The sequence below is a fragment of the Lygodium microphyllum genome, chromosome 24 (genome assembly GCF_053477565.2).
Source record: "Lygodium microphyllum isolate KBCC chromosome 24, Lygodium_microphyllum_v1.1.10, whole genome shotgun sequence".
NCBI lineage: Eukaryota > Viridiplantae > Streptophyta > Polypodiopsida > Schizaeales > Lygodiaceae > Lygodium > Lygodium microphyllum.
In genome coordinates this window covers 116,175,160-116,456,265 of record NC_141158.1, presented here as the reverse complement: position 1 = coordinate 116,456,265, position 281,106 = coordinate 116,175,160, and the positions used below count along the sequence as shown (strand labels likewise).

The 281,106-nt window shown below is 41.1% G+C and overlaps 1 protein-coding gene and 1 pseudogene across 1 annotated transcript; one reads left to right on the top strand and one right to left on the bottom strand.

Annotated features, from left to right (window-relative positions):
• Positions 1-75,867: 75,867 nt before the first annotated feature.
• On the bottom strand, positions 75,868-190,785 carry LOC148015546 (Transducin/WD40 repeat-like superfamily protein). Its single transcript, XM_087665675.1, has 21 exons — positions 190,512-190,785; positions 190,329-190,413; positions 149,497-149,536; positions 149,168-149,416; positions 148,705-148,804; positions 148,532-148,606; positions 147,678-147,779; positions 147,402-147,518; positions 147,206-147,321; positions 146,998-147,097; positions 140,080-140,441; positions 139,604-139,925; positions 138,577-138,779; positions 138,214-138,432; positions 84,562-84,748; positions 84,205-84,458; positions 78,330-78,422; positions 78,149-78,250; positions 77,680-78,040; positions 77,127-77,264; positions 75,868-77,047 (listed from the first exon to the last, which is right to left on the bottom strand). Exons 1-21 carry the CDS (start codon positions 190,641-190,643, stop codon positions 76,256-76,258), a joined length of 4,149 nt encoding a protein of 1,382 aa, XP_087521801.1. The 5' UTR covers positions 190,644-190,785; the 3' UTR covers positions 75,868-76,255.
• Positions 120,260-121,070, top strand: LOC148015547 (uncharacterized; annotated as a pseudogene).
• Positions 190,786-281,106: the final 90,321 nt, after the last annotated feature.

Genomic DNA, 281,106 nt, shown 5'->3' with positions numbered 1-281,106 from the left:
TTTAAGTGGCACGCACAATCCCTTTCAAAGTTGGGATTTTCTATGTTCCTTGCCATTTTCTTTTAAGCAGGGGAGCTTCCCTACCCAACCTTACATTGTCCATGCACATTTTGGAGGGGCCCTAGGATGAATTCCACCAATGAATAAAATAAGAAGGGTTAAAAATGCTTTGGTAAGTGACTAGTGTGTAAAGACTAGTACAACTAAGCCCACTTTTTGGTGGGGCCTCAAGATGAGTTCCACCAATGAATAAAAGACGAAGGGTTAAAACATGCTTTGATAAGTGGCCAATGTGTAAAGACTAGTACAACTAAGCCCACTAGCATTTTAACATCAAAGAGTTTTCTGTGCCCCTACATGCAAACTAGATGACCACCTACCACCAAATATATATTGAGTGCCTTGGCTATGTGTAACCACCCTAAGATTCCTACATGTAAGAAAGGTAAATAAAACCAATACACAATTGGAACCAGTATTTAAAATATAATAAAATACATTATCAACGAGGGTAGAAAAGGCTTTAAAATTTGAACTTTATATCACAATGGACTTAATTCTACCATGCAATAGATATCAAGGATACCAAACTAAAGGTTGTGTGTACATACAAAGATTTCCTTCTTATACGAGTTGCCATGAATATTTGAATTTTTGTAGATGCACATGAATCTTTTCTCTAGTAGTTGGGCCATAGTAACAAATTGACAAAACAATGGATGGGTTATGTTCAAGATTTAAGCAAGCCAAACTTTATGGCCTTCTTTTTGTCACATCAACTGTGGACTCTAATATTTAACCTTATGTTGATCCCTAACATTAAAGGTAACCAAATCATTATTGAATGATGGGGAGCAAAATCTCCAACATTGATCATAAAGGACCAAATCTTTGTGAGCCACTCGGAATAATGTTGGAAAGCAATCACTTTTGTCTAAATACTTAATGTTGAATTGTGAACTACATCAATACTCAAGTTTTGAACAATGTACATCTTCCTTCGAATGAAATAAATCATGAGTGAAGCTTTAACAAACCATAATATTCTTACCTTTTTTATGTCCAACATTGAAGCAAAGCTCTTTACTTCATCTAAAAATTACCATCATATCATCATCATCATAAGTAATCTTAACTTTTATTTGTCAAATATGGATTCACCAAAGGTTTTCCTTTAAATAAACAAACATTGCACATGTTGGGGGTCCATCACATTCATTATGCAGCAGTAATTTGGTTTGTTCTTATAAATTGATGATTTGATGACATGCTTAAGGCATTTGATACAACATTATGATTTTTTTAATTAGCATTGCCTTACAAGATAGTATGTGGCCTTGTAGTTATGGCTTATGCTTATATGTACTGTATTTGATGGTTTGATTCACACATTATGTGTTTGGTGTTTGTTTCATGTATTAATAAGAGTAGCGTTCCTTGTGCACTTCGCATACAAGGAAAACTAGGTCATTTCGTGCTATTGTGCAAAGCTACACAAAGCATCATTGCTTCCCCACCTCTTTTAGTTTGTGATCTTAGTAGTTTCCCACTCTCTTCTCTCTCTCTCTCTCTCTCTCTCTCTCTCTCTCTCTCTCTCTCTCTCTCTCTCTCTCTCTCTCTCTCTCTCTCTCTCTCTCTCTCTCTCTCTCTCTCTCTCTCTCTCTCTCTCTCTCCAAAGGCACATGAGCAAGATTTGACATGTAGGTTGCTCTTTTTTGTTGAGATGGCAATACGTCCCTTCACCTATGTAAAGGGAACATCGAAATCTTATTTGATGGATCACATCACGTCGTACCAACCAATAAATGATAGGCAAGCTCTAATACATCACTTGTTGGGTGCTCCTATAGGGGAGAGAGAGAGAGAGAGAGAGAGAGAGAGAGAGAGCTCTCGAGCTCTGCCGTTCCTCCTCATGCGAAGTTGCAACAAAGTAATATGCTAGAAAAAACTAGCTTCTATCATGACTATTTTTCAACCATCATGCTACCGAAGGATATGATGAGTAAGAAGGAAGGATGGAGAAGTGCAATGCATGTAGTTATATCTCTCTCAAACATCTCCTCTCTCTCTATCACTCTCTCTCTCTCTCTCTCTCTCTCTCTCTCTCTCTCTCTCTCTCTCTCCTCTCTCTCACACACACACACACACACTCTCTCTCTCTCTCTCTCATACATATTTCTCATATCCATGTGTGATTACAAAAGGGTAGAGTAGGTATGACAACCCTCCTTGCTCCTTGCCCTGTACATAACATTTTTATATCCAATCATAACTTGTTGGATGGAGCTAGGATAGAATGCACATTAGTTATCATGATGTATGTTCAGCCATCGGTGCAATCAAGGAGTTGAAGCAATCATAAATTGAATATTAGTTTATTTTATTTATAAAATACCCCAAGAAAATGGTGTATTAAGCATAAGAGTCATGGGCAAGTCAATGTTATGGGGTGTAAAGTTTTGATGACAAGGGAAACACACCTAAGATTTTTATTGGAGGATTAGAGTTTGCATGGGTGCTATGAGTGTGAGTGTGTGTGTTACCAAGGAGCATTAACATAGAAGTTTAAAAATGAGCTATTGTTATTTGAACAATCTGAGTAAAAATAAGGAGTGAGGGGGGAGGGAGAGCAACATTATTACTTTACAACATTCCAACAAATTTTCAACCATTTAAAATGAGAATTTTGCAAAAGGAAAGAAACTTTATCAATATATAAAAATTTTGCAACAGTCTACACCTTTGTAAACTCAATAAGAGTACATTGCAGTATGAGTAGAGGTGAAACTTGGTACCTGCATCCATACAAAAGAAGTGGATGAGAACCATGACTTCTAATGCATATAACAAGTTTCCTAGTTGTTATTCGTGTTGACCCTTATAGCATTTTACCTTATTGGCAACCATGATGAGCAGACTATTAAGCTCGATGTTAACAATATGAAGACATGAAGGAAGAGAAGAGCATGAAAGGCCATAATTTTTTTTGCAAATTGCTATGTTTTACCATTGTATTAAAAGATGTAATGATAGCCACATTCCTTCTTGTACAAATTGTATTTTGGTGCATACAAGGAGGAATGACTAGTCCTTGGCCAAAAAGAGGGTTGAAATGCCCAAGGGGGATGGGGAAACCCTAACCCTAAAAACTTGTATAAAGAGGATGAGAGAGAATGGAACAAGCTATTCTTGTGTATGCTAACTTTTGGCTCTTGCTTTCTTCCTTTTGTACACACACACATACACATGCCTTATCCATGCTCTCTCCTTGAATGATGAAGGCTCTAAAAGGTTTGAGAGCATAAAGAGTGCATCTTGGATTGTGGGGTGTGCACAAGCATTTTTCATGCATGGAAATATACTTTGTGTACTCACTATAAACAAATGTCGATTTGTGTGTGAGACTACGCAAGATGTAGTTGTCTATGTAATGGTTGGACCTCTTGAATCAATAAGAGGGTGTGTAAAGTCCCAATGTTGAGCATAAGGTGCCCAACATTTTAGTTTCATTGTGGGGAACCAAGGACACATCAACTATGAAGTCGCTTGCACAGTTATGTGCGACAGAATAGGAGGGGTGCATGATTGCCAACTTCGAAGCATGCACACAATAGTTAAAATTGTTGTTTGCTTTGGTTAAGAATCGTGGCCAATGTTTTTGTTTTAATCAAAGGAATGGCATGAATGATCACATGAGATTCATTTTAGAATGAATATGCTTGAGTTGATGAAATACTAAATAGAGTGCTCGATCACGAATAAAAACACATAATGCTTTATTTATAAGAGTCGAAAAAGAAATTTCTCACAAGAGTGATGGAATAAAGGAAGAGTATAAGAAAGCATCATTATATTGCTTGTATAAACCCACTTACATCCAATAGCTTTCTTGCCCTTCGGCAACGATACTAGATCCCAAGTCTTATTGGCCTCTAATGCAGCCATCTCCTCATCCATTGCTGCATCCCAATGAGCATGACCAACAGCCTCCTCAAAACATGTGGGCTCAACATCCTCAACTAGTTTCACCATATAAGCATAATGGTGAGCTGCATAACCTTCAAAACCAAATCTTTTAACAGGGTATAAGGGAGGGGAGTGCATAGGTTGAGGATAGATTTCGGCATGGCCCCCACCACCGCGAAAGGGTTCACTCGGTCACTCGGTGGAAATTAATTAAAATATAAAAGGCCCCTAAAAGGGGGTTTGGTCTGATCGCCCTTTGCACACAGCAGAATTTTAACTCGCACCCTCGTACAAGCACTGTGGAGCTCTATCACTCTGGATGCGCGTACGTTTGTTGATAGTAAAGGATCTTAAATTTATTAAATCCTTTAATGATGAAAAAAGAGACACACGCGCCTAAAACCGGCGCTTTCGGTCATACCAATGGAAAAGTATGGGCCCATACCGATATTTATCCTCAGCCGAGTGCGTAAACCAAGGGGAGTGGGACACATATGTATATATATATATATACGCTACTCGTTCACCATCATCATCATTTTCTTTGTTGTCTTCATCAACATCGTCGTCGTCGTCGTCTTTGTCTCGGTCATCTCCTGCAACGCTATGCAGTGCCACGCCACCATGGTTGTCTCTTATACTGCCATGCCCTGGCCAACTCCACAGTGCCATGCCGATCGTCGTCTCCAACAACACTACGTCAGCCGCCTCCTGCAGCGCTAGTCGGCTCCATAGCACCACATCGTCGACTGCCTCTTGTAGCACCACGCCGTACGTCTCCTTCTCTGCCATCTTCATCTTTATCATCATCGTCATCACCATCTTCTTCGCCAACATCATCGCCATCGTCATCTTCCTTGTCTTCTTCTTATTCATTGACTTCTTCATCTTCATCGATTTCATCACCATCTTCATCGTCAACATCACCACTGGCACCATCTTCCTAGCTGTCTTCATCATCTTCTTCATCTTCATCATCATCATCATCATCACCATCTTCATCTCCTTTGTCTTCTTCTTCTTCTTTGTCTTCTTCACCCTTCCGTTCTTTCCATCCTCTCTCCTACTTATCCATCATAGCCACGCACCACCAATGTTAGGTGGGTACAGTTGCCGTTGAAGAGGAGGTGCTGCAGACGAGAAGGGAAGATCCATTGTCTTCAAAGAGAAAACTAGTGTTGTAAGAAGCACCACCAAAGCACCACAAGAAGCCACACAACAAAAGCTACACATTTAATCTCAAGCATTGGTGCAATACTTAAAACCTTGAAAATGAAAATAGACACGGAGGTGTTGTTATGGCATAGGCTAGGTTGGGATTCCCCACTATCCTACACGTGGCTCTCTCCTCTCCTGGTGGGGTGACATTACATTAAGGGAAGAAGGAGAGGCACCTTGAAAATCTATGCACTGCACATGGGGGATTGATCAAGCACAGCATGTCTAACATTTATGGCATAAGGTGTATGCATTAGGATAAAGGGGGTTCAATGCATGTGCTTCCACCTCCAAGTGTGGTGCATCGATCACCTATGTGCATCTCTGCGTGTTGGATAATTGTTTTTATTAGTTGATTTGTTTTCCTTTTAATTTTAGAAAATGTCTCTTCCTTCTTCTACCACACTCTCCCACACATGCTTGTGTACATATAGATGTACTTAGGTGTGACTATGTGAATCACCGTCTCACACTCAACCATCCAACCTATTAGAAGGAAGGATTGGTAGGATTGGCAAGATGACATGAGGCATATGATACAGTACTACCACACAGGTACACATAAGCACACATGTATCAGATTAGTGTACTTTAACCTTCATTTTGGCATGTACACATGACATACACGATATCTTTGTGTATACTAATCTTATAGACACACATGCTAGGATACACAATGCACACCTTGTACAGTGCACCCCATCGTGATACATACACACACTTTCTCTCTCTATATACCTAGTCATATAAAATTCCATCACACCATCCTATCACACAGATAAGCACATCAACACACATAGACATGTCGCACAAGAGTGCACACCAAAGAGCCTCATCTCCCTCTCCACGATCCACATCCAACCTATTGGGAAGGGAGGATAGTCGGAAGTGAGGTAGGACGTAGGAGCCTTGGTGACACACTTGTACAATGTCCACTAACACTTGCGTGCATCCATGCATACATACACACTGCACAATGCATACATAGTGCATGGACAATCATTGCATGCTACACCAAACCCTAGGACCACTTGCATATACACCACCTGCACTTCTTGCTTACACGTAAGGTGCATTGGTGAACATAAGTAAGCAATTGTGAACACACATGTGCAACCGTTGTCGTGCCGCTACATGGACACAGTGTGAAAAACTCTAGAGTGCATCGTCATTTGGCTTTCTTATTGATCTAGAGAGTCAATGCCATATTAGTCATTAGTGTTAGTGTCTATAGTGTGGATGGTTCAAAAATACTAGATTTTTGGATAAGTTTAGCCTATTTTTTATATTTTAGATATTATTTCTTGGAATAGACAACTTCTAGAATAGGATAACATGTAAAAAAAAATCAAGTGGCTTTCAGTCATTTTTGGGGATTTTATGCAAAAAGAAGGATTGGCAAAATCACATGATGCGTGAACGCAGTTTATAGGCAACAAATAGCACTCCGAACTACGAGAAGAAGAAGGAGTGATTTGGGAGTATTCTAACCAAGTGTCTTGGTATTTTACCCCCCTTTTGAAGCCAAGAGAAGCATTAGATTGGTGATCACCTAAGCAGTAGAGAGGAAGCTATTGTTTTATGCACGTTTTTTGTCTACAAGAGATTTATCTTCTCAGGATGTAGAAATAAATTGTTAGGCTTCACCTCTATGAGTATTCTTCTACATCTTCTATTTCTTTGAACCCCTTCTCTTCCGTCTGCTTCTCTCCCTGAATCTCCCTTCACCCTACTATCTCTTAACCCTGTGGTAGACTTTCATGCAAATGCAAGGATAGTGGCGAACCCGACATGAAAGTTGGTAGAGCAGGTGTGTAAAGATGGGGGATTCTGCAGGTTCAAGTAGTGGTGATGCTTTACAACAGATGATTGCTTTGTTGGAGTAATAACAACAATAGTAGTTGTTGTTACAATAGCAGATGCAAACTCAGGAGGAAGTAAAAAGAATAGATTCCTTGGTTGTGAATGCATTGTAGGAAGTGGGATAGGAATTGAAGCAGTTTAAGGGTCAAAATGTTTTGGCCTTCATCTGGTTGTATGAAGAAAAGATGTTTCTCATGGGGTATTGCAAAGTATGTATGGAATCAGTATTTCTTCCATTTGGCCATGCATGCATTACATGATTTGATTAATGAGTTACATAGAATAGATATTGATTGGAAAACTTTTAAGAAAGCTTGGAGAGAAGAGTTTTTATTGGAAGATACATAATTGGTAATTAAAAATACATTTATAAATTGGATTGAAAAGCCCAATAAAGGGTTGGCTACTACAACTTTGCTCTATGAATTTGAAAGTCAATATGCGCGGTTGGATACCAATTAGCAGCAATCATTGGAGAGTCAGAAATTTGATTTGTTTCTGAAGGCAGAGAAGCTGACTGATCATTTAGAAGATGCCTCTTCTGAAACGGGGCTGAAATCAAATTGGGCTAATGTAATTGAGGCAGTGCATATGTTGGTAGAGAGAGAGCGGATGAAATTAAGATGGGGTATAGGCACCACATCTACCAATGCTCAAAAGGAAGCTGAAATTGCAACCAAGATGCTTGTGGCTATGGCAGAACAACCAGCTATACCTATTGGTCCGGCTCTTAAAGGTGATGCTATGGATAAATTAATCAAAGGCATACATGATTTGAGGTTGAATTTGAAAGAAATCTATGGAAAGGTCCAAAAGTTGGAGGCTAAGGTAGAAGAGAAGGGTTGGGCAATAGCTCAAAGACCGTACAAAGAAGGATACAAGAGGAGATGCATTTGGTGTGACAGTTTACAGCATGAAAAGCAAGACTATACAGTCTACCGTGAAACATAAGCCAAAAGGCTAGTCTTTTGGAAAGATGGCAAAATACATGCAACAGAAACTGGTCTTCCAATAGAGCCATATTTTGGAAATGGTGGCATGCAGAAGAGGTTGGAAGAGATGGTAGCAAGGACATCATTTGTTGCCATAGATGCAACCACATATGGGCTGAGAATTGAAAGGACCAAAGAATCTCGAAAAGGAGGCGTGGCTGAAGCGAAATCTCGCTTTTGGATGCAATCATTAGATTGCATGAAAAAAGGCAAAACAACAAAGTCTGAATTGGCTAACGCAAGTCAGAGTATATGAGGGAGAACAGGATGGAGTGCACCAGTGGATTCATTTTCAACCTATGCTTATTTGGTCGAGGTTCATAATCAAGAAGCTCTTGTGGAAGAAAAGAGAAGAAGAGATGAGGACACTATTGGTCTTTCCTCTTCATGCCCATCTAAATGCATAACACGAAGTAAAATGGAGCAACAAAAAGAGGTTGAAAAAGCCATATTATTTGAGCATGTTATGGAGGATGCATCTCAAGAGAAGAAACAAGAAGGGAAGAAATGGGACAAGTAGCCGGTTACAAGTTACAATCAGATCTTGAGACTGCCACAAACCTTAAAAAGGTATTGGATGATCACATGCTTGGCAATAGAGTGGAATTCACACTCGGTGAAGTTATTGGAATCTCAAAGCATGAATTTCATGATGCAATCATTGATATGTTGAAATGAAAAAGGCAATTTGATGGTAAAATTTTGCAAGCATTGATGTAGGTTGACAAAGATATAGAGAAACAACTTCAGAGGGAATACGATGATGCATGCAATGCTGATATTGAAAATGGGTTAAATGGGAGTGTAGACAGCAAGCTTGTAGGGGCTGAAATTGGTTTTATGGACTGCATTAAGCATAGAGAGAAGGCTATGTTTAATGGGGATGTCCATCAACAAGTACATGAAGAAGAAGATGCTGATTTTATTTCAAGCAATCATTATTCACATGAACGCATTGGGCTTGTGCTACAACATAGACAATTGTTAAAGTGGGAGAAAGAGAGACGCGCTGCATAGCTCTCTTGGATCATGGTTTCGAAATCAATGTTTTATGGCATACAGCTTGTATGAGAATAGAGGTTGGCCGATTGATGTAGATCAGGGAAGGTGCATGTGAGTAGCAAACAATTCATTAGGGGATCATTATGCAGCTTATTTGAATGTACCTGTGAGTATTGGAGATGTTAGGGATGAATATCATTTTTTTGTGCAGGATTCATGTAGTTATCTGATGATTTTGGGTAGCCCTATATTTCAGTATCAAGGCTGGAAACAAAAGCCTTGGATGATGGTTCTTCATATGCTCGGGTTCGGAGTAAAGACAATACAAAGGCAGTATAGTTTCTCACTGTTTGTGTGAATCATCCCCATAATCAAAATAGGTTGTGGGATAATCCTATGCCACCTAATGCATGAGAGTTTAAGGGTTTTTAGACAACATTGCTGTAAGTGGAGGTTATGGTAGTGCCTCTAAGAAGATAATTATGCCTCCAAGAAAGGGGGAAACTATGTTTGTGTCTAGATTGCAGGAATGGACAGCATGTAGTCTTGGCAGTTTTAAGAATATTTCAATCATTTGCAGGGCTGAAAAGAAATATGTAGGATGGGCTGAAAAAGAGCTGAAGACATATGGTTTAATGGTTGCAAATGAAGGTATTTCAGGACTATTTTTAGGGCTGGTTGATGTTGATACAGTGGCTGAAAATAGGGCACAAAAAGAGGTTATTTATGTTGACACTTTAGAGATGTATGAAGTCATTCAAGAGTTTACTAAGCATGAATGTTATGGGTTACAATATGGGCTACAAAACAGGGCTGAAGTAAGGGTGGATATAAAGTATAAAATAGTTGCAAAGAAGGTTAAGCTTGTGGCTTTGCCTTTACCACGTGAAAGTGATGGGTTGACTGAAAAAGTATCCCAACAGTCTAGTTTGTGGGATCCACATGGAGTAGGACATAAATTTACAGCTGAAACTTTACAAAGGCTAAAAATTGGTGATACAAGTTTTCTTTTGCCTGTAGAAAGAGCTTTTTTCTTGCAGATGTTGGCAAGGCATGGGAAAGCCTTTGCATTTCAGCTAGATGAAATTGGATGGGTTGATCCTCTGACCATAGTTACACCTATGGTGATCTTTACAGTACCTCATGTGCCATGGAATTTAAAGCCTATTCCAGTGCCTTGGGCATAATTGCCTATGATGTTGGAGCTTTTGAATGAGAAGATCAAATGCAAATTTTGGAGCCTTCTTCAGCTCCATATTCGAATTGGTGGTTTACTATTCCAAAGAAGAGTTGTGCTTTGAGTTTTATACATGATTTACCACCAATTAATAAAGTCACCATAAGGAACGTTAGAGAATTTGCAAAAGCATTTGTGTTGAGATATTTGCAATCACATCTACTTTAGTCCCTTTGTGAGAAGCAGTGAGGGCTCAAGACCAGAATCCCATATGCACAGTAGGAGAAAGTACCACCACTCAATTCCTATAAAGCATTGTACTTGCACTCTTTTTCTAATGCAATGATAGTACTCTTTTCTTTCCAGTAAAGTGTCATGTCACTGTCAATACACAAGATTGTGTTTATAAGTCCAAGTCTCAATCTTGGAACCTAATTCACTTGTGTAACAATTTGTCCTAGTCAAGGTTAATGTCTTCATGAGTTTCTTTTTCCTCTTTCAACCTCCATAGCTTCCGCATCTGCCATGCTCTAGATCCCACATATTTCACATGGTATCAAAGCTCAGTTGAGCATGGCCCAACTCTCCTTTCACTCCTCTCAGCTCCTTTCCATCTCTTCTCATCTAAGTTTGAGTACTAGACCCTATCTCCAACTTCATTTGCATTCCTACCTTCAATGAAGCTTCCATGGCAGCCATAGACAGCAGTACCCTGTCAATTTAAAGCTTTCATATCTCTCTCCACAATCCAAATCTCTCTGAACTTCCTTCTGGAGAAGTGTTTCTCTACTTTCAAAGCTCCTTCTTGGCACCTCAATCATTGAGATTGGGCAACTATAGCTTCAGCATTGCCTCTTTTCAGAGTTGCTGCCATAACTGTGTCTGTGGACAGCACCTACCTACCTCTATTGGAGCAACCATATCTCATCAACTAGGCCATATCTCTTCAAGATTTCTTCTCGAGAGTTGTTCTTCAGGTCAAGGCACAACTTCTTGGCACAAAAATCAAGGATATTGATGCACACTATGCCCAGCATTTGCATTTTCCCAAATCTGGGCGTAGTTTTGACAACGACACTTTGAAGGCTTAGATCTCTCAACTCGAGCATAATGAGTACAAACCCTCTTAGGGGGAGTTAGACCCATTAGTGAGGGTCCTCCATCTCAAAGGGTTTGAGTAGATTCGACCTGTGGAGCGCATGGGAACTCATTTACCAGTTGTTGCTGGTCCCTATTTTGACAAGATAGCCATAGCCACTTACCTTTAAGCTCACACTATGAAGAGTTTTTGAAGATCATCAAGTCAAACTCAAGCAACAAACATCAAATTTCAAACTAGTATCTTTTGATACTTCACTGCCATTGCTTGTGTCTTTTGACACATACAAAGATCAACCCATTCCTGGTTATTCTCGGTCATTTGAAGCTAATTTTCTATTGGTCTCTCAAGTCGAATATGGGCAAAGATTCTCCAACTGCCCGTTTCAAAGGAGTTGGGTTTCATACATGGCAGACCCGCATCAAATTGATCCTAATGAAGAAGGGCCTTTGGGCCATTACCACTGGAAAAGAAAAGAAGCCTCGTGATGTGGATCTTGCTATCACTTGGCAAAAGAATGATGATAAGGCTCAGGTCATTATCAAACTGGAGCTAGATGACAGCTATATCCACCATGTAGATAACTGTGAGACCTCATAGGATACATGGAAGAGACTTGACACCTTGTTCGGTGCACAGTCTAAATCATCAAAGTATAGTCTCCTAATTGAGTTTTTCAGGCTTGAAATAAAGTCCAGCACATCACTTGCCACACATCTAAATTACATGGAAGGACTTCTAACCCAACTTGCAAGAATCAACATTAAAATGGAAGAAGATGTTTGCATCAGTGTTCTACTTAAGAGTTTGCCTCCTGAATATAATAATGTATCAACGACTTTAATCAACATGCCAAATCCTGAACTTGTTGATATCTAGGCATCACCGTTAGAGGAGGAAAAGAAGCTAAAAACTAAGGAAGAACCAAGTACCTCTAGAGATGAGCATGTATTATATGTTGGCAACAGGTATAAAGGCAATGACTTTTGCAAAAGGATTGGACACACCGAGAAGTTCTGCCACGCCAAAAAGAGGTCCCAAAAGGCCTATCTAGTTGCAGTCAAAGAAGAAGAAGAAAATGGAGCAAAGGAAGAAGAAGAAGAAGAAGAAGACCACCAGGAGAAGGACAAACCTCATCAGTCCTTCTATTCAGATAGACTTTTTTAGTTTTGTATTTCCTAGCCCTAATGCCTCAAACATAAATTTGTAAACTCCTTAGTTATCCTTGTACTATAGCCTCTGTACAATTTGTGAGGTCCCTACTACAACCTCTGGATGTCCATCATGTTTGTGGTACCCACACTTAGCCTTTTCTGCGACAGCCTCTGGTGTTTTTGCCATGTTTATGGTGTGCCCACACTTTGCAGGTGTTGCTTTCACTAAAGCCTCTACACACTTTGTACTTTTGGTTGTGATTGAGGAGGGGTGTTGAGATATTTGCAATCACACCTACTTTAGTCCCTTTGTGAGAAGCAGTGAGGGCTCAGGACCAGAATCCCATATGCACAGTAGGAGAAAGTACCACCACTCAATTCCTATAAAGTATTGTACTTGCAATCTTTTTCTAATGCAATGATAGTACTCTTTTCTTTCCAGTAAAGTGCCATGTCACTGTCAATACACAAGATTGTGTTTATGAGTCCAAGTCTCAATCTTGGAACCAAATTCACTTGTGTAACAATTTGTCATATTCAAGGTCAATGTCTTCATGAGTTTCTTTTTCCTCTTTCAACCTCCATAGCTTCCGCATCTGTGCTCTAGATCCCGCATATTTCACAATTTGCAGGCAATACAATTTACTCTATGGGAGATTTATGTTCAGGATATGATAAGTTCTAGCTTGCATTAGAAAGACGGGATATAACTACCATGAAGACACCACTTGGATTGGTTAGGATGTATATGCTTCCACAAGGAGCAACCAATTCAGTGGTGCATATGATGAATGCTATGCATAAAGTCTTGAGGGAGTTTATCCCTCAGTTTACCTTACCCTTTCTTGATGATGTGCTGATAAAAGGCTGTGATATCCATAAGAAGAATGAAGAGCTGAATGAGCAAGGATGTAGAAGGTTTGTGGTAGATCACATTGTTGATTGTGACAGGATTTTGAGCCATCTTGAACAAGTGCACTCTATCAGGAGAAAAGTTGGTTTTTGGAGTGAAGGAAGTATTAGTTGTTGGGCACATGTGTGGAGCATATGGGAGAAAGCCCTCACTAGTAAAGATTGATGCCATAAGCAAGATGCATGAGACATATTCGAATGTATCAGGTGAGAAGATTTTTGGGTGCATGTGTCTTTTACTTGATATGGATTCTACATTTTGCTCATGTGGCTGAAAGTTTATATCAGCTCTTGAGAAAAGGGCAAAAGTTTTGGTGGGGTAAACAGCATACGAAGGCGGTTCAAAAGTTAAAGAGCTTATTGATTTTAGGCCCAACACTAAAGAGAGTAAATTATGAGAATGGGAAGCCTATTATTCTCACCGTGGATACAAGCCCAATTGGCATTGGTGGGCAGTGGGTTAGGATGATGTTGATGGGAATAGGTATGCCATTTGGTTTGGAGCAAATGTCCTCAATCAATGGCAAGGCGGTATTCTCAAGTCAATAGAGAGCTTTGGGATGTAGTGCCAATCCTTAAGTGTGACAGGGAGTATTTTATAGGAGCTCATGTAGTGGTAGAGACTACTTGTCTACCTTTATTGGGCATGATAGATCAACTCCCGATATTGCCATGTTACAGTGGATTACATATATAAAGTCACTTAACCCTGATTTTTAGCATATTGCAGGTAGAGAAAACCCCATGAATGACATGCTTTCATGAGCAAGGTTTGAAGATGAAGAGGAATAGATGGAAGATGAAGAGGATGATGTGATAGGTGTTAAAAACGACTTTATGACAGGAGGGAATGAGTATGCAGCTGCTATTACTACATGTATAACTGTTGTAACATGGATTTCTGCAGTAAGAAAAGAGCTTATAGCCATGGAGAAGATATGGGTAGTGGAGAGAAAGTATCATCAATGTTATGCTTCAGTGAGAACACAATTTTTAGAAGAGTTTTATGAGGATGATTGGTTGAAAATAGGCCAATATCTCAGCCTCATGACAAAGAAGGCTAAGTGGTTTGAAGTCCAATTCAAAAGGATTGAAAGAAAAGCTTATGGGTTTTTCTTGAAAGACGGATATTTATGGAAGCATGTAGAGAAAAAGAGGGGAGCTCCAGTACATGTATTGGGAGATAGGACTTCTCAACAATGGGTAATGAAGGAGTTTCATGAAAGCTTATGGGCTGGACATAGAGGAGTTCGGGGCACATTTGCCAAGATCAAAGAGAAGTATTGGTGGCAAAACATGTAAAAAGATATGGAGTATTATGTGGAATCATGCAGTGTCTGTTAGATGTATTCCATGGTAAAGCATAGAGATGGGTTGCAACTGACCTATCTATTGTCTATGCATTATAAATGCATTGTTGATTTGGTTACCATGCCTATAGGTTTATGGAATATGAGATATCTTGTGCTTTCATGAGAAGACTTGACAAATCGAGTGGAAGGTCGGAGCTCTTAGTAAAAAATCTACTCAAGCAGTTTGCAGGTTCTTATTGGAAGAAGTCTTTTGCAGGTATGGTTGTGTTAGTAAAGTGGTTGCAGATAGAGGAGATTTGGATGTGGATGAGGCTCAAGACTTCTTTTCACAATTGGGTATCAAGCTGGGTTTAACTTCACTTCAACTTCAGCCTACAATCCTGAAGCAAATGGCAAAAGTGAAAGAGGTCATCAACCTATCATTAAGGCCTTAGCAAAGTCATGTAAGGGCAGGATGAAAGAGTGGCCAAGAATGCTACCCTTTACTTTGTGGGCTGATAGGACCACTCAGTGTGTGACAAATGACATAGACTTCAACCATGAGCTATATAGGAAGGGGACTAGGTGTACTGGTTTATGAAAACAACTTGGAAAATTAGCATAGTGCTAGTCGGAAGATGGCAAAGCGATGGTTTGGTCCATATGTGGTAAGGTTTGCTTTTGACAATGCTACCTATGCATTAAATGAGATGGATGGGACAACTCTAAGGATTCCAATGGCTGGAAAATGTATCAAGCTCTTTAAATGTAGGGGGTCTTGAGCATATGAGTTGAAGGAGTTGGATACTGAGCATGAACATGAGAATATGGAAGAAGAGGTAGAAGATGAAGACATTGACATGGCAGAGAATACTTCTTTTGACACTGCAAATCCATAAGACTTTGGCACGTGCTAGAGGATGTGCAGGTTAAGAGAGGGGGTGGATGTCGTGCCGCTACACGGACACTATGTGAAAAACTCTAGAGTGAATCGTCATCCGGCTTTCTTATTGATCTAGAGAGTCAATGCCATATTAGTCATTAGCGTCAGTGTTCGTAGTGTGGATGGTTCAAAAATACTAGATTAGTGTGGATGGTTCAAAAATACTAGATTATTGGACAAGTTTAGCCTATTTTTAAAATTTTAGATATTATTTCTTGTAAATATTGAAAAGATGTAGACAACTTCTAGAACAGGATGACATGTAAAAAAAAGCAAGTGGCTTTCAGCCATTTTTGGGGGATTTCATGCAAAGAGAAGGATTGGCGAAATCGCACGACACACAATCATAGTTTATAGGCATCAAACAACACTCCGAACTATGAGAAGAAGGAGTGATTTGGGGGTATTTTACCCCCCTTTCGGAGCCAACGGAAGTATCAAATTTGCGGTCTGAGTAGCAGAGAGGAAGCTATTGTTTTATGCACATTTTTGGTCTATAAGAGATTTATCTTCTCAGGATGCATAAATAAATAGTCAGGCTTCACCTCTATGAGTATTCTTCTACATCTTCTATTTCTTCAAACCCCTTCTCTTCCGAATACTCCTCTCCCTAAATCTCCCTTCACCCTACTATCTCTTACCCTTGTCGTAGACTTTTGACCCCAAATACAAGGACACCATGTGCACTTGTGTACCTTCACGCATTCTGGAGGGTACTTGAGCAAACTTTTGTGCACTTGTGCACACATTCTCCACCCACTCTAGGACTCACTACATAGAGTGTTACACTCCGCACATAAGAACATCACTGGTGCACACTTAAGCTACAGGCTTATCACAAGACTTCCTCTTGGATCTTATGCAAAGGCACCTATTTTACCATGTTGATATGTTGCAAATAGGAATCTATATTGCACTTTCTATTCTAACAAGAATATGGCAACACAGAGGGAAATAAAGACCAACCAAAATTTCCATTACTATCAAAGTAATTAGACTAATATCGAGCCAATGATGACCCCTATAGTTTTACAGAACAATTCGAGCAAGTCTATGAGCCAAAAAATCTTCTTGGTGATGCCAAGCAAGCATAAGTGTTTGGACTTTGCTTAGGAGAAAAGGGGAAAACTTGGCTTTTGGGGTTGGATGCCATAGAGAAGGCCTTTTACTGCTAAAATACGTTCATCAAACAATTTGCTGAAGTTGGTTATGGGGATAACCTCATTGTATGGCTAATGAACATAGAACAGCTAGAGGGAGAGCATGAAAGACTACATCTCTAAGGTTCAAAGTATGTTTAAATGCATTCCTCTTCTAGAGAGACCCATGGCCAAGGTAGCCATTAGGGCCTTCATCAAGGGTATTTATGATGACATGATATATGAAATCTTAGCTGGAAACTCAGGGCTAAATCACTCCATTATTGACGTCCTCAATGAGACTATATGCATGGATGACCTCCACAAGGAACGCAATAGGGACAAATGCATAATGGGATCCCACCAAGAAACCCATACATGACAAACTCACATAGAGAATAAAGAGACACTAGATTTGATTGTTGATGTCAAGAAGCAACATTAAGAGTTGCTCAAGATGGTTGAGTTGCTAAAAATCTCAAGGCCATATAAGCAAAACATGCAGTGTATACACTGTGCTAGAGACCACCTCCCCTCAAAGTGTTCTCAACCACTAAGGATATGCACAAATTGTGGGCATTTTGGCCATTAAGTTGCATACTATAGAGCCCCACGAAGGCTCCGCAACCCTAATTTTGCCTATCAATAGTATAATCAAGGTGCTAACTATTCAAGACAACCCTCACTTGCCCTATAATTGGGATTTCTAGCCCCTCTAGAGCATCAAGTGGCCGTATAAAGGGTGGAGATTAATCCCTTAGGAATAACTATATTCCCCATTCCAATAATCACACACCCACCTTAGCGATGCCCCTGTCCACTTCATTGAGGAACTAGTGTGGTGTACATTGAAATAAGAGCAAGCTAAGGGAAATGAAGTTGAACAATGGAATGTAGATTCACACATATGTATCTTGATTGTCTACAATGCAAGGCAAGTGGTAGTAAGGCCATTTTGCCTTCAATACCCTTAAGCCTATTTGCAGTGGAAATGATTAATGATATATCAATCACACACAAAGCAAGGTGGGGGAAGTAAGCATAGAAGGTCCTACAACAATAAATGACTCAGCAACAAAAAGGAGAAAGAGAGCTAAGCTCAAATTTAAGAGCAAAGGCTTCTCCATAATATCACAAATTGCTCCCATCTCTAGTGTAGAGAGTGCTATAATGACATCTCAAACCATAAAGAAAACTATTTCCAAGGATAACTCATATCTTGACCTAGTTCAACAACTAACTACTATTGACAAAGTCAAGGAATGGGTGAAGGTGACACATGAAGAGCTATAGATAGAGCAAGTCAGATACTCAATCTCTCCAACCTGTCTCACATACCTATCTCAACTCTTTAAGCAAGGCCATGACCAACACATGAGATCACAACTGAGCAACTAAAGGATCCACAACCCATGGAATAGGAGGTTTCTCTAGTTCCCAATGCAAGCCACTCGTAATATATCTATGAAAACATCGAACCTTTCATCATTGCAACACTTGCATAAACTAAAGTTACCATCCTACTCGAAACTCTACTTAAAGGTAGTCCATTGATTTGGCAAGGATTGAAAGTATGGGTACAAGGCATAGATCTTGCTTGATCCCATCCCGCTCCATAATCTAACTTAAGTACACCTTTGATCCTAAGTGCCTTGGGGGACATAACATTTTGGAAAGGAGCTAAGTGACATGTGGTTCTTTTTGTGGAAACCCTTGGAGACATTACATGAAAAGGAACCATGGATACTAGAGCTAGTGTGAGTATAGTTAACTAGAGCGTACTTCAAGCTTGGGGAAATCCATTGATTGAACCAATGCACTTTAATCTAGCGGTATTGACAGATTCAAAGTTAGACCACTGGGTGTATTAAGGGATTGCTTGATCAAGATTGCAAGGGTGTAGTTCAAGGTTAACTTTGTTGTCATGAAAGGAGTTGACTATGACCTACTCCTCGGTCGTGACCATGGATGCACAATGCACATCTCATTGAAGATTGGGGAAATGGTTTAGTCTTTCTAGGTAATTGAAACAAGAGAGTCCGCATTGAGATGGTCTTGCAAAACATCCCTCCTTGACCTAGATGCTATCTTTACACTATTAAAAGGAGGCTTAGCCACCCGGCCTTTGGCTAGATATATTCCCTTCCCTGAGGGTGAGCAAGATTGGATGCATATTCTTGTAACCTTAGAATTGCCATTCATTGAAGAGTTGGAGTATCATTTAGCCCATAAATAAACAAGTTAGAAAGATGCACTAGACATTATTACTATTTTCCTTGAACCTCCCATGAAATCCATTCGAGTGCCTCTCTTCATAATGGCCCTTGACTCAACAACATGTGATTCCAAGCCTATCCAAACCCAATAGATGAGATTGCATTGCATAAAATCCTTAGTTAGTGGAGGTTATGTTTTTGTGATCACTCAAATACTAATTTGACCATCTTTGAAGAACACTTGAATAGCCCACACGACAATCAATGAGTCTACACTAATTCTTGCTTGATTTCCACAATGACCTCTTTATTTCACTGATGTAAGAGCAAGTCATAGACACTAAGAAAATGAGAGAAGATGAGTGACTTCAGAGGACTTCTTGTTAATTTAAGATAATGAGGATTTCGATTGAGACTCATTAGATTATGAACTCTTGGCTGAATCATCGAGTAAATTTGGTTAGAACCAAAACCCTCTCCACATGAGAGGTTGCTCATTGATACGTCTAAATCTCAAAGTCAGAGGAAACCACATAACTTATCTCTGCACTTTACGAAGTTCAAGAAGAGTAATTAGATAATTGTATTTCTCAGGGAAAAGCATGAAGGCACATCCAATGAATCCATTGGAGGAACCTGCAAAGGTCAAAGAGGTGAATAGTGTAGAGCATTGGGAATCCCCTAAGCACGTGTACATCACTAAGGACCTCAATAAAGAAGATGAAGCATATCTTGTAGTCTTTCCAGATAGTCTACTCAGGAGATATGTCTATGAACATGAAATTGAAGATGTGTTGCAAGAGGCATATTGTAGCATTGCCAATAGACACTTCGATGTAGTTACCATAGTACGAAAGGTACTTTACTTCCAATTATGGTGGCCTATACTCTTCAAGGATGTAACCCATTTTGTCAAGCACTTTGACGAGTGCCAAAGGACAAAGTTGCCCATTAGGAAAGATAAAATGGAACTCACACTAGTGATTTCCTACCAACCCTTTGAAAAGTGGGTTATTGACTTCATTGGACCCATTAGCCCAGCCACACAATATTTGCAGGTTGGATACATAATCATAGCTACAGACTACATGACCAAATAGGTAGAGGCCATGGAAACCCATAAAAATTATGTAAAAGGACAATTGCTCAATTCCTCTAGGAGCAAGTTATCTCACACTTTGGATGTCCCATTGAGATTGTCAGTGACTAAGGGACACACTTTTTGAACAACGTGATTGAGCATTTACTATCCACATGCTTGGTCATCCATAGGAAGTCTAGCCTTTACTATCCCTAAGCAAATGGGTAAGCTGAAGCTACTAACAAGGTTCTTGTTAATATCCTAACAAAGGTTTTATCGACATAGTGCATGTATTGAGATCATAAACTCATGGTAACACTTAAGGCCTATCATATAGCCTACAAATCTACCACGGGCCAAAGCCCTTTTAGACTTACACACAGCATTGATGCCATTATATTGGTGGAATTTCAAATTCCAAGTTTGTGAATTGCTTTTCAAGAATGATAGGAAGACACTGAGGTGTGACAACTTCAACTAGTAGAATGCCTAGTAGAAACCTGATTACTAGCCAGTCATGCTCTGTGCCTGATGAAAAGCCTAGTTTAACAAGCATGTCAAACAAAGATCCTTTGATAAGGGGGATCTTGTTCTAACTTATTCCATAAATGGCTATAAATAGAAATTGAAAGTACAAGGCCTTGAACCCTTCCATATTCGTGTAATCAGTAGGACATGAAATGTGGAGTTGGAAACTTTAGATGGCTAGCCAATTGGCCACTTCAATGGTAGCAGGATTAAGAAATACTACCCATGTGGACATCCCTCACATGATCCTCCCATGGTAAATATAGATAGCCCTTTGCTATGTGTGGAAGGAACCTTTTATGAACAATTGGAGCAATAGTATCAACACCATGCACTACCACACCCTCGAGACCTCATTAGGCAATAGCAAATGTTAGAGTTATTACCATTAGCAAGATAGAACAAAAAACAAAAACCTTTGATTCTAGTAGTGTACCTCTACATTCACCTCACCCCTACTAGGTCAATGTTGGTAGACTTTCTTATTGACAAAAAGTTAGATTACAACACCCTTCCCTACTACTATTGGAACAATCTAGGGTTAGCCACAATTGCAGCCAATGGGAGCAAAGTTAAACCCCCTATGGAGGATGGGCTTATTTCTTTTGGGCTACTATAAATCAACATTCACCATTGAGATTGAGAGTACTTGCGCTCCTATTCTACGTTCTTTCAAACACTAAAGGAGTTAGTACTAAAATTCTCTTGCGGCATGTTTTCAAGTTCTAGAACAACTGCAATGTCAATTGTTCACTTACAGTTGGAGGGACATACAAGTGATTACTACCTTTTCCCCCAAGGAAGCATGGGTAGACTTGTCCTACTTCTTAGTCGAGGCCATCGCCAACAACCATGCCATTATTGACCCATCTTTTGATAGACCAGGCCCACAAAAGAGGCCCCCTATTAGCATTCCATCACAAAGGAGTGGAATCCTAAAACCTCCTTCCTCACTACTCCACACGATACACCATGGAAACATAAGCAAAGGCAATTGTGCAATGCCATGACCCTCTCCATAACCCATGTGTCACACCACAATGAATCTGAAAGAACCTCCTAAAAGTGCAAGGGTACTATGCAGGCTGTCAGAAACTATGGCTACCCAAGGTACCCCCATGACGATCCCTATACTAACAGGCTTGACTACATCTACAATAGCTAAAGTCACCATGACTACTAGTCACCCATTTTCCATTATGCCAGTGCACCAAACTCATAACCAGGATTAAGGCTCTTCCACAACCTCTTTTCTCCCTTCCTCTCCTTTCCCACCTTCGCACCCCATTCAAGATATGCTGTGGAAGCAAAGTTTTGCACAAAGCAACAATAATAGCTAGTATGTCCAAGGAAACATGCCTTTTGGTTGGTTAGTGGTGTGAGATCCATTATTACCTTGATCTTGGATATATCCATTGCAATGTCATTCCTAAATACCACATGGTCCAAAATGATCATGTGTCTAACCCAAAATTGGCACTTTAAGGGATTTAGAGATAGGTGGTACTACTCACATTGCTCCAAGATTAGTCAAAGCTTTTCAAGACGTTCCTCCCAATTGGAGTGGACATAAAGGTAGTCCATAAATTCTTCAAGCCAATGTCATAGCATGTCCTTAAAAACAATACACATGAGTCTTTGGAAGGTGGTGAGTGCATTTGTCAGAATGAAAGGTGTGACAATATAGATGGATACCCCCCACTCAATGGGGCAAATGTGATCTTACGCCCATTGTCTAGGTGCACTTGTAATTTAGCTCAAAAAGTCATCCGAGAAACTATAATATTCTTTTCATGCTACATATTTGATCATGCAATCTGTGTAAGGCAATGGATAATGGTCTCTTTTTGTTACAATGTTTAGTTTATTGTAGCAAGTGCATACTTGGATCTTCCCATTTTTCTTGAGTACCACAATGATGGGTGATACCCAATCCATATGCTCAAACTCATAAATAAATCCTTCTTTTTGAATTTTCTCAAGATCTTCTCATATGTGGTGCATGTAATGAGGATTCATAGGATAGAGGCATTGTTTAGTGGATTTGGTGTCAAGCTTCAAAGGAATAGTATGCATTAGTTGAGGTGGAACATCCTTGGGGTCAAAGTAATTTTAGGAAAATACATCATGTACTCCTTGAGTAGATCAATTAATCACTACTCATCCTTTACAATGAGGTCCTTGGCTATGTAGAGACTGGTTTAGGGGTTTTCCGTGGTTTAGCAAGGTTAATCTCTTTGACCTTCACCAAGCCCTCAAGGCTTCCCTTTTTCACCAAGTAATACAATAACTAATGTCCCTTTTTGTATCATGTAAATTGTTTAAAGAGATCTAGTGGCTTCTTCTCGCTTTTAGTTGTTGACATATTCTCAAGTGTGACATTTTTGATGAATTGGTATTTTTGTTCTAGGATTGTGAGACTTGGATGGTGGCAGTACTTAAAGGTGTGAATTGTCACTCCCATTCGTCTTTTAGCATTAGGAAAAAAATGAACTCACAAATGGGCCTTTTAGCCCCCCTCTCTCTCCTCCTTAAAACAAGGAAAAGAGGAGAGAAGAATAGTAAAATAATCCTCCTCTCTCTCCACTTTTGCAATCTCATTTTCCTTTTTTATATTATCTACAAAGATATACTCAGATTCCTTCTCTCTCCTCATTCAAGAAGTATTTTTCAACCAAATTTTATATTCAAAAAGGAGTTAGTTACAGGAGTGTGGTGCTTCGTTTTCAATGCAAAATGATTAGTAGATACAAGGCAATTGATTTTTTAATCGAGAACAAGGAAAATGAAATTTCGAAAGTTCCTTTTAAGATAATTTGGGGATATATATCCTAGCTTTTGGTCAAAAAACAAACCAACTAGTCAAATTTCGTGTTTTTTGGAGATGTTTTTGGAGTCAAAATAGAAATATCTAAAATATGAAAAGTCTTGGACATCTCCACCCTTTGAGTTATTTTCCCCCATATCTATACTCTCTCATGGCTCTATTGTGACCTTTTCTCTGTGTTGATGCAACCTTCATTAACAAAGTGAATTACTTACACCCTCCTTTCCCTTGGCACCTTTGTGTGCCTCTCTGTGCATCTCCACTCTACCTCTTGTGGCAACCAAGTAGGCTCCCCGTTTCTATTAATAGTAAAATGAATACAGGAAAGAAGGAGCTGCATATTGAGGTAGAGATTGAATATGCTCCATTATTCAAAAGAACCCAGTGTACCAGTGTCAACCCTCAGGTTTTGCAGAGTTACAGGAAAATGGGATTGAAACATGTGGATTTGTGGGTTGATGGGGGAATCTACCCAATTGACCCCTTAAACAATAGACCTCCAACTTTCTCAGGAGTCACAAATTTGCTGAAGTATGTGTGTGAGGGTGAAAATGGGTTACTTGGTTATACTAGGCGGCTCAATGATCAGGCATTCAAAGTATTTACAACTTGCCAAGCAACCATAAAAAATTGCCATGATGTGATCGCTGCACATCAACTTCATATATAACAACTCATAAGACAAGTGGTACAATTGAATGACACTATAATTTAACAAAACAATCAAGTTATTTCAATGCAGGACACTATCCATGACATTGGTAACTCATATGAGGAGGCAAAGGCACAATTGGACGACTTGAGAAAGATCAATAGCAAGCTAACACAGGAGCGCAAACAAAAGAAGAAGCCAATCAATGAGTTAATTGTGAATAGTGGCTAGTTGAAACGACGTATCAAAGCATGTAAGGTAGCTTAGAAAGAGAACCTAAGTGAGGGTGAGGTTGGATCATGTATTAGTAGATTGCTAAAGGCAAGTACATTGGAAAACGCTTTGAGCAATCGTAAGTTTAAGGCTGTGAAGGAAAAGGTGATTGAGTGCACATTAAAAGATGTATCAAATGAGTTCTCAGTTGTGGATGCATAATCTATTTGTGACAAGGCTGGCATTAGCACAACGACTTACTCAAAGATATTCAAAGGTGTGAAGGCTGGGTTTGGTCGTGTGCTGAAGAGAAATAGAATCGTGCCTCTTCCTCAACCTTCAAAGTTAATAGAGGCCCGACGACAACTTAATACAAAGGTTTTGGAGTTAATAGGAGATCCCATGCATGTTCAATGTGTGGAAACGCTAAAGCTTAGGACCAAAAATGCATATGAGGTGAAGTTCACCGAACTCAATAATTACTATTTAGATTTGAACAAGGTGCATTCGGCAATGTTAATGTACTACAATATGTCTGTTGAGGAATGTAATGGCAAATTGCAGTTTGTTATAAAATTAGATGAAAGTGAGGTCGTCAAAGGAGTAAAGCTTGAAAGAGTTAGTGTAACTCTGATGAATAGAGCTTTACAATTTGACAAGAACAACCCAGAGAACTTTAGTGTTCAATCTGAGTGCCATGTGTGGTGGCTCGCTACATTTGAAGTTCCTAAGGAAACATTTGAGGTGTTGCAGCTATTCTTTATGCACACAAGCATTCCAAGCATCATTGATCGTCAGGAACATGGTGAGATGCTCTCGGTTGAAGGGTATGGTCAATACTTGGTTGAATGGCATCTTTTCTTAGGTGAAGGCATAGTATAAAGCCATACAAATCATTGGCGCTAAGCGTGAGGCAGTGCTATATGTTTGGTGATTTCCCCATCGGTTAGGATAGAAGAACCCATAGAAGCGTCTAATCCCATACAAATTGTATGTACATCTGGTACCACGAACTGCATAGCATCATAGATTGATATTCCTGCTAACACAGCTCCACCAGGTGAATTCACATATAAGTACGTATCCTTGCTTTCGTCCTCTCCATTCGGATACATCATAATACCAATCAATTGATTTCCAATCTCATCGTCTACCTGTTGACCCAAAAATAGTAGTCTTTCTCGATAAATCCGGTTGATCACGAGCCTTGTTAAAAACATACGGCCCCCTAGATTCCGGAATGTATAGAAATAAATATAAACAGTAAGATGAATATGTAGGAAAAATTAGTAAAACCCCCTCCCTTTTTTTATTTACAATCTTAAGGAGCAATACAAAGCTAGTTCTTGTACCGAATCTTTCCGTTTCTACAAATCCCTGGTTCTGTTATTCTTGGTTCAATTTTGTGTGTGTCTCTTTTTTCTTTATTTCTCAATGATCTTGAACCACTTTGTGATTGGTGCACTGAGAAACATGCCTCTTTCTACCAATCCGTTCTTTCTTGAAATTAGGTGCTCATGAGAACAATCTTTGGGCTCATTTTCCACTCCAGGGGTGGTGATCCAAACGACATCCGCAAGTGTAGGACGGATGAGTCGAGGCCCCCTTTTTCTGCTCGATTCCACTATTTGTATCTATTAATTTTAGAGTACTTTATCTTGTTATTATAGATTTTGCAAAATTAACAAATGAAGCCTTGACAATCTGTTAGTCTCCATTAGCCATGGATTTAAAAATGATTTAGAAGTGAAAATCTCGTTAGATTTTTTGCTTCAAAAGTTAGTTGATTTTAGATGGTACAAAGACATTTTGACATCCTAATCATATGCTAAGTAATAAAAAAGGAGTGTGTTAGCCCAGCTTTAATCGATTAGTTGTTCTACATGTCTACCCAAATTGCGTCCTTTTCCCCAAGTAGATGAAAGGGCACTTTTGGAACACCAATTGGCATGGACTAATAATCAAAAATTTGTATTGATCTCTAGAACGAAAACGTGAGATCCAGAAAGAATTAGGATGTATGCTCCATTGTAACATACCCTGTCAGAATCGGATCCAAAATCAAAGGATTGAAATGGACTTTGCTGGAAATGCTAAAACAGTTAGGAATTCGGAGAATTTTGTGCTGCGGATATGCAAAGAATCTCCGCATTGTTACATAAAGCATGTTAATGGTAAAATATTCATGGACTTATTCCTGTTGAAAGAACAAGAATAAGGGGTTTGGCTATTGTTGCAACCCGCTTGAATTCCTGCAGATTCGGGGTCGCTTTCTATCTATACCTGTGTCTAACTGGATCTCGATTCCAAATTGAGTAAGTAGTACTTGTCAATTCTTTGTTTTTTTCCTTCCTACGTAGTATATCCGTGGCGCAAGCCTACAATGCAAGAAAGTTGCACGGCGTTCATTTATCTCCAAACAAAAAGGGGTTTTCCATGGGTTTGCCTTGGTATCGTGTTCACACTATTGTACTAAATGATCCTGGTCGTCTAATTTCTGTGCATTTAATGCACACTGCTTTAGTTTTCAGTTGGGCCGGTTCAATGGCTCTCTATGAACCAGAGGTCTGCAAGCACTTTTTTTTCAAAAAAAAAAGGGCTCTTGGCCACCTAACGAGTGTGCATGTGAGGTTTTGTTGCATTCTGATACAAGGTTATGGATTTAGTATCACACGATGGACAATGCGTATGAAGCTGCATTAACCCAGTTTTGGGGTTTAAATGGGTTGAAAGTTCATTATTCTTCTCATTTTCACATCTTGATTTCTTTGCTTCCTCCATTTTCACATCCCAACCTCTGTCTCTTCTCCATCTTGCCCTCCTTGAGCTTGCATGGCACGCACCAAGCAAGCATGTCGCCATTTTGGCCCCGGGAAGACATCACACCAAGACTTGCCACCTGGAGCACAAGGTGGAGCCTCCTCTAGTGCAGCAATAGGTGCTCCCCGTAGAGCACAAGGACCACCACAAAGAGAAGATGGAAACCGGGCACTATCGCCCTTCGAGAGATAAGGAGAATCCAACATGGATATGAGCTTCTCATCCCGAAAAGTTCTTTTCATAAAGTTGTTCAAGAAGTCATGCAAGACTTGGAGCTGAAAGGGATGGGAAGATTTTGGGCATGAGTGCGGGATGGCCCACCAGCAGCAGCAGGAAGGTGGACTGCTACAGCCATGGAGGCCCTACAAATAGCTGCAGAGGGGTTTCTCATCGACTTGTTTGATGATACACAGCTTGTGGCCATCCATGCAAAGCGTGTCGCAATCACATATAAAGACATGAACTTTATCATTCGACTTCGACATGGCAAGGGGACTCCGCCATAGTTTACTAGATTAATGATGCAAGGTTTGTAATGAGTGTTACAGCCCCATAACGTCTTGGAAGCCCAAAAAATTTTGTATACTCTGTCACATTGGAATACTTATTTATATATACATAATATCTCATGTGATGTGTGCTGAATTCAAATAATTGAGTAAAGTTATTTTGTTTTGTTTCTTGAAACGCATGACTCTTAATTTTTGTTTAACATATGAACGCATCAAAAGTAGTAATACGTATGGATACAAGCTACGTTATTGCTTATGCACAATCACAAAGTGCAGTACTATGCGTTGAATTATGTTTTACACAATCGCAAGTGCAGTACTACGCATTGAAATATGTTAACGTATGTGAATGCGTCATTCACATACCACACATTATCGTCACAATTATACGAACCACACATTTATTTAATAAATATTTATTTGTAAGGACAAAGTAAAGTATCTTATATTCATCAAGAAAAATACATGTGATAGCTGTTAGTGATGGTAGATACAAAAAGTCGATAGCCAACAAGAACTCTCAGTTGTTCCTTAGCTTTTTCATCGGTGGAGAGGAGGGGCCAGGTTCCGATGAAAATATAAGTTCCTTCTTTGCTTCAAAAATGATGCGCTTCCCCTTCAGCTCTTTCTCCAGGAGAAGCAGATTTGACACTTTAGCGAGGTCGCCTAATGTCGCAAGCACACACATTGCTCCACCACACGTTTAGTCAAACAAGTAAAGAAGCTTTGACTGCTTGATTAGCACCACCTTCTCCAAGCTAGATGTCACAGGTATCGCTCGAAAAGGTCCAAACTTGGTCAAAGATCGAATTTTCATGATTAGTTCTTACCCTCTTGGTGAGCACTTCTTATGGAAGACCACCAAATCTGCAACAAGGTTATCGATATACTCCTTAAGAGTTGAATCCTTGTGTTGATCCGCATGTCGAGCTCCTCCTTGCTTTGATGCAAACTCATCTATATATAGTATGCTTGAATGACAAAGTCAAATCAAACAATATATTTAGCGACTAACCTAGAGTTATCAAAAAGTGATGAAACTTGATGGTAGGGTGCGTTGGGACCCCTAGAGTCCACCAATGAAATCTTGGCCAAAAATGATGCCTGTAGCTGTCCTGTTTGAAGTCTGGCCTTAGACTATAGGCATCATTTTTTGCCAAAATTTCATCGGTGGACTCCAGGGGTTAGAAAGTGGTCCCAGATGCCAGACTTCAGACATGGCAGCTGCAGGCATCATCTTTGGCCAAGATTTCACCGGTGGACTTCGAGGACCCGACGCACCCTACCATCAAGTTTCATTACATAAAAATATATGGTAGTTAGAAATCTCACCTTCTCCAGATCATCTTGTATCTTCATTTCCTCGTGTGTCAGAGAGGCACCTCTTTGGGCAGAGGGATCTACAAACTCCTTGGTAGGAAGCTAGGGCCTTGGTCCGAACAAATCATGTCGTAGTGCTTCAAATTCAGTATCGGGCACAAGGTAATCTTCTTCAACCGAGGTAATATGCTCCTGTGCTGCTATGATCGCACTCATAGTATCTAAGCTTATTCCATCATATATTCCAATCTCTGCCATTGTTGGATGCACATCCATATAATCATAATCAATCAAATCTTCCATTGAATCCCTGACTAGGATAGAAAACAACTCTTCTTCCTTCATTTCCAAGTATTGCAATACATCTGATAGAAGCAAGTATTGTACACCATCTACTTCAATGGGTATCAAGGAGGCAAGGTTGGTGGCTATTCTAAAGAAGATGGCACCATGAGAGCCAACCTTTGCTCTGTCACCACTCGATGTTCCTCTTCAACATTTATGGGCTCTTCAATCGGTTCTTCTCCCGTGTATGTGATAGAAAAAACATGTGGAGTTGTATCTTCATCACTCTCCTCCTCTAGGGGTGTATCCAATGCAAGGAGGTAAATTGCCAATGCGCAATCACACTCCACGAGATCCAAAGGTGATGTACATGGTGCACTTCCCATGGAAACAGTGCATACTCTATGCGAAGGATCCACATGGGCCAGACACCTATTCACCACTTTTTGGTGATTCTTCCTTGCCTGAAATACCATGAGCTGTTCCAGAGGCACCCAAGTCATGTTGGATCCCTCGATGGAGTATGTGCATGTAGCAATGATACTCACAAAGTCTTCCAAAACCTGAAGGGGGGGATCCAATGATGAGAGCACGCTTTCAAGGTTGAAGTTCTTAGAGAAAACCTGGAATATCTCGTCACCCTGGTTGGCAAAGATAGTCTCGTGGATCCACTCATCAAAGTGTGCGCGAGCATCCATCGTAGCAGGTAGGAGGGATGTGGTGGATATAAAGAGATGAAGAGAGAAAGTGTGAAATGAAACAATGAAACAAGAGCTAAACTAGTTCTACCTTAAAAACCTTAAGTTTTAAACCATTAAGGATTGTTCGCATACGATATTTAGTTATGGCTTTACTTACATCTTTGTAAAGTTTACATGCATATGTAAATGTGTTGATGTGGAAAGTGTATAACAAGTGTACGATTTTGCATAAATACCATAATTTTTAAATATTGCAAGTTTGTAAGCAACAATATTCTATTGGCAAAAAAAATCCAAAATTTTACAGGTGTTGGATATTATAACTTGTGTTGGGATTTTTAGAAAGACTCTACAATTTCTAAAATATGTGGAGCCATACACTTTCCGCTGGTGATAGTATCCTCAGCTCGGCTTCGAATTTTCCTACCATCTAGTTTAAAATAGAAGCTAACATGTGGATTCTATATTAACATTGTAATTTCCTGGTGCATTATACTCAAGGGCCAATCATCCTCCATTTGCAACACTTGGGGCTTGCGGCCCTAACAAATGATAGTAACATCCACTGCTGCACTTTCACGCATGTCTTGATCAAGGCACAACCATTTACCCTTGAGCATCCTCCATCTACGATACTTGAACACTAGGCATAAAGTTTGTCGTGCGACAAAGTACCTGTAATTGGAAAGGAAAGGTAGCCGATTCATCCCAAAGTAAGATAATAGTCAACTAAGAGAGAAAATTTTTACCTGAAAGCCATGTCCCTTGTTGTGACTAGGTACTCCACTGTGTCAAGACTGTGAGTTATTTTTGATGTCCAAGTTTTGCCTAGAATCCTTGTTACATAATCCTCTGATGTATTTTTTACGGCGTACATGCTTTTGGTACGTCTCAAGCCTTTACATTTCTTGAACATGTGTGCAAAAATTGCAATCGGTATGAAACAACTTAGATGTACATTCTTTGAGCCAGTGCTTGGCTTCATAGAATTCAATATGTCTGCTGAAATTTTTGTGCTACACATGTGCAAAATGTTGCTACTACACAATGGCCATTCTATGCTATTGAGATTCGATATGTGCATAGACTCAAGGGTTCCATATTCTCGACTCCCCTTGGGTAATATGTACTTGGAGTCATAGAAAAAAACAAGGTCCTCTGCGTTACTTGGCTGTATGCCCCTCAAAGAGCAATCTACCAATTTCGAGGTAGTAACACTTAAAAGAACCAGTGAAACTCTCAACATTTTGCCACTCGTAGCAATCTGAAGGGTATACTTCTGTAAATACAAGACAAGTTGTTACATAGGTATCATGAAATTTCTCATTCTCAATGAGTTGCAAATACTTACTGTTTGCAATGTTTCGTTGAAAGGGCACAATGGGCGCAATATGTATTTGTTTTTGCATGAATACATGTTATACAAACCCCTCTGTTATAAGGTGAGTGGCAACTTCCAACTCCACTAAATTGGAGGCAGGCTCTTGTGCCTTCTGTTGGCTATTAGTGGCATTGGCCTTGACAGGGGCTGGACTTGGATAGCCCTTTGCAGTGTGGCCTTCTCCTTTACATCGACTGCATAAGGGCTTATAATCCACAGATCCTTTGGGGTTTGGACAATTCAGTGAGATATGACCCTTTTCTCCACATCTGTAACATTCTACCTCGGATCTCTGACCACCGCCAGACTGTTGTCCTCTCTGTAACTTTGAGAGGGAAACCTCCTTGGACCGAAATTAGGACCAAACTCCCTAGGCTTTGGTCCAATATCTTGTGTTGTCATTTTGGATTCTAGCAAGTTGAATCTTGTATTTTCATCTTTGTGTCTTTGTTCGTGCATCTCTTTCAGAGAGAAAATATCCTCTGTATGGTTCTTCCGCAAACAATAGGAAGAAAAAGCTCCAGGAATGGTTGGTATTTGGGTTCATTCAGTGGCTAAATGTCTCGCTTGATGACACTTTCCGCACCATGTATTAGAACACATCACATCTCTCCCAACTCCCGCAGGGGTGGATAAATTGGCGGTATTCACCTTCAGCGTATGTAGTTGCTCTATAATCACATCCATAAGCTCTTTCTTGATACTTGTAACTGAGTTGGATAAGTAGTCCTTCGGATTTTTACCTCTTGCAGTACTTGTAGTAGAATTTTGGAAAGGTTCTGTAATTACTGCATACACTAATTGGGTCATTGAAGGGACTGTTTGAGGCCACTATTGTTGTGGTTGAACCATCATTTGAAGTACTATCGTTTATGGTGACCACAGTGGATTAGGTGCAATATACTGTGGCACTGTTTGCATCTGGGGATAGGGATAGGAAACTATCCTTGGGACTACATTTGGTGGGTATACCATTCCTGGCATGAGAGGAGGTAAGACTCCTCTTCCTGGAGTCATTGACAGCCTTGCATCATTGACAGCCTTGCTTCAACTTCGTCATACAATATTGCACCTTCCATTGCAGCTTGCAGATTGATTCGCCTTCTCAATTTCACAAACTTGTGAACTTCTGGTTGTAGGCCTCTCAGGAACACTCCTTTCTGGATACCTTTGTCCAAATGATGGTTATTCCATCTCTTTAGGATGGATTCCATTCGCTAGACATAAGCTTCTACTCTTTCTCCAGAGGGCTGCCTTAGGTTCATGAACTCCTCTCGCATCCGCTCTTCAAAACCTTCACGCCTAAATTTAGTGAGGAAGGCCAACTTCAAGTCGTCCCATGTGCCAAAAGTTCATGCTGCTTGTCTCTCATACCATTGAAATGCCGCGCCTTTGAAAGTGGCAGAGAATATCGCTAATCAATGCTCAGGGGTTTTGGTATTGTTAGCCACACATACCACCATAAATTCTGCTACATGAAGATCAAGGTCTTCATTGTACTCTCCCTTAAAAATTGGCAATGGGACTACATTTGCTGGCCTATCATAAATATTTTCAAGACGAATGTGACTAGGAAGGGAACATTGAGTCGCCATGGGGACTTCTGTAAAGAGTGCTTTTAGGGCCTTAAAAGAGGCTTCTGTTGCGAGCTCATTCTCAGTCTTGATTCTTGCCTTCTCTCTTCTCACGTACCTCTGGACTCGTTCTAACGCTTGCTTCTTGATTGCATCATTCATCAGGGGGTTGGCTCCAACCAGTTGGTCTATACTCAACAGAATAGAATCAGAGAGGGCTTCAGTCTCTAGGGGATTCTCTGGCCAACATCTCTTCTACGTCATTCTTTTCAACATCTCTGAATTTGGCTTTCAAACCACTACAGAGGGGAAGATATTCCGCTCTGAAAGTATCAAAACTCATTCTTCTTAGGATCGTTGTTGTGCTCTCATTATAATAATGCCAGCTTCTGATGGTTTCAATAGTGTATGTTGTGAAAAACACTTAGTCTACCAACTTCCAATGGGTTGCTAATTGGACAAACAGAAGATTGTCAGTGCACCAAGCATCCCACGTATCTTGCTGTTGAGCATCCAAGAACAAATTCCAACTCTTTTCCTTCTTGTTTTTGTGAACCTCCATAGACCACGAATTCTGAAGCTTTTTCATGATCTCCCACTTGATGAGTCTGGAAACTTCTCAATGAATACCAAATCTTCCATGGATAGTCATTCTCTCTGTTTTTGCTCTTTAGTTTGTTTCCAAACAATTTGCCACCAAGATGCAAGTTTCTGTTGCTTCAATAGGAAGAGGAAATAGTCCACCACATAGAACATGCATCATGATGGTAATGTGTTTTCACCATTGTAGGATGAACTTCTTGTGAAAAGTGGCTTTGGCAATAAGAATCTCCAACTCTTCAAAAGAAGAAGGAACTTTGCAAGCATCCATTGAGATCTTCTATTCTTGGCAATGCCATTTCCTTCATTTTCAGCCTCTTCTGATGCTTGTTAATGGCAAGATTCCTCGGTTGCGCACCAAAAACATGGAGCCCCAAGAGAAACACCAAGGAAAAGGGGATTCTACTACAAGAAAATCTATCTTGTAACATCAACAAGCTTTTATTTCATTTTTTTGATGACCAAAACAAGGAAAGCAACAAATCTTTACGCAGCATCATAGTAGATATCTCCCACGGATTTGATAGAATCAACCATAATCTTCAACCTCTTCAAAAAATTCATCATAACAAGAAAGAATACAAAGGAATACACCACTTTTGAATAGAAATCAATCACATAGTATTCATCTTCATTGTCTTCATAGTTTTCTCTCTCAATCTCTCATAATAAATACATTGTTTTGATAGAATTGGCTATTTCTAACTCTCTCTCTCTCTCTCTCTCTATCAATAGTACATCATCTCCTCACTACAATACTCAAGAATGCCTCTTAATTCTATTCTATTGGTCTTGGATACACCTCCCAAAAGGTATGTCTGATACGAAGAGACACCAGAGACATCATAGCATCCTGTGAGATCTAGCTTTTGTCACTGTTCTTTTGTAACCTTATGTGAATCTTCATCAGCTACTTCTTCACTTCAATTAGCTTGAATAGAGTTTCCATTCATCCTTTTCCTAAGACAAAAACACTTTCCAAAACAACCATAGATCCAACATAACACTCAACAGAAACAAACAGAACAGACCACAAAGCAATAGAACAACAGAACTACAGAAGCACAGAACCTTACAGAAGATTAACAGAAACCATAAAAACCACAAAAACCAAATCAAAACCAATTCAATCTTTCATAAACCTTTTAACACATCCTCAAACATCTCTCAAAACATCCATTCAACCATCTCAACTACCAAAATAGAAACAAAACATAACAAAATAGAAGAAAATCAGACCTTATAGAACCAAACAGAGAGAATCACAGAACCCTTCAGAAAATCATACCCTCATCAAAGACCAACATAAACCCTTCAAACATACTCAAACCACTCCAAACACTTCAAAACATCTTCAAATTCAAACAATCCATCACAAAAACAACCATTCAGCAACAAAAAAAACAAAAAACCAACCTTAAAAAAACATATCATTTCAACACTCAATATCCTAGTATCCTCTACCAATCAAAAAATTCTACACCTTAAACTTCCATAGTGTGAAGTTCTTGTTATTAAGCTTATCACTGACAATTTGGGTAGTGTTATTAGTGCCTTGAGCATTTGCCATATTGCAGCAGACAATTTTTAATCAATGCTCGACTCCCCGCAAACCAAGATGCCTTATTGAACAATTTTAGCCTTAAACTTTTATGATAGTTTTTTGCAACAAAATCCTTGCTAAAATCACAATATTTCAGCCCACAAACATGTCAAATACATCCACAATCAAGTGGCATATAATGTAGGTACATCAACCAGCTCACAGAGCATGTAGTTGTTGCATATCCCTGTGTGTACATTCAATCTTACTGACAATAGAGAAACATACAATCTACAATCAGCAACCAATAAATGACCAACATCCTTTTTTGAGTCAAAACATATATATTTATGTGTCAAACACGCCCCAAAACATCCTAGACATTTTCTAATATATGCGGGAGTCCATACATGACCTTTTGGACACACTGTAGTACATGTACAACAAGTACAAATGATGGCTAATAACAATTAGCCAATACATAGCCAAAACAAGGACAATCCAATCTCAAAAGCTTCCCAAATCATAGCTTACATATGCCAAAACATGTAGAGACCAAGACATGATCATACCAACATTCATACATGCCCTGTGTTCAAGAACCAATGTCATATAACTCTTGTACTATTTATGTACAGCCAACAATCATGTAAATGTAGTTGATTTTTAGCTCGAAAATTCAGCATTCAATGCTCTTTTTAGTTCATACAACATCCAACATACATATGCCCATAATCAAGGTCCACAAATACTATCCAATGTCATAGATTGCTTCAAGAAGTAATAGATGCTTGTTGTCCACAATTCAGGAAGATTTCTAGCCTATTAAAACCTTCCAAAGCTGAGGATTTGACACTATAGAACCATGCTCAAATGCATGAGAATAAGGGCATATACATTGTTAGCATGAAAGCTACCAGTGCCATGGACCCACTTGCTGTTTCCCGTGATGGTGTTTTCTTTTCTCAATGGAGTTCATGGGTCTTCGATAAAAAAAATATTGGTTAGTTTTATTACAAAAATCACACTTCGACCCTTTTTTTTTCATACGGAGAATTAGTCTGTGTTTATCCATCAAAGGTTTTGTTAGTTCAATACATATAAAAAAATTTAAGTCTTTTTAGGAACACAGTACATTTCTTGTACTTCTCCTTGGAACATCTTGTACAAACCCAAATTATCCCTTGGAATTTGTGGTTAAGAATTTCTTTAAAAGATTTTATGCAAGAGATTAAAAAAGTCATATTCTATGAATGAAGCTTTTTGTTACCAACTCATAGGATGATGATTTGCTAGCCACCTTTAATATCAAAATATGATACATGGGGATCTATGATGAGTGCTTGGTTGAGGGTATTCACAACTTTGTTTGTAACCCCAGTACTCACCATTCCGTTTGTAATGGTCGTATCTACAACGTTATTGGAAGCTCTTGCCTTCACGACCTTCATAATTTTCTTCTTCGGGGCCATGGTATTTAATCATGAGATTGTAGAGGAGATTTTGGCAATAGGGATTGGGGTTGTCACAAATAGATTGATGGGGGATGATGATCACTAGGAATTGAGAAAAATCAAGTAGAGTCTTGATTCCACAGGGAAGTGAACGAAGAAGGGATGGGGGATTCGATTCCAAGATCTGCCAGAATATCTTGCTTGTCTTCGTGACAAAAATTTCCATCCTCGCACTCCTCTTGCTCTACACTCTTGGTGTGAGAAGAGCCTCTTCTCTTCAATCATGATGCCTCTCCAATGGCTCCTCATGTCCCATATTATAGTTAAATTGAAGAAGAAGGGGTTTATGGGTTGTGGCCAAGAAGAGGAGCTCTTTGTGGAGGGTACTTGGCAATCCAGCAATTTGGAAGCTTTCAAGATGCAATATGATGTTGGTAATATGATATTTGAGGTCCAGAGAGGCTGCCAAAGATGCCATGACTGATTTTCTTGGCTCTCAGATGATCTTACTCCAATCTAAGCCTCTTGTCGAACTGAGAAAAGGGGGAGATCACTGGAGTCTTTTACTGAGATTGAGGAGGAGAATTAAAGCTTTGCTTCATGCTTTCAACATCTCACAATTTGGGAGGAGAGAGAGTAATTTGGTACCATTTTTTTGTTAGAAAAGGAGGGGGGACAACAACCTATTCGTCGACTTTTTCTTTCATGAGATTAAAAAAAGAAGCTTTAAGCTTTCTCTTACTTTCTAAGTTTTAAACGTGCTTAGTCAGTTTTGACTTACGGGCCATGACTACCGTTCATATGGCGATTTTTGTGAAGGATGTCTACAGATTTTATCGGCCTTGGAAGGTATCAAGTTATGAAATTCGGATTATTTTATTCGAGAGTTCCTCTATTTAATGGTCTAAAACTCTCCAAATCTAATTATGAGAAGTTGAGAATATTGAAAATAAAAGTCAGAATATCACATCCTCTTTCCCTTAGAGGAATCAAGATGTCCTCATCTCAAACGAAACTGGGGATATTGGTTATATAGTGATTTTTGGTCAACCCAAGTGGCATCCTCTTTAAGGTAGTCTTTGCACTAGACAAGATACTCTCTAAGGGTTTTACTTCTTAGAGTCTTCTTTTATATGTCAAGTATCTTTTCTGGTTGAAGTTCAAGGACTCCTTAACTTGGCATCACAATTTGTTGGTCATTAAGTACATGGTCAAGGTTAGGAACATATGCTTTCAATAGACTGATATGAAATATATTATATACTTTCAAGATGTTAGGGAGTTGCAGCTTGTAGGCATTTGATCCTAGACACTTTAGCACCTTATATGGTCCACAATACTTGGGCCTTAGCTTCTTGAATTCCCCCAAATATAAGGAACTTTTGTGGATGAACTCGAATGAAAACCATGTCACCTTCTTTGAAAATGTGTTCTTGTCTTTGTTGATTGGCATATGCCTTTTGTCGATCCTTGGCGGCTTGAATATATTGCCTTATAGTCTTCACTTGTTGATCCATTTCTTCTAGCATTTGCCTAGATGCTTCTACTCATAGGGTAGGATCGAAAAAATTTAGTGGTGTAAGACAACCTTGCCCATATAGTCCTGAAAAGGAGTCATTTGAATACTTTGATGGTATGATGTAGGAAAATTCAACTAAGGGTAGGTATTGGATCCACTATTTGGGCTCCTTATTACAATAAGCTCTCAGTATGTCTTCAATAACTTGGTTGACTTGCTCTGTTTGATCATTGGTTTGGGGATGGTAAGCAATACTGAAGTAGAGCTGGGTTCCTAAAGCTTCAAACAAACTCTTTCAAAATTTTGATTTGAGGAGAGAATCGTGCTTGCTAATGATTCTCTGGGGTAATCTATGTAATTTGAAAATTTCCTTAATGAAAATCTTGGTGAAATTGGAAGCCTTGTAATTGGTTTTTACAAGAATAAGATGTGTAGCTTTTGTTAGCATATCAATGAATACCATTATGGAATTATATCCTCCTTGTACTAGGGGTAATCCAACTATAAAGTCCATGCTGATATACTCCCATTTCATTTTAGGGATGTCAAGTGGTTAGAGCTTTCATGGCAACTTAACACGTTCGGCCTTAATTTGTTGGCAATTTAGGCATTTGATGACATACTTGAGTACATTACCCTTGAGTCTTTCCCAATAGAAGCTTCTTCTGACTGTATTAAGAGTCTTAGCATATCTTAAATGAACCAAACATTGTGAATTGTGAGCTTCCCGGAGTATTTTCTTCTTGAATTCCTGGTTTGCAAGAATACATAGTCTTATCTTAAAATAGGCAAGCTCCTCGTTTATGGAGAAATCTTGATACTTAGACTTGAGTTTTGGACTTGAATCCTTAATAGAAATCTCTCTTAACATTTTTTGATAGCTTGGATCCTTCACTGGTTCTTCTTTAGCCATTTTTATGAGAGGGTTATTAGGCATTGAAATCATTGTAGCAAGAGTTCCTGCCGTAGAGGGTTCCTCTAGGATTAGAGTATTAAGAAATGATTTATGGCTTAGGACATCCACAATCACATTCTCCTTGCCTAGTCTATATTTGATTTCAATGTCAAATTCATGCAAGGTCTCAATCCATCGACGTTGTCTCGTATTGAGGTTTGGTTGGGCAAAAATCCACTTTAGGCTTTTATGATTAGCGACTAGAGAAAACCTATTACCAAGCAGGTAATGTCTCCTAGTTTAAAGGCATGAATTACAACAAGTAATTCTAGATCATGTGTGGCATAGTTTCTTTTGTGGATCTTTAATTTTCTTGACACATAGGCCACTGGATGTCCTTCTTGCATAAGCACGCAACCCAAAGCTAGAGAGCTCACATTAGTTATGACATCATATTCTTTGCTTAGGTTAGGTAGCCTTAACATAGAGGCAGTTATCAAAGTCAGCTTAAGCTTCTCAAAGCTAGATTGTTCGATAAACGTCCATATAATGGAGACTTGCTTTTTGAGAAGGTCGGTGAGAGGCGCAGTGGTCAATGCATAGTCTTTAATGAAGACTCTATACCAACCTGTTAGCCCTAGAAAGCTTTGCATTTCCTTGACCATTGTTGGGGGTGACCAATCTTGTACATCTTGGACCTTGGTAGGATCCACTAAAATGCCATATGATGATACTATGAATCCTAGATATTCAATTTACTTTTTGAAGAATGCATATTTATTCTTTTTAGCATATAGTTTATGGGTTGTCATTGTTTCAAGAACTACTTGTACCTATGGTCCATGGTTTTCTTCATTCTTGGAATATGCTAAGATATCATTGAAGAAGATGAGGAAAAGGTCGTCAAGGTAGGGTCAGAAAATGTCTTGCATCAACCTATTGAAGGTGGCAGGAGCATTTGTTAATCCAAATGATATCACAATAAACTCATAATGACTGTACGTTGTGTTAAAAAGCAATTTTAGGGATATCTTCCTCCCTAATTCTTATTTAATAATAGCCTGATCTGAGATCAATATTTGAAAAGACCTTTTCTCCTTGGAGTTGGTTAAGCAACTCGTCTATCCTAGAGATTTGATATTTATTTTTCATTGTCACCTAGTTTAATCCACGGTAATCAATACAAAGGCAGAGTGTTCCATCTTTCTTTTTCTGAAATCGTACCAGGGCTCCCCATGGTGAATTACTTGGCCTCCTTGGTCTAACAACTACTTGAGTTGTTCTTTTAGCTCAATGGCTTCAGGAATTGACATTTGATAGGGCCGTTTGGCAATGGGGGTAGTGCCTCAGTTTCGTGGGCAAAACCAAGATGCCAAGGGCAAGATTGTTGGAATAAACCCAAAAGAGGTCAATAATGATAATGATCCTACAATGGAATCCGATATAGAAAGAGAGAGAGTATATGCCACTCTCAGTAAATAAGGGTTCAAATTGCCAATCCTCAATAATTCAAACACCAACTAATTATCAAAGTAAACCCTTTCAAATTTTAATCGACTGTGGAAGTACCCACTCTTTCGTATCACCAAAATGTCCAAAAAGGCTAGGCATAAACACTACTCTCGCACCTAGTCTACTTGTGGAGTTAGCAAACATCAAGGAAATTCTGTCAACACAACAAACTGGCAAGGTAGAATTTAGCTTAGGTGGCAATTCTTCCAGAATGAGCTTCCCGACTTATGAACCTCAGGGCTTATGAATGCATGCTAGGTATGGATTGGTTAATTCCAAATAATGCCCATATCCATTGCAGAAATGGTCAAATTACGTTTCAAAGCTCAAAGAGAGAACAAGTAACCACTCAAGGGGAAGCAAGGAACCCTAAGGTTCAACTAACTAAAGCTTCCCTAATAGTAAAAGGACTAAAGAAAGGATTACATGTCTATCTAATTAAGTTCAACAAGGCCGAGCAAGATAATGAATCCAAGGACCAACCATCTTGGCTAAAAGATTATGCGGATGCTTTTCAAGAAGACCTAACAGAGCTTCCACCAACAAGAGAAGTAGATCACCCCTAGTGGATGTTTGGGCCAAGCTTCGGGCACAAACTCTTGAAATGTCATGGTTCCTTGCAATAGAAGCACATTGGAGCCTCATTACTCTTTCTTGTGGGTATAAAGTTTCTCATTGCATTTGACTTGGCTCTCTTTGTCCTATTTGGTTGATACTGCCCTTGGGCTCTTTTTGCATATCCTTGGAAGTTGCCCTTATTCTGATGGTTTCTCTTCCAAATTTTTGCATTTCTTGACCTTTGTTTCATCTCCTGAACGATTGGAGCTGCTCGAATCAATGCATCCTGTAAATCTGATGGTCTCATTGACTCAAGGCACGTATTTAGGGGCAGATTTAGACCATTGCAAAATTTGGATACTTGCTATGAAACATCCATCATAGGTGCGTATTTTAGAAGTGTTACAAATTTGGAGTAGTAAGCTTCTAGGCTCATGCTTAACTGCTTTAAGTTGAAGAATTCATTCATCTTCTGGGCTTTGATATGTGGGTGGAAGGTATCTCCCATGCACAACATCCTTAATCTTGTCCCAAGTGATAGCACTTTCAAACATTCTTTGGTCCTTGCACCATTGTTTCCACCAAAGACGGGCATCTCCTGTGAGTTTTAGTTTGGCGATCATTGCTTGATTTAACGATGCATTCCCTGCAGTACTGAAATAGTCTTCCATAGATTCTATCCATGTTTTTGCTTCAATGGGAATATCCCACCCCTTACCATCAAACTTCGGTGGCTTGTACTGCTTGAGAAGAAATTTCGTCTCTTGAGCTTCTGTAATATTGAGATTTGGGGTGATGCCCTAGGAAATTATGCAATTTTCATGATCAATTTTCTCTCCAATAATATTCAAAAAGATGTTAACTTGCTTAATCTACTTTAGTAATTTAGGAAGGGAATTATGTACTACTTGATCTTTCTAATAATGATCAAGGTTTACGCTTTAAAAGATTTAATCTTAGTCAGAAATTATTTCGGGTTACACGTGAATCTCTGGTAACTTAGCAAACCTCACCGATCAGCTGGAGTTATGGCGTGTATATCCATATATTGATATTTTTGTGGGAAGGTCTAGATATCCTTACGATGAGGGTTACTCCCTAAAATAGCAATTCCATCGATCGAGATGAACTTAGTTGGTTTTCTACTTATGTGATGATATCGTGATCTAGTTGGTCGTTAGTATGAAGAATGGGGTCCTGTTAAGGAAGGATAGTTCAATGAGCCTTTGAGTTCTCCATCCATTGGATTCACCTAAGGTTGATCTATGATATAATCAGGGAGGTTAGCTTCAATGAATCAATCCGTCCCATATTGCCATTCTAGATAGGAGAGATAAGAATCGTATAGTCATTATAAAGTAGTCAAAAATTATTTCACCGTTTGAATGCTTGGCGGATATATACATGGCTTGGAATGCAGGGAATTTCTTCTGATTTCGTCACCTCTATTAGTTAACCCTATTTCTACTAGGGTTTTAAAATTTCATCAAACAAATAATATCTTCCCACTATTCATGATTACCAAGGAGACAACCAGTTTTGATTTTAACGGGTAGACGAAAATAAATCTTTACATCAAGAGGAAGGGAATACATTATTCGAGTAGTTCAGAAGCTCATATTATTCTTGGGAAAGGATTTTCTACCACAACCTAGGCATGGCATGGCGATACATCCATTACATAGGAATTAGGATTCTGGGAATGGATATCTAGGAATCTATATTTTAGGAAAAGATCAGGTAATCCATCATTCTTGTAGTTGCAACAATTGGAGCGTCCTACAACCATGACTTGGTCAGCTAGATAACCTTTGTAACCTCCTCATAGATGTATCAATTTAATCTGACCTGTTGTCCTCCAATGAACATGTTTAAGTTTACTCTGGCCTCATAGAAGAGATAAATCTTGGCAATCTTAAGGGTTTCCATCCATCTTAGCCTCTTTAAATTATCCATCATCTTTCGTAATACAAGGGCAAAGGATTGTATATCTAATCTAATATTCACATCATCCAGTTTCTCCAATTGAAACTAGAGGAGTGCATTGTTGACATAAACATAACTTGGAAAATCAAGAATCGTTCCCAAGGTTTGTCCCTCTGCCAAAAATCAAGAACACATATTAACAAGAGAAGATTTTCACAACTTAAGGGAAATATATATTTTTGCTGTAGTTATGCCTAGTTTTATTTTCTTGCATCGTATCATATATCAACGTGCACTCTGATACCAAACTGTAACGTGCCCACCCGAGCCGCTTCCTCATGCGCACGTTCTTAGAAGCCCATTAAGAGAGGTCCTAGAAAACGCCATCTAGGATTTGATGGAATACCTCGGAGTTTACTATCTAGGCTCGCTTGAGTCTACTCCCCACAGTGGAAGTTTTGGTCATCCCCACGAGGATCATGAATTGAGCTTTTGATTCCTATTATGAGTCAAATCAACTACTAATGGTTGATTAGTGTGAGTAGTTTGAGTCTCCAATTCTTATAGAATTACCCGATTGAAATGGACTTGCATTGTGCTTGGTTCAAAGAGAATGGGAGACAAAGGGGAGTCTAGCACTTTGATCCCTTCTACCCATGGTGCAAAATCCCATTCTGGGCCCTAAAACGATGCAAGTTAGGCCCTCCTGATTTCTAGTGGTCATAAATTTACCTATTAAAAATGTAATTTTTTTGAAAATAAAGAAAATCTCTTAGCTCTTAGATTTGGATCCGTTGGGGATCCATCCTTCCCCTTTCCTCAAAATAGTATTTTTAATTACCTAATTACCTATCACCTTAGATTCAACACATAAAAATAGATTCCTTGATTATCTCCTGATACAAATTCATTAAATGCCTTTATTTCATGACACAAAGACAGAGTAAAGCAATTCCTCCTCAATAGTTCCTTTAAGAAAAATAACTTTTTACAATGTTTTCTATTCTAGCTAGATACAATGTTAACCGAAGGTATTATTCTCTCCAAGTTCAATTCTTAAACTAGTATTGGAACTTCCAGGATGGTATCTGGAATTCGAAGGGTAGTTAGTAGTTTGTAAGAGTCTAAGGACTTTGTGACCAGAGCCCCCTGGTATTCTCACCTCCTCATGCCAACTAGAGTTCCCTAAGATAAGACCTTTCACGCCATGATTGGTCTGTACTCGCTAACACGAAAGCAAAAAAACCCCTTGGAGTAGGTTTTATCCATGCTAGCCTTGGGGAGGTCTAATGCCATCAAAGAACACTGCCTCATCGATGTTCCGTGTTCATCGGAATATTGCATCGGTCGACGATCTGTACTTGATCAACCGTTCTTTAGTCTAATGATTTTAGGAAAGATTAGTACCTAACTTACAATCACAAATATCTTATTTTGAATGCATTATACGTAAAACTTTTAACAAATTTATTTCTAAGATAATTATTTCCTTTCCAAAAATAATAATATCAAGGAAAAACTCAGCGTAAGTGGCAATATCTTCCAATAATCTTCTCGGATTACCTTCCCCTCAAGATCTAGTCTGGATTGAATCTAAACAAGAATTCTATTTTTTTTGGAAACAATTCCCGTGATGGTCTTTTCTTTTCTCAACAGAGTTTGTGGGTCTTTGCTTGCGATAAAAAAAATCCTGGTTAGTTTTATTACCAAAATTACACTTTAAGACCCTTTTTTTTCATACGGAGAATTAGTGTCCCTATTTATCCATCAAAGGTTCCGTTAGTTCAATATAGATCAAAATTTTTAAGTCTTTTTAGGAACACAGTACCTCCCTTGTACTTCTCCTTGGAACATCTCATACAAACCCAAATTATCCCTTGGAATTTGTGGTTAAGAATTTCTTTAAAAGATTTTATGTAGGAGATAAAAAAAGTCCTATTCTATGAATGAAGCTTTTTGTTACCAACTCATAGGATGATGATTTTGCTGCCACCTTTAATATCAAAATATGGTACTTGGGGATCTATGATGAGTGCTTGGTTGAGGGTATTTGCAACTTTGTTTGTAACCCGAGTACTCACCATTCCGTTTGTAGTGGTCGTATTTGCAGCGTTATTGGAAGCTCCTGCCTCCGCGACCTTCATAATTTTCTTCTTTAGGGCCATGGTATTTAATCACGAGATTGTACAAGAGATTTGGCAATAGAGATTGGGGTTGCTACAAACAAGTTGATGGGAGATGGTGATCACTAGGAATTGAGAAAAATCAAGTAGAGTCTTGATTCCACAGGGAAGTGAAGGAAGAAGGGATGGGAGATTCCAAGATCTGATAAAGTATTCTGCTTGTCTTTGTGACAAAAATTTTTGTCCTCACGTGTAACGTATCCACCTATCCACTTGTAGGACACGTCTTAGCAGCCCATTGGGAAGAGAGTCCAGAAAGCGCTGCCCGGCACTCCCACGGAATGTCATGGGGTTTGCGATCTAGGTCTTCCCGAGTCTACCATGAAGTGGAAGCATTCTGGCCATTCCCACTTAGGATCGACCTGAATCAGGGTTTCCCTAATGGTCAAGTTTCTAGAAGATAGCTAGTGTCGAGCCCCAGATGAACTACTTTGCGCAGAAACATTAGGGTCGAAGCAGATTTATACTGCACTTGGTTCAAGGAGAATGGGAAACAAGAGGGATGTGAAGCTTAACCTCTCTGACTGTAAGGTAAAGTTCCATTCCGTTCCCCTAAAACAGTATAAATCGGGACTCTAGCTTTCTAGATTCTAGGTCATTGCTATCTCGCTGTCATATCCTTTGAGAAAAGTTCCTGGCCAACTGGGACCACCCTTCCGTAGGACGGACCCATGGTCACATCCACTGCACTTTCCTAGGGTTGCTTTAGTTATCTAATTACCTACCGCATTTAGTTTGACAAGCAAAAACAACTTCCTTAATTAGCCAATTAATCACTGGTTCCTTCACGTAACTTAGGCATTGACATAGAAAAACAATGTCAAGAAAGTTCCTTTTCAACATTTGATCTTTATTTATCAGCCTTTGGAATACATATTTTAATCCGCCTGAAGGCTATTCCAGCAATCCGCCCGAACGCAATTCTAGCAATCCTCAGGGATTGCTATTCCAAGTTCCGCCCGTAGACTAGTATGCGGGTCTCGAGATCCCATCTCGAGTCACGTCGGCCTCTTGTGCAGGACCCAGAGGCAAGGGATTTACGGCCAGAGCCCCCCTAGCACCCAAGCGTCCTCCTGCTCCAAGTAGCACCCAGGGAGAGATCTCTTGCGGCGGGTTCGGTCCACGTACCCGGCACGGCTAACAACCCCCTTGGATAGGGTCAGGCAGATAGTCGGGGGTAACCGATGCTGCCTCTCCCTCCAGGATTTTAACCTGAAGCATTAGTTATTTTCCAGTATTAGTTCCTTGAGCAAAGAAGAACAAACAGTGCTCCTAAGTATACAATCACAATCATTCCAGTGGTTGTTTGTACGGCCAACTGCTAAGGTGTGAATCCTTCTCTCCGAATACATCCAGCATTCGATCCGGGATCAATTGCGACTTGGCAAGATCCCCAAGGGTTTCGTAAGCTAAGTTGCTTGTTTACCCTCTTTCCTTGGGTTAGGGTTTATACCCTGTTAACCCAAATTGTCAATACCTTAGGTTTCCTTATATTAGGGTCAATACATCCTGGACAACCCCGTTGTCCTCACTTGATTGGTCAATCTCCTGCTAGGTAATTCATAATTTCCCTAACTTGGCAAATCAGCCCCAAGGAAGGGTGATGTGGCAGGATGACTACTCATCCTCGAGAAGTTTAGACTTGTACTTGAACTCGCCAACCTTGTTCTAAGGAGTGGCAATACTATTTTGTGATTTAAACACAGAACCACGCGACGTTGCAACTTTTTGCACGAGATAGGTGTCGTACCTAACTTGTGGGATTATTTCTCCCATCGCACGGTATTCCTTGGTCAAGAATACCTTTGGTCAAGATGTTGGGTTTGGGAGTCCTCTTGACCCAACCCAACCCTATTCCTACTAGGTCGATAACGTTTTGGCCTTAGGGTTCCTAGCTTGCTTGTAGAAGTCTAGCATTTGGTCATCCGATCATTAGGGTGAGAACCCTAGATCGTTCTTGCATGGGCGTTTAGCTAACCCCAACATTCCGTGAATGTGGGTAGGACCTTTAGGATTGAAAGTATCAAATCAGCATCGCAAGTGCGATACTAGGCAGAATTTTAACGTAACTTAACCCTACCTAGCACTTGAGGTGATCGTCATAAGCAATCTACTTATACCCTTATGATTCTCATGTAAGCTATTCAATTAAATGCGCACTACTTAGTTACTCTAACCAACCCACGTTTTAAGATGATCTTTCTTTAAAGATGCAAATATATTCTTCTAAATTTGCAAGTACTTTTCCCTAAAAGATGTAGATAACTCGAGAATAGGTGAGATGCATCATTCCATGTGAATATGCAACTTCAAACCATAAACCTTTTTCTTTTATGCAACTTAGAGATCATTCTTTTCCTTGCCTTGTACTATAATGATTGACATTAAGAGCTAACTTGTATAAACCCTAAGTTGATGCAGCGAAATCAAAGCTTTAATATTTTTAATGAAGATGCATTCAAACTTTGATAAAAGGACTCCATGCATGAGCACATACCATGAGTCCAACATTAATTAATCCTTCCTTTAGCACTTAACATGACCCAAAATGAACTATCATCGCATGCAATTTGCAAAGTTCATAATTTCCTTTCCATGTATTGCGACTATTTTGGGCAACATTCAATGGGCACCTAAGATTATCTCATGCACGAGTCACAACTAGGAAATTATTACCTAAGTGTATTATGTGTTATATGCGCTGTTCTTTTCGAGAGGCAGCAAGGATGCCTTTAGACAAATCCACCTTTTAACTTATGCAATATGCGTTTAAGAATGCAACTGCCATGACCATGCAAATACTCGTCATGCAACTTAACTTGGTAATTTGATGCGAGTATATATAATTTTTCCAATGTATTCAAACTTGCCTACGTAAATTAAAAACATGCTTAATGCATCCTTTCATGCGAAATTAATTTTTTAGAACTTGGGCATTAAGGATCGGAGCGTTATCCACACGTGTACTAGGGGTGGAAGCTCCCGAGTGTGCTCCTCTCGCCATTTTCTTGGGAGCCATTGACACAGTTTCATTTCAGCAACTCACCCTTGGGTCACTTTCGTGTATCGGATCCTCTCTGTCCGAGATCTTATCTTCCGCCTAGGACATGGCCCTTGCAGATATGGTTTTAAGAAAAATCGGGGAAGCACGGGAGAACAAGGCTTATGGAAGCCTTGTTAGAAGCTTCCAATAGAAGCTTCTATGCTTCTGTGATAGGAAATGACATGGAGAGAGAAGATGAGGATGGAGGTGAGGATAATGACGATGATGATTATGATGATGATGGTGGTAATGATGGAGGCGGCAGCAGCGTGGCGACGACGCTCCTCACGACAGCAACAGCTCGTGGCAACGGGCAGGCTCCATGATCCCTCCCCTCCCCTCAAGCTTAAGGGGGGGTTCTTATAGGCTTTAAGGGGGAGGGTAGCCATACACACGACAGGCAGCATGCCTCCTCCCCCCCCATGCACTCCTACTCCACACCCACTCCTCTCACACTCCCTCTCCCGCGCCTTGCAACGGCTGAAGGGGAGGGAGTTTTTAATAAAAGAATTTGCACAAATTTATCCATTATCCCTTTTTTCCCCCTTGAAGGGTGTTCCCGTGTGGGCTATGGGTTTTTAGCCACGGTCTTCCATACACGACATGGAGTTGGAGTTTGCTATTGCATGCGAAGGGAGCACTTAGCCACCAACATTCATCGTTGCGGGAGATTACTTTGAACCGCTTTTGCGCGAGATTATGGGTCTTCAATATTTCGTAGCGGAAATATTACATCACGCTCCTCTTGCCCCACTCCCTCTTGCTCTATACTCTTGGTTTGAGAAGAGCCTCTTCTCTTCAATCAAGATGCCTCTCCAATGGTTCCTCATGCCCCATATTTATAGTTAAATTGAAGAAGAAGGGGTTTATGGGTTGTGATCAAGAAGAGGAGCTCTTTGTGGAGGGTATCTTGGAAATCCAGCAATCCAGCAATCTAGAAGCTTTCAAGATGCAATCTGATGTTGGTAATTGTTGAGACTTCAAGCTAGTATGGTGTGTGACCGCCGACAGAGTCTTAACTGTGTCCAGTTGTATCAGCAAGTGTGGGGACATTAAATAAGTCGGTGACTTTAGACTTATTTAGTACTTGGTGTGAATGGTCTTACAGACCTTCGTGTGTTGTAATGATTTGATATATATGGGTAATTGAACATAAATAAACGGTGTACGAGTATATGGCCCCTCATAGCTATTCCAATTCTCTCTTGCTGTCTTCCTCACTTTTAAAATTGTGTTAAATGAGTTTGACTGAAAATGGCATATGTAGGCAGCTTACCTGCAACTATACTCCACAGCAGACTGGAGTGGCAGAACGTAAGAACAGAGTATTGATGGAAGCTACTCGTGCCATGATGAACGAGAAGAAGATGCCACTCTATTATTGGGATGAGGCTATTATGACAGCCATGTATATCTTGAATTGAACTCCCACTGCAGGTATGCATGAGATGACACCGTTTGAGAAGTTGTATGGCTATAAGCTGGATGTAAGTCACATGAAAGTCTTTGGCTGTCTTGCTTATGTGCACATCCCAGATGAGAAAAGGAAGAAGTTGGATCCAAATCGTATAAGTGTGTTTTCATTGGGTATTCGCAGGAGAAGAAGGCATACAATGCTATGATCCCTCTACCAGGGAGACTTTGGTGAGCGGGGATGTTATCTTTGATGAGATGGCCTCTTGGTATGTATCACTGACTGCAGTGCCATCAGATATGCCTTCTACTCATGTATTTATAGCTGATTCGTAGCAGAGTACTGCTATGATAGGTCCTAGTGGTCAGATGGTATCTCCATGGATAGAGAGATTGCGGAGCTCTGGCTCACCATCCACTAACACCACTATGTCAGTGAGGGGGGAGATATGATGTAGTGGACAACAGAGGAAAATGAAAAGTCATTGATGATATATCTGGTATGATGACACCTGGTAGGATGACTTCATGCTATGACTCAACTGACAGTCTAGACAGTGAGCTTGGTATTCCGACTATGTATACACCTGTTTTTTTAGTGCCTCATGAGAGAGGGGAATCGAGTAGTGCATCACAGCTTAGATGATCGCAGAGAGTCAGGTATCCTGTGGATAGGCTAAATTACAATGGTTTTTCTGTGAATAATTTTTCTTATATGACAAAGGTGCAGAGGTCAAAGAGCATGCTACATTTGCTGAAGCAGTGATGGATAAAAATTGGTGCATATCTATGGATGAGGAGATAGATGCCTTGGCTGAAAATAGTACTTGGGATCTTGTACCACTGCCAGAAGGAAAGAAGACCATTGGCTGCAAATGGGTCTACAAGATTAAATGCAAGTCGGATGGTAGTGTAGAGAGGTACAAAGCCAAGTTGGTTGCTAAAGGATATGCTCAGCAGTATGGGTTAGATTATGAGGAAACATTCAGCCATGTTGCCAAAATGGCAAGCATATGAACAATGATTGAATTGGCTATTGCTAATGGCTAGAAATTGTAGCAGATGGATGTGAAAAATGCTTTCCTCAATGGTGACTTGACAGAGGATGTCTACATGGATCAGCCCGAAGGGTATGTTCACCCTAATTTTTAGCATTATGTATGCAAGCTGAAAAAAGCATTGTAAGGGGTGAAGCAGGCTCCAAGAGCTTGGCATGCAAGGATCAGTAACTACTTGCAAAGCATGGGATTTACTATTGGTAGGGCTGATCACAACCTATTCATGAAAAAGACCGACAGTGGCTTGGTAGTGCTGGTCATATATGTTGATGATTTGATAATTACTGGGGATGATGACTTGGGCATACAACGTGTTATGGAAATGCTAAAATCAGAATTTGACATGAAAGACTTAGGTGATTTGAAGTATTTCTTGGGCATTGAGGTGGTCAAAGCTGAAGATGGTTTATGGCTAATGGAGGAGCGCTATGCCATGGAAATGCTAAAGAAGTATGACATGGCTGAATGCAAACCATTGGATACACCTTTTGATCAGAATGCAAAGCTAGACATGAGCACTGGGGCTGAAGTTGAGGATGCGACTATGTACATGCAGATGGTTTTGGCAGTCTGATTTACTTGACCATCACTAGGCATGACTTGAGCTATGCTGTAGGGCTCATAAGCCAGTTTATGCAAAAGCCCAAAAAGCCGCACCTGGATGCAGTTAGATGCATTATGAGATATGTTAAGTCCACTGTAGATTACGGGCTGTTCTATGTGAGAGACAAGCCCTTGAAATTGGTTGGATACAAGGATGCAGATTGGGCAGGATGCTCATATGACCGTAGATCTACGAGTGCCTGTGCTTTTGGGTTTGGAAGCGGAATGATCAGCTGGAGCAGTAAGAAGCAGCCTATGGTTGCTTTATCAAGTGTACTGAGGCAGAGTACAGGGGTGCTGCATTGGTAGCATGTGAGATTGCATGGTTGCTCAAGCTTATGGTTGATTTGGACATACATGTAGATGCTCTAGTGACTCTGCTATGTGACAATCTTAGTAGCATACTCCTGGCCATGAATCCAGCATACCATGCCAGGACAAAACACATTGAGGCACACTATCACTTCATCAGAGAGATGGTTCTTGCAGGGAGAGTTGATCTCATGCATGCGAAGACTAATGAACAGGTTGCGGATATCTTTACCAAGTCTCTGGGTAAAGATAAGTTCAGTGTTTTCAGACAGCTGCTTGGTGTGCAGCTGCTGTCTTGAGCTTGAGAGGGAGTGTTGAGACTTCAAGCTCGTATGGTGTGTGACCACCGACAGAGTCTTAGCTGTGTCTAGTTGTATCAACAAGTGTGGGACATTAAATAAGTCAGTGACTTTAGACTTATTCAGTACTTGGTGTGAATGGTCTTATAGACCTTAATATGTTGTAATCATTTGATATATATGGGTAGTTGAATATAAAGAAATGGTGTATGAGCATACGGCTCCTCACAATTGTTTCCAATTCTTTGTCTCTGTCTTTCTCAGTTTTAACAGTAATCTAATATTTGAGGTCCAGAGAGGCTGCCAAAGATGCCATGACTGATTTTCTTGGCTCTCGGATGATCTTGTTCCAAGCTAGGCCTCTTGTCGAACTAAGAAAAGAGGGAGATCACTGGAGTCTTCTACTGAGATTGAGGAGGAGAATTTAGGCTTTGCTTCATGCTTTTAGCATCTCCCAATTTGGGAGGAGAGAGAGAGTAATTTGGCCCCATTTTTTTGTTAAAAAAGGGGGGGTGCCTATTTGTTGACTTCTTCTTCTATAAGCTTTCTTTTTAAAGCTTTAAGCTTTCTCTTACTTTCTAAGTTTTAAATGTGCTTATTCAGTTCTGACTTACGGGCCATGACTACCATGCGTATGGTGATTTTTGTGAAGGATTTATACAGATTTTATTGATATTATGAATTTCAAATTATTTTATTCGAGACTTCCTCTATTTAATGGTCTAAAACTCTCCAAATCTAATTATGAGAAGTTGAGAAGATTGAAAATTAAAGTCGGAATATCACACATATTTTGGCAGCAGTGGATGTAGTTCCACATATATCTCTTTGGCATTGTCGTCTTGGGCACATGTCTTTGAAAGGAATGAAAATTCTTACCTATTTATTACAATATCTTTCTTTTCTTGACTATAAGTACTTTGAGTGTTGTGATCATTGTTTATATGATAGGTAGACATGGAATACATATAAAAAAATCTAGTATGACATGCATGGGTGAGCCTTTTTGGCTCTTGTTCATTCAGATGTATGTGGTCCCATGCCCTGCAAGTCATTAGATGGCACAAGGTATTACATTACCTTCATTGATAACTACACACATACGATCTAGGCATATCCTATTAAGTAGAAATTATAAGTCTTGGCTACATTTCAGTGTTGGCTTGCTTTGGTTGAGAACCAGTTTGGGGTGTAGGCTGAAATGCCTAAGGTCAGATAATAGAGGTGAGTATGTCTCTAAAGCCTTTGAACAATTTTGTGATGAGAGCATCAGTTGACCACCACATACACCCCACCCAAGAATGGTATGGTTGAGTGCATTAATAAAATAATTTAGGAGCAAGTTCATAGTACTCTTAGTAAAGTAGGCTTACTACATTATTTTTTGCCTGAGGTAGTTACTACTACCATACACTTGAATAATCGGTCCACATGTACTCTTCTTAACTATCAAGTTACAGAGGAGGTATGATTTAGAAAACCTCCATCCTATGCTCATTTTCATGTCTTTGGTTGTGAGGCTTTCCAGTTGGATCCTAAGTTTATGAAATGCATATTTCTTCATTATGGGGATGTAGGTGAGATGGGCTATTGCGTTTGGGATCCATAGACTCAAAATGTTATTCATAGCCATGATATTATTTTCCATGATGAGAAAATGCATAAGCAGCCTGAGTATATCATTAAGGTATGCAAGGTATTTCAAGAGGAGCTGCTTACTATTGTATAGGCAGCTAGGTAGTCTGTAGTAGATGGTTGATGCTGCAGTGTCCCAAGTCTTTGATGCTCCACAGGATGTACATGCCCCATAGCTTGTTTTGAGGTGATCTACTAGAAATAGATGATAGTTTGAGCATTTTGCACCCTCTATGGGTTATGCCATGGTGATGAATGCTGGTGAGTATCTTACTTATGATGAGGCCGTGCATAGAGGTGATAGTCACTCTTGGGAGAGGTGATGCAATCAAAGTATGACTCACTATAAAAAAATCATACGTGAAATTTGGTTCCTTTATCTAGTGGAAAGTGTGCTTTGTCGTGCAAGTGGATGTATAAGCTGAAAAGTACCTCTAGATGCCCCAAGCCGGCATACAAGGCCAAACAAGTAGGAACATGGTATGGACTTTAATGAAGTCTTTTCTCTTGTTGTAAATATGACTACCTTACACTTCGTACTGGCTTTGGTTGCTCAGCTTGACTTGGATCTTTATCAAATGGATGCCAAGACAACTTTTCTTCATGGAGACCTGCATGATGAGATTTACATGGAACGGTCTAAGGGCTTTGTAGAACCTAGCAGGGACCACCTAGTGTGTTGATTGAGAAAGAGTCTTTATGGCCTTAACCAGACACTAGGGAATGGTACCACAATTTTGATGCTTTTATGCATTTATAAAGATATTCTCATAGTGATATGGATCCATGTTTATACACAAAGAAGGGTCATGATGGCAGCCTTATGATTTTGATGCTCTATGTAGATGATATGCTAATTGCTAGGAGTGCTCATGATGAGCTAGATGCCTTGAAAGGTTAGCTCAAGAAGAGATTTGGGATGAAAGATATGGGACATGCCTCACATATTCTTGGGATGTGAATTATGCACGATTGCTCTAAGGGGCTCCTTTACTTGTCACAAAAGAAGGAGTACATCTAGAGGTCCTTGAGCAGTTTCATCTATAGGATGTTAAGCTAATTAGCTGTCATCTACCTTCTTATGTGAAGCTTAGTCAAGATGATTGTCCACGGTTTGATGAGCAAAAGGTAGAGATGGCCAAGATTCCTTATGCATCCGTAGTGGATAGTTTGATATATGCCATATAGCCACTCGTCTTGACATAACATTTGCAGTGGGAGTTGTGGCACACTATATGGTTACACCTGGAAAATGGCATTGGGATGCCATCAAGGGTATCATGTGGTACGCGAAGGGTACAACAACTATGTGCATCTGTTATGGTGGCCAAAACATAGGAGTCATGGGATACACTGACTCTAATTATGCAGGACATGTAGATAGTAGGAAGTCCACCTTCGCCTGTGTCTTCACCTTTGTTGGAGGTGCTGTTTCTTGGATATCCAAGGTGCAAAAATAAATGGCCCTATCTATTACAAAGGTTGAGTATGTTGCAGCCACTAAGGCTTGCAAGGAGGCTCTCTTGTTAGGCCATCTAGTGGCAAATCTTGACATTACTGATTTGGTCTGTACACTACATTCGATTTCTATGAGTGCTATTTAGTTAGCCAAGAATCCAATCTTACATGTGAAGACAAAGCACATTGAGGTGGTGTGTTACCACTTTATTAGAGAGGTTGTTGAGAACAAGTCCATTGAGCTTATCAATATCTCAGTTGACTAAAATCCTACAGATCTGCTCACTAAAAGTCTTTCAATGGAGTGTTTTTCCTTCCTAAGTTGATGGGAGTTAGATGAGATAATGTATTTCCTCATCCTATTGTACTCTGTGTACACTTGTACTTTGTCACCTTTTTCTTATTCTCTCCTCACTAATGGCACATTCGCCTTTAAGTGGGAAACTATTGGGGATAAAGGCACATGTGCCTAGCCACCCATGTACTAGTTACACTAACAGTACCCACATTGTGTATTAGTTACCCATACACCTTTACATTGCAAGTGGTGGGCACCCATCATTGTCACTTCATTCTTTATTCTTTTAATGACCTTTTAATAAAGGGAAGACCAGTCACACATTGTGACTGTTGGAGTTTCCACATCTTGTATCTCTCTCTCTCTCACTCTTGCTCCTTCCACCATAGCTCTTACTTTCGCTCCAAGATTCCTCTTTAGGGCTTACTCCCTTTAGGACATTCGTGAGCTTCTCTATATTCAGATTCCTTTGTAAATGGAAATTGCAAGATGGCAAGTATATACCTCTAGTCTTCTCATTTTCAAGGTATGGTATATAGCTTGTGAGAGATTGTTGGGTAGAAGTATAGCTAGCATCTCTTGGAAGCATAGTAGAGATTGTATCTAAGTCAATTGGGGACATTTTCCATGTATCCATGTCTATTTGTATCATGTCCTTCATGTTCCTGAGGAAGACTAGACCATTACCCTAGTCCTCAATGACTCATATGTTACACATCCAAGGATGTTAAAGTAGCAAGTCCTACTCAATCCCTTTCATAACACTAAAGTTAATTGAGAATTGTATTCAAGCAATCTTGACTAGTCAGTCCTTTAGCACACCTTATGGCTAGACTTTAATCCATCGATGATAGTCAAATTGAAGTGCATATGCTCATTTGGTGGGTGTCTACATATAGGAGCACATCTTGGTTATGCTAATGTAGCTCTTGTATCAATGATTCCTTGTCTAATAGAGTCTCTAAGCACTTCCATTAGAAGGATGATGTAATGCTCTAGCCCTTTCCAAAAGGTGTTGAATCCCAGAGCTCCCAAGGTTGGTGGAATTGAGGGGCTGGTTTGTGGGTTTTGTGGTGATTGAATAGGTTCACTCTATCAATCCACTATTTGATTGCTTGCCATATGGTCATGCTTCCTTTCATGAGTACTCCAATTGGAATCAAGATACTTAATGCAAGGATTGAGATGATAAATTTCTTAATATTAAAATTTGGACTATCCTACATCGTTTAGTTATATAGGTTTCTATTCATGCAAGTGTTGGCCAAAATATGTGGTTCAATGGTGGATTTGCCAAGGTCTTGGAGTGAAGCAAGGGAAGGTGCATGCAAAGCATAGGAGAGGTTGGGGAGATTGAGGGGCTCCATGGCCACCTCAGTTATTGGCAATTGTGCTTGCATTTCTTTGTCCCATTCCTTAACCTTATCTACAATGGCCAACCATTGCTTTGGATTTAGATATTTCCCTTTCTTTTCTATGTGACTTTCTCAATTTATGGTGTTATTTTGTCACTCTTTGCACTAGAGATAGGAGTAGTGCTTGAAAGGATGTTCAAGACTTCATTTTTTAGTTCGAGTTGAGCAAAATTCCTCATTTTCTTGGCATTTTTCTTTCTTATTGTTGACCCATTGGCCATGATTGGTCCTTCAATAGAAATTCCAGCTTTTTTACTCTATGCTCTGGTGATGGCATTATCTAGAATAGGGATAACGTTCTCATCTTTGATCATTTTCACTACCAAGAGACAATGCATTGCTACTACTAGCTTTGCATCATCTTGGGAAAACTTGGTGCATATGAGTGATTCTATACTTTGAGCACCATTTATTTGTTTCATTTTCCTGAGGGTGTTGCTATTGTTGGAGACAATGCAAGTATATGTTTCCCAGTTGTTTGCAATTTGAACATAAGAAATTGTCTCTCTAGGTTGATGCCCTCCTCCTTGTCTTAATATCATAAAATAGGTCCATAATCCATCAGGATTGGGTGATAGTCCTCATCACAGCAAACAAAGAGGTTGGTGTATTCATCATCCTTTGTTGGCTCATTGACATAATGAATGTGTGCATCATTGGGGGATGAGTGATGATTGAGCCTAGCGGTCTAGAAATTCCAAAGGTTTGATTTTAGCTCATTGAGCTATTTTTCTTTGCTCTCGAGAGTTGCTAAGGCTAGATAGATTTTGTTGCTATCTTGGATAAATAAATCCCTAGATATATTCTCAACACCCAACGTTGGGGTCGAGGAGTCACCGTGGAGCTCTATAGTATGCTACTTTATGCCCAAAGCATGCACAACTAGTGCATATGCATGTTGGCCATGAACACTATGAAGGGAGGTGGTCTCCCTCGCAAGGGGGGAACTATGTGGTTTGTTGACAAGATCGGGATAACTTCAGGGTCTTTACCATTTTTAGGAGCTCTTGCTACTTCCTCTTTATGTCACCTATGAGGTCTTGTATATCATTTACTTCAAACTTGTCATGCCTTGGTAGAGGTTCTTGATAGTTATCGATGGCTTTCTTGTCTCTACTTCTCTCTAAGTGTAGGTCAACGTGGATTGCTTTATCAAGCATATTATTGATGCTAGAGCGATTTGAGGCTTGAGTTTTTTGCCATAGTTTCATAAATCCTTTCATCATGGATTCCCTTGATGAAGGCCTGGGTTATAGCCTTGGGAGTTGGCCTTTCAACAGCTAGTATATGCATTTAAAGAGGCTTCTTACCTTGGAGACATAGTCTCATATGCTTTCCTCTTCTTGCTGTGGCTAAATGTTCATTAGGTGGACGATGAGGTTGTTAATGTAGTCAGCTTCTACAAAAGCACTTGATAAGATATATTTGAGTAGTATAAATGAGAATTTCTCAATGACATCTAGCTTAGTGAACTAGGTTTTCCCTTTTTCTCTAAGGCACATTCTGTAAGCTTGAACCTTCTTATTATTGTCACCCATAAGGTTGTTCACCTTGCATACTTGCTCAAAATATTAGATGAAGCGATAAGGGTTGTCCCCTACTCGAAATTTATTGAGCTATTTCAGCATTAATGGGATTTTAGCTTGGCCATTATTTGGAGGCGCGTCTCCCACATCTGTTATAGAGACTAAGCAATATGTGTGCCTACTCGTAGCATATTAGTGCGATTGAATCATGTGAGGATCTTGTGGGTCTAGCATTTAATAGCATTCTTCAAATGCTATCAGTTTTTGCTTGCACGGTTGTTGTAAGCCATTGTCTTGTGTTATTGTTGACGTTCAATAGCCAATTCAAGGTGCCAGTGCTTTGGTCCTACAGCCCTATGAGCTTACATTCCATGGCTCATGGGGTCATATTGGAGACATCGAAGCTAGCAACATATTGAAAAGTATCAATTATGGCCTAGAAGTCATTTGAGTTCTTCCAATATCTTCAGCTCTTTCCATCATATTGGGTATAGTATCTCTTGCCTCTAGGTGGACTAATAGGATAATATGGTTGATAAGTTTGCAAATAGGGGTGTTTTCAATGTCTATAGATCTACTAAGATTGGGGTCTCTACTTGATGTGGGATTTTAAAGGTCATGTCCACTCCGCAAGAACATGTGCCTATGTCACAAACTTAAGCCCTAGGTATTCCTATCGATTCGATTCATTGTTCTAATCCTTAGCTCTTGTCCTTGGTTCTCTTTAAGTCTCCTTGTTCCTATCCTTATCTTTTTGTTCTTATAATGGTTGGTTGTTTAGCATGTAAGGCTTTCTCAATTATGATTTAGCTTGTGCTTGTGTAGTATGCACAAATAGGCCTTCTCTTTTCCTCAAACAATGTGTATAGAGACACCTTAATATGCATAACCTTAACTTCTCAAGTGAATATGTTTTTGGGTTCAAGTTGAGTCTATTTTTCCCCGTTGAGTTTTTCTTTTCTATTGGTTTTCTCTATTGTTGTAGTAAGTACCCTTCCTATTTAATAAGTGTGTGTGTTTTTATGCAACTACATATTGATGGTGGAATGTAGTGAGACTAAGTGGAGATACACTAGTGCACATGTGCACTAGGTTACATGCAAGGAAGGGATACTAGTACATGTGTGCACAAGTGCATGTGCTAGTGCATGCTATTGTGTCCTAGGGGTGTTTAGAGTGTCTAAATGTAGTATTCTATGTGTGAGATATGCTACAATGAGTAGATAGAAATTACACAAGGTGAGCCGTACTAATGTTTGTGAGTACTAAGTAATGTGTATTATGTGTGTGCACTAGTGTGAATGCATGGCATTGTTCAAGATGCAGAGGGAGAGAGAGAGATACGAAGTGAGGCAAGCTTAGAGAGCAGAATGCTCTCATAATATTCTTCATTATTCATTATATATCTCACATACTACTCACATCACAATAGAGATCAAAACCACATTGCTAACCTAACCACACTTCTAATTAGGTCTCGACTCATTTATTGAGCACACATGTCATCTAGCTAACTTATAGCTGGATAAGGAGACAACATATAGATGAGATGAGCTTGATTCTTCACACTCCCCCTCAAGCTCAAGTGATCTACTATATCCTAAGTAGCAATCTCAAATGAGTAAACTTAACTTTACTAAGTGATTTGGTAAAGATGCCCGCTACTTGGTCTTTTGTCTTCACATGGATAAGGTCTCTCTTTCCTCCAAGTACCATTTCCTTGATGAAACGCTAATACATTTCTATATGTTTTGATCTAGCATGATACACATGATTGCTTACAAGAATCACACTATTCATATAATCATAGTACAGCTTGATTGGCTTATCCACATGTACTCCCAAGTCATCTAACATCTTAACCAACCAAATAGCTTCGCATGTAGCTAAGGATGCACCTTTGTATTTTGCTTCAGTACTAGAGAGAGCCCAGTGGGTTGCTTCTTACTGCTCCAGCTATTCATGCTACTGCTAAGACCAAATGCATACCCACTTGTTGATATTCTATCATATGCATATCCAACCCAAACTGCATCATTGTAACATGTAATCTCAAGAGGTTTATCATACTCATAGAAGAGTCCATAGTATAGTGTAGACTTCACATATCTCATAATTCGTCTCGTTGCATCTAAATGAGGTTTCCTTGGCTTTTGCATGAATTGACTAATCAATCCAATTGAATAACTATGATCAGGTCTAGTGATGCCAGGATAGATCAAGCTTCCAACCATCTACTTGTACATAGTTACATTTTCAATCTCATTTCTTGTATCAATTGCCAATTTGACATTCTGTTCTAATAGAGTATCCATGGGCTTGAATTCTAGCATACCATACTTTTCCAACATATTATGTGCATACAACTATTGTAATATCCAGATTCTTTGAGGTGTTTGTATAACTTCAATACCAAGGAAAATTTTCAGCTCTCCCAAATCTTTTATTTGAAACTCTTTATGCAACGTAGATTTGGTCTCATCAATCTCATGAGTATAATCACCTATAATGACCAAGTCATCTACATAAACCACAAAAATCGCATATCCTTTCTCTCTCTTCTTGGTAAACAAGCTATGATAAGCTTTACCCATTTGAAAGCCAAGTCTCTGTAAGTACAAGTTGATTTTTGCATTCCATGCCCATAGTGCATGTTTCAATCCATACAATGCTTTCTTTGATATACAAACATAAGATGGATATTTAGGATATATATGTCATTTTGGCTAATCCATGTAGACTTCTTCCATCAAATCACCATTCAAAAATGCATTCTTTACGTCCATCTGATATAAATTCCAACCTTTGGATGCAACCATCTGTACAGTTGCCATCTTTGCAATAGGACTAAACATCTCTTCATAATCTAGCCCATATTGTTGAGCGTAACCCTTCACATTTAACTAAGCCTTGTATCTTTCAAGTAATCCATCTGTTTTGCATTTGACTTTATAGACCCACTTGCATCCAATAGACATCTTGCCTTTAGGTAACTTAACTAACTCCCAAGTTCTATTTTTTAGCAAAGGATCATACTCTTCATCCATTGCTATACACTAGTTCTCATCTTTGACTCCCTCTGTAAATGATGTGGGCAAAAAGATTTTCCTTTGAGTGAATACATGGGGTTATTTGTAACTCATTAATTTTTTCATATATGCATAGTGTTTAGTTGAGTATCCACTGTAATCAAAATTTTCAATAGATTTTCTATCTTTTTGTGATATTTGTATCTATGGTGCACTATGAGATTTTGCTCTCTCATGAGGAAATACATACCTCTTCTTAACACCAGGTGTAACAACTGTAGCTATACAAATTTAGTATCCAAGTTATTATTGGAATCATATCTGATGTTAACGGATGGGTTGCATCATCAAATGCCTTCTTTTTGTATTTACCCAATCTCTGCCTCACTAACACATCCATGTCAATGGAATGAGAACCATGACTACATAATCATCCAGTCCGAGGACTCACATTGGTAGATACATCATGTGTAGGTCCACTAGCAATGGTTGTATATTGCATCCCTTTTTCAACATATGTACCTTTTGAAGTATCATAATGAACTGCTAACTTCTTAGAACCATACCATGATGCTAGCTCATCAAAAACCACATCATGGTAGATCAAAGTTTCATGAGTAGATGGATCATAACACTTAAGCTTTGAATTCTTGTGAGTAACCAATAAAGATAGAATTCACTACTTTAGATCAAGTTTTTTTGGTTTCTCATTAGGTACATGCATGTATGCAATGCTGCTAAACACTTTTAAGTGTCTAATGTTAGGCATAAAGCTACTCATACAGTGTCCTCTCATGTTATCAATTGTGGGTATCCAATTTATGACCCTATTTTTCCTTTCAGCCACCCCATTTTGCTTAGGAGTATAGCTGCATGTTAACTATCTTCTAATTCCATGCTTAGTCAAGTACCTGTCAAACTCCTTTGACACATATTCATCACTATCATTAGATCATAGACATAAGGCATAATAGTTGAACTCTTTCTTTGCATGATGTTTAAGATCCATAAAGTTGTCAAGAATATCATCTTTGTGTTTTAGAATGTATACCCAAGTATACTTGTTGAAATCATCCACAAAGGTCACATAGTACCTAGACTCTCTATGAGCTACAATATGAGCAGGTCCCCATACATTCAAATGAATAAGATATAAAGGTCTGTTACTTTTCTGTGTATGTTAAGCAAATGGAAACTGAGCTTGTTTCCCAAATTGACAAGCTATAAAGGTCTATTGCTATTCTGTGTGTATGTCAAGCAAATGGAAACCAAGCTTGTTTCCCAAATTGACAAGCTAAGAATACATGTCCCAAATCAACATATTTGAATTTTGGCAATCCCAAAGCAATATCCTTTTGCTACATATTTTTCAGCCTTTGTACATTTATGTGTCCTTGTTGAGGTTGAGTGTCGAGCAAATCTATGAGCTATGTCATGTTGAGTGTCATCTCCTATGCATGCATAGCCATTTGTTCCTACTTTCATTTCATTGAACCACTTCCCAAGTGGTGTCATATGGTTTGATACTCCTAAATTAATATACCGTATGTCATCTGGCTTTCCTACTAAATAGCCTTATTTCATACATAAGTAATAACAAATAACTTGTTATCACTCTCATGCTCTACATGAATGGATGAGACATAGTGACTCTGTTGCCTATGTCTTTGATTTGCTTGCTTTGTCCATCATTCTTTAGCAATGTGTTCGTACTTCCCATAGTAGTGATAGTCCTTTATACTTGTTTGCATTGTCATGCATAGTCTACAAATGCCAGGATCCTCTGTCTCTAGAGTTGGATCTCCCCCTTGCTTGAGAGTACCCACCACCTCTAGCATTATATCCTTGTTGATTTTTCATATTTAGAGATGCATTTTGTTGAGCTCCATGACCACAAAAGGAACCCATGCCCCACAACTAGCATGGCCTCTCTAATTTGAATAAAATATTTCATCTTTGCCTTTCAAGCTACTTAAGCTAGTAGCTTAACCTAGCTTAACCTCTTCATGTAGTATAAGCAATGAGACTAGCTCATTAAAGTCATGCATCTCAAATCTCACTGATATAGACGTGTCAAATGACTTGTATTCAGGTCCAAGGCAATTCAAGGTCACTATAACCAAATCCTCATCCTCTACTTCAGTTTCCATAGTTGCTAACTGATCAACAATGGTTTTTATCTCTATTACACACTCTTGAATGGATCATCCTTTTCTTTCCATAGTATTGAACTTTTGTTTCAGCTATATTTTCCTTGCACTAGTAGTAGTACCATAATATCTCATCAGGATAGTCCATGCATCTTCCAATGTCTTACAGATCATAATCTTTCTAGCCTATGTAGGACTCTGCAAGCTCTTTCTAGCCAAGCATGATGTGCTCTTAGCTACTTAGCAGTTGGAATCTTTTTTGGAAGCTTAGTTTTACTTCAACACCTGTAACAAGGTCCCAATACCCTTTGCCAATCAAGAAATTTGTCATGCAAAATTTCCATATTGCATTGTTATTATTGTCCAACTTCTTACCCACTATCTGTATAATATTGTTGAATATGTATTTTCTGTAGTATTTAAAAAATTAGTGCTACTTGACTCCTTGCAAACCAAGTTGATCTCTTAGTGATCAAGTTCCTTGTATAACATCCAAGTACCACATGTATATCTATTAGTACCTTGCGACCAGTTCAATCTAGCTCATCTAAAAATATTGTAGCCATTAGTTAACCGAGAGTCCCAAAACTTCTAATCAAGTAGTATAAGTGTGCTATTGCTCAACAAAATAATTTCATTCCAATAGACTACAATAGTGGCCCAATAGCTAGCAAATGCAATACCTTTTCTTCGTAGATAAACCCAACCTTCAAGGCAGCTTGACAAGTTTGTTCCCGATGCTCAATATGTTGTAGATTATGTCATGTTGATTGATTGTGGTGAACCATCATGCTTCAAGGAAGCAATGATAGGAAGGACAACCAAAAATGGCATAAGGCTATGCTATCATAGATGGAATCTCCTGAAAAGAATGGTACTTGGGACTTGGTGCATTTTCCTTAAACAGTAGAAAATACTACCATGCAAATAGGTTTATAAGATGAAAGTCACTTTTGGTTCCTTGCCAAAGTACAAAGCACGGCTTGTTGCAAAGGGCTACTACTAGGAACATAGAGTTGATTTTGATGAACTCTTTTCTCTTGTAGTCAAAATGACTACTTTGAGACCATCTTGGGCTTGGTTGCATCTGAGGATATGAAACTCATGCATGAGGACATCTATATGCAACAACTAGAGGGTTTTGTGGAAAAGGGGAAAGAGCACATGGTATATAAACTCAAAACAAGTTTGTATGGGCTGAAACAAGCACCTCGAGAGTGGTATCATAAATTTGATACATTCATGCAGTCTCAAGGCTACCACATGAGTCAAGTGGATCACTGCTTATACACCAAGAAGGCAACAGATGGTAGCCTCATACTCTTGGTTTTGTATGTGGATGACATGCTAATTACAGGGAGGGATGTTCATGCATTGGACACCTTGAAGCAAAGCTTGCATAACAGCTTTGACATGAAGAATCTCGATGAAGCAAATCGTATTCTTAGGATGCTACTACTCAAGAATAGGTTAAAGGTTCTTCTCTATCTATCATAGCGGAATATGTATCCAATATTTTGTAGTGTTTCAATATGGAGGGGGAGAAGGAGATTGTGTTCCATTGCCTCCATATATGAAACTCAGTGTAGAGGATAGCCCTATCTCTAATGATGAAAAGGCTAAAATGGCCAAGATTCCATATGCTTCGGCTATTTGCAACCTGATGTATGCTATGGTTACTACACATCCTATCATTGCATTTGAGGTGGGAGTGGTTAGCAGGTACATGGCACACCCTGGAAAGAAGCATTGGGAAGCAAGAAGCATATCATGAGGTACCTTAAGGACTCAAAGGATTTGTTCATCTGCTTTGGGAAGCAGAAGGCATATATGGTTAGCTTTACAGATGCAAACTATGCTAGTCATTCAGATTGCAGGAAGTATACTTCAAGATATGTATTCACATTCATAGGAGGAGCAGTCTCATGGATATCCAGGCTATAGAAGTGTGTTGCATTGTCCACTATACAGAGGTAGAGTATGTGGTTCCACCACTGAGGCATGCAAGGAGGCTTTACGGCTCTCATGTTTGGTGGGAGAACTTTACATTTCAAATATTCCTATCCCCCATTGTGATAGTCAGAGTGCTATCATGTTAGCATGAAATCCTATCTTTCACACAAAGACAAAACACATATAGGTAAAGTATCATTTCATCAGAGAGGTACTTGATAACAAAAGCATTGAGCTTGCCAAGGTACACATAGATGATAACCTTGCAAACCTTCTCACGAAGGGTCTTCCAATAGAGCAATTTGCTCATTCCACTAGATGATGGGAGTTAGATAGGTATAGATTTTTAGCTTTGTATATACTTAAACTTAGCTAATTCTTTCACTACCTTGAGACATGTTGCCTTTAGATGGAGGTTGTTGGGAATAAAGGGCCATCATGCCCACACCCCCACTAGGTGTGAATGTCCCTTTATGGGACATTGTACTACATATCTATTTGAATGAATAAGTGGTACATTGAAGTACCCATGAAGATAACTCTCTCTCTCTCTCTCTCTCTCTCTCTCTCTCTCTCTCTGTGCATCTCCATTTGCATAGACCCTTAAAGCTCCATCAAGAATTGGTCTACAACACTGTCCACGTGATGTTGGACATGCCAAAGGAAAGCAGTGAGATTGGTTGAAATTCTCTGATCAAGTCAGCCACAAACAAGGTGTAAATTCCCTATTCATGCTGATTTCTGAGTGATGCTTATGACCTGCAATTGAGCACTCACAAGTGTTGAATGTCCTACTATTGATGAGCTTCAATTGGTCCTCACTAATGCCAAGTATTGTCAGCCCATTGATCATAGCAAACAATTGTTAATGCTACCCATTAAACCCCCCAAAAAACAGGCGCAAACCAACCAAGTCATGTTGAATTTTTACTCCTTCTGCTCGCCACAAAAGAATACTTTGAACACTCCAATACAATTTACTAATCCTTCCTTCCAAGCCTCAATAGGCTCCAACAAGTATAGACTTCAAGAGCATTGATACATACCATTCAGATGCTGGTTATGGTTGCCAATGTCCTTTTGTAGAGATTCAATCGCCGACTCCTTCTACTCACTGTGAGGTTGCACTAACTTGCTCTGATAACATGTTCAAGATACAAAGGGAGAGAGAGGGGGGAGAGAGATGTGAAGTGAGGCAAGCTCAAAGAGCAGAGTGTTCGCATAGTATCCTTCATTATTCATTCTATATCTCACTTATTACTCACACTATTATAGGGATCAAAACAACATTGCTAACCTAACCACGTTCCTAACCAGAATTAGGCCCCAACTCATTTATTAAGCACACATGTCATCTAGCTAACCTAGACAAGGAGTCAAATAGATGAGATGAGCTTGATTCTTCATAGGCATAAGTGTACTTGAATCTAGCTTATGTGGATGCAAGGTATACAAGGTATGCTAGTACGAGTGCTTATAATGCATCAGGATGTTGTGCAAGGGTGGTGTGACTATGTGTTGATGATGTAGCGCTAGTGCACTAGGATGGACATCAAGTGCACTTGGCAAGATATCCCTTTTGACCTCAATACCCTGTGAGCTCCAAGGACTTGAGAGAAAGAGACTTCTTGTGGTTGTACCTATGTGTACTAATAGATGCACTGGAGGTAAGTGCACAATGGGGTATTAAGGTGGAGCTCTAGTGTGCATGTGCACTAGGATAGTTTACTAGAAATATGCACTGGTGCATTACAATAGTGCACTAGAGTAATGGCATGGATGTAGCATTATGCAATGCAGTGAAGTGACTTAAGGTATGTGCACTAAGCAAGGTGCAATGTGTGTGAGGGGTTATGCATGCAAGGGTGGTATACTAGCATTTCCAGCAAAGTCCATTTCAATCCTTTGATTTTGGATCCGATTCTGACAGGGTCGAAAATAGGCATAGATCCGGAGATTCCCGCCCAGAAAATCGTCTTCATCAAAGAAAGGGGTTCGGATTACTTCACCCATGTCGAGCAGATCTTGGTGCACAAGGTGTGTGTTGGGCACTATTGAAATAGGGTCATTAGTGCATGTGGGTATGAGCATGTAGAGTGCAATGTGATAATTAGAAGCTCACGCCAACGATTTATCAATTTCAGGAATTCCATCAAATTGGGTCAAACTTTGCCCATCAATACGAATCTGTGCAAGTGAAATATGGTTTATATGTAATGTGATGTGTAGCTCTAAGTGTATTGTATATGGTGGGCTATGTGCAAGTACAAGTGCATGTGTCAATGCATGTGTGAGTACAAGTGTGCTCAAGAATAAGAGTGATGATAGGCATGTGTAAACATACACGTGTATATGTGTATGCAAGTATACCTAAGCACAATTGTATCTAATGTAGTGAAATGCTCTCAAGTGCATATAACTACACACATAAGCATTCAAATGCATATGAGTGCGCACAATGTACATAAGTGCATAATGATTGGCTTAGTATAGGCTTATATGTTATATGTTTAAGGTGACTAAGGGTGCAGGTATACAAGTGCACAAAAGTACACATGTGGACGTATGCATTTACTAGTGTTAGTGTTAGTGTTAGTGTTAGTGTTAGTGTTAGTGTTAGTGTTAGTGTTAGTGTTAGTGTTAGTGTTAGTGTTAGTGTTAGTGTTAGTGTTAGTGTTAGTGTTAGTGTTAGTGCAAGTGCAAGTGCAAGTGTATTCAAGTGCACTTATGTTAGAATAAACACACAACAGTTGAGACATTAGGCAAACTTCTATTCCTTCAAAATTTGCAACTCACTTTAGTGACAATCTCTCACCTTATCTCTCGACACTTTAACTAACAATGCATCCTCCTCTCCAAACCAAAAAAGAAAGAACACAAGACTATCTTCGAGTTCCAATGAAATCACCTATCTTACCTTCCCATATGTTGTAGTCCCAAAGGTTGAAGGCTTAAAAACGGTTCCATAATCCAAGAAATATAATCCAATGTCGTCACTCCTCCACATCCACCACCAAGCACACTAATGAGTCAAGAAGATAATACAGAAGAAAAAAAAAAGCAAGAAGGCGATGAAGTGCTTCATATTCCCTCAATCCCTCACTCAACACACCTCTCACATACAATCTCTCAATTACAATGGATGCAAGATGATAGAATAGAAGAATTGAATGATTGCATTGATGGAGCTTCACTATAGCATGGATGTACCAAAAGGGTAAATAAAACTAAGACCTCCTATCCTTATCTAGACCAAGATTAGGGTTAGGGTTAGATCACTTCTCTAGGGTGGTGCCCTATTTGCATTTTAGGATTTGCTCCCCTTTTGCATTTTAGGGTTAGATCACTTCTCTAGGGCAGCACCCTCTTTGCATTTTAGGGTTTGCTCCCCTTTTGCATTTTAGGGTATGCACAACTATGAATTGCGGTTTGCACCCTCTTCTGGCCACCCTACCTACTTTGTGGACTGTAGGTGTAGGCCAATCATTCCTTGAAGTATGCTTTGTTCTTAACCTAAATAGACCTAGCCTATACTATTCGTCACAAATCCATGTGCACAACCCTCACAACAATTGAGAGTGTGAGAAATACAACTACAATGGGTAATGATACACTGTGCACATGAGTGGGCCTAGCTTTCATAGAATAATATAACCATGATAATTTGATGTCTATGAAGTATAGAAAATAGTAAAGTTCCGAAAAATAATCACAAAAGTGCTCCAAGTTATGAACCACCATCAAATAAATCTACTATCCTAGCTTTCACTTTGCTTTGACCTTCTTTGGTCTTGCCTTTTACATTTGCTATTAACATTATCCCCCTTTGAGATGAGTGTGAGTCCTATGGCACTCATATCAAATGTAGACATGGAAGGCTGGGAACAATCCATTAACTAGCTCTAAGAAAGTGGTGCTCCTCATGGAGGAGTAATGTGGTTGGGAGGAACTATATTTGCTAAAGAAGATGATGTTCCTACCAATGGTATAAACAAGGACAAGTTGGTACTAAGGTAGATGGAAAGGATGACAATGTTGTTGGGGACTCAACTTGAAGAAGATGTGGTTGGCGATGACAAGACTCTTGGCTGTTGAGCCTTCCTATTTAATAAATATTGAATGACCCATGTAAAATGAATTGAAGATTGTGAAAGTTAGGCTAAACAAACAACAATCAAGAAATTGGAAGAGAACTCCTATTTTTTTCAAAATTTGCAATTCACTTTGGCCCAATAACTTCTTCTTGTCTCTCAACACTAACCATGTATCCTCCTCTCCAAACCAAGAAAGCAAGAACACAAAACTAGCTTTGACTTGTAGTCAACTCACCTATCTTACCTTTCCATGTTGTAGTTTAAAAGCTTGAAGGCTCAGACACAGTTGCACAACCCAAACAACATTATGTCATGTTGTTGCTCCTCCACATCCACCACCAAGCACACCAATGACTCAAGAAGATAATAGAGAAGAAAAGATAAGTAAGAAGACAACGAAGAGCTTCACTTCCCCCATTCCCTTACACAAGATACCTTTGTCAACAATGGAAGCAAGATGATAACATAAAAAAAGTGAATAGTTGCATTCAAGAAGATCTTGCAGCATGGATGCACCAAAAGGGTAAATACAACTGAGATGCCCCATTTGTATTTTAGGGTTTGCACAACTACGAATTAGGATTTGCACTGTCTGTTGGGTGTCCTGCCCACTTTATGGACTCTAGACCGGTCATTCCTTGAAGCATGCTCTATCATTGACTTAAATAGACCTAGTCCACAGTCATTCCTTGAAGCATGCTTTGTCCTTAACCTAAATAGACCTAGCCTGCGCTATTCTAGTCCAAATCCATGTGCACAAACCCACACAATAGTTGCAAGTGTGGGAAATACAACTAAGGGGGTAATGATACAATGTGCACATTAGTGATCATGGCTCTCACATAATAATGCAATCATGATAATTTGATGTGTCCATGAAGTATAGAAAATTTAAAAAAGTGCAAAAAAATCAATACTCCAAAATATGATCCACCATCAAATAAATTTGATACTTTAGCTTTCACTTTACTTTAACCTTCTTTGACCTTTCCTTTCACATTTGTTGTTAACATTATCCTCCTCCAAGATGAGTGCCATGGCACTCATGTCAAATGTAGATGTAAAATGCTAGGAACAATCCATGAAGTAGCTCTAAAGAAGTGATAGTTCTGATAAAGGAGTAATCATTCTGACCGAGGAGAAACTATAATTACTAAAAAAAGATATTGTTCCTACTAGTGTTACAAATGAGGATAGGTTGATACTATAGTAGATGGAAAGGATGACAATGCTTTTGGTGACTCAACTTGAACAAGATGTGGTTGGTGATGGCAAGACCCTTGAGTATTGAGCCTTCCTATCACCATAAAGCATAAGATGAAAATTTAGGTCACCCATTAAATATACACACATTGGGAAGCTAATTCGGATTAAAGATATGCTTGACATAACTCGAAGATCCCAACAAGCATTAAAGCTCTACAAATGGAAGAAAAAAAAAAGACCTCCTATGCACCTCCACACACTTCGGCATCATTGAAAATATTAATGACCTTGGCCTTCAATCTAAGTGAAGCATCATCATCACCATTGCTCCTTTCTATGGGCCTTTACACCCCATCTCCATTGTTTAGAGCATCTAGATCCAAGATGAGATCATCCCCTTTATCACTTGTGCTTGCCTTACCTCCTTAACTTCCATTTCCACCTCCACCTCTAATGATTGAATGTTTGGTCTTATTATTGTTATTAGGTGGTGCTAGTAAAAGAATCTCTAAACATGATGACAATTTTCTACATGTCTTTGTATGACAAAAGAGATAGGCTATTATATTCAATGATTAAGCATTTTCTTTCCCTCTAATGATGATAATTGTGTATGATATTAGTAAGCATTACAAATAGAAAACTTCCAACATTTTAGGTGGCGCCTCTCTAATGAAAAGAAAAGAAACAATTAGAGTCCATTTAAAATATTCAATTGGTTTTTGAAATCTACTTAGAGTTTCACATCTAATCCTCCTTGTCACGGTATTCATTTATATGGGACCCATATATGCCTATTTAATGTCATGAGAGGGACAACACAAGAGAGGAAGGCATCTTTAATAAAGCCTATCAAAACCACAAGAATGAACATGAGAAATGTCATTGACATCCTTTGACCCAACAACACAAATGAAGGTAGTTTATTTTGCTTTCTGTAAGCAAAGGGAAGCACTCATGCTATACCAAAATGCAAATGACAGCAACTGTGAGAATTGCAATTAGCTAGGCAAACTAGCTAGTGTATGTTATGTAACTATGAATGATAACATTTCTAGATATCTTTAAGATAACATATTTGTCCACAAGGGTTAATAATGCACAATATATAGGTGCAAGAAAACGGAAATAAGGGCTTTGATACATGTCTACCCAAGAAGCAAAGCTCTTTGATACAATGTCAGAAAAATAGTTGGTGGGGAGCTTGCAATCTATCCTCGCTCGACATAACAAAAATCCTTGCATTGCCGAGACAACAATTAGCTACAAAAAGTGGAAATTCTAGTGGGAATTTATCTAAAACTTCTTCTGCAAGTAATCCAACTTGCTCTAGAAATACACTTGTTCAAGCTTCAAAGACATTATTTTCAGATTCTCCACTATTGATGTCTCCCGTTTGCAGCTAACAACAAACACATAGCCATGGCTATGGCACTCATCTATAAAAAGGGTAGTGTTGATGCTAGCAATGCAATATTGTGTGTGACCAATGTTGATCATAACCACTTGTATGGCTTGTAGGATAATGTTGAACCCAGTAGAAATATAGAATGCTTAAAATTTCTCTTTCATTTCAAAGAAGAATCTTACAAGAGAGAAAGCAATCCTTGCTTTTGCAAATTAAAGTAGCACTTCTTGGAAACAAAAGTGGAAATTTTCCCTAGTGCATGCCAATGTGCACTTGTTCAGGTTTTCTTAGTCTATATTTAGTCTTATCTTTCAGTCGTTTATTACTTGATTGGTCGACAATGAGAAGCTTGCTTTTTTAAATCCATGCTAGGCTAAATGGTTAATATCTTAGATTTCTTGTGGTCTTATGACATTCATTTCTCTTAGCATGCAATTGGATGGAAGCATGTGACTACTCCTAAAAGGGCTACCCTAAAACTTAAGGGGGACGTAGCATTTTATCCCTAGATAGTAGGGCTTACATGTTCTTGATGCCTTATCCATGTCAAGGTTAGCATTACAAGTCCTTATTCAACTCCAAAGCATGATTCAATTGAACAAAATAGCTTTCAAGTTAGCATCATTAAATGCATGTTAATGAATAGACAAAGCATGCTTGATTCTTAAAAGAATCACTTTAGCAAAGAGTGTAGGAGATATTTAACAAAGTCAATTGCATATATCCCTTGCATATGTGTTTTCTACAAATCTTAGGTATAAGTTTGATAAATGCTAGTAGTCAAAGAAGGAGATTCAATCCACATTCCTAATCTCATTCAAAAGCAGCATAAGTCTTGACCACAAATATCCCACATCTTTGTTGAGAAACCTACAAAGAATCCATCATGTCCCTACAATTTTGTTATTCTCCACATTGAGAAAATTGTAGCTCTATCTTTTTAAGTGAGAAGGCCTATCAAATAGCAAGGCCTTATCTTTACCTATCACTAAGGACATATTCTCTAGAAAGGTAAAAACCCTAGCTCTACCTTTTTGAGTGAGAAAGCCCATCGAATAACAAGGCATTGTCAAGGGCAAGCCCCTAGCTACAACCAATGTAATCTCAATTGAATTAGAGCACACTGTACCTTGAATTCTTCTTACTTCTATAAAAGCTTCAACCTTGCACAAGAGTATAGCAAGAAATTTATTAGCAAGGTTAAGGCATAAAGCATTAAGCATGTCATTATGAGTATAGCTACAGGCATCCTTAGCTTTACTTCTCATGTGGGCTTGCTTCCTCCCATAATGCTTGCAAGCATGGCCCATTGTGTGTATTTTGCAACCCAACTAATTTATGAAATTTTGAGTGAAGAAATTTACATTCCAAACCTCCATAATCATTAGTTTGAAACTATCATGCTTAAGACATGAGGTATTCCATTTAAAAGGAGAAAGCCTCTTTTCCTTAGTTTGATCATTGCTGCAAGAAATGGAACCAACAAAGGGGACAAAGATGGTACAAGGACCAAGACCAAAACCAAGTATCCAATTCCATAATTTTTTCCTATTTGTGCTCATATCATGAGCATATAGCAAATATACGAAGGGTTGAAACCCCTAAGGAAAATCTTAACCCCCAACACCATCCTCTCATTATTGTTTAAAAAAATAAGGGAAGGGAAGAGGCAAGAATGTGTATGTGTAGCTCAAACTTTTATAATTTTTCATGACACGAGACATTATGAGCTTGATAAATCAACAATGATTTCTAGCTAGTTGCATGTGTGCTATGAAATCCTTATCATTATCAAATCGAGTCACTTACCATGTGTACTTTAGTGTCACATGGTACACCTAATGAAAAATATGCATTTCTAAATGGGATTTAACTTTTTGCTTTTTTTTAAAAGATTTGAGTATATGAGTATATAGGTGATAGTAAGAGGAATTGGATAAGACTAACATTAAAATTTAATTTCATACAATGATTGGGGGTTTCTCAAGGTAATAGTTCACTTGTGAGCTAGTGATGTGACACTTTTTAGTAATTTTTTTGTGAGTGAGGGTGTTATATAATTAAACTATTTATCATTTTTCCCAAAGGTTGCAAAGAAAGTTCTCCCAAGCACTAGGTTTTTTAGCTCTCTTGCGAGTCTCATCTAGCACTACATTGTAGACCATTGTTCTATGTATTTCAAGACTTCAATGACATGTAATAAGACAACACATGTCAAGATTCCATAAGCTAATTACACCTTGCTTATTGTGCTGAGGAAGCCATTATGTGGACTGAAGCTTTGAACACTTTAACAAGATAGGGTAAGATAAATTTTAATGACAAATTGAATGAGATCCATAATAGGGGTCTGATTCTCATCTACTTATGTTAGAAATAAATATAGTCTTGGAAGGAATCAAAGTGATACACCAAAACAAGGTCATATTTATGTACATCACATTGTGAGATATTAACAATATTCCTTTTTTATTTGAAAATGGTTATTTTTCTTCAAATTACCCATTATGGCATATTCTATTACAATGTTGCATTGACAAGGCAATTCTTCTTTGAGATGATACTTGTAATTAACTTAAGTAACCTACTTTTAAGAAATAATGCTAATAACAAAAGGATGGTGATTTGTGCACTCCTACACCCTTGTTTTTCCTTTCAAGGATACAATGTACTTTCTTAATGCTAGGTGCACTCTATTATAGTATTGATTGGATGCAATTACTCATGACGGAATGGCTACAACACAATCAAGTGTCTTGTATTTATCCACAATAGGAAGTGCAAATTGAACTTATCTACAATCGCAAGCTACATAGGTTCTCAATTTTTGAATTTTAATAAAAAATACCACAAACTTATGAGTTTTTCTTGTTTAAAATTTAAAAACAAACAACACTCAAATGCCTTGCATTTGTTTGTTGTAGAAAGTGCGAGGCATTTGAGCGTTTTTTATTATAAAATAATTGACTTTAAAAATCAAGAACAAATCTAGCTTGGGATCTCCAGAGACTAGACACTAAAAGGTTTCCAATCCATGAATTGAAACTAGACAAGCAAAATTAGTCTCATTAACTTGCACATGTTCTATCATAGCCTATGAATGTAAAGCCAATACCAACTACTAGGGAAGAAAGAATGGTAAATTTGATCTTTTCTTGCACCTTACTCTCTGGTTACTAAAAGAAACAATAAAAAAGTTCAGATATAAGAGAATTTCAATCCAAAATGGAAAGTAGACTTACACAAACACAAATCTTAGGATAGAGCCAAACAATTTAGAAGGCCAAATCAAGGCAATTTTGAATAAGCTCTATCTAGAGTCCCCATTAGATAACCAATAGTCCTTTTCATTCACCAAAAGCCCAAAGGCAACTAGGTCTTCACTTGGAAAAAGCCATCGTTTGAGGGTTCTAAACATACATACATTACTGAGTCAAGCTTCAGTAGGTTGTTCTATTATTAGTCAAACGACTTTAGTTAATCTAATCATCAATACATTCTCTCTTCTTGCCATCATGGATGGTCTGAGATTAGCTACACCAAAACATTCTCTATCATGTAAGATTGAATTTTCACAGCCAGACATTAATGAATTTCTCTTCACTTTTGATTTCTAAAGCATCCTATATAAAATTTAATGTGAGAGATTTTCATGGACGGATAGAAACAGGAAATTAGAGAATCATCTTACATCTAACATGTACAACGCAAGAAGTCCAACTGCACACACTTCCTTTGAGATTTTGCATCTATATAGCAACATCACTAGGCAAGTTCAACAGCTCATCAAGCTCTGGAAATGTCTGAACTCTCAGCATAAAAGAGGTTCTCAACCATACCTTGCCCAACCAATAGCTTATATTTCAATCTCACTCTGCTTTTATGAATAGATTTTGTAAATTATGTTGAGTAGCATAAGCTGTTTCAGGAGAAGTCGCAGCCAGCTAATAAATTAATAAATTGAGCTCCAAGTGTCAACATATAAAATTCAATGACATTTGAAAAGACAAACACCATGAGTCCAGACTGACAAGCCTACAAATATATCCTCAATAAGGAGGTGGAGACGAGATTCCAAAACTATTGTTTTGACCAGTTTTCATGGCTATAAAAGTCTGTAGTACACTGTAACACAAGAACAAGGCATATATATGTATTTCTCAATTCAAAGCCAACATGGTGGGCAGTAGCAAGCAGAACAAAGAAACAATCAGATCTTTACTTTGCACTGAGCCATACTGGAAAATTACATCATCTGCTGCCTTCACTTCACTCATACAAAAGAAACAAATCAAAACCTACGAAAGAAAATCAACCAATGGAGCTAGTGATACTGTGCCATTTTGGATCTGGCTTGTAACAGGTAGGTTATTATCAGTTGTTGTGGAAGACACGCCAGAAATAGTTGTGTTTGCAGCATTTGAAGGTTGAGCAATGGCCATTGGAATGACTGAAGAAGGGGTAGTTGTAGGTAGCAAGTTGATGGTGGGTAATTGCTGCAATTGGTTGGGAACTGCCGGCTGTGTCAAAACACTCAGCAGAGGATCAGATAATGTAACAGGAGATGGTAAAGTTGCTGTAGGTAACAAGTTCGTGGTGGGTAATTGCTGCGGGTTGTTAGGGACCACTGGTTTGACACCAGGTAATGAATCGGACAACATGACAGCAGCTGATGTAGGACTCTGCGATGCAGTTATACTAGTGGGCGGTGGTGACACTGAACCTTCACTAGTAGGTGTAGGGAGCTGTGGTCCTTCGAGCTGTAGTGGTTTAGCAGGCGGCCCTTCTAGCATCAGAGGCTGACCAGCTGGTGAAGGATTCTGCTTCATTGCAGTACCTTTTGCCAACATGCCCATGGTAGAAATACCAAGATTCTGACCAGAATTCACAATAACATTTCCAGGTGGAACAATCTCAATGAGAGGTTTCCTATTGGCTTGAGTAAGGTCCTGGAGAATCGGTGCTGCTTCAGGTAAACTTTGTGTAGCTGTCTGTAATAAAGCTGAGCTTGGTCTTTTTGATGCTGCCTCTTTTTGAAGAAGCTGATTCCATGATTGAAGTATGTTTTTGATTGCTGGTCTCCCATGGGCCTGAATGGACCAAATCAAAATTAATCCATGCATAAACCAACTCATAAACTTGTAGCATACCAAGGGAGCAGAATTGTACATGAGCATGCAATGCAGCTTCAGCATACATTCCGGTCTCTTGCAATGCCTTTTCCAGTAATGTGGAATCTCCCAGTAAAGCAGCCCCAAGGGCTGCCTCACGACCTTGGCCAGCTGCAATCATTGTGTTTACTAATACCTGCAGAGAAAAGACAGAAGGTAAATTGTCAATCCCAACAGAGGGCTTTAAGTACTCTTGTTATATTTAAGGATGCCTTGAGGAGTCAAGGTACATCACTGAAGACAATAGTGCACCAACCTAAATTATGCTCCCATTTCCTTTCTGTGGTGTTTGAGAACAAGCTAGACTAGCCAATTACAGTTCTAATTATCCTGTTTGTCTTAGCAGGGAAATGAAAAGGTTGAAAAGATCTGTAACAGCAGATGAAATAAAGTTTTCCAAGTGTCTGAGAAATTCATTCTATGGCCAATAATACTCTTTCGTTGGGACTGCAATCAATACCCATTACCATTTTAAAAGGGAATATACCAAGCTTTCAGCCCTCATGAAATTTGATACATAGTCCAAGAAGAACTAAAGTAGAGAAACGTACCCCAAGTCGTGTCAATTCCCCATGCAGAGCCAGCCTAAATGCCAAAGCTCGAAGTTCATGTGGCTGTAAGGCATCTTTTATTGCACCAGCTGCAGCAAGTCGTCTCAGTGCCTGAACAGCAATGTCTTTTTGTGCTGTTGCATCAGCTGCATCAATCAGCTCAATAAATTCTTGAGCAAACTTGATAATCCCCTTTACAGTATCTGCCATGTTTACATCTGAAGCTGGCAAAATCAGCAAACCAGTGGAATCATTTGCTACATCCATTTCTTGCCCAATATTTCTGCTGTTACTTAAAGTCAGCAAGCACTGGAGTGCTCTTTTTAAATCATTGCTTTGTAGTGCCAAATCAAATTCAAGCCTGCAATTTACAAAATTTGTCTCTGTTATACATGGTTCATAAAAGGACTGTATGCAACAATTTTCAGACTGCACGGATATAGCAACACTTTTCAACAAAATACACCACCTTTTGGAGATTCCAGGCAAATGTAAGGCTTCAGTGGCATAACCCATTCCCAGCATAAACTCTGCTAAATCATCATGATGCTCCCTGCCTAGCCTTGTTGCCCTGGCAGAAGGATAAAAAGTGTGTCACTGTAGTTTTCATCAAACGTACATGACTGTTTTGACAACATGTGGGGATATACCATTTCACTGCACTGATAGCATCGCCATAGGCAGCAAGGCACCTACAACGAATTCCAGGATGGCCCAAACCAATGGCATGAGCAGTCATGTACCTGTAAGGAACATGAATAGATCAACACATTTATCAGTCCACAGAAGAGGTACCAGAAGATGTAAATTATGCATGGGCTTGCGAGCCTTGAGAACAAGAAAAAGCTTTATGTCCTCTGGTCAGATTAATGTGAAGATGGTTGAATTCTCAATTCATTCACTTTGCTATGACTAACAGCAGTTAATTATGCTTAATCATTGTCCATATCTTCAACGTAACAGCTGCAACAATTTTTGTTAACCTAACCCCAAAGGGTCCTTTTAATGGCATAAATATGCGAAAGCTGGTCTGACAGCTGACTCACTCTTACCCCACCTCGCTCAAATATGCTCCTACTCTTTTACCTGTATCAGACTAAACTCCAGCTGCCCTCAGCCTGTGGCTACACATAGATGGCTGCTGCTTGAGGGGAAAGAATACAGTATGCCTGGAAGCATTTACAGCATTTTTTATATAAGCTATGATTCCTGCTAGTCTGATAGCTAGATATCATTCCAATGGTCTAGCTGCCTTGCACCAAATCAATGAAACAAAACAAGCCTCATGCTGATTAGTACACCTATCACTAACATCACTGGTGCTTTGAGTTTATCGACATGCCAGCAGAATGCCTGATAGTGGGAAATAGATGGTTGTCCATCACTAACATCACTGATGCTTTGAGTTTATCAACATGCCAGCAGAATGCCTGATAGTGAAAATTTGATAGTTGTCCATCAGTAACACATTTATGTTTAATTAAATAATATATATACAAATATACAGCACTACTACCCTACTCAATCATAAAATAATTAGGGAATAACACAATTTGATGTTCTTACTTACCTTTTAAAAAAAAGTAATAGAACCTATCGTTCCTCTTGCTGCAATACTTGCACTTTTTCATATAGTTAAACAAGCTAATCCAAGCCTACAGCTGAGTATTGATAGCATTGCTAATACACCAGAATTGACATCGAGTGCACGAGGATCGAGACAGAGTGCTCTTGACTAAGGTATGCACAATGAGAGAGGAACTGAGTGCAAAGGAGTGAGGAAGAGAGAGTGAGAGCATGACATTCAATGTGGGTACAATAACTAAGTGTACCACTTTAGGTTTTGGATAATATATATGAAGTACATGTGTAATGGTGCGTGCACACCCGAACACCGTAAAAGGCATAGTGAGCCTTTATTCCCAACAACCTCCCACCTAAAGGCAACGTGCCTAAAGGTAGAGGAAAGAATCAGCTAAGTCTATGTATGTACAAAGCTGAAATACACATACTATCCACCCCCATCACTGGTAACAATGAGCAAGCCGCTCAGCTGGAAGACCCTTCGTAAGGTCTGCAAGGTTATCATCTGTATGTACCTTGACAAGCTCAATGCTCTTGTTGTCAAGTACATCCCTAATAAAATAATACTTCACCTGTACGTGCTTTGTCTTTGCATGAAAGACAAGATTCTTTGCTAGCATGATAGCGCTTTGACTATCACAATGGAGGATAGGAAACTCAGTAATACCAAGCTCTCTCATCAGACGCGAAAGCCATAAAGCCCCCTTGCATGCCTTAGTGGCAATCACATACTCTGCCTCTGTAGTAGACAATGCAACACATTTTGCAACTTGGGTATCCATGAGAGTGCTCCCCCCGTAAACATGAACACATATCCCGAAGTAGACTTTCTGCAATCAAGATGACCAACATACTCTATATCCGTAAAGCCAACAACAGATGACTTCTGCTTTCCAAAGTAGATACAAAAGCCCCTTATGCCCTTAAAGTATCTCATGATACCCTTCGCTGCTTCCCAATGCTTTTTGCTAGGATACGCCATGTACCTGCTAACCACTCCCATCTGTATGAGTTCCATATCGTCAGATGCAACCAAGCCCAAAATGGTTTGCAAAGTAGTCATTTTGACTACAAGAGAAAAAATTTCATCAAAATCAATTCCATGTTCTTGCTTGTATCCTTTAGCAACCAGTTGTACCTTGTACCTTGGCAAAGAACCAAAAGTGACTTTCATTTTATAAACCCATTTGCATGGTAGTACTTTTTGCCCTTTAGGCAAATGCACCAAATCCCATGTGGCATTTTTCATGATCTTCCATCTCTGACAGCATAGCCTTATGCCATTTCTTACTGTCTTTTCTATCCATTGCTTCCATGAAGCATGATAACTCACCACTATCTGTCAACATGACATAATCAGCCATATGATTGACACCAGGAACAAACCTAATTAGCTGTCTTTGCATTCTAGTCAGGTACGAACCCAATGATCAAGTTTTGTTGGTTGTTCAGCTTGCAAATCTACATTGACAGTTGTTGTTCTGCAGGATCGGCATGTTGTACAGCTGGTTCTGGTTGTTCGAAAGGTATCTGTTCTTGTTGAATTTGTGGCACATCGTGGACAATATCTTGCTAATCATTTTCAGTATTATTCCTTGCATTTCCAAGGACATTTACAACAGGTATTTGTTGCTATCTAGCAAGCATCCTTTGTTATCCTATCGATACATCTTCCCAGAATACAACCCTTTTGACTTTCTTCGTTTTTAAAGGTTGTTTGTGCATGTGATCTTCTCGGAAGATAACATCATTGCTACATACAATTTTCCTTTTTCCAGAATCCCATAATCTATACCCCATTTCACCCTCATCACCATATCCTAGGAAAATATATTTACAAGACTTTGGCTCAAGTTTGCTGTGTTCTTCCTTATGGATGTGCACAAATACCTTGTAACCAAACACTCTCAAGTAAGCATATAAAGGTGGCTTGGCCAACCATGCTTCTTAAGGGACTCCCCCTTCCCCAAAGACCTGTTCGGTAACCAATTAATCAAGTGTATAAATGTCGTAAGAGCCCTTGCCCAAAATCCATGAGATAAAGCAGTATGTGACAACATTGTACAAACCCTATCTTGAATAGTCATGTTTATATGCTCTGCAACACCGTTTTGGGGTGGATTCTGAGGGGCAGTAAACTCCCTTTTAATCCCTTTGCTGTCATAAAAGTCCTGAAAGGCTTTGGACACATATTTCCCACCATTGCTAGAGTAAAGACACTTTAATGTCTTGCTGATATGATTTTCAACAAGTGCTAGAAATTTTTTAAATTTATCCAAGGCCTCGTCTTTACAATGGATTGGATAAACCCATACTTTGCGTGTGGCATCATCAACAAAAGTAATGGAATACTTCTTTTTCCCTAGAGATAACCCTGGCATCTAACATACATCTGAATGTACCAACTCTAAGGGTGAAGACTTTAGATAAAGAAAATTTTTATGTGACGTTTGAGCATGCTTACCATGAATACAATGATCCCATTGTTCAAAATCAACATATCTCAAAGACCGCAAATAACCCAAACAAGAAAGCACTTTCATTCTAGTTCGACTCGTGTATCCCGACCGGCTATGCCACAAAGAAACGCTTGGTTGCTCAATGATGGCGACTACATGGTCACGCATGCTAGATACATGCAAAGGATACAAAGTATCACTTTTGGAGCCCTTGGAAGCAATGCAAGAGCCCTTATAAATTTTCCATTTGCTATTCCCAAAGGTGATATGATAGCCTTTGTCATCTAGCTGCCATGTGCTTATCAAGCTCTTCTTGAGCTGAGATACATGCCTTACATTATGCAAAACAAACATGGAGCCATGCTGAAATTCCAATTTTACGCTGCCAATACTTGCAATTTTACATACATAGTTATTCCCCAAGTGGACAATACCATGTGCACCACCATTGTAGTCACAAAACCACTTGTGATGTGGTGTAATATGAAAAGATGCATTTGAATCAAGTATCCAAGTGTGCATATCATCATCAAAATTTGCAATCTATGCACCCGCACTCAAAGAAGAAGCAAGAACTACATCACCGTCACTGTCATTCTCTTGAGTGACTACATTTACCACCTCTATCTTCACATTGCTTTTCTTTGCAGGTTGGCTGTCCTTTTTCTCAGCCTTGTTGTTTTCAGTGTTTATGCTTTTACCTTTATCTTTCTTCAATTGAAAATAGTCCTGTTTGTAGTGCCCTTTTTTGCCATAGTGATGACACTCCACATTTTTTTCACGACCACTTTAGGTTTTTGATAATATATATAAAGTACATGTGTAAGGGTGCATGCACACCCAAACATCGTAAAAGGCACGGTGAGCCTTTATTCCCAACAAGAATCTCATTGTAAGCATGTAACACATTTCACTATGGGGTGGAACTCCAAACGCGTTTAGCTACTGAAAGATAAGTTAATGAAACATTTAGCCATTTCGCTATAGAAAAAGATAAGTAACACATTAGTCAGAATGTACTCCAACATATTTTTACTCCGGTTTTCTTAAAGTTAAAAGAGGAAATGAAGTCATAACTATAAAGCAATATTAGAAGGGATAACAAATTCTATTCGATCAAACCACCTCACACTTTGAGCAAAGCTCCCCCAAGGTCTATGGAACCTTGTCAGCCTTCTTTAGACCTTATTTTGGTCCTACATCGTCACATACTAAGCCTGGGACCTGCTTGCTCGACCAATTCACCATCTCAATACTACAAACCAAGTGTGGACTCCCCAGGTGAAGTTCAACGGCATGGTCCAGCAGAGTCAGGGTACCCCTTGACTAGAAGCGGCTAACTTCAATTGAAACAAAATCCAAAAAAGTGAGTGGAGTGATTTTACTCTTGCTTCTCTTTCGCATTTTGTAAAGAACGTGTTAGTTTTGGAGGATCCTTGTGGAAAGGATGACGAAATGCGCATGCATATTTAATATTGAACTATCAGTTGATTCAGTCTAGATGATATGTTCAGCAAGACTTTTGGAGGGTTCTATGATATCATATCCAACTGATGAGCCAGAATAAGATTCATGCAACCTGATCTGGAATGAAGATTTACCAGATCATATGGAGGAATTTGACTTTTAAGAGCAAGGTAAACATCTCTTCTTCGAAACCTAAAACACCATGATAGTGTCCAATGCAGTGATGCCAAGCAAAGATGATAGATCATCAAACATCAAACCCAGAGTTTATAAGAAAGCTTCACTTGATTTTAGGCTAGAGTGCTAGACCAAAGTAATACTTACAGAGAACAGGATTGCTTTGTACCCTACAACTCACAGAATAAAGCTGATCTGCATGCTTTAATCTTATATCCTCACACTCTAGAGCTTGGCTTGCCTAACCAAGATTAGGCACTTGATGAGGCTAGCAATTGGGTTTATTACAAGGGTAGTAGTTGGGTGGCTACTAGAGTGAGCAGTCAATTCCCAAAGCCGAGGAGGTTAACAAAGCCTGCAAAAAGGACCCTTTGAAGTGGAACCAGCCTTCAGTGAAACTAAAGAGTTGTACAGATGTAAACTTGCAAGCTATGAACTAAACTGTAATTCAACAAACAACAATTGAGCTAGAATGCGCCCACACCAGAAAGATGACACCTGTTAGCCCAACCTTGGCACCCCTTACTGTATTTCTTTAAGTTACAGAAGAGCTTCTCAACTCAGAGTTCAAAGGCTGATGCTCAATTGGTAATGTGTTCCAGGCTATATGTTACTGATGAACACTGGGTTAAATACCATTTCTGGCAGTCACGTGTGTAATAATGAATGCATATACTTACTTTCTTTTATTTCCAATCTCTACATGTCATGAACCAGACAAGGCAACGGTAGTAAATTATTCTAGATGATTTTGAGAAAAGCCTCGTAACAAAAACACAAAAATCTGCACTAAGAATGGATAAAATGCCTAAATTTGCTCATCTATTGCTAAACTTGCCTGTCAATAAGCCATAGGACACCATCTCTTACACCAACAACAACAAGTGGTCCAACAGGACGCCTTTGCTCAGGTGGCAATCTTGAAATCGCCACTGAAACACCCCCACCAGCAACAGCAACTTCAGCAGCAGATCTCTTCTCCTCAATCGCCTTTGGAACAACTGCATCTTCTACCTCTGTTTTCGGAAGTTTGGGTGTAGCCATGAAGGGAGGAATGGTGGGTGTGTGCTGGAAAGATGCAAGTCGGACCACCTGAAAATGAAGGGGAAATCATGATCATCTCCATAAGAGAATATTTTGCATATTGAGGTTAAGCATCAATTTCAACAAGAATGAAACTTTGAGACTTTTGTACCTGCAGCATTGGAGGCCTTAACGGAACTCGCTCCTGCACAACAGGTTGCACATTATCTACTGTAATTAATGCTAGCTCTCCATGCTCTACCATAGCTCGAGCCTGTGCTTCATTAGCTTTTAATTCTTCCTTTTTCCTCTTTCGTTCCAAATCAACAGCAGTGACACCAGCATCTACAAAAACACACCTACAACATAACCAATTTAGTCAAAAGATTGATGCTCGTATGCCCTAAGAAGAACCCCTTCTTCTATTTAAAGCCTACAATATTGGGGGAAAAAACACTTCCACACATTTTCTAGTGTTAGAGAAATGCAAACACAAAGGCACATTGATTGCAAAAGTTGTAATAAGTTATGTCTGACAAATACTAGGTGGTACCTGGTGTCAGATTTGGGCCTAGACCAATGTATTGGCCACTAATGTTAGTGGTGACATTAGAGACTAAGCATTAATTAATTAATAAATGCCAATCTGAGGGTTAATAACTACTCACGGACACTTGGAAGACGATTCAGCCTAGCCATTTGATTTTTTGGCTAGTGAAACTAATTTCTAAACATGACAAATTATTTAAGTAAATTTTAGAATTAATATTCTGAAAACTAATTTAATAAGTTGGATAATGCTAGAAGATGGGATTATAAGGTTGCCACTTGGCAAAACTTGCCCATGCAAGTGAAAAAAACGTTTTTGGAGGTTGGTGGAAGTCTATTCCAACCATTGTGAGAGAGGAGGCTGTTAGAGAGCAAGGAGATGTTGATGTAGCAATATGTCTTTATACACTTAGATGGACTCAAGCAGTGATGATGCCTCTTAGTATGAACATTCGCATGGGAATGAAGTAAATGCAACGTCTGACCTTGGACAAGACTCAGACCATGGATAACAAGCTGAACATGTTGTTGTTAGGCATGATACATGGCCTTTAGGGCATAAGGAGGCTAATGACCACCAAAGTGAAGAGGAATTTGATGACAAGCTCAAGAATCGGATGAAGACAGCAACAAATCCCTTTGCTGAATTAGCAAAGGATCCTCAATTTACCCAATTTTTGAATGCTCCAAAGAAGGACAGCAAAGGCAAGAAAAAGAAGATGTCTTCTACACCTTCGAGACAACAACATGCACCGAAGATAATGCCAAACCCTTCATTTGAAATCCCCAAAGATGCTAATGAAATAGAACAGTTAGTACCTACAAGGCAAGGAATGCAAATCCAATGGATTTTGAATAGCCGGGCATGCATGGTATGATTACGCACTCATGATATTTTGGTGGAAGCACGATTTTCCATGCTATGGTTGGACAAGGACTGCATAGGAAAATGTATGGCACAAATCCCTATGGTATGCAACAACCAATGCATGGCGTGCAAGGCCCAATGTATTCGGGTATAGCTGAAAATATACAAAACCCTATGTATGGCAACATTGACTTGATGCCTAGGGCACAAAGTAGCATGTTTGGTACCGCATCTGCATCCCCAAATGTTCATGGGGCTTAAGGAATAAATGTTGATTATGTAATTTCTCCATTTAGCATTGATTTTGGTGTAAATTCAGCAAATGCACCCTTTTTGCAGTAGCCAGTGTATGACAACTTGATACCCAAAGGGACAGCAAAAGTCTATGATGGGGGTGGAAAAGTAGTGAAGTTTGAGTCCTTCAATGATACACAAGATAAGCTAAAAGCTTTGACCTTCATTCAACACTTTGATGCAGCCTATTCAGGGGGGAAACTTCACCGAGTCCTCAACGATTCAAAAGGCAACCACTTTCTTGAAAGGGAATGCATTACAATTGTGGTCCACTCTTTTGATGCAAGGTAAAGCACCATCAACATGGGTACAATTCAAGCAAATGTATGCATCGAATTGGTTGACAAGTACCTTTGAGGTGGATATCATGATAGCTTCGAATAAGCTGGTTGCTAAGAAATGTAAGAATTTGGAGCAATATAATAAGAAGTTTTGGAATACATTGTTGCTAATTGCTTCTTATCGCTTCGTATCCCTTCATGAGTAAGTGAAAAAATATATTCATGGGCTGCCCAAAGAAATCAAAGATTTTTGCATTAAACCCACCATGTCTAGCATTTTCAGCTCATAGAGATTGCTGCTACAACCAATGCTTTGCTGCATGAGAACGATTCAGGCTTCGTAGAGAGTAGGGAGAAGCCGAATAAAAAGTTTAAGGCTGAGAAAAGAGGCAAATCTGAAAAGAGACCAAAATAGCAACGAAAGGGCTCGAAAACATTGGCACAACATAGCTTGATGTAAAGTTGAAAGGTGAATCTGTCCTTGTTGTATCTATAGCTACTATTTCTAAAGTAATGAAAAACAATTGTCTTTCAATGCACTTGGTTTTTGCTAAGGATAAAGATGATAGTAAGAATGTTGGGAACACGTCTAAGTTAGAGAATGATCACATGTCATTTTTGAAAATATATGTTGATTGCTTCTCTCCGTCACTTCTCAGAAAGCTACCACCTGAAACGCCAAAAGTTCATGGCATAGATCTTATCCTTAGAAGTAGCCCATCTAATAAGCCACCCTACAAAGTCGATATAACCCAACAAAAGGAGATTATAAATCAGGTGAATGAATTGTTAGAAAAAGGGCTAATTCAGCCCAACTCATCTCCTTTTTATTCTCTAGTACTTTTGGTACAGAAAAAGAATGGTTCATGGCGTATATACATTGATTATCATGCTCCGAACAATATCACAATAAAGAATCGTTTTTCGATTTCTCAAATCAATGATGTTATGGATAGATTGTAAGGGGTAGCCATATTCAACCGTATAGATTTGAAAAGTGGATATTATCAAATACACATTAGATCAAAAGATATGCCTAAGACAACTTTCAGGATATCTTTTGGATTATATGAGTTTCTTGTTATGCCTTTGGGACTTACAAATGCTCCTTCCACTTTTAATAGAATGATGGATCGTATCTTCACACCACATAGAGGATTTATGGACACTTTCTTTGACGACATGATTGCCTATTCAAAGAACGAGACAAAGCATAGAAGACACTTGGACATTGTGTTCAATGAGCTACATGAGCATAGGCTGGTTATCGATGACAAGAAAAATGAATTTTTCTTGCATGAAATCTACTTTTTGGGGCATATTGTATTGGTTGATGATATTCACATGGACCTTGCAAAGGTTGAGGCAATACAATCATAGCCACCTTTAAAAAATGTGCATGAGATCCGCAACTTCTTGGATTTATGTTCTTACTATAGGAAGTATGTACACTGATTTGTTGAAATAGCATCTCCATTGCATGCTTTGCAAAAGAAAGATGTGCCATTTAGATGGAACGCAATGGAAATTTCAGCATTTGAAAAGTTGAATGAAAAGATGACTTCAGATCATGTGATTGTGTTGTCCGATCTAAGGAAGCCATTAATAGTTCAATGTGATGCATGTGGTAACAACATTGGAGCTATTCTTATGCAAGACGGCCAAGTTGTAGCTTATGAGAGCCGAATTCTCCACAATGCAAAAAAGAATTTGCAGCTCTATGAGAAAGAGCTCTTGGTTGTGATTCATGCACTATCTACGTGGAAATATTATTTATTGGGGGCTAATTTTACAATGCAGACAGACCATCAAACTTTGAGGTACTTTTCGATGCACACAAAGTTGTCAAAGAAGCATATGAGATATGCAAATCTTCTCTCTATGTTTCACTTTCAGATTATAGATATTGATGGTAAGAAGAATGTGGTGGCTGATACACAGTCACGTAAGCCACAAATTTAAGACATCACCATGGTTTATTACACTGAGTTGGATGCCATGAAAGAGCAATATATTGCTGATTCAAACTTTGCTAATGTTTATGATCATCTTTGCAATGACCAAAGGCATGAACACTTTGTGCTAAGAGATGAATTTCTAATAATGTATGGACAAGTGTGTGCCACAAAGCAGTTAAGGGCCAGAGTTATCACTGAAAGTTATGCTGCTCTGTATGCAAGACACCGAGGTATTTATGCCATGATCAAGATAGTGGACCATTTCTTTTATTGACCAACTTTGAGACATGATGTAGAATAGTTAGTTAAGACATGCATTGTATGTCAAATTAACAAAGTATGATAGGCAAAAGACCTCGGGTTTGTTGCAACCCTTGTCTATTTCAGATAGGCATTGGCAGAGCATTGCAATGGACTTTATCTTTGAGCTTCCTAAGACACCTACAAGCAATAATGGGATATGGACTATTCATGAGGACATGTATATTTGAAACCTCACTTAACATATGGATTAATTTTTAATCGCATCGTTAAGTAAATGTTACACATGTGACATGTAACTGCAATTAGAGCAAATTTATGAGCTTAGGACCCAAGGAAATAACGGGATATTAAAGATAAAAGTTGCTATAAGTTATGCCGCATATGTGTTTAGTGATATCTAGTGCCAATTATTAGCCTAGGTCATTCATTTGACTATAAGTGTCAATTAGTGACACTAGGAAAGTGTCAATTAGTGACACTAGGAAAGTGTCGTTTAATTATATCTAACGCCAATCTGATGGTCAAAGATGACGCAGAGACACTCGAAAATGGAAGTTGCCTAGTCAATTTAATTATTAGCCAGTTTTTTTTTAAACACTGAAATAACTATTAGATTAATTTTCACTATTTAAAGACTGAAAATTAATATTTAATTATGGATAATGTCACCAGGACGTGAAAATTTGATGCTTTGCTTATGTTTAATTGACATTTGATTAAAGGATTAATCAAATGTGCAATTAAAAGATGCACATGTGAGGTGTAAGTAACTTTTTCACAGTTGAAGGCCGAAGGACCCTGTGAAAAAGATGGGTGTCGAAGGCAAAAGTTGTAACAAGTTACACTTAGATTCTAAGTGAATTATGGTGTCAGTTTGTCCCTAGGACCATTAATTGGCCATTAAGTGTCAATGATGACACTAGGAACTAGGTATTAATGAATGGATTAATGCTTGTCCAAGGGTCAATTAATGCATGGGACCACTTTGCATTACAAATGGCCTGGCCAATTAATTTTTGGATGGGCAAGGTCAATTTTCTAGGCATGGATTAAGGGCTGAATTAATTTTCAGAATTAATTAATTCTGAAAATTAATTAAAAGCTGAAAATTGCTGAAAATGAATTGAGAAAGCTGCCACTTGGCAAAACTTTCCCATGCAAGTGGGGGAAAGGCTAAATAGGGCTAAAGGGAGAGGGAAATCTCGTTTTTTCATTTTGGAGCTGTTGGAAAGAGGTGTTGGACTGTTACTGCCAGCTTTTGGGGCCATTTCCCAGCCATTGGAGACCATTTTGGTGATGGAGATTGCATATTCTTGACCTTGGGAAGCTGGCAATTGCTGCTGATACACTTTCTCCTAAAGATCACAGTCTTTGATGCTCCTATTGTTGTTGGTGTATCCGTTTGGGGCTGGTATAGCAGGACAACTGATTTTGATCAGTTCTTTTGGTGATGGAGATTGCATATTCTTGACCTTGGGAAGCTGGCAATTGCTGCTGATACACTTTCTCCTAAAGATCACAGTCTTTGATGCTCCTATTGTTGTTGGTGTATCCGTTTGGGGCTGGTATAGCAGGACAACTAATTTTGATCAGTTCTTCGTGACAAATCTCAGAATTTTCTCTCTCTGCAGCATTCTCTCATCTCCTTCAGCCTATACTCAGTAATTCTTAGCCATTCGGAGGACATCTCAGCCATTTTTGGTGGGTTGATCTGTAATTTCTGCAATAAACCCTAATTTACAGCAGAAATTAGGGTTTAGCAGACACCTTGGGATCCGTGCTAGAGATTGAAGGCTCAAGGGACTAAGATCAGCAGCTGATAATTGAAGATTATCAAGGGATTCCAAGAGCCAGCCCATCCTGCATTGATTTGGGGCAGCATTTGGCTAGCCAAGGGTAAAATTGGAGAAGAAGTCCTGGGTGAATCAAGGGGCAAATGACCCAAAAGGCTTGTTGGTCATTTATGACAGCAAGGGCAATTGGTTAGCAGGAGGAGATTGAAGAATCTCAAGTTGTACTCCTTCCAATTGAATAAAAGCTAAAGAAATACCGCAAGGGGCGCCAATTTTGGAACCAACAGGGTGTCTATTGTCCAAGAATGTTATGGTAAAGTGTGTATTTCATTTTATGTGCATTTATTTATTGTTATAATTAACTCTTAAATCAGGCTTTCACCACCCATTCTAAGAAAGAAGGCTGGTTTCAAATAATGCTATAAAAACCATTCGAAAAGGCTACCAATTGTCAAAAATGCCCATGGAAAACTAAAAAACGTCTTTAGGGGCTGGAGAGAGATTGGAGAGAAGCATTTTAGTGCATTCAGCGTGCAAGAGAGCAGAAGATAGTACTGGTTTGATGTGTTAACCATTGGAGGACCTTCTGAGGGAGCCAAGGGTAGAAAAGACTAATCAACAAGAAGTGACAAGATCTATAGACTGTTGAAAGAAGGCAGTAATAGTAAATGACTGATTTTTTTCAGTTCTTCGCAAAGAAAGTTTGAATTTTCTCTCTCCTAGCATTCTCTCTTGTATATCCTAGTTTACAACAAAAATCAAGGCTTAGTAGCAACCTTGGGAAGCATGCCAAAAATTGGAAGCTCCAAGACTTAGATTCAAGAAGGCTGAAGATGTTGTCAATGAAATTCAAGTCGAGAGACAAGCAAATCAATGAATTTGGGATATTTTCCATCTCCATCAAAGCGGGTGAAGGCCAATTGACTGCCCGAATCAAGGGGCAAATCAAATTGAAGACTTGCTTATCATTTTGGACAGCAAGGGGAGTTGGCATACTAAAAGGGATTGAGAGAATCCCATTGTACATCAACTTCTTCTTCAATTAAGTTAAAGAAATACCAAAACGGGTACCAATTTTGGGATCAACAAGGTGTCTATTATCCAAGATTTTAAGTTATTTTGCATTTCTCAATTTTGTAATGAATGTTGCTACTGTAACTAAGTTGTAATCAAGGAATTACCACCCATCCACAGAAGAAAGGCTCGTTTCAAACTATCATTTACAGGTTTAGTATATAAGCGCATTTTATTCCGGTGAGGAAGAAAATAAAGGCTGATCGTATGGCACGATTGTTTTTGCAACAAATATTTAAGTATCATGGTATGCCAAAGTCGATCATTTAGTGATTGAGACCCTTGAATGATCACTTTATTTTGGAAGGGGTTGTTTGAGAATATGGATATCATGTTGAACCTCTCATCATTATTCCATCTACAAACAGAAGGTCAGTCTAAGCAAGTAAATTCCACAATGTTAAATATTTTAAGATGCTGTGTTTTAGACCATAAGACACAGTGGGAGCAATATTTGCCCTTGGTTGAGTTTGCTTACAACAATACCATGCATAGTTCCATAAGCAAAGCTCCATTTGAGGTGGTTTAGGGTGGCAAGAAGGTACCGCTGTAATATTTCCTCACAATTAAAAGTTAGTTGGTTAGTTTAAAAGTTAGTTGGTCAATTAATAAGTTAGTAAGATTACTAACTAAAGACTAACTAACGTTAATAATAAACGATTTTTATTAAATTAAAAATATATGGGTTTTTTTTAAACGTGAGTCGTAATTCGATATTTTTCTCGGATTGATAAGGACCGTAGTCACCTTTCACGGAAGTTACAACATGAACAAGAGTTATGAGCCATATTAATCACTAATGTTAATGTGTATAGTATGGATGGTCCAAAAATATTAGATTTTTGGATAAAACTAGCATATTTTAGACATTTTAGATATTACTTATTGTAAATGTCCTAAAGAGAGAAAAAAATTTTAGAATTGGATGTCATATTAAAAAAAAGACAAGTGATGTTTTAGCTAGTTTTGGAGATTTTATAAAAAAAAGAGAGAGAGAGAGAGAAAGAGAGAGAGAGAGAGAGAGAGAGAGAGAGAAATTACACCGAGAGACTGCAAGGGAGAGAGTTAGCTCAATTCCCCTATCTCGGAAGCCATCTTCTCTTACGCTCTTCCATCTCAAATCCATTCCACCTTCCTTATCTCTCGAATCTACTTGCAGACGATGGCCCCCAAGCAAAGAATGTCCCGTGCGGATGGCAATCCTACAACCAGCAACAAAGCTTCGGACAAAGACATTACTGTCAATCCAACTGCGGTACCGATCGTAAGTAACGTATTTCCAAATTGATAAATGCTTGCTTTGATTCTCGCATGAGATACGTTAGGCCCCATACTATGATACACGAGAATAGATCATTGAAAAGGATAAATTTCATCTCACATATTCGAAGGATGAAGTTTGCAAAGTGCATGTATCAAGGGAAGCGGGTGGGCAGAACCCCCGATGGATCCGTCCTACGACAGGGTGGTCCCAAAGAACTCGGAGGCTTCTCATAAGATTGTACCGACGTTCGACCTTTAGGTATTGTCAAGTTAGAACCTGATTTCATGCCGTCTTAGGGAGACCGGAATGGGACTACACCCTACGAGTAGAGAGGTTGAGCGGTGCATCCGTCTCGTTTCCCATTCTCTTTGAACCAAGTGCGGCATGGATCTGCTTCAACTTGGGTATCTCTGCGTAAAGTAGAATGTTAGGAGACCTTGGCCACTAGGAACCCAAATTTCAGGTCGATCCTAGTAGGTTCAACTGCGAACGTTCCGTTGCGAGATGGACTTGGGAAACCCTAGGCGACAAACCCCAGAACATTCCATGGGAGTGTCGAGCAGCGACGCTTAGATTCGTTTCTCGATGGACCGCTAAAACGTACTTGAACAACCGATAGGCGAGCACATTACAACCACGTATTCTGCAAACTAAGAATAAGATCTTTGAGGTTGATTGTTATGTGGAAAACTTGAATGCAACCTATGCAAAGATAAAGAATACACTTCAGAGATCGCAAGAAAAGTAAAAGAGAGCAATTGATTGCCATAGACATGCTTTGCAATTTGCAAAGGGCGATTATGTATTGCTGCATTTTGAAAAGACAAGGCTGAAAAAAATAAAAGAAAGAGAAAGATTGTATCCGAAGTTAAGTATGAGATACTATGGGCCCTTCCAGGTGTTGGAGAAGATCAACAATGTGGCATATCGGCTGAAATTACCTCCACATTGGTGGATACACAATGTCTTTCATGTCAATTTGTTGAGGCCTTTTCACGATGATCTGCTAGAGGATATGTCTGCTGAAATTCAACATGAGGTTGAGGAGCTAGATGAGATTTTGGTACTCCAGCAAATTTTGGCACATAAGGAAAGAAAGATCAAAGATAAAGTTTCCAAGAGATATTTGGTGAAATTTCAAAATCGTTCACCAATGGATGCCAAATGGATGAAAGAGAATGACTTGGCAGACCATTCTTAGTTGTTGCAACTTTACCTAGACGCTTTTGAGTTAGAGCTTACTTTAGTTCAGGGTCTATCAAGTTCAGTAGAGCAAGGGTTTGGAGTATTGCCTGATGCGCAAGGGGAAGGTAGCACTTCCACTCCTCCAATTATGGACAGCTCTAAAATGGAGTGGATCTTGGATATATTTAGCATGCATCCAAGGTATTGTGCTAACAGTATGTTTGCCATGAGGTCACTACTTAGTGTACTAGTCATTGTGAGATGTATATAGATGAGTATGAGTTTCACCCAAGCACTGGAACTGTACTTTTGCATCAGCTTATGATCAACTTGGCATGAATTTTGCCTCAATTTCGAGAGACAAATTCTAATCAGTTTCAGCTTAGCTTTTTATTAACTTGAGAACCGTTTGTGGTCACTTTTGGGATTAATTTTGCATCAATTCATGCATTGATTGCCATTAGTTCTTGCAATGAGTTTGTGATCAATTTAGGGTCACATTTGCAGCAATTTGTGATCAATTGTTAAATCAGCAAGTGATCAGTTTATGATCAAATTATACTTAGTTTTCAACAGTTTACATCTAGTTCCATGGACAACAACATATGTTATGATGTCATTGATGTTTTAGCCATGGTTTATACTTGGTTATGCTATGCTATCGTTTGGTTTTGCCAGATGAATTGAGCTCATGAGAAATAGACATGTCACATGATAATCTGGCAATGTTCTTGAGATTCTTTGAGAATCTTACGTTATGTTATGATTGGCTGACAATTTTCAGCATGTGTTGGGCATATGGAATGGTTGAACAACAGTGCACAATGTTATGTTAACTATGATGCCTTGTGGAAATTCTAATCCACTATTTAGCTTTTGAAGCATCTGGCAGTGCAATCGAGGATAATTGCAAGGATTTTAAGGGGGAGGGCTATCGTGAGAATATGTATTTTTGAAACCTCACTTTGTGAGAAGAAGGCAGGATCGAAGCTTAGCACAGAAATCAGTAGACAATATGAGAGTGAAGCATGACACCCAATGCAATAGACTCAAAGAGTGTAAGCTGAAAGTACAAGGTATAACCCTTAAACCTTAGGCTGTAGGGGGTGTTCACAACCGAACACAATAAGTGCCCGTAAGTGTGTGTCATAAGCACATACGAAATAATATCATAAGTCTGGGGGGGGGGGGGGGAAACCTCTCCTACCGAGAGTAAAAAGTGCCCCAATGTCCAATTGATCACTGACACTGCTATGTGAGAATAGGCGTAAGTGAGGCGTGAGTGAAATACCCAACAAACCCCCCTGGAGTGAAGGGTGATCAAGAGTACAAGGATCATCCGCCACCAAAGGAGATCAAATTTGAAGCATTGCGAAATGCTTCAAATTTGTCACGAGGAAGAGCTTTGGTGAAGATGTCTACCACATTACTGGTGGTAGGACAATAGACAAGGTTGATATCACCTACATGTAGCCTCTCTCTGACAAAGTGATAATGCATCTCAATGTGTTTCGTGCGTGCATGAAACACAAGGTTCCGTGTCAGTGAAATGGCACTTTGACTGTCAGTGAGCAAAGAAGTAGGCTCCATAATAGATACATCTAGATCAGCTAGCAAGCCTCTAATCCATACACATTCAATTGTGGTAGTAAAAGCTGCATTGTATTCAGCTTCACATGACGATGTGGCAACAATGGACTATTTCTTGCTAAGCCAAGATATGCAAGACAAGCCAAGAAAGAAACAATTGCCACTAGTGGAGTGACGTGAATCATAATCACCAACCCAATCAGAATCACTGTAAGCATGTAACTGCAGTGGTCCCCCCTCGGTATAAAGCAATCCTGTTGGGAATAAAGAATCACTGTAAGCATGTAACTGCAGTGGTCCCCCCTCGGTATAAAGCAATCCTGTTGGGAATAAAGGCCTCGTGCCTTTAAATGTGCTTAAGTGTGAACGCACCCTTAGCACTTGTACTTACACATATATATCTATCTAAAAACCTAAAGATACATACTCGTCATGTGTACCTAAAAACGTGCTCACTCTCTACTCTGCTCTCTCGCACTCTATCTCTCACTACGCGTAACAACTATATGCCTCGATCTCTGTGCCTAATCGGTCCCTATAAACTGGTATCAAAGCTTCGACTAAGGTGTTCGCGCTCCTCAGAATCTGTGCTGGACATCTCTAGTGTTTTGCTCGCGCGAAATATTTAGTTCGCCACTGACTTCAGGCATGTGTGTGTGCTGCACTGTCAGTCGACAGTCTGGTAACCCAAAGTCTGCACAAGCAACAGGTCGTTTTTGACCTAGTAGACAGGCGACAGGCCGTTTCCTGTCTTGACAACCAGGCAATAGCAGCAACTAACTGGCGGGAGCTGTAGGCGTGGCATCAAGCGGCGTCATTTCTTGTCTTGACAACCAAGCGACAACAACTGTCGACTGGTGCATAAAGTCAACGGGACTAGTCACAGCGGGCAGTAGTCGACGGGGTATTGACCAGCAAATGCTGACAACACCCGTTGGCAGGTGCGCGATGGATGGAACTATCAGTAGGGGCCGAGGCTCACGGCAAAGCTTGGCGGGTCAACGGACCCATCATAATCTCTGACAAAATCTTTTTTTTTTCTTTGAGATTTCTTGTGCCCATTGACGAGTGTTCATGCGTGGAGGCACAGCTTCCGAATTTCGTACAACTGTGGCCCGGAAATTTGGGGCTTTTCCCGAATTTGGGGATCTTAACACAGATTTGGACAATCTGACTTAGAAATTGCGAAGTTGGTGCACATTTGCCCGGGATTTTTTTGGGGCTTTTCACATTTTAGTGAAATTCTTTCAATTTCACTGAAATTAGTGCACGCAGGACTTGGAAAATTTGGAAACTTGTCCAGATTTGGTGTGAGCAAGATGCAACAATGATATCCGTCTCAGAAAGAATTTGTGACATTTTGTCCCTGACATTTGGGGCTTTTAATGTACATGTGCAAATTGGGCTGAAATTTACCCAATTTCTCGACATTGATGCACATTGGACCCCGTGCAACTTGGGGCTTTTGCAATTTGGGCAAAATTTGTGCAGCATTCGGTCATGTTATGTACATGCAAGTTGAATTTCGTGCAATTTGGACATCAACACTTGGTAAAATTTGGGGGTTTTGCTGAAATTGCTTTATTTTGGCAAAATTGGATTGTCCTATGCATGACAGAGGAAATGCAGATGTGTGTTTGACGCTTTGAGCACAAAATTTTTGGGCTTTTGACCGTTCGTGTCAAATTTTATGCCCGAGGGTACATGTACAACAGAAATTGCAACTGAAATTTTGGGATTTCTCATGTAATGTGATGCACATGCCCTTGGAACAGCTGTAATCAGTTGGATAATGCTGTAGCACATGGTTTGGTGCTTCTGAAAACTTAATTACAGATCTGAAATCTGTACTTCTATGTGGTCATTTATTGCTGATTGGTACTTGTTTATACCTTGGTCACTTGGGTGACAGTTTGGGCCTGCATTTGCTAGTTTTTTTGTCACATTTGGGCTGAAAATCATGGCTGGCAGCAATGACAGCAGTAATCTGATGCACATAAAGAAGCTTGAGGGTGCACACAATTTTACAATTTGGCAAAAGCAATGCTACAATATCCTGTTACAAAAGAAGCAGGCAAAGCCAATCAAAACCAAAGGGGCAAAGCCCGCGGACATGGATCAGGATGATTGAGATGAGTTGAATGAGCTTGCACACTCAACCATAGAGCTATCGATTTCTGATACCTTCCTCTTCAACATTGAAGGTTTGGATTCTGCATATGCTATATGGACTAGACTGGAAGAACTGTATGCACAGAAGAGTGCTCAAGCAAAGAGTATTGGCTGAAAAAGCTTATGGATTTGCGTATGAAAGAGGGTACAACAATGTCTACTCACTTGAGTGAGTTTAACTCCATTTTCAGCCAGCTGTTGCCTTGAAGTTCATGATTGAAGAGGAATTTAAGGCTACTTTCTTGCTTTGTACTCTACCAGAGAGTTGGGATACATTCAGGACTGCTATGAGCAATTCTAATGTGATCCTTTTGTATGCTAGTGTAGAGAGTGCTCTACTTATGGAAGAGATGAATAGGCAGAACAATGCATCCACTAAGTCTTCCAGTGCTTTGCATACTAGAGGCAGATCACAACAAAAGGGCAAATATGATGGCAAGGGACACAGTAAATCACAGGCAAAGATGTTGAATGTCATCATTGTGGCAAGAAGGGTCACTTTAAACGTGATTGCTACAAATGGAAGAAAGAGAAAGGAAAAGGCAAGAAGACAAATGATAGCAAGGAAGAGAAGAAGGACAAACAACCTAGGAAGAGCAATGTAAAAATTGAAGAGATGAATGTAGTCACTCATGGCAATGACAGTGGGAGTGGTGTACTCTTTGTCTCTTCACACTTTGGTGCACATGCTTTACTTGCAGATACAGATGATGGCATGCATACGTGGATTCTTGATGCAAGCACCTCCTTTCATGTCACCCCTCATCGTGAGTGGTTTTCTGCCTATACAAGGGGTCGACATGGTGTTGTCCATCTTGGGGACAACTATACATGTGAGATTGCAGGTGTTGGCAGTGTGCAATTACAGTTTCAGCATGGCTCTATCTTCACACTTCAACATGTACGGCATGTACCTCAGCTCAAGAAGAGCTTGATTAGCACAGGGCAGCTAGATGATGATAGTTTTCATACCACCTTTGGTGATGGAAAATGGAAGATCTGTAAGGGATCTAGGGTTATTGCCAGAGGTTGCAAGAGTGATACTTTGTATCCACGTTATGTATCTACTGTGCGTGACCATGTTGTTGCCGTGACCGAGCAACCAAGCATTTCTTTGTGGCATGGCCGGTTGGGACACATGAGTCAAACAGGAATGAAAGTGCTTTCTCGTTTGGATTACTTGCCTTGTCTTCGTTATGCTGATTTTGAGCATTGTGATCATTGTATTTATGGCAAACATGCACAAATGCCACATAAAAAGTCTCTTTCTTTGAAATCTTCTCCTCTAGAGTTAGTACATTCGGATATATATCAAATGCCAGGATTATCTTTAGGGGGAAAGAAATATTTTGTCACCTTTGTCGATAATGCTACACGAAAGATATGGGTTTACCCCATTCGTAGCAAAGATGAAGTGTTTGATAAGTTTTAAAAATTCTTGGCATTGGCTGAAAATCAGACGGATAAGACACTTAAGTGTCTTCACTCTGACAATGGTGGGGAATATGTGTCCAAGGCTTTTCAGGCATTTTGTGACAACAAAGGGATAAAGAGGGAGCTCACTGCCCCTCATAATCCGCCCCAAAATGGAGTTGCAGAGCGTATGAATTGGACCATAGAGGAGAAGGTCCATACGATGCTGTCTCATGCTGCATTACCCCATGGTTTTTGGGCAGAGGCTGTTATGACAGCCATTCACTTAATAAATCGGTCACCAAACAGGTCTTTGGGGGAGGGAGTTCCCGAAGAAGCATGGTCGGGCAAACCACCTTCATATACTCATCTGAAAGTGTTTGGCTGCGAGGCTTTTGTGCACATTCGTAAAGAAAAACGCGGCAAACTTGAGTCAAAGTCCTGTAAATGCATTTTCCTAGGATATGGTGATGAGGGTGAAATGGGATATAAATTCCGGAATCCCAAGAAAAGGAAAGTAGTACGCAACAATGACATTATCTTCCGGGAAGATCACATGCACAAACAACCCGAAAAGACTGAGGAGGTTCGTAGGGTTGTATTACGGGAAGAAATACCTTTTGGACAGCAAAATGTGCCCATTGTACAGCAGCAAATACCTGCTGTAAATGAACCTGTAAATGCAGGAAATGATGCTGGAAATGATCAGCCAGCTATTGCCCATGAAAATGAACCATTACATGTGCAGGAACAGCCAGGACAGCAAGCTATTAATACTGATTTGCAAGCTGAAATGCCAGAACAGCGTGCTGAAAATGGAAATTTGCAGGAACAGCCACCAAACAATGACCATTGGGTTAGGAGATCATCTAGGGCTACTAGACAACCTGACAGGTTTGTTCCTAGTGCAATTAATGTGGCTAATTATGTCATGTTGATAGACTGTGGTGAACCGTCTTGCTTCAAGGAAGCAATGGACAGACAGTACAGCAAGAAATGGTATAAAGCTATGTTGTCAAAGATGGAATCTCTTGAAAAAAATGGCACTTGGGACTTGGTGCACTTGCCTAAAGGGCAAAAAACCCTTCCATGCAAATGGATTTACAAGATGAAGGTCACTTCTGGTTCCTCACCAAAGTACAAAGCAAGATTGGTTGCAAAAGGGTACAAGCAGGAGCATGGAATTGACTTTGATGAGATTTTCTCTCCTGTAGTCAAGATGACTACATTGAGAACCATTTTGGGCTTGGTTGCAGTTGAGAATATGGAGCTCATACAGATGGGTGTAAAGACTGTGTTTTTACATTGTGATCTGCATGAAGACATATATATGCAGCAGCTTGAAAGGTTTGTTGAGCAAGGGAAGGAAAAAATGATATGTAAACTCAAAAGGAGTTTGTATGGGCTGAATCAAGCACCAAGAGAATGGTATCATAAGTTTGATACATTCATGCAGTCCCAAGGCTTTCATAGAAGTCAAGTGGATCACTGCTTGTACACCAAGAAGGCAGCAGATGGCACCTTGATTATCTTGGTTTTGTATGTTGATGACATGCTGATTGCTAGCAGGGATACTCATGTCTTCGACTCACTGAAGCAAAGTCTTCATGGCAGCTTTGACATGAAGCATCTTGGTGAGGCAAATCACATTCTTGGCATGCGAATACTCAAAGATAGATCGAAAGGCTTACTCTATCTATTTCAGCAGGAGTATATCTCCAAATTTTTGCAACGTTTCAATATGGAGGGGGGAAAAACAATTGTGGTTCCATTGCCTCCATATTTGAAACTTACTGCAGAGAACAACCCTACATCTAATGATGAGAAGGCTGAAATGGCCAAGATACCATATGCTTCAGCTGTTGACAGTTTGATGTATACTATGGTTGCTACACATCCTGACATTGCCTTTGCAGTGGGAGTAGTTAACAAATACATGGCAACCCCTGGCAAGAAGCATTGGGATGCAGTGAAAGGGATTATGAGATATCTCAAAGGCACAAAGGAGTTGTGCATCTGCTTTGGAAAGCAAAAGGCATCTGTTGTTGGCTTTACGGATGCAGAGTATGCTAATCATGCGGACTGCACGAAGTCCACTTCTGGGTATGTGTTTACTTTCACAGGAGGACCACTCTCTTGGATCTTCAAGCTACAAAAGTGTGTTGCATTGTCTACTACAAAGGCAAAGTATTTGGCTGCCACTGAGGCATGCAAGGAGGCTTTATGGCTTTCACGTCTGATGGAAGAGCTTGGCATCACAGAGTTACATGTTCTCCATTGTGATAGTCAGAGTGCTATCATGCTAGCACGGAATCCTATCTTTCATGCAAAGACAAAGAACATACAGGTGAAGTACCACTTCAGTAGAGATGTACTTGACAGCAAAAGCATTGAGCTTGTCAAAGTGCATACAGATGATAACCCTGCAGACCTTCTCACGAAGGGTCTTCCAATAGAGCGGTTTGCTCATTGCCGACAGATGATGGGAGTTGGATAGATATATGTATTTCAGCTTTGTACATACCAAGACTTAGCTGATTCTTTTCTCCTCTTAAGGCACATTGCCTTTTGGTGAGAGATTGTTGAAAATAAAGGCCTCGTGCCTTTATATGTGCTTAGGTGTGAACGCACCCTTAGCACTTGTACTTACACATATATATCTATCTAAAAACCTAAAGGTGCATACTCATCATTTGTACCTAAAAACGTACTCACTCTCTACTCTACTCTCTCTGTCTCTCACTGCACGTAACGACTGTCTGTCTCGATCTCCATGCCTAATCGGTCTCTACAAATCCCAGAGATCTAGTACCCTGCAAGTAATGGAAGACATGCTTAATAACTTGCTAATGTGGCATGCGTAGCTGATGCATATATGTGCTCAGGGCTGAAATTGCAAACTGTATGTCCGGCCTAGTATTGCATAGGTAAATAAGACATCCAACTGCTGGAGCATATGTGTATATCAAACAAATCACAGTCATCATGTAATGATAGCTTTAGTCTAGGTTCCATTGGTGTAAAGACTGGCTTGCAATCCTGTAAACCAAACTTCTCAAGAAGTTTACCAATGTATCTTAACTGTGATAAACCAATATCTCTAGCATCATGTATGAACTGAATGCCCAAGTAATAATGCAAAGACTGCAAGTCTAACATGTCAAAAGTTTGCTGTAAATTTTGTTTAAATGCTGAAATCTGATCAGCATGTGTCCCTGTAAGCAAGAGATCATCAACATATAGACAAATGATTAGCATGGATCCCCCCTCTTTAAATATATAAAGGGTAGACTCAGATGAGCTGTTTATGAACCCTTAGCTAAGCAAGAAAGCATCTATCTTTGCATACCAAGCTCTAGGAGCTTGTTTCAAGCCATATAAAGCTTTTTTCAGCTTGCAAACCAAGTGTTCCGAGCCCTCAACTACAAAACCAATGGGCTGCTGTACATATACTTCCTCATGAAGTTCCCCATGTAAAAATGCAGTTTTAGTATCCAACTGATACACATTCCATCCATAATGAGCAACCAAAGCAACCATAGACCTTATGGTCGTCATGCGGGAAGTAGGAGCAAATGTCTCCTCATAGTCAATGCCTTTCTTTTGTGCATAGCCTTTAGCTACAAGCCTTGCCTTATATTTGTCAATGGTACTGAAACCAGCCTTCCTTCTCGGAATAGGGTGGTTTAACCTTATTAAGCACTTATACAACAATAAATAAATGCACATAAAATGAAATACACACTTTACCATAACATTCTTGGACAGTAGACTTCCTGTTGGCCCCAAAACTGGCGCCCCTTGAGGTATTTCTTTAGCTTCATTCAATTGGAAGGAGTACAACTTGAGATTCTTCAATCTCCTCCTGCTAACCAATTGCTCTTGCTGTCATAAATGACCAGCAAGCCTTTTGGGTCATTTGCCCCATGATTCACCCAGGACTTCTTCTCCAATTTGACCCTTGGCTGGCCAAATGCTGCCCCAAATCAATTCAGGATGGACTGACTCCTAAAATCCCTTGATAATCTTCAATTATCAGCTGTTGATTTCAGTCCCTTGAGCCTTCAAACTCTGGCACGGATCCCAAGCTGGCTGCTAAACCCTAATTTCTGCTGTAAATTAGGGTTTATTGCAGAAATTACGGATCAGCCCACCAAAAATGGCTGAAATCTCCTCCAAATGGCTGAGAATTACTGAGAATAGCTGAGCATAGGCTGAAGGAGATGAGAGAATGCTGTAAAGAGAGAAAATTTTGAGATTTGTCGTGAAGAACTGATCAAAATCAGTTGCTGCCCTGCTCTACCAGCCCCAAATGGATGTACCAACAACAATAGGAGCATCAGAGACTGTGATCTTCAGGAGAAAGTGCATCAGCAACAATCGCCAGTTTCCCAAAGTCAAGAATATGAAATCTCCATCACCAAATTGTCTCCAATGGCTGGGAAATGGCCCTAAAAGCTGGTAGCAACAATCCAACACCTCTTTCCAACAGTTCCAAAATTAAAAAACGAGATTTCCCTCTCCCTTCAGCCCTATTTAACCTTTCCCCCACTTGCATGGGAAAGTTTTGCCAAGTGGCAGCTTTCTTAATCCATTTTCAGCAATTTCCAGCGAATTTAATTAATTTTCAGAATTAATTAATTCTGAAAATTAATTCAGCACTTAAACCATGCCCAAAAAATTGACCTTGCCCATCCAAAAATTAATTGGCTAGGCCATTTGCAACCCAAAGTGGTCCCATGCATTAATTGACCCTTGGACAAGCATTAATCCATTAATTAATCCCTAGTCCCTAGTGTCACCATTGACACTTAATGGCCAATTAATGGTCCTAGGGGCAAACTGACACCAAAATTCACCTAGAATCTAACAAGTGTAACTTGTTACAACTTTTGCCTTTCACACCCATCTTTTTCACAGGGTCCTTCGGCCTTCAACTGTGAAAAAGTAGCTTGCACCTCACATGTGCAACACATGTGCATCTTTTAATTGCACATTTGATTAATCCTTTAATCAAATGTCAATTAAACATAAGCAAAGCATCAAGCTTTCACATCCTCGTGACAGGATCCATCTGCATTCCTTTTCAAGTTGTAGACCCATTTTGTTCCAATGGTTTTCTTCCCAAAGGGCAAAGATACTAAATCCCATGTTTGATTCTTAGTGATAGAATCCAATTCAGCTTGCATTGCTGCTATCCAATGCACACTCTATTGTGCATCCTCAAAACATTCAGGCTCCTCATCATCAAGGGTTCTTGCTGCCATAACAGACTCCATAATATGTGCAGTATCATGCATACGAGCTTGCCTTCTAGTACGACCACCCATGGGTGCATCCAGATGACTATCTTTCATAGTCTGAAAATACCATCTAGGCATTTGTCTTGCCTCCTGACTGTGCATAAGCTCTTGCCGAATTTCAATTTCAGCAGTTTGCTGAATATTCAGATCAGCCAATGATTGGTTTTCTGCATTTTCCAAAGGAACAGCTTGCTGAACATTGAGTTCACTTGTCGAAACTCCAGCTGAATCACCAAATGTAATGGGCAGCCCCCCTTCAAATACATCACAGGGAGCCTAATGTGTGTCTAAACCAGCCAGGGACAATTCTGATTTTTCATCAAATAGTACATCCCTACTGACAAACACCGTTTTAGAAACAGGATCATAGAGTCTGTAGCCTTTGCTCTCACTGCTATATCCCACAAAAATGCATTTGACAGCCTTGTTATCCAACTTTTTTCTGAGTAACTGTGGAAAGTGTGCATATGCAAGGCACCCAAAGCTACAAAAGTGTCCAAGAGAAGGTTTCCGGCTCTTCCAAGCCCCAAAAGGTGTAATTTTTTGCAAAGCTTTGGTGGGGCATCTGTTCAAAACATGGTGAGCACACATAACGGCTTCCATCCAAAAACTATGTGGCAAGCTCTTTGCTTTCAACATACATCTGGCCATTTCCATGAGTGACCGATTCTTCCTCTCTGCAACCCCATTCTGCTGTGCAGTATAAGCAGTAGTGTACTGATGGACAATGCCCTTCTGCTTCAAAAAAGAATTCAGCATAGAGGACATGTATCCCCCCCCCGGTTAGAACAGAGTGTCTTAATTTTACAACCAAACTGGTTTTCAACAAGTGCAATAAAAGCCAAGAATGCATCATACACTTCTGACTTTTTGTCCAAAGAGTAGACCCAGCAAAATCGAGTAAAGTCATCAATAAAGGTCACAAAATAGTAACATCCTCCCAATGACTTTGTTTGCGTAGGCCCACATACATCTGAATGCACTAACTTCAACCTAGTTATTGCTCTAAAAGCAACATCGCGGGAAAACAAAAAACGATGCATTTTTCCCAAAATATATCCTTCGCACAAGTGCTCAGGAGGTCTCTCCAGTAGAGGCAATCCATCTAGCATCTGTGTACGTTGTACGAGCATCAAGCTACCAAAGTTCACATGCCCCATCCTAGCATGCCATAACTCTGTCTGTATCATAGCAGGAGTAAGATTGGATGCCAAGTACACTGACTGATCAACTGAAAGAGCATCCAACTCGTATAACCCATAACATAAAGTGCTTGTCAAGACCAAAGTCATGTGTTCTTTGTCTCTCACCATGCATCTGTCATCATCAAATGTGACTTGCAATCCACAACGTGCCAAAGAAGAAATAGAGAGCAGATTCTTCTTTATGCTTGGCACAAACAAAGCATCTTGTAGGTGGAGAATAAAGCCATCAATAGCTGTGAGCACCATCTCCCCAATACCTCTAACAGGGTATGACGCATCGTTGGCACACTGTACAGACTTGCCAACTGAAGCTACACAATAGAAGCAAATAAATCTCTACGAGATGTAATATGCCTAGAAGCACCACTGTCAAAAAACCAAGTGTCTGCATCCTCAGTAGAGCTAAATGCTCGATCAATCCAAGAAGTGTCATAACTGCATGTGTAAAAGCAATAGTCCCTGTCTGCAACAAAGGACGCGGACTCAGTAGCAGTGAAAGGAGTATCAGAAACATACATTCCTGACTCCTTCTTCTTCTCCTCAGCGATGCGCTTTCTGCACTCAGTGATGTAGTGGCCTAGCTTCTTGCAATAATGGCATTTGCCCTTTTTGGCTTGCATGTCCCCTTGTTTTTTATTTGCATGTGATGTTCCAAAAGTCCCAGAACTCTGCGTAGCATTCTTTGCTTGGTTGCCTTTGCCTTTCTGTCTAGCCATAAAAGCCTACTCAGAGGCTATGGCATCCACACCACTATTTCTTCTTGTTTGCTCCTCCTCTACAAGCAAACTGACTAACTAAAGAAAAGTGATTGGCCGTGCGGCAATCCTCATGGTGAGGTTTAAGGCCATATGAAAAGCCAAGTACAAAGGAGGTAATGAGTTCAAAGTGGTAGATATCATCTTGCATCCGAATAGTACTCATCAACATTCATGAGTTGCTCACGTAAGTCCTAAAATTTGTTCAAGTGATCCTGAATAGAATCACCTTCATCCATTTTCAATGTCTCTAGCTCTTTCTTTAAGAAAGAGATGCGAGTCTCATTGTTGCCTACAAACATCTGCTCCAAAGTCAGCCAAGCTTCTCGTGAAGAAGCTGCTGAACAAATGTGGGGGATGATTGACCGTTGAACTGCCAATGCAATCAGCGACAATGCCTATGCATCCCATGTATCCCATGCTTTTTGAGCTGCTATTCTTTGGGGAAGTGGGTGAAGTGGAGCCTGCTGAGGTGCCCATTGTGCACATCCCCCTGGAGGGGAGTAGCTAGAGCCACAACTCCAGGTCTAGTTTCTTCTCCACTGACATAATCCCAAATATTTTTTGCCACAAGTACATTCTTCATCATGAAGGACCAAAGTGAATAGTTATTTTCATCCAATATGTCCTCCTTGGATACATAGGTGAAGACATCTCCTACCTGATTTGCCATGATAATCAATTAACAAAAGAGGCAAAAGAGCAAGGTCGAAGTGGGACCAAACTGGAAATCTGAAAATTTCCAAAAATTGCAGGAAATAACTTTCTGCAATTAGTATACAAAGGTGCACTTTGTTAAAACTGTCTTTAATGCACGCAATCCAAGGTGCAATCAGTGTTCAGCAACACTATCAGCAAAATCCATAAAATTTATTGCCCCAGATTTGTTCAAAACAATCTATCAATGACTGTAACTACACTACACGTGCCAATTCCCTCAAAAAACATAAAAGCCCCAAAAAATTTTATGATTGTGCCCAAAAATTTGCATCCAATGTGTCCCAGACACATATCCAGAAGTTTGTCTGCTTGGTAGAAACCGCCTCTTCCAGAAATTAATTCTAGAAAAAAAGGTTTTTTTTTTTAAATTAAATACCTTAGTAATGACGGGCTGTCGCTGACCACAGGCAGGCGTCAGGTCAGAGGGGTAGTCAGTGTGGTGATAATGGGCGGCGCAGCTGGTACCTCACGGCGAAGTCAACGGGTCAAATGGGTGGCGAGAGGCGTGTCAAGGACTTGCGGAAGGGCACATGCAACTGCAGGCGGGCGTGGCGACTTCAAGCTTCATGCATAGAGCATGGCGTGGCAATTGCTGACGCGTGTGACGTCTGGCGGGTGGCGCAGAGGACGCGACTGACAGGATGTTTGCCAGGTGGCACAGCACACGGGCGGACAGGAGACAGTCTAATAGGAGCAAGACGAGGCAAGCACTGGTGGGGCATGAGCAATCTGGCGGATAGCGCAATAATCTAGCATAGCGTTCTACTGACATTGAGAGAAGCAGGTCGAGCTGCTGCAGGTCCTGGTGAATCTAACAAGGCAGAGTTGAACTGAGCCAAAAGCTCCCAAAGACTGAGTGGAGCTGAGAAGAAGCTGAATCAGCTGAACAGAACTTGAGCTAAACAAAGCCAATGCTACTCTGATACCAAATGTGAGAAAAAGGCAGGATCGAAGCTCAGCACAGAAACCAATAGACAGTATGAGAGTGAAGCACGACACCCAATGCAATAGACTGAAAGATTGTAAGCTGAAAGTACAAGGTACAATCCTTAAACCTTAGGGTTGTAGGGGGTGTTCACACCCGAACACAATAAGTACTCATAAGTGTGTGCCATAAGCACATACGAAATAATACCATAAGTCTAGGGGAAAAACCCTCTCCTACCGAGAGTAAAAAGTGCCCTAGTGTCCTATTGATCACCGACACTCCTATGTGAGTGTAGACATAAGTGAGACGTGAGTGAAATACCCAACACACTTAACATGTGGATTAATTTTTAATCACATGGCTAAGTAAATGTTACACATGTGAGGTGTAACTAGGATAAGAGTAAATTTACGAGTCCCAAGACTAGAGGAAATCACAAGATGACAAAGACAAAAGTTACTATTTAGTCATAAGTGACAATTAGTGACATTACAAAAGTGATGTTTAATGGTACCTAATGCCAATCTGATGGTCAAAGATGGTGCAGAGACACTTGGGAATGGAAGTTGCCTGGTCAATTTAATTATTGGCTAGTCAGATTATTTTTCCACATATCAAAATAATTATTAGATTAATTTTAAGTATTTAAAGACGGAAACTAATATCTAATTATGAATAATGCTAGAAAAACCATTTGGGAAGGCTGCCACTTGTCAAAATAGTCCATGCAAGATTAAAGAACCTTTTTCAAGGCTACAAAGAGGCATTTTCAGTGCATTCAACCTATAAGAGAGAGAGCAAATATTGTTGGTCTGATTTGCAGCCATTGGAGAACCTTCTGAGGCAACCAAGGGCAGGAGAAAACCAATCAACAACAAGTGACAGCATCTACATGCTGTTGAGATAGGGCAGCAACAGTAAATGATTGATTTTTTTCAATACTTTGCGAAGAAAGACTTAACTTTCTCTCCTCAGCATTCTCTCTCATCTCCCAGCCTTTCTACAACCTTGCTCCGAAGATTACAGCGGTGAGATCACCAAAGGCTAAGAAATTTCAGATTTCTTTGTTATAAACCCTAATTTGCAGAGCAAAAATTAGAGTCTAGAAGCAACTTTGGAAAGTGTGCCAAAAATTGGAAGCTCCAAGACTTGGATTCAGCAAGGCTAAAGCTATTTTCAATCAAATTCAAGTGGAGGGACATGCAAATCAATGAATTTGGGGTATTTTCCATCTCCATATCAAAGCAAGTAAAGACCAATTGATTGCCCGAATCAAGGGGCAAATCGAATTAAAGACTTCTTGGTCGTTTTGGACAACAAGGGGAATTGGAATACCAAAAGGGATTGGGAAAATCCCATTGTACATGAACTTCTTATTCAATTAAGTTAAAGAAATACCAAAAGGAGTGCTAGTTTTGGGGCCAACGGGGTGTCCATTGTCCAAGATTGTAAGTTAATTCGCATTTCTCCATTTTGTAATAAATGTTGCTACTGTAACTAGGTTGTAATTAGGGAATTACCACTCATCCATGGAAGGAAGGCTAGTTTCAATTGGGCACCATTTACTGTTACTTTAATGAGAGCAAAGCCAAAGAGCTAGGCAACTCGTTTTTGCATGTGTAGACCCTATTGAAAATGGAAATTTACCAAATGTAAAGTTTGGATCAATTTTAGGCGGCATGCAAGTGTATCATCCATGTTGAGCTCTTTTTCTCCCATGTGGGGCTATTTGGGGCAAATTGGAGGGTGGAGAATTGAGTAGTGGATTGAGAGAGAGCAATTGCGCCATTAAGGGACCTAATCTCTACAACACTTTCTAAGTGTTAGAATTGCAGGGCATGCAAGCATTTTTGTTGTGAGCAAGTTAGAGATTTTTCTCTAAATTGTTGCTCATCTCTTTTCCCTCAACAAATCTCATATTTATCAGCCCTAGTTTGCTGGTACAGCTTTGTAGTTCGATAAAAATTAGGGTCTCTCAATTGCACCAAGATGTATGCTATCAAATCTCATCCATGCAACAAGGAATTTGCTGGAAATCTAAGAAATTACAGCAGATCTAAGAAGGATTGCTCATCTATAACCAAGGTGACTTGCATACAAGTATAGAAGGCCCATGCATGTGCTCAATTTAAGGGGCAAATTTGGGGATTTTGATGTTGGTCACTATTTTAGGGCTAAATTTGTAAAATTCTCTCTCTTGCTTCTCTCTCACCTAGACTTTATGCATATGCCATCTAGTGAAGGAAATTGGAGATTTTAGCCTCAAATTTTGTACTTAGATTGTGTTCTAGTTGTTGATTTGCTGATCTCAGTGTGTAACCAACAAGGAATAGGGTTTGGATGGTGGCATTGGAATGCGTACATTCGTGCCTTAGTGATTCAAGTCAATTGTTGATGCAAATTCAACTAGTCCACAATAGATGTGAGCTTCTAGATCTCCAACTAGACTGATTTGCAAGCAATAATAGAGGGGCAATTTGGAGTTTGATGCTATTCACCATTTAGAACTTGCATGCCAATTTGTACCCACATGTGCTTGTAATCCATGGGCCATTTGGGGCTTGATATGCCTCGTCATTGAGACTTGCACGCAAGTGTGCTCAATCCAATTTGTGCTCAAATGCACACCAGATCAAGGGGCAAATTGAACTTGGTGATTATTGGTTACAAAGGACACCTTGTTATTATTCCAAATATTGTTGTAGTTCACTCCTTAGTTGTACAAGAAGTGTTTTGCAATTAATGTAAAAAGAAATAATGCAAGTGACGCCAATGTTTTGGAGCCAATTGGGTATCAGCTTGTCTAAATTTTTAGAGGAGCATTCTAGTCAAAAGAGGTAAAGTATTCAATTTTGGTTTTTCACGTACTTTATGACATTATTACTTGTTGTAGATTGTTGTAATCAATGCATTTTAGGATTCCACCACCCTTCTATAAAAAGGAATGCTAGCTTCAACAAGACCAAAGGGAATACTTGGTGCCATCAAATCGATCCTCCTTGGGCAGTGATGGATGAACAAGCACCTAAACAAATGGTGCCAAAATGGTCATGCAAAGCCCTAATATAAAGAAGCAAGTGGAAATGAGGCCGCTCCCTTCTTTTGGATCTCTCAAAGTAATGGTCTCTGGATGAGTGTGGCTCTAATCTTTGATCTTTTGTATGTCACTCTTCACAACATTCTAGCTAACGGGAACAATGGTCTTCAAAAGATTGGATTGTTTCCTCATATGAGTCACCTATTGAAACGTTCTTCAAGGAATTTGCAAAACGCACAACAAACTACTACATTTCGAATGAAGGAGAAATCAGCCATACTTCTACAACACAAGTTATAGATGCTCCACACACTTCATAGAAGGCCCAAATTGCACAAAACATCAGCGTTCTACACAACAAATCTGCACCAAACTGTTAGTAGAGTGCCACTAAGATGTGTATTTTAATGCTTCGTTGTGGCATTATTAAGTGGTGCACATGTGAATTTCAAAGTCAGTTAAGCGACTATGAATACATTATTGACCCAAGTGATCAATGGGTGACATTGGCAAAAGTTGTACAAAGTTATACTAGACACATACTTGTAGGTGCCTAATGTTAGTTTGAGCCTACGCCATTAATTGGGCCATTAAATGTCGCATTCATTACTTGATTAATGCTAGTCCTAGGCCAATTAATGTATAGGACAATTGAACGTCCAGTGGGAGCTAGCACAATTAATCTGAATGGGCACTGCAAGGTCAAATGCTCACAATTAATTAACTTTCAAAAATTAAATTCTGAAAATAAATCAATTAAAGCTTTAAAACACTTTTGGAAAGCTATGAAGTGCCAAAATAGGCTGCCACTTTGTCAAAACACCTCATGCAAACTGCAAGAGGGCTACTTGGGGTTAGAGGAGGGTTATTCCAACATTCACAAGCAAAGAGAGGAAGGAGCAGCCATCAACTCTGAGAGAGGCGACAGTTGATCATGTAGTGCGACAAGTCAAGGGAAATACGTTTCCTTCTCCATCTCAGTGAGAGGCGGCGGTAGAAGAGGGGAACTCATTGGGATTTTAACCCCTATCCCCCTTTCTTTTGAAGGGCACCATTAGACTTGCCATTAGAGCTACTGATCAAAAGATACTCCTTTCAACTGATTTTTTTCTCATCTACCAATAAATAGCCCTCAATAATTCTTAGCCAATTCCAAGTTGGGGTGAAGAGCAATTGTGGAAATTGAAGCCAGAACCCTATTTTACAGCAAAAATCAAGGTTTGCACAACCACCTTAGGATCCATGCTCAATTATTGAAGGCGCCGAACTTGGAGTAGCAGCTCAAGGCCGGATATTTGCAGCTGAATCAAGGGATAGTCCATTCTCATACTATTATGGTCCCCATGCAAGAGATTGTGACCCAATCTATGCCCATGCCCAGATTGTTGTACTATGAAGGGGCAAATTGCCGATCATTTATGACAGCCTATTGTATTAAATTTGAAGAGGGATCAGCCTAGTTGATAAGTGTATATTTCCAGATTTGTATATTTAATGGTTGCTGTAATTTGAGTTAAATCAGGTTTACACCACCCTTGCCAAGAAGGAAGGCTGGTTTCAAGAGTGTAGTCTCCTCTTCGTAGAACCTCCAAATCCTCTTTTCAGGCTCTAATAACCGTGTGAGAATGCACAATGGAAGGAAAAAAACATAGAGAGAGAGAGAGAGAGAGAGAGAGAGAGAGAGAGAGAGAATGAACTGAAAGCAAAGCATGGAAAAGAAATCTGCATTGAACTCAAAAGAATGTTGAATACAAAGTGGACTGATTAGTCCCTGCACACAGCCCGCATAGTTGCCTCTATAGGTTGTACGGCACTGATCGTATTGTATGATTCATACTGTACGGTTTCGTACGGTCAAACTGGCCGTTTTTTGCCACTGCGTCTGCCACACCTTCTAACGTCTCCCCACGTTCTGCCTATGTGGCACTTTTTGGGGGGTGGGAAGCCATGGATACCCCATCTCACCCCCTTGTCTAGCTATGCCCCTCCCAGGGCCCTCCTTGGATTCCATCCAGCTGGCAGCCCTCTTTGACTATTGACCTCTCTTTGACTGCTTGACCCTTCTCTCATCTACAAAAGGTGCTCCTCTCCTCCATGCTTCCACACCAATTCAACAAGCATTTGCCATTCTTATCTCCTCTCTTGGAACTTGAATTGATTTGTGATTTGTAAAGCTCTAGTCTCTCACTCTCTCCTCTTTCCCGCACACTATCAAGCCTCAAGGCTCAAGCCTCTCCCACCCCCTCTCTCTCACACTCTTGCTCTTTCAACTTTACCCCAACCCTCTCCCTCTCTTCAACTTTCAAGTTTCAAGATTCAAGACTCAAGCATCTCACTCTCTCTCTCTCTCTTTTTTTTTTCGTAAAAGGTAATTGTATTAATTACGAAAAAAATACAAGATTACTGGATTACAAGATACATAATGACACAAAGCCATCATGTGAAGAGGTTTTCTCTTTCTCTCTCTCTCTCTTTTTTCTGATTACAAGATACACGAGGGCCCTAGGCCAACGTGTGGGGAAGCCCCGTAATAATGCACTGAAAAGGTTACACCAATCATGGCAACGAGCCAGAGACAATTGCCATATGCCACGGATGCAAATCCTCCCGAGGGAGCAAGTCGGAGTGTCGCATGATATCTAGCTGCCAATGCAAGAGCCCTTTAAGCCTGGCAATATGTCGCGGTACATTAGAGGCCGAATCAAAGAGAAAAGCATTGCGCGTGTTCCAAATGTGCCAGCATCCCCAATATCTGAAAAAGTGAAATAAGATCTTCTCATGCAACTGTGGCGGTGCGGGATACTTCGGACGCACAAAAACCCAGTCGAAAGGAGTTAGCGAGGACCCCACCACCGAGCACCAAATGTGCGACAAGAGTGACCAGATATTCTTGGCGAGCGGGCAAGAGAGAAAACGATATCGGGCCGATTCCGCCGGTGTGGTACAGAAGAAACAATTGCCATTCGAGATGCGACGCTTGGCAAGGGCCGAGGCCAGAGGAAGACCACCAATCATCACCCGCCAAAGAAAAACCTTGCATTTGAAAGGTGTCTTATTTAGCCAGCCCTCCATCAGCGTTTTCTGCCACCATGACAGCGATTTCCGCAGTCCCCAAACAGTATTAGCTTTCTCTCCCAACCATTGGTGATCTGGAACAAGAAGATGATACACCTGATTAGTAGAGGCCTTTTCCAGACTCAGGCGGCCTGCAAGGTCCAGTCCTGCCAAGGGCGATCCACAGTCAAGGCAGGAAAGGGTTGCCGACCCTGAAGCTCCGACGAAAGCTGCTCCCATAAATCACGGTATCCACGCGGGATCTTGAAGAGTCGCCGAGCAGTCCGAAACGATACGAGGACATTACGAGTGGCAAGGGTAGCATCCGCAACCGACGTCACACCTAAACGGGCCATGCGATTAAATCTTGGTCTGAGTTGATGTTTATCTTCCCATGAAAGGAGTCTCGATACTGCCAACAATTCCAGCTGAAAGGAGTTAGTCTGCAAGCGGTCCCCTACTGGGTGCCAACGGGCCTTTTGGAGCACCACTTTCCAAGAGCCGACCAAGTGCAGTAACAAAGAGGAAGAGGGACTGGAAACATGAGAGTCAGCATTAAGGACATGCCACCAAGAGGCCCGAAGCCGTGTGTTGCCATGGCGGAGCCCGCTGTCCTCAAGAAAATAACGGGCTATGATGGCCCATGGGTGATGATCCACACACATGGCACGAAAAAGGGACCAACGGAGAGCTAACATATGAGTGTGTGCATCCAAAATAGCTCCTCCACCCATGTGCTTAGGAGTACATGCGTGTGACCATGAAATCCAGGAAATGCCGGCCTGCAATGAATCCTTCTTCCAAAGCATGAAACGGATGGGATGAGTGAGGGCCTTCAAAGTAGTAGGCGTCCATGGCAACAGAGGCAGGAAATACGTTAGCATTGGAAGCATGATTGTCTGGGCCACTTTGAGGCGGACATGGAATGGCCACGCTTGCGACTTCCAATACATAAACTTCGCTGCCAGTTTTTGTGAAATCCACTCCAGCAGGTCTTTTGGCCGTACATCCACCCCCAATGGGTATCCAAGATGCCTGACGATGGAGCCACGGGAAACCACCTGGCCTTGCCAGCCTAAGGACTGTAAATCAGGCTCCGTACAACTGAGAATGGCTGACTTAAGGGCATTGATGCGAAGCCCAGAGGCCTGACCAAAGAGCGTCCAAACATCTAATGCCCTTCGAATGTTGTCCCTGTCCGCCTGCAAAATCATAAAGGTGTCATCAGCCAAAGATTGGCTAACGAAGTGCTGACCCAACGGAAGAGACAGCCCGGCCAGCTGAGCAGAGACTGCCATGGAGGATAACATTGAAAGTACCGGGTGAGTTGCCAGGGCAAAGAAGAGAGGGCTCAAAGGACAACCCTGTCTGACCGAGCGTGCAAGGACAAATGGCTCTGTAACTCCACCATTAAGCATAACTCTGGAGGAAGCCTCAACACTAATGGTGTAGATCAATCGGGACATTCGGGTACCAAAGCCCATAGCCGACATGAGGTCTGCAATGAAAGACCAGTCCACATAATCAAACGCCTTTTCCAAGTGCAATTGGATCAATACCACTTCCTGACCGGAGTGCCGCGCATAGTCAATAGCCATTTGCACATTTAAGATATTATGCAGAATGTTGCGGCCCTTAATGAAGCCATATTGGAGAGGATGCACAATAGCTGGAAGGTGCTTGTGAAGCCGATTCGCCAGCACTTTGGAGTAGATTTTGTACATGGAGCCCATCAAAGAGATTGGTCTCCAGTGTTGCAACTTTGACGGCGAAGGAACCTTTGGAATTAGTTTGATAAGGCCTTCTTTCCATGAGGAGGGCATGACCCCCGTTTTCCACACCTGCTGAAACATGGCCACCAATGGCTTCACCAACTGCGTGGCCGAGGTCTGAAAGAATTCATTCGTGAGACCATCCCAGCCAGGACTTTTATCCTTCGGCAGGTGCAACAAAACGTCCATAACCTCTTTCTCGCAAATATCCGTCTCCAAAGTGGCTTGCATATCAACTGGAACCTACTGGCGGACCAGATGATAGAACACCGAGCGGGCATGCGTAACCTGGCTAGAAGGCGAGGAAGAGGAACCAAGAAGTTCCATAAAATAGTTTCTGCACATAGTGACAATGGTCTGCGGATCCGTGACCATGCAACCTTCCGAATCCGGGAGTCTGGTCATATTTTCGCGAGCCGGAGACGCATGCAAGGCGCGAAAGAACTTATGAGACTGGCAGGCGCTATCTTGCAATGTGTCCGTCAAGTTGTGCAGCTTGGCCTGTTGATAAGATTTCAACTGAAACACTTGAATAAGATGGGCCAACCGCCTCTCCAAAGACAGCAGAAAATCATCATCAGGGGAATCCAAGAGCAAGGAACGGACCAAAGCCAGTAAGTCTTCTGCTGCATGTTGACGTCGGCGGCAAAGCGAGGCATGATGGATCCCATACTGGCGAGCAACCCGCTGCACATTAGAGAGCAGCCGTGCAAATGAAGGCAAGCCCTCAGAGGCGAAGTCCAATAAGAACCTCTCAATCAGCTGCTGCATATAGCCCTGGAAAATTGAATGCTTCAAATAAGAGGAGTTGAAACGTAAAGGGAGCCTATCCAGCAGTTGCACAAAAGGTGCAATAGAGTGTGCCCGCATCTCAAGCTGGAGGGGAAAATGGTCCGACAACGCATATTGCCGCAAGACCTTCATTTCCAGCATCTCGGGAAGAAAATCATCCCCCTACATGATATACATTCTGTCCAGTCGCGACCAGGTAGTTGCATATTGTGCGGAATGAAAAGTAAATCCTGAAAAAGAAGGGTGAAGCCATGACCAAAGATCTTGCTTGAGTACGTGCAAAGCAAAGGAATTCCACACCCGGCTTTCCGGCGTATCCATTACCGAATGCCCTGAAGTGGACTGAGAAGAGTCAACACACATATTGAAATCTCCCATCAAAAACCCCCTTCGGCCGAGTGACATGGAGCCCTGCAAAGTGGATCAAAGATCCCGTCGGGATGCGGGATCATTCGGAGCATAGAGGCCCAATAGCCATAAAATCTCTCCTTCAAATAAGACTTCGATCACCAGAAAGCGGCCCTGCACATCATTTTTAACAAGGACAGGCTGATATTTCTCATGGACAATCATCAGCACGCCCGAATAGTGCGTAGCATGGGTCCCTGCATAAAACAGACGGAATCCATGACAATCCATCACTTTTCCTGCTTCACCGTGACTTTTATGCTCAACTGCACACAATACATCCCACTGGTTCTCATGCAAGACGGTCCACATGGCATGTTGCTTATGGCGAGAGCAAATGCCTCGCACATTCCACGTGGCTATCTTCATATAGGAAGTCAGGAACGAGGCGCCTGCTGCCTCGATTTCACCTTTTCCGCGAGAGCATCCAGGACACCCTCATCCAGAAAATCAGCCAATACTGCAAAAGAATTCTGGCGACCTGCTTTGGAGGTAGAAGGGAAATCCACTGCCTTGGGAGTGGGGCGGGGATAACGCCGATCCCAGGGTGTAATAACATTTCCTTTGGCATCGAACGCCAGCTTGGCAGGTGGGCCTTTGGGGCCATCGGTATAGGCTCTCCTTGGAGACTGATTACGGGGGGCAGATGGGGCCGTAGGACGCGCAGCCTACTGTGAAGTGGCCATTTCTTTCCGGCGCGTATATGTGCGCACGGAATCCTGGGGCGCGGTAGGCCCAGGATCCGCCAGGCCTGCATCCAACTTTTTACCTTTTTTGGGACGTGCCTCAATCCAGTCAGTGCGACGGGAATCCACACTCACGACCTGTTGTTTGCCTTTATCCATGACATGAGGAGACTGAAGGGCTTCCTGGGGCGTGGCATCAAGCAGCATGTCGTCCTTGGGCAGCACAACCTACGCATCTTCCGAAGACGATTGCTTTTCAGGGCATTCGGCCATGAAATGCCCCAATTTACCACATGAAAAGCAGTGGCCCGCAAAGTTGCCCCATTTTAAGCGAAAATACAAAGGATGCATGCCCGAACAATTGAGGTGAAGCCACGCGGGCCTTTTCCTGGCCGTGTCCCATAGCATGCATAAACGGTTGCGGTTCATTGCCCTGAGGCTTGGGGGAACCAGCACTGTTCCCACAACTGCCATCGCATCCTTCAACATGGGCCAATAGACCGCTGGACAATTTTCCACCTCCACCCACACCGGGCATTCGCGTTGAAGCAGACGCTGGAAGTCGGCAACCAGCACTGTTCCCACAACTGCCATCGCATCCTTCAACATGGGCCAATAGACCGCTGGACAATTTTCCACCTCCACCCACACCGGGCATTCGCGTTGAAGCAGACGCTGGAAGTCGGCCATGGGGCGCCATGGCACAACATGGACCAGGCGGCAATCAAAGAATAGCGGCAACTTAAACAGCAGCTCAGCGCGATGCGTTTCCGATTTCAGCAGGACCTCATAAAAGCCGCGAGGTCCAAGGAAGATCTCCTCAACAGACTCCCCTTGCAATAGATGGTGCAACCACTAGCGAATATGCGAAAGCGCTGGGATCCTGCCAGTGAAGAAAAGTATAACTGCACGGTCATAAAACACCGAGAAGGATCGCAAGACTGATTTGGGGTCCACCGTGGCGTCCAGCACATCATCCGTTCCCGCAACAGAAAAAGATTCGGTATTATGCTGGACATAATCGCCGAGCAGAGTATTGGCGAAGTCCAGCAAATGCTCCCAGTCAATTTCCTGCGAGTCCACAGGATCAGAGGCCACTTGCGCATAGGAGCGTTTCGAAGGACTCATTGGCTCATCAGGCGTATGCTTGGAGCGTTTGCCGGCAGACGGCAGTTCAGAACTCGGCGGCAGCTCCTCCGTGCATGGCACCATATCTTCCGCCTCCTCTACATCGGAATCAGGGCCAAGGGCTGCCACCGTCCGGTCAAGAAAATCCATATCCAGGCCAGCCATACTGCTGTCTTCACACTCGTCCTGGCAGAGGGCGAGCTAGGTTAGGTGAGGTCGATCCTGCGCAGGGACGGATTGCTGGTCCCCAACTTCACGCAGGATCTAGTCAAGCCTGCGCTGCCCTGGGGGAAGGGGCCAGGCGGCGCACAGGGCAGGACGGCGAAGAAATCACAGGGCAGGGCGACACAGCACGCGGGCGGGTCAAAGACGAAAGGCGCGCAGGGGGGCGACGAAGGGGGCGCAAGGGGAAGCGACAGGCGAGAGGTCAGGGCGGCGCGCAGGGCGGCGCCAAGCGCGCAGGTCAGAGGGGCGACGACAGGGCAGGGCACGCAGGGCCAGACGGACGCCCGACGGACGCAGGGGCAGACTGGCACGCAGGGCCCGATGGGCGCAGGGACTCGCAGGGTCAGACGGGCGCAGGCGGACGCGGAGGGCGGAACGGGACAGGTCAGGCGACCTTCTGCAGGGCGACAGAACCAGGCGGCGCCAGCGCGATCGAGCTCCCTGCCATCGCCGTCTCTCTCTCTCTCTCTCTCTCTCTCTCTCTCTCTCTCTCTCCCTCCCTCCCTCCCTCCCTCCCTCCCTCCCTCCCTCCCTCCCTCTCTCTCTCTCTCTCTCTCTCTCTCTCTCTCATGGTGTCTCCATCGGTCATCAACACCATGACTCGTGAGAAGCACAAGGCTTTCAATATGCACGTGATCCATGTGGAGAGGGACACAAAGAAGTTTAACTCCTACCATTGGACGTGCCAATTTGGGGAGAGGTTGTGCCCGGTGATTAACCCTATTTCTTTGACATCTTGGGGGAGGATTGGGCCGTGGATGGTGGTTGGGTGGTGGCCTCAAAACATCACTGATGAGATTCTTGCCAAGATGAGAGGGGGATCCACAAGAGGAGGAGTAAGTGACTTATTAGCACCAACTCCTATACCTACTAATGAGAAACCATCAAATGTGGACGTATCTTCAACCAATGCGGAAGAGGCCTCTACCATTGCTGGTAAGGGCTTCATATCCGCATTCAGCTCTGATAAAAGACAAAGTGGAGGCTCATGCGGCACCGGAGAGACAATCCCCTCTCTCTCAAGCTCCCAGTCATGTGTGTGGATCAATTGCCTTTCTTAGAGAAATGCAACTACTTATGGATATTGAAATTGCACACACGGTGATTGACTCCAATCTTGCATTCAATGTCCTAAAGCAAGAGTAATGGAAGATGGTAAAAGCCATTGCCAATGTGAGTCCATGTGAAGGTTGGACCAGTGTCACATACAATGACATGAGGACGAAAAATATTGTTGAAGAGAAAGAGAGGATTGATAGAGCCCTTGATCCTATTCGGATTGCATGGATAAAATATGGTTGCTCCATTCTCACCCATGGATGGAGTGATCGTAAGAAATAGGACATCATCAACATACTCATCTCATGTCCACTCGGCACTTGCTTTTTGCAAGCTATAGATACCGGCAAGAGGGGGAGGAAAACGACGGGCGCATTCATCTACCGCCACATTCGACAAGCTATCATTGAGGTATACATTGCCTTTTAAATTTGTTTCACTTTCTTTCATTATGATTTATGCATAACTATCTATCTTCTTATTCTGATTTTTCTCTAATATCTATCTCGATTCTCTCTTTCTCCCTGGACCCCAATCCCCATCTCTCTTCATTCTTGCATCTTGAAAGTTGAAACTTCAAATGTTCAACTCTCTCTTTCTCTCTAACCTCCAAGTATTGTTACTTGTAATTTGTAAATTGCGGTTATAGATGGGCCCCACAAATGTGGTGTAAGTTGTTACTGACAATGCATTGAATTGTGGACGCATGGGCCATTTACTTGAGGCCGAGTTTCCCACAATTGTGTGGACTCCATGTGCAAGTCATTGTTTGGACTTGCTCATGGAGGACATTGGGAACCTCAAGTGGGTGAAAAGGGTGGTCCGCAAAGCTACATCAGTTGTCACCTTCTTCATGGTAAACGTAAAGGTGCTTGCAATGTATCGTGAGCATAGCACACTGTAGTTGAAGAAGCCTTCTTTGACACTAATTGCTTACATGTGGTTATTGCTAGAGCGCCTTTATGAGGTGCAGTCCGCCTTGCACCAAACAATGGTATCCACTCTATTAAATGAGTGGGGTGAGCTTGAGACAGAGGAGGCCAAAGCCACGCAGCACCTATGCCTTAATGAATAGTTTTGGTAGAAAGTCCGTGCCATTGTCATTGTCGTGACTCCCTTTTATAGGGTATTACATATGAGTGATTGTGAGGGGTCCACCATGGGCCTTCTTGTTCACTTCTTTAGAGTGGTATTGGTGGAGGCATATGCTTATACAATGATCACAAAGACAGCATGTACATGTTTTAGAGGTAGTAGAGAGGAGATGGGGATGGATGCATAAGCCCATCCATGGTTTTGCTGCATTGGTACATCCGGCCTACAAGTCACCGACGGTCATGGATGATAGAGAGCCCCGTTTGGGTCAACTTGCTTATTTGACTCATGTGGTTCCTGTGGATAACCACAATGAAGTATTGGAGAAGCTAGGATGCTATGCAAATCAGAGAGGGCATGTGGCTTTTGCTTCTCCCACTTGTAGAAGGAGAGAGTCACTTGTGAAGCCTTTATTTTGGTGGCAAAACTTTAGATACAAATTGGAGACCTTTCAACCCTTAGCCATGAGGGTCCTTACCCAGAATTGCTCTTCAAGATTTCAAGTGCATGTATAAGAAACTAGAGTGCCTATTTTCTCATTCACACGAAGATTCGCAATTGGCTTAACACACAACAGTTAGAGTGGCTAGTCTATTGCCGCACTAACGTATGCATAATGAGGGCTATGATGAGCATGGGCAGTCCTACGCAAGTGAAGTTTAAACACTTAACCATAAAATTTAAATTTTATTATTTTAAACTTTGAACTTTGAAATTTATACTTTACAATTTAGACTTTAGCATTTATAATCTTATGTGCATTATGTAGGTGAATGTTGATACATTCAAGTTGAAGTAGCGACACTCTTCTGAGTATACATCAGGAGGTGGATGAGGAGGAGATGATTTTTGCAGAGCTCTATAGATAGCTTATAGTAGTAGACACTCGTGACACTCACAGTCAACATGCTCATGGGCAAGGAGTTCGAGTAGGTGGTAGGAGAGGCATGGTCATTCGACACTCTCCAACATCGAAAAGGGGTGGTTCAAGTGGCTTACAGACATATGTAAGGCAAGACTCTGGTAGCTCACATCTCGTGCCTCATGATGACATCCCCCTTGCCTATATAGCCCCCACCTAGGCAGCTATCATTTGATGATGATGGTAACCTCATCAGTGAGGATGAGTATGCGTGTGTCTCATCATCCAATGCCAAGGAGTCATCTTCAGACTCCCTTGATGAGCACTCGGATGGTTCTGATGATGATGATGATAGTGATGCCTCATCATAGATTCATAGGTCTCTGTTTTTTGTATCTACTATCATTATATGATATATCCACATGCATGATACCACTATGATGCATCATCCATCGACCATCATCCATATATATACTAGATTGTAGTTGTATCACATGTTTTGCACAACCCATGTGACCACGATAGCCACCCTCATGTATTTATCTTATTTTGTAATGAAATGGCTATTTTCACTTTAAACATGTATTCTATCATTTTTAATTATTTATGGGTTTTTTAATCATGTTTAAAAAAATTTCGTACTAATATCGTACAGTATCTTATAAGATCATAAAGTACCATTTAGTACCATATTTTATTGTACTGTGCCGTATCGAACCTTTCATACCTAACAACTATGACAGCCCGTCAATGACGCCACCAGATCAAGCTGATGATGGTGAATGCCTCAGCTGATGGAGAGTGCTGAAATCTACAAGACAAAGTGGTTGTGTCACAAGGGTGTGAAATTTTAAAATGCTTTAATCTTGCTGATAACTTTTGATTAAGTTATTGATCAAATGTGCAAGGTTGTTTAGCACATGTGATGCATATGGCAACTATTTCATGGTAATAGGCAGGACCCCGAGGATGCAATGTGTATTAAAGGTAAAAGTTGTGATAAGTTATCCCACCTGGACTTTGGGGGTCTATGGTGTCAATTTTGACTCTAGGACAGTTATTTCGCCAATAAGTGTCGGTGGTAACACAAGGGACTAGCATTAATTAATTAATTAATACTAGTCTAAGGGTCAACAAAGGTTGGGGACTAGTAAAATTAAATATGGATGGGCACATTTAATTTTGGGCAAGGTCAAAGGGGCTAAATTTAGTTTTTAGGATAATTTAATTCTAAAAATTAATTAAATGGCTGGATAATGCCGAAAAAAAATAGGTTTAGAAGGCTACCACTTGGCAAAAATGCCCATGCAAACCAAGAAAACGTTTTTGGGGACTGGGTCTTAACCATTTAGTTAGTTTACAGCTTGTTGGGGGTGGGGGGGGTGGGAGAGAGAGAGAGAGAGAGAGAGAGACGCAAGGGGAGTGTGTTGAGGAGATCTTCCTTGGACCTCGCGGCTTTTATGAGGTGCTGTTGAAATCGGAAACGCATCGAGCTGAGCTCCTGTCCAAGTTGCCACTATTCTTTGATCGCCGCCTGGTCCATGTTGTACCATGGCGCCCCATGGCCGACTTCCAGCGTCTGCTTCAACGAGAATGCCCGGTATGGGTGAAAGTGGAAAATTGTCCGGCGGTCTATTGGCCAATGTTGAAGGATGCGATGGCGGTTGTGGGAACAGTGCTGGTTCCTCCAAGCCTCAGGGCAATGAACCGCAACCGTTTATGCATGTTATGGGACACGGCCAGGAAAAGGCCCGCGTGGCTTCGCCTAAATTGTTCAGGCATGCATCCTTTGCAAATTCGCTTGAAATGGGGCAACTTTGCGAGACACTGCTTTTCATGTGGTAAATTGGGGCATTTCATGGCTGAATGCCCTGAAAGGCAACCGTCTTCGGAGGATGCGCAGGTTGTGCTGCCCAAGGATGACATGGTGCTTGATGCCCCGCCCAAGGAAGCCCTTCAGTCACCTCATGTCATGGATAAAGGCAAACAACAGGTACTGGGTTTGGATTCCCGTCGCACTGACTGGATTGAGGCCCGTCCCAAAAAAGGTAAAAAGTTGGATGCGGGCCTGGCGGATCCTGGGCCTACTACTTCCCAAGATTCCGTGCGCACGTATACGCGCAGGAAAGAAATGGTCACTTCACAGCAGGCTGCGCGTACTACGGCCCCGTCTGCCCCCCGTAATCAATCTCCAAGGAAAGTCTATACCGACGGCCCCAAAGGCCCCCCTGCTAAGCTGGCGTTTGATACCAAAGGAAATGTTATTACACCCTGGGATCGGCGTTATCCCCGCCCCACTCCCAAGGCAGTGGATTTCCCTTCTACCTCTAAAGCAGGTCGCCAGAATTCGTTTGCAATATTGGCTGATTTTCTGGATGAGGGCGTCTTGGATGCTCTCGCGGAGAAGGTGAAATCAAGGCAACAGGCGCCTCGTTCCTGACTTCCTATATGAAGATAGCCACGTGGAATGTGCGAGGCATTTGCTCTCGCCATAAGCAACATGCCATGTGGACCGTCTTGCATGAGAACCAGTGGGATGTATTGTGTGCAGTTGAGCATAAAAGTCACGGTGAAGCAGGAAAAGTGATGGATTGTCATGGATTCCGTCTGTTTTATGCAGGGACCCATGCTACGCACTATTCGGGCGTGCTGATGATTGTCCATGAGAAATATCAGCCTGTCCTTGTTAAAAATGATGTGCAGGGCCGCTTTCTGGTGATCGAAGTCTTATTTGAAGGAGAGATTTTATGGCTATTGGGCCTCTATGCTCCGAATGATCCCGCATCCCGACGGGATCTTTGATCCACTTTGCAGGGCTCCATGTCACTCGGCCGAAGGGGGTTTTTGATGGGAGATTTCAATATGTGTGTTCACTTTTCTCAGTCCACTTCAGGGCATTCGGTAATGGATGCGCCGGAAAGCCGGGTGTGGAATTCCTTTGCTTTGCACGTACTTAAGCAAGATCTTTGGTCGTGGCTTCACCCTTCTTTTTCAGGGCTTACTTTTCATTCCGCACAATATGCAACTACTTGGTCGCGGCTGGACAGAATGTATATCATGCAGGGGGATGATTTTCTTCCCGAGATGCTGGAAATGAAGGTCTTGCAGCAGTATGCGTTGTCGGACCATTTCCCCCTCCAGCTTGAGATGCGGGCATAATGTATTGCACCTTTTATGCAGTTGCTGGATAGGCTCCCTTTACGTTTCAACTCCTCTTATTTGAAGCATTCAATTTTTCAGGGCTATATGCAGCAATTGATTGAGAGGTTCTTATTGGACTTCGCCTCTGAGGGCTTGCCTTCATTTGCACGGTTGCTCTCTAATGTGCAGCGGGTTGCTCGGCAGTATGGGATCCATCATGCCTCGCTTTGTCGCCGACGTCGATCTGCAGCAGAGGACTTACTGGCTTTGGTCTGTTCCTTGCTCTTGGATTCCCCAGATGATGATTTTCTGTTGTCACTGGAGAGGCGTTTGGCCCATCTTCTTCAAGTGTTTCAGTTGAAATCTTATCAGCAGGCCAAGCTGCATAACTTGACTGACACATTGCACGATAGTGCCTGCCAGTCTCATAAGTTCTTTCGCGCCTTGCATGCGTGTCCAGCTCGCGACAATATGACCAGACTCCAGGATTCGGAAGGTCGCATGGTCACTGATCCGCAGACCATTGTCAATATGTGCAGAAATTATTTTATGGAACTTCTTGGTTCTTCTCCCTTGCCTTCTAGCCAGGTTACGCATGTCCGCTCGGTCTTCTATCATCTGGTCCGCCAGCAGGTTCCATTTGATATGCAAGCCACTTTGGAGGCGGATATTTGGGAGGAGGAGGTTATGGATGTTTTGTTGCACCTGCCTAAGGATAAAAGTCCTGGCTGGGATGGTCTCACTAATGAATTCTTTCAGAACTCGGCCACGCAGTTGGTGAAGCCATTGGTGGTCATGTTTCAGCAGGTTTGGGAAACAGGGATCATGCCCTCCTCATGGAAAGAAGGCCTTATCAAACTGATTCCAAAGGTCCCTTCGCCGTCAAAGCTGCAACACTGGAGACCAATCTCTTTGATGGGCTCCATGTATAAAATCTACTCCAAAGTGCTGGCGAATCGGCTTCACAAGCACCTTCCCGCTATTGTGCATCCTCTCCAATATGGTTTCATTAAGGGCCGCAACATTCTGCATAATATCTTAAATGTGCAAATGGCTATTGACTATGCGCGGCACTCCGGTCAGGAAGTGGTATTGATTCAATTGGACTTGGAAAAGGCGTTTGATTATGTGGACTGGTCTTTCATTGCAGATCTCATGTCTGCTATGGGCTTTGGTACCCGGATGTCCCGATTGATCTACACCATTAGTGTTGCGGCTTTCTCCAGAGTTATGCTCAATGGTGGGGTTATAGAGCCATTTGTCCTTGCACGCTCGGTCAGACAGGGTTGTCCTTTGAGTCCTCTCTTCTTTGCCCTGGCGACTCACCCGGTCCTTTCAATGTTTTCCTCCATGGCAGCTTCTGCTCAGCTGGCAGGGTTGTCTCTTCCTTTGGGCCAGCACTTCATTAGCCAATCTTTGGCTGATGACACCTTTATGATTTTGCAGGCAGACAGGGACAACATTCGAAAGGCATTAGATGTTTGGACGCTTTTTGGTCGGGCCTCTGGGCTTCGCATCAATGCCTCTAGGTCAGCCATTCTCAGTTGCACGGAGCCTGATTTACAGTCATTAGGCTGGCAAGGCCAGGTGATTTCCCGTGGCTCCATTGTCAGGCATCTTGGATACCCATTGGGGGTGGATGTATAGCCAAAGGACCTGCAGGAGTGGATTTCACAAAAACTGGCGGCGAAGTTTATGTATTGGAAGTCGCAAGTGTGGCCATTCCATGTCCGCCTCAAAGTGGCTCAGACAATTATGCTACCAATGCTAACGTATTTCCTGCCATTGTTGCCATGGACGCCTACTACTTTGAAGGCTCTCACTCATCCCATCCGTTTCATGCTATGGAAGAAGGATTCACTGCAGGCAGGCATTTCGTGGATTTCATGGTCACATACATGTACCCCTAAGCGCATGGGTGGTGGAGCTATTTTGGATGCAGAAACTCATATGCTAGCTCTCCGTTGGTCCCTTTTTCGTGCCATGTGTGTGGATCATCACCCGTGGACCATCATAGCCCGTTATTTTCTTGAGGACAGCGGGCTCCGCCATGGTAACACCCGCCTTCGGGCCTCCTGGTGGCATGTCCTTAATGCTGACTCTCATTTTTCCAGTCCCTCTTCCTCTTTGTTACTGCACTTGGTCGGCTCTTGGAAAGTGGTGCTCCAAAAGGCCCGTTGGCACCCGGTAGGGGACCGCTTGCAGACTAACTCCTTTCAGCTGGAATTGTTGGCAGTATCGAGACTACTTTCATGGGACGATAAACATCAGCTCAGACTGAGATTTAACCGCATGGCCCGTTTAGGTGTGACGTCGGTTGCGGATGCTACCCTTGCCACTCGCAATGTCCTCGTATTGTTTCGGACTGCTAGGCGACTTTTCAAGATCCCGCGCGAATACCGTGATTTATGGGGAAAGCTTTCGTCGGAGCTTCAGGATAGGCAACCCTTTCCTGCCCTGGCTGTGGATCGCCCTTGGCAGGACTGGGACCTTGCAGGCCGGTTGAGTCTGGAAAAGGCCTCTACTAATCAGGTGTATCATCTTCTCATTCAAGATCACCAATGGCTGGGTGAGAAGGCTAATTCTATTTGGGGACTGCGGAAATCGCTGTCATGGTGGCAAACAACGCTGATGGAGGGCTGGCTGAATAAGGCACCTTTCAAATGCAAGGTCTTTCTTTGGCGGGTAATGATTGGTGGTCTTCCTCTTGCCTCGGCCCTTGCCAAGCGTCGCATCTCGAATGGCAATTGTTTCTTCTGTACCACAACGGCGGAATCGGCCCGACATCGTTTTCTTTCTTGCCCGCTCGCCAAGAATATCTGGTCACTCTTGTCGCACATTTGGCGCGCTATGGTGGGGTCCTCACTAACTCCTTTCGACTGGGTTTTTGTGCGCCCGAAGTATCCCACACCGCCACAGTTGCATATGAAGATCTTATTTCACTTTTTCAGATACTGGGGATGCTGGCACATTTGGACCACGCACAATGCTTTTCTCTTTGATTCGGCCTCTAATGTACCGCACCATATTGCCAAGCTTAAAGGGCTCTTGCATTGGCAGCTAGATCTCATCCGACACTCCGACTTGCTCCCTCGGGAGGATTTGCATCCTTGGCATATGGCAATTGCCTCTGGGTCGTTGCCATGATTGGTGTAACCTTTTTAGTGCATTACTACGGGGATTTCCCACACGTTGGCCTAGGGCCCTTATGTCTCTTGTAATCAGAAAGAGAGAGAGAGAGAGAGAGAGAACCTCTTCACCTGATGGCTTAGTGTCATCATGTATCTTGTAATCAAGTAATCTTGTATTTTTTTCGTAATTAATACAATTACCTTTTACGAAAAAAAAAAAAAGAGAGAGAGAGAGACACTGGTCCATTTTTCAATCAGAGAACAGCAATTTGCTGCAGAAGACAGCCATCTAGGTACCTCAATAGGCAAGGAAGAGCAGGGAGTCACCTTCCACCGGCTGGCAATAGCATTGTTGATCAGATAACAGCATTTTGGAGGTGCTTGGTAATAGGTGACTGCATTAAATGCAAGTTGGAGCAAGTAACAAGTAAAATCCAAGGTTTTCTCGCGAAGAAAATCAGATTTCTTTGCTTTCTCTCTGTGAGAGTGTGTGACGGAAGAAGAAACACGAGCACAGAGAGAGAGCGAGAGAGAGAGAGAGAGAGAAGGAAATAGAATATGAAGGAAGAAATACTGCACTGACTGAAGATGAATGCCGAATACAATGATGAGGACTGATCAGTCCCTACATGCAGCCCAAAGCGTCAATGAGGCACCAAATTAGGCTAAGATGATGAGGGTAGCACCTATGATGGAGAGTGTCGAAGAGAAGTGTATTGAAGATAACATGCAAAAGAAGTGAAAGAGTGATCAATGAGGTGGCTATAAATAGGCAACACCCTCCAAATCTGGTTGTCACCCTCAACCTTGTAGTAAAGGTCGGGATCATATACCCATCGATGGAAACCACTCTATAAGAAGAATTGATCAATCCTCTGGTACCAAGCCCTAGAAGCTTGCTTCAAGCCATAAAGGACCTTCAACAACCTGTAGACATGGTCCTCCTTCCCTTGCACAAGAAATCCTCAAGGACACCATTCAAGAAAGAGGACTTGACGTCCATCTAGCAAACAAGCCAATGATTATGAGCAGCAATAGCCAAGATAGTCCAAAGAGTAGACATCCAAGCCGTAGGTGCGAAAGTCTGAAAATAGTCCAATCTTGCATATTGTGCAGAACCATTGGCAGCAAGCCTAGCTTTGTGCTTGTCTAAGGACCCATTTGCAAGATATCTGGTCTTAAACACCCACTTCATACCAATCACCTTCCACTTTCGAGTCTAATTGTGCTCGATAGGAGCGAACTCAGCTTGCATAGCCTGCCACCAAACATCCTGTGTAAGAGCCTCATCAACTATAGTAGACTCTCTATCCTGAAGAATCTATGACATAAGAGCATGTAAGCAAGCCAATCTGCGTAGACCTGAAGGGGTAGCAAGAAAGTGAGAAACACCAAAATCTTGCATAAGCCATTGATACCACAAAGGAATGTGGAGAGGCTCATCCTGCTGCGAGGGAGACAAGGAAGTCTTTGATATCTGTAATGCGCCTGTCCAAGAAAGAGACTCCCCCCTTGAAGTGAAAGGACATCCTCCGGATTTGAGGAAGGCTTCCCTCCTAATGATGAAGGATCCCTAGAAGACTTCGAAGAGAAGGCTAAAGGGATGGAAATACCTGGTGAAGGAGCAACTGTCAGGGGTGGAAGGGAAGCAGGGAAAGATGGAGCAGTAGGAGGGGAAGGAGCCGATGACAAGGGAGGGGTGCTAATAGAGAACCTGGAAGGAAGAAGAGATACTAAGGGTGGAGGAGGGTCGAGCGAGGACAAGGTATCACTTGCACAAGGACCATCAACAAGATCGTCGAAGACTGCAGCCTCATCAAAGATCATATCCCGACTCACCTCAATCTTCCGGGTGGATGGGTCGTAGAGTCGATAGCCCTTTTGTGGTCATACTATATCCCACAAAGAGAGGCTTCGAGCCAAGTTTCGTATGTCTCTTCTTCTTGTCCACATGGATATATGCCTCACACCTGAAGATGCAAAAATGAGACATAGAAGGCTTCTTCCTAAAGAAAGCCTTATAGGGGGTCATCTCCGCCAAAGTAGGAGTCGGAGAGCAGTTGCGGATGTGAACCGTGGTAGCTGTAACCAGCCTTCCTTCTCGGATAGGGTGGTTTACCCTAATTAAGCACTTAATTACAGCAATTAGCAAATGAACATAAACTGAAATGCTCACTTTACCATCATAAACTTGGACACTGGACACTCTGTTGGCCCCAAAATTGGCACCCCTTTCGATATTTCTTTAATTTCAATTGCTGATGGAGAAATTACAAGCTAAGATTTCACGATCTCCTTGGCTGATTCAAAAGCCCCTTGCTATTCCAATAATCAGCAAAGCATTCGGGCAAATTGTCCCTTGATTTTCACCCAGGACTTGCTCTAATGGAACCCCAACTGGTCAAATGCTGCCCCAAATTCACAATAGATGGGCTGGCATCTGAAATCCTCACAATTCCACGAATTTTTGGTGCTGATTTCAGTGTACAATGCCTTTGACTGATGGCACGGGTCCCAAGGTGGCTGCTAAACCCTAATTACTGCTGTAATTTAGGGTTTACAGCAGTAAATTCTCTGCTGTCCACCAAATTTGGCTATATTCTGCTACCAATGGCTGAGAATTACTGAGAATGCTTGAGCATAGATTGGAGGAGATGAGAGAATGTTGTAGAGAGAGAGAAAATCAGCTGAAATGTATCTTTTGATTAGTGGCTCTGATGACAAATCCGATGGCACCAACAGCTTCAAAAGGGGGGTAAAACACCAACTCAACTGGCAAGCTCTCCTCCTCTACCGCACCTCTCTTGAGGCGGAAGACAAATTCTGCTGCCCCCTGTCCTGTCGCGGCGCGCGATCAATCGTCGTCGCCTCTTAGAGTCAAATCTAATCACCTCCTCTCCCTCTTCCAAGCCCCAAACGGCTGCGATTCCACTTCTACCACCCTCCAACAGCCTTCTCCCTAGTTGCATAGGAAAGTTTTGCCAAGTGGCAACCTTCCTAATGCATTTTCAGCCATTAAATTAATTTTTCAGAATTAATTAATTCTGAAAATTAATTTCAGCCCTTTCGACCCTGTCCAAAATTAAACATGCCCATCTGTAATGAAATTGGCTAGGCCATTTGCAACTTGGAGTGGCTCCCAACCTCTATTGACCCTTAGACTAGCATAAATTAATTAATGCTAGTCCCTAGTGTCACCACTGACACTTAATGGCCAAACAATTGTCCTAGGGTCCAACCTGGCACCAACTGACCACCAAAACCCAGTTGGCATAACTTAACACAACTTTTGCCTTTAACACCCACTGCATCCTTGGGGTCCTTGGCCCGTCCCCATGAAATAAGTGCCATGTACATCACATGTGCTAAACAACCTTGCACATTTGATTAATAACTTAATCAAATGTTACTAGCAAGATTAAAGCATCTCAAAATTTCACGTCCCCGTGACAGTAGCCACAGCCACATCCCAAAGGGAATGTAGGAGGCCTATGCTCCAACATGGATCGGGCCACTCCAGCATGATCCGATTCGCCTGCTCTACCACACCATTCTCAAATGGTGTATTCGGATGGGAGTACTACACCCAAATCCCGTGATCCCTGCAAAACTCAAAAAACAGGTTAGAAGTAAACTCACCACCATGATCTGCTCGTACGCCTCAGACCTTGGAAGTTATGTGTCTCCACAAAAACCTTACACTTGCAAAAGCGACAGTACGCATCGCTCTTGTACTCCAAAAAATAAGGCCACACATAACAACTGAAGTCATCAACAATCAGCATACTTGGCCTTCCCAAGGAAGGTTGTGCCCATGGAGCCGCTAAGGTCCGTATGAACCAAGTCAAGCGGAGAATAAGCCTGCCATCTAGTAAACTAGGGATGTGACTCTGTCGATACTACTTGCCCCTTTAGCAGCTAGGGTAAAAGGTATGGATAGGAGGAAAATCAGGAAGGCCTTCCACCATCTTTCTCCTAGAAGCCCGCCATATTGCATCCATATTCCGATGACCATAACAAGCATGCCAAAGCAGCCCAAGCTTGTGGGAAGTCCTCGCAGCTAAGGCTGTGAGCGTGTAAAGCCCATCTTCCTGTGTATCGGTCCAAAGAGCTGCTCCTATAGACTCATCCTCCACAATCACCACATCTCTAGAAAAGACCACATGGGTACCTACCCAACTTCGGAACATAAAGAACTCTTGCAGAAGAAGATTGTTGATCTGGTAATAAAGGACTGGTCCCCACTCCACGAACTAGAACCATGGAGTTGTCACCAATGGTGACGGTGCTCCCTTTGGATAGCAAATCTTGAAGCCAATCCTATTAATAGGTTGTGTGAGAAGAGATGCCACTATCCATGAACAAAGGCTTCTCCTAGGAAGAAAAAGTAAGATTTGTATCTTCCTCGGCAAGTATATGCACAAAGACAAACTCTGTCGTAGCAGGTTTTGCCTTCAAATCCTTTGAATCCTTCTCCTTTGGCTTCAAATGGGGATACTTCTCCCAACACTTCTCCTCGAGATGAGTGCCCTTCCCATAATGTGGGCACTTCGGCTTCTTCTCCTTTGAATCCTTCTTGTTCTCTGTCTTCTTCTCCTTGGCCTTCTCCTTTTGCGTCTTTTTCTTTCCTCCCCTTGTATCTATTGTAAATGCCTTGGTGGAGCCAAAACCACTAGATGCCACCTCTTTGAGTCGCTCGTCATGCTCCAAGTCAAGCAATGAAAGCTCCTCCCATAAAAGTCTCTCACACTCCTCGAGGTGATAAGGCTAGTGTAGAAGACATTGAACCAAGGAGAGGGCAACCGAGTCAAAAGAATCATAGCCATATCCTCAGAAGAGATCTTTTGCCCAAGAGAGACAAGCTCACCTCTCATATCCTCCAATTTCACGATGTGCTTCTTCATAGAAGAAGAGTCATCAAGGCTAAGCATCCGCAACTTCTTCCCAAGGGAGACCTTGTGAGCAAACGTCTTGTGTTGATACAAAGACACAAGCTTGCTCCACACTTCCGCCATAGTCTTCAACTTGCAAACATGTACAAGAACAGAGTCCTCCAAACTCATAAAGAGAAAAGATTTGGCTCGAGAGTTGAGTCAATCCCATAAGCCGACTGATGCAAAAAGGTGCTAGAAAATTGGCTAACTGCTCCTAACGCTCCATTTAATACAAGTAACTGAACAAAATCTTATCACAAGTCCACAAACTAGGTGCTCCAATGGAAATGCACATCCTAGCAAACTAAAATAGAAATCCACTAAGTTGGATCTCTAAAGAGCCAATGTGAAACCTAATGTCTTCATCTAACTCAAACTAGATGCTTGAAACCAGCCTTCCTTCTTGGATAGGGTGGTTTAACCTGATTAAGCACTTAATTACAGCAATTAGCAAATGAACATAAACTGAAATGCTCACTTTACCTTCATAAACTTGGACAGTGGACACCCTGTTGGCCCCAAAACTAGCGCCCCTTTCGGTATTTCTTTAATTTCAATTGCTGATGGATAAATTACAAGCCGAGATTTCACAATTTCCTTGGCTGATTCAAAAGCCCCTTGCTATTCCAATAATCAGCAAAGCATTTGGGCAAATTGCCCCTTGATTTTCACCCAAGACTTGCTCTAATGAAACCCCAACTGGTCAAATGCTGCCCCAAATTCACAATAGGTGGGCTGGCATCTGAAATCCTCACAATTCCACGAATTTCTAGTGCTGATTTCAGTATACAATGCCTTTGACTAATGGCACAGGTCCCAAGGTGGCTGCTAAACCCTAATTACTGCTGTAATTTAGGGTTTACAGCAGTAAACTCTCTACTGTCCACCAAATTTGGCTGTACTCTGCTACCCATGGCTGAGAATTGCTGAGAATACTTGAGCATAGACTCGAGGAGATGAGAGAATACTATAGAAAGAGAGAAAATCAGCTGAAATGTATCTTCTGATTCGTAGCTCTGATGACAAATCTGATGGCACCAACAGCTTCAAAAGGGGAGTAAAACACCACCTCGGCTACACAGCTCGACTGGCGAGCCCTCCTCTCCTACCGCCACCTCTCTTGAGGCGGAAGAGAAAACTTGCTGCCCCCTGTCCTATCGCGCCACACAATCAGTCATCGTCACCTCTCAGAGCCAAATCTGATCGCCTCCTCTCCCTCCACCAAGCTCCGAATGGCTGCCATTCAGCTTCCACCACCCACCAACAGCCTTCTCCCTAGTTGCATGGGAAAGTTTTGCCAAGTGGCAGCCTTCCTAATGCATTTTCAGCCATTAAATTAATTTTTCAGAATTAATTAATTCTGAAAATTAATTTCAGCCCTTTTGACCCTGCCCAAAATTAAATATGCCCATCAGGAATGAAGTTGGCTAGGCTATTTGCAACTTGGAGTGGCTCCCAACCTAATTAATTAATGCTAGTCCCTAGTGTCACCACTGACACTTAATGACCAAACAATTGTCCTAGGGTCCAACCTGACACAAACTAACCACCAAAACCCAGTTGGCATAACTTAACACAACTTTTCCTTTAACACCCACTGCATCCTCAGGGTCCTTGGCCTGTTCCCATGAAATAATTGCCGTTGTGTATCACATGTGCTAAACAACCTTGCACATTTGATTAGTAACTTAATCAAATGTTACTAGCAAGATTAAAGCATCTCAAAATTTCACGTCCCGTGACAATGCTCCTATGGGAACGCAAGCCTTGGAAGCCTAAAATAGAAATGCACTGAGTTGGATCTCTAAAGAGCCAATGTGAACAAACTGATGAATAGCCCACAAACTACGTGCTCCTGTGGGAACACAAGCCCTAGAAGGCTAAACTAAAAATACACTAAGTTGAATCTCTAAAGAGCCAATGTGAACACACTAAAACTAACTGAAAACTATCATGCATTGAAATACACACTAATGAAAGAAGCTTCCATCTCCCTCAAAACACATGAAATGACAAACAAACAAAATGTCCAAGCTCCTAATGTCCTCGTCTAACTCAAACTAAGTGCTCCAGTGGGAACACAGGTCCTAGCAGCCTAAGATAGAAATGTACTAAGTTGGATCTCTAAAGAGCCAATGTGAATACACTAAAACTCACTAAAAATTGTGATGCACTTAAATGCACACTAATTAAAGGAGCTTCCATCTTCGTCAAAACACATGAAATGACAAACAAACAAAATAACAAAGCTCCTAATGTCCTCGTCTAACTCAAACTAAGGCTCACCGATGGGAGATGATTGTCCATGACACAGATGTCCGCTAACATCTTCTTGCATCCCCTTGGTGTCTTTGTCCAATTGCTTTGGTAGCTAGTGCCTTGTGAGATGATCTAGCTTTTTACACTTCAACATGCACTTAGAAAGGTTAATAATTGGAGTTATATGAAACAAGGATGAGACATCCATGGATTTCTTTTTGCATATTTCATACTATTCATACTTCGATATCTCTCGCAAAAGTAAGAAAACCTCGTCTTGAGTATCTTAGTACTTTAATAGCAATTGCACCAAGCAAGAAAAGTACATCCATATGGAGCAAAATGTAATGAGCTCTTTTGTTGGATAAAAATGAAGGTCACTAGGTGTCACGGGGACGTGAAATTTCAAGATGCTTTAATCTCGTTGATAGCATTTGATTAAGTTATTAATTAAATGTGCAAGGTTATTTAGGACATGTGATGCGCATGGCAGTTATTTCATGGTAACAAGCCAAGGATCCCAAGGATGTAGTGGGTGCCAAAGGCAAAAGTTGTAATAAGTTATGCTAACTAGGCTTTAGGGGTCGATTGGTGTCTGTTTAACCCTACGACAGTTATTTGTTCAATAACTATTGGTGGTAACATTGGGGACTAGCATTAATTAATTAATTAATTAATACTAGTCTAAGAGTCAAAAAGATTGGGGACTACTCCAAGTTGCAAATGGCCTAGCCAATTTAATTATGGATGGGCACCTTAATTCTGGGTAGGGTCAGAAGGGTTGAAATTAATTTTCAAGATTATTTAATTTTGAAATTTAATTAAACGGCTGGATAATACTAAAAAATGGGTTTCGAATGCTGCCATTTGGCAAAAATGCCCATGCAAACTGAGAAAACACTTTTGCGGATTGGATCTCAACCATTCAGCTAGTTTATAGCTTAGGGAGGAGAGAGAGAGAGAGAGAGAGAGCTGCTGGTTCATTTTATGATCATAGAACGGTGATTTGTTGTAGAAAACAGCCATCTAGGGATCTCAGTATGCAACTTGGAGAGAGTCACCTTCCAAGGGCTGGTAACAGCATTGTCGATCTAGTGGCAGCAACTTGGAGGTGTTTGGCAATAGGTGGCTGCATTAAATGCAAACTAGAGCAAGAAGAATTTAGGATTTTCTCATGATAAAAATCAGATTTCTCTCTCATCTTGGCTTTCTTTTATCTTCTCCAACCTATTCTCGAGAGATCTCAGCATTTCTCAACATTTTGAGTACATCTTAGCCAAATTTGGTGGACAGAAGAAAGGTCTCTACAGTAAACCATAAATTTCTACAGAAATTAAGGTCTGACAACCACCTTGGGACCCGTGCCAGTTGGTGAAGGCATTGTATACTGAATTCAGCACCTGAAATTTATGTAATTGTCAAGGAATTCTGATGCCAACCCATTCATTGTAAATTGTGTAATTCATTGGAATTCAGATGCCAACCCATTCATTGTAATTTGGGGTAGCATTTGGCCAGTTGGAGGTTCCATTCAAGCAAGTCTTGGGTGAAAAATCAAGGGGAAATTGACTCGAATTGATTGCTGATTGTTACTACAATAAAGAGGCTTTTGGAACAGCAAAGGAAATTGTAAATCTCAGCTTGTACCCATTCCACTAGCAATCAAGTTAAAGAAATACCGAAAAGGGTGCCAATTCTGGGGCCAACAAGGTGTCCAATGTCCGAGATTATTAAGGTAATTTGTGCATTTTAGGCTATGTTCATTTGCTGATTGCTGTAATTAAGTGCTTAATCAGGGAATTACCACTCTTTCCAAGAAGGAAGGCTGGTTTCACTAGGCCCAACATATCCAAAATCACCAGCCTACCATACTTTTGCTATAGCAATGAGCTAATAGATAGTTCATCCCATCTCTGACTGATCAAAGACCATTGGATGTATAGCTCACAACCCAACCATATGCTCTTCAAACATGCTCTTTAGTTACCACAAACCTACAAGGACACAAGTTGCTCTTGGCATCATCCCAAACTGCAGGCACCTATCTCCACTCGGAAAGACTAAGGCTAGGGCAGAAGCATGTGCATTCTTTAGTCCAAAAAGTTCACAAACAGAAAACTCTGCCATTACAGAGGGAGCATCAGCAATAACAGTGCTCTTACTTATAACTGTTGCTTTACCCTCAATACATGTCTCCAGGCCATCATCCCAACTAGAACCTGCATATGTGTAAGGCATCAGCCCTAACTACAACCTTCATATGTGTCTACCTACTCAACCCTAGATAGACACAGAAGCAAGCATTCAAAACTGAGACTGCCAGAATCTAGATCTAGTACCAACTTCCTAGAAACCTAATCACAAGCTCCTCATGAATCTTAGCACAGCCTCTACAATGATTGTACTGTTTGCACATGTTAGATAGCATATCAGCACATTTCCAATGCTTTGACATAATGAACCCTGAGTACTCCCGAATCAATAGTGCAGTAAAGATATGTAGTCAAGTACACACTTGAGCAGAGAAGACAAACAAGGGAAAACACACACTTAATAGGAAAAAACAATAGTTCACAATTGTTTGGCATCTATATAAAATTGTGAAGGTTACTCTGTAGTGGTTACTCTATGGTGGTCGATGTTGCCAAAAAAAGCTGTCGGCGATGCCAAATGCCACCAGTAGCTCCAGCAATTGCAACACTTCCTAAGTAACGGTATTGTGGTCTAAGCGATGATATCACAATAGAGTGTTGATATGCCAATGCACAATACTCCACCGTTGGATCCCATGCAGTCCAATCAGGCTCAGGAAGGAGACCCCCAACTGGTTTAAATGTCTCCCAACTGCACATACACCAGAGTGTAAAAGTTTAACAGACCTTAACATAAGTAGTCTATCACCATTCACTAACCACTTACTGTTTACAAACCACTCACAACTCTCATGTGTTTTCAAAGTCCCCTGATATCACAAAGGGGTTTTCTTACCTATAAAGCTGAAAATTGGATGGTGTCTCCCCTCTTCCAAGTCCACCTCCATCTTCCATGCTGGAAAATGTGGGAGCAACACCTGGAAATGCCGCAGCCTGAGCAGCCGATACTGCAGATGCTGCAGCAGCATTTGAGAAACTCATGCGTCGAGGAAATTTGTATGCTACACCCAACAGAGCACCTCCTTGAAGGCCAATCACCTGTCTTGCAAAAATACACAAGTTCCAGTTACTTATCCACATCTACATCTATCTCGTATCTAGATCTATACCTACCTAAAGATACATACATGGCAAAGTTATTAATTTGGTCAGAATTACAGTCCACAGTCTTATGAGGATGTGTAGTATAGGTGCAAAACGAATGTTGAATGCCCATAAAAGTCTCATTGGCTCTTTAACTCAACAGCTGGTGAACAACTTATAAAGCTACACTGCCATGAGATCCACTAAAAAAATTCTTAACGGCACATCCAGTTATGTTGCAAGCCAAGAATCTCTGCTCACCATGCCCTCCACAAAAGATCCAGACCATCAACAACTCATAAGGCAGACCCATCCAAGAGAGCTGAACCAGATTATCCAGTTATGTTGCAAATCATGAATCTCCAAAATGGTGTAAGCACCATAAAAGCATATGAACCTAAAGATTTATGTTAACATCCAGCACCCTGGTCTGCTGAGAATGACTATGCTGACCATTCAGTCAGGCATGACATCCTATTGCAAAACAGAAATACAACATGGATGGTTCTATTCTGAGAGGTGTGCGACTGCCAATGACCAAAACAGAAATACAACTTGGATGTTTCTATTCTGAGAGGTCAGGACTACAGTGAGCAAGCGTAATTTACATATGCATCAGAAAGCTGTGTTTAAGGTGGACTGTATCAAATTCCTAACAGTATTTTAAAAGTTGAACAGCTTAGTTAATTTCATTACCAAGAATAAGATGAAGGTTGAGAGAGACACACAGGCAAAGAGAGAGAGAGAGCCTTTTTAAGATCAAAGCATTATAAATGTACCGGTTCAGCCCTCCCTTCAATGGATCTAGTGAGCTGATTCGCACTCCCATCATCTAATATTATTCGCACTTGTACAGTAGCTGATGCAGCTGCACTTGCAGCAGCAGCCGCTGCTGCTGCTGCTTGAGCTGCAGCTTCTTTTGCCTTTCTACCTTTCACCAACTGTGGCATCCTGGGGACAACAGTTGTCTCTACCAATGCATATCGCTCATTACAAGAGTCCCATGCAAAATGCTTTGCAGACCCAGAATCAACTATGGACCAATCAGCCACTTTGTATACTGCAAAATGAGGCACATCAGGCCAAACAACAGCCACATGCCTGCACGTACAATGAAAGGTGCACATTATCAGGTACAAAATCAAAATACAGATCTGTCTTGCAGCCTAGGGCTTAACCTTGATTGAAGCTTTTTCACACACACTTCAAATTCATCCCTTCAACTGGAAGTTTCAGACATGATGAAGAGGCATACTTTCCAGATTTGCTGATAGAAACACGGGAATACACATCATGAGGTACATTGACAACACGCTTCTTGGTCTGCTTCACTTGTAATTGTGGTGATTCAGAAGAATCATGTCGAGGACGGTTGGGATCTGTTGCTGAAACTGAGCTTCCAATAGTAGAGTTCAATGGTGTAGAGAGCTGAAAACTAAGTAGCCTGATTTCTTTCTCAGCAATGAAAGCTGCTGTATGTTCCTTGCTCCCAGATGGGGTTGGCATTGCAATAGTGGCAGGAAGGGCTTTGGCATCAAACTCACTAAGAATAACACCTAAGTTTGTTCCAGTTGCAACGAGGTGTGGTTGAAGAGGATGTACGATCATGCAGTAGCACTGAATCAGTCAGAAGAAAACAATTCATATTAGTGAACCATATTAACAGATTATGCCAGAAAGGTTTTTTTCATGATGCCTGTAAACTCAGACCAAATCACCTCCTTCAAAGAGGAAAAGGAAAACATGTACTTTTTAGCAAACTGTCCAAATATGAAAATAATTCCACCATATGTCTGCTATAAACATGGTAAAAATCTTTTAAAGCCACACAAAGACCTTAAATATTTGGAAACTATTGTATTTACGTATCAAACTGTCCAAATGTTGAAACATTTCCACCATATGTATGCTAAAAATATGGTAGGCCATTAATAAAGGCATGCAAAGACCTTGAGAGTGTTTGAAAGCTATTGCATTTGTCTTTAATAAATGCAATCTACTTTAGTCTATATTACCCAACCATATTGCGGTTGTCACTGGCATGTACCGACACTCATTCAAAGGAATCCCCATCACAAAATGCTCCGGATCCACTGGGCATAGTAGCAAGGGACTGGTGCAAATGTAGAAATCTTGAAATTTAAACACCTGGTAGTGTACCATAAAGCACATTCACAACAGCTGAGGGTTCGGATGATGAAACATCAAAACCTTGGCTCCCAATCATACCCAAGGAAACTAAATGACCAATAGAGGCAGAATCAGGGATATGACTGGGGGCAAAGTTTAATGGAACTGAAACCTCTGTCTATGTGATCAATAGTCTCAGCAGGATATCCCAAGATAACCACATGGGAGGGAGGGATAGGAAGACTAGTATGTGTGTGTAGAAGCATAGATGGGAGTAAATGAGATGCATCATTCAGCAGAGAATCACTTGAAGTAGCGATTTGTGAACCAAGGGAAATATGTACCATGTGAGGATTATACCTTGAGTTTGCATAGAAAACACAAAGACTGTACAAACTCCACAAAAACAACTAAACTCAAAGAGAAACTGACACGTGGACTTGAACATTTAACTTAATGTTATTTGGACACCTAAGTTGTGCACATGTGAGATTAAGTTACCTAAAAACCAGCAGATGACCTGATTTTCTCTCTCTAAAACAGGAGGGGATTGCTGTTACAGCACTTTTTTGGCATCATATTGAAGGTTTCTCTCTCCTCTGCTGTCCTCCATCATCTCAGCAAATCCAAATATATTTAGCACTGTTTTGATGAATTTGGACCTAATTACTGATGGAATTAGGACTTATCAGCTATCTTGAGAAGTGTGCCATTGAATCTCAGCTATTCTCAACAATTCTCAATTTTGCTCAGCTGTTTGTTGAAGGTGGACAGTAGTGTTTATACTGTCAATACCCTAACTTACAGCAAAAATTAGGGTCTCTCAGCCACCTCAAAGTGCATGCCCACTAAACACAAGCCCAAACATAGGAGCAGCTGCTGAAAATTAAGTATTTACAGCAGATTTGGACATCCACATTGAAGTTGATGTGCATGCAAGTATACTCAATTTGATGTGCACCCAAATTATGTCAAAAACAAAGTGGTGAATTGGATCTTGATGCAACTGCTCATCAATGAAAGCCAAACTTATCGAAATTTGTATAGAGATCAGTGTGCTACGAATTCAAGAAATATAAGTTTAAAATATACCGCACAGGGCGCCAGTTTTTGGGCCAATCATATGTCAGCGATCCAAAATTAATGTGGTAATGTATTTATTTCAGATTTGTGAGTTTATTTGCTTGCTATAATAGTGTTAAATCAGGTCATCTACCACCCTTGCCAAGAAGGAAGGCTGGTTTCAGAAACTCAAGAAAGCACAAAACACAAAAGTGTAGGATGAAGGAATAACTCAATGAACTGAATGAAATAATATATGTCCAAAAAGCTAAGGAAAACTCAAACCACTCTCTCTCTCTCTAGGAATGAACTGAGTGGAGGGAGTTGATGTAGATAGCCTCCACATGGTCCCAAAGCAACACATTACCAAGACTCGGATATCAAAGCATCCCACTGTGCTTGCAGCAGAAGAACACACATCTGTAGCAGTCTTGGAGAAGTGGACAGCAGCAAAGACAGCCTCTAGAGGAGAAAATGCAGCTGACTGGATGATCCAAAAAGTGGGCAGCAGCACAAACAGGTGAAAATGCAAACAGCAAACTGTCCAAGGGATATGTCAGCCCAAGCAGTCAGAACAGCAACAAAACACAACAGTTCTGATGCTGGAAAGACCAGGCAGAAGGTTGCAAATACGCTGCATATAGCTAGAACATGACAATAGGGTGGCAGCAAGGTGGCCTATTGTCTCAAGCCATGGCAGCTAGTTGGCAACAAGAGGAGCAATCATCAGCAGGTGGACAGCAAGGGTGAGGGCGCATGTCATGAGGATGAGTATTTTTAATCATTAGCTTTGCTATTGTTAAGTTGTGCACAACTTACCCGTGTTAAGCGTATCGCTAGTGTTCATTCTAGGCCAAGATCTCTTACACTTATCGTGTTCCTCCTAAGTTCTGGTGTGAATGTTCCCTAATCCCACCAGCACTTTCTACCTTCTAGCTAGAGAAGGGGTTAGCCACTCCTATCTGCACTGACAGTCAGTGCCATGGCAATTGAGACGAATCCAACTTTTCATGCTCACACTAGGCACATTGAGGTGCATTATCATTATATCAGAGAGAGGCTCCATGCAAGGGAGATTGACTCGGTTTATGTCCCTACACAGGACAACTTGGCAGATGTGTTTACGAAGGCTCTCTCTAGAGAGAAGTTCGAAGCCTTTTGCAAGGCTCTCAGCTTGCTACCGTTTGGCAATTGATCTGTCTATTTCCTATGTACATTCACATGATTCACTCAAGGGGGGTTTGTTACCCTCATCATGTTCCTCCTAAGTTCTAGTGTAAACGCTCCCTTATCCCATAAGCACTTTTTACCTTCTAAGCTAGAGAAGGGTTTTTTCCTAGTGTGAACACTCATCAGTGGGTGTGGTACTTAGTACCTTAGGGAGTGTACTTTCATTCATTCTCACATAGCAGATGTGACCTTCCAACACTCTCCTCTCTTGTTCACACTGAGTGTGAGTGTGTGCATGCTACTGAACCCTAACCTAATAAGATCAAACCTAATTTTTTAGTATGTGAGGTGCAAATATGTAGCACAAGTTAGTTAATTCATAGCGACGCCCTACATAACCCCAGTAAACAATGGTTGACATTGACAAAGGTTGTACAAAATTATACCAAATACGTGCGTGTGGATACTTGTCAATTTGAGATCCACGCTATTAATTGGGCCATTAAATGTCCAATGGTGATGAAACCAGCCTTTCTTCCGTGGATGGACGGTAAATCCCTTATTACAACTTAATTACAACAACAAACAATAAATGCAAATCTGAAAATAACCTACTGATCTTGGACAATGCACACTTAATTGGCCCCAAAGTTTGGGGCCCTTTCGATATTTCTCTAGCTTTATTGAAGAAGAAATTAATTTACAATGGGATTCTCTCAATCCCCTTCACAATCCACACTCCCCTTGCTGTCCAAAGTGACCGGCAAGTCTTCAAACTGTTTTGCCCTTTGATTCGGGCACTTAAATGGGCATCATCCCCTTCATGGACAATGGAAATACCCCAAATTCAATGGATGGCTAGTCCTCCACCTGAATTTAGCTGAAATTCACCTTCAGCCTAGAAAAATCCAAGTCTTGGAGCTTCCAATTTCTAGCATGCTTCCCAAGGCTGCTGCTAAACCCTAATTTCTGCTGTAAATTAGGGTTTACAGTAGAGAAATTTGCAATTTATCAACCTCCAAGAGTTTGAATGCTGAGATCTTCGAAAGCAAGGTTGTGAAATGGCTACTAGATGAGAGAGAAAGCTGTAGAGAGAGAAAATCCAAAGTTTTGTTACAAAGAATGACTGAAAATCAATCAAATGCAGCTGTTGCCCTACCACAACAACATTAAATGTTGTCATCTATAGCTGAGACATCCAAATCAGTTGTCACCTTATACCTGGATGCAATTGCCCTGCTGTGGAGGGTCTGAATCTGCAATCGCCTCCTCAAAACTCACTCGTGGCTGGCTACAATGGCTGAAAATAGGCTGGCCATGGGTACTCATAGCTCTCCCACATTTTCTACAACAAGAATCATCTAGTTTTTCCTCTTCTTTAGTCTTTTACCAGCCTGTATGGGCAAGTTTGCCAAGTGGTAGCCTTCCCAAATGGTTTTTCCAACATTATCCATCATTACGTATTAATTTTCAGTCTTTAATTACTAAAAATTAATCTCATGATTATTTCGATGCTCAAAAAAATAATCTGACTGGCCAATAATTAAATTGGCTAAGCATCTTCCACTCCCGAGTCTCTTTGTGCCATCTTTAACCATTAGATTAGTGTTAGGTACCATTAAACGCCACATCTCTAGTGTCACCAACTAACACTTATGGCCAAATGAATGACCTAGGCCAATAATTGACACCAGATACCACCAAGTAGCTATGCAACATAACTTATAGCAACTTTTGCCTTTGATATCCCATGATTTTCTCGCGTCCCAAGCTCGTAAATTTACTCTAACCCCAGTTGCACCTCATATGTGCGACATTTACTTAATCATGTGATTAAAAAATAATCCATATGTTAAGTGAGTTTTCAAAAATACATGTTCTCATGACAGGTGATACGTGGAACTAGGCATTAACACTAGTCTTGTAATTTGCCACAAAAGTGGCTACAAGCCACTTTAGTGGCTTAGATCCTATTTTACTATATTTGAAATAATATGTGCATATGACATCAAAATTGGATTACCAATATTATAAGATAGTAGAATAAAAGTTTGAAACATGTTTTAAGTGAAAATTCATTTTCTATAAAAATTCAATTTTCAAAAGTACATGAAAATTGGTCAAAACAATACTCAACAGTGCTTTTGGAGCTCTTAAAAAACTTGACAATTTTTATCTGATTGCAATTCTCTTAATGGGAATGCATGCTATACATATCATACTATTTTCCAAGAAAGCTTTAGTCTAATTAAAGAAACATTGAGATGGTTTTGATTAGATTTACTCAAAGTTTTCAATTTTCTGCGAAACATGGATATAGAAATATACATTTCCTAGCTTGTTTTGACCATTTCTACTTTTTTCCCGCTACTATCTTGTATTGGTCACATTTCCCTAAAGTTGTTTTTTCTCTTTCTAATGAATGACAAAAGAATTTTTTTATGGAGGGCCCAAATTGCTACAAAAGTGGCTTTTTTGCAACAAGACTAGTGTTAATACTAAATAATGCTAGTCCAAGGCCAATCAATATTGGGATCATTAAATGACCCATGAGGGTTAGCACATTATGTGAATGGGCAAGCAAGGTCAAAAGCATAGTTAATTAATTTTCATGTTTAAATTCCGAAAAGTAATTAATTAAAGCAAAAATTACAAAAGGCTACATCTTGTCAAATTTATTCATGAAAGTTGAGAAAAGGTTGTTTGAGGGCTCGTTGAGGGTCTAGAAAAATATGTTATCCAAGTCTCATAAGTGTATCTTGCTTCCACTCTCGATGCATCCCTCCATAGTTGTCTCTATCAAGTCCCAGCCCATTTGAGACCTTGTAATTTCTATCTCTAAACATTGTTCGGCAATCCATGAAGGAAAATCACTCTCCTACTATGGCAACCATACTCCGCCAAAAGAGATGACTCCTTTGTTTTCTCATTCAACAAAAGTTAGACCTCAAGGTGAGCTGTGTGTAATGCGAAGACTTCATGAAGAGGCTTAGGTATTGTGATAGAGATAAAGAACATGAAAATACAAGTAGAGGTAGGGGAAAGGAAGAGGAAATAGATATAGAGCTACACATAGGAGATGAGACACAAGAGGAAGAGAAGGATGTAGAGGTAGAGAGAGGTAGATGGAGGAGAGAGAAGAGTAGATTGTAGAGGAGCTTGTAAGAGAGATACAAGAAGAGGTGGTAAGTGAGGTTGAGGTAGAGGTCGATGAGGATAGAGAGAAACACGCAAAGGAAGGGGGGGGGGGGGGGGGGGGGGGGGGGGGTGTGTTGGGATCCGTACGGATCATACATGTCTACTCACACTAGAAGGATCATACTATATGGATCTATCTGTGGACAGAATGCAATGATGAAGCCTCCAACAACAAGGTTAATGATACTAGATGGGGTCTTAACTCCTCCTAATAACCAGATGAAGTTGTAAAGGAATGCTAGAGCACACAAAGGAGACACAAAGACACAAAGCATAGGACACACTAACACATTCCGATGAACACTTGATGAAGGAAAGAGTGTACAGATCCTCTTATTTTTGTTACTTTTAGTGCAAACAAAGATGTTACAACAGTTGATTCTTAGAATGTTGCCAAAAATTAAACACCAATCTGGGCAAGTCAATGTTGACAGCATAATGCTGACACTCATCTCTTTATTAACACAATCCACTACCATGTGCCAGGCAACTTGACAATGCACAGACATTGAAGTTGCTTATGATTAATTTCTATAACCCATGTCTCAATGACTTAAAGCATACATGCTTGTTCGGATGAGAAAAAGTAGGTTTCGAACATCTTGAATCTGACCTTCAACTTTTTGTTAGGAGCAAGAAAGCTGGCAGGAACTTGAGAAGTTAAATCACACAAAGGCCTGGTAATAGCTGTGTAAGTAGAATGCTGAACAGCCCTGAAAGGATATAGCAAAATATAGTAAGCAAAGAGCAAGACAATGAACAGAATGAATTATTGGCTCAAAATAGAGTGTTCTGTTGTTGCACAATATTGATGATGTTACCAGATGTGTGAGTCCTTCACACAAGTAAGGATATCAAGTGCTGGTGCACGTGGGTGGCACCAAGATGCCACACTATGACAAGCCAGTTTAGCTACAGGTTTTATTCTTTTTAACTCCTGAAAAAGTCAACAGTGTCATCTCAAAAACAAACAAACAAACACATAACAAAACCCTTCATCAGCCAGGACAATTTTACCTTAAACGAGACTGTATCCCAAACTGCTAGTGTCTTATCTGCCCCTATAGTAATGAGTTGTGGCGCACCTCCTAGAACTCTAGCAAGCTCAATTGCATAGATACCTCCATCATGTGCCTTCATAACCAAGACTCTTAAAGTCAGTACATGAAAACACATTCATTTGGCCAATGTTCAAACAACCATGAATCTAACAATATGGCTGCTTGTACATTTCAAACCACAAAATACGACAAATTCAAACCACAAAACACAACATAGGTTGTCAATTTACACCTTGCCAATAGTATGCTTAGGTGCCATCTCACGAGTATCATGGAAACTATCCGCAGTCCACAGGACTATTAAACCATCACTTGCACCAGATGCAAGAAGCATCTGTCAAAAACATGATTTGAAAAGTAGAGTCAGGCAGTTGGCATTGGAATAAAGCATCAAAATATTTACCATCAGAAACAAGCCAGTCTTTTCACTTCAAAATAAAAATTCTTGTTTCGTGCCCCTAAAGAAGTTTATGGCAGTGTGCATTGAAGAAAAGCAGGCCACTAAAGGTAGCCTTTTTCGCATAAACTTACTACATACACCACCAATGCGAGCATGTCGCACTCATGTTAAGTCATCAGGCATTTCACACTCATTGTTAAGTCACCAGGGAACATTCAAGGAAGAAATGAGGTATGTTAAACAAGACATGTAAATTCCAGAAGTATAGTCTATTTGTTTTTTACTGGAGGGGGGTAGAATAAGGTTATTAAGAGAATCACAATATTTGCAGCAGATGAGTTTAGCGATGAAGCAGAGGAAAAAAGAACTTCACATGGAAAAACCAGCAACTGTTTCAAAATTTTCAAAATGAGGCATAAACTTTCACGCCTGCATGCAGAATTAACCATAACTAAGCATTGCTTTGTCTTGATACACATCTATAGAATCTCAATGAGATTGAGAGAATTGGAATTTGGTAGGAGAGAAAAGAAAGCATGGACTGTCCTGTCAATAAGACAACTCAACAGTCATCTGCATACAGTGCATTGTTTGCAATGTGCAAGTTGTCCTACAAATCAGACAGTTTCGAGTGACCACTTTTTTCATACAAATTACATCACCACAATGATATGCTGAAACTTTACCTCACCAGAAGAAGAAAGGAATGTGGTTATACAAGATACAGCTCCTTTATGTCCACCAACATATTTTCTTACTAGCTGCATAAAGTAAATATTTCAGAGATCTGCCAAGCTTCAGATTCTTGTAAATAAGAGTTAAATCTCATGTAGCACATCTAGCCCAAAAGAGCATAAACCTGCCATGTAGCCATCGATAGAACTCTAATCACTCCATCTGAACCACCAAATCCAACTAAAGGCCCATCTCCCGTTGCTGCACGGGGAAGAAACTCCATACTACAAAAGGGACAGTTCAAAAGGAACATATTCCAAGCAACATAAGAAACCTTCAATGGCTCCCAGCATCTGGTTATAATAAAGAGTCAAAAACTGCAGGCCTAACCATGAAACATATTAGCAGCCCCATGCAAATTTGTTACACAATGAAAAGTCCACTCAGGTTAACAACTGCTGCAATGTTTAACATCCATTTGTGAACACAGAAGTAAAATAGCATCAGTGCAACGTTGATAAACTCATTATGCTGGATGTACATTGATGTGTGCATGTGCCAAAGATACGCTGATAAGTTTGGAAATGCATACTCCCATAGACAGTAACAAATATGTAACATCTAAAACAAGGAAACATGGAGCATACCAGAGTGGTGACTTATTTTCCAGTGCTTGTTTGGGCACATCCAGGGAGCGCATAGTGACCATATCCAAGAAGATGACTTTGTTTTCACAACAAATAACCAAAAAATGTCTTCCACGAAGCGTTTGAAGCCCTCCACCAAGAGGAGAAAACTGTTGATTGACAGCTGCAGGAGCTTCAGCTGCAGCAGAGCGATTAAGCCATGCATGCCAAAAACGAACATCTTCATCATAAAATTTGATCTGCTTCACACTTCAAATAGAGGAAAAAAAAAATGTTATCAACCCAAAAAGAAAATGAAACAACTATTATCATGATTTGGTTTAACTGACCTTCCACCTCTTATTGCCTCAGTAATCTTTGCCTTTGGCTCTGCCACAATGAAGAGCGCATAATTAAAAGGAGAATACCAACACAGAATTTCTCCTCTGCCTTCAAATCATTCCAACCTTCCTCCACAGATCCAAATGAACATGTGCCCCCTAAGGTGAGAGCTCGCTACAACCACAAGCAACCATGCACATACACAAAGCCCTTGCACCTTATGCATTTCAAAAAGACCTTTGCTTGGATAGCAACTGCACTGTACCTATTTTAATCAGGCCTTTATCATCTAACCCATGTCTTGTGCATTTCCGTACCCAATGCCTTGTTATTCACTGTGCTTGTTTTATGCACATGATAGCAAGCAACCTTCTTTCAAGCAGTGCACAAAATGCATGCAACATGCAAAGAGAGGCCTTAGCTAATAAACATATAAATGCTTTGAGACAATACACATGAGCACTTCTTGAGTACCCTTCTCATGCAAAAGCAACTGTTGACTGCAACTGATCAGCCTGTAAATTTCCAAGATATGGCCTGCAATCTGAGCTGCTCTAAACACAACTTGTAAGAGCAACTTGATGCCAAAAACTGCACAAACAATGCATTCCTTCTTACACTGTCATTCAAACCTAATCTCATATATAATATAATGCTCCTCCAGGCTGGTGTGATGCTACCTGGGCCCATAATGCAGCAGATTAAGGCTGCCATGTTGGCTAATGGGCTGAAACATATCTGGAGCTAGTATGACTCGATCAAAAGTTGAAATCAGTAACATGCAGCACCTATTGCCCTTAAGTTGCTAAAATATGTTGCACCTCTAATCAGCATCTCTCTCCAGATGCAGCACCGTGATCATGAATAGGTTGAAATTCTTCTTGGATCTGGTCTGAGTGGTTATCATCATTATAATAAGGATCATAAGCATTGTTGCTGGAGTCTCACAATCATAAGGATTGCACTGGTGTCTCTTCAAAGGGTGTGGTAAGTTGTGATGCCTCTGATGTCTTTTCTGAGCAAATGTAATGCACCTGGGTGTTGGGTTTCACTCACGCCTACGCTCACAGAGGAGTGTCGGTGATCAATAGGACATTGGGGGGCACTTTTTACTCTCGGTACGAGAGGTTTTTTCCCCAGACTTATTCTTTTTTCACATGTGCCTATCTTACACATTTACGGGCACTTATCATGTTCAAGTGTGAACACCTCTTACAACCCTAAGGTTTAAGGGTTGCACTTTGTAGTTTCAGTTTACACTCTTTCAGTCTATTGCATTGGGTGTCGTGCTTCACTTTCTACACTATCTACTGCAATCTCAACTGAGCTTCGATCCTCTCAACCTCTCACATTTGGTATCAGAGCTGAGTTCAGCTTAGTTCAACTCTGCTCTGGTCTCATCCTCCAGGAGTGCCTGCGAGCTACCTCGCACTATACCTGGTTCCAGAGATCTACAGCTCGACCTGCTGCCCCACTTGCGCTACCTGCAGCTCGACCTGCTCCGCCCCCAACACCTGCAAAGCGCTGCCCTCCTAGTGCCTGTCCCCAGCGCCCGCAGCGCTACCTCCTGCACCTGTCTAGATCGTGACCTGCAGTACACCACCCTGTGGTGCCCTTCCTGCCCCCATCTGCCTGCACAGCCTGTCTCCTGCGCCGCCACAAACCTGCCTCTTGCATCGCCACCTCCCCTGCGCCCTAAACTTGCAGCGCCGCCTAACTGGGCCGCCCTTCGCCTGGCTCCAGCAGCTCGCCACGCTTGCTGACCGGCCCCGCTTGCCATCAGTACAGCTGTGACAACTCTCAACTGTCAAATTCAGGAGATTTTGTGAAATTTTGGGGCTTTTGTTGTAAACTCAGAGATTGGCAAATGTATTGCAGTCTCAGTCTGAAATAGACTGTTTTTGAAAATTTTGGGGCCAGAAATTTTGGGGCTTTTGCTTCTACAGTGTTGCTGAGCATTGAGTGCACCTTGGACTACATACATTACAGACAGTTTTGACAGAGTATACCTCAGTTTGCTAATTGCAGCAAGCTATTTGCTGTAATTTCTGGAAATTTTTAGATTTCCAGGTTGGTCCAGCTTGGACATTGCTCTTTTTCTTCTTTTGGCATTGATTATCATGGCAAATCAAGGAGGTGATGTATTTACCTATGTATCCAAGGAGGACAAATTGGATGGCAACAACTATTCACTTTGGTCCTTCATGATGAAGAATGTGCTGATTGCGAAATATCTTTGGAACTATGTAAGCGGAAAAGAAGTTAGGCCCGGAGTTGTCGCTCCTGCTACTGCTCCTCCAGGAGGACGTGGACAACGGACACCTCAGTCTATTCAACCTGCTCCACTTCAGCCACTACCCCAAAGATCAGCAGCTCAAAAAACATGGGATACATGGGATGCACAGGCTTTGTCGCTCATTGCATTGGCAATTCAACAGTCTATCATCCCTCGCATTAGGTCTACAACTTCTTCACAAGAAGCTTGGCTAACTTTGGAGCAGATGTTTGCTGGTAAGAATGAGACCCGCATCTCTTTCTTAAAGAAAGAGCTTGAGACACTGAAGATGGATGAGGGTGATTCTATGCAGGATCACTTGAACAAAATTCAGGACTTGCGTGAGCAGCTTATGAATGTCGATGAGTACTACTCAAATACACAGCTAATATCTACTACATTGAACTCATTACCACCCTCATACTTGGCCTTTCATACGGCCTTAAACCTCACCATGAGGATTGCCCCACAACCGATTACTTTTCTTCAGTTAGTCAATTTGCTTCTAGAGGAGGAGCAAACAAGAAAAAACAGTGGTGTGGATGTCATAGCCTCTGAGCAGGCTTTTATGGCACGACAGAAAGGCAAGGGCAACCAAGTAAAGAATGATCCACAAAGCTCTAGAACTTCAGGCACTTCACAGGGTAATAAAAAACAAGGGGGCACGCAAGAAGAAGAGAAAATGCCATTATTGCAAGAAGCTAGGCCACTACATCACTTAGTGTAGACAACGCATGGCTAAAGAGAAGAAAAAGGAGTCGGGGATGTCTGTTTCTGATGCTCCTTCCACTGCTACTAAGTCAGCGTCCCTTGTTGCAGACACTGACTATTGCTTTTATACATGCAGTTATGACTCTTCTTGAGCTGATAGAGCATTTAGCTCTACTGAGGATGCAAGCACTTGGTTTTTTTATAGTGGTGCTTCTAGGCATATCACATCTCACAGAGATTTATTAGTATGCCAACAATACATCATACCATGTTAGAGGTATTGGGGAGATTGTGCTCACTGCCATTGATGGCTCTATTCTCCACCTACAGGATGCTTTGTTTGTGCCACATATAAAGAAGAATTTGCTATCTATTTCTTATTTGGCACGATATGGATTGCAAGTCACCTTTGATGATGACAGATGCATGGTGAGAGATAAGGAACACATGACTTTGGTCTTGACTGCCACTCTATGTCATGGATTATATGAGCTAGATGCTCTTTCAATTATCAGTCAACGTACTTAGCGTCCACTCTTACTCCTGCTATGTTACAGGTGGAGTTATGGCATGATCGCATGGGGCATGTGAACTATGGTAGCTTGATATTCTTACAACGTACACAAATGCTAGATGGATGACCCCTTTTGGAGAAACCTCCTAAGCACTTATGCAAAGGATGTATTTTGGGAAAAATGCATCGGTTTTTGTTTCCATGTGATGTTGCTTTTAGAGCCACAGCCAGGTTGTTACAGTTAGTGCACTTAGATGTATGTGACCCTATGCAAACAAAGTCACTGGGTGGATGTTACTATTTTGTGACTTTTATTGATGACTTTACACGCTTCTGCTGGGTCTATTCTTTAGTTAAAAAGTCAGAAGTAAATGATGCATTTTTGGCTTTTGTAGCACTTATTGAGAACCAATTTGGCTATAAAATAAAAACTCTCCATTCGGACCGAGGGGGGGAATATATACCCTCTATGCTGAATTCTTTTTGAAGCAGAAGGGCATTGTTCATCAGTCCACCACTGCTTATACTCCACAGCAAAATGGAGTTGCAGAGATGAAGAATCGGTCACTCATGGAGATGGCCAGATGTATGCTGAAAGCAAAGAGCTTGCCACACAGTTTTTTGATGGAAGCCGTTATCTGTGCTTACCATGTTTTGAATAGATACCCCACCAAAGCATTAAAGAATGTTATGCCTTTTGAGGCTTGGAACAACCAGAAACCTTATATTGGGCACTTTCGTACCTTTGGGTGTCTTGCATATGCACACATTCTCCAAGTACTTAGAAAAAAGTTATATAACAAGGCTGTCAAATGCATTTTTGTGGGATCTAGTAGTGAAAGCAAAGGCTATAGACTATATGATCCTGTCTCTAAAAAGGTATTTGTCAATAGGGATGTACTCTTTGATGAAAAATCAGAATTATCCCTTGCTACTTTTGACACATATCAAGCTGCCCGTGATGTATTTGAAGGGCTGCTACCCATTTCATTTGGTGATTCAGCTCGAGTTTCAGCAAATGAACTTAATGTTCAGCCAGCTGCTCCATTGGAAAATGCAAAAAATCAGCCATTAGCTGATCTGAATATTCAGCAAAGTGCTGAATCTGAAATTCAACAAGAGCTTGTGCACAGTCAGGAGGCAAGACAAATGCCTAGATGGTATTTACAGACTATGAAAGATAGTCATTTAGATGCTCTCGTGGCTGGTCGTACTAGAAGGGAAGCTCGTATGCATGATATCGCACATACCATGGAGTTTGTCATGGCAGCAAGTATAGTTGATGATGAGGAGCCCGAATGTTTTGAGGATACACAAGATTTAGGAAGAAAGCCATTGGAAAAAAATGGGTCTACAAGTTGAAAAGGAATGCAAATGGATCCATTGACAAACATAAGGCAAGGCTTGTAGCGAAGGGCTATGCACAGAAGAAAGGCATTGACTATGAGGAGACATTTGCTCCTACCTCCCGCATGACTACCATTAGATCTATGGTTGCTTTGGCTGCCCATTATGGATGGACTATGCATCAGTTAGATATTAAAACTGCATTTTTACATAGGGAACTTCATGAAGAAGTATATGTACAATAGCCCATTGGTTTTGCAGTTGAGGGATCCCAACACTTGGTTTGCAAGCTGAAAAGGCTTTATATGGCTTAAACAAGCTCCTAGAGCTTGGTATGCAAAGATTGATCCTTTTTTACTCAACCAAGGGTTTATAAACAGCTCATCTAAGTCTACCCATTATGTATGTAAAGAGGGGGGATCCATGGTGATCGTTTGTCTATATGTTGATGACCTTTTGCTTACAATGACACATGCTGATCAAATTCCAGCATTTAAACAATATTTGCAACAAACTTTTGAGATGTCAGACTTGGGGTCTTTGCATTATTACTTGGGCATTCAGTTCATACATGATGCTAGAGGTATTGGTTTATCACAGTCAAGATACATCGGTAAACTCCTTGAGAGATTTGGCTTACAGGATTGCAAACCAGTCTATACACCAATGAAACCTGGACTAAAGTTGTCATTGCATGATGATAGTGATTTGTTTGATATACACACATATGCTCCAGCAGTTGGATGCCTTATTTACCTATGCAACACTAGGCCGGACATACAGTTTGCAATTCCAACCGAGCAAATATATGCATCAGCCACGCATGTCACATTGGCAAGCTATTAAGCGTGTCTTTCGTTACTTGCAGGGTACTAGATCTCTTGGATTGCTTTATGCCAAGGGGGGAACACTGCATTTACATGCTTACACTGATCCTTATTGGGCTGGTGATTATGATTTACGTCACTCCACTAGTGACAATTGTTTCTTTTTTGGCTCATCTTGCATATCTTGGCTTAGCAAGAAACAATTCACTATTGCCACATTGTCATGTGAAGCTGAATACAAGGCAACTTTCACTACCACAGTTGAATGTGTATGGATTAGACGCTTGCTAGCTGATCTGGATGTATCTATTATGGAGCCTACTCCTTTGTTCACTAACAATCAGAGTGCCATTGCAGTGGCACGGAACCCAGTGTTTCATACACGCATGAAACATATTGAGATATATTATCACTTTGTCAGAGAGAGACTACATGCAAATGATATCAGCCTTGTCTATTGTCCTACCACTAGTAATGTGGCAGACATCTTTACCAAAGCTCTTCCTCGTGACAATTTGAAGCATTTCACAATTGCTTTAAATTTGATCTCCTTTAGTGACGGATGATCCTTGTATTTTTTATCACTCTTCACTCCAAGGGGTTTGTTGGGTTTCACTCACGCCTATGCTCACAGAGGAGTGTCGGTGATCAGTAGGACACTGGGACACTTTTTACTCTCAGTACAGGAGGTTTTTTCCCTTGATTTATTCTCTTTTTTCGTATGTGCCTATGTTACACATTTACAAGCACTTATCATGTTCGGGTGTGATCACCCCTTACAACCCTAAGGTTTAAGGGTTGTACTTTGTACTTTCAGACTTTCAATCTATTGCATTGGGTGTCGTGCTTCACTCTCTACATTGTCTACTACACTCTCAGCTGAGCTTCGATCCTCTCAACCTCTCACATTGGATACTGCCCACATACACTTGCTCATAAGTCAAGTAAGCAATGGGATTGACAGAGGCAAATGACATGGTCAAGGGAGCACGTGAGAGACGGATTGCACAAAGGCAAGATGCATAGGTGAAAGGGGAGACAGGTCATGGTGTACCCTGAAGATGGTGCCAGCTGATCATGGGCAGTAGGATCATGTGTTGTTACACGCGGACACTATGTTGCGCAAGGCTGAGAACAACATCTCACTCATTGAGAAGGAACACACGGCGATGGCAAAGAAATTAACCATTCCAAAGTTCAATGGCAAGCGTATCAAAAAATGAGGTGAGCTCTAATACCATGTCAAGAAATGACTGCCATGAAAGCAAACTCGAGAGATGGTAGGGTTTGCAGGGCAAAACACGGTGTGTATGGCAAACACAGAGAGAGAAGAGAAACTCAAAAAACACAAAAAAAGAGAATGATGAAGCACTGAATCGTACTAAGTGAACAAAGCTGATACAACGGAGCCAAAGCTCAAGAGATAAATGCACTGTCCTATCTAATCAAGCGCCAACACCTGAAGGAAGCCTACCCTGTAGAGGAAGCATAATGCAATCCTTTGGGCAATGGGATGTCTAAGTAATCTAAATATGAAGGATAGCTGTCCAGGGAGCAAAACGCAGTACTCTGATATCATCTGAGAGGAGGAAGATGATAGCTAGCAACAAATGTATACTCCCAAAGATGAGGATCAACAAGACAACCTACCAAATGAGGAAATCCAATCCCTAACGGAGCAGGAACTACAAAAATACAGGTGTTCGAGGTAGTAAGTGCCAGCCCAAGACGCTGCCGATGCCAAGGAGGTGTCAAACTATGAAACTCAGCGTGAGAGGCTAATGCCAGGTGGAGAGCACTATCGCTAAATACAGAGAGGAGAGAGGTGATCTGGCAGCAATAATGCAGGTGCCTGCTGACGCCAAATGGAGATGATGGCTACCAAGTGGAGGAAGAGAATCTAAAAGCGAAAATGCAAGTATAATCTGACACCAAATCGTGGAGATGGTTTTCATGAGAAAGAAGAGAATCTACAGCCCAAAATGCAACCTAAAAGGTATGGAAGATAGTAGTGCTTGGTACAAGGAGAGACATAGACCACAAACTCCAGTATACTTCGGGTAGGGTGTGAGCAACAGTAGAGAAGAAGGAAGTGACAGAACTTCGGAAGGAATGAAAGTGGAATGGAAAAATGGGTGGAGTCAATACCATATATATAGGCATAGACTATCTAGAGTGTCGCCCATTGAAGTCTCTTGGGTGGCGCCCCAACTCCCTTAGAAGACACCCCGACTCCCTTAGAGGGCTACCGGTACAGGTCTGCATTTTGGCTTTTCATCTGCTGTTTGGACCTGTTCTTGCTGCTGCAACTGCTCTTCAGCTTGGGCAACCATCCTCTCCTAATTTTCGGCCCATTTTCATCAATCTTTTGCTGTCTGCCATCTGCATTTACAGCTTTTTGGGGCTGTTTCAGGGCTGGCGACCTATTTCTAACCATTCTGCTTTTGCATTTTGGGGACAACAAGGTGAGCCAACGTGTGTTTATGCAGATTGCTTGCATTTATTGCAGTTATGGCCTTTGTTTTGATTTCAGCCTCTGCGTTTTCACCTAATTGTGCTTGTGCAAGGCTAAGTGACAATATTTCAGGCTGGTTCTGGTTGTTTTTGGTGCATCTTTTCATACCGCTCAGCTTTAAAGAGGGTTCATGTGCATTTGGTTGTCGTGTTCTCCTCACTACGCTCTAATTACTGTTGCTCTTTTCTCTATGTGCTTTTCTTTATTGCTTTGAACTCATGAAATCCTTGAGAGTCTATCTTTTTGGCATACTTTTCTCCTTGAAGATCTCTTGTCTTTCTTCCTCTTCTTTGTATCTCCCTCATCATGGCTCCTCCAATATCTCCTCTTGATGGTCAGCATGCGAACATTCTTTACTCATCTAGTGTTATGTTGGAGACTTGAGTTCAGCTTCAAGTTTCTCTAAGGATGCTACCTCTTGGTGCTTTAGATGTTCCACTTTCAGAGAGGGGTGCCATATAGCAACAGAAAAAGAAATCTCAATGCTATTATTGTGGCGAGAAGGGAAACTCCGGAAGGAATGCATGACATTAACAACTTTACAATAGGAGTAGGTGCGGTTGTTGTGTTCAGCTTCAAGTTTTTGTGAGAATGCTACCTCTTGTTTCTTCAAATATTCCAGCTTTAGAGAGGGGTGCCATGCGGCAACAACAAGAGAAGTCTCAGTGCTATTAATAGCAAGAAGGGACACCTCCACAAGGAATGCAGGACATTAGCAGCTTTAAGGCAGAAGCAAGTGCGGACAGCGACAAAGGGTGATGACTCTCTCAACAAGTCTTCCTCATCTCTAGGTCCAAGTTTAGGTCCCAATTACCAAGTAGGAAACAATTGCCACCAGTGGACATCCTCATGTCAAAACAACCAGCCCAATCACTATCTATAAATGCATGCAAGTAAAGTGTGGTGCCTTTAGGATAAAAAAGGCCCAATATTTGAGTGCCTTTGGGATAAGCAAGTGCATATGGTGACAAAGGGTGATGACTCTCTCAGCAAGTCTTCCTCATCTCTAGGTCCAAGTTTAGGATCCAATTACCAAGTAGGAAACAACTGCCACTAGTGGACACCCTCATGTCAAAACAACCAGCCCAATCACTATCCGTAAATGCATGCAAGTAAAGTGTAGTGCCTATAGGATAAAAAAGGGCCAATGTTTGAGTGCCTTTGGGATAACGAAAGACATGTTTAACTGCTTGGCCAATATGTAGTACTAGGGTTGTGCATAAAGCGTGCCAACTAAGAGACCCCAAACTGAATATTCGGCCGTGTATTACACAAATACAATAAACAACCAACAGCCTCCTAATAAAGAAAAGCATCAAAAGGTTCTTCTCCATCCTAGAGTGTAAACCTGTGGCCTGTCTCAATGGGAGTAGAGATAGGCTTGCAATCTAGCATCTGAAAACGCTTAATGAGCTGCCCAATGTACTTAGACTACTACAAAATAATGCCCCCCCTCAACTATAGTAAATTGTATGCCAAGATAGTAGTGCAACTGGCCAAGATCTATCACATCAAAAGCATGCTGCAATTCATATTTCAAAGCTGAAATATGTGTCTCATGAGGCCTAGTCAACAACATGTCATCCACATAAAGAACGAGAATCAAGAGGCTATCCCCATCCTTGTGGACATAAAGTATACTCTCAGTGTGTGAATTACCGAAGCCAAGAGCAATCAAGCATGCATGTACCTTCTCATACCATGCCCTAGGTCACAGGTGCCTGCTTTAAACCATAGAGGGCCTTGTGCAAACAGCACATTTTGCTTTCTGACCCTTTCTAAACAAAAGTCAAGAGGTTGTGTGACATAAACTCCTCATGAAGATTTGAAACCCATCTTCACATCCAACTAATGCACCATAATGAGCAGCCAAAGCGATGACATTGCAAATGCTGGTCATACTACCTAAGCTACATGCAAAAGTCTCATCATAGTCAATCCCACGCTATTGGGTATAACCTTTGGCAATACGACGCGCTTTGTAGCGGTCAATGCTACCATCAAATCTGTATTTTAATTTGTAAACCCACTTAGTGTCTTGATCAATGGGCTGAAAATCAAGCTGATGTTCAGCATGTGTTTGCTGCTGATTTTGCTGCTGTAACCCCTCAATAGATTGCTGAAGTTGACCAAAATCAGATCCACCTTGCTGAAATAAAGGAAACAAACTGTCAAACATGTCCATAGGCCCCACATTGGGCCAATTTTTACAATCCATGAAGAGCTGACCAGCATGTTTAGCGAACACATCTCTACTAACGAAAATCTTGTTGGTGGAGGGTTGGTACAAGTGGTACCCTTTATTTTCTGCACTATCACCAATAAAGATGCATTTGACATTCTTGCCTTCTAATTTATGTCTTCGTGGTTGTGGCACTAAAGCATATGCCAAACAACCAAAGACACGGATATGTGACACCATTGGTTTCCAGCCGTTCCAAGCCTCATAAGGCATATAATCAGCCAATGCTTAGTTCAGCACATACATTGCACACATGATAGCATCAAGTCAAAACTTTGGGAGTAGTTTATTGTGTGATAGCATACAACATGCCATTTCCATCAAAGTGCGATTTTTTCTTTCAGCCACACCGTTTTGTTGAGGTGTGTAATGCCCCTTTCGACCGAGAGGGAGTTAAACTTCCATGACATATAATTCCCCCCTCGATCAGTACAAAGTGTAATCAACTTGCATCCACTACCATTTTCAGCCAAGGCCAAGAATGTTTAAAGCATGCAAACACTTCGGATTTGTGTTTCAAAGCATATGCGCAACAATGACAAGTCAAGTCATCTATGAAAGTAACGATGTACAAGTACCCTTTGATAGATTTGACACGCATGGCCCCACAAACATCACGATGGACTAGCTGTAATTTCTGATCAGCACACATAGTACCTGTCATGAGAACATGTATTTTGAAACCTCACTTAACATGTGGATTATTTTTTAATCACACAATTAAATAAATGTTGCACATGTGAGGTGTAACTCAGATTAGAGTAAATTTACGAGCCCGGGACCCGAGGAAATCACCGGATATCAAAGGCAAAGGTTGTTATAAGTTATCCCGCACAAGTACTTGGTGGTATCTGGTGCCAGCTGTTAGCCTAGGTCATTCATTTGGACATAAGTGTCAGTTGGTGACACTAGGAAAGTGGCGTTTAATGGTACTTAATGCCAATGTGATGGTCAAAGATGATGCAGAGACACATGGGAATGGAAGTTACCTAGCCAATTTAATTATTGGTTGGTCAGATTATTTTTCAAGTCACCGAAATAATTATTAGATTAATTTTCAATATTTAAAGACATAAAATTAATATTTAATTATGAATAATGCTCAAAAAACCATTTGGAAAGGCTGCCACTTGTCAAAAATGCCCAAGCAAGACTGAAAAACTTCTTTAGAGACTGGAGAGAGGCATTTTTAGTGTATTCAACCTATAAGAGAGAGGGAGGAGATGCTGCTGGTCTGATTTGCTGCCATTGAAGGACCTTTTGAGGCGACCAGGGGTAGGAGAAGACCAATCAACAATAGGTACCAGCATCTCTAGGTGTTGAGACAAGGCAACAGCAGTACATGATAGATTTTCTTTAGTTTTTTGCAAAGAAAGTCTGAATTTTCTCTCTCCTTAGCATTCTCTCTCATCTCCCAGCCTTTCTACAGCCTTGCTCTGAATATTATAACATTGAGATCACCAAAGGCTGAGAAATTTCAGATTTCCCTATTGTAAACCCTAATCTGCAAAGCAAAAATTAGGGTTTAGCAACAGCCTCAAGAAGTGTGCCAGAAATTGGAAGCTCCAAGACTTGGATTCAATAGGGCTGAAGCCGTTTTGAGCATATTCAAGTGGAGGGACCAAAAAATCATTGAATTTGGGGCATTTTCCATCTCCATCAAAGCAGGAGAAGACCAATTGATTGCCCGAATCAAGGGGCAAATAAAATTGAAGACTTGCTAGTCACGTTGAACAAGAAGGGGAGTTGGAATACCGAAAGGGATTGGGAAAATCCCATTGTACATCAACTTCCTCTTCAATTAAGTTAAATAAATACCGAAAGGGACAGCAGTTTTGGGACCAACAAGGTGTCCAATGTCCAAGATTATATGATAAAGTGTACATTTCAGTTTTGTGAATTTGTTATTTGCTGTAAATGGTGCTTAATCACGTTATTTACCACCTATCCGAGGAGGGAGGCTGGTTACAGGAAAGACATCAGAAATTTATGTTTCTCTAGTGATCTCAATGCTGTAATCTTTGAAGCAAGGCTGGGAGATGAGAGAGATTGTAGAAAGGCTGAGAGATGAGAGAGAAAATTCAGACTTTCTTTGCAAAGAACTGAAGAAAATCCGCCATTTACTATTGTTGCACTATCTCAATAGCTTGTAGATGCAAAGAACTGAAGAAATCAGTCATTTATTGTTGTTGCCTGTCTGAATAGCCTGTAGATGTTGTCACCTACTGTTGATTGGTCTTCTCCTGCTCCTTTCTGCCTCAAAAGGTCCTTCAATGGCTGCAAATCAAACCAACAATATCTCCTCCCTCTCTCTTGCAAGTTGAATATCACTCAAAATGCCTCTCCAACCTCTAAAGACGTTTTCGGTCTTACATGGGCATTTTTGACAAGTGGCAACCTTTTCAAATGGTTTTTCCAGCATTATCCATAGTTAAATATTAATTTTCAGTCTTTAAATACTAAAAATTAATCTAATAATTATTTCAATGCCCTGAAGAATAATCTGACTAGCCAATAATTAAATTGCCTAGGCAACTTCCATTCCTGAGTGTCTCTGCGCCATCTTTGACAGCCAAATTGGCGTTAGGTACCATGAAATGCCACTTCTCTAGTGTCACTAACTGTCACTTATGGCTAAATGAATGACCTAGGCCAACAACTAGCACCAGATACCACCAAGTGCATGTGCAGCGTAACTTACGACAACTCTTGCCTTTGACATCTCGTGATTTCCTTGGGTCTCGAGCTCGTAAATTAACTCTAATCCCAATTATACCTCAAATGTGCAACATTTACTTAACCATGTAGTTAAAAATTAATCCACATGTTAGGTGAGTTTTCAAAAATACATGTCCTCATGACATCTAACCATACCTTTTTCTTCCTAGAGGGCATGTTAGAGATTAGTCATCCCTTGGACTAGCGTTTCTTAGGCTACTATTGGTGCAATCAATTCTCTTCGAGGGCATTAGGCATTTCCTATCAATTTGGGTATTATTTCCAACAATCGCCGATTTTGTGGGCAAGAAAGTGCCACCAAGCAAGTTGGGTTTCTTTGTATTTATTGCAAAAGCTCAATCAACAGGTTATAGCGACATTTGGCCAAATTTGGCAGGTTGGCCAAATTTGGTAGCAGTTGGTCAAATTTGACTGGCCAACTTGCAATATTTCTCCTTTCTTTTGTTGGATATTTACAACCCATTTCAACCTGCCTTATTTAGTTGGTCATTACAGATTAGTGAGAGAGATTTGGCTCAAGGACATACATCAACAACCCTTGTACATCTACCCTCTTCATTTCAACATTCATAAACTACAAATTTCTACATTCTATCTCTTTTCTCTCTCCCTCTCTCTTGTTCATTGTCTTTCAATCACCATATGCTTCTGCATTCGCCACACTCCAACATGGTATCAAAGCAGCGTAGAAGGGCTAATTGATCATGGGCAAACCTCATCAAGAGGATTCTTCACGACAAAAGTTTGAGTTTTCAGCCTCTGGAGGCTGCAATGAACAGGTTGCGTGTGGAGAAGGAGCGGAGTTGCTGTTTTTTGCAGGTCCTTGTTGTTCATGAAGGAGGAAAGGCTACATTTTCAGCCTTTTGCTACAAATTTTGAGTTTTCATCACCTACAGCAGGTGAAACTCTTTGATGACAAGAGGAGGAATCCCTAGCAAGCACTACCACCGTAAGTGGAGTCAAAGAGGGCTGCCACAACATGTGACAACAATTTGGAGGCCTCTGGGAGAAGTGACAACAGCCCAAGGTCCTTTTGGTGCAGATGACAGCATACAAGAGGGGGCATCAATCTTTTTGGTGGCCCTAAGCCATAAGTGATAGCTTCCATGGTTCTTTGATCAAGGCAACAATAGCTTTTCAATGTTTCTTGTGATGAACCTCTGAAATTTCTCTCTCTACAACACTCTCTCATCCCCTAGCCATCTCTCAAGTTATCTAAGCATTTTCCAGCTATTTGAGCCATAAGAGGAGGAGGCTTTAGTCAATCTCTGCTGTAAACCCTAATTTACAACAAAAATTAAAGTTTTGACAGCATTTCCAGATGTGTGCTCAAAATGAGGGCCTAGGACTTAAATTCCAACAATTGAAATTGAGGAATTTCAAGGGGATTTAAGAGATCAACCAATTAATATCAGATTTGGGGCTGAATTTGTATTTCAACAAGTAGGATGAAGCCCAATCCCCAACCAAACCAAGGGGCAAATTGGTTTGGAGGTTCACTGGTCAGTTTTGACAACAAGAGGCACTTGGATTAGCGAAGGAGGTCAAAGGATCTCAATTGTACTCCATCTGTTCGCAATAAAAGTCAAAGAAATACCATAAGAGGCACTAATTTTGGGGCTAACAAGCTGTCCAATATCCAAGATTGCGTGGTAAAGTGTGCATTTCAGTTTTGTGAATTTGTTAATTGCTGCAATTAAGTGCTTAAAAAGGTTTCGCCACCCTATCTGAGAATAAAGACTGGTTCCCGTGTTGTCGGCTCTTTCTTCAAATCAAAAGCTTGATGGGGAGAATGACCGTATATGGTGCGTAATGAGGCTTGCCATCTTGGAGTCTTATGATTTGGAGACACTCATGACCGAGGCTATAGACAGTCCTACAACTTGTGATGTCTCCAAGCTTTCTGCATATAAGAAAGTTGAGTTGATGAAGATACAAGCATGTTGGGACAAATTCAATGTCTGCATCTATTCTCTCTCTCTCTCTCTCTCTCTCTCTCTCTCTCTCTCTCTCTCTCTCTCTCTCACTCTTTTTTCGTAAAACGTAATTGTATTAATTACGAAAAAAAGTACAAGTTTACTTGATTACAAGATACACGATGATACTAAGCCATCATGTGTAAAGGCTCCAGTACTAAACTACAAAAGTGTTACAAAAGTCATGGCAAAGACGCAGAGGAAATTGCCATATGCCAGGGAAGTAAGTCCTCCCGAGCGAGTAAGCCCGAGTGCCAAGTGAGATCTATCTACTAATGCAAGAGACCTTTAAGCCTCACAATATGTGCCGGGACATTAGAGGCCGAATCAAAAAGAAAGGCATTCCGAGTGGTCTGATTGTGCCAACATCCCCAGTATCTAAGAAAGTGAAACAAGATCTTCATATGCGGTTGTGCCGATGTGGGGTATTTTGGTCGTACAAAAACCCAATCAAAAGGGCTTAGCGAGAAGCCAACCACTGCGCGCCAAACCGCTGACAAGAGCGACCAGATATTCTGAGCAAGAGGGCACGAAATAAATCAATGACGGGCTGATTCCACAATAGTGGTGCAAAAGAAACAATGACCGTTAGAGATTCGATGCTTGGAACGGGCTGAACCAAGCGAAAGACCACCAATCATCACCCTCCAAAGAAAGACCTTGCATTTGAAAGGTGTCTTATTCAACCAGCCCTCCATCACAGTTGTCTTCCACCATGACTGAGATTTCCGCAATCCCCATACAGTATTAGCTTTAGTAACCAGCCATTGATGATCTTTAATCAGAAGATGATACACCCAGTTAGCTGAGGCCTTTCCCAAATTCAACCGACCCGCAAGGTCCCAGTCCTGCCAAGGACAATCCAAAGCAAGGGCAAGAAAGGGTTGCCTACTCTGGAGCACTGACAAAAGCTGTTCCCATAAATCACGGTATCCACAAGGGATTCTGAAAAGCCTCTTGGCTGTTCGAAAGGATATGAAGACGTTGCGACTAGCAAGGGTGGCATTTACAACTGAAGTCAAGCCCAAACGTGCCATCCGGTTAAATTTTGGTCCGAGCTCATGTTTGCCTTCCCAAGAAAGTAATTGCGAAACTGCCAACAATTCCAGTTGAAAAGAGTTAGTATGTAAGCGGTCCTCCGCTGGATGCCAACATGCCTTCTGGAGAACCAATTTCTAGGAGCAGACCAAATGAACAAGCAGGGATGAGGAGGGGCTAGAAAACCGCGAGTCTGCATTAAGAACATGCCACCAGGAGCTCCGAATTTATGTATTACCATGCAGAAGCCCGTGATCCTCAAGAAAATAACGGGCTATAAGGACCCACGGGTGCTGATCCACACACATGGCACGAAAAAGAGACCAACGAAGTGCCAACATATGAGTTTCAGCATCCAAAATAGCCCCACCACCCATGCGTTTGGGGGTACATGTATGCGACCAAGAAATCCATGAAATGCCTGCCTGCAAGGAATCCTTCTTCCATAACATGAAACGAATGTGCCGAGTGAGAGCATTCAAAGTAGTAGTAGTCCAAGGCAGCAATAGCAAGAAATATGTGAGCATCGGCAACATAATTGTCTGAGCCACTTTAAGACGAACATGAAAAGGCCAAGCCTGCAACTTCCAATACAGAAACTTAGCTGCCAGTTTCTATGAAATCCACTCGAGAAGTTGTTTTGGCCGAACATCAACACCCAAAGGGTACCCAAGATGCCGGACAATGGAACCACGGGGAACAACCTGTCCCTGCCAGCCCAGCGACTGTAAATCGGACTCCGTGCAACTGAGAATGGCCGATTTGAAAGCATTGATATGAAGACCAGAAGCATGACCAAAGAGCGTCCAAACATCTAATGCTTTGCGAAGATTGTCCCTGTCGGCACGCAGAATCATAAAGTTGTCATCAGCCAAAGATTGAGTAATGAAGTGCTGTCCAAAAGAAAGGGACAATCCAACCAACTGAGTAGAAGCTGCCATGGAAGATAACATGGAAAGAACCGGATAAGTCGCAAGGGCAAAGAAGAGAGGACTCAAAGGGCAACCTTGTCTCACAGAGCGTGCAAGGACAAATGGCTCGGTAACACCACCATTTAGCATAACTCGCGAGGAAGCCACCGTACGAATGGTGTAGATCAAGCGGGACATCTGAGTACCAAAGCCCATAGTAGACATAAGTTGTGTAATGAAAGACCAGTCTAAATAACCAAAGGCCTTCTCCAGATCCAATTGAATCAAAACCACTTGCTGATTCGAGTGCCTTGCATAGTCGATAGCCATTTGCACATTTAAGATATTGTGCAGAATGTTTCGGCCCTTAATGAAACCATATTGAAGCGGATGCACAATGGCCGAAAGATGCTTGTGGAGCCGGTTCGCCATCACTTTGGAAAAGATTTTATAACCATAAAATGAGAGATTGAAAGAGCCACTTAAGTACAACAAGTAGGCTCTATACAAGTGGAGCTAGAGCCCACTACAACTTATAGGTCATTTTGATACCATGAAATTTAAGCCCTACTCATGACCTTGTGCTAGAGTTTTGTAATAAACTTGGACTATTTAGGTTTTCTTGATACATAAATATTGAAATATAATTAGATACATAGGGGAAGCATAGTGGGTCTTAACCCTTGTCTTAAAACCCAACATTCATATCTCTTGAGAAGAGGACATCTCAATTTCTCTAAGAGGGAAAGAATGTTATATACCCAAATGGCAAAAAAATACTCCTACAAGTAGGTAAGCACACTTAGATGATGACACTGCTAGGATGGGTGACCTTCCCAAAAGTTTTTCCTATGTCACAAATACTACTTATTTCTAGTAGTGTTATGTACGCACTCAATTGTTCTTTTCTACTTGCACTCTTGATATGGACCTCTTATTAAGACATCATTGAGTGTGTCACCATTGAAGAGAGAAAAAATTATCACCCATTAGGGTGGCTCATAAGCCCCTCGTAAGTGAAAGAAATATAATGTACAATTGATGTAGTGACCTTTTGCAAGCCAAGCTCCAAAAACTATTAATTGTTTTAAGTTTGTTTAGACATCATTTGCCATTATGATTAGACTAATAAGTCTAAGATAATGAATGTAATAATGCTAATTTTTAGGGGGAGAGAGAGAGAGAGAGAGAGAGAGAGAGAAAGAGAGGGATGATAACAAAAAATAAAAACAAAAATTAGCATTCTACCTCATGTCGATAACCCATCAAAGAAATTGGTCTCCAATGTTTCAACATTGACGGCGAAGGGACTTTAGGAAGCAGTTTAATAAGACCTTTCCATGAGGAAGGCATGAACCCCGTTTCCCAAACCTGCTGCAACATAGCCGTTAATGGTTTCACCAGTTGGGTAGCAAAAGTCTCAAAGAATTCATTGGTGAGACCATCCCAACCGGGACTTTTATCATTGAGCAGGTGTAACAGAACATCCATAACCGCTGTCTCACAAATATTTGTCTTCAAAGTAGTTTGCATATCAAGTGGAACCTGATTGCGGACCAACTCATAGAAAACTAAATGTGCATGAGTAACTTGGTCAGAAGGCGAGAGAGAAGAACCAAGAAGGTTAATAAAATAATTCCTGCACATATTCACAATTGTCTGGGTATCAATGACCATTCGACCGTCTGGATCCTGTAGTCTGGTCATATTTTCTTGAGCAAGAGATGCATGTAGAGCTCGAAAGAACTTATGAGTTTGACAAGCACTGTCTTGCAAGTTGTTGGTCAAATTTTGCAATTTGGCCTGCTGATAAGATTTCAACTGAAACTCTTTAATAAGATCAGCCAAACGCATCGCCAATGACAGCAGGAATACATCATCTGGAGTGTCCCCTAGCAGAGAACGAACCAAAGCCAGTAAGGCCTCCGCTGCATGCCAACGCTGCCGACAAAGAGAGGCACGATGGATCCCATACTGCCGAGCAACCCGCTGCACATTAGAGAGCAATCGTTCAAAAGAAGCATTGCCCTCAGCGGCGAAGTCCAATAAAAATCTATCAATCAATTGCTGCATATAGCCTTGAAAGATTGAATGCTTCAAATAAGAGGAGTTGAAGCGCAAAGGGAGTCTATCCAGGAATTGCTTAAAAGGTGCAATGGGTTGTGCAAGTATCTCAAGCTGTAGAGGGAAATGGTTCGACAAGGCATAGTGCTGCAACACTTTCATTTCCAGCATCTCAGGAAGAAAATCATCATCCTGCATGATATACATGCGGTCCAACCACGACCATGTAGTTGTATACTGCGCAGAATGGAAAGTAAACCCTGTAGAAGAGGGGTGTAGCCAAGACCAGAGATCTTGCTTAAGTACAGCAAGAGCAAAAGCATTCCACACACGACTTTCCGAAGCGTCCATCACCGAATGTTCTGATGTGGACTGTGAAGAATCAACACACATATTAAAATCCCCCATCAAAAAACCCCGTCTGCCAAGTGACAAGGAGGTCTCCAAAGTATTCCAAAAATCTCGGTGGAATAACGGGTCATTCGGAGCATAAAGGCCCAACAACCATAAGATCTCTCCTTCAAATAAAACTTCAATCACCACAAAACGGCCATGTACATCATTTTTAATGAGAACAGGCTGATATTTCTCATGTACAATCATAAGCACACCAGAATAATGCATGGCATGTGTCCCTGCGTAAAACAAGCGAAACCCATGGCAATCTACAACTTTTCCTGCTTCACCGTGACTCTTGTGCTCAACAGCACACAAGACATCCCACTGATTCTCATGCAATACAGTCCACATGGCATATTGCTTATGGCGAGAACAAATGCCTCGCACATTCCACGTGGCTATCTTCATGTGTAATCAAAAGGAAATCAGGAACGAGGCATAGCTTGCCTCGATTTAACCTTTTCTGCCAGAATGTCAAGGACTCCCTCATCCAAAAAATCAGCTAACACGGCAAAAGAGTTCTGACGGCCGGCTTTAGAGGTAGAGGGAATATCCACTGTCTTGGGGGTGGAGCGGGGATAACGACGATCCCATGGGGTAATCACATTACCTTTATTATCAAAAGCCAACTTAGCAGGTGGGCCCTTTGGACCGTCCGAATAGACTTTCCTAGTAGACTGATGACGAGGTGTAGAAGAAACCATAGGATGAGCAAGATGCTCTGAAGACATCTCTTTCCGGCGCATATAAGTACACATGCAATCCTATGAAGCATTAGGCCCAGTATCCGCCAGGCCAGCATCAAACCTTTTATCTTTTTTTGCACGTACAGCCACCCAATCATTGCCGCGGGAATCCAAACCCGAAACATGTTGTTTACCTTTATCCAAAACTTTAGGTGGCTCGGTGGTATCCTGCGACAGAACATCGCACACCATATCTTCCTGTGAGAGTGCGCAACGGAAGAAGAACACGAACACAGAGGAGAGGAGAGAGAAAGCAGAGAATGAAGGAAGAAAGTCTGCACTGACTGAGATGAATGCTGAATACACTGAAATGGACAGAGCAGTCCCTGCACGCAGCCCGGAGCGTCAGTGAGGGGACCAGAACAGACTGGAAGCAATGGCAGCACCAATGCCGGAGACGGAGATGACGGAGACAGTGCTGAACCTGCAGAGTACAATGCTGGAATGACTGGGGGGGCAGCTATATATAGCCCCCAGGCCAGAAAACTGGCCGACCTGCCAAATCTGGCCGACCTGGCCAGATTTGGCCGACCAGCCAGATCTAGCCGACTTTGGCCAGATCTGGCCGACCTGCCCAGAAAATGGGCCGACTGCAGAATAACAGCCCAGAATGGGCTGTATGACACCCAGAGGCTGCAGACTGACAAGGACAGCCACTAAATGAACTGACAGAGCTCCTCTGTCTCCTGTCAGACTCTGACAGGAGCTCACAACCAGGAGATGACAGACTGAGAATGATAAAGAGCAGGCTAACACCCCCTCTCAGATCCTGGGAGAGTCTGAAGACCCAAGAACCGCATGTGATGAAGCAAAGAAGCCTGAGGCAAAGGCTTCGTAAAGAGATCAGCTGCATTGGCCGCCATAGGACAATAGACCACCACCAGCTCCGAATCCACGATCCGCTCTCGAACATAGTGATACTGAACCTCAATGTGCTTCGTCCGAGCATGAAACACCGGGTTCTTGGCCAGAGCAAGAGCACTCTGGTTATCCACGCGCAGCTCCGTAGGTCCGGTCTGGAAAAAGCCAATCTCTGCCAGTAAGCGACGGAGCCAAACTACCTCCATAGCGGTCGAACATAGGGCCCGATACTCAGCCTCTGTAGAAGAAAGTGCCACAGTAGGCTGCTTCTTGCTGCTCCAAGAGACAGCACCGGATCCAAGGGTGAAAGCATAACCTGTAGTCGATCGTCTCGAATCCACATCACCTGCCCAATCAGAATCACTCCATCCAGAAAGGGTAATCCCATCTCCATACATGATCCCAAAGGATCGAATCCCTTGTAAATAGCGAAGAACCCACAAGGCCGCCTGCCAATGATCCTGGGTGGGAGTCTGCATAAAAGAAGACAATAAAGCCACCACAAAAGAGATATCCGGCCGAATGTGAAGCAGCCAGATAAGAGAGCCGACAAGGCACCTGTAACAGGTGGAATCTGTAAGGGGAACGCCAGCTGTCAAAAGCTTGGACTCGAGGTCCATGGGGCATGAGATAGGCCGACACTCAGCCATATCAAACTCCGAAAGAAGCTCGGAGATGTACCTGTGCTGCGAGATAAAAATGCCCTGTGCCATCTGATAGATCTCCAGGCCTAGAAAGAAGTGAAGGATCCCTAGATCCGTCACGTCAAACTCCTGCTGAAGAATGGACCGTGTATGCTCCACCTGCTGAGTGTCGCTCCCTGTAATGATAAGATCATCCACATACAAGATAAGGAACATTGAAAGAGAATCCACAACCCGCAAGTACAGGTTGGGATCATAAGCGGAGCGCGCAAAGCCACTCTGTAGAAAGAAGCGGTCAATCCGCTGGTACCAACCACGAGAAGCCTGCTTCAAGCCATAAAGAGCCTTCCGCAGCCTGTAGACATGATCCTCCTTCCCCTGCACAAGAAAACCAGAAGGCTGTGAAACATAAATCTCCTCCTCAAGAACGCCATTCAGAAAAGCAGACTTGACGTCCATCTGATAAACAGGCCAACGGTGGTGAGCAGCAAGAGCCAAAAGAACTCGAATGGTGGACATCCTAGCTGTAGGAGCAAAAGTCTCGAAGTAGTCCAAGCCTGCACGCTGTGCAAAACCCTTGGCAACAAGCCTAGCCTTATGCTTGTCCAAGGAGCCATCTGCAAGATACTTGGTCTTAAAGACCCATTTCACACCTATCACCTTCCGTTTTACGGGACACGGAACAAGCTCCCACGTATGGTTTCGCTCGATGGAATCGAGCTCGGCCTGCATAGCCTGTCTCCAAATATCCTGTGCAAGAGCCTCCTCCACAGTGGAAGGCTCGGAATCCTAAAGAATCTGTGACATAAGAGCATAGTTCACACATAGTGAACTATCCCGCTGGGCCTGTAAACGTGTTGATCGACGTGGACCTATAGAAGAAGCAGGAAAGTGAGTAACACCTGAATCCTGCATGAGCCGGCGATACCATAAAGGAATCCTGAGAGACTCCTGCTGCTGTGAGGGAGACCTGGGGGTCTCCGGAACCTGCAAAGCACCCAAATCGGAGAGGGACTCCCCCTCACCGAGTGAAGGTAGATCCTCCGCATCAGAAGAAGGCTGTGTATCTCGTGAAGATCCCGAAGTGGCAGTGGAAGAGCTCGTAGAAGACGGAGTCGCATCCACCAAAGGGGAAAGGGAAGCCGAAGGAGGAGGAATAGGGGGGGTGCTAAGGGGTATCCTGGAAGGAAGTGAAGGGAGAGAAGGTGGGGGAGGGTCCGTCGATGACGAAGAAACATCTGTAATGGAACCATCAATCGGATCCTCAAAGGCCGAAGCCTCATCAAAGATCACATCCCGACTCACCTCAACCTTCCGCGTCGTCGGGTCGTAGAGCCGATAGCCCTTCGTGGTCGTACTATAACCCACGAAGATAAGCTTTCTCGACTTAGAGTCGAACTTCGTCTTCCTCTTCTTCTTGTCCACATGGACAAAAGCATCGCACCCAAAGATGCGAAAATGGGACACGGAAGGCTTCTTGCCAAAGAAAGCCTCATAAGGAGTCATGTCCTGTAACGCCGAAGTCGGAGAGCGGTTGCGAATATGCACCGCTGTAGCCACCGCCTCACCCCAAAGGAAATGAGAAAGACTCCTATGCTCCAGCATAGATTGGGCCATCTCCACCATGGTCTCATTCGCACGCTCCACCACACCATTCTCTGATGGTGTGTTCGGATGGGAATACTCCACCTGAATACCATGATCCCTGCAAAACTGAGAGAAAAGGTGAGAAGTGAACTCGCCACCGTGATCAGCTAGAACGCCTCGAACCTTGGAAGTTGTTTGGGTCTCCACAAACACCTGCCACTCACAGAAACGGGAGTACGCCTCGCTCTTGTACTCCAAGAAATAAGGCCATACATAACGACTAAAGTCGTCCACAATCAGCATCAAATACCTGGCCTTCCCAAGGGAGGCCGTGCCCATAGGTCCGCAAAGGTCGGTGTGAACCAACTCAAGCGGAGAAGAAGCCCTCCTAGAAGCAACCTGTGGGTGAGGCTGCCTGTGCTGCTTGCCCCTCAAAGTGTGAAGAGGAGGGAAATCAGGAAGCCCGCCACCATCTTCCTCCTAGAAGCCCGCCAAAGAGAATCGAGGTTCAAATGACCATACCGAGCATGCCAAAGCAGCCCAAGCTCATGGGAAGTCCGCGCAGCCAAGGCTGTGAGCGTATAAAGCCCACCCTCCTGTGTACCTGTCCAAAGAGCATCACCTGTAGAAGCATCCTTCACTGTGACTGCATCCTGTGTAAAAATGACTCGGGTACCTAGCTGAGTAAGGCCATGCACAGATAATAGGTTAAAACCCAAATCAGGAACATAGAGAACTTTGGCGGAGGAAGACCGCCTATCAGAAAACATAGGTAAAGTCCCCACGCCTCGAACAGGGACTGTAGAATTGTCACCAATGGTGACAGTACCCCCTCTGGAACGAAGATCCTAAAGCCAATCCTGACGGAAAGTCATATATGAAGATGCTCCACTGTCGACGAGCCAAGGCTTCTCCTGTGTGGTAGAAGCTAGGGCTGTATCCTCCTCAACAAAGACATGCACAAACGCAGATTCTGTTGTGGCTGGGGCCGCCTTCGAGTCCTTCTCCTTAGGCTTCAAATGGGGATACTTCTGCCAACACTTCTCCTCGGGATGAGTGCCCTTCCCACAACGGGAACACTTGGGCTTCTTCTCCTTCGCATCCTTCTTGTCCTCCTCCTTCTTGTCCTTGGCCTTCTCCTTCTTTTGTTTCTTCTTCTTGCCGCCACTTGTGCCGGCCGTAAATGCCTTGGTGAAGCCACTGGCTCCAACCTCTTTGAGTCGCTCGTCATGCTTCAAGACAAGCGGGGAAAGCTCCTCCCATAGGAGTGTCTCACGGGTCCTCGAAGTGATGAGGCTGGTATAGAAGACATCATAACGGGGTGATGGCAGCTGAGTCAACAGAATCATCGCCATATCCTCAGACGATATCAGACGACCAAGAGAGGCTAACTCGCCTCGCATATCCTCCATCTTCGTGATGTGCTCCTTCATGGAAGGAGAATCATCAAAACTGAGCATCCGCAACTTTTTCTCCAAGGAAATCTTGTGGGCAAATGTCTTGTGATGATACAAAGACGCAAGCTTCTTCCACACTTCCGCCGCGGTCTGTAACCTGTAAACATGTACAAGAACGGAATCATGGAGACTCATAAAAAGAAAGGAACGAGCTCGAGAGTTGAGCCTATCCCATAAGGCTGCACGGTCCATAGAGGTGCCATCGGACGAATCCGTGGGGGGACGGTCGATGGGTGAAGAAACAAGCTCCCAAAGGTCAAATGTATCGAGGATGTAGGCCACCTTGCATGACCAGAGGGAGTAGTTGAAACCATCCAACTTATCTTCCTTTGGAAAGGAAGGGAGAATTGGCACCTAAATAGAGGGAATCAAGGAAGGCATCCGCACATCTGAAGCAGTCTTCACGGAAGAAACCTTCGCGATAGATGGAACCCTCTGAGATGCATGGACTGAAGAAGGACGAGTGCGAGGAGGTTCTTCTCGACGTCGAACCTCATGATAATCCCGCCTCCGCTCAGAGGAATGATGAGAAAGAAGTTCATCCTCTGAGTCATCAAAGCCTGAAAACTGGTAAGACATCTTCCAATCTGCAAAATACCAAAGAAAGTTGTGCCGATGTCGAAATATGACCAACAATGTGGTCACCAACCACCAAGACGCAGGCAGAGAATGCCTACAAACACCTGGATCTGCAAAACGCAAAGATAACTGATGTCGAGCACCAGAAGAGAGACCACCAGCACCAGGAAACAGCCCGAAAAGAAGTCGCCAGCAGGAAATGTGCCGCCTGGAGTGGTAGCGACCAGCAGAACAGCAAAACGCAGCCTGTAGGGAGGTCACCCAGCAGAAGGAGGGACAGCCTAGTGGAAAACGCAGGGTTTCTGCGTCGCTGGATGACGTGGCAGCCTCTGCAGACAGCGTAGGCAGCAAAACGCAGGCTGAAAAGGCCTCCTGAAGAAGTCGCCTGGCAGTTGTTGATCAGATGGCAGCAGCAGTAAGGTATCTCACTCCTCAGGGTATGTCCTCCGTGCTCTCAATCAGGCGATGATACCATGTGAGAGTGCGCAACGGAAAAAGAACACGAACACAAAGGAGAGGAGAGAGAAAGCAGAGAATGAAGGAAGAAAGTCTGCACTGACTGAGATGAATGCTGAATACACTGAAATGGACAGAGCAGTCCCTGCACGCAGCCCGGAGTGTCAGTGAGTGGACCAGAACAGACTGGAAGCAATGGCAGCACCAATGCCGGAGACGGAGATGACGGAGACAGTGCTGAACCTGCAGAGTACAATGCTGGAATGACTGGGGGGGCAGCTATATATAGCCCCCAGGCCAGAAAACTGGCCGACCTGCCAAATCTGGCCGACCTGGCCAGATTTGGCCGACCAGCCAGATCTGGCCGACCTGCCCAGAAAATGGGCTGACTGCAGAATAACAGCCCAGAATGGGCTGTATGACACCCAAAGGCTGCAGACTAACAAGGACAGCCACTAAATGAACTGACAGAGCTCCTCTGTCTCCTGTCAGACTCTGACAGGAGCTCACAACCAGGAGATGACAGACTGAGAATGATAAAGAGCAGGCTAACACTTCCATGGGCAGCGCAACATGCTCAGCATCTGAAGTCTGTTGCTTCTCTGGGCATTCGGCCATAAAATGTGTAAGAAGATGAGAATAAGGAATTAGTGTAAATAACATTGATATTATGCCATGTCACACTGACATTGGTATAAAAGGAGAGGACATGTAATTTTACATATCTTTTTGACACATTAATACAATTACAGTCTTTCTCTCCCTTCTTGCTCACAGCTTCTATGGCTTCCCCTTCTTTCTTATCTTTCTCTCTCTAAATCTAGTCTTTCTCTCTCCTCGTCAGTCTTATTCTCTCTCTTCCTGCAGTCTTTCTCTCTCCTCTGCAGTCTTCTCTCTTCTCTTTCTCTCTCCCTGGTTCTCTCTCTGACAAAATGCCCCAATTTTCCACACGAAAAGCAATGTCCTGCAAAGTTGCCCTATTTCAAACGAAAGTGCAAAGGGTGCATGCCGGTGCTTCTCAAATTTCAACAGCACCTCATAGAAACCTCGGGGCCCAACAAAAATCTCCTCAACACACTCCCCTTGTAGTAGATTGTGCAGCCACTGGCGAATATGGGAAAGCACTGGGATCCTGCCAGTGAAGAAGAGTATAACAGCCCGGTCATAAAATACCGAAAATGAGCGCAAGACATGTTTCGGGTCCACCGTGGCTTCCAACACATCTTCAGTTCCAGAGTCAAAAAAAGCTTCATGATTATGTTGGACATAATCGCCAAGCAAAGTGTTGGCAAATTCCAGCAAATGCTCCCAGTCAACATCCTGAGAATCCATAGAATCAGAGGCAACCTGAGCATAAGAACGTTCCTGATGATCCATTGTCGCTTTCGAAGTATGCTTGGTGCGTTTGCCCGCAGGCTGGAAATCAGGACCAGGGGGCATCTCCTCTGTGCAAGGAACCATCTCCTCTGGTTCCTCTGTATCAGAATCCGGACCAAGGGCTGCCACCGTTTTGTCGATAAAAGCCATATCCAGACCAGCCATGTTGTATCACCACGTGTGCAGGTCAGATGCAGAACCAGGAGCACACCGGAGGTAGAAACGAACACAGTCCAGTCACACAGGAGGTCACTGCAGGCTAGACGAAACCGGGAAGGCCGGGTGTGGCTGTTGAGGAAGGCCGTTCGTCTGCAGGGCAAACTACTGGCTGTCTGAGTGGCGTTGGTCCTCTGTCTATCTCTGCACTTTAGTGCAGAAGCACAGAAGCAGCGGGGCAGGTTTGCTCTTCAACGAGTAATAGGTCTGGGTGTCAAACAGGGCAACAGGCTCTCTCTCTCTCTCTCTCTCTCTCTCTCTCTCTCTCTCTCTCTCTCTCTCTCTCTCTGAAGCGGCACAAGACTGATTACAACCAGGCGTGCAGGTATGGTGAGCGAGACGTCAGGCCAAAAACAGCTGCGCGTAGGTGGAACAAGCGAGGGTCTGTGTCAAGACGGCCAGTGGCGACAGGTCGCCATCGATCTTGCAGATCGCTCGCCCTTCTCTCTCTCTACACGTTGACACAGCGCAGGACACCGCAAGCTGCAAGCGTCGACGGGGTCAACAGAAGGTCAGGTCGCCATCTCTCTCTCTCTCTCTCTCTCTCTCTCTCTCTCTCTCTCTCTCTCTCTCTCTCTCTCTCTCTCTCTCTCTCTCTCTTTAGTTATCATTGCTCACATTGAGCATTTGATTGTAAAAAGATGGCGTACCAACGAGACAGTAGGGTTGGCGGAGAGAAATTTGGAGTGAACTTGGCAAACATGGAGAGGAGAAGAGAAGAGAGAAGAAACTTTGATGAATGGAATGATGGAGTTCTCAATCATGGAGTGAATGTGATACAAGGGAACAAGGGTGCCGTAGCACAAGGAAGATGATGAAGACAGACACGAACCAAGAACCGCAATGTCCTCCTGAAGGGGTGTGAGGGTAGTGGAGAGGCTAGAGAGAAGAGGTGACGGACTGAATGAATCAGCCGTAAGGAATAAATGAGAGAGTGGCCTATAAATAGGCATAGTCAGTCTAGGATGGCGCCTCTTTTTGGGGCTGCAAACCCTAAACGCAAAAACGCAAACTGCGGGTGAAGGGTGAAGGGTTTCTCAACATTGACCGTGGCTCAAGAGATATCGATAGAGCTTGATCAAATGTACAATCAGATGACCGTGATGAAGCAGGTGCCTTAATAGGTTTAGATGAGGACTTTGAGTCCTAACAAGTCTTCTCCAATACAGGAGCATGTTAGTGAGCTTCTGCAATTGCAAATGTAGGTCTAGAATGCAAGAAAGGTGATTACCTCGGAGGACATGGCGATAATGTTTCTTTCTCAGTTACTGCCCCAATTCACTGCATTCTACTCTGCCTTAATTGCTTCAAGGCAGACAAAGACCCTTAAGTGGGAGGAGTTGGTTCCTATGGTCTTGGACCAAGAGAAACAACTCAAAGGTCAAAACGCTCCCAAGTCAAAGGCTTTGACCAATCAGTCCTCGCATCAGAAGGGAAAGAACAACAAGAAGAACAAGGACAAGAAGTCCAAACATGGCAAAGCCAAGGAGTCTACTTGTCACATCTGTGGCAAGACAAGTCATTGGAAGAAAGATTGCCCCAACAAGGACAAGAAGGACACCAAGGAGAAGAAGACTACAAAGGACTCGGGATCAATGGTTGCTCCTTCATCGGCTACCTTCCTCTACTTGGAGGTGATAGAGAATGTTCCTCTGACTGCCACTAATGCAATGATGATGGCCCCACAATCTCGTCAATGGATTGTGAACAGTGGCACTTCCCGCCACATGACTCCTTCAAAAGGGCTTGCCCGTAAGTGTTCAATGCATGGGCAAATCCTTATAGATGACAATTCTTCTGTTTCCATCCAAGGCAAGGGTGATATGCAATTGATTCCAAACATTCAAGGCGGTGCCCACACATCATAGGTGCTCTATATGCCAAGTCTAGTGCATCGTCTCCTTTAGTGCACAAGATTTGTACTCTTGGTTTGACAATCAAGTTCGATAAAGACTTCTTCTGAGTTCTTGATGGTGTTTCTTGACAGGTTCTTTGTGCATTACGTGAGGAGAATGGAGTCTACAAGAAGCGGTCTTCCTTTGCCTTTTCTTCTCTTCTTCTTTCTTCATAGATTTAGATCAAGCTTTACCATGCTCAATTTGGCCACCTCGACTATGAGTACCTTTGGAAGACAGCTCGTGGTCAACTGGTACATGGATTGTCAAACATTGGGGTGAGCCACCCGCCTTGTGTATCTTGCATTTGTGGCAAGCAATATAGGGATGTTATTCCCAATAAGGCTTCACGATGGGTTAAGGAGCCCATGGAGCCTATTCCGATGCACTTATGTGGACCCATGAGGATGGAATCCCCTAAGAGGACATTGTATTTCATACTAATTGTTGATGATTTTAGCAGGATAGCATGGACATATTTCTTGGCTTTGAAGTCTAAAGCATTCTCATATTTTAAGGATTGGTTGATCTTTGAAGAGAACGGGTCTAGCAGGAAACTCAAGACCCTAGATTTCGACAAGGGAGGGGAGTTTATCTCCCATGAGCTAACTCGTTTTTGTGCACATCGTGGCATTCGCCAGGAATTTACCAACACAAATACCCCTCAAGAGAATGGCATATTGAAGCAATAGAATTGCAATGGTAGAGATGGGACAAACTATGATGGAGCATTGATAGACACCTCATTGTCTTTGAGCCAAAGCAGTGGCCACCACTGTCCACATTCTTAATTGATCCCCTACTTCGGCTGTGGCTGGTATGACCCCTTTTTAAGCTCATTTTGGACAGAAGCTGGATGTCTCTTATTTCAAGGTGTTTGGGTGTGATGCCTATGTTCATATCTCGAAGAAGAAGAGAGACAAGTTTGAGCCAGCTTCCAAGGCACATGTGTTCGTGGGATAAAGCTCGTACTCCCAAGGATATAGGCTTTATGATCTTGTTTCGCAAGTGGTATACACGAGTCGTGATGCTTGGTTTGTGGAGTTTCCAACTACAGAGGGGAGTGTTGAGCATCTCATTCTTGGAGAATCAAGATGTAACTGATAGTTAGGCACCTGCTCCAATGCCTTCGAAGCCTTTGCTTATTGAGGCTCCACCCTCAGTGGAGGAGGAGATTGTGAGACTTCAGCACATGGTGAGAAGCGGGGATAGTATCGGACTCCTCATTGGGCTTCAGACACTCCGTGATTCAAGGATTGAGGGAGTCCATAACAAGTGGCAGCTGCAAGATGGTCCACGGTAGCCTCGAAGGAACCAAGCATATACCACCAAGCTTGTTTATACTAACTATTGTTTGATGACCTATGCCATATAAGATTAGGGCCATCGATCGTGCCAAAGAATATGAGATATCAAAGAGCTCCCAGAGGTGGCCTCTCAAACCTGAGTAATCGAGGGTGCACGCTGAGCCAAGGGTGGTGGGCAACAATCAAGGGTGGGCAAAGGTCGTCCTGTCTCTCAATGGAGCGGACTACAGAGCAAAAGTAATAGAAGGGATTGAAGAATCACTCTCTCTCGAAGGAGCAGATTACCGAGGGGACAATATCCAACAATCGCTCTCTCGAGGGAGCAGACTGCAAAACCATGAGTTGTCAAGGTGACATTCCTGAAACCCTAGAAAAAGTAGAAACAACTTCCATAGCGCATTGCAGTAGTCGCAAGAAGGCCATGATACTAATCGATCCTCTAGTAGTTGTCACAAGACTGTGACAACTATTACCTTTTTGTTGATTTCTTTATTACATATTTTATTTGGTTTTTTTTTTTGAAGGATCCCTCTTGAAATCTAAACGCCTGAGTTGCATGGCCAGTTTGTGAAACGGACAGGAATGTCTAGTGAGTCAAGACTGGACAGTTAAGGTCCAGTATAAGTCTGGACTGATGGCACTGTAGATTGACAAGCTTGGAAGAGACTTGTGAAAGTATATATGGACAAGTGTGTTAAAGAACTAGCCTGGAAGAGATTAGTTCAAAGTGAAGATGGACAAATCTTCAAGAGATTAGTCCATGTGGAGTCATCAGTGGAAATTCACTTTCAGTTGAGCTCCATTACAGATTTGGATGTAGCCATAGTCTGCAAAGATGGTCAGAAGATTAGTGGGGATGCAATGGAAGCAACTCCTAAAATTTAGGGGGTTACTATTTTTGGACCCCAGAATCTGTTCGCGTCATTATCTTTGTTTTTGTACGAGGATTAATCCTCTGGTCTGTGCAGAGGTCAAATTTTGAACCGGGGATGGAGAATTTTAGACCGAAAGGTTTAAACAGGAAAATTGTTACATGTATGCCATGTGTCACAATTTGGGCATAAATTCCCAAAAGAGAGAGAGAGGGCAGCACAAAAACGAGTTTCAATGCATGGGGGGCTCATTTTGTGAAAGGGAGATGGATTGCTGCAGATGGAGAGCTCTTGAGAGCTGGTCTACCTTGTCTATGATACGCAGAGGGCTGAGCTTGCTTCCTACTCTCTCTCTTTCTCTCCCTGACAGTATGGTTATGCTGCAAAATCAAGGGCCTTTCTTCTGATTCAGGTACAGCTGTGTGGAATATGCTGTTTTTGCATGAGGCAAGAGCCTCCTTTCTCCAGGAACAAGAGCAGTTGTATGCTATCCCAGCAGGGACAGGTGAGGGTGGTAACCTCACCAAGTGTCTGAAACAGCACTGAATCAGTACTGTTTTTGGACTGTTCAGAGGTTAATTCAGAGCCCAATTGATGTCAGAATCAAGGGGCACTTGGCCCAGATGATGCAGAACAGTGCAGGGAACAATATGAGCTGAGAACAGGTGTCAGAACAGGTCTGAACCAGTAATTACAGTGGGCTGAACAGTACAAGGAACAGTATGAGTTGTAAACAGGTTTCAGAACAGGTCTGAACCAGTAAATACAGCAGGTTGAAATGGTCAATTCTGCACTCCAACCAGAAGATTCAGACTTGGGCAAAGTTTCCCCTCCTGGTCAACTTGATTTGGGTCAGTAATTGTACTGTTATGCTGTCAAATTTCACCCAGAATAGGTGAAAGACAGCCCATTGTACTTTCTCTTTTTAAAAATAAAGAAATACCGCAAGGGGCGCCTAACTTAGGGGCCAACAGGGTGTATGTGTTGCAACAAGAGCATTCTAGCTTCCTGTATGTCTTCTTGATTCTGTGTCTTTAAGTTCAGGTAAAGTGGCCGACTGTTAAATTGGGTGAAAGCATTTATTTATTTTGGTTATACGCTACCGCCCTTCCCAGTGAACAGGCCGGTTACAGTAGCTCTAAAGGGCTTAGTATACATCAATGCGTCTTATTGCCTTGAGCATAAAAATCTAAAAGCCAGTACAAAATAAACTCTGTGGCCCAGAAGGGAGAGGTGGCACAACGAGTGACTGAGGATTAGATGCATATACTCCGACGAGGTAGGAAGCAAAGACCCATGGCAGCAAGCATCGGTGGAGGTTCCGGTGATGCCAAAAGAGAAGCACCCAATGGTTTATTCATCTACCTGTGGAGAAGTCATAGCACCAAAGTGTCAACCAATAAAAAAAAGAGTGGGTGGGAGAGAAAGAGAAGGGTATCTATATCTCCTGGTGATGCAACGGAAATGAAGGGGGAAATCAGTAGATGATGTCAAATCTGCAACCTATCTGTGTCTTCTTTGATGAACAAGGTCTTTAGCTCTCTAAGCTCCTGCGCTCTGATACCATGTCAAAAATAACAAGTATGCATTGATACCATCTCAAACTAAGCGGCAATGCAAAGAGACAATAGGGTTTGCGGAAAGTAACACAAAGTATGTACGGCAAACACTCAGAGAAGAGAAACTCAAAAACACAAGAACATGGTCATGCTGCACTTAATCATGCTATGGGAAGAAAAGCTGATATAGCTAAGCCGAATCTCAGAAGATAATTGCACTGTCCTATCTGAATTAGGCGACAGCACCTATGGGAATTTGCACAGTGATGAAGGGAGCGAAACGCAATCTTTCGAGCAATGGGCTATCGAAGTAATCACTAGAAGGTGAAAGACAATTCTCGAGAAAGTGGGACCACAGTCCTTTGATGCTGTCGGAGATGTGGAAGATAATCACTAGCTATCGAGGAAGCGAACAGAAATCCTCTGATGCCAAGGAGTAACCTGGGCAGCAAAATGCAAATCCCAAGGTGTTGAAGCGATCAAACATAGAGAGAGCAACCCAAATGCTAATGCAAAGTGAATAATGATGACACCAGATGATGAAGGATGAGGCTGCCAAAATGCACGTCCTAGCAGCCTCTATGACAAACAAGCAATGCCATGTGATGGAGGAGAAGCCAAGCTCCAAGAACGCAAGTCCCAACAGCCTCTGTGATAGACGAGTGATGCCAAGTATTGGAGGAGGAGCCATGCTGCAAAAACACAAGTCCCAGCAACTCCTATGATAAACAAAACATGAAATTACTAACGCTCAGTGATGTAGACTATCACTAGAGGCTAGGATATTGACGTCAAGCTGGAGATGATGACGCCAAGCAAGGAGAAGACCTCCAAACTGAAAAACGTAGATGAAGATGAAGCCTGATGGAAAAAGGTGCTGACGCCAGGGACATGATAGTGACACCAAGTGGAGGACGCTCCAAATACAAGGCCTGATGATGGGATAGGGTGCCTAAAGCAAAAGAGGAAGGGTGAAGGCAACCACGAGCCACGAACCGCAATGTCCTCCTAAAGGGGTGTGAAGGCAGTGGAAGGGGCTGGTGAGAGAGGGGAAGGGTGTCTGATGATGGAGAAAGAGAGGTGAAGAATGATTGAAGAGTGGTGGGGTGGTAGAAGTGAAGAATGAATGAAGTGATTGCCTATTTATAGACATAACCTATCTAGGGTGGCACACCATTGTGGATGCCTACTAAAAAAGCGGCCAAAATGTGGACACCGGCCCTTTTTGGGACTGTCACTGCAAAACCCTAAATGAAGTGTGTAAACTGAAGAAGTGGTTTCTCAACAAGATTTACTAGACTCTGAGGGGGATGTTCATCTCCCAACAATGGTATCTGCAAAAGCTTTTAGCCACATTTGAGATGGAGGGAGATCATTTCTACTCTTATTGATCCAAACTGGAAGACTACAACCCACGCAAATTCTCCAGCAATGAATGCTACCTACTACAGGTAGTTGATTGGGTCCTTGATTTGGCTTCTTAACACTCGAGTTGATTTGTGCTTTCCTATAGGTCTATTAGCTAGGTTCATAAGTAAACCCAAGATGGTACATTGGAAGGCTACTATAAGGATTTTGTGGTTCCTGAGAGGGACCTCCAATCTTGGTATTCATTATCCAATACGTACTAGAGATCCGCCTTTGGTTCTTACCAGCTCGACAGATTTGGAATGGGCTGAATATGTTGACCACCGAAGGTCAATGACAAGATATTGCTTTACTTTGGGTGAAAATGTTATCTTGTGGAGTAGTAAGAAGCAGCCCACTGTTGCTCTTTCTTCCACAAAGGTGGAGTACAAAGCGGCGTCTTCTACCACATGTGAGTTAGTATGGCTTCAAAGGTTACTCGAAGAGCTTGGCTCTCCTCAGATAGGTCCTACGACACTTCATTGCGACAATGAGAGTTACATTGCTTTGGTACAGAACCTCGTATTTCATGCTAGGTGAAACCAACCTTCCTTCCGTGGATAGGTGGTAATTCCTTTATTACAACTTAGTTACAACAACAACATTTATTACAAAACTAAGAAATGCAAATTAACTCACAATCTTGGACAATGGACACCTTGTTGACCCCAAAATTGGCGCCCCTTTTGGTATTTTTATAACTTGATTGAAGAAAAAATTGATGTACAATGGGATTTTCCCAATCCCTTTCTGTATTCCAACTTCCTTTGCTGTCCAAAATGACCAACAAGTCTCCAATCTGATTTGCCCCTTAATTCGAGTATTCAATTAGCCTTCATCCGCTTTGATGAAGATGGAAAATGCCCCAAATTCATTGATTTGCTGGTGCCTCCACTTAAATGTGACTAAAAACTGCTTCAACCTTGTTGAATCCAAGTCTTGGAGACTCCAATTTCTGGCACACTTCCCGAGGCAACTATCAAAACCTTGATATTTGCTGTAAATTAGGATTTACAGTAGAGATTGACTCAAATCTCTCCTTCTGATGGCTCAAACAGCTCGAAAATGCTGAGATAACTTGAGAGACAGCTAGGGGATGAGAGAGAATGGTGTGGAGAGAGAAATTTCAGAGTTTTATCACAAGAAACACTAGAAAACTGTTGCTACCCTACTCAAACAACCAAGGATGTTGTCATCTACAGATTAAGCCACCAAAAAGACTGTTGTCCCCTCCTGTATGCTGTCATCTGCACCAGAATGACCTTGGGTTGCTGTGATCTGCTCTTGGAGAGCTCCAAACTGCTATCACATGCTATAGAACCGATCAATGGTGGCTGCAAATCACATAAGTAACCTCTCCTTGCTCTCTAATAGCCTCCTTCCCTCTAACAATGGCTGGAATAGACTCCGCTAACCCCTAAAAACGTTTTCTCCACTTGCATGGGCAAGTTTTGCCAAGTGATAGCCTTCTAAAATGGTTTTTCCAACATTATCCATAATTAAATATTAATTCAGTTTTTAAATACTAAAAATTAATCTAATAATTATTTTGATGCCTTGAAAATTAATCTAACTGGCCAACAATTAAATTGGCTAGGCAACTTCCATTCCCTGTCTCTGCACCATCTTTGACCATCAGATTGGTATTAGGTACCATTAAATGCCACATCTATAGTGTCACCAACTAACAATTATGGCCATATAAATCACCTAGGCCAACAACTAACACCAGATACCCCCAAGTACTTGTGTAGCATAACTTATAGCAACTTTGGCCTTTGATATCCCGTGATTTCTTCCGGTCCCAGACTCGTAAATTTACTCTAAATCCAAGCATACCTCACATGTGCAACATTTACCAAACCATGTGATTAAAAATTAATCCACATGTTAAGTGGCGTTTCAAAAATACATGCCCTTATGACACTAGATCAAAGCACATTGAGATTCAGTACCATTTCATTCAAGAGAAGATCTTGGATGAGACCATTGATGTGGTTTACTACAATATGAAAAATAATGTTGCAAATTTGTTTACGAAGGCGCTTCCTCAAGTTGTTCTCCGATAGCACTCCAGATCCTTGAGTCTTATGTTGCATCCAAGATCTAAGAGGGGATTTTAGAGATTAGTCATCCCCTGGACTAGCATTTCTCGAGCTACTATTGGTGTAGTCAGTTCTCTCGGAGGTACTCTCGGAGGGCATTAGGCATTTTTCCTGTCAGTTTAGGCATTATTCCAACAGTTGCCAGTATTTGGGCAGGTTTTGTGGGTAGGATAGTGCCATGCAGTCTAGCTAGTCTTTTTTGCACTAATTGCAGCTACTTAGTCGGCCTACAATGGCATTTGGCCAAATTTGGTAGGTCGGCCAAAACTGACACTTTCTTTCGTTGGCTATTTATAGCCCCGTTTCAGCTTACTCTCTTTAGTTGGTCATTTCAGGTTGGTAGGAGAGATTTGGTTCAAAGAGATATATCAACAACACTTGTACATCTGCCCTCTTTATTTCAGCATTCATTGACTACAAATTTCTACGTTCTTCTGTCTCTTTTCTCTCTCCCTTTCTCTTGTGTTCATTGTCTTTCGGTCTTGTCCATATGCTTCTGCATTCAATGTATTATTGGACACTTTGCATGTCTTGGTAGGCCATTAGGTAGCCGACGAGCACAAAGCATTCAAAAAGAAAAAACAAAAAGAACCAAGAAAATAGTTTAAAATTCAAAAACAAAACAAAAACAAAGACCAAAGCGGTTTCATCGCCTTTGTAAGTCTTGGTAGCCTAGTGGGCAGCCGATGAGCACCCTTTGTTCAATGCCTTGGCCTTTCTCATGGGGGGGGGGGGGGGACCCTTTGGGCTCCTGGGCTAAGCTTGCCATCACCTCTATAGTCTTAGTAGGCCATTGGGCAATCAACAAGCACCCTTTGTCCAATGCCCTAACTGCTTTGAGCTCGATTGTCTCAAGGTATTATGGCCTAAGCTATGTTTTGCAATCCATCCAAGGTTCTAATTTTGGGCCTGAGAGGGGTTATTAAGCTTTAAAAATGCATTACAAATTGATTCAAAACAGCCCCAAAACTGTTAGCCTGCTCCTCTTCAGTCTCAGTCTGTCATCTCCTGGTTGTGAGCTCCTGTCAGAGTCTGACAGGAGACAGAGGAGCTCTGTCAGTGCATTTTTGTGGCTGCCCTAGTCAGCATGCAGCCCTGAACTTGTTACAGCCCAAACTGGGCTGTTTTTGTCCAGACTGCCCATTTTCTGGGCAGTCGGCCAGATCTGGCTGGTCGGCCAAATCTGGCCAGGTCGGCCAGTTTGGCTGGTCGGCCAGTTTGCTGGCCTGGGGGCTATTTATATCAGCCCCCCCAGTCAGTCCGGTATTGTGCTCTGCAGGTACAGCACTGCTCCTTCCGGCTCCGTCTCCGGCATTGGTGCTGCCACTGCTTCCAGTCTGTCCTAGTTCCCTCACTGACGCTCCGGGCTGCGTGCAGGGACTGTTCTGTCCATTCCAGTGTATTCAGCATTCATCTCAGTCAGTGCAGACTTTCTTCCTTCATTCTCTGCTTTCTCTCTCCTCTCCTCTGTGTTCGTGTTCTTCTTCCGTTGCGCACTCTCACAAAAACATGTTTATTACCAAACTTTCATTAAATCATCAAACTTTCCTCAAGAGTGCTTGTGTCTAATAAGTCAAACCCTAATTTGAGAGGATCCATATCTATAAATAGAAGACTACCAATGTATATCTAGAGCCTCATCTTCCTAGTTCTTAACTTCTAGCTTTTGTTTCCTACCTACTCTTTGAGTGCCCCCACTTTCTCCCCCTTCTCAAACATAATTGCCACCTCCATAGCATGGTCTAATCTACTTGGCTCTATGCCCCAAAATCATAGCCTATCAAAAATGTCATCACACATTCATGAGGGAAATAGAAACTTGGTGAGTTGAATCATGAACATGTAAGCTTTGTTATTATAATTTCACTTTAAGGATTTCCATCTTTTCCATGGTTAAAGCTTCTAGCAAAGTTTAGAGTAAATATCTAATGAGCCTTTACATAGATAATGTGTGAAAAAGTCATTCCATCACATAAGCATTGCAAACATGTATATTTTGACAACATCCATTTGCAATATCTAAAGATAGTCTTGGATAATGCGGCATTGACCTCACAAACTTGTATCTAGGCATCCTACTTGCCATAAGAAACAATATTTTAGCTATCTATGCTCATTCTCTCAATTAAAACAAGAAATTAACATGCATAGATTGTCCCTTGTGGGCACTTCATAATGAGGAGCCTTGTTGTTAGAAGCCAACGCCCACGTGGACCTATGGACCATCATAGTAGTATCCCCTAAATCATAACATTGCCCCATAATGCCTTGGTCCATGGCTTCATTTGGACCTATGGACCATCATAGTAGTGCCTACTCAATCACAACATTTGCCCCACAATGCCTTGGTCCATGGTTTCATTTGTAGGGTTTTGCTCTAAATGCCATGGTTGAGCATCCTTGGTCATATGAAATGACTAATCCCTTCAATTACAATGGAAACATGGTCCAATTAATTGTCTTTTGTAGCCTTGAAAAATGCTAAGGTTCATCCACCACAAAGTTATTTACACACACGCAAACATAATAAAGCTAGAAGAATTTACAATTTTTAGTCTAGGAATCTCCAGCACCCATTGATTTGCAAACCCCTTTGGGCATTACAACTCGCACCTTTCTTTACATCACCTTAGGAGTTGATACATGGGGGATTTCACTACTAGAAGCTAAAATTCGGAACATCTAGGATGATAATTTTATAGATCAAAATTCTTAGCTCACCCTACTTTGCATGCCGCGATTCATGCCCTTCTTTACATCATTGTAGGTGTTGATATAAATGGGATGTCCAATACTAGAATAAAATTTGGAACCTCCAAGCCAACTAATTTACTTAATCAAACTTCTTAGCTCACCATAAAAGGCACAATCATTAATGCCTCTAGTGATATCCCTTCTGGAATTCCACGACATGGGTACCCCTTCCTTTCCAATTGTAGTTGAACAAGAAACTTTGCTTCTGAAAAAGGGGATTATGAGCCGCTTCATCATTTCCTTTCATATTTTCTTTTGGAATTGGATAACTAAGATATTACAGTTTTGTTAAATGATTAGATCTAAGTCTCGTGAACATCCGGTACCTCTTCTTCAAAGTTGCTCCTTTTGGCTTACCGTATACTTGGGTCTAGATATTTCTGTACTTGTGTAAAGCATCATCTTCATCATAACTTGCATTTTCATTTTGTTCTTATATGCAAATATTGTAGAGCGCGACAATTCCTTGTTAAGAAATAATAAGCAAAACTTATAACTTCAACAACTTAGTGTGGGTCTTAAAAACTAGAGATTCCAAAAAGTGGGTAACTTTGTAGCACACAAGACACTAACAAGATAAATAACAAGAATGTGTGTCACTTCTAGCCACATTTTCTCCTTAGACGTAGCTATATTTAATAGACTTTGTGGCATACAGCCAATAGATCTCGTTTTCAAGGAAGCTGTTTGTAAGGACCAGTATTTAACAAGGCCATAAGATGTCCCTCAATTGGACCGTTACGAAGGTTGTCTGCACATTGTTGAATACATCTACTTTGAGTGAGGTCTAGTTCCATGGACCATAATTGGTTAGTATGATGATAATATCATCATTCTATTTCTTCCTATCCCTTTCTCTCAATGTCCTTCTGCTTTCACTGTCTTTCTAAACTCACATCCAGCCATGAGCATTGAACAGTACATCTATTTGCTCAAATTCTCATTCTAACCAATATATTTGGTCTCCATGATGGTGATATCATCACTATATTTCTTTGCTCAAGTTCTGGTTATTGATGATGATATCATTGCTCTGTTTCTTTCAATCTCTCACTCTCAGTCTCCTTGTGATTTCATCCAACATACCTTTTTGAGCTTACGTCCAGCTCTCATGGCTGTTCAGCAGTCTTGGCCAATCCATTTTCATTTCAAACAATCTCAAATGTGCACTGTATTGTCCATGTTTACTTGCCTTGAAACCCCACCTCGGATCTTCGAATTTGTACATAAACTTTGCAAAGATGCATGTCCAGTCTAGAAGATTACCCATTACAAAATAGACTCTGCTCCACCATCAGCTCAATCCTAGTCGGGTGATCAAGCTACTAGCTGTTTCATTTTGCTTTTGGAATCGTCGCTTCCAACTTAATAGATAGATACATATAACCAAATCCACTTGAAGATCTGATTCTTTGCCAGGCCGATCCAAACTAAAAGGGAAGGACACAAGCCAGTGATACCTGTCTCTCCCTCTGCGAGCTTCTGCAACTTTGCTCCAACCAAGCGTCTAGTGTCGACGCCCCCAGCATTTAGTTCATAGACGACCTGTAAAACGGCAAGGATGGGATGAGCCAACCAGCAATCGAGACAGAGAGAGAGAGAGAGAGAGAGAGAGTAGACGAATGCACACAAAATGACTGCACCTGGCGGTGCTCCCAATCCCACACAACGACATTGTCGGAAGCATCCGCTGTGGCAAGCCATGGATGAGTCGGGTGGAGCTCAAGGTGCACGATCTTCTCGTTCGTAGGTCGAAACGCCCGCAGCCGCAGCATCCTGTCTCTATGCGCGCCTCACTCCTCTCTCTCGATCTGTCTGGCTGATCGGGCAGATCAAGGAAGTTAAAAAAGTTGTTTGTTATTCTGTGCTACTCTCTCTTTTTTTTTCGTAAATGTGCTACTCTCTCTCTCTCTCTCTCATATTATCATTATATGAAAGTATGTTGACATATGCAGCTCCCCAAAGTAGTTTGAAGTTCTATATGTAGCTCTTGGTGATTGTTGTGTGGCAATTTTACTAATGGTGTTTAGACATGCGTCATGTATCAAAGTGAAGTATGTTTGTAGATAAGTTTTTGCATTGTTTATATATATGGAGGATGTCGAAAGGAGAATATGTATGCATACATAGTTCAAGTCACTAATCGTGATTTTGAACGTTCACATTTCTTTCGGTCGTAGGTACCATAGCCAAGTGGGAATAAGAATGGAAACACTACATTTTCCGAGGTGATATCTAGGTAGGGTGAAGCTCTTGCAAGCAAGCCGTCTGTCTTGAACGTCGTCGTTTTTTCAATGAGATAATTATTAGTCCATAGTATGATGCATGCAAACTCATGTTGATCGGCTCTTTGGAATGCCTGCTTTTGGCTTGGCTCGACTACATTTTGGAGCAAACTGTAAAATCTTTCATTCTTCTCATCTTCTTGGAGCATTGAATCGAATGAAGAGCTTTCATGATGGAGCTCTATATAATCCTTTCGATGGATTGTGTAGCATTCCCCCCCCCCCTCGTGCCCCCCCTTTAAATTTTTTTCAAATTTTTTTTATCTCTCTCTCTCTCCCCTTGCCGTGTGCATGGCGGGGAGAGAGAGAGAGAGAGAGAGAGAGAGAGAGAGAGAGAGAGAGAGTAGATGTGTGGAAGATGGGGGGCATGCAGCCCCCCAGGTGGCGGGAGGACGTCGCCTCCCCCCCCCCCCCTCGTGGGGGCTCGTGGAGAAGAGGGGAGAAGCTCCTCCTCTCCCTACGGACTGTCAGAGACCCCCCCCCCCTTCATCAGAGACAGGTGGCCCCCCTGCTAGCTGTAAGCACTGGCCGTGAGCAACAGCGGCCCCCTCCCTCCAGTTCTGCAGCGCGCACCCCCCTGGCATCCGATCGGCAGCCCACCCAACCTATGATCGTTGTGAGAGAGAGAAGGGGTAATAAGAGAGAGTGTGGGGAAGAGAAAGGAGAGAGGAGAGAGGAGAGAAGAAGAAAGAGAAGGAGAAGAAGAGAAGGGAAGAAGAGGGAGAGAAGGAGAGAAGAGGAAGAAGAAGGGAGAGAGAGAAGAGGAAGAAAAGAAGAGAATGAGAAGAGAAGAAGGAGAAGAGAAGAGGGTGAGAAGAGAGAGAAGAGAGAAGGAGAAGAAGAAGGGGAAGAAGAGGGAAGAAAGAAGAGAGAAGGAGAAGAAGAAGGGAAGAAGAGAGAAGAGAGAAGAGGGAGAGAAGAAGGGAAGGAGAAGAGAAGAAGGAGAAGAGAAGAGGGAGAGAAGAGGGAAGGAGAGGAAGAGAGAGCGTAGGAGAAGAGGAAAGAGAGAGAAGAGGGGAAGAAAAAAAGGAGAGAGAGGGGGGAAGAAGAAGAGGAGAGAGAGTGGGAAGGAGAAGAAGAAGAGCAAGGGAGAAAAAGAAGAGAGAGAGTAGGAGAATAAGAGGAAAGACGAAGAAGTGGAGGAAAGAGAGAAAGAGTAGGGAGATAGTAGAAAAGAAGAGGAAGAGAGAGGGAAAGAGAAGAAGAATAAGAATAAGAAGAGAGAGAGTGGGAGTAGAGAAATGAGAGAGAAGGAAAAGAAGAGAAGGAGAGAGAGAGAGAGAGTAGGAGAATAAGAGGAAAGAAGAAGAAGTGGAGGAGAGAGAAAGAGTAGGGAGATAGTAGAAAAGAAGAGGAAGAGAGAGGTAAAGAGAAGAAAAAGAAGAATAGGAAGAGAGAGTGGGAGTAAAGAAACGAGAGAGAAGGAAAAGAAGAGAAGGAGAGAGAGAGAGTAGAGGAATAAGAGAAAAGGAGAAGAAGAGAAGGAGAGGGAGAGAAGAAGAGCAGGAGAAGAAGAAGAAGAAGAGAGAGAGAGAGAGAGAGAGAGAGAGAAAGAAGGAGAAGACGAGAAAAAGAAGAAGAAGAGAGTGAGAAGAGAGTAACCGCCATAAGTCACCCAAACCACTCTCTCGGCAACGAACCCCATCCAGCGGTCTTTCCCAACCGAATGTGTCAAACCACAACCGTTAAGGTCCGAACTAACCAATCTCCGTGAGGCGAATGGCTCCCAAGAAGAAAGTCACGGGAAGCGTAGGCGACCAAGCCACCATTAATGCTGGAGGGGTGAGCGAAACGACCAACGCAGCACACACGAATCAAGCCCAGGTTCTAGGTGTTAAAAAAATTAATTTAGGAGTTATTTCTCATGGAAGGGATGAAAGGATTGATGTCATGCATAGAGTTTTGTTTACTCTAAGAGCTAAGTTGCATGTGTAAAACGGTAGAGTTTGGAATTCGCACAAGATTTTAGGCACGAAATGATAGCTTTTTAACCAGATCAGTGCATGAATAGTCATTTAGAATTCACGTTTCACAATCATGGTTAAAAGAAACACATGAAATGTTAATTTCTATTCATGAGATGCTCTTGCATCATTAGACAACCCTAGACTTTCATAGACGCAAGTCACATGTGATCCGGTGCATTAGGAATATGTATAATTGCCTGCAAATTGTTTTATCGATCTTGTTGTGGACTATCGCAAATGGATACGCTCCTAGCTTAGTTGAAGCTGGTGACCTAACCCTAAATGGATTGTTGACCCAAGTTATGCGTGGCAGTTTAAAAAGGTTGTAAATCCCTTAAGCAATTGTTTTGATACATCCAGTTAAAGTTCTGATTGTGCATGCAATGGGATTGCGATGCCTTGAAGCAAGAGGTTGTGCATTCAACTATTTGTTAATGTGGTTTTGGATGTTAACCCAAGGGGGGGGAGTATTTGATAATTTCATGGCCGGTTTTGAGATGATTGATTGCCATGGAAATGAAAGGGATGTTTTCCCTAGCAATTGTTACTATGCTGGTTGCTTCAGCTATGGTTGATTTCCTAAAGGAATAATTAAGGAAGGATGGCGCTAGCTACCCCCTCGCAAGCTGCCAAACCCTAACTAAGGGGGTTATGCATCCGTGCTGGGAATGTGGTTTGAACCCGCTGCGAGAGATCTTTCCGTGGAAATCACTTGGCGTAGGAGGATGCTTGGGTGTCAGTGGAAGCTCTAGCCGTAAATCCCAATGCCTCCGGGCCCTACACAAGTGTTATACGTGACTCAAGATGGGATCTTGAGGTCTTGATACTAGTTAACAAGGCAGAATCTTGGAAGGATAAACCTTCGGGTTTTATTGCCGGAAGACGGAATGATTTTTTTGTGGAGGCAGAAAGGAGCACTTAATTCTCTTGTATGGGCAGGAGACACACATTAATCCGAAGATAAGTTAAGGAAGTGTTTGATCTTGTTTTATCTTGTCCTTGTGTCTGTGCCCTAAATTACGTAAAGGAACTTGTGACTAATGGATTAATTAAGGAAGCTGCTTTTATGTGTCAAGCATAACGTGGTAGGTAATTAGATAACTAAAACAACCCTCGAGGGAAGCGTGGTGGATGTGACCAATGGGTCTATCCTACGGAAGGGTGGTCTCAGTTAGCCGAGAGCTTTCCTCAAAGGAGATGTGAACAGGAAATGTTAGGAAAAAGTCGGTCTATACCTTAGACAATGTTGACTAGGAACCCGGACTTCAGGTCAATCCTAGTGGGAACAGCCAGATAAGTTCCGTTGCGGGGCAGACTCGAGAGACCCTAGTTGGCAAACCCTGTGTCATTCCCTGGGAGTGTTGGGCGGTGTCTTCCGGATATATCTCTCGATGGACTGCTAAGACATGTCCTGTGTTTTGAGTAGTGGGCACGTTACAGATTGGCTGTTGAGGATGCAAAGCCCTGTCCTTGGATGTGGATGTTTTGCTATAGCCATGTACTTTTGGACCAGTGGATTATGTAGCATGTTGAAAGTAAATGCATCTGCAATATCGAATGTAGTAAAATCAATTCTAGTAGATGGCTGTGAAAGTGATCCATCATTCCAAAGAGACTAGAGGGTTATCAAGAATAGATCGACGGTCCAAAGTTCCGTTCACAATCGCTCTTGTCATTTTGCAAACCGAGATGAATGTATCAATGATGCTCAATAGTTGAAGCTGTAATAGCTTTGCATTGAAAATTCGTTTTATGTAGTTTGGTAAGAGTGACACCATCTATTTGTTTATCTCTTTCTTCCCAAGACATGGTCTACATTTAATTGTCATCATGTTGACTCTGTGTTATTGGCATGCAAGGATGAGAATAGTGCTTGAAAAAGCCATTGTAACTTGTATTGCTTCAATAGATAGATCATTCGTTTGCGAGTTGATAGCATGATGTTGCATTGTGACTATACCACAAGATATGCACATTGTTAGTCTTCCAATGATGCTTTCACATTCTATTGGCCAAGATGATTCGAATTTTTCTATGTCGTACCAAGTTGCAACAAACGGTTTTAGTGATGTTTTTCTAGAAGCTATAGTTTTCATTTTTCTAGAAGTCCTGAAGGATGCCTTGTAACTTTATTTCTTTGTAGTGCCCATTGATGTTGATGAAAACAATATGTTTTTATCATAAAATTGCAATATAGTTGTTCATATAAAAACATGGCTATACTTTGTAATTTTAAAATTTTTAAGATAGTTTATTTTTTCGACATGCAAGGATGTTGATTTTTTTATTCTTAATAGTATTTCTAATAAAATAAAATAAAATAAATCAACAAACAATAACATTACTTTCAAAACTTAAAAAAAACTAAATGAAATGAGAAAACATGTTATATAGCAAGTCGAAGAGTTGATACAAATCTCTTCGTAATTAGATAATTATGGGAGAAGGTGACATTACCCCATCCATTCAAAATATCTGATTTATTGAAGTTTTACGTTTTCATTCTTTTCAGGACATTCAAAAGTTTGTTATGCTTTCGTTTTTGCTATACATTCAAAAGATTCTTTTCTTTCATTTTTGTTTCTCTACTATTTACTAATCCTAAAAAGAACAAATGACGAAGATTTGAATCTAACATTGATAAACTAAAAAGAGGAAGAACCAAATTGTTTAAACTAATCCTCAAAAGAACTAATGACAAATATTTGAATCTAACCTTTTAGCTTGCAAACGTGATGATTGAGGAACTGATGTACGCGTCTCCACACACTTGTGTATGACCTTCCTCTCTCCTCAAATAAGAGACGAATTTCATAATGAAGAGAATGACCCATACTTCTTAACTCTCCCCCCTTTATATAGGCTTAAGGCTTCCCAACTTTCAAAGCTTGCCTTTAAGATTTAAAGCTTTTGTAGTTTACAAACTTGAAAAGCCTAAAAGCTTTCAAATGTTTAAGCTTTTCTTAAACAACTTTTCTTCAATTTTGGGTGTACACTTATATTTTTCTTATTTAAACCAAAATAATAACAAAAAATATAATTACAAAACGACACATAGTTGCATCTGTAATGATTAAATCAAGTACAAAAGTCACAAGAAAGAAGCAATCAAAATCGTTAGTATGCCAAGGAACCAAGTCCTCCCTCGAAAGAATATCAATGTTGAATAAGATTGAACAGCCAATGTAAGAGACTAACTTAGCAAGATGTCTCTAAACACTAGAAGTACAATAAAAATTTGAAGCCACTCCAAGTGACCCAATTGTGCTAAGAGCCCCAAAATTATGTGGTTGTGCCAAAGTAGGGTTTTTGGGCCAAACAAATACAACCTTCCAAATATCAAACAAAATGGTTTAGATTTTCCAAGCCAAAGGATATGAAAGAAACATGTGGCAAGAGGATTACATACTGATGAGACAGAAAAAGTAATTGCTATTCAAGATTTAGCATTTAGGAAGACCCTACATTTGTACAACGTATTCTTGAGCCAACCCTCATGACAATCATTTTTCGCCAAATGTGAGATTAATGCAAGCCCCAAATAGCATTGGCCTTAGAGACCGATCCTTAATCATAAGGTGATACGTATGGCTAGCCACAAGCCATCCTACAAGATCCCGATCCTGCAATGGACAATTAGAATCAAGTCCAGGGAAGGGCTCCCTAGGCAAGAAGGTGATCTTGTCCTAGCCTATGATTCGAGATTTGGCAAGTTTCCTGGCAAGCTTGAACAACGGTGGATGGGCCCGTACAAGGTACCTGCTATCAATCCTAATGGCTCTATTCAGGTGCAAACCATTGATGCCTCTGATGATCCTTTTCTGATCAATGGCTATCGTTTGAAGAAGTACTTCCCTCCTTGGTGATCTTGACAATCACAGTCGACCTACCCTCTCCCTTTTGGGCATCGCACTGTCATTCTCTTCGTGCTTCTGATAGCCCTTATGATCTTCCTCATGAGGCGATCTCGTTCTACTAGCCCCTCACAGATACCTCTCAACCCTACCTTGTTCTCTTCTCGTCAGATCCAACAACGATGGCAAGGTTGGTCCTGACACATGGTATTTCTACCATTCTCTTTATTAACGAAAAAAGAAAAAAAACATAAAAAAACAAAAAACAAAACAGAAAAAACTATTATGGGAGAAAAGGAAGAAATTCCCTGTCGTAACAGGCCTCGTTCCAAGAAAAGGTGGAAACACCCTTGGGCGGGAAGCTGACTGTGGAAAAGGTGGTAACACCCCCAGTTCAGGATAGCTGACTCACCAGCAGAACCTTTCCAGTAAGTAATTTGAAGCCACCTCCCTTGGTGCACTGTGTCTGCAATATCAGTCTGTCTACCCTTCTTAACAAACGACCTTTCTTATAAATCATCAAAGTACTAGACTTGTTGGCTGCCTCCCTAGGTATGCCTTGTCTTCAATATCTTGATGACAACAATAGCTAACACGATCTTCATCACCAACCCCTTGAGTGATGTGAGCTTTCATCCTAACAGGATGGGAGACGTGAGTATGGGCTGCCCTCTGTATCTATCAGCGAGTGTGAGAGAGAGGGTGGGCTGAGTGACCAATCTTTCCCTTCAAATCAAATGAGAGATGAGATATGTGACTTGAGTGTTGCATGCACGAGATGGACCTCTCAATGCACAATGCACGATCTGTTCCTGTGCACTGTACCATAAGGCTCCCTGGCCTTCCTTCTTGCACTGTATGCCGACACAGGAGGGTGGGATGCACAGTTACACCATCAAATGTGCACAAGGCATACAACCTTTGCACAAGTGACAGTGAATATTACATCAATGGGTTTCAGGAACGGGTTGCCCTCTTGTATCTTTCAACAAAGAGTGAGACAGAGGGTGGGCTGAGTGTGACTGGTGTTTCTTCAATCAATTATTGAGAGGTGAGGCTTGAGGGACGTTATCACGCGTCAAGTGTGTTTTTGTTTTCCTATGCACCCACGGGATGGGTCTTTGCTATCATCATAGGACACACCACTCTATTTTGTGCATTGCACTACAAGGCTCCCTGGCCTTCCTTCTTGCACCTATGCCAGATGGGTGGAACGCATGAATGCACCATCAATTGTGCATGCTGGCATACTCCCTCCAAATCAGTTTTCCCTTGTTCAATTCTACACCGGTTGTGAGTTATGGGATTTCATGCTCATTCATTGAACGATGTGCGTCATGGGGTGAGCGACTATTCTATCATCCTCTTGAGTGCCCATGAGTTGAGTGATTATCCTTCGTCAACGACACCTATCCCGATGGGCTTCATCAACCAATTACCTCCCTAGGTGCTGCTGCATGATCCTTGCCATGCTGGCTGAACGCTGGAGCGAGCCGTGGTACCTCCTGCAGCGCCGACTCCAACCCTTCTGTAGCAGTGATGGTTCCTTTGACTATACGCGAAATGGGCCAAGTCTTTCTACCCGTATCCTTATGATTGTAGGGATACCAGAGTCCAATCGGTTGACAAGTCCTAGGTTGTGTTGCTGCATCTAACCTTGTCTGTTAAGGTTTTCAATGTGGAGACGAGTCCCTGTGCATCTATGATGCATACCCCCCTGCATATGCCTCACTTTAATCCTGCCTATATGCCATGACCTAATTTTACCCTGATAGGGTCCTTTCCCTGCCCACCCGTCCATGTTCACCCCACCCTTGGGGCTGTTCCTTCTCTTTTTCCCTTTATCCCTTAATGTGACAATTTTCCATGAGAACGCATCCTACATTCACTGAAACCCCCATCCAACCTTATAGCCATGTTCATCCCTTTGATGGTACACTTTTCCTTTCTACCAACCCTTGTTTCGACTGACGGTTCTTGAGTTATTAATTTTTGAAGCATTTCTCGTCAATTGGACGGTTTTCCATGTGAACGCACCTTTATTACTTCCGAACAACAGTCTGACATGATAGCCCTATCCTCTATCTTCCCCCTGACATTTTTTCTTTTTGCTCCCTGTCCTTCCGATGCACGGTTTATCCGATATTAATTTTTACACGTTTTTGAGTCATTTCGTGCATATTTTTAACATTTTTCCATGTGAATATGTCCTATTTTCACCAGAATTCCAGTTTCAGTTGCTGTGTCCTGCTAGCCTTTCCCCACATTTTTCCTTTTTTCTCCACCCTATTTCGACCGCTGTATTTTTCGTTATTAATTTTTCAATATATTTTTTATTTTATTTTTTATATTTTTTGCATATGAACCCCTTCTAACTCCACCGAAAGTGAGTTTTGACGTGACAGCCCTGTGCATCCCCTTCCCACGGACATTTTCTCTTTTTTCTTCCCTTCATTTCGCTGCTTGGTTCTTTCCGTAATAATCTTTGAGCCCATTTCGGGTCCCTTTTTTGGGTTTTTTCTCTGTGAACGCATCCTCTCTCGATCAAAACCATGTGTTGACGTGATAGGTTTGTCAAGCACATTATTTGGCATATTTTGCCTTCTTTCTGCCCTGCATTCCGCGAAGCAGATTTTCCCATATTAATCCCCGTGAGTATTTTTGGAACCATTTTTCGTGTTTTTTCCATGGGAATGCCCTGATTTGATTCCGAACACCCCATTGTTATTTTCCGCCGTCTCCCCCTCACCTTCCAGCCCCATTTTCCTTTTTCCCACATTGTGTTACGACGAACGGTTTGTGAGTTATTAATTTTTCTTAGTTTTTTCGCGTTCTCACGTGTTTTGCCTCGCGCATGTTATTTTTATCCACCTCACGACGCCCCCATGGCATCCATGCCTTCCCTATCACCGTCCTAGCCCCCGTTGCTTCCCATACAAATTTTTTTACCCCCACCCCGCGCCCGCGCGCGAGCAGGGGCAGCCTTCCTTCTTTCTTTCTTTCTTTTCTTTTTTTTCTTTCTAGTTTACCCAAAAAAAAAAAAAAAAAACTAACAAATCACACACCACCAAAACCCAAATCCCCACCACCACATTCCCCAACTTCACACTCCATTAACACACAAAACAAAAAAAACAAACAATCAATTACAAAAAACAAAAAAAAACCAAAACAATAACACCAATAACCAAAAAACAACAACAAATGAAAAAAACAAACCAAAAAACAAAAAAAAAGACCTTAAATTACTTTTTTTAACAAACAAAAAATCCAATTAAATTCCCCCTTGACAGTTTTTTTTCCCTCTCTCTCTCTCTCTCTCTCTTCTTCCTTCTCTCTCCCCGTCTTCTTCTTTTCCTCCTTCTCCTCCATGCTCTTCTTCCTCTTCTCCCTCCCTTCCCCCACCTTCTTCTTCTTCTTTTCCTCCTTCTCCTCCCTGCTCTTCTTCCTCTTCTCCCTCCCTTCCCCCACCTTCTTCTTCTTCTTCCCTCCTCCTCCTCCCCTTTTCCTCCCCCTCCCTCTTCTTCTCCCACCTCCCTCCCCTCCTCTTCCTTTTCATCATCCTCTTCCTCCCCCCACCCCACCTTGCCTGCCTGCCTCCCTCCTTTCCCCTCCTCTTCATCCTTCTTCTCCTCCCCTTCTCCTATCGCCAGCCGCCCACCTACTATCGCCGCCTTGTCCTCCTTCTGTCGTCGCCATCCTCCTGTCTTCTTCCTTTTCTCTTCTTCCCTTCCCACCCCCAACACCTCCAATCGTCCACCTCCCCACCGTGCCCCTCCCTCCCAACCACCTTTTCCCACCACCCCACCCCCCATTAGGCCCCCTTCCCACACTCAACCCCCCCCCCCCCCCCCCCCCCGCCCCCCCCCAAGAAAAAAATCAAACCCCACAACCTTCCCACTCCTCCCTCACAGCTCCTATTCCCGCCCCCGCCGTTTTCCAAAAAACAACCAAACGACTACCTACGGCCCCCACACGCCGCCCACCGGCCCACACCCCCCGCCGCCATGGTTTTTGTGTCGTCTCGGGGCGTCTCGCTGGCTGCATTTTCTCGTGCGTGTTTGTGTTCTTCGCATGCATTCATGCGCGGGGACGCGCGTCCACCTTGTTCTTGCGGTGGGGTGTTTAGTAGTCGTTCATACGTAGTCATTAGCTGTTCATATGCAGTCTCGGGTACTTCAAATCCCGAAAAACTCTAAAAACACATTAAAATTTTCAAAATTTTATTAAAATTTCATTAAAATCCAAAAACAAAATTTTTAAAATCCTAAAAAATCTCCAATATTTTTGCCAACAATTCAAACATTTTTTCAAATTGGAAATTTTAGAAAAAAAATTTCACAAAATTCGACAATTCAAAGTTATTTTCACAAACATGCAAAAATTGACAAAATTCCTTAACAATTAATAAAAATACCGATATGCTTTCAAAAAAATTTCAAAAAATTCTACAAACTTCCTTGCCCCTTTTGCCAATAATTTCTCAATTGAAAATGCTTCCTTAATTGGCAAAAGTTTTATTTGAAGACACGAAACCCTAATTTTTGCCCAAATTCATACAAAATTCATTTTCAATCTTAACAATGAGTTGAAAAATGTGAATTAAATATGATTACCTTATTTTAACACTAGATGATCATGTTTGATTTGTTGAAATCTCATTTTTACATTATATTAAAAAAAAAAACCAAAACACACTATAAAAACAAAAAACAAAACAAAACATAACCATAAACTTTTCGCACATTGATATTTCAATTGCGACATGTTTTCTCATTTGGTTTGTTATTTCGATACACATTAACATGAACCACCATATTGCTCTTCATTTTATTTTCTGCATTTTTATCTTTTAAACAAAATTTTTTAAATGAAAAAACAAACAAACACCAAAACCATAACAATAAAACCCAATCAAAACAAAATCCCAACATATCCATCATTTTATTTTATTTTGGTCATATGTTCTTTGTGGTCAATGTGTTAGTTGTTTTTTCGTTTTTCTATACGACAAGACGACTAGTTTTAGTGGACCTTTTGTCTGTTGTGTGGAATATTTGTAGATTGCACCTTTCCTTCTTTTTTTTTAGGACGTGGTATCAAACTTTGCAGACAGCCCCACACATTGCCAGGTTTTTTCTATTTTTCCCTCTCTCACATTGCACCATAACACACATTTCATTGTAATAAAAATCAACTTACCATTGCACACACCAAATTAACAGAATGCACATCATAACATGGTAAATAAAATGAACCAGATGTTAATTGTAAAAGGAACCCCACCATTGCATGAGCACTTTGGCACAATAACCCACCTAATTTTCTAAAACAATTAATTCACAAGTGCACATGCACACGCGTTACAGACACATTAAATTGTAATTTAAATAAATCCCCCGAAGTCATGCATGCATGTACTCAAGTGCCACACATCATGTAATTGTAAAAATGAACTGCATCAGTAGAGACCTAGTCCAGTCAAGTTATGTCAAGTTTGAGAGGGGCTGGGCTACACTTCCTACTCAGCATGCATTAACGGATGGAATTAACAATGAACTGTGCTTAATTGATTATCTAATCAAAACGAGTTGTTAGTTTCACCCATCCACTTCACCGCACTGTAGGACGCTAAACGTTACGTGGGATTTGGGATTATCAATCTGACATTAGTCTGATTGGTGCTCATTATACTTTCAGTCAGAGTCTTTAGTTCAACCATGATTTTTTGAGTCCGTGTCGTCTAGGATACGGTATGTTGAGTTTTGTTCTTTTTGAGTGCTTGTCTACAGGGATATAGGGTGCTTGTTTGTTGCATAGCATGAAGCTTTCGGTCGTATATGTGCGTAGGTCATGTCAAATTTTTAGTACGATGTGGTTTGCTTGGGGTGGTTTAGTCCAATCAGTCTAATTCTCAGTCTATTTCCTACCTATGGTCTCAGTGGTGGTTTTGTTTGTGGGTTTTGCAGGTTTTCTCTTTTTATTCCTAGTTTTGTGTGTGTGGGTTTTTGCTATAGTCTGAATGGCACCTACTTCTACCCCTCCGATTGTGGTACAGCATGTTCCCCTCGCAGTCCATGATTATTCCCTCCTTTTAGAGGCAGACTGCATCCAACATGCAAGCCTCAAACCATTTGTTTCTCTCACATTGCCGCCTGTGGATGAGAAACTTTATTACTCTTTCTTAGCTTCTTACAAAAACTAGTCTAGTCTGGTTTATAGCCGCACCTTCTGTTTATATGTAGCTAATATCAGTGAAGCACTGTGCTTACCCATTTGTGCCTCATTTGTGCCCAGTGGTAACCAATTACTTACTACTGGAGAGATTTTTATGCTAATGAAGAAGGAAATTTCTACCCCCTTGCTCCTTAACCAGCTCATTAATAGTTCAGGGATATCTGTTGCCCATATCTCTTCTCCCATATGGAAGCAGCTATGTCAATTCCTCCATGAGCGATTTATGTCAAGCAAGTCTGTATCCAAGTATCTGTCCAAAGAACTATTCACAGCTTCTATGAAGATTCTAGAGGGGGTGCTAAGTTCAATTGGGCATGATTCCTATTATCCAAGATGGATCAACATTTCCAGTGAGTACGGAAGGGTCAAAACAATAATGTCTCCTATGGTGCCTTATTACAGAGAATCCTCACTTTTGCACCTCCTCCTGGTGGTGTTCCAGTGCCCGATCCTCCTCCTTTACCAATGCAGCCTACATCTTCAATTCCTTCTCCTTGGCCTATGCAACCTAATTCAGAAGATGAAGAGTCCCCTGTTGTGTTTTCTCGCAAGAAGCACCTTCGCACAAAGGGTCCTTCCAATCCTCCTGTACTAGATTCTCTGGCACACACATCCACTCCTGTTGTTTATGGCAGTGCCCTTCCTTCTTTCCTCTCCTGTCCTAATTTATTTGCAACCCAAAAGGAAGGCCAGTTAGATTTGCAGATTCCTTCATCCTTACACACCATATTATCTGGACCCATGGTTCCCCAGATGGTTTCAAGTGTCCAGGCTACTATGGAAACCTCCCTTACCTCTTGCCTTCAGACAATGTACACAAGTGTTTACACTTCCATGCAAGACAAGGTGGATTCCTTGACCAGTCAGTTGAGTAAGGCACTGGAGGATCTATCTTCTAAACAGGCTACACTCAGTGATATCCATAACTAAATGACTACTACCACAACCTTAATAGATTCACAGAAGGTAACTGCTAAATTGGAGGAGGAGAATGCGTCTTTGATGATTGAGAAAAATTTTGCCCTTGAGGAAATGGTCATTTTGGCTGGTAAACTTGCTACTAGTGAGGAACAGTTGCAGCACTCTCAAGCAACTATAGAGTCCCACAAGAAACTTATTGACGAACTTACCCAAAGAGTGGTTGTTCTTTCAATTTCTCCTCCCGCTCCTGTATCTTCTGTTTTGTCTTCCAAAGAGGAGCTTGATCAGTTGCAACAACAAGCTAAACTATGTGATGGGTTCTCGGCTAAGGTTGAGCGCCTTCAACAGCATATGGATTGCATGCATAATGATTTTGTTTGTTATACTGAATTGTGTCACCTCCTCTTTCCTTTTGGGTGAAATATAACCAATAGAGATTTGCTTTGTATATCTCCTTAAGCAATGTGGATTTGGAGCCTCCAAAGGATGGATGGTCAAGTCTCTGGCCTGAGGGTCTCTTGAGAGCTATTTTTGATAGATTTGTGGATGAGTTGATTTCCCATGAGGTCCAATTACTATCATTCATGTATCTTACAGGCCATCTACAAATTCCTGATGAGGAGGATTTGAATGTTTATGTGGAAGATGTGATTTTACAAGTAGTGATGTATGTGCACTCAGTTGAGCTTCTACTAGCAAATAGTTTGAAGCATTATCATGAGCAGACGTCTTGGTGTAAGGGACATGCTTGGCATCTACCTTTGGAGGATGTTGCTTTGGAACCTCGTCGACTCAGGAGTGTATTCCATAAATCTGATATCCAGCCTCTACAATCTCAGTTATTGAGCTTTATTGCTGACTCACCCATTATTTACAGAGTCCTTTTTTCAAGACCTTAATTTTCGTTGTTCTATTTATCCCTTAGATCCTGTAGATCTTCTTTCTTATTCCCTCATGTCTTATCATTTCCCTCTTTATGTTTCTCTTCTTTCATCTAGTCCTAACACCATTCCTCTCTTATCCTTTACCCCTTCAGGATTTCCTCGTATTCCTGTTTTTACTACATGTCCTTTCATTGCTAATCCTACATTATCTCCTACTCCTTCTGAACCCTCACCTACCGTTCCTCTTATTCTTTCTGTTTTTCCAGCAGAATCCCTTCATACCTTTTTGATGTATTCTCCGTCTTTTCCACCTTCTTTATCCCTTCATTTATGACTTGGGGATACAATTGAAAAGCAAAGTCAGATTGCATTGTGATAATCTCAGTAGTGTGATGCTAGCTAGCAATCTTGTCTATCATGCTAGATCCAAACATATCGAGGTTCATTATCATTTCATCAGAGAAACGGTACTTGCAGGGCTGATTGACTTGTTGCATGTGAAGACCGAAGACCGAGTAGCAAATATCTTTAGCAAATCACTTGGTAAATAGAAGTTTATCTACTTTAGACAACTACTTGGATTTCAATAGTTAGTTTGAGCTTGAGGGGGAGTGTTGAGACTTCAAGCTCAACTGCTCATATGTATATGTGTGTGACCAATATTACCTACAACTGTGTCTAGTTGTGCTCATGTGTGGGACATTAAATAAGTGTTGACCTGACCACAATTAGTCATGGTTAGTGGTAACCTAGTTGTACTATCTCTTTCATGTTAGTAGAGATTGAATAATGAAGATGAATGAGATGAACTGACTGCTCACTCTTTGGCTCCACTCTGTCTCTCTTATCTTTGAACAAATTCGAACTAGATCCCAAGGAGAGGATAATCCAATAAGATTATTGGAAGATATTGCCACTTACACTAAGATTTGCCTTGATATTATTATTTTAAGAAAGAAAATAATTGTCTCAAAAATAAATTTGTTAAAAATTTTACATATAATTCATTCGAAATAAGATATTTGTGATTGTAAGTAAGGTACTAATCTTTCCTAAAATCCTTAGGCTAAAAGATGGTTGATCGGGTACAGATCACCGATCAAGGCAGTATTCTGATGAACACAGAACACCAACTGAGGCAATGTTCTTTGATGGCGCTAGACCTCCCCAAGGCTAGCGTGGATAAAACCTACTCCAAGGGGTTTTTTTTTAACTTTCCCGTAAGCGAGTGCAAACCAATCATGGTGTGAAAGATCTTATCATAGTAGGAAACTCTAGTTCGTAGGAGGAGGTGAGGATACCAGCGGAGGCTCTGGTCATAAACTCCTTAGACTCTTACAAATTGCCAACTACCCTTCGAATTCCATATAGTATCCTGGAAGTTCCAATACTAGTTTAGAAACTGAACTTGGAGAGAATAATACCTTCAATTGACATCATATCTAGCTAGAAAAGAAAACATTGTAAAAAGTTATTTTTCTTAAAGGAACTATTGAGAAGGAATTGCTTTACTCTATCGTTGTGTCGTGGAATAAAGGCGTATAACGAATTTGTATCAGGATATAATCAAAGAAGCTATTTTTATATGTTGAATCTAAGGTGGTAGGTAATTAGGTAATTAAAAATACTCTTTCGAGGGAAGCAAGAGGATGGATCCCCGATGGATCCAGGCCTACGGTTGGGTGGACTCAGTGAGCTCTGAGAGCTTTCCCTTAAAAAAAAAAAACATTTTTAATAGGTAAATGTATGACCATTAGAGATCAAGAAGCCTGACTTGCTGTTGGGGTAAAAGGCCTCTGGGCCTACCCGTGTATATTGTGACCACCCATTCTTTATTCATATATAATATGATAGTGCAGTAAGGCTGTCAATTCAGTTCGACGCACCTACATTGTGTGTGCTCTTCTCTCCCGCATCTTCCTCTTCTCCTTCTCCACTGCCATTGCATCCCCTTCAACTGGTATCAGAGCGGGTCTTCAAGAGCTCATCCTGGCCTTGCACATGAGGTATCAGATCTTCATTCTCACTCAGTTTTCAACTCAACAGGGTTTTCACAGGTTGTGGGTAGCCATAGCTCACACCTCTTGGAGCTTCCTTCACCTAGATATTGCTTCCAGCCTATCAAGGCTTGCCGAGGCTTGGTGTAGGCCTTCTTTGGCCCCCATTTGTGCCCTTTGGGCCCCATTGTTGACACGTGGGACAGCAGACCCTCCAACCAACTCACGTTTTTTTTTGCACCTGTTTCAAAATCTGGCCCAAAAATCACTCTTTTTGTCATATCTCGGGCATTTGGAACCCGATTCAGGCAAGGTAAGAGTCTAAGTTGGGGTTTTGGCACGCTTCGGACGTGATGGTGATGTCAGATTTGCCAAACTCTGATGATAGAATATTCTGCAACAGATTTTAGATCTGAGACAGCATGTATTTGTATGCATATGGCTTATGTGATGCTTCTACTGATGTCTATTGATACCGGATCACTTGTGGATGTTATGCCTCTTATGTGAGATGCATTTGGAGCTGATTTAGCTCAGCCATTGACTATTTTGAACAATCCCAAATCTTTCCAAAATAGGGCAGCCACCTGTTACTTCAATTTTATGCTTACAGGTCTTAGCATTTGATGCCCGATTATGCCCGGTTGGTGCCTATACATACGGGAATGTATGCCTATGGTTTGCCTATGGATTTGAGCTTGGATTGAGCACTGATTTGCTCAGTTTACAGAGGTTATATGCTGCTGGAAACTTCAGGGATAAAGCTATTTATGCTACAGTTGGGTTATGCCTATTGGTTATGGGGTGCTCCCGGCTACTCAATATGATATGATGTATTTGGGCTATGCCACATGTCTTGTTTATGCTCCAGAATGCTTTTGAGCTGAGATTAGAGCCCGATTTGGGTTTGATTGTCACTTCTTTGCAGCTAGCATTTCATCTATGACATGGTTTATGCCTAGGCTACCCAGTATGGGTTATGATGTCTTGATGAATGCTTTATGCTTTGGCTCTGGATGGCAGTTGTTTGAGCTCGTCTCGACATTCATTTGAGTATTCCCTTGAGCAGTTGGACATTGACTTGGCTTTTTCCGTTACGACCTTGGATGCTATATGGGATTTGATGCTCCAATTATGGATCTTGGCTATTACTTGGATGCACTTACAGGTATTGAGCAGTGAATTGCTCCCTTGTTTTGGCAGTTGCCTATTGAGCTGTGATTGCTCGTTTGCATTTGATATGCGGGATACTTACTGATCATTGGACTTGGATAGTGCTTGGGATTTACAATTATGGCTTTCTTGCTCCTCTGTTGTCTAGCTTCTATGCTAGTTGGGCTCCTATTGCCCGTCCATGTTAGAGAGCAGATGCTATGTATGCTTACTCGTCTATGCACATGGTCTACTATTGTATACCTTACAGAGCCACTTATTTGGATGTTATTGTATAGATGTTTGGGCTTCACCTGGAGCTTGACTCTTCCAGGATACTTTGCCACTTGTTGGTCTTTACTTGACTTGGATGTTCCTTGGTGGCATGTACTGTAGAGCTATGCGTATGCATATGGTTATGGGCTGATTTCATGGCTGAATATCATATGCTCTTATGACATATGTTTTATGCTTTAATGTACTGTGGTTGGTTGTGTCATGCAGTTGGCTACGACTCTTCTTTATGTGGGAGCTTTTGCATCCTTGATTGACGCCTTTATGTCCTCCCATCCATTAAGGTTTCATGAGCATTTGTAGCATGCTTCTACCACTGATGTACTAGCAGATGATTGTCTTTATGAGCAGGTTCCCTATGTTGGGACAGCCCTCGACTGCTTGAGCTCTGTGGATGCTATGGATAGCCCTATTCATGATGACTTGGATTCCTTGTCATCTTCTACAGGTTCTTCTACTTCAGATGTTGTTTGCTTCCATTGTGGGAAGCTTGGGCATGTTCAAAGAAAATGCTTTAGACGGATAAGAGAGCAGCAGAGACAGAGACGAACTCGACATGAGCAGAGAATCAGCGATGCAGCAGGTATTACCACTCTTTCTAGTGGTGAGGTACATGCAGTTACCCATGATGATGTAGTTGAGCATGTCCTCCTGTCATCTAGTTTCCCTACAGCATACTTGCTCAATGATCAGGCCCATGCCATTGATTGGCTTTTTGACTCTATGGCATCTTGTCATGTTACCCCTCATAGAGGATGGTTCTCTTCTTATAGGGAGGTTGATGGATGTATTGATCTGGGCCTTGAGCAGACTTATGCTATTGTTGGTACATGGAACATACACCTAACTTTGCCTAATGGGACTTCTCTTATGCTCAGGGATGTTCTACATGTTCCCATGCTCAGTAAGAGCGTGATTTCTATCAGTCAGTTGCATGATGTAGGTTACTCTGTTTCTCTTCAGGATAGGTCATGGAAGATCTGTCATGGTTGCTTGGTTTTGGCTAGAGGTTCTCGAGTTGGTTCTCATTACCCAGTGCATGTCTCTCATGTGAGAGATTCTATGGTTGGAGTTATCTGGATACCACATACATTGTTATGGCATTATCGCCTAGGCCATATGCACCACAGAGAAATGGAGATCTTGTCTCGTTCAGACTCATTGCTACCTCCTATGTCACTTACAGATCTTGATGCTTGCACTGATTGTACTATTGGTCCTTGTAGAGCCCCCTTGGCTTATGGCAATCGTATGAGGCATGCTCCTCTAGATCTTGTTGATTGTGTAGTATATGGACCTATGCCTTCCAAGTCACTTGGTGGAGCATCGTACTTTGTGACCTTTGTTGATCATGCTACCCATCGTGTTTGGGCTTTTCCCTTGGTGCAGATTGAGGATGCTACAGTTATGCTTGACAAGTTTATGGATTTTGCTGATAACAGGCCTAGGTGCTTGCAGATGGATTATGAGAGTCATGCTCTCTCTCCCAGCTTTCGGACCTCTTGTCAGCAATATGGCATTGATTTCTTGTGCCCACGGTATTATGGGATTGCTCATGGCATGTGTCTAATCTTACAAGCAAAGGTTGCTTCTATGCTTACCATAGATGGGTTATCTTATGGCTTTTGGGCTAAGGCCCTTATGACAGCAGTCTATTTGGTTAACAGGACGCCATGCTTGACCTTGGATGGTATTACACCCCATGAGGCATGGAGTGGCATGCAACCCTCCTATGATTACTTGAGGATGTTTGGCTGCCAAGCATCTGTACGTATGCCACATGAGCCTATGCCACGTAGATGTATCCTCCTTGGTTATGGAGATGGTGACTTTAAGACCTACAAATTATGGGATTTGGATGCCCAGTAGGTCATACGCAGCTGTCATGCTGTCTTCTACGAGACGCAGACACCTCTTAGCCCTCTTGATGAGCATTCAGTACGCTTTATGGCTGATTTTACAGCAGCTATAGTGCCATTACAACAAGCTATTTATGCTGAAAATGAGACACTTATTGGCCCAGATGATGTAGCTTTGCATAGTAGTCAAGGTCAAGATGTTGGTGGTCAGTTGCTAGACCCCTTGTAAGCTCATGAGAGCTATTTTCTTGTAGTTTTGCAGGCTCCCGACACTTCTTGCACAGCACGCTTTCCGATTGGGCGTTGGGTGAGATGTTATGATTCCCCACCTTGTCTTTTTTTTTCTTTTCTTTGTTTTCACTCCCTAGCCACATTGGCCTTTTTAATGGGAGGTTGTTGGGGTAAAAGGCCTTTGGGCCTGCCCGTGTATACTGTGACCGCCCATTCTTTATTCATATATAATATGATAGTGCAATAAGGCTGTCAGTTCAGTTCGACAACACCTACATTGTGTGTGCTCTTCTCTCCCGCATCTTCCTCTTCTCCTTCTCCACTACCATTGCATCCCCTTCACTTGCATCGTTTTAGGGCTCGAAATGTGATTCTGCACCATGGGCAGAAGGGAAAGACAAATTACATTGTGATAATCTCAATAGTGTGATGTTAGCTAGCAATCCCGTCTATCATACTAGATCCAAACATATCGAGGTTCATTACCATTTCATCAAAGAAATGGTACTTGCAGGGCAGATTGGCTTGTTGCCTGTGAAGACTGAAGACCAGGCAGCAGATATCTTTAGCAAATCACTTAGTAAAGAGAAGTTTATCTACTTTAGACAACTACTTGGAGTTCAATAGTTAGTTTGAGCTTGAGGGAGAGCATTGAGACTTCAAGCTTAATTGCTCATATGTATGTGTGTGTGACTGACATTACCTACAGCTGTGTCCAGTTATGCTCATGTGTGGGACATTAAATAAGTCGGTATTGATAGTCATGGTTAGAGGTAACCTAGTTGTACTATCTCTTTCATGTTAGTAGATATTGAATAATGCAAGATGAATGAGATGAACTGACTGCTCACTCTTTGGCTCCACTTTGTCTCGCTTATCTTTGAACAAATCTTGGACTAGATCCCGAGGAGAGGATAATCCAAGAATATTATTGGAAGATATTGCCACTTATGCTAAGTTTTGCCTTGATATTATTATTTTTAGAAAGGAAAGACTTGTCTCAGAAATAAATTTATTAAAAGTTATACGTATAATTCATTCAAAATAAGATGTTTGTGATTGTAAGTAAGGTACTAATCTTTTCTAAAATCATCAGGCTAAAAAATGGTTGATCATGTACAAATTGCTAACCAAGGCAGTATTTCAATGAACACAAAATGCCAACTGAGATAATGTTCTTTGATGGCACTAGACCTCCCTAAGGCTAGTGTGGATAAAACCTACTCCAAGGGGTTTTTTTTGCTTTCGCGTTAGCGAGTACATACCAATCATGGCGTGAAAGGTCTTAATGTAGGGAACTCTAGTTAGTAGGAGGAGGTGAGGGTACTAGGGGGCTCTGGTCATAAACTCGTTAGACTCTTACATACTGCCAACTACCCTTCGAATTCCACATTGTATCCTGGAATTTCCAATGCTAATTTAGGAATTGAACTTGGAGAGAATAATACCTTCAATTGACATCATATGTAGCTAGAACAAAAAACATTGTAAAAAGTTATTTTTCTTAAAGGAACTATTGAGAATGAATTGCTTTACTCTGTCTTTGTGTCGTGAAATAAAGGCGTGTAACGAATTTGTATCAGGAGATAATCAAAGAAGTTGTTTTTATATGTTGAATCTAAGGTGGTAGGTAATTAGGTAATTAAAAATACTCTTTCGAGGAAAGTCGAAGGATGGATCCCAGATAGATCTAGACCTACGATTGGGTGGACTTGATGAGTTGAGAGCTTTTTCTTTAAAAAAAAAAAATACATTTTTAATAGATAAATGTATGACCAATAGAGATCAGAAAGCCTAACTTGCATCGTTTTAGGGCTCGAAATGGAAATTTTCACCATGGGCATAAGGGATCGAAGTGCCACACTCCCCTTCGTCTCCCATTCTCTTTGAACCAAGCGCAATGCAAGTTCGTTTCAATCGGGTAATTCTATAAGAAGTAGAGACTCAAACTACTAACAGTAATCAACCATTAGTAGTTGATTTGACTCATAGTAGGAATTAAAAACTAAAGTCGATCCTCATGGGGATGGGTGGAACTTCCACTATGGGGTAGACTCAAGCAAGCCTAAATATCAAACTCCAAGATATTTCATCAAATCTTGGATGGTGTTTTCTAAGACATCTCTTGATGGGCTACTAAGAACATGCCGACGAGGAAGTGGCTCGAGTGGGCACATTATAACATGGTTAACTAACCGAGTTACAAGTAAGGGGTAGAGAGTATTGGACTTAACACCACGTGCAATGATAAGATTCTCACAAGTAATCTTCCGTGAGGAATCACCAAAAGAGGCGATATAGCCTACACCATCTAGAGTGCTTGCAGAGATAAGGCTCTTCATGAGAGTCAGTACATGGGCGTACATCATAAAGAGTGAATGTGCTACTTGAACCAAGGACATCACCAATATCAACTATCTCTAATGCTAGGTCATTATCCAAAGAGATAGATCCAGCCATATTGTGATAGGAGTGAGACCACTCTCCATGAGGAGTCACATGAAAGGAAGTCCCTTGAGTCTATCAACCAACACTAAGTATATCCTCACAAGGCATCAATCAGTTGTGAAGTATCAAGAGAAGAAGCTGCAAGTATAAAATCATCATCAGAATCAGTCTGGACAATATTAATCTCTTCAATCTTAATGCTAGACTTGCAATGCTGCAATCATCATTTTTGTCCTATACTTCACCCTTCTCATTTTCCTTGCACTTATTATCATGCATTTTATGGCGTTGTGGCTAAATATGTCTTTCTGTTCCACAATAATGACAAGTCAATGAGGACTTAGGGCCACGGGACTTACTCCAAGACAATCCACGTGACTAAGAATGAGACTGATGAGAGTCTCTTTCACGATGGCCATTACCATTCCTACCATTATTGCCTCTGACTATCAAAGTATGAGAGGTGCAAGAAGCATCGACATTCTTTCTATTAACCTCTTCATTCAAGAGAGTGCCCTCTACATCTTGCAACTTTATCCCTTCGATAGGTATGTTTACATACATAGTAGTATGGAATATATCCCATGATTTAGGCACTGTAACCAAGAGAAACAAGAGAGGAAGATTAGCCTTGAATTCAATCCCTTGCGAAGACAAATGGCTAAGAATGGAATGAAACTCATTTAAGTGGATTGACATGGAAGTGCTCTCCTTCACACAAAGGTCCATGAGTTGCTTCAAGCAATACATCTAAGAAGTAGGGCTTTGCTTATCATAGACATTGCGAAACATATCCCATAAGTCCCATGCAGACTACCCATTAAAGACAACATTATAGAAAACTTGCTTAGAGAGGAACAATATGATCATAGACTTACATAGCTCATCCAGTTCAGCCCAATCATTTGCATCAATATATTTGAGCTTGACACCCTCATATTTCAAAGGCTTAATCTACATCTTCTGCACTAAGACTAGCCAGATTTGGGCCTTCCAATAGCTATAGTTGGTGCCATCTAACCTGTCACTATTAAAGAAAGTGTTAATGATGCATGATCTAGAGCATGACAAAGGCGGTAGCTATGGAGGATGGAAGATAAAGACACAACTCATGTTGACATGACAATGTAGACAATTGTTACACAAGTGAATTAGGTTTCAAGATTGAGACTTGAACTCATAAACACAATCTTGTGTATGGACAACAATGACACAGACACTTGACATAAGAGATAAGTACTATTGCATTATCATCATATGAAAGTGATAGTTCAAGTACATCATTATATAGAGTTCTTTGGTAGCACTTAACATCCACCTTGCATATGGGATTTTGTCTCTCTTCCTAGAATGGACCACATCTTCCTAGCCTGGTTGTCCTATACAAAGGGACTAGAGTAGGTGTGATTGCAAGTATCTCAACATCCCTCCTCAATCACAACCAAAGTACAAAGTGTGTAGAGGCTTTAGTAAAAGCAACACCTGCAAAGTGTAGGCACACCATAAACATGGCAAAACACCAGAGGCTGTCGTAGAAAAGGCTAAGTGTGGGTACCACAAACATGATGAACATCCAGAGGCTGTAGTAGGGGCCTTACAAAGTGTACAGAGGCTGTAGTACAAGGATAACTGAGGAGTTTTACAAGTTTATGTTTGAGACATTAAGTCTAGGAAACACAAAACTAAAAAAGTCTATCTGAATAGAAGGATTGATGAGGTTTGCCTTTCTCCTGGTGGTCTTCTTCTTCTTCTTCCTTTGCTCCATTTTCTTCTTCTTCTTGGACTGCAACTAGATAGGCCTTTTGGGACCTCTTTCTTGCGTGGCAGAACTTCTTGGTGTGTCCGGTCCTTTTGCAAAAGTCACAGAAGAGCTGATCCTTCTTGCCTTTGTACCTGTTGCTAACATATAATGCATGCTCATCTCTAGAGGTACTTGGTTCTTCCTTAGTTTTTAGCTTCTTTTCCTCTTCTACCAGTGATGCCTGGATATCAACAAGTTCAAGATTTGGCATGTTGATTAAGGTTGTTGGTACATTATTATATTCAGGAGGCAAACTCTTAAGTAGAACACCGATGCAAACATCTTCTTCCATTTTAATGTTGATTCCTGCAAGTTGGGTTAGAAGTTCTTCCATGTAATTTAGATGTTCTAGACTTCATTTCAAGCCTGAAAAACTCAATCAGGAGAACATACTTTGATGATTTAGACTGTGCACCAAACAAGGTGTCAAGTCTCTTCCATATATCCCATGAGGTCTCACAATTATCCACATGGTGGATATAGCTGTCATCTAGCTCCAGTTTGATAATGGCCTGGGCTTTGTCATCATTCTTTTGCTAAGTAGCTGCAAGGTCCACATCCTAAAGTTTCTTCTCTTTGCCATTTGTGATGGCCCAGAGACTCTTCTTCATCAAGATGAGCTTGATGCGGGTTTGTCAGGTGTGAAACCCAACTCCCTTGAATTGAGCTGTAGGTGAGTCTTTTCCCATGTTGGAGAGCTAGAGCAGCAGCAAATCAGTTCCAAGATTCTCAGATTTTACAAGTGAAAGAGCAGATTACAATGTGTCAAGAGACACAAGTGATGGTAGTGTGAAAAACACACTATGTTTGACTTGATGTTGAGCTTGAATCTTCCTGTTCGGGTCTTTGATCCTACCATTTGTAGTGTGTCCACCTCTTCCCTTTCAGGACATGTCTTAGCAGTCCATCGGAAAGAGAGTCTAGAAAGCTTCGCCTGGTACTCCCATGGAATGTTACGAGGTTTGCGATCTAGGACTTTCCGCGTTTGCCAGGTAGCGGAAGTATTCCGGCCATTCCCACTTAGGACCGACCTAAATCAGGGTTTCTCCTAATGGTCATTTTCCTAAACGGCAACTAGCATCGAACCCCAAGCGAACTACTTTAAGTAGAAATGCTAGGGCCAAAGCGGATTCATGCTGCACTTGGTTCAAGGAGAATGGGAAATGAGAGGGATGCAAGGCTCGACCTCTCGGCCATAAGGCATAGTCCCATTCTGTCCCCCTAAAACAGCATAAACCGGGATTATTGTAACCTAGACTCTAGGTCAGCGCCCTTACTATTCATTTCCATTGAGAAGATCTCCTTGCTGTCTATTATGATTGAGAAAAGTTCCCGGCCAACTAGGATCACCCATCCGTAGGACGGACCCATGGCCACATCCACCGCACTTTCCTCAAGGTTGCTTTAGTTGTCTAATTATCTACCACATTTAGTTGGACATGCATCAAGCAGCTTCCTTAATTAGCTCGTTAGACACTAGTTCCTTCACGTAATCTTAGCACTTGACATAGAAAAGTAGTGTCAAACAAGTTCCTTTTCAACAGGTTATCATATTTATTTTTGGAATACATTCATAAAGTCCAAGCCACAGGCTTATCCATAATACGCTCGAAGGCTATCCAGCAATCCACAGGGATTACTATCCAAGATTCCGCTCGTAGACTAGTATGCGGGCCTCGAGATCTAATCCTGAGTCACGTTGGCCTCTTGTGCAGGGCCCGAAAGGCAAGGGATCCAAGCATCCTCCTACTCCAAGTAGTGCCCAACGAAGAGACCTCACATGGCGGGTTCGGTCCACGTCATAGTGCGGCTAAAAACCCCCTTGATTAGGGTCAGGCAGACAGTCGGGGGTAATTGAAGCTGCCTCTCCCTTCAGGCCTTCAATTTGAAGCATTAAATATCTTTCCATCCTTTAGTTCCTTGAGCAAACAATGCAAATAGTGCTTTCTAATCTATTATAAGCACAATTAATTCCAGTGATTGTTTATTTGGCCAACTGCTAAGGAGTGAATCCTTGTCTCCGAATGCATCCAGCATTCGATCCAGGATCAATTGCGACTTGGCAAGATCCCCAAGGGTTTGTCTGTTCTCCCTTTTGTCCTTGGGTTAGGGCCGTACCCTATTAACCCAACTTAACCAATACCTTAGGTTTTATTAACAGTAAATCATGGCGACTATGTCGCTCCAAATTATTGATTGGTCCTTTGCTTCCAAGCAAATACCTAATTTCTCTTAACTTGGCAAATTTTCCCAAGAAAGGTGATATAACAGGATGACTACTCATCCTCTTGCAAGTTAAACTTGCGCAAGAGTATGCCAATCTCATTCCAAGGAATTGGCAATTCTCTTGTGATCAAACCACAAGATCATGCGACGTTGCAACTTGTTGCACAAGTGTTGCATCTATTCCATGGGATTATTTCACCCATCGAACGGCGTCTTCTAGTCACGGAATCATGATTAGATAAGAAGTAGGGTTTAGGGTGTCTTCTTACCCAACCCATTCCTAATTGCACTAGGCCGTCCAGGAATTCCAACTCAATCCGAGTTTAATCATTTGAACGAGTGATCCTTAGGGTAGAAACCTTCGATCATTTCTCACAAGAGCATCCAGTTGTCCCTAATTCCGTGAATGTGGGTAGGACCTTTGGGTATGGGGGTTTTGACTTGCAACAAGTGTGAAACTAGGTCAAGTCCTCAACGTGCTAAACCCTAGTTAGCACTTGGAGTATTTTGTTGTATCCATTTAACCATAAATCCTATGTGAATCCTTTGCGGTTTAGGTATTTTAGGTAATCCAGTTTACTTGTCTTACGACAAGGACAAACCATTCCTAAAGGTGTTGTCTTGATCTAAGAGGGGAAAACTAGTTGCATTACGACACAATTCTCGTAAGCACACGATTCATTGCCTCTACGTACGATTAGATTCACAAACCCTAACTTTTCTTGTTAAGACCAAAGCACATGTTAAATTACGGCATAATTTCCATTGATCCTACTAGGACTTGCATTCACGAATCATGCCACTAAGATTTTAAGATTTTACCCTTAAATGAACCATGCAGCCTTTCCCTAACTACATCTCTTGATGAAAGAAATTCTTGGTACGATGAATGTGCATTATGCAACCTTTCCTAAGTACTACGTAGCTAAATGAGATTCATGCCAATTGAAGCTAGAGTTAACCTATTTCATGCAGCCCTTAGAATCTTTTCCATGCTTTGCAATTTCCTATAGTTGATAACAACTTCCTTAATGAATCATTACAAAGAAGATTTGTCTAAAAATGTGACATGCGATTTAATCTTTCCATGCATAATCAAAGGTGTACTACAATAATCTCGACTTTGTAATGATAGTCATTAGTTGTTCTAGACTCATCACTTTGCAATGCACAAAAGGCAACTTGCTAATAAGGTACTAAAATGCATAGACACCTTATGTTCTTTTTTGTTCATTCCATTGGAAGTACAAATGACCAATCTTCATATTGTGAGTTACTTCTGGTAAATTTCAAATAGCCAATTTATTTCAATCGCATTTAGCTAGGTGGATTTGACAAGCATAAGTGCATCCTAGTTCCATGAAATAACCATGCATAATTGCAATACTTCTACGTAAATAAAAAATAGGAAGAAAACCTGGACTTGTGAGCTCGGTGAAATATCCACATGAATACTAGGAGATGATCCTCCTGCAGGTTCGCCTTGTGACTTTTTAGGGGCCATCGTAGACGTGATATCAGCTTTTGGTTTGCCTTCGTGGCTTACGAACTTACTCACCTTGGTTCGCAGCCTTAAGATCTTTGCCCGTCTCCCTTGTATGCGGAGATCCCCTTTGAAGTACGGATCCTTGACAGAAGTACCGACTTGCGGAATTTGGCTTATGGAAGGCCTTAGGGTTCGGAGTTTGGGCCTTCTTTCTTTCGGGAAAAGAGGGGTTTGCGAAAGGGTTCTTGTGAATGGGCCTTGTGGAAATAGAGGCTTGAGAGTTATTCTTCTCCTTGAAATTCCCGGGCTAGGAATGGGCTTGTGGTGATTGGTGGGAAGGGCTTTATATGCTTCCACTTCTTCTCTTCAAAATCCCGAAGGGGGTTAGGAATGGACTTTTGGGGGAAATCTAGTGGGAAGGGGGGCTTAGGGAAGCCCCCTTAGAAGCTTCTTACTACTATCAGAGACCACGTGGAAGAGAGGGGGTAATACGTGGCAGATGAAGATGCTCTTGGGAGGGGTGATCGATTGACGCAACGGCGGCAATAGCAGTGAGAGTGGTGGCAGCGTGCTTGCTCGGCAGGGGCTGGTGGCGGATTTGGTATGGCAACAGCGGTGGAGCTGGAGGCTGAAATAGGCGACGACCTCCACGACTGGCGACGTTAGCAACAACTTCCTTCTCTCTCTCCACGATAGCCTCAGCACCCCTCCTCTCTGCTTTTCTCCCTCATACCCCTCCCACTAAGGAGGGTTTTTATAGGCTAAGGGGGGGAGAGGGGACCTCCCCCACGTGGCTGTGCATGCAGTCCACGTCTCCCCCTTGTAACCACCTCTCCCACCTAGCCATCCCCTTCCCTCAGCCACGCATTGGCTGGGGGAAAATAAGTAAAAAAATTTGCTATAAATTTCACCTTTATCCACTTAACCTCCTCCCAAGAGGGAGTTTTCTCGCCGTTTATGCGGTTTTGAACCCTGGTCTCAGTTTGCCAATGCGGAGGCCTTGATTCCTCGCGTGTGGTTTACAGGTTACACTGCCGATAACTCCAATACCGAAAATAACCTTTGCATGAGTTTCACACGGGGTGCGGGAAGTCGATTCTAGTAATATTTTTAAGTGGAAATATTACACCATTAAAAATTGATCACATACATCTCCATATCCTCAAGGGATCCAAAAAATCCTCCTAGCATTGCGGAAAGACATCAACCCACTACAACTCACCAAAGTAACATCAAGAATAGAAGATAATCCCAAATGTGCTATAGAATTAAATTTATGACGGTCCTCTTATTTCCTATCCCATGAGAGTAGCTTTGACACAACTAACAATTCCATCTAAAAAGAATGCGTCACCAAGTGATTCTCCAAAGGATGTCGCCACACCTTTTGAAGAACCAACTTCCATGAGCATACCAACTAAGTCACCAAGAAAGAGGAAGATGATGAGAAGGGAGTATCGGCATGAAGAATGTGCCACTAGGAACCTTGAATGCTTGTATGATCATGCACAACACCTTGGTCTTCATAATAGAAACAATCAATAAAACCTCAGGGGTGTAGATCAATGCATATGGCACCAACCAAGAGCAGCCATATGAGTCTCTACATTCAGAATAGCCCCACCATCATACTTTTAGGCATGCAACATGGCTCCAAGAGATACCAACATTATGCAAAAGAGTCATTTTTCCATAACATAAAATGAATGTGGCTAGTAAGATCCTTTAAGGTAGAAGCAATCCAAGCAAAACTGGCAAGAAATAAATAAGCATGGGTAGCATGATGGACTATACCACTTTAAGACACACATGGAAAGGCCATGCTTGTGATTTCTAGTAAATAAACTTGGCTTCCAATTCGTGGGAAATCCATTGCAATGACTACTTTGGCTAAAGATCAACACTTAATGGATATCACAAATGCCTTGCAACATTACCACACGGAATTTCCAAATGATACTATAGTCATTTTATCGAGTAACAGGGGATCTTCTGCTTCTGTGCCCTCTGCAACTTCTTCCTCCTCTGCGCCTTCTATAGGTAGGAAAGATTTCTTCGACTCGATTTCATAGTCTTCTTCTACACTGTCCTCTTCAAATTCTATTTCTACTTCTATAAGGGCTCTGTAAGAGAAGAACAAGCTCATTGTTATATCTTCTGCCTCTGGCTCTACTTCTGTCTTTGGCTCTACTACAACCATGTAACGATGAAAACAATACATCCATGCTTCTATCTTGCTATCAAAAGTGACTTCAAAAGTCATTTCTAGTTCAGGCAAGAGGTATTCACCCATTGACAATGACTTTGCTTCTTTCGGTAGTTGGTTTACAGTGCCCACTATTAAGAATTGTGCCTCTGTTTTCTTGGGAAAGATTTGTTTGATAGCCTCTTCATCTCTTGATGTGCCATCTGTTACTTCATTGGAGGATTTTGTTACAACTATGATGGAAGTGGATCCATTGCCTTTTTGTGATCCACACAACTTCACCACCACTTTGTTGGGTCCTTTTCCTAGGGTTAGGGTTTCTTTGAACCAATCCGTCACTGCCCTTACTTCAAAAAGCCATGGTCTTCCCAGCAATAGAGGGTATGAGGTCCCATAGGAATTTAGTTTTACTACCCAATAAGTCAGCCGATAATTTCTTTTTGCGAGGGTTGTCTTCACATATGGGAGAATGCCCAAAGGCTTAATTTGGCTTTGATTTGCTAGTTTGATAAGCCACAGTGTAGGTTGCATTCCTTGCAAGCCTAGGTCCTTCATTGTCACATTCGTCATTATGTTCATTGATAAACCTCCATCAATCAATGTATTTGCAATAAAGCATCCTTCAATCCACACGTCAATCTCTGGGGTACTAAGATCTAGGAATGCATTAGGCACATCTACTTCTTTCATAAGCTTTGGGGCTTTGTTGGACTTGGTTAATGTGGAGGGAGCAATCCTTGGGCCTCTTCTTATTGTCAGTATGATTTTGTATTTCTTTTGATAGCTGGGAGACAACATTAGCAATGGTTGGAATGTTAGGCTAGGTTTAAAGGTGTCTAGGTCTTTGACCAAGTCATATTCTTTGATACGATTTACGGCCTTTTCCAATTGGCTAGGGAATGGGGCAACACCCACTTCTATCTTCCAGCTTTCCTCCAAGAGAGGTAACCCTTGCATTTCTTCTACTTCTGGAGGTACTTCGGCATCCTCTATCTCCTAGATGTTTGGTCCTGTCTTTACAACTGTCTATGTGGCTCTCTATGGCTCTGTAGTGCTATGTTCTATATTTTTCTGCTCTACACTATTCTATTTCTCCTTGGGAAGATTAAACTTCACCAATTTAGCAGAGGGAATGTTTTCTTTTGGAACTGCAGGTTCTCCTTTCTTAGCACATGTTATTGCAACAACCTCCAATTCCACCAAATTGGAAGCAGGTTCTTGGGTCTTCTGTTGAGTCTCGGGAGTAGCTTTTACAAGAGCTGGACTTGGACAATCTTTTGTAGTGTGGCCTTCTCCTTTGCATTGACTGCATAAGGGCTTGTAGTCCATGGACATTCTAGGGTTTGGACAGTTTGGTGAGATATGTCCCTTTTCTCCACATTTGTAACACTCAACCTCTAATCTTTGGCCATTGCCAGACTGTCATCCCTTTATAACTCTAAGAGACAAACCTTATTGGGCCAAAATTAGGACCAAACTCCCTAGGCTTTGCTTCAATATCCTGGGTGGTTATCTTGGATTCCAACAAGTTGAATCTTGCTTCTGGAAACTTCTCAATGAATGCTAAATCTTCCATAGATAGTCATTCTCTATGTTTTTGCACTTTAGTTTACTCCTGGACAATTTGTCACCAAGATGCACATCTCTGCAGCTTCAACAAAAAGAGGAAATAATCCACCATATAGAGCCTACATCATGATGATTATATGTTTCCACCATTATGGGATGAATTTCTTGTAGAAAGTGGCTTTGACAATGAGAATCTCCAATTCTTCAATGGTTGAAGGAACTTTGCAAGTATCCATTGAATTCTTCTCCTCTCCATAATGCAATTTCTCTCATTTTCAGCCTCTTCTAATGCTTGTTGATGGCAGTATACCCTGGCTACGCATTGAAAACATGGAGCCCCAAGAGAAACACAAAAAAATGGGAAATCTACTATAAGAAAATCTATATTGTATCATCAACAAACATCTTTTTCATATTTGATATGACCACAACATGGAAAAGAACACCGGGAACAAGAAATCTTCACGTAGCTTCTTAGAAATAATTCTCCCACGGCTGTAACTTGAACCAAAATTGATTATGCTCTTCATATTCTTTATATAATTCATCAAGAAACCACAAAGACACAAGAGAATACACCACTTTGAATAGAAATCATCACATAGTATTCTTCTTTAAAGGTTTCATAGCTTTCTCTCACAATCTCTTACTCATAGATACATTATTTTGTATAGATTTGACTCTCTCTCTCTCATACATGATCTCTCTCAAATGTACAATGAGACATCAACAATAATCATTCATAACCCCTCTTTGGTCGTGGATACCCATCCCAAGAGGTATGTCTGATACCCCTCTTTGGTCATGGATATCCCTCCTAAGAGGTATGTCTGATATGAAAGGTCACTAGTGCCACTACTGTGTCCCTTCGTAGCTCAATAATGTCACTTTCACTTCAATCTTCGCTTTTAGTCTTCAGTAGCTACTTCTTCCACTTCTTTGAGCTAATTTGAAATTATATTCATCTCTTCCCAAGGTTGGAAAACTTTCCCAAGCTACACATTCATCCATCATCACACTTACAACAAAGGCATACAGAACAGAGACAAAGGCTCTACAAAAGCTCAACAGAGGGTTAACAAAAGGCACCAGAAAGCCTTTAGCTCGACTTAAATCATTCAAAACCATCAAGAATCAATCAATAAGCTTCCAAAAACTCTCAAAATTTACCAATCATTATTCTAGCCCCTCATACAAAAGGAAAACAAATTCAATTAGACACTATCAGACACTAATAGGACATCAACAGAACATGTTAGAACATCATATCTCCACTATAAAACATCACGAGCTTCCAAAACCTAATCAACCTCATCCAAAACACTCCAAAAAACTTCCAAATTAACTAAACATCATATAAAATCCATAAAAAATTAATAATTCAGTCCTCAAAAACAACAAAAATCAGTAAAAAATCAAATAATCTCAACCCTCAACACAAGCTTTACATGCAAGTACATGTGATATGTATTCTAGTGTACATGCATTTAGATATTTCTTATAATGGAATCATCCCTCCAAAGTTCACAAAAGATGATATTTCTGCAAATGAGTGGGTGCGAGATACATTAAGATCCCCACTGAGAGATTTGTATGAGATTTAATATTGTTAAACTACTACTGCAGATATGTTTTGTAGACATTTAGTAGATTCCTAATCTATTACATAAATACCACATATTGTAGGTAACATGCAACAAAGCATGGATTTTTGGAGCTCATTCTTGCAAACGTACACAAAAGAAGGGGATACAATTTTAGATTGCAATGCAGGATGTGGTGACTTTGCATCAATAGCACTTAATTCCACTAGACATATTGCATGTCTGTATCACTTTGCTAAAGATGGAAGATATCTAAGAGTAAAGGTAGCATGTTTACATAAACTTGCACAATATTTTATTGTGATGTAGTGCTTGCCCTTCCATATGCACATGTATAGTTAGCTCCCACAACCTGAAATTTAATTGTGTTTGATATGAATGGGGTGCTTCTACATAGGTGACCAAAGCAAAAGAGATCATTGTTTGACATTTCCATCTAGAGCTCCATGAAGGAAGACAACTTAAGTGAGCTACTCCAATTGGTTAGAAGTGAATATGTGAAGTTGTCAAAGCAAGCACCAACCTTTGTATTTCAATATGGACAAGGCAAGTGCAGAGCAACTTCCACAACAACTTCTGCTAGAAAGAACTACACAAAGTCCCTTTTCATGAAATGTTTTGATGACATTGATTGGCCACACTTCAACCCAACAACAATACTATTTGTGAATGATAGCATGGAGAAGATGCAAATGAACCCACCCAATGCCTTTATATGCCCACCCCCATTTGAGGGAAACCCCATGGACACTATCCTTCTTTGGAGCACATGCTTCCCTACTTGATTAAGCTAGCGTGCTTCTATGGTTCAGTGATGGGGGATAGAGAAAGAGAGAGAGACCTATACTTGAGGTAATTAACATGGGGGGAGAAACATGGGAGGGGATGGTTGTAGTGGAAGTGGTGGAGGTAGTAGTGACATCAGCGGTAGAGGTGGTGATGGTGGTGGTGGTGGTGGCAGTAGGGGGGTAGTAGTGGTGCTTGATATGTGCATAAGGGAAGAGGAGGAATAAATGGACTATATGGAACAAGAAATGGTGGCAATAGGGGGGTAGTAGTGGTGCTTGATATGTGCACAAGAGAAGAGGAGGAATAAATGGACTATATGGAACAAGAAATGGAGGTTGCCTAGAAAAGCTCACTCAAATGCTTGCTTGTCGCAACACTCAATCCATTGTTTTGCCTGCTTCACCATGACTCTTATGCTCAAGAGCACATAATACATCCCATTGATTATCATGCAAGTTATGTCACATAATATATGATGACAAAAGGGATCAGTGCCAGGGCTCATTTTTCCTCGATTGTACTTTTTTAGCCAGAATATCAAGAGTGCCCTCATCAAGAAAATGTTTCAACAGTGCAAATGAATTTAACTCTAGACACTTTGCTTTGGAGGTGGAGTTCATATCCCTATTTATGAAGTAGGCCATGGATAATGACAATCCCAAAGTGGAAATCACCTTATCATAGGGATCAAGTAAGCCAAGTATGTGGGTACCTCAAACAATCTATAAAGGCATTCATAGTAGAAGATTTTCGAGGAGCCAATGACACCATGTCATTAGTAGTGTGTACTAAAGATAACTTGTCTTTCCATCACACATAGGTGTGCAAGAGGTCTTGCAAAGCACTAGGCATAACAATTGCCATGCACACATTTGGCTTCTTTTCCCTTCTAGAACAAACATCAACCCAACCTTGGTCAAGTCGGCATCTTGTTAGTATAGGTTTGTCCACATTGATCCACACAAGAGCCTCATTTGCTTAAGGGCCTTCAACCATAAGATCTTTACTGACTAGCAGAGTCATCCCCTTGTCCAACACAACATTCTTCTCTAGACATTCCACCATGAAGTGCTCTAGTTTTTTGCAAGAAAAACAATGCCCTACAAAAGTACCCCATTTCAAGCAAAAGTGCAATGAAGACATTTCAAGGAAATTTAAATGCAACCAATTAGGCCTTTTACACAAGGTATCCTAGAACATGCACATATGATTATGATTCATATCCCTCAAGCTGGCAAGGACCAAAACACTGCCCAATCTCTCCCATAACATATTTAAGCAAAGGTCATTGCATTGCATGATGGTGTTCCACTTCTACCCATACTAAACATTCATATTAGAGAAAACATTGGAAATCCACCATTGGTCTCAAGCCATGACATGGACCAAATGTCTTTAAAAAACAAAGGAACTCTAGCCAAAAAATCATCATGATACCTTGTCGATTTGAGCATCACCTCATAAAATCCTTATTGGCAAACAATAGTTTCTTCCATGTAATCCCCTTGCAATATGGTGTAACCATTTGATGGATCCAAGAAAGCATTGAAATCTTGCCAAAATGAAGAGGATGACCCCCCTTTTATTAAAGTCTAAAGAAGAGTGCAACACAGACTTGGTATCCAAGTGGCATCCAAAACATCCTACTTGTCATGATGTGGAAAGGATCCATGATTGATCATACTCACTCAACAATATATTGGCAAACTCCAACACATACTCCTAGTCAAATCCTAGGAGTCATTGGTGACCAAAGTAACCTATGTATAAGAACGTGCTTGATTCTCAAATTGTTGAGGAGCTTTAGAATGTGCCATGACTAGTCTATTGTAAGTAGTTATGAACAATATGTTGCAATCGCCCCCTTCTCTCTCTCTCTCTCTCTCTCTCTCTCTCTCTCTCTCTCTCTCTCTCTCTCTATCATTACCAAAACATAAAATTTAGAAGCACAACATGACTACAAGTACAAGTAGTCTATATGATGAACAAGGGAAATTGACGAAATTTTAGTGTGCTAAGAAAGCAAATCCTATCTAGGAAGAATGTCTATTAGCTCAATGATGTCAAGCTACTGATGGAGAAGACCTGTCAAACATGCAATATAACTTTGCATTTTAGAAGAAAAATAAAAAATGTTTGCATTCCACATAGTCCATACATCACAATAGCCCCAAGAGTGTACAAAGTGGAAGAGAACTTTTATTTGTGCCTACATAAGATTTGAGAATTTGAGCTATCCAAAGACCCATTGGAAGCATTAACAACCCCACCACTCAAGAGGAAATGGCAAACAACAATGACCAAACTTTTCTCACCATCAAACAAGAAATAAAATGATGACAATAAGTTTATTCACATGTACAAAAGAAGTAATAGTTCTCTCTCTCTCTCTCTCTCTCTCTCTCTCTCTCTCTCCACCCCCATAATCAAGCAGCTACCCTAGTGCTAAGCCACTTATTTTATTAACCCATTGACCTGGGTTCAAATCTCACTTTTTTCTACACCTATACTAAATTATTGTGCAAAATGAAGGAGTTGCACCTACTACCTTCTAGTCCTCACGTGTTCAACTAAACTAATCAAGCTACAACTTTTTGCTCTCTATCTCTCTCCTCCCTCTCTATCTCTCCCCTTGCACACATGAGGTCCAACATGCATTGTGGCAACTAGCAGTTGGGGGCGTCTTTCGATGTGGTACGTATAGTGCTTCTTATGTGGCAAAGGAAGATTGTGCTAATCTTTCCATTCTTGTGAAGCATAGATGTACTTAACCAATCATTGGTGGAGATTGTTTTTCCAAAACTTTCACTTTCAGTCATAATTGATGTCATGTGCCCAAATTTGTCATGTAGTAGGCTCCAATGTCTCAACCTATTTCACTTTTGTGGACTTGTTGAATTCCATCATGTACTAGACCTTTGTGTGCATGCGCGCATGCACACGTTTGTGTGTGTGTGTGTGTGCTTGCACACATGAGGTCCAACATGCATTGTGGCAACTAGCAGCTAGGGGCATCATCCAATGTGGTAAGTGCTTGCTATGTGACAAAGGAAGGTGCCACTAATCCTACCATTTGGTGAAGGGGAGATTTCTTTAACCAATCATTGGTGGAGATTTTTTCCAAAACTTTCATTTTTAGTCATGGTTGATGTCATGTGCCTCAAATATGTCATGTAGCAACCTACCATGTCTCAACCTATTTCACTTTTGTTGACTCATCAAATGCCCTCATGTGCTCTCTCTCTCTCTCTCTCTCATATAATATAAACAGTTTTCTTAGCCATCACGGGGAAGCTTGTGGTGCTACATTTCACTCACTTTTCTTTGCCCACCAAAATTTACAAATGATGCAATTGGTGTATTAAAAATGGCATGTTTCCTACATAGTGATGTGGAAAAACCTAAAAATTAATATATGAAAAATGAAAGAAGAAATCTTCCAAGAATTCATAATGTAATTAGAAGAAAGAAACATACACTTGTAGTGAGAAAAATGATGTGCAAAATCAACAACCTTACTTTTAGAAACAAAACAACAATAGAACATAGGTTCCAACAAGTATTCATAGTGCAATTTGACAAAAAAAAAAAGTTGCAATGGTCATTTAGAAAACTCATGTTTTGTGTACACGTGCAGTGCATCAATGGTCATGCACACTGGAGAAGCTATCCTATGATTTTCATTTAAATGGATGGCACCCCCCTAATTGAATAGCATTGGTCATCATAAGATTTCTCCTACATGAAAATATGGACAAAATATGCATTAGTACTAAACATGGATGAGGTAAATAACCATGCTAAACAAAAAGGGTAATGACACTAAAACTAAATTTGATGTTTGTGTGTAAATATATGCTCTAACGAGGAGGAGGAGGAGGAGGAGGAGGAGGAGGAGGAGGAGGAGGAGGAGGAGGAGGAGGAGGAGGAGGAGGAGGAGAACATTGCGGATTTCATGCACCCCAATCAAGCATGACATATTGAAGAACTCATCAAAAATCACAAACAAACCCAAGGGGCCAATATGTGGAAGCATTGGACGTATCCAAAGATGTAGAGATTGCATGTGGTCATGTAAGTGGATATGTCAATGGATCTACTCTAACAAGAAATTCAAAGTACCTGATTTTGCTAAAAATGAGGTTATGGATGAGAGTATGGTTTCAGTAGCAAAGGATGTCCATGCATGCGAGGAAGTGAGTGTTGATGAGGAGGGTCTATTCACTTTGCCTTGTTGTTGTGAAGGATTGGATTCTTGGATTTTGTGCTTTACAAGTGCAAGAGAGCCTTGAAGACACTCTTGAAGTGAGAGAAGAGCATATGCATGATGTCCTTGTTGACGAAACCAATGGAGATGATGGTTCATTGGATGCAAGGGAGCATGATATCTTCAATCTATTGGAGTTGTTTGGAGAGTTTGATAGCAATGATAGCAACATGATTGACACTAGGTAGACTGGTATGGAGAACCAAGTGGACCATAGAGTGAATGATTTTTATGTTGAATTGATGTAAACTAGACTTGAACATTTTAATGTAGTTGAAAAGTGCAAAGAAAGTAACAAGGTTGTATGTTGTGAATACAACTTAGAAAGTTGGAGTAGTTTTGCATATGAGGATCTACAAATGGACATATTTTTAGATTTTCTTGAATGGGGTACTAAATTTATTGTTGATGAGGTTGTTAAAGATTTTAGGAAAAGCCAATCAAATTTTTTTTCTAGTTTTGAATTGCAAAGTCAGAACACGTGGAATGTAGTACCAAAAAGTGTCTAATTCTATCTATGACCCTTGACTATGCGAGATCGATGGAAAAGAATGTTTAAAGGATACAACATTTGGTCCAGAAGTGCTACATGTTGGTTATGTTTCTTGGGAACCACTTTATATGCCATTTGACCTAGGGGTGGTTATGGTAAGAGTGTTGTAAGTAATGTATATACTAGTAGAGTATGTTACTATAAATTGTAGTTTTGCACAGTTTGAATGCTTTGAAATTTTGTGTTGATTAGGAAACTTCTAATGATGGTGTAGTTTGGTACAATTTTAGCATTGCCCTTCTGCAAAGTAGAGATGACATCTAGGTCAACTAGTGAGGTCTTCCATGTATTCATCTCAATCCTAATGACTTTTGTGTAGTTTTCAAGAAAAAATTAAGCCATTACCCGAGTCCTCAATTGCTCGTGCACTCCTCATCTAGGGGTCAACTAAGTAGGATATCATAGCTTAATCTCTTTATAACAATGAAATTCATTGAGAACCTAATACTTGCAAGTTTTAGGAGGCCAATCCTTTAGCATGCCAAATGGTTTGACTTTTGTTCCATTTGCCAACATGACATTGAAACATGTAGTTTCCATAGATGAGTTTTTCCAAGCCTATAAAAAGCTATACGATTGAGGATATTAACTCTTGCTCCTATGTTAATAATGCCCTTTTTAGTGGAGTCCCCTAATGCAATGATAGAAAGGATTGCATGCATTTCTGTCCCTTGCCAAAAGGTATTTACTTATAGGTTTCTAGTCATAGTCTTTAGGGCCAGGTTGGGTATATGCATATCAGTGTTTGTGGCCTTATGGAGTTGTGATTTCTGGTTGCATTGGTTCCTCTGTCCACTTTTATCCATTCTAGAGTGAAGGACTTTGCTTTAGAAATTATTGTAGTGGCAAAGAGCCCATTGTTGAGGTGAAAATTGCCATCAAGCTAGCACTTGATTTCTCTTGCTCATACCCTTCAATGGTATGTCTCTAGTGGTCATGTTTTGGCTGACATTTTGTTGTGGTGCTACTTGTCTTTAGATGAGATGAGTAAGCATTTGGTTTTCTTCTTGCCCCACATAAGTAGGAGAAGTGAGCAAAATCACAGTCGACATGTCATGCAGCTCCCTTTCTACTATTGATTCATTGTCTTAGAGATGTGCTTGTGCTTCTTTCACCTAGCTTCTCATGTTGTCTATTAAGTCCAAATGTTGTTTGGGATTGAGGCATTCTTTAACTTTGGCACTCCCCTTCTCATTCATTTTTAGAGCAAATGCTTATGCTTCCACATCAAGATCTTGTTTTCCCTTAATCATTGTTCTGACATTGTCTGTTTTGAGTGTCAATTATGCTTTGACTCTCTTTTTGTGTTTCTTATGGTTCTTTTTACCTATGGACAAGGCATGCAAGTTACTAGGTCCAAGCACTGAAATGCCTATAGTTTTCACTTGGGATCTAGTCATGACATTCAAGGGAATTGTCATGGCATCATCATCACGTGTCTCAATGCTAAAAAATCCGAGTGGCACTAATGGTATGATTGTTAAGCTAGTGGAGGGTTTTTGCCTAGGGCAATTAGCATATAAATGTATGCAACATTAGATTATGGATATCTCAAGTCAATCTTGTCTTTGTTTTCTTGTTCTTTTTCTAAGCATCTAGATGTTATGTGCCCTGCGTAACTACACATCCAATAGGTTAAAGGTTCGTGTGGTGGGTTCCCTCCCATGCCTTGACCTTGTCATCTACCCAAATCAATAACTAGAACTAGTCTAAAATCCATCAAGATTTGATATCCTTCTTCATCATAAGTGACATAAGGATCCACATATGGTTCTTCTTCCAATAGCTCTTCCACAAAATGCACGAGATCCCCACTAGATGGATGGGTGTCAATGGGTCCGAATGGTCTTCATATTCCTGTTAGAATGATGTTTTCCCTAGGAGCTACTGGTAGAGTGAGCCATGCTCCTCTTCCATAGTTGAGCTACCTATTCATGGTATATAATGGTTGTGGATAGGGTTGAGAATACAACAACTTCCTTGGCAATTGGTACTGCATGTCCTTTTGGCCAACCCTTTTGTAGTTTATGTAGGTGCATGATTGTGGGTGTGGACATTTTGTTGAAAGATGATTACCACCACAATGGAAGCTTGAATGTGCATCTCATGGGCCATCATAGTGCATCATAAATTTTTGTGAGCTCTAGCTTAAGTCCTACCATTTCTTGTGTAATATCACACTCTTCCCCTTGTCATGTATATCTACAATAGGCTAATTGTTGTGGATCATACATCTCTCACTATGGATGGTAGTGATGGCCACGAGGTGAATAACTTTTGCATTAATTTCCCTGAGAATATCATCCACATGGATTGCTTCTTTGAAAACCTTGACTAGTGTGTCCCTTGTAGATTTGAATTGCTTTATAGAGTTCCTCATTCTTGGTTTCATTAATGAATATGGTGGAGATTGCTTTTTGCATAGGTCATTTAGGTGTTGAAATCCTCTTATAGAGACGCTGGGCATAGGTAACATAATTATGGATTTAGTCTTTGTCTCTTTTATTGACATTCATCAGTTTGACAATCAAGTTCTTTGCATACCTTGCTTAGGATAATCTCTTGATGAAGAGGTCATTAAGCATGTCAAAGTCATTGTGTTCAACATTTTCAAGACTAGTTAACCAAGTGTGTCCTTTTTCTCCTAGGCACAATCCAAAAGCTTATGCGTGGTGGCCAACATCTTGCAGGTTTTTGGCCTCATAAACCTATTCAAATTGCTCTATGAAATTGTAAGGGTCAATCTATTACCTTGTAATTTTTGATTTATTTTGTAACTATAGGGATTTGAATTTGGCACTTAGTGCTAGGTGCTATGCCTAATCTAGCTAGGATTGAGGTAGCTAATCTCATGCTACTCTATTCGTGGGTTGAATTATGTAGCAACTGCTTGGTCAAGAGTTTAGTTGGGGTGAGCTCAACCTCAAGTGCTCTTCCTCTATCTGTGTTGGCTCTTGGCCTAGTCAATTTGGCAAACACTAAAAGACAGTAGACCTAAGTAGTTCGGCCCCTTTCCTTTGCTATCGATCCTTTGTGCTTGTGTAAACCTAGTAACTTGTTGCAATAGGTCTTTTCCTAGCTTCCTTTCTTTTAATCTCATGCACTGGTCTATCTACATGTAATATTCTTGTTTTTTGATCGTATTATGCTAGCAATTACTAGATGAAAAATCTCTAGAATCAAACCCTAGGTCATTAGCATTTAAACTTGAGGTTGACATGGTTAGTTTATTTTAACCATGTGACTAGGGTTTCAATGATGCAGATGAGGTAGGATAGGGTAGTACCTACTCCTAGACGAGGACACCTCTTACTACTAGAATTCTTCACATCTATGATCCTTTGACACTCATATTTTCTTGGTTTGTTACAATAGTCGGTTTTGTTCTTTGGCATATCTTCCTTCCTCTACAATAGGATGGTTGTGGCTCAATTATACAAATCCTAGGCTTTGTTTACTTGTTTGGTCCTTTATGGTTGGTCCAATTTCCCTTCCTTTTGAAATAATTTGGCAGGGTATATGTTCCTTTTAGTGATAGTTAATATATTTCTTTCCCTATGAAATTGATGGTGCATGGTGCACAAATAAGCCTATGATATTTTCTTAAGTAATGTGAATGAATGCATTGCACTTTTTGTGACAATGGTGCTTAATCACATTTTCTCGATTAAATTTCATGCTATTCACATATAAAATTTAAAGTTGAAAAATATGTATTATTGTACTCAATCACTTAACATCAACCTTTAAGGATTTATACACTTGAAACTATTGATCTACTATAGGTTCTAGTTTCGTACATTAGGTAATTGTGAAGTTTTGGATTCCCTTGCCCCTACTTGCATGTGAAATAGGTTTGGGGGGGGGGGGGAGAGATTAATAAAATAATGAAACATTCAAAACTTTAGTTTAAAACATTACCTTTTTAGATTACCTAGTCACCAATTGCCACTAGCACCCACTCTCGTCATGCCCCTATGCTGCCATGCATTTTGCCACAATAAGGCATCGTTCCTAGCTCACCACATAGATCTAGCAGCCACTCCTCCCAACACAACAAAACAATAGACTCCTTGCCATGCATCCCAACACTTGATTTCCTAGAGAGAGAGAGAGAGAGAGAGAGAGAGAGAGAGAGAGAGAGAGAGAGAGAGAGAGAGAGAGAGAGAGAGAGAGAGAGAGAGAGAGAGAGAGAGAGAGAGAGAGAGAGAGAGAGAGAGAGAGAGGAGGGGTAATCCCCCTAAGGCTATATAAAGCTTTAAAACATTGGGCTTTGGCCATCTATCACATTGTTTGGATTAGGAAACTAACAAAGATATCATTGCTTGTAAAAAGTTGGGATCATTGGAATGCCTTGAAGCATGACATGATTGTGTCCACATGCACTATGCCTCTTCCAAGGCTAGTAGTAGAAAACCTACACTAAGGGGTTTGCTTGACTGCATCAGGAGCTAGGACTAGCCCCATTTGTGAGAAGTCTCTATGTAGGGAGGACATTAGGTTAGGAGGTGGTAAGGATGCTAGGGGGCTCTAACAATAAATTCTCTATGTGCTTAGGACTTGTTTAACCTCTACGAGCCCACGATGGTATTCTTGGAAGGCCTTGTTACCAGTTAGGGGCTAAGACTTAGTAGATTGGACCTTTAGACTTAGTTTGAGTGTTGTGATTAAATTTACATGAAAGAATCCAATGCTTAAAGGTTAATCAAGGAAATTGTTTTTATATGCTCACATAAATGTGGTAGATAAGTGGATAACTAAAGAATGCATGTTTCAAAAGGAAAGTAGGAGGGTGGAACCCTTAACCGGTTCATCCTAAGGTTGGGTAGTCTTGATTACTTGAAAGCTTTCTTCAAAGTTGTGTTAGTTAGGAAATCACACGTTGACTCAATTAGGAAATCAAGTAGAATCTTGTGGCTTCATGTCATTTTAGGGGACCAGAGTGAGACTATGCCTTATTGACAAAGGGGTTGACATGCAACATTCCCCCTCTTTTCTCACTCTCTTTGAACCAACTGTGACATGGATTTGCTTCGATTCGAGTGGATTTGTACAAAGCAACCCTCTTGGTGATCTTAGCTTATTAGGGACCCATATTCAGGTTGATACTTGTGGGTATAGCTAGAACCTTTCTATGTGAGTTGGATTCAAGAGAACCTAGGTGACAAACTTCATGATATTCCAAGGAGTTCAGGATGGCATCACTTAGGAATATCTCTTGATGAAGCACAAAAAATTCATGCCATTGAAGGCTCTTCAGTCGGGCATGTCACAATGATTGTCATGAGGTTTGTTTGTCCCAACTTTTGGCTCAATTTCCTTACAAATAGTGTAATAGTGCTCAAAAATTTTGGTTGGCTAAAGTGAAGCTCCTATTTAAGACTTTCTTGAGGGATCTTTGGTCACAAATAGTCTAATAGTGCTTAAAAAAATTGGCTTGATAAAGTGAAGCTACTGTTCAAGACTTTCTCAAGAGATCTTTGGTCATTCCCTCCTACTGTACATCGACTGTTCCAAGTAGAACTCTAAGATTCTCTCAAAGTTGAGGTGATACCCTTGCCAATGCAATTGGTTGTGTCCCTAAGTCATATGGTGGTTGCACACATTATCACAAAGTGTTACTGTCAAGGTTTTGGGTATGCTTGTCTTCATTGGCACTTCTAGTGGTGGGGTAGATGCAAGAATAGATTCTTGCAGTGCCGCCTTCTATCTAAGTGATGTGTCTTATGAGGGTTGATCACATTTGTTTCAACTATCCCCCTAGATTTAGATGCCCAAACTTATGATGTTGTGAATGCTCACTACCTTGTTGATGTCCCACTTTTGTATTCTACAACAATCTTGAGCTTGTTATCTTACAACAGATTCCTCTTTCTTTGGGTTTTTGAAGTGCATGCTCAAATCTAGTGCATTCAATACTTGCCTATGCAACTTTTCTTATTGTATGTCTCTCAAATGTACAAGTCTGCTCTTTAATGGGACTACCCTCTCCCTCAAAATTTTTATCAAGGTCACCAAGACAATATTTTTGCTTCACACCTTGATACCTTGATGCATTGAGGGCATGTGTTGCACCAATTAATGGTTGCTCTCAAGATCACTGTTAATGTAGCTCTAACTCTATCTCATTGGGGGTTCTCTAAGGTTCCAGTCAGTAGCTATGAATGTTAAATTGGATTGTCATAGCTTTTAGATCTTTGAACCATGCACAATATCTGTTGTCTCATACATCTAAATGGCTAATGTGTTATGAGCTTGTATACCACTAAGCTAACCCTAAGATTGTGGTGACCTAAGGAAATATGGATTGCCCAAAGAGAAAGTGAGATGTGTGAACTTGTGAGTGCCTTGCATGCATGAGGAATACTAAGATCCACTTGTAGTGATCTTGCATGACCTTCATTCAAGCATAAATGATGCTCTTGCAAAGCTCCATAACTTTTAAGTGATCTCCTTTCATCCTCAACCCTCTATGGTCTTAGTATGTAAGGAAGAAGTACAAGTTTAGGCATGAGAGAGTGCTCAAGAAAGAGGAAGGAGGCTTCACTCACATGGTCTCGCACTCTTACTCACTCACTCTCTCTCAACTCTCTCAAACTCTACCTCTCCCCCTCTCTTGCATATGAATGGTAAGAAGGCAAGTACATAAAAATTGCACACACATGAATGGTCCTCTTCATTCACTTTCATCCTTTTTATACAAGAAATCTAGGGTTAGGGTTTTCCCATCCCCTTGGATATCTACCACTTTTGTGATCGGTCTTGGCTCTTTTTACATGCAATTGAACCTTAGTATTGAGAAAAAAATAAATCAAACATGAGTTGTAATTGAGATGCCAGTTGCTGTAAATACAAGTTACAATTTGCATGGATTCTCATAAAAATAATAACATAGAAGTGTTACAAAGATTACTTCTTTTCTAAAAATTTGTAGGCCTCTTTCTTTATCTTCTTCTTGTAGTTAACATTTATCCCCCTTCCTAGGTGATTGCTAGTCCCATGGCACTTTCACCAAAAGTATAGTGCTACTATTAGTGAAAGGCTATGAGACATCCAATGAGGGAAATTTTTTGGGGGTTTCATACAATGCTGTGTGGAAGAACAGATGTGGATGGTGACATAAAGGGACTAAGAGACTCGAAGTATGCTAGATTAGCTTGAAGAGGGAGAAAGAGGTGATCATTGATGTTAAAGGAATCTTGATAGATGTGGGCCACTAATGTTGATGGGTCTTGAGGAGCTCTATCGTACCTATCATGTCACTTGTGATCTTTCTATGGGGAGTGTCCACCTTACTTGTGTAGTTGTTGTCTTGAGGAGCTCTGTTGTACCTATCATGTCACTTATGCTTTTTTTGTAGGGAGTTTCTACCTTACTTGTGTAGTGGTTGTGTACACATGGATGTCCAACTAGGAGCTAGGTTGAATTCTAAGTAAACTTAGAATGTTGTTCCACACTAGAGGAGCCATTTGATGGAATGTGGTGCAATGCTATTCTCAGGGTGATAAGTCATCCAACTAAGCTTGGAATCTCTTGTCCTTGATGAGCCATAATGTTGTGACATGTAAAAGGGGCTAGGGTATTTCCCTAGGTGTAGCAAATGCACATGTGCTTTTCTCTTTTTTTCCTCTTATTCTTCTTCTTTTTTTGGATAAATAAATATACAACATATGACAAGGCTGTTGAGAAACATGTGGGATCTAGAGCATGGCAGTGAGTTATGGTGGATGGAAGGAGAAGTGTGGACTCATGATGGAGAAGACAAAGACACTGTTTGTTACACAAGTGAATTAGGTTCCAAGATTGAGACTTGGACTCATAAACACAATCTTGTGTATGTGGACAATGACATTGACACTTCACTGAAAAGAAAAGAGTACTATCATTTGCATTAAGAAAAGGAAGCAAGTACAATGCTTTATAGGAAAGTAGGAAACTGTAGTAGGCACCACTGTGCATATGGGATAGGTTAGCCTGCATGTCCTTGGCCCTAAAGCTCCATACAAAGAGGCTGTTTAGTGAGTGTGATTGCTGAATCTCAACAAAGGTACAAGAGAGGAACAAATCACTTAAGAAGTGGTCTAAGTATGCATTGAAAATGACCTTTGCCAAGAAGAAACTCCTTGACATGCTTCCATTGTAGTGATGCCTCTAGGTAAAAAGGATACATACAGATGTATAGCCTATTCTCCAAAGTTAGTAGCAATAGGGTGTGGAGCTAAATGTGAATTGTCACCACTTGATCAATTCTAGTGTTGATGTAAAAAAAGAGTGAGGGTAGCTTGTCTTCCTAAGGGCTTATTGGTCATTGGAGGAGCTTGATGAGGAGGTAGAGATTTGTAGGTGTGGTGATGAAGGAGGGTTTGGGAAATTAGTAAGTTCTCTTGCAAAATTACCAAATGAAGGGATGAGGTCTCACTATGCTAAAATAGATAGGTCTTGTTGACATGGGTCACTTTGATATTGGGGATTCTTAGGAAGTTGTGTCTACTATGCTCCTCGTCTTGATACTCCTAGCCATGACTTCTTGGGTAGTGACAGAAGAGTGAATTTGTCTTCTCTTAACATTGTTGGCCATGCCTTTTTGGGTAGGGATAGAATAGTGGATCTACTTGCTCTTTCTTTCAAGAGTAGATGAAGGCTTCTAAAATGGGATAGCATCATTCTAGTAGTCATGGCCACACTTCCCTAGGCTTTAGTTTCAATTATCTTGCCCTATTTCCTTGGACTTTGCATTAATTTTGATAAACTTTGATGTCTAAAGGTTCTAGCCACTTTATAGACATATTCATAGCTATTCGTATGTGCAATCATACAATGCATAACAAAAATGGATTTCTAGAGTTGCTCTTCTTATTGACTTTGAAGTCAAACTTCATAAAAGGGTGAGTCTCTATGTTTTCTTCCTCTTCCTTTAGTATGTGCTTAGGGGAAAATGAGATGATCTCTTTGTGACTGACTTGGTAAAGTCTCGATCATGGCCATATAGGTCTCTTTTTGCTATGGGTCTTCCTTTTCATTTGTTAGATGCTCTTCTGACTCCTTCCTGTCAAAATCTAACAAGTTTGGCATATCCATGTGGGGTATTATGATTGTTGGTGGCTCTAAGGTGATGGGAGAGGTTGGTTAGGGCATTTTAGGTTGTAACATGCTTATGCTTTGAGCATATGATTATCATAGCCTTTTTGTCTTAAGTATCGGATCATGTTCTCTTGATTCTAGAGCTTTTTAAGCATTGATTTGTGCTCCTTTAATCGAGTCTAAAGCTCTTGCATCTATTTTTCTTGGAGATCTATAAGTGCTTTGTCATGCTCCGTCAATTGGTTTTGGAAATCCTTGAGCACTAAGTGGTACTCCTTTAGTTGATTTTGGAACTCATGTTCTTGCTTCTCTATAGTTCCTTTAGTGCTTCATCACATTCATGTAATTGAGCTTGAAGCTCCTCAATCTGCTTTTCAAATTCTATCAAGAAGTTTTTATATTCATCTCGTGTCCTTTCCAACCTACTCTGGAGCTCCTGGTTGGCAGCCTTGAGTGCATTGGCATTGTCTTCTTTAAGCTCTTTGCACATTCGTTCAAGGGCTCCTATACTTCCTACTACGCTTTGCCCCTTAGGGGATTCTTGTGCATTTTTTGTTATACCTATTGGGTGAGAGCTCTCCTTTGGATTAGTGATGGTGACTTTGGATGAAGTTTTTGCCTTGGCTAGCTTTAATATCTATGCTTGCATTTGTTTCATTTGTTTCTTTAAGTCATGCAAGAGAGTTGTGCCGACTAGGTGAGATTCTTCAACAGTTTTTTCTTTTTCTTTCCAAAGCCACTTTTCCCTTTCTTTGCTATGATTTTTCTCACTTGCTTATGCCTTGAATCCTTGATAGATTCTGTCTGCTTGATACTCCTTCCATTCCTTTCTCAAAAGGTTTTCTGTACTATCAAACTCCTCGTTGGACCATTGAAGAGCTTTTTGAAGCAAACTCACGTCTTCTAAATTCTTGTCACTACTGTCTTCTTTGCATCACTCTGAGTGCTTCTTTGAATCTTTCACCTTCTTTCTTCCTTCTAATTATGAGTGTGGAACCATATTGGACCCCATGATGATCCCAATATGGATGGCTATTAAGGGTGCGTCGTAATTGATGATGGTATTTTTTACCTCCATGTGGCTTAGCTTTGTGCTTGTTTCTCAGTACAAAACTTTATGAGCTTTTGCAAGAGACTCAATGATGTAATCTAACCATAGAGCATTAAGATCCTAGTGACAAGCGAGTTGAGTTCAATCATGGTTTCACGGCTCTCCAAATGTTTACCTTATTTGATAGAGTATTTGAACTTGAATCCTCTCTTGTTGAGATTATAGTAGCAAATGGGTATCTCACAAGCAAGGAAATGGATATTGTGGGTAGTAGCTTTGCTGTAGGCACCCAATTCACACTTTGCCACCAATTCCTTGTGTGTACCAACCTCTCTATGTTGTTAAGGGCCCATAATCAAACATAGCCCATTTCATACATTTGCAGTGTTATTTTGAAGTCAACGCACTTTTGAGCATTTTCTTGATGAGAACATATTGATTCCTAGTCCTTGGTTGTTGTTGTTCAACATCAAGGCCTTGCAAACCAAAAATATTTTTATGAGTTCTTTTTTTATGAGAGATTTATTGAAAATGATTTTTTTTGTTTCCTTACCAAAAGAATATTTCTACACCTAAAGAATATTTCTACACCTAAAGACTTAGACTGTTGGTTGCTTTTGGCATCTTGATCTATTGGTTGGGAAGTTGATCTCTAGAAGATACTCTCTTAATTTCTAAGGTCTTTGAATGTTTAGAGATCTTGATTGTGATCCTTGGTCTTGGCAATCCAGCCTTGCCTTCCTCCCCCTTGCAAAATTGGATCTTGCTTCCTAGCTTGGGAGAGTGATCTTTGGTGTTGGCAATCTAGCCTTGCCTTCCTCCCCCTTGCAAAATTGGAACTTGCTTCCTAGCTTGGGAGAGTAGGTCATAGTGTGTGTGGGTAGTTTTATGTTTTAGTAGTTTTGTTATTATTTACAAAGGATATTGGTTTTTTATTTGTGTAAAATAGAAAAGGCTTTGCAAATTCACCATTCATAGAAGTTGGTCAATAGTTTTTTGATAAGCGGTGGTGAAGCAGTTGTTTGAGCAGTGTCAACATGCGAGTCTCGATGATGGCATGTAAAGATATGGTGTCATCATGTGGGGTCATATTTGAGAAGACTCACAATCTTGCATAATTTGACTGTGGTGGACAACCTTGTTTCCCACAATAACGGCTTCAAAGTGGATGGTATATTATCTTTTGAGGAAGGAAGTAGTCATGATGCGAAGATGGTGTAGCCTATTGATATGACGAAAAGATCTATAAGGAGTGTTGCCTTTGTAAATGAGGGAAATATTTGGCCCAGGCTTACAATTGCTACTTTGGGATTTCCAGAGCCAATTGGTCTTGTATGGGGATGATTTTGTGAAACAAGTGTTCTTGCTTCCCCGAAGTGGGGCGCCACTTGGAAATAAGCATGATCATATAATCATCGGATAGTCTAAGATATATCATTGTGAATATTTGGCAAACATAAAATTGAGTCGCAAAAAGCATTCCAACAGTGATTTTTCTACATATATAAATAAATCTTCAGCCATTTTGTAGATCAAATAACATTAATGTGGTTTCTTCAACATGGCTAGTTGAGAGGGTTGATATTTGCACATTTGATATAGGGGAACTTGGTACGAGTAAGAAAGGATATCCTCTTATGGGGATAGATGAGCTTGTGCTAATGTCAATTGTAGCTAGTCTAGAGAAATGAGATGTTTGCAATAGATGAGCTTGCACCAATGTCAATTGTAGCTAGTCTAGAGAAATGAGATGTTGAATTGGTTAGGGAATTTGAAGGTGGAGATGAGATGGTCTTTGGAGTAAAAGATGTAGGTGAACTTGTTTCTTGAGTAGGAATGCTGCATGAAGGCTCTATGAGGGCCTAGCTAGTAGACATAGCATAGCCAATTGGTTTTGTCTGCCTAGGGCATGTTGTTAGAGTTATTGCTATTGGTAGTGATCGTGGATGCAATTGAGGATACTTTTGGTAGCCAAAGGCTAAAATATCCTTCATAATACCCTTGCACTTTGAGAAGGGCCTTTGGAACCCATCGAGTCATGACATGGGGTTACTACAGGACTAGCGTCAATAGAGCAAGGATGCTTTCACTTCTATTTTCCTAGCATGTGATATGTAGAGACATATGAGGAGGTTTTGGGTTTCCACTTCCATAGATAATAGGTAGGTCACTGTGGGCTTGATTGTTCAATAGTCGCATTAAGAGCATTGTGATGGTAGGTGATTTTTCGACTTGAACATAAGGGTGATTTGAGTAGGCTCATGCTGTATCTCTGTTGAGCTAAAGGTTGTAATCATTAGTGAATTTGCTAACTGTAGATGAGTGCATTTATCAACATAGTTAACATTGCAATTAGTTATAAGAACTTGGAAATTCATCCTAAAAGAATCTTAGTTCCACTTCCCTTAGAGTTTAGAAAACATAGGAGAGGATTGATTCTGTCAATATGAATGACGATTGTCAATTTACACTTGCCCAAGGAGTAAGGCCATCCTTTGTATGGAGTAAGATTTGCATTCATTGTGGATGTAGCCCTACTTAGCCTAGGTTGTTCCTATAGTACTAAGGAAGTGTGCTATAATCTGACCTCTCATCAATCAGTGCATTGACCATGACTGACTTAGCTATTGTAAGGTGTATGTAAAGGTAAGTTTTTGGAATAAGGGGTTTATCTTCCATTTCTAAGCTATTAATGGTAATAGCTCAAACACCTATGACTAGGTCTTTGGTCGAGACTGTTGCATAGGAGTGTGTTGCTACAATTATTCAATTTGTTCATAAAAAGTTTATTCTATATGTAGCAAAGGACTCTTAGCACATTCATTTTGGATTGTTCATGTGAAGGATGTCCCAGTGGATATTATTTCTTCATTTTGCTACAATTCAAGTGGCCAATGGATTGTGGCCGTCTATGGTTTCAAGCTCAACATTCCATGTCCTGATGATTACATAGATGCAAAATGATATAAGGCCTCAAAGTTTCAACTTTTGCTTGTAGCCTTTGATTGAGTAAGGCGACATGAGATCCCCATTGTCAAAGGAATGTTGCTTGACATGGCTATCAAACCAAGCCTTATACTAAGCTTAAGTAGGTCATACATGGCTACCATGCATGTTTTAATTAGGTGCTTAAGCTCTTTGAGGGGATGTTGCCATGTTCTAGCACCTTCCCATCATTCTTGGTTAGCAATGCATAGACTTGGAATTAACTCAATGGGCATAATGGTCTATGCCATAGGTGAGTCAAAATGGGGTTTTTCTTGTGGCCATCTTGTAAGTTGTTCGATAGGCCCATAGTGCTGCTACGAGCTTATGATTTGAGTTTGAATGTGATGTTGAGATAGCTTTGGTCAAGACACTAATGATGAGAACCTTATTCATGGCTTTTGTCTAGCCATTCACTTGGGGATAGGAGGGACTAGACTTTCAATGGATAGCTAGAAATGTAGATAGAAAATGCTCAATCACTTCATTAAGGAAGTGTGTCCCTTGATCACAAAAAGTTTCAATGGGTTAACCAAAAATGTGAGATGACTTACTCCTAGAGAAACCTCGTAGTTGTTTGTGCATAAATTTTATGGGTTTCCTTGGCCTCAACCCATTTAGTCATATAATCTATGGCTATGATGATGTATCTAGCCTATGAGTATTATGTGGCTAGGCTACTAGGTCCCATGAAGTCTATATCCCATTTTTCAAAAGGTTGGCAAGAAATCACAAGTGCGAGTTCCATCTTATCCTTTTTGATAGGTAACTTTGTTTATTGTGGCACTCATCACAATGCTTGGAAAATTTGGGCTTCTTGCTAAAGAGAGTAGGCAACCACGATTGGGATTAAAGCACTTTCCTTATTGTGGTATTCATGTCAAAGTGTCACCTCCAACAATACTGCCATGTGCCTCTGATAACACATACTCTATTTTCTACTCATAAATACACCATTGAAGGAGATGGTCTTGCCCTATGTGATACAATTGATAAGGTCGGGTCTTGATTAGGAGGCATGTTAGTCAAGCTTTCTCAATTGGTCACTATGACACTGATACCATCCTAAACTAGTCAATTGATAAGGTTGGATCTTGATTAGGAGGCATGTTAGTCGAGCTTTCTCAATTGGATGTTCTGGTAGACCTTGCTTGATAATATGGATAATGTTTTCCACCCAATGTAATGTGAGATTGGACTTAAAGAGTTGAGCTTCATGATTAATGTGGAAAAAATGAGGATAAGGGAATTGATCATCAACTCATATGGTCTTTTTGCCACTAGTTACTCTCATGATAAGTGATCAACAATGAAGTGCTATTTTGTAATGTCTTTGTCCCACATATGACAACAGTTTGGGGGGAGGAGGGATCTCTAAATGTCATAAACCTTTTGATTTATTTATTTTTTGGTTAAAAACTTGCTCGAATTTCATGCTATCGTCAACCTACCACTAGTTTGTTGTGATCAATGCCATCCTCTCCTCAAGCTCATTGCCATATCATGCATCACCAAATTATGTGATGGGGAATCATCCCTTGGCATTATCACTACATCTTCACTCCTCACTAACACCAAAGATGCCATGACAAGTATCGAGTTCACTGATACAATGCAAAAAGGAAGAGAGAACTATATTAATAGCCTTAGCTTAGGCTATAAAAGCCTTAGCCTAGGGCTTAGCTAGAATCCTTTGATCAAGCCCACGAGAGAGAGAGAGAGAGAGAGAGAGAGAGAGAGAGAGAGAGAGAGAGAGAGAGAGAGAGAGAGAGAGAGAGAGAGAGAGAGAGAGAGAGAGAGAGAGAGAGAGAGAGAGAGAGAGAGAGAGAGAGAGAGAGAGAGAGAGAGAGAGAGAGAAGAAGAAGAAGAAGAAGAAGAAGAAGAAGAAGAAGAAGAAGAAGAAGAAGAAGAATAAGAATAATAATAATAATAATAATAATAATAATAATAATAGAGAGGAAGAAGAAGAGGAGAAGAAGAGAGGGGTGAAGTAGAAGGAGGAGGAGATAAGAAGAATAGATGAAGAGAAAATAGAAGAGGAAGGTAAAAGAAGAGATGAGAATAAGAGAGTGAAAGAGAAAGATCGAGAAGGAGAAGAAAAGAAGAGAAGAGAAGAAGAGAGAGGAAGTAGAAGTGAAGAGAAGAAGAGAGAGAGAGGGAAGAAGAAGAGGTGTAGAGAGAGAGAGAAAGAAGAGATGAGAAGAGGTGGAAAAAAGGAGGAGGAAAGAGAGAAGGAAGTGTAGAAGAGAGAGGTAGAAGTAGAGAATAGGGAGATGGGAAATACTTTATGCGAATTCTCTATAGTAAGCTTCATGACCTCATGAGTTCTTCTAACGATCCTCATCATTGTGCAACAAAAAACTAGAACGCAATCCATAGACACAAGACCGGATTTCAATTCATACAAATATCGAGGCCTTCTTGTGCCCTCATGGATGGATTTGTAGTTCTGCACTAAACCTCTCCGAATGTTAGTAGTGGGAGACCTTCACCAAGGGGTTGTTTAACTGCACTGGAGGAAGGCAATCCATAGACACAAGACCAGATTTCAATTCATACAAATATCAAGGCCTTCTTGTGCTTTATAGTTATGTACTAAACCTCCCCAAACGTTAGTGGTGGGAGCCCTTCACCAAGGGGTTGTTTAACTGCGTTGGAGGTTAGGATTGACCCTAGATGCGAGAGGTCTCTTTATAAGAAACTCTTGGGTAGGAGGTTAGGACTGACCCTAGATGGGAGAGGTCTCTCTATAAGAAACTCTTGGGCAAGAGGAGGTGAGGGTGTGAGGGGGGCTGTGGCTAATAAAACCCTCATACTCCTAGAAATCACCCAACCACTACGTTATCTAGGGTGGACTTCCTAAAAGGCCTTGATGTTGGATAAGAGTGGATTTGTGGATCATGTGCTTGAGATTGGATACGAGTTCCACATTAAGGGATAGAATGTTAGGTTGGCATTGTATCTTGGAGAAGGTACATGATAAATACATTGTTTCACAACTGCTTTCATTGACATTGTCTTCATGTTTATGACCATAATTTATGTGAAGAAACCAGTGTTTAATGGATAATTAAGAAAGTTATTTTTTCACATCAAATGTAAATGTGTTAGGATAATTAGATAACCAAAGCAAACCACTGAGGAAAGCAAAAGGGCGAGATCCCTTACGGATCTGTCCTACGGATGGGTGGTCTCGATGAGCTAAGAATTTTTCCTCCAGGTGCTCGATGGCAAAAGTGGCCAAATTGTCTAGTGGTGACCTTGATCAATATTGTTTTAAGGGAATGAAGTCGAGACTATATCCTATGGGGAGAGAAGTCAATGTGTATCACTCCCCCTCATTCCTGACTCACTATGAACCAAGTGCAACATTGATCTACTTTGGTTTTAGTTGACTTGTAGATGCAATGGCTCAAGGACAAGTTAGGTGACCTTAATACTAAATTAGGAACTTGGATTCACGTCAATCCTTATGGGTTATGACCATAACCTTTCATTGCAAAGTGGACTCGAGAGGGCCTAGGTGACAAACCTCGTGTTACTTTAAGGAGTACGGTGTAGGATCACTTAGAAAAAGTCTCTCAATGGACCATTAAATCATATCACTGAGGGCTCTCAATCAACCATGTTGCATGTGGTATCAGGGAAAAAATAAATAAGTTAACAATAAGCTTTATATGTGTTACCTTACCATTTTGACTTGTATATCCAAGAGCAAAATAGTTAAAGTTATCCTAAAGGAACTACCTAAATGATATGATTTTGATTATTAGGCACCTTCTATCAACATGGATGTTGAGCTACAAGGAAAGAAGTTTCTCTTGAACCAAATCAAGCCACTTGAATTCACAGGGGATCCAATGTTGAGAATGATGTTGAAGTTTAGATTGAAACCCTTGAGGACTATTGTGATGCGGCAAGAATAAGTGCATTTGATAAATCTATGATTGCCAAAGATAAAGTTGTAAGGTGATACACAATTATTGTGGAAGTAGTGGTGTCAAGACAATGCTACCACCAAAAGCCTTGTAAGCTAGGAAGACATAAAGAAGGCTATGAGATAGAGATACTTGCCATCTTCCTATCACACAATCTTGCAATGTTAATTGGGATTCCGTTTTTGGACATGACATGGCTCAAAAGTATGCCAGCTTGATTAGAAATTGACACTTGAGAGAATTTAGGGAAAAGTGCATCACTTAGCTTGTTAAGGTGTACCTCCTAGTTAGAGTAGACACATAGAACATCAAGAAACACCTCGAGCAACTTCCATATTATGTCCTTAAATATGGTGCACATGAGCCTTTCAAAGGTCATTGGGGCATTAGTCAACAGAAATGGCATGAAAATATAAGTAAATACCCCCCATTTGATGGCAAAGGTAGTTTTTAGTCTATCATTCGGGTGGACTTGTACCTCATTCTATCCTAAAAAACTTGTTTAATCGATAGGCTTATTTTCGTGTGACCCATCCTATTGTATGATCACTGTATAGCAACAAATAGTGATCTCTTTTGGTTACAACATTTAACTTCTTAATGTACATAGTCTTAGAGGATTCCCCATGCACCAGAATGTTCAATCTTGACCTTTGCTGATCCCTCAATGGGTTTGTTAGATGTCACTTTGCACTTTGCACCAAGAATACCACTACTTGATCACTCTTTTTGAACTTTGTGAATCATAGAGAAAGTTTGTGTAGTTTTTTCTAAGTTCTTGTAGTTTTTTCTAGCTTTAAGTTTTTGACTTGCTATTATGAGTGTTGTATTTTAAGTGTTTTTGCCTTCATAAATGGATTGAAAGTTTGGTCTTAGACTTACAGATTGGATTGGCTTGGGAATTTCTAGGTCAAAATTCCTACTTCCATTCGTACTGGAGTTAGAAATCGTCATAGTATTCTCCTCGACTTTGTCATCTTCAACTATGAATATCTCGGGGTCTGGATGGTGATCGTTGAGTTGGTGCCCCATTTATTTGTAGTTAAGTACCTTGAGGCCGAGCCATTTCAATTTTGAGTTCAATATTACAATGATCGTGTTAATGAGCATGCTCTTGGTCTAAGAGGGTTTGGGGTCCATACATAGTTTCTCAACAGTGCATCCATCAATGTCATAATCTACTACGTCAGAATCAAATCATTGTCATTTTGGACTTAGTAGGAGTCATCAAAATTACTCACTTCCTTAGCATATATGCCTTGCTCTTTCATCAACAAGGCAAAGAGGCTATTATGAAATTGAACAGGTCTTGGTGTAGATTTGTTCATTGCCATGTGGGGTTGTTCAATAATTATTTGAAGATGATTAGATTATGTTTGGTCGATTATAGAAACATGGCCACCACTAGTAGCCTAGAATCTTGTGTAATGTAAGTCTATCTGTTAGGGTAGGGTATCCCCCAAAAGTTGCGAGTATTGAGTTAGGAGCCATCATAAAGAGTAATACTAAGTTAGGTTTTTTGAGTAAGGTTCTACCATAAGGGATGAAATATCTCGTGCATCTCTCTAACTCATGTGTTCGTAGGTTGATTGATATTCCAACTCTTTGAGAAATGGTCATTCCAAGGTTGCAAGAATGTGCATCCAATTCTACTAATCTTTAGGAGAGTTAGGAGAGAGAATATATCTAACCACTAGTTGGGAGATTAGAGAGTCATTAGAGTCTCTTTGTAATAGTGTCGAGATAGTACCTGAATCAACAAGTGAGGATTTTCAAGAATCCTATTGATATGGAATCCCTTCTTATTTTTGAGAAAAACTAAACCATTGCTCCATTCCTCAATCAGATATGCATTCTGGATCTAGGGTTAGTCATGCAATAGGTCCTAGTCAACCCTTTCATGGTAAAAAAGTTAACCTTGAATTATTATTCTCTAGTAATCTTTACTAGCCAATCTCATAAGACTCTCATTAGTGTAACTCTAAATCCATTCGTGATGATCAAATTCAAATGCACTAATTCAATTAGCAAATTTTCCTAATGCCTTGATCAACTGTACTTGTACCAACTCTAGTGTCAATAATTTCTCATTGTATAGTGTCTCCAAAGGTTTCATGGGAAGAACAACATGTTGGTCACAACTTTTTCCTACCCCTAAAGTAGTTAGAGTTGGGGGTGTACTAAAGCTAGGCTATGTAATGTGGTGAGATCTTGTAGGGTTTGATTCTTATACGCAATATTTCAATTCTTGCCATATCAATGGGCTACATTTGAGTAGAGCTCTAAGTGGATTGGTAACTTTTGTGGATGCAAGGGCTGCAATGATAGTAGGTCTGATGGTTTTGTAGATAAATTGTGGCTCACTTGCAGTGAGAATAAGAGAAGAGTCTTGTTCTATGATGAGTTGGGGGTCAATGAGGGTTTAATCGTAATTTCATTTGGTTGTTGTGGCTTCTCTTGAAGAGATACACGAGACATGCTTGGAGTGCTTAAGATCTCATTAGCTAGCCCTATCTCCAATTCATCTTGACTTGCCTTTATCCATTCCTTGACTTTGTCAGCTATACTGAACTAGGTCAAGGTATGCCTTGTTCTTGCTAATGGTTTCTTTAATGGTTTATGCTGTTGTAGCTCTCTTTGTACTATGAAAAGAATTGATGTAGATATGTAACGGATGGGAGGTGGCAAGAGATATAAGGACTCAAGAAATCTTCTTCGTCATTATCTTCATTATTTTCTCTCTTTCATTCAACAATCTATATACAAAGTATCCCACTAATGTGATAGATACCTTTTGACTCTAAAGTCTCTTTATACACAATCTCTCTTTTATTTAGTGCATACATACTTCTAGAGTACTTAAACTTATATTGCGGGAGCTTTTTACTTGACTGGCAAGATGCATGGACCGCTTATTGTATTTCAAGCCAAGTGCAATGGCTACCTCTCACATAGTTGTTCATGCTCTAACATCCATGAGTGTAGTGAGCTTACCTCCATGCTCGATCGAGTTGCCTCCTCCCTCAAGCACTTTGATAGCTCCACAATCCAAGGTGCAAGCTCGATCCTCAAACTCCAAGCTCCATGCTTCATTGCCATGCGTGAGACAAGAGAAGAGAAGAGGAGAGAAGAAGAAGAAAGGAGAAGATAAAGAGCTTCTCCACCATGGTCCCTCACCCGCACACACTCACTCCCTCACTTCCTCACACCCTCTCTCAAGCACAAGTTCAAGAAAGTAAGAATAAGAAGAAGAAGAGGAAGAGGAGAGTTAGTTTTGGCCACACACAAGAATGAGCTTCTTCATTCAAAAATTTCATTTTATACAAAACCCTAATCCCTTTTGGGCATCCATCCCTTTTTTACGTGCCCGACCATTTTAGCCTAGGTCCTCTTTTCCTATTCCCTTTCTATTTACATTGTGCCTTCACCCACGCCCATCTACATTTACAAATTGCACAGGAGGGAGCTTGGCGCTCTTTTACAAAGATTTAGAGTGTACTTTTATATTTAAAATGTGACTTTTCTCTTTTGCGCTTGCCCTAAAATTTTAAGGTTGTCCTTGTGCTTTTGGAGTTTTTTCCTCCTATTTCTTTAGCCGAGATACATTTTTCCACTTTGCCTTGCGTCTTTTTAATTTTCTTTTTGCTTTCTTTGCACTAGGGTTAACATTACCCCCCTCCTAGCCAAGTGCTAGTCCTATGGCACTTGTTGGTGCTTGTTGATGAGGGTTCGGGTGGTTTGAAGGGTTGTCATGTGGGTCAATGATGGGGATATGTGGAGATTGGCTATGGAGAAGAAGCATAAAAAAATTGGATGATAGATTGTGAAGGTTGAGGATAGATTTGAGTGGGTAATGGGGGCCTTCGATGTCGGTGGTTGATCACAGTTGTTGAGTGCACTCGAAAAAGACAAAGGAAGTGTACTACCTAGGAGTGTGTCTACCTCACCATGCAATGTGGGGTGTCTGGTGCGAGTGAAACTAGGAGTTGGGTCAAACCTTAGGGAAGTCTATGGTATTGTCCCACACTTGAGGACCTAGCTTGTGTATAGGGGAGGTGCTGTGGGCGTGACTTAGGGAGACAAGTCTAACTATAGGTGAGCAGGAAAGGTTAGGGGGTTAGGCACGAAGCCTATTGATTGAGGTCATCGGACACATCTAACTTGAGAACCCCTAGGTACAATATTTTTGGCACTCTGATATTACACGAGACTTCTATTCCATCCTTTTCTTGTGCTTCTTCTTTTTCTTATCTTGTCCTTTTCTCCTTTCTTTTTTTCTTTTCTTTTCTTTTCACTCCTTTTTTTTTTGACACTTAATACATGGTGAGAAAGTGTGCTAGGCATCATCCCTATGCTCTTCAGGGGGGCTATGCTAAGAGGGGGCCAAAGGGACTTGGTAAGGAAGCCTCTACTTTGCAAGTAGCCTTTTATGTTAATGCATACATTTAGAGGTGTCGTTGATAGGAAGGGGTGGTTGCACTTGAAGTAGCTATCATTCATATCTTCTGGCGTGGCCATGCAAAAAGAAGGCAGGGGCACAACCCTCATCATTAGATGGGACATTGCACTCTTTCATGAAGGCTGTATCTTAGGGCTTATCTTGTAAGTTCTAGCTTCCTTCATAGCCCTTCTATGGTATCTTCACTCTCGGCTTGATTCACATGTAGGACAGTGTTTAAAAAGGCCTACTATTGGACCTCAAGACTTACGTCCACTAATTCCACCCTAGCCAGTGTCATGATTCATCCGCTTTCCTCCAAGGTGAGGTGTTCGGTGAGATCTTTGAGTCTTCTAGTGGTTGTTCCTCCCAATCTCTAGCCTTTTTGCTGATTCTCTCTATGCCCTGATTTTGGTATTGAGACAACATCATGACCATCTTTTCTTGCTCCTTCTAGATTTCGAGCATTTCCTCTTTTTATTATTTGAGGCGGTTCAACTACTTTGCCAGTAATTCTCGTTTGAGGAGGGCCATCTAAAGTTGGTTTTCCATCTCTCTTAGTTTTTTGGCTGCCACTTCGTCTCTTTGTGCCTTGCCTCACAAAGTTCATTGAGTAGCTCTTCCTTTTGTTGTTTCTCCTTTTTGCACTCTATGTAGGCTTGGGTCCTAACCCTTTCTAGCTCCTCAGTGAGCTCATCTCCAATTCTCTTTAGTTGGTCAAGGTACTCTGGCATCAGCTTGTTCTACTATGCAGGAGAACCGAAAAGTCTTCCTCTAGCATCACCTTTTCTCTGCTTCCCTCACCATGGGGCTCTTTTGTGACTTTCTCCTCTATTTTCTCTTCTATTGCCTATTTGGCTTCCAACTCTTCCCTCAAGTCACTTATCTGCCTTTGTTGGATGGCTATTTGGTGTGCTTTTTTGAGTTGGTAGGTTGAGAATGTTTGCCTTTCAATTTTTAGCTCCGCCAATGCTACCTTCCTCTCCTCTTTGATTCTTTTTAGTTGGCCAGCAATCCTTGGACATACTCATCATACTACGCTGACCTTGGCATGGTAGAAGGTATGGACATGGTCAAGGCTTCCACCATGGCGGCCTTCTTTAGGTCCTTCTTCCTAGACTCAGCATCCATAGTGGTAGGCCTCTTTGTTTCTAGTATGGGGGCTCCTCCACTAGGTGTTGGTCCAAGATGTTACACCATGTCGACTAGATATTACATCCAAGCCATCATGTTGCTTTGGTCCGCTATGGCATCCATGGTTTCTTGGGTGGTAGTAGATGGTAGCGACCATGACGGGTGGGGGTGGTTTCAATGGGGCCTTCTCTTTTCCTTCCACCATGGGTCCTTAGGTGAGTACTCAAGGGTTTCTTCTACTACTTCCTATCTTTCCAAGTCCCCAATGGCCTCTTGGGGATGATGGCAGTGAATACACATCTAAAGCATATGTTGGAGGCCTTAACTATTGAATTTTTCCATGCCATCTCTACTATGGAAGTTGGAGACTCCCATTTGTTGCTTTGGCTCTTGTGGCTAGTGCTTTTGCTGAGGATTCCATGGTCTTACACATGCAGCCATTCCAATTGATCTCATCTAAAGACTTGGCCATGAGGCTCTTGAGCAGTGGCACTCCAATCCTACTCATCAAGGCATTGTACTTATGACTAGAGAATAAAACGTGGACTGTCTTTGCTTGTAGCGTGATGTTAGGGTTGGGAATGTTAGCTACACTAACTCTATCATTTGTGTACACTTCGGCCTTGTCCATCCCTAGCATACTGTAAACATCTCTTTTGGGCTGCCTCTTGGGCTTGTTGACCTAGCGCTAGGGCTCCTTCTACCATTTTGGAGATCAACTCCACTTCTACTTTGTGAATCTCTCTTCCTTGTCTCACTATCATGGTGATATGGTTCCTGTTCGCATCAAAAGTTTGCAAGAATTCCACGCACTTGTTGTAGTCAATCGCCAGCCTTCTCCATATATTTACCAAGGTTACCCTAGTCAACCATTTGTTTCACCACTTTCTCTTTTATCACCACATTTTCTAAGTTTTGAATGCATTATATTTAAGCTGATTAAAGGCCCTTGTTTTCGTTGTTCGGCCATATTTGTCTTGCTCTTCTTTCGTGAATAGGAATTTGCTGCCTTTGTCATGCCTGGCCATCTTGGGTTCTTGTCATGGTGTGTTAGCTCACTATTAGTTCACTTGAAACAAATTTTTGTGAAAAGATGAGGGGATTATGAATATCTGCTATGGAAAGACAAAGTGCTCAAGTATAGAGTGAAAATTTTTGCTTCAATCAGTCCACATAGTTCTGCCCAACATTTCATGAAAATTTTCCTTAAGTACTAATTGATTTTTATAAGTTCTTTTTATTTTTTAAAAGTTTGGTTTAAGGTTCAAGTCATATATTCTTTTTTGCCTTACCCCCTCCCCTCATGGATGATGAAAATCCTTCCTAGGGAGATGCTTAATGTCCCTTTTTTATTTGCAAGAGCTACTAAGAGATCTTGATGAGAAGCTTAAGGACTACATAGAGTTCTATTCTAGACATGTAGAGCCTCTCACAATTGACAATTATGCTCATTTTAATGATGTGATCCAATGAACCAATACTCCCAAGAACCACCTCTCCTTAGTATTGTCCTTCATTGTAGTGCGGACTTCAAACCACTTCGTAAAATAGTCTGTGGCCACAATGATATAGTGCTTTCATGTAGTATGCGCAAGATGCATAAGTCCAACAAAGTCAATGCCCCGCCTCTCAAAGGACAAGATCACCAGATTGGGCATTAGTGGCCTCTTACGATTTTTCATAGCATCATGACTTTGGTAGATATCACAATTCTTAACATATGCAAAAGCATCCTAGAAAACCATCAACCACCAATAAGTAGCATGTAAAGCTTTCTAGGCGGTAAATCATCTAGCAAAATGACCCCCACCATGGCATTCCTCCTTGTTGCTTAATCTTCCTCTTCTCAAATTTAGAAAGAGTTTCCACTGGGTTATCTATGGATAGGTAACGCATAATAAATGTTCAAAGATAAGAGAGATAGAGTGGAGCCAAAGAGTGAGCAGTCAACTCATCTCATTCATCTTCAATATTCAATCTCTACTAACATGAAAGAGATAGTACAACTAGGTTACCACTAACCATGATTAATTGTGGTTAGGTCAACACTAACTTATTTAATTTCCCACACATGAGTACAATTGGACACAATTGTAGGTAATGTTGGTGACAGACACATACATATGAGCAGTTGAGCTTGAAGTCTCAACACTCCCCCTCAAGCTCAAACTAACTGCTAAACTCCAAGTAGCTATCTAAAGTAGATAAACTTCTCTTTACCAAGTGATTTGGTAAAGATATTTGCTATCTGCTCTTTGATCTTCACATGCAACAAGTCAATCTGCCCTACAAGTACCATTTCTTTGATGAAATGGCAATGAACATTGATGTTTGAATATAGCATGATAGACGAGATTGCTAGCTAATGTCACACTGTTGAGATTATCACAATGCAATTTGACTTTGCTGTCCAACTATATCCCCAAGTCATTCAGCAGTTTCATCAACCAAACTGCTTCACATGCCACTAATGTTGCACCCCTATATTCCGCTTCTGTGCTAGTCAAAGCAACAATAGGTTGTTTCTTATTACTCGAGCTGATCATATTGCTGCCCAAACCAAATGCATAACCACTGGTTGACCTCCTGCTATAGGCACAACCAACCCAATGAACATTAGTGTAACTTGTCAAGTCAAGGGATTTTCCATACTCATAAAACAGCCCATAATCCGCAATACTCTTCACGTACCACATAATCCTCCTGATTGCATCTAGATGTGGCTTACAAGGCTTTTGCATGAATTTATTGATTAGCCCCACTACATAACTCAACTCAAGATGAGTGATAGTAAGGTAGATCAAGCTTCCCACCATCTTTCTATACATAGTTACATTCTCTATTTCAGCCTCAACATCAATTTCCATCTTGACATTTTTATCCAAGGTGTCTCCATAGCTTTACACCTCGTCATGCCATACTTCTGCAACATATCATGAGCATATTGTTTTTGCAACAACCACATACCTTATGGTGTAGGTATAACTTCAATCCCAAGAAAATGCTTCAGCTCTCCAAGATCTTTAACTTTAAATTTAGCTTGTAATAGCAATGATTTAATTTTAGCAATCCCTTGATCATCATCTCCAATGATGATAAGATCATCCACATAAGCCGCCAGAAAAACATAACCATGATTTGTCTTCTTTGTGAATAGATTGTGATCTGCATGAGCTATCTCAAATCCATGCTGCTGTAAATAACTGCTTATCCAAGCATTCCATGCTCTCGATGCCTATTTCAAGCCATATAAAGCTTTTTTTTAGCTTACACACATATGTCAAAATAACATGATGAACATAGCCTTCAAGCTGCTCCATATACACTTCTTCAAGCAATTCACCATTCAAAAAAGTATTTTTAACATCCATCAGCCATAATTTCCAGCCCTTAAATGCTGCCAATGCAACGGTCATTCTCACTATTGCCATCTTGGAAACCGAACTGAAAGTCTCTTCATAATCCAAGCTGTATTGTTGTGCATATCCCTTTGCAACATGCCTAGCTTTATACCATTCTAGTGAACCATCTAGCTTGCATTTTGCTTTGTAGACCCATTTGCAACCAATGGGTACTTTGCCTTCAGGCAACTTGACTGAATCCCATGTTTCATTTTCAGCCAATGTTGCATATTCTTTATCCATGGCAGAACATCAATTGTCATCTACAAGTGCATCATCAAACTTCATAGGTTCTTTGAAACATGTTACTCTAGTCATGTAAGCATAATGACAAGTTGAATATCCACTATATATCAACCTATCAATTAGTTTTTTGACTCCTTTAGACCTTCTTAACTCTGCGATTCACTCTGAGCTTGTTGCCTCTCAATAGGCAGCACATACTTGCTATGCCTTACACCAGGGATCATAACTGAAGGTATTCCCAACTCACTATCCAAACTGTCATGACTAGGTGACTCATATCCTGCCGTAAGTGGACCAATCACATCATCAAACATATTTTCCTTTTCTTTATCCAATGTCCCCCTCACTGACATATCCATGTTAGTGGATGTAGGAGTACTATTACGCAGTCGTCCTTAATTGTAGACGAAGCATCACATGTAGGACCACTTATAGAAGTACTTGCTAAAGAAGAATTTTCAGCATTAGTAGTGTTGGTTGATCCATTTGAAACCATTGCAGTAGGATTACCATACCATGAAGCCATCTCATCAAAAACTACATCTTTGTTGATCAAGGTATCATGAGTGGATGGTACATAACATTTGTAAGCCTTCATGTCTTGTGCATAACTGAAAAAAATACTCTTGATAGTTTTTAGATCCAATTTCTTCCTCTTTTCATCAGGAACAGGCACGTAAGCAATGCATTCAAACACCTTAAGATGTCTAATGTCAGGCTTGTGCCTATACAACTTCTCATAGGGAGTTACATCATGAATACCATCTGTAGGAGTTCTGTTCAGCACATAAATAGTGATAACCACTACTTCATTCCAATAAGCATTTGGAAAACTCTTTTCATCAAGCATTGCTCTTGCTAATTCCATAAGCACACAATTTTTCCTGTCTACTACACCATTCTACTGTGGTGTATAACTGCAAGTAAGCTATATTTTTATACCATATTTGGCAAGATACCTATCAAACTCTTTGGATACATATTCTTTGCCTCCATCTGATCTTAAACATGAGATATAACAGCCCAGTTCATTTTCAGCATGCTTTATCGAGCACCATCTAAAGAAGCATTATGAGATGGACCCCATACATCTGAGTGTGCTAACTACGATGGACGAGAACTGATCCTAACATGTCTCATAAAAGGAAACCTTGCTTGTTTCTCGAACTGACAAGCAGAGCATACATGTCCAAGATCATTGTATTTGAACTTAGATAACCCAAGTACAACCTCTTTTTGCTGCATAGATTTCAGCTTTTGAACATTTACATGGCCAATAAATTTATGCTAAATTTCAACATCCCATACAACTCCATCATCATGGGAAAACATGGATGCCTTCAATTCCGGAATAATTGCATCCAAGGTAAACATTTTGCCATCCCTTCTGCCTTTAGCAATCAATTTGCATCCATTACAATATTCCTCAATAAAGCATCCATCCTTATTGAATCTAGCTTGTAGATTCTGCTATGCCATCTGTCCAACCAACAAAATATTTTTAGTGATCCATGGTACATAAAGCACATCGTGTAGACTCTTTTTCTTGCCATCAAGGCATAAGAAATGGGACCATATTTGTATTCTAAATATCATGTTGGGTATCATCCCTAATGTAGACATATCCATGAGAACTTGCAATCAGCTCATCAAATCTTTCTTTGTGGGGTGTCATATGATTAGAGGCCTTTGAATCTATGTACTATTTCTCATCTCTACCTTGCTTAGGCATATTCTTTGATACATGCTACATAGCAAACAACCTGTCTCCCTGATCATCCTGAGCATCACTAGAAGATGCATAATTTCCATGTTGTTTGCCTTTTGCTTTCATGTCTGCTTGCTTCTTATGACAATCTTTGGCAATATGCCCATATTTTCCACAATAATGACAGTATTTGTCCCTGTTAGACTGCTCATTTGACTGCCATGATCCGCCACCTCTACCTCTTGGTGATCTCCCCCTGCCTCTAAAGCTGCCTTGCTAGCCCTACATATTTGAGATATTCCATGCATTCTGCTACTGTTGTCCATAGGTATTTTGAGTGTCTCCTTGACCTCGAAAAGAATCACGGCCTCTGCCACCTCTACCACACTAGCTACAGTAGAGAGCAGTGTCTCTGCAGCCTTGAGATGAATTGGAACCTGTGTTGAGACCAAGCTTTACTTCTTCATGCAGTCATAATGCAAGCAGTTCACCCCAATCAAGGGGTTCTGCTCTTTGGTGACAATGCCATGCTCTAGAGAGCCCATTCTTGTTGGCTCTAATACCATGTTCAAAGATAAGCGAGACAGAGTGTAACCAAAGAGTGAGTAGTCAACTCATCTCATTCATCTTCATTATTCAATCTCTACTAACATGAAAGAGATACTACAACTAGGTTACCACTAACCATGACTAACTGTGATTAGGTCAACACTGACTTATTTAATGTCCCACACATGAGTACAACTAGACACAGCTATAGGTAATGTTGGTCACACACACATACATATGAGCAGTTGAGCTTGAATCTCAACAATAAATGCATACCATGATGAAATTGAGGGTACATCAATCTTGCATAGATCCTCGTAATCACTAATATCAGTCCACTCTTCCTTAGGCTTACCAAAGTCTATTAAACATTCAATAATTCCTTGCAAATTCGGTGGCTTGGAATCTCATAGTCAAACTCCTCAAAAGAGATTAACCATTTGGCTAGGTGATCAAGGGGTGGAATCTTGTTTAACAATAAGTGTAGACCCTCAACCTTGGTAAAAAACACTATCTTCTCATAAAGAATGTAATATCTAAACTTCTTGGTGGCAAACACCATAGTTAAACATATTTTTTTCAAATAACTATAACAAATCTCTCAAATGCCTCATTTTTAGCTTGCAAAAGTGATTGGATGATAAAGCTGCACCTCCCAAATTTTGGGATAGGCAACAACTGATACTAAGGCATTTTGGAGTTGTAAAGATATAGAAAACCTTACCCCTTTTTGGAGGTTTTAACATTGGTGTTTTGGATAATTCCATCTTAACATCCTCAAATGCCACTGCACATGGTTCTCAACCCATTCAAAAACATGGTTGTGCACTAGGAGATTTGTCAAATATAATGAGTGCTTGCCCAATGCATTAATGAATCGATGATAATAGCCCACATACAAAATAAAGGTGTGAACCTCCCTAGGACTAGTGGGTGGGCTTATGGCCACATTTATTGCTTTCTCTAGATTAGTGGCAATGCCACTCGCACTCACAATATGACCCAACAATAAGCTGTAAGGAACCATGAATACACACTTTTGAGGATTTAATGCTATATAGTACTCACAACAATGCTAAAAGCACTTATATAAAATGATGTTTTGTCTATCATGGGTTGTGGTATCCACCCCCAAATAATCTATAAAACCTTAAATTCATTAGGGGAGATATTGGTAAATGTCATATTAGCCATTCTTTGCCAAGACTTGCATAAACCAAAACCCATGACATGGTACACAAAGGTACCAAAGATTGTAATGAACGACATTTTCAACTTATCCTCCTCAGCTATGGCCATTTCATTATAGCCCACAAAGCAATCCATGAAGGAGTACATTTCTTGCCTTGCCAATTGATCTAAAATCTAATCAATAAGGGTAGAGGGTAGTAGTCCTTTACTATTTGCTTGTTCAGCTCCTTAAAATCTATGCATAGGTGGATTTGATTGTTTTTCTTCTTCCTTATCGCAACAATCAGTGAACACAATTCAATGTGTTCAATAGGAAAAATTAGAGATGCCTTTCTTAGATGCATCAAGTCCTCAAAAAGAGGCTCTCTCAGTTCAAAAGATATTTGTTTAACCTTTTGCCTTACTGGCTTACTACTTTCTTTCAATGGGATCTTGTGCATGGCAGTAGAAGGGGGAATCCCCTCCAATTTATCATAACTCCATGTGAATATATCCCTAAACTCCTGTAGGATCAATACATAGTTTGCACTCTCATCATGAGATAATATAGTACTGATTTTTATTCGATGGGGATCATTAGGAGTTGCAAGATCCCACTCTATTACATCAGTGTCATGTATCCAATCTTTTGCCCCTAGGCTCATTCAAACACACTTGATAGACTTCCTCCCTATGGAATCCTCATCAAACTCATTGAAGCTCGAAGTTCTAGTGAGACAAAGGTGTCCCAAAAAGTGCCTCCGATTTTGTAGTGGGAGATGGTGCTCTTTCATTTAGTGGGCATTCAAGGTAAACATCCAAAATCATTCTCCTTGTCCTACACTCAAAGATCAACTAACCAATTGGGATGTCTACCAAACAATTAGAGTGTAATATCCACGGCCATCCCAACAACAATTGATAGCTTGGCCTCCCAACAAATCGGGTAACATGGAAATCAAGAACACACTCAATATATACTACTATTACATGTACTTAAGAGACTAATTTTGGCTATCTTAAACTATCATTGGCCATTTTTAGGATAGTTCTAATATCCTTTTGGATGGGCAAGCCAAGCCTCTCTAGTAAGTCCATACTCATGATGTTTACGAACTACCATAGCACTTTTTATTAAGATGCCATCAACATATCCCAACATTTACTACCCACTCAATTGACACCAATAGATTCTACAACATAACCTGTACGTAGTATTTTCTTGAAATCCTTGTGAATGTTAGGTGATAATCATATTAATTGTGGCAAGTTCACATCTAGCTTGACTTCACATAGGGCATTCACTAGATCAAAATCATGGAAGTTTACAACAACCTTTTTTCCTTGCCACACCATCCTCTCTTTTTTCTTTCTGATAGACTTAGCAATCTCCTTTTCTTTTGACTTGTGCTTGAGCTTAAGCATTGGCTCCTATGTAAGACACCTTCAAATTTAAGAGGACCTACCTACGTATTGGCATTTGCAACTTTCTTGTCAATCTTGACAGACTTAGGGATATCTTTACTTGTACTTGGGTCATCATTTTGAACCTCTTTCATTTCTTGCCCCTTAGTGACCACTCTTACATTGTTAGAGGATATTTCCCCATCAATTGGAAGCGCCTTTACCAAACTAACTCCATTGGGCACTTTCTCTAGGGTGGCTTTTCCCCTTTGCAAGAATTTTTTAGGGCCCTCCCCTTGAGGATTCACATCATTTGAATGATGATTCACTGGCCTAGGTTGTTGTTGGAGTGAAGTAACTCTACTATGACATGTATTGGCCATATGTCCTAACTTTTCACATATATCTCACTTCATATGAGGCCAATTCTGCAAGAGGTGCTGAGTACCACACCACTTACAACTAAATCTTGATGGATTCACCCTCTTCAAGGCATCAACTTTCTATTAGGTTTTGCTGCTTCTTCAAGAAGTTTACGTCCATGACTATTTGTCTATATTGTTCAATTATCATGTTAATCATGACTATTTGTCTATACTATTCAATTATCATGTTAATATAATGCTTCATCATGTCCTTGACTTTGCCAAGAAATTTGATGCACTAGACTTATAACCATAATCATCCCCTTGGAAACCCAATGGCTTAACCACTTGGTAAAGTATTGCTGGTTGATTAGTTGGCATTATATTGGGATTAATCATTTGGCTTCTACTATTTAACATGACCATAATCATCCCCTTGGAAACCCAATGGCTTAACCACTTGGTAAAGTATTGCTGGTTGATTAGTTGGCATTATATTGGGATTAGTCATTTGGCTTCTACTATTTAACATGCGTGTTTGGCTAGCTATTGGTATAGAAATATTAGGAGGAGCTGGCAACATAGGTATATTTTGCACGGCACCTCCTCTTGCATTAGGGTTTGTTATGGGTGGACTAATTGCACTTGATCTCCACTAGCTATAGGTAATGCTGAATTCTTACTAGGACCTAGACTTAAATAGAGATTTTCCCTAGATGCATAGGTTGCTTGTAATCGTGACTCTATCTCCTCCACTCATGTAATAACAATATCTTTATTAGCTAGAGAAACACTACTCAACCACACTTGGATGTTGAAATCCAATCCATGTAAGAAGTACTGTAGTTGGACAATAGGTAGAATGGGAATAAAGACACGTAATTTTCAAAATACCTCCTTCAACTTCTTGGCATAAGCACGAGCATTCTCATGAGACTCTTTATGTGTTACATTCAAAATATGTAGCCAGTATTGACCATCTCCCTTAGATGAAAACTCTCTTCGGAAGGCTACATAAAATAGAGCTATCATAGTTATGGTTCCAGCTTCCAAGCCATGATACCACACCACAACTCTTCCTTTCAAAGGCATATTAAAGAACATCATAAGATGTCCTTCATCCTAGATTTGGCAATTAAACATTAACTTTTGGAACTCAATAATATGGAGTTTTACATCCCTCTTAGCTAACCCATTAAAAATGGATAGGAAAAAACCAAGTGCTGGCAAATCTGCCATTCCTACAAGTATCGCAATTGATTGTGCCATCATAATGACTGGGTTTGCTCTAGGGGTTTGAATTAGGGGGATTGCTCTCCCACTCGAGAGTAAACTGATTTTTTGGAGAAAGGGAAACACTAGAGCTTCCTTCTCTCCCTGATGTACTAACTGGGATATTAATTAGGTTAATAAGACCTCTCACTCTTAGTGATATCATACTGCTATGCTTATTAGAATACCTCCTAAGCACTAAGGACCTCTACTCTCCGTCTAGTCCTTTTAGCTCTTTCTTGACATTGAATCTCAACTTGATGGTTTTAATTAGGATATATTGGATCTATCTGGACACTTATTAGTATACACTAACACTACAAGATATAGACCTTATAGCGACGTTTAAAGCGATGAAAATACAAACAACAAAATTTGCCCCCGTCGTCGCAAAAAGCATCGTTATTGACGACGCCATAGAATCGTTGCTATATCCGTCGCATTTGCGACGCATATAGCGATGGTTGCAGAGTATTTGCGACGCTCATAGCGACGCATATAGCGATGGTTGCAGAGTATTTGCGACGCTCATAGCGACGCCAATAGCGACGCGTGCAGGTAAATTTGCGACGCAAATAGCGACGGTAACAGAGAATTTTTTTTTTGTGGCAGGGCAGCAAGCTGCCCTACCACATATAGCACTGTGTGCTGTATGAGAGCCATACAAAATAGTTTCTGCACTGCTACATACAAAGCGTTTGCAAACAAAAAGAATGTATACTGAAATCATAAAACTGATACATGAAATAAATACATGATATCGCATAAAATGCGATTGGTACAATCATGAAACGATATCACTAATACATAGAAAATGTCTACATAGATCGGGCGACTAAAAACTAAAGGTGTGTGAGCTCTAAGGATCCAAGGGCGAGCTACAAATCCTCGTCCCCCGAAAGCTCATCCCGCTGCAAAGGAGCATCAAACGGATTCTGCAGAAAAAGAAACAACATATCAATCCACCATACAATAATGCATTCAAATATCTCATGGTACGGACAAGAAAGATGAGTGATTTACAGGGCCGTCGCGTCTATACAATCGGTCGATCAATGCCCTGAAACCGTGCCTCTCTGCATATCGAGTCTCAAGGCCTTGCCGATCGCGATTTGTAACAGAGTGCTGCAAAGAAAACAAAATGCTAATTGTTAGAAACATGATTGTCAGTACAAAGAATATCTCAAAAAAACAAATAAGCAAAACAAAAGAGAAACTTACAAAGTCCTCCAAATATGTCCTGTGGCCGCCACTCCCAAGATGATGTACCGATCCGGCCTCGATTCGTGCCCTCACCGCCTCCCTTTGCTGACTCCAACGTCCTGGCGAATTTGTAGCCTCCTCCCTCAGTCGGCGCCAGTCGTCTGCATCTAACCACTTGGGCTTTGGAGCCCCACTCTTGATTGCCTTGCATGCGTCGGATTGTCTATGTGACATGTATGCACGCATGCAATCCATCATCCAGCCTGTAGAGAATCTATCCACTGCGGCTGGCACCGAGAACTCCTCGTGCAAGGATGCTACTATGTAGTCCTTGCTCCCCTCCGGTATGTTCCTCCAATGATCCAGGACGTTGTGCCGAAAAACTTGTTGGCACGACTCCCTCATGCGAGCCATCACCCTCCTCCCCTCATCATTCATGATGATGGCTCCTGACCTGCCATCCACTAGGTATCCATAACCCCTAGGAGTATGCCTAAGATGGGCTCTCTCCCATCTCCGTCCACGCTCCTGGGCATATCCAGGAGACCCCTGCACATCCGGTGGCCACCAAAAGGAGTGCCACCAAAAGGCGTGCCATCTACCGACGGCTACGCAAAAGCATAGTAACTGGAGTGGACATCCCCACAGGTGTGACAAATCCTGGAGGTGACGCAGCTCCAGCTGAACGACGAGACGGAGACACCACGTCCGTGTCTCCACAGCAGCACCCCCCTGATCCTCCTGCAGTCGCAGTCCCTCCCTTTGGCCCAAGTTGCGAGCGTCGAGATCGTCTGCTCGAAGCTGAAGCATCTGATCGCGCTGAAGCTGATCTAGCTGAAGCTGATCTAGCAGAGCGCCCTGAAGAAGAACGAGACAGCTCCTGATCTGCCATCTCTCTGAATCTCCCGAGCTGATCTGGAGACATGCGTGCCATCATGTCCTGAAACTCCTCATCTCTCATCTCTCGACTCATCCTGAAAATGTCGATACCTGCACAGATAAAAAATGATGTTAGAATAATCAATTTAAACTATACAAAGCACATTAATATAAATCAAATTTGAAAAATCCCTCTTAAAATGCGTATCTTATCTACCTTTATGGAAGATCTAAAAAACGAATTGAGTAATACAATTCTCCAAGAATGAAGTATTCTATGGTCCCATGTTAATCTCCTGACACAACTCTGCATACATTGGAAGGTCGATAGACATGTCACCACAAAAGAACGAGTTTGCCTCGTTCTCAAAAAATTCTACGACTTCTGTATTTCCATCATTGTTAGCCGATGCGGGCTCCAAGCTTGCGGTGGCCTCCACCCCTTGTAATATCGATCCCTCTATTTGCATATTTTCTTCATCTATGCCTGGAACATCGCTTTGATCATATACTCTCGCACCTCGAGGAGTTGAAGGTATAACATACCACCATCGAGGTTGTCGGGGGTTTGGATAGAAGATTACCTGTTCACAAACACTTACAAAGCGACTTCAAACCATTGTGACATAAACCATGTCGTATTACAATTAGCAAGCAAATGACTATTTGTACCTGTTCACAATGGGCCGGCAACACAAAGATGCCGCGCAAATCCATCCATTTTTTTTCGGAATCTATTTCGAGAAATCCAGATGGACCTCGTTGAACTGTTGCTCCAGCTCCTCCAAGTACCACTTTGAACCACTGCACATCGAATAGTATCATGGAGAAGCTACGGTATTCCACCGTAATAATACTTTGCAAGTTTCCAAAATACTCCATCTCATCCACAACCGTGTTCGGATCCGTTGCTCGTCACCGGCTCTCTTGCTCAAACCTTGCCATGACACCACAGTCCATTGTGGAGCGCATTTGGTCAATACGCTCCACCCGAAAATGCCGTCCGCGCGACCACGCTGCACTATATATTTTGTACTGCACATTGAAACACTCAAATTAGATGTAGCAAGCAAATTTAGATACGACACATTCTAAACCCCTCATTACCTTTGGACTACATCCCCTCGAGAACTCCCACTCCTCCATTGAGACCTCTGTCCCTTCGCTGGATGCTGCGGTCAAGGCTCCATGCAACCATCGTGTTGATATAAACCGCGGCATCTCCTCCATGCCTTCGGGATATCGAATTGGTCGTTGATGCGTACTGCGTCGGAATTTAGCTCGTGCTTCCTCTCGATCTTGCCTTACAATCTGGTACTTGGCGAGCCACGTCTCCATGGACGCATGGTGCAACATACAAAAGCGATTCACCTTCTCTTCCATTGAGGCATCCATTCTTTTTTCTACCCCATTTCCAACCACCACATCTCCAGTCAGCCTATCATCGTCCTTCAGTGTCCATAGCATTTCATTGTCTGGTTCCACCGTTGGTAGCCATTGTGAGATATGCACTAACACCTCAGACACCAACCAACCTTCCGCCATGCTACCTTCCGGACGAGCTCATTGTCGCACAAAGCCTTTCGGGGTTTTCATGAAGCGCTCCAAGAAGAACATCCATCGTGTATGGACAGGTCCAGCAATCTCCACTTCGTCCACAAGATGCACAAGAAGGTGAACTTGTATCGTGAGCATGCTAGTGGGCAGGTATTTCTCAAAGAGACAGACCGTCTCAACTGCTCCCCGCCTTGCGGATTCAATAGAGGACGTCTTAATCTCTTTCTGTGAGATCCATTGCACCAAAGTCGACAACTTGTAAATGGCTCGGCGAATTTCTGGAGTTAGGCATCCCGCGATCGCGATCGGTAGGACAAACTGCCACAAATGAGAAAGCATTGAGAATAATGGTCACTTTTCAAATTTCAAAATGTCCACGCTAATTAAAATCCATTCTGTTCACAAACCTGACATATCTTATGCCAATCATGGGATTTTAGCCCAGACATTTGGTCATCTTTAGAAAATGCGGACTTGAGAGAACGCATCATACCCATCGGAGTGCGGATAGACTTGATTACTTGCTTCACAATGCGCTCTTCTTTGGTAGACAAAACCCAGGGAGCGCGAGGAAGCTGCACTCCCCCTTCAGCACTCGACTGCGGCCAAAGCGCCTTCATCTTACCTACCTCCTTTAAATCCATTCGTGACCCTATAGTGTCTCTCTTTCCTGTGATGTTGTCCCATAGGAAGTTGCCCACATTTTTGAAAATATGCATGGGATCCAACAAGTGGTTGACCTGTAAGTGGGTCCAATATGGCAACTCGTAGAAAACTGAGAACCGTCTCATTTCATTTGGATGTGATTTCGGGTTTACCATTTTCAGCTCGTACCAGCTTGCAGCGTTCATACGTGCTGGAGGTCGTCCAAGAAAACCTTCCCTGAGTTCATGATCCTCTGGCAAGAAAGCGGCGTGTCCTTGATATACCATCTTCTTCATGGTTCGTGACCTTCGGGAGTCTAGCTGTGGCCCAACAATGGACATGCATGATAACCTGAGGTAACGAGACCTGCAAGGCGATCCACGACCTAGTGAATACTTGATTGAATGAAATAAAATATAGATATTACCAGCGAGAACAAAGGTCTGCTCACCTGAGCACTCTCCCAATCCCGGAAAGTCATGCATTGTCCACATGAGAATGGCTCGAATGTTGGCTGACCGCCAACCATCGCGCCTGCTCATATCTTGCACCGTGATCCCCTCCTCCCACAAAATCTTAAGCTCATCGACTAATGGAGGAAGATACATGTCCATATTTTTTACTTTGTAGCGGCCCGGGACGAGCAAGCTAAGGATGAGATGTCCTTTCTTCGTAGAAAGCCATGGAGGAATGTTGTAGTTGACAAGCACTATAGGCCACACATTGTAAGAAGTCGAGCGCAGACCGAATGGGTTCACACCATCCATGGCGAGACCGAGCCGAAGATTCCTTGGCTCTCGCGCAAAGCCTGGGAAGGTAGAGTCAATGTGGCTCCATGCGCGCGAATCTGCTGATATTCGTTGAACTCCATTCGTGGACCTATTTTGCACATGCCATGTTGTCAAGCTTGCCATGGCAGACGTGCGAAATATGTGGTTTATGCGGGGGATGAGCGGAAAGTGTCTGAGAACTTTTTGAGGGATGGTCTGCCCTTGCAAGTCCTGTCGATACTTGTGAGCACCACACTTTGGAAATGTCTCCATAGTCTCGTATTCATCTCAAAACAATATGCAGTCGTTGATACATGCATGGATGTTATTGTAGTCCATGCCAAGCTTCCATAAAACATGTCGTGCATCATCACGAGACTCAGGCATGGTGTTTGCAGGTGGCAATATATGATATTTCAATAACCTGAAAAAAAGCATAAAACACCTTGAAAAAACACAAATGTTTGCAATAATACTGTTTAAAAAAAAAACAATGAAGTCTATGTGCAAGGTACCTGAATAACTCAGTCACACTCGTATCGCTCCAACCGTATTTTGCTTACACACTTAAGAGTGCAAGCAATGTCTTCAACTGAGATACTCGGCACCCATCATATAATGGTATGGATGCTTCCTCTCTAAGCGGGTCAGATGTCTCAACATCCATGGGAATCAATGCATCGATCATTGCCTCCATCTCAGGCTCCAAGATTGTAGGCAAGTCGGGAAGGTTGTCTGTCTCCTCTGGCATTGACGGTATAGATGGGCCTTGCGAGTGGTCGATTGGCTCCTGCAATCCATCCATCGCACATCCACGAACTCTTCTAATTGGCCGCAAAGGGTGCACTCCCCCTTGGGTCGAGACATCACCCCCCTGGATACAAAATTTGCCAACAAGACCCAATCTTTTTGTGTATGGTTTTCAATTAGCTTGAGAGTACAATGCATGAAAAATGCTAACTTCAAATTACCATTTGCTGAAAATCCGCAATCGCCTGATCAATGATCTCAGATTGAAACTCGCCAAATCGTCGTACGTGTTCTATAGACAATCGGCGTTTTTGTCTAATTGCCAACTTGCATTGAGAGCAAGGACATGGGACACGCTGATTAAGATACGTCTCGCAGTCTTGAACAATAAGACCTTCTTCGTTTGCCATCTTATCTACATTACAGCAAACGAGGCTTAAATGGATAGCTTTATGGAGATGTAGGAGATGTATGTCAAGTTGCAAGTTGACCATAAACCTTGCATTGTATATAGTAGTCGAGAGATTTTCCGATGTTATATCTCGGCCTTGTATCATGCTCAACGATTTGTTTGTCCCGGTAGATAATTATTTGTTATATCTCGGCTTTGAGTATAAGTAATCCATTTTAAAATTAATGCGCGCCATCTATGAAATTTTATAACTCTAGTAATAAAATTTATTTCAATCAATTCTACTCATAGTCATAAGACCTGAGAGAAATTATCCTATACTCAATTTAAGGGTTTCTTCTTCTATAACAATAATTTTGGGTTCATTTTGATGAAGTACGTGGCCCTTGGCAAAGCACATTGCATACCATTATCAATAAGTCTATTGTCTTAAATTTCCTTCCCCTCCCTCTCCCTCTCTTTCTCTCCCTCTCCCTCTCTTTCTCTCTTTCTCTCACCCTCTCCCTCTCCCTCTCGTTCTCTTTCTCTCCCCCTCGTTCTCTTTCTCTCCCTCTCTCATTTTCTTCCCCTCCCTCTTCCTCTCCCTCTCCCTCTCTTTCTCTCTTTCTCTCACCCTCTCCCTCTCCCTCTCATTCTCTTTCTCTCCCTCTCGTTCTCTTTCTCTCCCTCCCTCATTTCCTTCCCCTCCCTCTCCCTCTCCCTCTCCCTCTCTTTCTCTTTTTCTCCCTCTCCCTCTCCCTCTCTCTTTTCCTTCCCCTCCCTCTCCCTCTCGTTCTCTTTCTCTCCCTCTCTCATTTCCTTCCCCTCCCTCTCCCTCTCTTTCTCTTTTTCTCCCTCTCCCTCTCTATCTCTCTTTCTCTCTCATTTCCTAAACAAGCAAAAAATAAAGTGATTTAAACATCCTCCAAGCAAAAGGGAGAGGGAGAGATACAATGCACTCTCCCTCTCTTTCTCTTTCTATCCCTCTCTCATTTCCTTCCCCTTCCTCTCCCTCTCGCTCTCTTTCTCTCTCATTTCCTCTCCTAAACAAGCAAAAAATAAAGTGATTCAAACATTAAACAAGCAAAAGGGAGAGGGAGAGAGAGAATGCACTCTCCCCCTCCTTCTCCCTCTCTTTCTCTTTCTCTCCCTCTCTTATTTCCTTCCCCTCCCTCTCCCTCTCCCTCTCCCTCTATTTCTCTTTGTCTTTGTCTTTCTCTTTCTTTCCCTCTCCCTTTCCCTCTCTTTCTCTCTTACTCTCTCGTTTCCTCTCTTCAACAAGCAAAAAAGAAAGTAATTTAAACATTAAACAAGCAAAAGGGAGAGAGAGAGAGAGAATGCACTCTCCCTCTCTTTCTCTCCCTCTCCCTCTCCCTCTCTTTCTCCCTCTCTTTCTCTCCCTCTCTCTCCCTCTCCCTCTCCTTCTCTTTCATTTCCTCTCCTAAACAAGCAAAAGAGAATGATTTAAACCTTCAACAAACAAAAGAAAGAGAGAGGGAGACTCACCAATGAGATATGGCGAGCGTGGGCGGCTTCTCTTTGCAACGAGGGCTCCTCCTCTCCTTCGCGAACAACGATGGCGGCGGCGGCGGCAGCAAGTCTCTTCCTCTTCTTCTCTCACAAAGCCTTCGCTCTCTCCCTCACTCTCGCTCTCAAAAGGCGAAGAAAAGAAAATGAAAACGGTGCTCTAGTTTCGGTCGCACTTTTTTTTCCTGCGGCGTCGATATTGGCGTCGCTATTTGCTATTGGCGACGCAAATAGCGACGCCAGTTGCGACGCCAATATCGACACTGCTATCCGCCGTCGCTAATCGGCGTCGCTACTAGCTCAAATCCTTGTGGTGTAAGTAGGTCCCTATTAGCCAAGGTTCAAAAATTGTTGCTTATTAGTAACTCCCAATGGGCTCGACACTAGCTCTAAGGCTCTAGCTATCTCCTATACACACCAAACAACCCCCAGGGCCGCCTCTCACAGTCAAGAACTCTAGATAATATGAAATGGTTTATCTAATGAATGCATTTATAGACATGAGTTTCAAACTATAGTCCAATGTACCACCCATCCTGACTCCAAGGAAAGGAAGTATTCCATATATATAGGTGACTAACACCTCATTATACACACACAAAGAGAATCCCCAATAACTAATTACTCTTATGGCTCTCCTATACCCCATGGATTGGCCCCAGGATATGTCATCTCAAACATAAAGAACAAATGTGACAAAATCCTCTCGCGATGTATATAATGATCCAGGAATATTTTGGCCTCACATAATGTCTCCCCAAAGATCACCATGCTATCCTACAATAAAGAAACCTCACATACTCAACATTGGTCACAACTAGGTATATAGGTGCTATGCATCAAGGAGTTTCTTTTTGTTACTATGCTTAAATGGAAATGTAACGTGTATGACTCATTGTGATCAAACAATTTTAACTACAAATCAATCAAGTGTTATGTGAAAATAGTCTTTCCATGATTTCTTTTCTCTAACATTATGATGCATTGCAAAGGGGCAATACCGGGCTAACCCATGCTACTATTCCTCTTCTTCAAACTTAAATAAACCAAAGCCTACATGCCACAATATGCAATGAAATTAGAACTTATTCAAATCTTATCTATTTTTAGTCATTTCTCCCCTATTGCTTAGGTTTTGCTTTTGTGCATAGGTGTAAAAGAGTTTTATCGTTCTTTTTGTATCAATAAGCAGTAAATACACACTTTTCACATATAAATATAGGTAAGTTGAGGAAAATACTCATGCCCTGTCCTGATTATATATCCACATATACACTCTTAATTTCGATAATTTTTAGTGCACTAAAACTAAATTTTCTCTATTTTTTTCTTTAAAAAGATTATTTTCATAGTTTTTCTCATCTATTTGAACATAAATTATTGATTTTTTCAAATTTTCTAATTTATATGAATAGTATGGACTATGTTCCATCCAGCATACCAATTATTATTGCATGTGAACAACATTGAATCCTTAAAACCCAACACAATTTGTATTTTTGCATTAAATCCCATATCTTAGGTTTTTGTGGTTTTAATATTTTTTATGTGAATGATTGAAAGTGACTAACTTTTTTATGAATTTGGACATTAACAAAGATAACTCAAGCATTCCCAACCATTTTAATGATAGACACAAGTAATACGACATAATATGCGATAAATCGGCACTTATGCTAAATCCTATATACATGATGCATCATATTTTGAAAAATAGAGCCGCCGATACCATAACACAAATGCAAATGCTCACCTTCACACTTCCTAGCTCCATTCCTTGTATCTTGATGCGATCACCCATTCCCCCTTGTCTTCTTAGTCCATATGAATAGCAATTATGGCAGGAGAGAAAGACTAGATTTTGATCTTTTCATTTAGTGCATCATTTCTCTTGTTTGTCACCGCAAAATAGAGCAAAAAATTGTAGGAAGCCATGGCCAAGCTTGATCCTTGTGATTTTATTGGGTAGAAATTTCCATTTTTGGGGGCATGAGCGGGTGCTTCCAAAACTCCCCTCCCCCCTCCCTCCCTTTCCCCATTCGTTGATTTTTTTCATGTTTTAGGCTTATTAAACCTCATTAGTCACTAACTTACAAATTGGTTCATTTTCCTTGTGTTTGCATTACTAATAGGTGGTTTGCTTAAAATTGGAGGCCCAAACGGACTCAAAATTGAAATGTGAAACCATAAGTGCGTTCCTGGCATCAAAAACTACTACGCTATCTCTTGGACGCTATTTTCAGATTCTAAATTAAGTAGTTGCTTTATAATGCCAAACCTTGCAACCATTAAATGGAAGGCCAAATGGATTCCAATCGATGAACCAATACTTGCATTGGATTCCTAGCATTGAAATCCACTTAGGAAAACTCTAGCTCCTCGATCTATGATCAATACATTTTTCACCAAAATTTCCACTTTTATAGCTCCCATACCACCTTTGCGCTTTAAATTCCATCTTAAAATCAACTCTCATTTTACTTCTCCAATCTTTATAGGCCTTCTTTTGTTCCTCTGTGGACTCATTAGGGAGTTCAAGGTAGGCATCTTCACTTGTAATGAGATTCCATAGGTCTCTCCCCAATCAAAAAATTCTCCATGTGATAGGACCATACATTGTAGTTATCCTTGACTAATTTATCACTAATAATTTGAGCAATCCATGTGGTTTTTGACATTGTGATAGCTAAAATTTTAGAAAAACTATTAGTATGCAATGTGCCAAACCACTTTCCAAGCATTGAACAAGTTTGAGTATCAACTACTTAAATTCGAGACAAAAAAGCATTAAAAATACTAAAGAAAATATATATAAACTAAGTTCTACTATTATTGCTATCATACATGTGTCCAATTGCTATCACATACACCCATATATCATGGCCATATGTCATACATCAACTATTCAATAAGAAATAGTGAAAAGGGGGCTCAAACTGTCTCCGTATGATCCAAAAGCCTCAAAATATAGGTCTAAAATTGACCAATGTTCATGCTGTTTTTTTTGTACTTTTTCATACCAACAATGAAGTCCCATAAAAGTTTAGTCCAAAGTAAATTTTTGGGATTTTTTGATAGTTTTTTCCCTTTAAATCAACACTTGAAAATGGCATAAAAACTAGCCTTTTAGCCTTGAAACAATTAGTTTAATAAGATTGCAGTGTGAACTCAGAACAATGAATCAGTTTGGAAAATAAACTATATAAGCCTCTCCAATGTGAAAACAGAGTTTTCAAATAACCAATTTATGAAGTTGTAGTGAACTAGTTCATCTCCATCTTAGTGTAAAAATGGTTTAGCTGAAGAGGTTTATTAATCTTAGTATTATGGTTAAGGAAGGATAATGCAATTTGAAGTAGCCATCATTATTTGTAGCTATGCGCAATGACTCCAAGTCTCCTCCATGTCATCATCATAGTTGATTTGGTTTGATACCCACTCGTCTCTCCTATACTCGATTGTGTCTAGAGCTCAAGGCTCTCTATTATAACCACAAACAAAGCTTCTTCTAGCAAGCAGGCCCCCAAAGCTTAAGCAACCCTCATGCTTCTGACATCCAAGCCAATCTAAAACCAAAAACCAATCAAGACCTTGGTTCCATATATCCATTGTAGCCTTCCATGGCCTCCAGAGTTAGAATCCACATGAACGTATATTTAAAAAATAGTCAATAAGAGGGGAGAGAGAGAGAGAGAGAGAGGAAAGGAAGAGAGAGATGAGCACTTATACAATCTAATCCAAAACAATCTCTACAACAAAACAACAATGGTTAGAACCAATCTCATGATATGTTTCAAAAATTAGCAAAAAAAATGGACCACAAAGAAACACACACACACACACACACACAGATCAACACTTGTAATTTTTCCTCCAAATGAACTCTGCATGAACACAAAATCAATTAGAATCAACCTCAAGATATATTGAAAACACAACAGAAAAGAGAAACAACACACACACACACACACACACACACACACACACACATAGATCAACACCTATACTTTTTACTCCAAATGAACTCTACAAGAAAACAACAACAATTAAAATCAACATCAAGATTTATTGGAAACACAATAGAAAAGGGAAACAACACACACACACAGAGGAGCACCTATGCCTCATACCCCAAATAATCTCTATAACAAAAGAATAATAACAATAAGAAATGACATCATACCCTACTAGAAAAATAGCAAGTAAGAGAAAACACAAAGAGAGATGGGTACCTATGTTTTACCCAAATTCTAGAGCTACAAGGAGAAGAAATTGTAGATGTAAGTGGAATGATCAAAACCCTCATTACCTTCACTAGCGAGCTTCAATGGAGATGAAATTTTACTAGAATGGAGAAGAAAGTGAAAGTAATGAGCTTCTCAATTTTTGGGTCAAATTGATTTCATGAGAGGGAAAAAAAGAAAAATTGAAAAGTCACCAAAATAGGGGGAAAAGTATGAGGTCAGAGAAACTCAAACGTTGTTACTATGTATTCTCTCTTTTTCACGTTTTAAATTAAAAACCCAAGATTAAGAGAGAGAAGATTGACCCTCTATGGATGTCAACATCTAGCCCTCCTATTGAACAATCCAAAAGGCCCACCTCCTAAACTATAATATTTTTAAGGGCCTATTTTTTGGTCCAAAATTTTCCTAATGCATTTATATACACAATATCAAGTATATAACTACTTACATTTCTATCATGTAAAAAAGGTTGTGTCACTTGCTTCCTAAACCAATATGCTCCATAGATCTAATGTAACTCTAAATGTAGGCAAACTTGTAAACCAACCTTTTGGATTGCATTAACTTTAGCCTTTGTACATTTGTATGTCCAATACCTTTGTGCCATATTTCAATGTCTACAACTACACCTTTTCCTTTAGCATATATAGTAGAGATTTCAATAATCAAAGCCAACTCTGGTTCCTTTTGCAATCAACTTGCACTTATTATTAAAGTTTTTCATAAAATAACACTTTGTATTAAATTTGATTGATGGATACTAAATTCTTTTTTATGGATAGCACATACAATACATTCGACAAACATTTTGTTTGGCCACTATATAAAGACAGTGGGGCCCTTTCAATGTTGTAAACTTGGGTTGCATGAATCATCACCCATTTCTACATAACCTAGACTCTATAAATCTTGTATGTCTCTAGCCATTTAGGATGGCTAGTCATATGATTAGATAAACCTAAATCACCATAGCACACATAATCACCTGTCCTCTTTCTATAACACTATTCATAATGTGTTGTATGATAAAAAAGCACTCATTGTTCTTCCTTGATGATGATGCATAGTTTCATTGTTGTAATTTACTACTTTTGATTTTATCTTTGCTATTAAAAGAATAGGTTGCAATATGGCTCATTCTTCTGCAATAATGAGAACAATAACGAAAAACAATACTCAAATTACCAGAACCTCTATTCTACCATCCACCTCTTCCTCTAGAGTCCATGTTGCCACTAAAGCTACCATGGCCTCTTGAAACCTACATATCACAAAACTATTCACTTAATTTTTTTTTCTAGTGACATGTAGATCGATGTCCTCTTCCTAAACGTGAGTAGAGTGCTTGGATCTGTTCACCACTTCTTTCTAATGATTCATCCTACATCTTGGTCTCTTTAATAATCATGAGAGAGCGTCATCAAAATCAAAAAATAGTTTTTGTACATGCAAATAAGTGACGAAATATTTCAAGGTATTTTCATTATTAAGGCTACCTAAATTAGATAAAGTCAAATCATCATCATTAGACATTGCATCAATGGATGTCAAAGCATTCATAATGCTCCTTATTTTCAAAATATAGTTATTTATAGATAGCTTCTCTTGCTTTAAAGTATTCATATCTTACTTGAGATTAATCTTTTGTACCTTTCTATTTACTAAAAACATATTTTCAAAGGTGTTCCAAGCTGCATGTGAACTCTTAGCATTTTTTGTATACCCCGTCATATTGTTATCAATGATTGTAGACAACCAATACATAACAATTTTATCCTTTGTTTTCCCTTCTTTCTACATCTTTAATTCTTCTAAAATTAGAGGATCACGTATCTCTAACTTGTTTTCTTTACTTGTAACAAACTTGTGTGCCCTTTTCCAATAAGAAAGCTAGTCATCCATAACTTTCATGATGGTGGTTTTTCTTATCTAGATTTTCAATGATGAGCTTTCCATTATTCTTAAAAAATATGTCAAAATTAGGTACCAAACAACAAGCAAGTCTTCTATAACCTTTCACAAGACCAAGCCTTGGATAAAAAAACAATAGAAAACTCCTTGCAAGCGTATTTATATAATATATACTATCTTTTTTGTATACAAAATCTCACAAAAATATGAGGATTTTTCTTTGCCTTGCTTCCATAGGTATTATCTAAGGAAAAAAATAAGAGAATGGGAGAGCTTCTTACCCATTTCTTACTTGCTCAAACCCTCACTCCTTTACTCCAACCTACAAAACACCCTCTAACAATGGTGCAACTCTAATATATATAAATATAATGCCACATATCATGTGATGGGGAGGCTTGAACTCCTACATTGAATACCTATAAGATATCTCACTCAAAAACATAAGAGAAATGGAGGCTAAAATATTTTCTTACTGGTTTTCTTTCTTTTACCTCTCACAATATGATGTGTATAAAGTCTAGATATGATATAATATAAAGAAAAGTGGCCTACTAAGTCAAACAATGCATACTAGACTATACCAATTAACTACCATTATAATTTTATAGGATGTAGGTAGATGTAACAAACAAGACACAATAAGATATGATTTGCATGGAAAAAACACAAACCAAATTAGTATGTTTTATATGGCTAAAAAACATACACTTTTCCATGCAAATCACCATTCAAAAATGCATTTTTAATGTCAAAATGATAGACATTCCAATTATTTTGAGATCCTAATGCACAAATACTGGGCAAATACTATGAACTTGTGTCATACGACAAGTGGGAAAAAAGGTCTCAACAAAGCCGATGCCCTTCTTTTGAGACTAGCCCCGTTCTTATAAAGTAAGCCTTATAAAAATCAACACTAGTGTTTGGAGTACACTTCAACATGTAAACCCAATAAGTACTAATGGCCTTGGCAATTCACATAAGAACCTAGTACCATTTTTGACATAGCATTTAGATTGCATTCAGATTGCACAGATGATCAAATTTTCTAAATTTTGTACCTTCTCAAAAGAAATAGCCTCATACTAATTAGACAGACTAGAAATAGTTAATGCATAACAATCTTGTGCATAAATGGCACTATGAGAGCCACACCGAGTATGACTTGACCAAGGTGCATCCAATATATTGTCATGCAATGTTTAGACCATAGTTTTGGATTGCTCTTTCTCTATTCTTTCTTCCAAAAGTGCATCATTCACATCTACATTAGACATAGCTTGATCTATAAACACAACTTGGAGAAGAATAAGCTTGAGAGAGCAACACAAAGTATATTGAAAGGCATCGATAGAGAATATTTACAAGACTAAGTATACCCTAAAGTGAATAGGCATAGAGATAGAAGGCTAGAGGAAAAAACCTTCTACAAGGGGGAAAAAGGTGCCTTGACAATCCTAAGTGTGTTCAAATATATTATTTCTAGAATATGGTAACATTGCTAAGCCTCAACATGAACACTCTTCTTCAAAAGTGAAACACAAGATGAAGAAGAGAGTACAATATGAAAACACTTGTGAGATTCACTAGTTAGAAACTCACTTAAAAAACTCCTAGTTAAGAAAAATCATGGCACAATGAAGACAAGAATACACTTTTTTACCACTCTTTACATTCTATCAACAAATACACACACACGCGCGCGCGCGCACACACACACACACACACACACATGTCAAGATTGTGGGAGAGAAGGAAGGAGTCTCGCTTGAAGCTTTCTTGCTTGCACAATGGGGGAAGACACACAAGGGTGGAGGCTGAAAACAGTTTTCCTCTTCTTAGTTGTGTAAGCCAAAAGAACTCAAGTACAAAGAAATAGAAGAACCCTAGATATGGGTCTCAAACCAAACTCCACTAATTAAGGTGGCATACTAACTGAGCCACGAACTAGAGTAGATAAGGATAGCTATCATGTAGCTATTATTCATGGGCGGTGTACCAACCGCATCTGCAACTAACACGTCGGTGACATAAATGCACAACGGTCACCCTGGCGTATCACGAGTGGAGCTCGATATCTCAACACTCCCCCTCGAGCTCAATCCCAATTCCTGCACACCAAGCAGGTCTCTGAACTTGCGCAGCTTCTCTGCGCCCAATGCCTTCGTGAATATGTCAGCTACCTGATCCTCTGTGCTGACATAAACTAGATCAATAAGACCTAGTAAAACCCTCTCTCGCACATAGTGATAATGCACCTCAATGTGCTTTGTTCTAGCATGATAGACTGGGTTATTTGCCAAGTGTATACTACTCATGTTGTCACAATAAATGACAATTGGCCCATCTGTAGACTGATGCATATCATAAAGTAGCTTATGCAACCAAGCTACCTCACATGCAGCCATTGCTGCACCCCTGTACTCAGCCTCTGTGCTCGACAAGGCAACTGTAGGCTGTTTCTTGCTGCTCCAAGTGACTGCAGCACTCCCAAAAGAGAACACATATCCACTGGTAGATCGTCTATCAGAAATACTACCAGCCCAATTAGCATCAGTGTATCCATGCAACTGTATCTGAACCCCAGTCTCATAAAATAGTCCATACTGCAATGTGGACTTCACATACCTGAGTATGCGTCTAGCCGCATCCAAATGTGGTTTCCTTGGAGCCTGCATAAACTGACTTACCAATCCAACAGCATAGCTCAAATCTGGCCTGGTAATAGTCATATAAATCAAACTTCCTACTATGCGTCTGTACATAGTAGGGTCTTCCAGAAGCTCACCTGCATCTGCGCTCAGCTTCACATTCTGCTCCAAAGGAACTGAAATAGGCTTACAACCTGTCATCCCATATTTGGACAGCATGTCCAATCCATACTGCCTCTGCAAGAGCTGTATCCCACTTGGTGATCTAATCACCTCAATGCCCAAGAAATAACGCAGCTCTCCCAAATCCTTCATCTCAAACTTCTGCTTCAATAGCATTTTCACATGAAGGATATCTTCATCACTGTCACCTGTCATAATCAAATCATCAACATAAATGACAAGTAGCATAATACCTTTCTCTGTTTTTCTCACATAAAGTGAGAAATCTGCCTTGGAAATCTGAAAGCCAATAGTGACAAGATACTGTCCTATCTTGTCAGACCATGCTCTAGGTGCTTGCTTCAAGCCATACAATGCTTTCTTCAACCTACAAACAAACTCAGGATGAACAGCATGCACATAACCTGGTGGCTGCTCCATATAGACCTCTTCTTGCAAATCACCATGCAAGAAGGCATTCTTTACATCCATCTGATGTAAAGACCATCCCTTTGATGCAGCCATAGCAATGACTGCTCTTACGGTTGCCATCCTTGCAACCGGACTGAATGTTTCTTCATAGTCAATGCCATATGTTTGTGCATACCCCTTGACTACTAATCTTGCCTTGTATCTGTTCACAGAACCATCTGCATTGTGCTTCACCTTATAAACCCACTTACAGCCAATTGCATTCTTACCTTTAGGCAAAGGTACTAACTCCCATGTAGCATTTTCTTCCAAGGCATCCATTTCTTCATCCATGGCTTTCTCCCATTTTTCTTTTCCCATGGCTTGCTCAAAAGATGTGGGTTCTGGTTCCTGTATCACTTTGACCATATATGCATAGTGAATGGCTGTAAATCCATCATATTTCAGCCTATCCACAGGATACCTAGCTCTGGTAGACCTGTGCAAAGTAGGTTCACTCCCAGGTGCTCTCAAAACATCCCTGGTCTTCCTTACTCTAGGTGTAACAATAGAAGGAATACCCAACTCATCATCAATGCTCTGTTCTGAGCCACTGGATTCACCATCCACATAAGAGTGACCTGCATTCACATCAAACATGGGCTGATCAACCTTCTCTTTTCCTTTTCGTGATACCTGCATACCACTATCTGCATTACTTTGAGAAGATTCTCCTGATCTCAATCTGCCTGTCCATGGCGAAGAATGTGAACCAGTGCTAGAGGACGCTCCAGGTCCACTAATGTTTTGTGACTGCTGCTGTGAATTTTGTGCAGCATTACCATTTTGTGCATCTACATCATCAATCACATTTACTGGTTTATACCAGCTACTCATTTCATCAAAAACAACATCTCTGCTCACTGTAAACTTACGAGTAGAAGGGTTATAGCATCTATACCCTTTTTGCTGCAGAGAGTAACCAATAAAGATGCACTTCTCAGCTTTTGGATCCAACTTGGATCTCAACTCATCTGGCACATGTACATAGGCAATGCAACCAAAAATTTTCAAATGAGAAATATCTGGTTTCCTACCAGTATACCTCTCCTCTGGAGTCATTCCATGTATTGCTGCAGTGGGAGTCCTGTTCATTATGTAGACTGCTGTAGCAACTGCTTCAGCCCAATAAAAATCTGGCAAGTCTTTTTCATTGAGCATGGCACGAGATACCTCTCCAATATGCCTATTTTTCCTTTCTGCAATTCCATTTTGTTGTGGGGTATAACTGCATGAATATTGCTGCTTTATGCCATGCTCCTGCAGGAACCTTGCAAACTCATTTGAGAGGTACTCTCCCCCTCCATCTGACCTTAGGCATTTTATTTGCAGACCTGTTTCTTTTTCAGCCATATCTTTAAGGGTTTTGAAATGCCCAAAAACTTCACTTTTCTTTTTCATAAAATACACCCAAACTTTTTTGCTATAGTCATCAATAAAAGTGACAAAATAATGACAGCCTCCAAGAGATGCAGCTTTAGTAGTCCACACATCAGAGTGGATTAATTCCAATGGCTTCTCACTCTCTTGAACATGTCTAGGAAATGGTTTCCTTGCCTGTTTTCCAAACTGACAGGCTTCACATACCTTATGCATTTCTGCAACCTTGAATTTTGGCAATCCTGCAACAATATTTTGGGCCTGCATTGATTTAAGTCGCTGTACATTAACATGACCAATGCGTTTATGCCAGATATCA

Bases quoted from the DNA above. Each gene is read 5' to 3' on its own strand.
- LOC148015546 (XM_087665675.1), bottom strand. From the start codon at position 190,643: ATGCTGCGGCTGCGGGCGTTTCGACCTACGAACGAGAAGATCGTGCAC. The intron at 148,805-149,167 runs GTATGCTCCATG...TCCCTTTTGTAG, and splicing joins GAAAATAAGTCACCACTCTG to TATGGAGTTTCTTCCCCGTG. The intron at 78,251-78,329 runs GTATATCCCCAC...TCCTTCTGCCAG, and splicing joins GCTATCAGTGCAGTGAAATG to GGCAACAAGGCTAGGCAGGG.